Genomic DNA, 273,468 nt, shown 5'->3' on the forward strand with positions numbered 1-273,468 from the left:
TAGAATAACTGCATTTTAATTAAATTTAATTAAAACTGATTTTAATTCAGTATCATCATGAGTCACTATTTAATTTGGATTAAAGACATTTTTTCACCTTACTCACATGTTCAAACATTTCTCACTCTCTTCATTATTCTTTAAGTCATCTCATTGCCAAACACTGAAGAGTTTTAATAATGATATATTTTGAATGGATTTTGCAAGTGAGATTATCAGGAATTATTTATAAATGATATGACTGATTATATTCTCCACAATTTTATGAAGAAACATAATGCTTTCAAGAATGTTCCCTGGAGAAGGTTTACTAAATAGAAAATAGCCTCTGCTTTCGACAAAAATATATTCAAACACATCCAGTAACATCTCTAGCTTCAAATTAGAGGCCTAGTTAAATTAAGTATTATTTCTTATTTTTTAACACAGTGTTTACCTCAGAAGATGGCAATGTCTTTCAAATCTCAACCTGTGTACCCATTACAAGTCATATTCAAAACCATACTCTGGGCTTCTGAAAATTTATGAAGAGTTTCTACGGTACTTTTTTTTAGTTTGTCTAACAAATATACAAGATAAAGTCAAAATAAACTTCCTTGCTTTCCAGAAAATGATCTTTGAGCAATCTCAAACATTTTGAATAAACTCCAAATCCAACAATAAGTATAAAGGTGTGTAGAAGTGCCAAAGGCTAATAGATCACAAACAGAGTAAATGGGTATTTAGTTAGGGTGATAGAAGTATGTTACTTGTTTTTGTTAAATTGCCTTGATGAAATTTTAATTGTATTTTCACTAAAATGATTATTAAGGGAGTAGGTGTGACTCAAGTGGTTGAGTGCTTTCCTCACACATAGGAGGTTCCAGGTTCAGTTTCCGATGCCTCCTAAAAACAAAAGAACAAAACAACAAGTAAAGGAAAAACCAACTCAGGGGAGCCAATGTGGCTCAGTGGTTGAGTGCTGGCTGCCAAATGCAAGGTCCCAGGTCCAATCCCTGGCCTTGATACCAAAAAAAAAAAAAAAACTGCTGAAACCTAAAACAGCCACAAACTATATTATGAACGTTATTTAATTAGATCAAATAATATAATTGGAATCATTTTGAAAATGTGAAATACTGCACAAAGGTAATTTGATCAATACCTGTTTCCTTATAGTGCCAGGTAAATGGGATATTATTGTCTTTGTAATAGAAATATAATATTTAAATGTCAGAGAACTATTCAATATTTTATTAAATAATTTTTATTACAAATATATAAACACCTTAAATTCCCTAAATACCATAAAAATGCAACGCAGATGATTCTAGTACTTTGCCTGGAAGTAGTGGTATGTGCTATATTATGAAAAGGCCAAAGTAAAATGCAGAAACAAAATGGAATCCCCTGGCTTATTCATCATTTTCTGCACTGAATCTGATCAGAATTTGATTTGACGTAGCCAAAGACAATGTTTCTCCTGGAAATAAAAACAGAGATGATACATGGAATCCAGAAAACATGCAGAACTTTGGTATCAGCCAATATTTTGAAACATAATTGTCAATTTGCAATTTAAAAATTAATATTTGAACTTTAAAAAAGTTCTCTTTGGGGTTTAGGACCCAAAAGGATAATTTCCATAAAGTTTTTAAAACTCTGTTCTTGCTTATAACTTCTATTAAAATACTATTTTAATCATTATCTCATTTAACCTTTCTTTTGAAGAAAACACTGGTAATGGCCTACTGACCGATAATACAGGATATTTAAGTATTCAATGAATTATTTATTCAGAATCACCTAAATTTAATAAATCCTTGCTAGAATTTTGCTTAAAATCAAGAAAATTTCTCTCATGTCAAAACCGATTAAAATTTTTAAAGGATTCAGAAAAAAAGTTTCTGAAATATTTTTGTCTCTGCAAAAAGTTGCCCGGTGGCAGGTGCTGCTCATACTCACATCTAAATTCCAGCCCAAAGTCTTTCTCTGAGACCTCCTTAGGACGGGTGGAAGAGGATGGGGAGATCTTGAGGACATTTTCTCCTCTGTGCCTCAGTGTTCAGTACTTTTCCTCACCCAGCCTGCTCACCCAGCCCCCAGCTCTGCGCCACTGCGGGAGCCTTTCCTGCGGCTCACGGGGAATCCTCACACCTGAGCTGATCCACCCGGTTCCCGCCAGGTGGCGCTGGTTTCACGGGGAAAATGGAACGGGAGCTGACGCTTTCTCCCAGGGCTAACCTCTTGCTCACACAATCACAGCTTCCTTTTTCACTCCCACTTTGACTTTGCTTGTTTTAATCGACCACCTTCAACAACTGGGGCGCAGCTCAGCTCTCTCAGCTCAGCTCAGCTCAGCTCCTGCCATGTAAGTATTTAGAAGTTTGGAATGACTTATTCTCAAATGTTCCCTATTTATCTCCAAAAGATTAAGGCAAGAGATTAAAATAAAAGAGAGAACATTTTATTATTTCCCTTTCCTTTTCTTGCATTTGCCTCATTTTATTGAGGTGAGTATGATATTTTCCACGATTTTAGTAGGCAAAATGATAGAGGCAAGTGCTTTATATATAGTGTAAAATACTTTTGAAATCCTATGATCTAAAATAAGATTGTACTAAACAAGCATATCCAAAGAAGATTTTCTCATTCATTAAAAAAAAAAAAGAAGAAACAGAAAAGGTTTTATATAACCACCCAAGATTGCTAGCCCTCATCCCAAGGAAATGCAAGTCCAAATCACAATGGGATGTCACTTTACACTCTTACAATTAATAGAATCATTTTTTTTTAAAGCAGAAAACAGCAAGTATTGGCAAGGATATGGAGATGCTTTCATTGTTGGTGGAAGCAAAATGGTGCAGCTCTGTGGAAAATGGTTTTGAGTTCCTAAGAGAGTTAAATTTTGAATTACCACATGACCTGGCAATTTCATTTTGAGATGTATACCCACAACAATTGAATGCAAGGACTACAACAGAAATGTGTAACCAATGTCCATAGCAGCATTATTCACAATAGACAAAAGGTGAAAACAACCTAAGCGTCCATCAACAGATGAACAGATAAACAAAATGTGGTATAGGTATAATGGAATATTAATGCACTGTTAAAAAGGAATGGAGTTCTGATACACGTTACGTGTGGACAAACCTTAAAGGTATCATCTTGAACGAAATAAGCCAGACATAAAGGGACAAATACTGTGTGATCCACTTATATGAAATAACCAGAATATGCAGATTCATGGAGACAGAAAGTGGATTACAGGGTGTCCGGAGCAGGGATGAGTGTAGGGAATGCTTAATGGGTACAGAGCTTCTGTTGGGGGTGGTGGAAAATTTTTGGTAATGGATTTTGGTGATGGTAGCACAAACATTGTGGATGTCATTAAAACCCCTGAAGTGTGTATTTGAAACCAGTTAAAATGAGAAATTTTATGCTGTATATAAATTGCCATAATAAAAATATTTAAAAGATGTTTTATTTCATCAGCAATCTTTATTGACCCCACCACTTCAATGTTTTAATCATGAAATCATGTGATTCCTAAAAAATAAAAAAACAAAATATTTTGAATATGTATAAAAATTAAAACTGAAAGAAAATTTTTTACCTTACACCCTCATAGGAAAATAATTGAATATATATTTTCAGAAATCAGAATGTATTTATGAAGGTCAGAATGGACTCTTTGGAGAAAATATTTTTAAGTATCCCTCTTTCCTCCCATATCTTGGCAGACAGCAATCAAATCAATTTTTCCAATCAAATAAAAATTTCACAGCAAAACTCTCGGGTTCTTATTCCCCACTTTTCCTTGTTCTCTTACCCTATCATCACCTCCTGTTACTTCTACCTCCCATTTGCATTTCAAATCCATCTGTTTTCCCCTGTGTGGTCATAGCTATATAATCTTTGATCTGGACTACTGCTCTGGCTGCCTGACCAAGGTTTTTCTTCTTGCCAATCTCCATACTGTTCTCTACTCAATTACCCAAGTAATCTGTTTAAAATAGAAACCAGATCATGTCTTACTTCCCTGACTAAAACCCTTTAAAGCTTTTCACTTGCCCTGAGAATAAAATCCTGACTACAAAGTCCTTCAACATATACTTATACCTAATTTTCAAGCTCATTTCATGGCTCTTTTCTAACTGCTCGTACCACTCCACTTATTCTCGACTTCTGGTTTGTTTCATGAATATGCCAGGTAGGCTCATTCCCACCCACAGTCTCTAAGCTGGCAGTTCCCTTTGAATAGGATGCTTTCCTCTAGGTCTTTGTGTGGCTCACCAGGGCATATTTTTTTCACCCTTCTTTGAAAGAATACTTCCATTCTAAAGTAGAGTCAGCACAGTTATCTACATCTCAGAACTGTTTATTTACTGAAAAGTGTTTATCACAATCTGTTACCATCATGGTTACTTAGGTGTTTTCTTGTTTATTTTGCTCCATCACTGAAATGTAAATTCCACCTAATCAGAGACCAGAACTGTTTTGCTCTTCTCACTACTCTATCTATAATACTCACAGTCTAGAAGATGGATCATGGCTATATAAGAGGTGTCCAAATAATTGGTGATGAAGCAAGGATACCCAAAATTCATTTTTTTTTTTGATGCTGGGTAGGAAGAGATGAAATAAAAAGTACACGTGCACACTGCTGTGAAAGCTTCTCCACATGGTAAACAACAAACATAAAGTGCTCTCCCATGAGTCACAAGAGGAAACTCCATAAATGACAACTATAAGTTTGAAATCAAACTCCTTTTCATGTGGGAAACTCTCAAAGTAAGAAGCAGCAGAATTTATTTAATGATTGACAATTCTCTCAAGTAATGACAGAGCAGCCAATTAGTATGTTTAAAGTTTTCGATGCCTTTTAAATAAGTGCAGACAGAATAGTTGACTGTCCACAAGATCTGAAATTCAATAATAAGAATTTCAATAATTAATAGATCTGAGAAAGGTAGGGACCCTTCCCCTACCTTTCTCAGATCTATTAATTATTGAAATCCTAAAGACTATCAGATTGTTAAGAACAATGGAGAAGCTTTGTGATAATCCCTTTATTTTAGAAGAAAGTAAAATGAAAAACTATGAAGTAATTTATATAGCACCCTTCACTTAAATTTAATACCAGTTAAAATGTCCAAATATCCCAGGATATTAGTCTTATATTGGAGTCGGCACCATATAAACCTGGATTCTCCTGTCAGAAAAGTTAACATTGAATGCCTAAAATTATCTTGTAAGAGAAAATTCACATTCCTATAAAGATCTCTTTGGTGTGAGATAGAAGACAATATTTTACAGGTTCCCATTGTCCTTAGTATGTCTCAAACAAGTAGGGAAGGAGGGAGACATGACTTGATCAAAGGCAGTTGGAATAGGAAGCAGGAATATATTCTTTGCTCATCAAATCACAGTTAAAAGAGCATCTTAACAAAATTTTTAAAATTAAAAACGCTTAGAGAAAACATTCTCAATCATTGAATAATCAGTGTAGAACTATATATAAAAAGCAGTTTAACACGAGGTGATTAGGAAGATATGTTAATTATACCATCGAGTGAGCACTCATTTATAGAGCATCCAATTTGTGCAACATTCTGAGCTGTCATTTCTGGGTATCACTGAAGGAAATTTTCTGTAAGCATATTCAAAAGTCCATTGAAGCTCAGTCTTGTCCAACCTCTCATTACCTATCAATTTATTTCCACTCATCATTCAAATTGAGAAATTTCACTAATACTGTTAATGTAATAGTAAAGTGTATTGAAATATATTAATATTCTACATGTATTTATAAGGATTATTGTAATCATATAAGGCTAACCTAGGTGGTCAATATTCAGTTAAAATAATATACTATTAAGATATTTAGTACTTTTCATTTTAAAACAGTTAAGTCATTTTCCAGATATTTAATCCTCCTTTGGATGCTTTCACACGCCTGTTTTGAGACTAGCACACAAAGGAAATTGCAGGTAGTCCATTTTAGCTAAGAACTGTGGGCGGCCCGTGTGTTTGGGTCTGTGTGTGCTGGTGAGTATGAGCACGGGCAGGCAGCGGCGCCACTTCATGGAGCTGGTCCACGTTGTCGCAGGGGTGGATCCTGAGCTGCCGAAACCGCTGTCCTGCTCTCCTGGGCGGGCTCCTTTAATCCCATTGTTATTTTAGATCCGCTCGGGTCTAGCCGCACGTGGAGCCCGAAATCCGGGCTGGGCGCTACCGCGGCCTGGGCCGAGCGGCTTCACCGCAGTAACAGCGGCGCCCGCGGCGGCGGCAGCCTCTTCCCGGACAGGAGAGCACAGGCGGCCGAGAGCCCACACGGGCGCTTAGAGAGCACGGCAGACGGTACTGATAGTGAAGCAATGCTTGAAGCTCCTTACAAGACTTGCCTAACTGTATCTCTCCTCTACTCCCATGAATTCACCTTGATTCCACTGTGAACTGTCAATCGTAAGCATGAGAACAAGTTGGGCAGTGCTAACGGCCATGAAGAACTTAGCAAGAAAATGCTTTGCATTTAAACTTTAGATCTTCTTACATGGAAGAGGTCAAATCCAGTTAGAGCAAAACACCTTTACAGCAGAGGCCATATAACCAAAAAGTCCAAAGGCCCAGCCCAGGGGACCATTTACTTCAGTGATGTTCAGTTCAAAATTCCACTGCCAATAAAAACATTGGAAATTCCCCTTTAAGTTGTAACAGGATTTGACTACTAGGGTGGGTTTTGATAAAGCTTCTTAATAAAGTTTAAATTGTTAATCGAGTTAAAAAAAAAGTGCCTTTTAAATTACTGAAAACAAGTATGGAGAAAAGGAATTTTAAAAGGACATCTTCAAGTAATGTGATTTTAATAATTTTCTATTGGCTGATTTAAACATCCCCCTGAAAAAATTAATGTGAAGTATATCATATTTCCAACTTTTTATCAAAAATTGATGAATGATTGTCATGGAAAGACATTTCTGTATTTTTCAGAAAATCTTTGTTTGAAGACTACCTCCCTCACAAGTGACAAATACCATGTAGAAAATAGCACAAGTAAAGAGTTTACTTAATTGCTATTTCATTTTTTAAAAAGTTTTATGGAAAGAAGATTCAAAGCTAAATTTAATGCTTATTAATCTAGGAGGCTAGAAATATTTATATCCTCCTCTTTAGTTTGGTTGTCTTTGTAAAACTTTTATTTCCTTAAAATAATTGTATTTTTGTATACATAATATTTATTTTAAGTTGCATCAAATACTTTCTGGAAAGCAAACAGGTTATCAAGTTTTTAAAAAGTCTAGGTAATCATTTTGTTAATCATTTAACTATATACCTTTTGAATAAGATCTTATCTATCTATTCATGGTATATAATGTTTGTTTACTACATATCTATCAATTACACAAATGCACATGTGAAAGGCTTAATCAGTTTTAAGGAACTTTTACTTGACATATTAACACTATATTTCAGAATGCTCTGAATGAATTAATATCTGCAAAATTTTTGAATTGTGAATGAAGTCAGCAATGATATAGTAAAATATTTCATATGCTTGATAATGATAAGAAATCATTTTAACTAATTACAGTAATTACAAATTATAAACATGCTAAAAAAGTGAAAAATGTTTTTCATTTAATCCTACACTGTAAAGGAATAGCTTTCAATACAAACAAGTAATATTTACTTTATTTCTAATTTTCTCTCACAACTACAAATCACTGATTCAAATTCCTCCTTTTCTCAGAATAAATATAGTGTAAATTTGCTACTGCAATATATTTTACTTTTCTTTACCTTTTCTTCTTTTCTTTTCCTCCCCTCCTCTCCTATTCCTTCCCCTTCCCTCCCTCCCTCTTTTCCTTCCTTCCTCCAACCATCCTTCCATGTTCCTTCTCCTTCCTTCCTATTTCTGTCTTCTTTTGGATATGAAACTGACATTGTCACAGATTTTGTTTCATGTTCTGATCCGTCTGTAGAGTCTTTTATATGTGAGGGCCAAGGCCTAGACATGGTTTCCACATTGGAAACTGTCTGCCTGCTAGACTGCTTTGTAAGATACCTGGGATTTAAACTGTACAGTATACTTTTCTATTGCATTTGCCAGTAGTAAATGTTAACAGAAAAAAAGCTATTAAAGGGAGTAAAATAAAAATGCTTCCACATTTAGAATTGTATTGGTGCCATGTGAATCACTGCCAATCATTATCACTAAAACAGGTTTGAATAATTGCTGCAAGCTTTCCCTTGAGGTAAAATAAACTGATATGTTTTATGACATTGATTTTGAATAGATGCCAATAGAGGGTGGTATTAGATGGCTCACTCCTATCTCAGAAATTAACTATCTCTAGTGATTTAGTAAAGAATATAAACTCACAACAATTGTCCAATTTAACAAAGAAGTTCTTAAAATAAAAATATGATTAGTAAACATGCATTGCTATATATAAAATCAGAATGAAGAGTTTCTATTCAAGCAAACTCTAAATTGGAAACACATCCAAACTGGGTAAGATTTCCCTGCTAATTAATTTATTTTCCTAATCTTCTGGTATTTTTCATAGGTATAATAAAAACTATATCACTACTTTAAAGTTATGTGGGTATAATTAGATAGATAGATAATTTCTTTTAACAATGATCGTTCAAAAATAAGTTTCTCCACGGTAATGTTACGGATTGAGTCATGTCTCAACAAAGAGATGCTCAAGTCTTAGTCCCTAGGATTTTGGACGTGATCCTATTTGTAAAGAGGCTCTTTGAAGATGTGATTAGTTAAGGTTGGTGCCATATTGAGTAAGGGTGGATCTCATCCAGTGTCACTGCAGTCCTCATAAGCAGAGGAAATTTCAAACTCATTACAAGGAGACAGAGGTGGAGAGCAATGACCACATGACAGAGGCAGATATAGACTTATGGATTGCCTGCACGACACCACCAGGTTACTACAGACTTCAGAGAAAGCATCTTCTTACCGAAACCTTGATTTTGGACTTCCTGTCTCCAAAATTGGGCGCCAATAAATTACTGTTGTTTATACCAACTAGTCTATGATACTTTGTTACAGCATCCCTGGCAAACTGAGATAGCTAACCTAAAAAACCTTAGTATCCATATACCCATTGTTGGCCCATACAATTAAAAAACAACTTATGATGGAAAGTGGCTGTGGCTCCTTTGATTGGGCTCCCATCTACCATCTGGGAGGCCCTGAATTCACATCCCAGGGCCTCATTGTGAAGGCCAGCTGGACTGTGCCTGTGGAAAGCTGGCGGCCTGTGCCCGCAGGAAGCTGGCCCAGCAAGATGACACAACAAAGAAGACAAGCAGACACAGAAGAATGTGCAGTGAATGGACACAGAGAGCAGGCAGCAAGCAAGCCACAAGGGGGAAAGAAAGGGAAAGGGAAAGGGAAAGGGAAAGGGAAAGGGAAAGGGAAAGGGAAAGGGAAAGGAACAGGGAGTAAATAGAAATAAATCTTTAAAAAAAAAGACCTTATGATGACTTCCACTTCCACTTATGAGGTAAAATCTTCAAAATAAAGCAGCAATCCCACTTTAACAAGGAGAAATACTAGAGAATCTATAAAATCACAACTTCTTAATAATGCATCAGGGAGCTGATGCTGCAAGGTGAACACGTAACCTGAATTGAAAGAAGGACAAGCCTCTTCAAGGAGAGCTGGGACATGCAAACTGCTCACTTTCAGCTGAGCACAGGAGGAACAGACACCAGCTTCCACGGAAACAGGTAAAAATAAATCAGTTAACATTTCAGCAAATTGGTAAGGCCAGGTGTAGGTCTCAGATAGCTCAAAGACCCAGACATAAGGGGAGTATGCATTTCCTTTCCACCAGGTGATTGAGAGAAATATACAGGACACAGCAGGAGCCTGGAGACAGTCCCTCCTCAGGGTTCTGTGGAGGGAACAGTCATCAAACATATGACCATGCACCTCTCTGAACCCTGTACTCTTGGAAAGCAAAAGTCTTAAATTATCAAAAAGCCTGCAGGGAACATGGGGGAAAATGAAACAAAAAACAAATGAGTCAAATAGAAAACAATTGGAAAGATGGTAGTTTTAAATTCAGTCATTATTGATAATTACATTAAATAAAATAGCTTAATTTCTCTACAAAAGTTTTGTTGTTTCTATTTCCCTGTGAAGCTAGTGGAAGGTTTCTCTCTTGAAGATGGCACTTAACTTTATACTACAAGACTCAGAGCATTTTCATTAAAGATGTTGAAAGAATTAATACAAGATGCATAGATATCTCAGTGCCCTTTTAAAAGGTTTGATAAGAGATTTGATACAGCATAACAAAAATATTAAATTACATTATAATTGCACCTTCATGGAAAATAAAATATAATGAGGAAATTAAAACTAGCCAGACCTATGTTGAGTAACCTAGTCACATGAATGAGTTTCTTAGAATAAAGGAACTACAGTTTTATTTTAAAATACTTTAATATTAGGGAAATTTGGGTTAGTGGAGAAAGTAGAGCACATCAGAATACAAATAAAAAGAAATTTCCTGAAGGGATACCAAACCTTTTTTTAAGTGTTATACTGTCACCTCGTGTAAATGATAGAGATTCCAACGCCATGGCCCATGTGTTCAGTCTTTTTAATCTTCTTCCCACCAAATTCCATGCTGAAATGAAACTGTTATTTAGTCGAATATGTATATTTAGTTTAGTTGAGAGAGAGTGTGTGTATGTGTATGTGTATAGTCTCCTTCTCTCTCTAAATATATATATAGAACATTCTGCTTTTTTTTTCAAGGTGAATTCAAGAATATTTACTGTATTCTAGTTTGCTCTCAACAAGTTCCATACCTTCAGGTCAGATTTTGTAATTTCCAGGATACACTCACATCATTATTGTCTACATATCTGTATTCTAAATTTTCTGGATATTTGTTCATTTATTTTGTTTTGTTTTGTTTTGGTAGTTTTTCTTCAGAAAAGAGGCCAGGTCAAGAGTGACAATGTGTACATTGTCAAGTATCAAATCAAACCACTAATATAAAAGGAGGATATTTGGCAGCAGGAATATAAGCAGCATTTCAAATATCCTGATCTTTCAAGGTTTTACCTAGATTTTTAAAGTTAGCAGAAAATCTAGATCATACATATTAAAGTGGATCTCCTTGGAAGTGCTTTGTTAATCATTAATATTTTACATCCTATCACTTTGAATGAAGTTATTGTTTACTGTGTGAGATATTCTTACCAGCTTTCATTTACAATAAGGGACTATTACATTTAAGAGGACCTAACTGTCCATTTCCAAAGGAGAAAAATGATGCTCCCCAGGTGAAAGCAAAGGTGGGAGAGTCATAAAGGCACAGGGTCCTAAAGCCAGACCACCTTGCTTTCCAACACCAGCTCACAAGCACTTTGATGTTCCATTCAATGTTTAATACTAGTGACTCTTAACACCCGCAATTGTAAAACAGGGCAATCTGCGCACTTCCTTTCTAATATGGGAATTGGGATAGTTGTAACAGGATAGTTGGAATACTTACAAAAGTTAACTGGTGAAGCGTATTTGTGAATAAGTATATTTTTGTGCCTCTGTATTCTATCAGTATTAGCAGTGTGACTGTGACCAGGGCAGGTTAATAACACTCCAAGTTCTCTTCTCTCACTTTTAAATACCCAGGATACTAATGCCTCACTAGCATTGCGTGAGGGGAGAGGAAAAAACAGTTGGAACACGCTACAAGCAAGATGTGGCACAGGATACGTTTCTGTTTTAATCATTGTTGTAGGATATAAATCTTAGGGAAAATCTCAGTTTGGAAAATTGAAAATTGGAAATACTTTGAGTTATATGAAAAAATATTTTAACTAATTTAAAACTTTGGCAATCTCTTGGTAACTTATTTCAACAGTCTTTGTACCCTTTGGTGCAGATTTTATTAAGGTTAATTCTACAGATTCCTCGTATAATCTGTATTTCAAACTCTGAAACAAACCTTTAGAATAGAGAAATGACAGCCTCTAAATGCATTGGAAGTAAAGAATGACACAAACCATCAGAATGGTGTGAGCATCAGAAAACAACCACTTGAAAAAGATATGATAACACATGAAATGCTCACTTTAAATTGGTCCAAATAAATATAAATGAATTAAATAATTAAACTAAACCTTAGACTCTTGAACAAGGTTCATTTCAATGATAAATATAGTAGTCTTGTTCTTTTAATGAATTATAATGATTTAGAATTAAATAGGTTGTAGATAATTATATTTTTAGAGCTGAAGCCCATCTGTGTATATAGAAGAGTTTGCAGAAAAATCATTTTATGAGCACCTCTTTGTATAAAAACTGAATGAAATGTCAGAAGCTATTTTAATAAGAATAGAAAAGAGCATTCATCAATTTTAATATTGCTAAAATATCAGTGAATTTCTTGACTATCATAAATCAATTTTATAATTTACTACCTACAGATGTTCACAAAATGTATTAAAGTAACAGACTTTTCCAAATATATCCTACACAAATAGCATCCACAGTATCACTTTATACTGTCATTAAAATGATCCTTTTCAAATAAATTGGAAAAAAGTTGCATACAAATTCCTGGAATCAGTAGGGAAAGTTAACTAGAATGTGAAACAGCCCTGTATTTTGAGTCTGGTAGAAATCTGGCCTTTCAAAAACATGCATGCATTTACATCCTAGCAAACTGTTTATCTCAATTCATAAGATCACTTATTAAAGCTTATCCATGTATTTGCTTATTTGCAACTGCTTATTAAAGGAGATGAATGTCAACATTAAGCATTTTTAGGGCTCAAAAACATGGTCTAAAATAAACCACACCCTCACTGGAAATTCTTACTTTGCTTTTACATGCAAAATCTAACACCTAAGATTTGTGATTTTGAACTTTGTCATCCCATTTATCAGACTATTAACTCAGTCACACATCTATTTTCAAAAGGTTAGAGTCTCCTTTGCAATGCCTACTTCCAATTAAAAAGAATAATACACGAATGAGAGCACTAAAGATACTGCCCTTTGTTAGTCCTGGTTTTAAGAGCCTTTGAGACTAGAAATAAAAAGGCATATAATAACCATAATCTACTGGGATATTATGGTTTTCTATAGTTTTGGACACTTATAAGAATATCTGCTATGACTCACAGAGAAACTGGTAATATACAAACTATATTTTGCATTTTCTCATGCGAACAATCCAAAATTTGGTAGTTGTTTTATATAAGCACTCCATTCAATAACTTTTCAATTTTCTCATTAATATTTCTTTTAAAATAAATATGTCATCAAGACAGATTTTCTAATATCCAATTACATGCAAATCTTTTTTGTTTTTTTAAAGATTTATTTATTTATTTAATTTCCCCCCTTCCCCTGGTTGTTCTTGGTGTCTGTTTGCTGCGTCTTGTTTCTTTGTCCGCTTCTGTTGTCGTCAGCGGCACGGGAAGTGTGGGCGGCGCCATTCCTGGGCAGGCTGCACTTCCTTTCGCGCTGGGCTGCTCTCCTTACGGGTGCACTCCTTGCGCGTGGGGCTCCCCTAGGGGGGGGACACTCTTGCATGGCACGGCACTCCTTGCGCGCATCAGCGCTGCACATGGCCAGCTCCACACGGGTCAAGGAGGCCCAGGGTTTGAACCGCGGACCTCCCATGTGGTAGACGGACGCCCTAACCACTGGGCCAAAGTCCGTTTCCTACATGCAAATCTTAAACACGGTTTTAGAATAATATTATTTCCCTGGATAATAAGAACATCAATTTATTTTTTTTCCTTTAAGAAAATTCCTCAATATAACAAAGTTGGCAGCAGAAATAGTTGATCTTACTTTTGTATTCCAGGTGAAATCCAGTAGTGGCCACACTAATATCCCACTGGAAATGTAAGTAGAGTTAATTGGAAGTGCTAGGACCGTGGTTCCTATAAGAAATAAGGTAGATTTCACTTTAACCAATGCATTCACTTTTTCAAGTATTAAATATGTGAGGATATTTTTAGGCTTATAAATCGCCATAGTTTGTCTGATGTAATGTAAGTATTGACATTTAGCATTATACATTGAGTCTTTCTACCGTTGATGGTACAACAAAAAGTTAGACTTCTTATTCTCTACCCTGCTCAAGCATAAGACATGACTAGCTTTATATCATGTCAGGGAATATAAAATCTTATTATATTTTAAAGGTGCATTTGGTTTTCTACATTGCTTTCTTTTAACATGTAATATTCTGCCTTATTTGTTTGTTTGTTTTGACTTGACATGTACAAAGAGGGAACAAATTCTAAGCCTCCAGGTCTATTGGGAATAATGGAGCAGTCAGTCTGAGGAGATGTGGATCCAATGGATATTTTTAAGTTGTTGCTTTTAAATATGTATCTCTTTTCTATTCTTTGTGAGACTAATACTGACTTCAACTAAGAATTTGTGAACAAGGAAATATGGATTTATTTTTATATAATGCTCTTTATACTTAACCTGTCCTAGCCTGTGTCACAGCAACTCAGGAGAATTACAAATGCCAAGGACAAGGGGGAGAAAGCAGCTCTTACACTGGAAGATGCTGAGAAAAAGAAAAATGGTGATGAGTCAGTTTAAAATATTTTGGCTCAATGTATTGTCCTGTGGGAAAATGCTACGCAAGTTTTAATAATTTTTTTCCTAAAGCACATATGCTTGATATTCTAATATATTAAATCTATTCCCTAGGTAAGAACAGTGTACATAGTAGTTGTCAAGGAACTATGCATTCTATAAAATTCGCCACAGTACAGGCAAATTATTAGAGGAAGATATGATGAAGATAACTCCAATGTATGAAAAAATAATATTTATGTAGCAGAACAAAAAAATAAGTTGATTATTCAAAACGGATAAATATTAATGAAAAGATAAGATACTCTATAATTTTCCATGTCTACTTAAGCAATACCGATGTCACAATATCATCCAGTAACTTTAAATAAAGAGTTCCATGAAAGGACTCCTCCTGTCTCCAGTATCCTAATTATCCTAAACTGAAAGTGTCCAAACCTGGATCATAACCAGCTGAGCGAGACACAAACGATTTCACAATAATATAACCTGTCACAAATGCAAATGAGTTTTTTTTAAAAATTCCATTCTGAAAATACCTTAAGGACTTCTTTTTCAACTAACACAAAAAAATATTTCATTGGGTTTAAAAGTTTCACCTACATTTCGGACATATAAACTTAACTAGTCGTTTTGGCATTTTTGGCCAATCAGTACACTATGAATCTCAAACCATTATCAGCATGGATAGTAGGAACAGAGAAAAGGAGAGAAGAATATGTATCCTCCACTCCTTACAAGATAATATGTGAGCCTGTGTGGATGACACATGTGCATGGAAAGGGGCTTTTGGAAATCGGATTCCTGACTGAGATTTAGGGTTTGTGCCGCAATCCATTTACTCACGGCCAAAGCGGGTTGATTTCCAGGAGTCTTTTCATTCCTGCATCGTTGGTGCATAGTTCACCCAAAGGACGCTAAAAAATGTGTGTCCAATGATAGACACTTTGAAATGTCTTCAGGTGTTACCCCTTTGCTTTATGACCCTGGTAAATGTATCTTCTAATTGAACAGTTTGTGGGGAGAAGCTGTATGTTTTTCCCTGCTGGTGAGCAGAAATATACAGAGACTACTCCTGACAGCTACATAGTAACTAACAGAAGCACATGGGGGCAATGCAGTAAGTGGGGGAGCCCGGGGCCTTTTTTCCAAAAGAAGCAATCTTCCTGAGTCAAACCCTCTCCTCTGCCAGAAGCAAACTGCTGGCTGCCAAGCTGAATAATAGAGCCCACTCTGTGGCCACAAATCCCAAGGATTTAGAGTGAGACTTGCGCAGACCAGGGAAAGAAGCAAGGAAGTGAGGGAGAACTGGACTGTGCCTGTGGATGGACCAGCTCTAACACATTCTCATACCAAGAAAAGAGACATCTATTTAAAACAAAAGTTATTTATCTATTTATGATGTTTGCTGTTCTTTTGTCCTTTCACTAGGTATTGTTTTTATATTTTGGCTGATATTTGTAGAAAATACAATATTACTATAGATCTAACTAATTTAACCAAAAGTTTCCATTGTACCATTTATACTACTTTTTCCCATGATTTGTGTTAATTTGTGACTTTTCCCACCACATTACTCTAGTATTTTAATTAACTGTAAATTCTTGTAAGGAAAGTTGTCCTTCCTTGCTTTCCAACTATGGGTGTCCTGTTACCAAGATGAGAATCAGCTCAGTTCTCACCTCCTCATAGAAACCACAGTTGGCTACCCGTGTTTGTGGTGGGATATATTTTCTCTGTATTGAAAGATACGGCTTTTCACTTCTCATACAAAGCTTTATGCTTGGTTCTTTTTTTTTTTCCCCAAGTATAGCCTTTTTGGGAGATCAATCCCTCACTTTTCTTTATTTTTAAAAGGCCACAACCCACAGCTCAGTAATTCACACATGTAGGTATTCAATACACATGCACTGGTTGTTTGACTGTTTTGTTCGTTCATTTTCCTTGGTTGCATTACTGTGGAAGGGTTCTGGATAGGAAATCAGAAAACCTATTTCCAGTCCTGGCACAGATGAAAATTAGCTCTGTCACCTTGACTAAGTCACTACAAAAATTGAAATTTGTTCCAACATCAATAAAATGATAATAACTCTCTTATAAGAATTTGTAATAAATGAATTGTGTATATGAAAGTGCTTTTTAAAGTATCATGCTCCCTCTGTTATTAATTTCAACAAGAAAACTCTTAAGAAGTCCTGTGGTGTAATTCTGTTACAACATATAATCATTTGCTACTCTACAAAAATTCTGGATCTTGATGCCTCAGGTGGTAGTAAAAACATGCAGGTATCCTAGGAGGCCTGAGACGATTCTGCCTACCTGGGCACCCTGACCAGAGCTGGAGAGAGGGCACGCCCTGCTCCACCCCCTCAAATTGGATTTTCACTTTGGGCTCTTATCTGAGTGGACTGTAAGAAAGGGCTTATTTCTGCCATATGAAATACAGTTGATTTTTTAAAATGCCAGAGGCAGAATCTGTTTATCACCTTGTTTTACTGTGACCTAGATAGAAAGACAAATAACTAAGAAAATGGAGAAATTTTATTATAAACCCTACAAATTCTGCCTTCAGCCCACTAATATTTACTTCCCCCTAACACTGTCAGCTACAAGTTGTCATGAATTTTGCTATATTTTTTGCATTTATAATTTATTACCTGTCGACCTCCAAATTTGATTTTAAATGGCTTACAATAAAAGACCAGATACATATGACTACTCAAATGGAAATGAAAACTCAAAGCACACAGTTTATTAAAGGAATTTGTCAGCAAGTCAATCTTTTGTTCTGAATTCTTTACCTCTGGCAAGTACTTACTTGTTTTTGTATTTTACTCAACATCTAACTTTTAAAATAGTTACATAAATAACTCTAATGTATCTTTCAAGAATGTTTAAAAATTTTGTGGGAACAAAATGTTTAAATATTGATTGATTAATATTATGACTGATTTGTCATTTTTTCCATATAAAGGTTTTTTTTTTTAACTCTTTAAAACTTTCAAATGAATAGTTGCAAGTAGACAACAGACTCCCATATATCTACTAGCTATATATTCTTCTATCTGTCCATCTATCATATAAAATGATTTTATACTGAACAATTTGCAAATTGCAGTCATGATAACCCAATACTCCTAAAAATTCCCTGTGTATTTCTTAAAGTAGTTCTCAAGAAAAAAAGGGTGACATTGGGATAACACCACCATCTAATTCACAGACCCCATTGACATTTCACCAATCTGCCAACAATGTCTTCTATTCAAAATGATTCAACCTACAAAAAAATCAGTGCATTTAATACCATGTCTCTTGTTTTCTTCAATCTGGAAGATTTCCTCATTCTCTGTCTTTCATCAGCTTGACAATTTTGAAAAATGCAAACCATTATTTTGTGGTATGTTTTTCAATTTCAGTTTGCCTCATGCTCTTCATGATTAAATTTAGGAACTGTACTTTTGGCAAGATACCACAAATGTGATGCTATATTTTTCTTTTTTTTTCCTTTGAAGATTTATTTATTTATTTTAACTCTTTGCCCTCCTCCCACCTCGTTGTTTTTGCTGTCTGTGTTGTCTTCTCATTTTCTCTCCTCTAGGATTCACTGGGATTTGACCCTGAGACCTCTGATGGGAAAAGAGGTTCCCTGTCATTTGTGCCACCTCAGTTTCTGGTTTCTGCTGCACTTCACCTTGACTCTCTGCTTGACTCTCTTTTAATGTGTCATCATCTTCCTGCATGATTTACTTGCACGGGGCACTGGCTCACCAGGAGTGCACTCACACAGGCACTACTTGCCATGTGGGCACACTTTCTCTTCTTCCTTTTCACCAGGAGGCCCTAGGGATTGAACCCAGGTCATCCCATATGGTAGGTGGAAGCTCTATCACTTGAGCCAAATCCACTTCCTGATGCTGTATTTTTCTTAGGACACCGTATTATATGACACATTGTCAATCGTGTTCGGAAGCTGGCTTGTAAATGCTTGCAGGAGCTAATTCAGCACATTTATTCCCAAGTGTGTATTCAGTGATATTATATTGATTTCTTGAAATCTGGCATGGTGGGCATGCTTACACCACAAAAATGACAAATGCTACAAGTCTGGATTTCTTTTTTTGAGAACAAGTTTAACAGTGAACCACTGATTATGATGTCCCATTTTTGGTGCTACTAACATAACCTCTTGGCTAAGATGGTTTCTGCCAGATTTTCCACTACGAAGTTACTATTCTCCTCTTCTGCAATGAATTAAGTTGATGTGGGGTGATACATTGAGATTAGTAACTGTCCTGTTCCTCATCAAAATTTTACCCACTATTTTTAGCTTCCTTTGCTGCTAAAAGTCTATGCTGAATCCAATGATGATGATCTAATTCCATCTTCCTTCTACACTTATTAAGTGGCATTCTATAATAAGGAAAACTTTCTCTTCTCCAATTTATTCATTCGTTCATTTATTTATATAAGCATGGTTTCATAGATTTCTATTATACAGAATTATTCATGTTGTATTTTTGTCCTGCCGCTGTCTTGCAGTCAGCAGTTCTCCAAGGAACGCTGTTTGTTTAAGGGAGAATATTTTCTGTGATATGAAGGAACAAAGACTTGGGTACTAGGTTTGTTCATTGCAAGTAGGCTGTTACTGTTCCTATACCTCCTACAAGTCAGAGGTAGGAAATACATTATGTATGTACACACACACATACACACATTTTATTTATTTCAATATCTACAAATATTACAACCATGATTTTATGCAAATGTCTGTAACTCAAATACAGCACTAAGAGGTTCATCCTATCCTTCCTCTTTGCCATTTTTCTTCTTTTTTATTTTTGTTTTTATTTTTATTGAAGTATATCATTCATACATGAGCACACATAAACAATAAGTGTATAGTAAAAATTGTGAACTTACAAAATAAACATATATAACATCACACAGGGGTCTCATACTTCACCCCTCCACCATCTCTCCGCATTGGTGTGAAGCATTTGTAATAATGGTTTGAATGGCAGGGCCACACCACAATGGCTCTGCTTATTATATACCCACTCAATGAATATAAGTAAGCAGAAGGGTCATTCCTCTTCCCTTGGGGAGAAGTGAGTGATAGAAGAGAGTGTCCCAAAATTTTCATATAAAACTAAGAAATGCACAGAAATCCAATTGTCAATGGACCAAGACAGACAACCAATGTGAGACTACGAATGCTCCTTTTTCCGCTACCATTATATTACATGAAAAATTATGTTGTAAAGAGAATATAAATTAAGGGATTTTCATGATGACTTTTTCTAATTGAACATGCAAATAGAGCCATGACATCCACAATGGCCACAACCATAAACTACCTCAAATTCATCAACATGGCGCTTGCACATATATATTTTTTCTCACAGAATGCATACGTGACAAGGCAAAGTAACCGCTAACATGGGCTAACTCACAAGAATACTATTGTCTCAGAGCCCGGAAATGTCCATAATTGAATTTCTTTGTCTTAGAAAAATAATATAGCACTGTCTATTGAAGTGATATATATATTTATATAAATATCTAAGCCTTTGATGATAAATTAAGAAATGAGTGTACTGTGTTCAACTTCAAAAAAATGTCTATTTCTTTAAGCGAATGTGTTTTAAATTTAAAGAAATTCAATTTAAGTGAATGTGAAAGTACGTTGCCAGCCTGACTCTTCAGTTTGTTGTTTGATTTTTATAATTTGCTAACTCTTAAGTTGTTAGAAAACTTATTTATATAAAATAATCTTATTTTATATTCTTTCAATTCAACTAAATTATTTTAATTGAATTTCTATCTTTATTTTTTTAACAAATCAATTTTAATGAAACTCTTAAATAGAATGAATCCATTCAAAGTATACACTCAATGGTATTTAGTGTAATCACATAGTTGTGAATTTATCACTTCAATCACTTTTACAGCATTTTCATTATTCCAATAATGATAAAAATTAAAAAAACAAAAAACAGCCAATCAATAAAACCTCATCTCCTCTCAATCTCTCTGTGCTTCCCATACCATACACAGCTGCTAATCTGTTTCCATCTCTCTAGTTTATTTGTATTTATATTTTACAAAAACAGTATTACTTTGCGTGAGGTTTCACCATGTTATACAGTCCCATGTTACATATTTTACTTTTACTTCTAGTAATATAAATGTCCTTAGATGTTCCATTTAATTTTTATTACATTTTTAATATTATTTTTAAAAAGATGCTGAAATTACAGAAGTTCACTCAAGTCAGAGTTGAAAAAGGAGTATCAGATTAATTACTAAATATGAGGTGTCAAAAGGAATGGTAGCAACTAAGGGGAATTTGAACAAAATAATTTTATTTGGAGTACCTCACAAAGATGTTATTTGAAGTTGTTCATGCTGTAGCCCCAAGATTTAGTATAGCTACCTATTCTTGATCATTTAGTGAATACTGAAACATATATCTGGCACAGAAAAACACATATGCTATCTTCTCTTTTTCTACGTAACATAATCCATGGATAGAAATCTGGAGTGAAGCTTACAATGCATATGATCCATTTGTCAAATCTTAACTTATTTCACACTAACTGCATATATCTACTAGCCACAATATTAGGCCAAAGTTTGACCAAGCTTTTAACCCAGTTAATTGGAACAGCAGTGTCAGCCCACAATCTTTAGGAGAATGTGATGAAACATCCCTCCAAAAGACCCTAAGTGGCAGAATGTCCACCAGGTCACATGTTCAGGATTGAATCATACCCCTACCCCATAAAGATTTGTCGAAGTCCTAAACGCCCCTCCCCCCTCCTATCCTGTGGGTGTGAACCCATTTGAAGATAGGACCTTTGAAATGCTGCTACTTAAGGGGTGGCCAAACTGAATGAGTGTGGGCCTCGATCCAATATGACTGAAGCCCTTCTCAGGAAAGGAAATTGGACATGGGAGTAGAAGTCAGAGAAGGAGAGAGGGATTTCCATGTGATGGAGGAACCCCAAGGATTGCATCAAGCCAGCACCAGAAGCCTAGAAACTCTAGGAGAAAGCATGGTCTGCTGATACCGTGAGTCTGGACTTCTAGCATTCAAACCTGTGAGACAATAAAGTCCTGTTGTTTGAGCCAACCCTGGCAAACTAAGGCATCATATAAACTTTGATTTTATTGTAATATCAGATCTATATCTTGCCCCCAAAAACACGTGTGAATTTGTCATACACTTACAACAGTGCACCTTGGATGGTCCAGTTGCACTTATAAGGGCCAGTCTCTGTACTTAGCGAGTTGAATATCCTTGTCCAATTACCCAGGACTTCTGACTTCCCCCCTCTAATTAAGAAAGTTATAGTTGCTAAGGTCCCAGGATAACTTCTACCTGAGTCCTCCCATGTTATCCAGATCATAATATAAGAATTGGTAGATGATTTTTCTGGGACATTGTGTGGGCAATTGTTTCATAAAGTCTACAAGTTGAAAGGACATTAGAAGTTTTCTAGCTTGATCTTCTTGAGAGGTATATAAAATGCAGTGAAAATTTTTCTTTTATAACCTTACCTTTTATATTTCAAGTAAGTTGTGTTTAGGAACGTGAGAATTACTTCCTGTGAAATAGAAGGTAAGAAACTCTTACTTGTAAGGCTCTGTGTTAACTAATGTTCAATTGTTAATATCTTTGCAACACAGTTGCTTCCTGGGTTTAACTAAAGCATGATTAGAATTTAGTATTAACAGCAACAAAAAAAACACAGAAAACAAAGATATCTAAAAATATAGGCTGCAAATGTTCACTGGTTTTGTGTAGTAGCAGAGTGGCATAAAAAGTATTCATCATTCACTAAATTTGGAGCAGCATTAGCAAAGTCAGGGATAGATGGCTTATCAAATGACTTAAAATTAAAGGTCATAGAAGTTTAAAACTCCTGACTCAGAGCTCATCAGGAGAAGAAAGAGAAAGAAGACAATCATATCTGAGCCTTGGGTGTTGATGTAAACATCCTAGGAAAAGGAAACTTGTTCAAATGACAGGTGAATACATAGAACACTTTGCCCTAGATCAGTAACTTATAGTTAGTACAGTCTATAGACTGATCTTATAAAATATCACATTCATTTAGTTCAAAAATAAAAACTTAAAGTTGGAAATGATCTTAGGGTTTGAAAAATGTAATTATATATTACAATAGGATAGTAAATATGATAATCTTATAGAATTAATTTTAAAAAAATATATTACCCACAATACTTAAACTTTCTTCTTCTCAATTAGCAGGAAGGTGTTAGCATTTTTCAAGACTGATGTCTAACAATTCAAACTTTAAAATCCATCAGATTTTGGGGACTTTACATTTTCAACGATCTGTCAAGTCATTATAACCCTAATGATAAGACAGTGCTAACTTTGGGAATGTCCCACCATAGGATGTGCTATGAAGATGAAATATCTATCACACATGTAGGATAATATGAGGCTCTAATGAGAAATTATATTGAGTGTATCTATCTCACTTTTTAAAATTGCTTTTCTTGAATATAATGTAAATCAAGCCTTCTCATATGGAACACACATGGGCAAGACAGATAATTCTTTGTATATCATGTGTGTCCCAGCACAAGTAGAATGTTCCAAAGCAAAATATTGTATCTCCATTTACATCATTTTGCAGCCTAAATTAGAACCTGTTAGACTGAAAATCTAGGACTTGGCTAGAAATAAAATTGGTGATACTATAAAGTGACAAATGATATAATTTTAAAAATTCAACTAAAAAGAGGTATCCTGTGACCTAGGGAAACTTTTGAATATCAGGACAATGATGAAGTCTGAGTTTACTCTTACTCTCCAGTCACTTTCTTTTCCAGAAGGCAATGGTTGGGGATAGTTGGGAGATAAGATAACACCCTCTAGGCCAGTCAGATCCCCTCCACAGGCAGCTGTCCAGAAGAGGAAATGTTAGGCAGGGACTAAGGCTGTTCAGTGTGCAATGAAACATCACAGAAATCTTCTGGGAAAAAAAGGCTCATTCATTTGTATTTTCACCCTCCAGGGGGTATCAAGTCACCTTGTGATAATATTTTTAAGCCCCAAGGAAATCTGTACATTTTTGTATTATTGTTAATGAATTGTATATAATTAATCACTCTGTTTTTAAGGAAAATTTTAAATCTTCTGACAAATATACACTGCCTCTTGTAATTTTAAACTTTATCCAATTAAAATGAATAGAATTCCTTAATCCCCTGGAATTTCCAACACACACACACATATACACAAAAGCAAGTAGGGGCAAAAGTGGATCAGCATGAACATCGTTTTATGGTCATGTGAATTCTCTTATTTTTTATGATTTACAAAATCATTGCTTACTTTTTCTATGAAGCATACTTTCTAGATGGTATAAGGTGTAAGGATCATTATCTTTTCTCACCTTTGTATCTCCAAAGCCTAGCACAGTCCCTGGGGTAATATGTATTCAGAAAATATCTGAAGAATGAATGAACACCCATTATTTCATACGTTTTACACAATACTCTGATACATGTAGGGTTTGGATTATTTTCCTCTTAGAAACTAAGTGATATTTAGGCATATGTAATCAATAAAGGACATTAAGTACTACAAATACTTTTGCTCACAGTGTTTAATATATTATCATCAGAAACAGCATTTTATATGGTAATTAAAATTTAGTTTCTTTTCTCGTGCATCAATTTTGAGTAAAATATGTTCACATTTATATCAGTAAGGTAATGAGTAAGAGTTCCATGCTGTTAAAATGTAAATCAATTTTTGTTTTTGAATCTGAAAATGTTTAGGACTGTTTCACTGATAAGTTGTATCTCATAATTTATATCACATGGAAGGTTTAAAATACTGGAAATTTCTTAACTACACACACAGAATATGTGTGGATATACGATGTTTAAAAATTCTTTATATCAAGTTCTATGGTCACCAAGTTGTTTTTAAAAAGTTATATCATTCCCCCATTAAGCCAAGTATTCTCCCTTACTATAATTTTTCTTTCACATTAGTTATCCTACATGCAATTAGAAAAGTAAAGAAGTAGAGAGGAAAATGCCCTAATCAGTGAATCTTTTCCACAAAAGATGACTTTTTTGGTAAATTGAAAAAAGGTATGTGTGACTATGATAAAGATACATCATTTAAATTTTCTGGGATTGGTGTGTTTTACAATACACATTTAATTTTCCTGAAACCAGAATATTCCATAAGAAAAATTAAGTTAATATCCAGTATATTTCTTTTGCATTATTAAAATCATTTCACAATCTAATCAAAGGAACCCCAGAGTAATATCACAGGGAAAATGTATAATAAATTCTTACTGCTGTACTCTCAATAAAAGTAATATGATGGAATTTTCACAAAGTGATAAAAACCACACCCCCAACTGAATTTTAATAAACTATAGTGCGGTCACCCCTCGGGCTGAAGCGTGGTTTGCTGGCCTGGCGGGGGAGCGGCCGCGGTAGGCCAAGCCGCTGCCCCCATAATAGGGTGGCTGGTCGAACTCACCGCCACCCCTGAAGGAAGCTCGGCATGGGCGCAGAGTGCCCTCGGGTCTCCCCTTCTCGGCAGCCATGCTTCCGCGGCCGCCCCTCCTCCCAGATGGCGCCACACGATGCCTTCTTTCTCCCTGCGCAGGCGCAGGGCAGAAAAATTCCGGTCTGCCCTTTTCCCCTCCCCCGACAGCAGCAACAGCCAGGTGTGGGCGGAAAAATCCAGCCCGCCCTTTTCCCCTCCCCTGACAGCAGCAACAGCCAGGTGTGGGCGGAAAAATCCAGCCCGCCCTTTTCCCTTCCCCCGACAGCAGCAACAGCCAGGCGTGGGCGGGAAACTCAAGTCTGCCCTCCACCCCAGCAACAGCAGCCACCAATCCCTAAACCCTGCCCCTTCCCCCAGCAACAGCGACAGCCAATCCCTAACCACCACCCCTCCCCCGTCCAGTACCGCCCACTGACCTTTTGCCGGCAACCAATCAGAACAGGGCGTGGCTTCGACCAATCAGCCTTCCCCAGCCCCTATAAAACTGTTGCCTCTCCCTCAGTAAAGTGGACTTGCGTGTTTACCTTGTCTCCGCGGTAGTTTTTCTGCCGTGCGCCCTCCAGTCCTGAGAGCCCCCGACAAGGGCCTGGCCTCCCTTGTCCCCAGTTCGTCGCCTGCTTCTCCGGGCGACCCCTTCGTCGCCTGCTTCTCTGGGCGACCCCTTTGTCGCCGGCTTCGCCGGGCGACCCCGTCAGCCGAACCGCGCAACCCCTTGTGAGACCGATCCCTCGTCTGCTGCCGGACCGACCCCTCGTCCCAGGTGGGACCGACCCCTCGTCCCAAGCGGGACCGACCCCTCGTCCAGAGCTGGACCGACCCCTCGTCCGCAGCCAGACCCCACCTCTACCGACCGAGCAAACCGTCGCACTATAGGGAAACAATTGCTTCATGGACTTTCAGAGGGCTATACCTCACCCAGAATTAACAGCAGATGCTGACCGTGTTAGGCATAAGAAGCTTGTACAAATTAGGGACGTAGTGCTAATACAGAGAAAGAAGGTATTTAAAGATCTGAGAAGATTCCACTCCATGCAGGTTTTGAAAGATGAAAAATGACAATTTCAGGACACTGGCTACAGGGCGCTACCAGCAGGAAGAAATTGGAGATGACATTCAAATATTGATTTAAAAGAAACAAAGGGGAAATCTTGCCTTATTCAAAGAGATACCAAGAGGCACTTTCAAATGCTATTTATAACCTTTAAAGTGGAATAACTAGTACCATCCTGCCTTGCTTGTTACCTTTTTTGGTCTGTTATTCTTCATTATAGCTTCAATAGATTTTATTTAGATAATTTATGAAATATTTAGGATGTGATCGAATCGACTAGAAAATGCACTCAGAGACCCTAAGAACTCTTCCAAAATGAATGAACATAGAGAAAAAAATCCACGAATTCATATAAATCCACAATCCTTTATTAGAACCAATCAGGGTTTTGCCAATGCCTACTCCCACACTATTATATATATATAAACACACACACCCTTATATATACACACACACATATATATAAATGTATACATATTTATATACACACATATATCAACACCTTTCTACTTCAGGGACTGAGGCAGAATTCTTTGAGACACATCAATATTCCTGTATCAAAATATTTGAATATTAATGCTGTTAAGTCGGAAAAATAACTGTTACATAGCCAGTCTTTATATCAGGATAGGTGGTTGCCACCAAATGAGTTTCTGCAAACATATGAAAAACTTGTATCTTGCAGAGTTCTTTAGAATTTGGACTCTGGAATAAGGAATTAAGGACTATATAAGAAAAGAGAATCTGATTATAGACTTGAGGGACACTTTACTCAGAATTAGAAAGTACTTAAGTATTCTCTATTCTGGAGAATCTGTCCTATTAAGACTTGGCTAAATGAGTCAAAAGCAGGAGCTGTACCATCCTAACAGTCCTTCGGGAAATCAAGAAAGGAAAGGTCTCAGGGCATACCACAGGGAAGAGTAAACCAAAAAACAAGCTGGTGAAAATATGTGTAACATAGAAAACAGATGAGATGCTAAAGACTGTATAAGAGATAGATACAAAAGATATGTATAATTCTTATGAAAGAGAGAGAAGCAAATTAGAATTAGAGGGGAAATAAACTAATACAAAAAGAAAAGAAATAAATTTGCAGGCAAAGCAGGAAAAAACAAACTGAAATGGCCAATGAGCATTAAGAAAACATGTTCAACTTCATTACTATTTTTAAAAAATAAAGAAAGATAGAATCATCACTTTCGATGCAAAATAAAGTATGAGATTAATAAACATATGTAGTGGATTTTCTGAGTCTGGGAAAATAAAACTCTCACACATGTTTGATGGCAATGTTATTTGGTGCAATCTTTCTGGAGAAGTTTTGAAAAATGTTTTGAAAGCCCTACATGTATGTAAAGTTACACAAATGTCCCAAGAAAAAGTGTCATTTTGTACAAAGATCAAGAACCCTATGGTTGAACCTGCTTCACGCCACAGCCCTGCTCAGTAGTACAGGAATGGATTAAGCTTATTTCAGTTTCCTAATCAGTTTAGTATACATGAAAATAGCTCATGTATTAAATCTCTTCTGAAGAGGAATGTAATAACTTGCTAACTTGTTAACTTGTCTGTCTCCCTATGATTTTCTAAGCTAATTGAGGACAGAAATTATCTTCTTCACTCACTATTTTCCTCTAATTTTTTGTCTTTATTTATTGTTTTAATGTAACATTAAAAAAATATGAGGTCCCCATCTACCCCTACCCCCCTCACCCCACTCCTCCCCCCATAACAACCACCTCCTCCATCATAATGAGACATTCATTGCATTTGGTGAATACATCTCTGAGCACCGCTGCACCTCATGGTCAATGGTCCAAACCATAGCCCACACTCTCCCACAGTCCACCCAGTGGGCCATGGGAGGACATACAATGTCCGGTAACTGTCCCTGCAGCACCACCCAGGACAACTCCAACCCCCAAAAATGCCCCCACATCATATCTCTTCCTCCCACTCCCTACCCCCAGCAGCCACCATGGCCACTTTCTCCACACCAATGCCACAATGTCTTTGATTACTCCTCACAATAGTTCATGAATAGAATATCAGTAAGTCCACTCTATTCCATATTCTATTCCTCCATCCTGTGGACCTTAGGATGGTTGTGTCCACTCCACATCTATATCAAGAGGAGGCTTAGATTCCACATGGATGCTGGATGCAATTCTCCTGCTTTCAGTTGTAGGCACTCTTGGCTCCCTGGTGTGGTGGTTGACCTTCTTCACCTCCAGGTTAGCTGACTGGGGTAAGTTCAATAAACCAGAGTGTAGGAACTGCAAGTCTGTTGAGGCCCAGGGCCTGGCTATCACATGGTCAGTCCAGAGATTCAGGTCCCTGGGTATACACTAAACACGAGCACCAACTACAGATCCATTAAAAGTAACAGGAGAGGCTTGTGGATAAAGATCACATCTGAGTCCAGCTCCACCACACGGAAACACAAACTCCAAAGAAGGGCGAACTGACATGGCACTGAACTCCATCTGCCATGACCACAGAACCTATGGGTCTCTGCAGCCCTCAGAAGAACCAACACATGTGTTGCATCTACTTTTATCTGTCTCTGGAACCCTGCTCAGGTGTGCATAAGGGAACCCCTCTGATACCCTCCCAGCTCTATTTGGAGACTCACAGCCATATAAACTCATTTGTCCTTTCCATTTCCCTCTTTGATTCAGGTCAAAAAGCATTTTTTAAAATTTTATTTTATTCATTTTCTTTTAAAATATTACATTCAAAAAATACGAGGTCCCCATTCACCCCCATCGCCCCCACCCCACCACTCCCCCCACAGTAACACTCTCCCTCATCATCATGACACATCCATTGCATCTGGTGAGTACATCTCTGGGCATCGCTGCACCCCATCGCCTGTGGTCCACACCATAGCCCACACTCTCCCACGTTCCATCCAGTGGGCCATGGGAGGACATACAATGTCTGGCAATTGTCCCTGCAGCACCACCCAGGACAACTCCAAGTCCCGAAAATGCCTCCACATCTCATCTCTTCCTCCCATTCCCTGCACCCAGCAGCCACCATGGCCACTTTTTCCACACCAATGCCACATTTTCTCGATTATTACCCACAATAGTTCATGAATAGAATATCATTAAGTCCACTCTAATCCTTACTGCATTCCTCCTTCCTGTGGACCTTGGCTTGGTTGTGTCCATTCCACATCTGAGTCCAGCTCCATCACGCAGAAACACCAACTCCAAAGAAGGGCCAACTGACATGGCAGTGAACTCCATCTGCCATGACCATAAAACCTGTGGGTCTCTTTAGCCCTCAAAAGAACCAATACCTGGGGTTGTATCTACTTTATCTGTCTCTGAGACTCTGCTCAGGTGTGCATAAGGGCAATCCTTCTGACAACCTCCAGACTCTTTTTTAGAGACTCATAGCCATATAAACTCATTTGTCCTTTCCATTTCCCCCTTAATTTAGGTCAAACAGCATTTTTAACTCCTGTTATTATATGTAGACAGGGATATTCTGCTGGTCCTCGTTGAACCTTTAATTCAAGGTCATTTTCTAGTTACGTCATCAGCTGGTACTTGGTAGTGATCCCTCGGTGCCAGGGAGGCTCATCCCCAGTGTCATGTCCCACGCTGGGGGGGGGAAGGCAGTGCATTTACATGCTGAGTTTGGCTTCGAGACTGGCCACATTTGAGTAACACGGAGGCTGTCAGGAGGGAACTCTTAGACACAGTGTTGCTCTAGGTCTGTTCTTATTTCAGGTGTATAGGCTCACAAGCATAGTCATTAGAATCAGGAGCTCACTGTTGGACCCTCATTCCTTCCTGGTCCTTGCCATTGCACCCAGGGGACTGCCACTGTTCACCTAGGGACCATGACAGGGCCCCCACCCCTCCAGCCAGGAACCCAGTACCCTCCCAGCTATTGTTTTAAATTGTTTCCACTATGAGTATATCCAAACATTTCCATGCACCCTGGACACATGCCCTGTATAACTCCCTGTCAACCATATGTCAAAAAGCATTTTTAACTCCTGGTATTATATGTAGACTGAGAAATTCTGCTGGTCCAAATAGACCCTTTTATTCAAGGTCATTTTCTAGTTAAATCATCAACTGGTACTTGGTAGTAATCCCTCGGAGCCAGGGAGGCTCATCCCGGGAGTCGTGTCCCATGCTGGGAGAAAGGCAATACATTTACATGCTGAGGTTGGCTTCGAGAATGGCCACATTTGAGCAACACGGAGGCTCTCTGGAGGTAAGTCTTTGACACCCTGCAGCTCAAGGCCTTGTTCTTATTTCTGGTGCACAGGCTCAAAATCATAGTCATTAGTATCAAGGGTTCATTGTAGGACCTTCCTATATTTTGGTCTTTGCCAAAGCACTTGGATTGTTGCTGTTCTTTGAGGAACTGTGATAGAGCTCCCCTGGCTAGGAACTCAGCACACCCTCAGTTGCTTGTTTTTAATTGTAACCACTATGAAAATATCCAAACATTTTATGTACCCTGGATATATGCCCTGTAGAACTCCCTGTCAACCATGTGCCCCCTATCAATAATATCCCACACCAGTATTCCTCCCCTGCCATTGTTGAACCTCTCTGTGATCCAAAACTTCTTAAAAAATGAAGCCCAATATATTACCAGGTTCCATTAATAGTAAAATGGAATATAGTGATGAGTTTAAAGGTTAGATATATTATACATATTAATTTAGAAAAATTAAGGTAAAAATAAATTGGGGTATTAAAAAATTTAAAAAAGCAAAAGCTTGTTTTTGATGGTTTGCCTTCCATCACTGCAATAAGTGTTGCCCTGCATGCAAATTGGAAAGGCAACTTCTTGCATCTTTTCCTCAGAGTCTACGTCCTTTCTTTTCCTTTTCTTTTCCTAATTATTAAGCTTATATTCACAGAAGTTTTAGATCACAGTAATTTATGTATACAATTATAGTACTCCCACATATCCAACATAAAACCCTTTTCCCTTCCACAGCAATAATCTTTTTACATGTTCACACTATATTTACTGAAACTGATGGACAGATATTGAGACAAGAGCTTTCAAAAAAGGTAACACGTGGGTTTACATTGTGGTTCATATTTTAGACTATACAATTTTCTAAAGTTTTAGTTATCTTATGTTTTACATTATGATTTACATTTTAGCCTATCAGCGCCTATATATTTTTGGTGTAATTTAACATGTCTTATATCCATCTTTGCATAATCTTGTGAAACACGTCTATTGCCCACACAGTTACATTGATTCCATCTCTTAAAAACCTCTTTCCCCCTCCCCTCAGGGCCCAGAGTGACAGTCAATCTTCATTGCTTGAATGGCCATGTTCAGAGATACATGTGACAGTGTTTAGGGCTTGACATGCTCAACTGCCCTAATACATTGGGAGCCACCATTTCTCTCGAGAGATACAATTCCATCTATTTGAGAACATCAGGCCCCCACAGGATGTGAGTATACCTTCACTGTCATTATGTGGGTCTCTGTCCAATGATATAATCCACTATGGCAAAATGAGAACTCACACACACCCAAGAAGCCTGTCCTGTGTCAGATTATCCCCTTTAATCATCTTAAACAGGTAACCTTCCTTATTTTATTTTTGAAAAATTTTTCTCAGCATTATCCTCTCAACCAAATACCTGACAATCTCCTATGTTCACATGTTCCCCCACTCTCCCCCTAATTTCTTGGGCAATATTAAACATCCTCCTATCCCTAGACCCCCGCAAGCCTGCAAAGCCCCAGTCAAAGGTAACCCTATGCCCCCATTTTATCCGTTCCTGGTACAAATACTTACCTCCAGATTATCATAGATTTGACCCATGTAGGTATCATCTTGTATCCTTCCTCTACCCCCCAATTTCCTTTAAGCCTATCATCCAGTCTCTAGCTCTCTGAGGCAGCTTGGTTTACTTATTTCATATCATTGAGGTCATGTAGTATTTGTCCTTCAGTGCCTAGGTTGCTTCACTCGACATAAGGTTCTCAAGATTCATCCATGTTATCACAATTGTTTGTAGTGTATTCGTTCTGAAAGATGAGTAGTATTCCATTGTATGTATATACCACATTTTATTTATCCATTCATCTGTTGATGGGCATTTGTGTTGATTCCAACTTTTGGCAATAGTGAACAACACTGCATATATCGGTTTGTGCCCTTGTTTTCACTTCTACTGGGTATATACCCAGCAGTGGAACTGCTGGGTCATATGACAAATCTATAGCTAGTTTTTTGATAAACTGCCAAACTCTCCTCCAGAATGGCTGGATCCTTCTGCATTCCCACCAGCAGTGGATGAGTGTTCCCATTCCTCCACATCCTCTCCAGCATTTGTAGTCTTCTGTGTTTTTCATAGCTGCCAATCTTATGGGAGTAAGATGGTATCTCACTGTACTTTTGATTTGCATTTCCCTAATAGCTAGAGATTTGGAGCATTTTTTCATGTGCTTTTTAGCCATTTGTATTTCTTCTTTGGAGAAGTGTCTGTTTAAATCTTTTTCCCATTTTTAAAAATGGGTTGTTTGTCTTTTTATTTTTGAGATATAGGAGTTCTTTGTATATGCAGGTTATGTCTCCTATCAGATATATAGTTACCAAATATTTTCTCCCATTTGGTAGGCTGTCTTTTCACTTTGTTGACAAACTCCTTTGAGGTGCAGAAGGCTTTAATTTTGTGGAAGTCCCATTTATCTATTTGTTCTTTTGCTGCTCATGCTTTTTGTGTGAAGTTCATGAGGCCATTTCCTATTACAAGTTCCTGTAGATGCTTCCCTACACTGCTTTCCAAAGTCTTTATGGTCTTGTGTCTTATATTTAGGTCTTTGATCTATCTTGAGTTGATTTTTGTATAAGGTGTGAGTGGGTAATCCTCTTTCACTCTTTTTCATATGGATATCCAGTTCTCCAGGCATTATTTGTTGAGTAGGCCATTCTCTCCCAGTTGAGAGTGTTTGGTGGCTTTATCGAATATTATATGACTATATATATATGAGGATCTATATCAGAACTCTCAGTTCGGTTCTATTGGTCAGTGTGTCTCTCCTTATGCCAATACCATGCTGTTTTCACTACTGTAGCTTCGTAGTATGTTTTGAAATCAGGTAGTGTGAGTCCTCCAACTTCATTTTTCTTTTTCAATATGTCTTTGGCTATTCAGGGCCTCTTTCCTTTCCAAATAAATTTCATAGTTAGTTTTTCTAGTTCCTTAAAGAATACTGTGTTGATTTTCATTGGGATTGCATTGACTGTGTAGATCAGTTCTGGTAAGATAGACATCTTAATAATATTTAGTCTTCCTATCCATGAACAGGGAATATTCTTAATTTATTTAGGTCTTCTTTGATTTCCTTAAACAGCATTGTGTAATTCTCTGTGTATAAGTTTTTTACATCGTTAGTTAAAATTTTTTTATCTTTATTTTTTTAATATTACATTCAAAAAATATGAGGTCCCATATACCCACCACTCCCTTCACCACACTCCTCCCCCCATAACAACAATCTCCTTCATCATTATGAGACATTCACTGCATTTGGTGAATACATCTCAGAGCACTGCTGCAACTCATGGTCAATGGTCCACATCATAGTCCATCCTCTACCGTGTTCCACCCAGTGGGCCATGGGAGGACATAAAATGTTCGGTAACTGTCCCTACAGCATCATTCAGGACAGCTCCAAGTCCCGAAAACACCTCCACATCTCATCTCTTCCTCCCATTCCCTACCCCCAGCAGCCACTATGGTCACTTTCTTCACACCAATGCCACATTTCTTCGATTACTAACCAAATAGTTCATGAATAGATTATCAGTAAGTCTACTCTAATCCATACTCTGTTCTTCCATCTTGTGGACCTTGGAATGGTTGTGCCCACTCCACATCTGTAAGAAGAGGGGGCTTAGATTCCACATGGATGCTGGATGTAATCCTCCTGCTTTCAGTTTTAGGCACTCTTGGCTCCATGGGGTGGTGGTTGACTTCTTCAAATCTATGTTAGCTGAGTGGGTTAAGTCCAATAAACCAGAGTGTAGGACCTGAAGTCTGTTGAGGCTCAGGGCCTGGCTATCACATGGTCAGTCCAGAGATTTTATTCCTAGGTATTTGATTTTTTTAATTTACTATTGTAAATGGTATTTGTTTCTTGATTTCCTCCTGAGCTAGCTCATTATTGTTGCACAGAAATGCTACTGATTTTTCTAAGTAAAGTAAGAAGTACCCTGTGCGACTTTACTAAACTCATTTATGAGGTCTAGAAGCTTTATTGTAGACCTCTCAGGGTTTTCTATGTATAGGATCGTGTCATCTGCAAATTTCAATGTCTTTTATATCTGGTTCTAGCCTCAGTGCTCGAGCAAGTACTTCTAAAGACAATGTTAAATAGAAGAGGTGATAGTGATCATCCTTGTCTTGTTCCTGATCTTAGAGGGAAAGTTTTTAGGATTTCACCATTGTAAACGATGTTGGCTGTGGGTTTTTCATATATAGTCTTTATCATATTCCAAAAATTTCCTTGTATTCTAATCTTTTGCAGTGTTTTTATCAAGAATGTTTGCTGTATTTTTCAAATGCTTTTTCTGCATCTATCGATATAATCATGTGATTTTGATTTTTTTCCTTCAATCTGTTTATATGGTGTACGACATTGATTGATTTTCTTATGTTGAACCATCCTTGGATACCCAGAATGAATCCCTCTTGGTCATGGTGTATAATTTTTTAATGTGTTGTTGGATAGGGTTAGCAAGTATTTTGTTGAGGATTTTTGCATCTAGGTTCATTAGAGAAATTGGTCTGTAATTTTCCTTTCTTGTGGTGTCTTTGTTTGGCTTTGGTACTAGGGTAATGATGGCATCATAGAATGAGTTAGGTAATGTTCCTCCTGTTTCAATTTTTTTGAAGAGTTTCGGCAAGATTTGCATTAGTTCTTTCCAGAATGTTTTGTAGAATTCACCTGTGAAGCCATCAGGCCCAGGGTTCTTCTTAGTTGGGAGGATTTTAATGACTGATTCTTTCCCTTTACTTGTGATTGGTTTGTTGAGATCGTCAATTTCTTCTTTCATCAATAGAGGCCGCTTATGTGTTTATAGGAATTTGTCCATTTCCTCTGAGTTGTCATTTTTGTTGGAATATAGTTTTTCAAAATATCTCTTATGATAGTCTTTATTTCTGTGGGGTCAGTGGTGATATCTTCTTTCTCATTTCTTATTTTGTGCATTTGAATCTTCTCTTTTTTCTTTGTTAGTCTAGCTAAAGGTTTGTTAATTTCATTGATATTCTCAAAGAACCAGCTCTTGGTTTTACCTTTTCAAGTACTTTCTGATTTTCTATTTCATTTAGTTCTGCTCTTATCTTTGTTAATTTTTTCTTTCTTCTTCCTGTGGGGTTAGTTTATTGTTGTTTTGTTCTAATTCCTCCAAATATGCAGTTAGTTCTTCAATTTTTGCTCATTCTTCTTTTTTGATGTATGAAGTTATGGCTATAAATTTCCTTCTCAGTACTGCTTTTGCTGGATCCCATAAGTTTTGGTATGTTATGTTATCAATTTCATTAGTTTCAAGGTAGTTATTAATTTCTTTTGAGATTTCGTCTTTGACCCACTGTTTTTTTAAGAGTATGCTGTTTAATTTCCATATCTTGTGAAATCTGGGAGTCTGGCCCTGGCAGATTTCCAGCTTCAATTCACTGTCATCAGAAAAAATTATTTTGTATGATTTTGATCTTTCTGAATTCATTGAGCCTTTCTTTGTGGCCTAGTGTATGGAGAATGATCCATGCGCACTTGAGATCCATGTGCACTTGAGAAAAATGTATATCCTGCTGTATTCAGGTGTAATGTCCTGTATATGTCTATTAGGTCCAGCTCCTCTAATATACTCTTCAAAGTTTTTTTTTCTGTATTGATTCTCTTTTGAGATGTTCTGTCCAAAGTTGATTGTGGTATATTAAAGACTCCCACTATAATTGTAGAGGCATCTATTCTTTCACTTAATTTTCCAGTGTTTGACTCACGTATTTGGAGGCACCCTTGTTAGAAGCATAAATATTTATGATTGTTCGTTCTTCTTGAAAGATTATCCCCTTCACTAATATGTAGTATCCATCTTTGTCTCTCACAATTGTTTCACATTTAAAGTCTATTTTGTCTGATATTAATATAGCTACTCCTGCCTTTTTTTGGTTATTGTTTGCTTGTAAGATTGTTTTCCAGCCATTCACTTTCAACCTCATTGAATCTCTGGGTCTAAGATGTGTTTCTTGTAGATAGCATATAGATGGGTCATTTTTCCTTATCCAATCATCCAGTCTGAATCATTTGACAGGTGAGTTTAATCCACTGACATTCAGTGTTATTACTTTCAAGGAATTTTTGATGTTAGCCATATTTTGTTTAGACTTCTGTTTGTCATATTTTGTTTTTTTCCTTCTCTTTTTGTCTTTTTTGTTGCTCTTATACTCTCCTCCAACTCTGCCTCTCCTGTTTTTTTCTTTCTTCCCGCAGAACTCCCTTTCTTGAAGGGCAGGGTTCTTGTTGGAATACTCTTTTAATTTTTGTTTATCTGTGAATATTTTGAACTCTCCATCATTTCTGAATACTGCTTAGCTGGGTAGAGTATTCTTGGTTGGAATTTTTTTTTTCTTTTAGTACCTTGACAATATCATACCACTGCCTTCTTGCCTCCATGGTTTCAGATGAGAAATCAGCACTTAATCTTATGGAGCCTCCCTTGTATGTGATGGTTCTCTTTTCTCTTGCTGCTTTTAGAATTTTCTCTTTGTCTTGAGCATTTGATAATTTGACAAGTATATGTCTTGGGGTAGGCCTGTTCGATTTATGGTGTTTGGGGTGCGTTGTGCTTCCTGGACATGTACATCCCTCTCTCTCAGTAGATTTGGGAAGTTTTCAGCCATTATTTCCTCCAACACCCCTTCTGTCCCCTTTCCCTTCTCTTCTCCTTCTGGGATGCCTATAATACATATGTTTGTGCATTTTGCATTGTCATTCAGGTAACCTAAGTACCAGCTGGATTTTTTCTATCTTTTTATCTATCAGTTCTACTACCTGTTTGATTTCAGATGTACTGTCTTCCACGTTGCTAATTCTCTCCTCTGCCTCTTCTAATCTGCTGCTATTTGCTGAGAGTGTATTTTTGATTTCTTGAACTGTGGTATTCATCACCATCATATCTCTTATCTTTTTGCATATATCTACAATTTCCTCTCCAATTGTTTTCTTCATATTGTTAATCTCTTCCTTTACTTAATTAAGTTGGTCTCTAAAATATATTTTGAGATCTTTAATTACTTCTCTGATGTTCTGCTCCTCTTCCTGGTTTTTTGTTTGTTCATTGGATTCAGCCATGTTTTCCTGATTATTAGTTTGGTTTGTAGTTTTTTGTTGCTGTCTGGTCATCATTTTATCTTGATGGGTTTAATCAGTTCCTTAGCTTCTTTTGCTAATCTTGGGGATTAATTAGTTGTTGTTCATATGTAAGTGTTATGTCTTCTCTTTGTGACTTTGTTCTTGTTACTCTACTTTTTTGTTGCTGGCTAAGTTCACTTTGAAGGAGAATAGTAGGGCCAGGGAAAGCAAAATGAGTAAGAAAAGAAAATGTATAAAGTATTATTGGTAATATATGTTAACAGAGCAAAAATGTGAAATCTAGGAGAATGGATATTAGACTCATGTAAGTAGTGTAGAGTAATAGCAGTAAGTAGATTACCTATAATGAGACATTCAACTGAATATAGGAAGGATCATAGTATGAATTAAAAGGCCAGTGTTTTCATTTGAGAGGGAAAGAGAAAAGAAAGATAATAATATCAAAATGGATAAAAGACAGAAAACAGAACAAAGATATTAGAAATAAAAAGTCAGACAATTTGGGGGCCAAAGAAAGGGAGGTGGAATGTAAGAGAAACAGTAGATGATGGAGGATAGAAAGATGTAGGGGAAGGGGGTTAGTGTAGGTGGTCAAAATCAATACACACAGAAAAGAGGAAACGGAGGATGAGGTAACACAGCAAATGTGAAGCACTCCTTGCAGCACCTATTATATAAAGTGAATAAAATAAAAAAGAAGAAAAAGAGAGAAAAGGGGGGGAACAAAGAAAAAGGGAGGAAACAAGCAAAAAGGGGGGAAACAAGCAAGAACAAGAAAAAGAGGGAAAAAAACTAAATAAATGAAAAAGTACCTTGGGGGATAAAATGGGAGAAAAGACCAGGAGATAATGCAATATTAGCAACCATGACAGAAACAAACAAACACATAAACAAACAAACAAACACATAAACAAACAAACAAAAAAGAACCAAGATTTCAAACTAGGAGTCCTCTTTGCAGTTAGATAATATGCTTAGGGATCTGATCTTCCCCTTTCTCCCTTCCTCACTTCTCTCTCTCCCAGGGCAGCAGGAAAGATGCCTGAGAGTTTGGGTAGGAGATTCAAGTAGGTCCTTGTTGAACCAACTCAACACAGAAGACTATGACTCTTAATTTCCAGAATGAGTGTACCTACACTTCACCAGAAACCCCAAATATGCTAGTGGAAGCTTGGATAGCAGGTCCTACAGTCCCTACCCCTTAAGTGTGCTAGGGGAGGTCTAATTGATTTTCTGATTCCACCTTCTCCCAGACCAAGTTTCCTATCCCAGGACGTTTAGGTAAATTGAGCTTTCTCAGAAGATTCGCCTCTCCTTTCTTCCCAGACTCTCCCCAAGTCAGCTGGTACATTCCTCCAAGCTCAGGGAGAGAGATAAAAAAAAAGAAAACAAAACAACAACAAATGCGGAGGGCTAGGTTAATCAAGAACCTCAGACAGACCTCAGGACACGGTGGATTCAGGGATGGGAAGTCTGTGATACGGCAGGCTCAAGGTGTGTGAGTCTCCAGAGCATGGGCCACCAGGGTTTAGGTGACACAGACCTGGGAACCACGCATCCAGTTAACACCAAGTTTGAGAGCACTGCAGCACAACAGAGATTTCAGGCATCACCACGGCCGGGCTGCCAGCCCCCTAGGGTTTTGGTGCACCCGAACACAACAAAGATTTTGGATCGGTGCAGCCGGGCTGCCAGCCCTAGTGGGATGGGTTCCACCTACAACTTCTGACCTCCGTGTCAGAAACCCAAAATTCCACCTCTCGCAAGAATCTCCTTCATCACTGTCTCACCAAATCAACATCTAGACACCTCCTGCCTGCAAGCCCCAGAAACAGCCCACTCAGGGGTTGGGAACACCCCAGCACAAGAAAGCCTTCAGGAATTGACTCTGCAGGATCGCCAGCCCCAGGGGGAAGGGTCCCGCCCACAACCTCTGACCTCTGTGCAAGAGACCCAAAATTCTACCTCTTGCAAGAATCTCCTCTGTCACTGTCCCACCAAATCGACGTCCAGATAGCTCCTGCCCTGCAAACACCCAAAACAGTGCAGTCCAGCAGGACTCCAACCCTACTGAGCCACTTCTTTGCAGGAGAGACTATGAGGTGCACTCACTCAGACACCATCTTGCCCTCCCTCCTCCCCTATTTGGTTTTTACGAGGTGTTGAAATGTATATGCCTGTATCTACAACACAATACAACAATAAAATGAACATCAATGTCATCACCACTCACTATAACAAGCAATAGTATCAATGCATTTGAAGCCTCTTGTAGGCCCTTGTGCATCTCACCTTCTTCTTCCACTCCCCAAGTAATTACTATTCTGATGAATTCATGTTTATCATTCACTGGCTTCTTTACATAACTACCATATATAGATGAATTCCCATAGTAAACATATATGTTTACCCCCTTTTGAATTTAAATGAATGAGATCATGAATTATATAAATATTATTATTTGTTCTCCAATGGCTTGGTTTGTTTGTTTTTTTTTGCTTAATACTATGTTTCTGAGAGTGATGATGCTTTGATATCATCATTTTCATTTTTGTACGGTTTTCTGAAGGTGAATGTAACACAGTTTACCCATACATGTGTTGAATATTTGAGTCATTTGCACTTTTTTGCTCTGACAAAAAGTGCTTCTATGAAAATTCTTGTACATATTACTAGTATACATTTGGCCTTTTAAACTATCTGTATTCATGTTTTAGGATATCAGTTCCAAACGGCCTGTAGTTGGATTGTTTTTTAATTCAATAATAATTAAATAATTAGCTTATCTTAATTTTAATTGGACAGAGTATAGTCATTTAATAGACTTACTGCTATATTTGAATTTAACTCTACCGTCTTAAACTGTGGTTTCTAAGTGTTCCCCTTGTTTTCTTACCTTCTTTTTCTATTGATCAATTTTTATTTTCCCATTCTTTTATTTTAGTGGGTTCCCAAGAAATTTTAGCATGTATTTAAGTCTAATATTCTTCCTTTCCTCTCCAGAACCTCAGAACATCTTAATATTGATTGTTCCCTCCGACTTACATTATGGCTGTCAAGTATTTTACATGTTGTTTCTTAAACCCTATAAAGTAGACATAATCATTATTTTGTTTTGTATACCAAATAGATTAAACAGTATTTTAACTTTATACAGTTCATGGTTGTTTATATTTACCCACACATTTAACAATATTATTATTATTATCTAATAAGTTTCCACAGGGATAATTTTCCTATATCCTAAAAAATTTTCTTGAAAATTACCTAAAGTGAGGATGTGTGATAGTTGGGTAATTGTTTATCAAGTATTTGATTCCTTTCCCCTTTTACTATGGATGGAGACTAGGCCTTTTGGTATTGGGTTTGAACATGTGACTTCTGTTGCCAATGAGATATTATTAGGGGTGATACAAACAAAGGCTTGACCTTGTGTAAAAGGCTGTCCTCCTTACCTTTCTGCTATAAGCATGATAAGGACATGCCTGCAGATCTTAGAAGAGTAAGAAGCACATGAAGCAGAATTGCCTCCGTAAACCTGAAGACCTGAATCTTCAAACAGACCCTCAAAAGTCTAAGAGTCAATATCCACACCTGTGCTCTAAAATAGTGTTGTTTCAGTTCACTCGCATTATGTTCAAAGTTTTGGAGTGGTTTGTTATGCAGTGAGAGCGACTGATACAAGCAAAGTCTCTGGTGGAAAACTCTCTCAAGTTGTTTTTTTCATTTTGTCCAAAGTACATTTAATCATCCTTTAATCCTAACGTTTAAATTTCTGAGTTGATAGTTGTTTTTTTCTCAATACTGTAAAGGTATAATTACACTATTTCTGGCTGACAATGTTCTGCTATCCCTCAGGCTGACACTTGTTCATGTCATCTTTCTGTCTTTGAAGTTGTAAAGTTCCACAATAGCCTATGTATGAATTTCCCTTCAATAGTCCTCCGTGGGATTACTTGGGAATCTTAAATATGGAGATATTGCCATTATAATATTGAATATCACTCCTCTTCCATTCTCCCTGTTCCTGTCTTCTGGAATTTGAATCTGAGAAATGTATCTATGCACTATATCTTAACTTTCCTTTCATTTTTTTAATCTTTCTTCTGACTTCTGGGTACTTTTTTGAGTATCAACTTCCATAACCCTCTCTTCCTCGGTATCAAATTTTTTAAAACCTGTCATTCAGCATACTCATTACTGTGCTTTTATATAAGTTATAATGGATTTTTTCAAATATACTTGGTCCTTCATATGTTGTTTCATATTCATATTTTTTCTTTTATTTTAAACGCATTGAACATATTCATAAATTGAATCTGATAGTAATTACAATATCAAATGTAAATAAGTGGTTTGTGATTTTTTAAATTGAAATTCTCTTCCCCAGAATTTTGCTATGCTATTTATTTGAGGTCTGCTTTGAAGGTACTTTCTTCAAGAGATCATCTGCATTTTATTTTCCCATGTGCCTGGAACACTGGCAGCATTTGACATATTTAAAAGAAATTCTCAGTTTGAGGCAATTTAGACCACAAAGACATTGTGAATTTGTCTTTAGGCCAGATTTAACCTGCTTTTGATTATGAGTTTATTCATACATTATATCCATCAGTGTCATCCAGAGATCTTATGTTTTCTTGGTGTCTGTTCACTCTGTGAGGCAAATTCATGTGTTTGTTTCATTCTCCTTACACTAAATATAGAAATCTTTGAAATTGTAGCCATATGATGACTTCTTTTCCTTTTCCTTTTCCTTCTCCTTGTTTTGAGGTACCAGGGATGGTGATTGAACCCAGGACCTTGTATACGGCAAGGCAGCGCTCATGCACTCTACCACATCGACTTCCTATAGTGGTTTTTTTTTCATTTGTGTGCTTGTTGTTTGGTTTGTTTGTTTGTTTGTTTTCTTCTTTTTAGGACGCATCAGGAACCAAACCTGGGACCTCCCATGTGGGAAGCAGGTACTTAATGCTTGAGTGACATCTGCTCACCTTCATATTTTATTTTCAATATTGGAAAGATCTTAGAATTTGCTTGCCACTCTATGAGCCTTACAGGACTCTCTAAATGAGAGATGAATGTCACCTAGGATCAACAGATGCCCTCAAGACAAAGCCAGCTTCTGAGCTTCCATTAGCACTCTGTACTTCAACTTTCATATCATGTGGAGGGCTCTGAAGATTCTCCATTTTCTTACAGGCTCACTGACGCATTTTAAAAGGTTAAAAATAAATCTTATCAGATTCCTTTAGTATATTTATAGTGGATTATTTTCAAATATTTATTTTACTATAATACAGGAAATTGAAGCTCCTCACTCACAGTTATTTCTTAATCCCACAGCATAATGTCTAATATATCCTATTTGCCATCTTTATCATTGTTTTTTATCAATATTAGTGTTTTTAGTAGAGGAATTCCCTTCGGAAATAGTGTACCCAGTGGAGATTAAGAATAAAGGAAGTGTTTGGGTCTCAAAGTAGTTTTTTTTTTCAATAGGAAAGAGCAGTAAATAAGAAATAAGAGTCACTTGAAAAAGAATTTTTAAAGTTTTACCCTCTTCTCCCATCAACAGCAAAGATGAGAGGACAGAAAAGTTAGGAAGTCAAGCATATCATTCCAAAACATTAGTATAGCAGTGAAAAGGAGACAAGATTAGAAGATACACAGTTTATAGTTAGATTGCCATAAATGTCACACTCATAAACAATACTTATATTACAGAAGAATAACCACAGACTACGATCTCCAGAATCATAACTCATAGCAGCAATAATCCAGGCACCACAATAGCAATGGTATTAAACCAGTATTTTACAAGTTTTCTTGAATTTCTATTTGAGTAAAGTTCGTAAGAATCTAAGACCTACCTATGCTTTATCCTCACTGAGATTCCTCTGGGATTTAGATAACATCATAAGAAAACCCTACTATAAACAATCTTGTTCATTGATCCTCATATCACATCCTTAAAACAAATTTCAAATTTCCATCAGAAAAGTGGCCACATGCATGATTAAGTACACATTTTCAGGTAACAGTTTCTGTCACAGTTTATGTAGTATTAAAATGAATTAAAAAGTAAAGTTCAGAAAGTAAGCCAAGAAGATCAGCATGGACTTGAGTCTAGTAATTTTAAAGGCCAAGAATTTTTTATAAAATTATTTCCCTTTCACAAATTTTTACTCAACATACAATAAAAGCAAGATGCATAATACCCAGTAAAGAAACTGTACAAAAGGTGCACAGATTTTTCACATGGAAAAAAAAAATCAATTGATATCAGTCTTTCAAAAACTAGTGCTGTACAATCTTTCTGACAGTTACTAATAGGTATCTGTTCCAATAAGTTTGGTAAATAGTGCATATTCTGGCTCCCAAGTCATGATTTACTTTGCACATTAAAGACTAAAGGTTCAGAGAAGTCCTATAGGAAAGAAACCATTTATTTTCATTGTTTAATCCAGGGGACCCTATATTTATGTGATTAGAAGCATATTTTCACCAGAAAACCTGTTAAAACTCTGCAAAACAAAGATCCACAGAATATTAGTGAATGACACACTAACATATTGAAATGGTTATATGTCCTTTACTAGTATGCAGTTTTATGCATTTTGAAAGTACAACTGCTACTTCCATACCACATTTTAATTTGGAATATCTTTAATAATAGAGCACACTATTAAAAAGTTATGTATTCAGGACGGTAATGTTCCATAATAAACAGAAATACTGCATCTACATAACTAGCCAAAGCTTATATCAATTATATGAAAATGTGAGGTACAGCAAAATGGTTGTGTATATATGTATGTGTTTATAGAGTATGCATATATTTGCTTTTGTATATCTACAAAGATTATTTGGGGTGATCAATAAATCAATCACGAAGTTCCCTCCTTGGGTGGGCGGAGCCGCGGTAGCGGGCGCTCCTGAAGCTCCGGAGCCGCGGCGGCCAGGGTTTTTGTTTTTTTTTTTCCTTTTACTGGAGGCTTTGCGGTGCTGAGAAATTCCCGGATACTGGGCTGGCTGGTGAGGGATTGTTGGGACAAGACTCCTTTGCAGATTGATTTGGGGAGACAGACGGTGTTTTCTTGTGAAGCGGGGGACGTTTTTGGTCGCCGGACAGGGGGGGTAGTGCTTCCGCCTGGAGCCCCATCCCCACAGGTCCGGCTGCCGATCTGCAACGGAATTGGATTTTGGACAATAAGGGGACACAATTGGGAGACTGTTGTAGGGTGCAGTGAGGGAGGAGGACACGTCTGGAAGCTGATTGGGGGATATTTTGCGAGTTTGGGATTTCGGATCTTAGAGTCTGTTTTCGGCGTTTCCAGCTGAAGCCCACCCCACCCGGCGGGGCTTGGGATCTGGGTCATTGAACTGGCTGTGGTGTAGAGGCGCCCTCAAGTGGCCGTTGCGAGGGAGCACAGGGAGGGAGCTGTCCAAAGGCTGATACCCTGAGGAGTTAGGTGAATTTCAGGGATCAGACATTCAATATAAAATTCACGGATCTGGCTTCCCCCACGGGGCTGGCACCCAGCTACGGGGATCCCTGAGGGCTGTGTTGCACTGCGGGGCTCCTAAGCTTTCTGTGGACCAGATTTGAGCTTGCCAGGTCTGGGTCCCCTGAACTCTGGCGGTCCACACCCCAGACTCACACCTCTTGAGTCTTCAGTGTCTCAGACTTTCCACCCCTGAATCCATCACGCTCTGGGGTCTACCTGGGGTCCTTGAGTGCCCTGGACCTTAACGTTTGCGTTTTATCTTTATTGGTTCATATTGTTTTGTTTTTATTTTCACTTTATCTTATTTTTTACTCTTTTTGACGCCCTGATTGCTAATATTGCATTATCCCCTAGTCTTTTCTCCTAGCGTCTCCCCCAAAGTCCTTTTTTTTTTATACAGATATTTAGGGTTTTTTTTGGTTGTTGTTTTAGATAGTGTTGCAATTGTGACACGTGTATACCTGTATCTCTCTCCCCCCTATCTGTTCCCCACCGTTTGCCTATCCTCTTTTTCTTTCTTCCTTTCTTCTTGTCTTTCTTTTTTTCTTTATTATAATTAGTGTTTTTTTTTTCGGTTCTCTCTTTCCCTCTTGTCCCTCATTTTCCACTTATTTTATTTTAATTCAAGTACACAATACGTGCTACAGGGAACACCTCACATTTGCTGGGTTTTCCCATCCTCCACTGCCTCATTTCTGTGTGAACTGATTTAGGCTACCTACACTATCCCTCTTCCCCTGCATCTTGATAACCACTATCATCTACTGTCTCTCCTATATTCCACCCCCCACCTCCCATTCTTTGATCCACAAAGTGTCTAACTCTTAATTTCTAATACCTTTGTTCTGTTTTCTGTCTGTTATCCACTCTTGAAACTATTACCTTTCTTTTCTTTTTCCCTCTCTCATGAAAACAATAGCTTTGTAGTTCATACCATATTCCGCCTATATTCAGTCATCTACTTCATAAAAGATATTCTACCTACAGCTATAACTCTATACAATCTACATGAATCTAACCTCCATCCTCCCAGATCTCATATTCTTGCTTTGTTAACATACATTACCAATACCACTTTACACTTTACCCTTGCTGACACAATTGCCTTTCCCCAACACTAATACTTTCTTCTAAAGTGAACTTAAGCAACAACAAGTAACTTGAGTAAGAAGAAAAAAGTGACAAAGAGAAGATATAACACCTATGCAAAAATAACAACTAATTAACCTCCAAAAGCAGACAAAGAAGCTAAGGAACTGATTAAATTCGTCAAAATAAAGAGATGACCAGAAAGCAACAAAAATCTACAAACCAAACCAATAATGAGGAAAACATGACTGAATCCCATCAACAAACCAATAATCACGAAGGGGAGCAAAACTTGGCACAAGCAATGAAAGAACTCAGAACATTTATCACCGAAAAATTTGATGCAGTAATGAAAGAGGTTAACAACATGAAGACATCACTTGGAGGGGAAATTGCAGACATACGCAAAAACATAACAGATATGATGGGAATGAACACCACAGTTCAAGAAATCAAAAATACACTTGCAGCAAATATCAGCAGACTAGAAGAGACAGAGCAGAGAATTAGTGATGTGGAAGACAGTACCTCAGAAATCAAACAGATAGTAGAAGGGGTCAATAAGAAGATAGAAAAAATCCAATTAGGATTTAGGGACCTGAATGACAATGCAAAACGCTCAAACATACGTATTATAGGCATTCCAGAGGGTGAAGAGAAGGGAAAGGGGTCAGAAGGAGTGTTGCAGGAAATAATGGCTGAAAACTTCCCAAATCTACTGAAAGAGACAGATGTACATATCCAAGAAGCACAGCACACTCCACAAGTCATAAACCCCAACAGGCCCACCCCAAGACATATACTTATCAAATTATCCAAGGCTCAAGACAAAGAGAAAATCCTAAAAGCAGCAAGAGAAAAGAAAACCATCACATACAAGGGAAGCTCAATTAGATTAAGTGCTGATTTCTCTTCTGAAACCATGGAGGCAAGAAGACAGTGGTATGATATAGTCAAGGTACTAAAGGAAAAAAACTTCCAACCAAGAATACTCTATCCAGCTAAACTAGCATTCAAACATGATGGAGAGTTCAAAATATTCACAGACAAACAGAAACTGAAAGAGTATACCAACAAGAAACCTCCCCTTCAAGAAATTCTAAAGGGAGTTCTGCAGGAAGAAAGGAAAAAACAGGAAAGGCAAAGTTGGAGGAGAGTATAAGACCAACAACAACAAAAGAAAAGACCAAAAAAATATACAAACAAAATATGACAAACACAAATCCAATCAAAATATGGCTAACACAAATAATTCCTTGATAGTAATAACACTGAATGTCAATGGATTAAACTCACCTATCAAAAGATTCAGACTGGGACATTGGATAAGGAAATATGACCCATCCATATGCTGTCTACAAGAGACACATCTTAGACCCAGAGACGCATGGAGATTGAAAGTGAATGGCTGGAAAACAATCATACAAGCTAACAATAACCAAAAAAAGGCAGGAGTAGCTATATTAATATCAGACAAAATAGACTTTAAATGTGAAACAATTGTGAGAGACAAAGAAGGATACTACATTTTAGTGAAAGGGAAAATCTGTCAAGAAGATCGAACAATCATAAATATCTATGCCCCTAACAAGGGTGCCTCTAAATACATCAGGCAAACGCTGGAAAAACTAAGTGAAAGAATAGATACATCTACAATTATAGTGGGGGATTTTAATACACCACTATCAACTCTGGACAGAACATCTCAAAAGAGAATCACCAAAGAAACAAAACATCTGAATAGTATATTAGAGGAGCTCGATCTAATAGACATATATAGATCGCTACACCCAAACACAGCAGGATATACATTTTTCTCAAGCGCACATGGATCATTCTCCAAGATAGATCATATGCTAGGCCACAAAGAAAGGCTGAACGAATTCAGAAAGATTGAAATCATACAAAACATTATCTCTGACCACAGTGGAGTCAAGCTGGAGATTTGCAAGGGACAGAAGCCCAGATTTCACACCACGATTTGGAAATTAAACAGCACACTCTTAGAAAAACAGTGGGTCAAAGAGGAAATCTCAAAAGAAATCAATGACTACCTTGAAACAAATGATAAAGATAACACAACATACCAAAATTTATGGGATGCAGCAAAAGCAGTACTGAGAGGGAAGTTTATAGCCATAAATTCATATATCAAAAAAGAAGAAAGAGCAAAAATCGAAGAACTAACTGCACATTTGAAGGAATTAGAAAAACAACAACAAAGTAACCCAACAGGAAGAAGAAGGAAGGAAATAACAAAGATAAGAGCAGAACTAAATGAAATAGAAAATAAGAAAGCACTTGAACAGATAAACAAGACCAAGAGCTGGTTTTTTGAGAAGATTAACAAAATTGACAAACCTTTAGCAACACTAACAAAGAAAAAAAGAGAGAAGATGCAAATACACAAAATAAGAAATGAGAAAGGCGATATCACCACTGACCCAACAGAAATAAAGACTATCATAAGAGGATATTTTGAAAAACTATATTCCAACAAAAATGACAATCTAGAGGAAATGGACAAATTCCTAGAAACACATAAGCAGCCCATATTGACGAAAGAAGAAATTGATGATCTTAACAAACCAATCACAAGCAGAGAGATAGAATCAGTTATCAAAAATCTCCCAACTAAGAAGAGCCCAGGGCCAGATGGCTTCACAGGTGAATTCTAGAAAACATTCCGGAAAGAACTGACACCAATCCTGCTGAAACTATTCCAAAACATCGAAACGGAAAGAACATTACCCAACTCCTTCTATGATGCCAACATTACCCTAGTACCAAAGCCAAACAAAGACATCACAAGAAAGGAAAATTACAGACCAATTTCTCTAATGAACCTAGACGCAAAAATACTTAACAAAATACTTGCTAATCGTATTCAACAATACATTAAATGTATTATACACCACGACCAAGTGGGATTCATCCCAGGTATGCAAGGATGGTTCAACATAAGAAAATCAATCAACGTAATACACCATATAAACAGATTGAAGGAAAAAAATCACATGATTATATCTATTGATGCAGAAAAAGCATTTGACAAAATACAGCACCCTTTCTTGATAAAAACACTCCAAAAGATTGGAATACAAGGGAATTTTTTGAACATGATAAAGAGTATATATGAAAAACCTAAAGCCAATATTGTTTACAATGGAGAAATCCTAGACTCCTTCCCTCTAAACTCAGGAACAAGACAAGGATGCCCACTGTCTCCGCTCCTATTTAACATTGTCTTAGAAGTACTTGCACGAGCACTGAGGCAAGAACCAGAAATAAAAGGCATTCAGATTGGAAAGGAAGAAGTCAAAATTTCATTATTTGCAGATGACATGATCCTATACATAGAAAACCCTGAGAGATCTACAACGAAGATTCTAGAACACATAAATGAGTTTAGTAAAGTCGCAGGTTATAAGATCAATGCGCAAAAATCAGTAGCATTTCTGTACACCAATAATGAGCAAGATCAGGAGGAAATCAAGAAACAAATACCATTCACAATAGTAAATAAAAAAATCAAATACTTAGGAATAAATTTAACTAAAGAGGTAAAGAACTTATACAACGAGAATTATACAAGATTGTTCAAGGAAATCAAAGAAGACCTAAATAAATGGAAGACTATTCCTTGTTCATGGATAGGAAGACTGAACATTATTAAGATGTCTATCCTACCAAAACTGATCTACACATTCAATGCAATCCCAATAAAAATCAACGCAGCCTTCTTTAAGGAACTAGAAAAACTAACTATGAAATTTATTTGGAAAGGAAAGAGACCCCGAATAGCCAAAGACATACTGAAAAAGAAAAACGAAATTGGAGGAATCACACTACCTGACTTCAAAACATACTATAAAGCTACGGTGGTGAAAACAGCATGGTATTGGCATAAGGAAAGACACATAGACCAATGGAATCGAATTGAAAGCTCTGATATAGAACCTCACATATATAGCCACATAATATTTGATAAAGCCACCAAACCCTCTCAGTTGGGAGACAGTGGCCTATTCAACAAATGGTGTCTGGAGAACTGGATAGCCATACGTAGAAGAATGAAAGAGGATTACCATCTCACACCTTATACAAAGATCAACTCAAGATGGATCAAAGACCTAAATATAAGAGCCAAGACCATAAAAACCTTAGAAAGCAGTGTAGGGAAACATCTACAGGACCTTGTAATAGGAAATGGATTTATGAATATCTCACCAAAAGCACGAGCAGCAAAAGAACTAATAGATAAATGGGACTTCCTCAAAATTAAAGCCTTCTGTACCTCAAAGGAGTTTGTCAAGAAAGTAAAAAGGGAGCCCACACAGTGGGAGAAAATATTTGGCAATCATATATCTGATAAGAAACTTATAACTTGCATATATAAAGAACTCCTATATCTTGAAAATAAAAAGATAAACAACCCATTTAAAAAATGGGAAAAAGACTTAAACAGACACTTCTCCGAAGAAGAAATACAAATGGCAAGAAAGCACATGAAAAAATGTTCCAAATCTCTAGCTATCAGGGAAATGCAAATCAAAACTACAATGAGATACCATCTTACACCCATAAGATTGGCAGCTATGAAAAAAACAGAAGAATACAAGTGCTGGAGAGGATGTGAAGGAAGGGGAACACTCATCCACTGCTGGTGGGAATGCAGAAGGATCCAACCATTCTGGAGGACAGTATGGCGGTTTCTCAAAAAACTAGCCATAGATTTGTCATATGACCCAGCAATACCACTGCTGGGTATATACCCAGCAGAACTGAAAACAAGGACACAAACCGATATATGTACACCAATGTTCATAGCAGCATTGTTCACTATTGCCAAAAGTTGGAATCAACCCAAATGCCCATCAACAGATGAGTGGATCAATAAAATGTGGTATATACACACAATGGAATACTACTCGGCTGTAAGAACAAACACACTACAAACACATGTGATAACATGGATGAATCTTGAGAACCTTATGTTGAGTGAAGCAACCCAGACATTGAAGGACAAATACTACATGACCTCAATGATATGAAATAAACAAGCTGCCCTAGATAGCAAGAGACTGAACGATAGGCTTACAGGAAATCGGAGGGTGGAGGAAGGATATGAGCCGATGTCTGCAGGGGTGGAATTTAAGACGAGATGGTGGTAAGTATGAACACAAAGAAGAGATAAAATGGGGGCAAGGGGTTGCCTTTGGTTGGGGCTTTATGGGTTTGAGGGTGGCTGGGGAGGGACGGTTGGGTAATGTTGCCCAAAAGTGGGGGGAGGGAGGGGTAGCATACGAACACAGGAGAGGGTTAGGAGGTGGTGGAGAGTAAAATGCCGAGAAAATCATATCAAAATATAATAAAGAGGGTTACCTGTTTAGAATGCTCGGAGGGGAGGGTCTGATGCAGGACGGGCTCCTGGGGAATGTCTAAATGCTCATTCTGCCAGAGTGGGTGACACCATGGGGTAGAATCCCAAGTACTGAGAGTGGGGGTGGACCCACATCCTGGGGAGGACTAATGCCACCAAATAGAGGGAACTCTATCCCTCGAGAGAAAGGGTGGCTCCCAGGGCATTGGGGCAGTTGAGCAAGTTAGGCCCTAAACACTATTCCATCTATCTCTGGAAGTGGCTCCTTGGGAAACGGAGGTTGGCTGTCACTGTGGGCACCAAGGTGGAAGGGAAAATGGACGTTAAATGTGTGGAACCAAAGTAAATGGGGGGCAAGGGAGGAGTTTCTTGAGAGTACACAAGGATGGATATAAAACATGTAATATTACACCATAACATATAGGAGACGACAGACTGATAATGTAAACCATAATGTAAAACATAGGAGAACTAAAAATGTAAAGAACTGTGTATCCTAAAGTATGCACCATAATGTAAGCACAGATATTACCATGTTAGAAAGCTAATATCCCAGACTCTGTACATCACCTTAAGTAAATATGATGTGAATAGGGTGTAAGAGTATCGCTGTGGAAGGAAAAAGGTGTTGTGGTGGATGTATGGGAGTGCTGTATATTATATATATGCATTGTTGTGGTCTAGGACTCCTACGAAGAAATGCTGAATAATTAGGAGGGGGGGGGAAAAAGGATAGGATGTGGAATTTTTTCAAGTCAACATTCTTTATCTAAGTTCTTTATCTAACTTTATCCAAGTTCTTTATCTATCCTTTAAACCCATCGCTATATGCCATTCCCTAGTAAGGGACCATGACATTATATTGGGCTTCAAATTTCGGGGAGTTCTGGATCACAGAGTGTTTCAACAATGGCAATGGAGGGATACTGGTATGGGATACCAATGACAGGTGATATATGGCTGACAGGGAGCTGTACAGAACATATGTCCAGGGTGCATGGTAATGATTGGATATACTCATAGTGGCAACAATTAAAAACCCAGCACGGGGGGTACTGGGTTCCTGGCCAGTGGTGCTCTGTCGTGGTCCCTAGGGGAGCAGCGATAGTCTCCCAGGTACAGCGGCGGGGACCGGGAGGGAGTGAGGGTTCAACAGTGAGCCCCTGATGCTAATGACTATGCTTGTGAGCTGATAAACCTAAAATAAGAACAAGACCTAGAGCAACATTGTGCCTGGGAATTTCCTCCTGTCAGCCTTCATGTTACTCAAATGTGGCCAGTCTCGAAGCCAAACTCAGCATGTAAATGCAATGCCTTCCCTCCAGCGTGGGACATGACACCCGGGGATGAGCCTCCCTGGCAACGAGGGACCACTATCAAATACCAACTGATGATGCAACTGGAAAAGGACCTTATATGGAAGGTTCAATGCGGATCAGCAGAATATCCATGTCTACATAAAATAACATGACTTTAAAATGCTGTTTGACCTAAAGTAAGGGGGAAATGGAAAGGAGAAATGAGTTTATATGGCTACGAGTTTCTAAAAAAGAGTCTGGAGGCTGGCAGAAGGATTGCCCTCATGCACAACTGAGCAGAGTCAGAGAGACAGATAAAGCAGATACAACCCCCAGATATTGGTTCCTATGAAGGCTAAAGAGACCCATGAGAGTTATGGTCATGGCCGATGGGGTTTACTACCAGGGCAGATGGCCCCTCTTTGGAAATGGGGTTTATGTGTGATGAATCTGGACTCAGATGGGATCTCCCTTCATAAGACTTTCATACTAATCTGCTGGAGGTGCAGTTAACGTTGGGGTTTAAGATATAGTTAGGGGATTTGAATCTCTGGACTGATAATGTGATAGCCAGGTCCTGAGCCTCAACAGACTCCAGCACCTACAATCTGATTTATTGGACTTACCACACTCAGCTAAGATGGAGTTGAAGAAGGACAATCACCACACCATGGAGCCTAGAGTGATTACAACTGAAAATGGGAGGATGGCAGCCAGCATCCATGTGGAATCTGAGCCTCCTCTTGACATAGAGGTGCAATGGACACAACCAATCCAATGTCCACATAGAAGAGGTGGCATTGGATTGGGAAAAGTGGACATGGTGGACGATGGGTATGGGGAAAGGCAGGAAGAGATGAGAGGTGGAGGCGTATTTTGGACATGGAGCTGCCCTGGATGGCGCCTCAGAGGTAATCACCGGGCATCGTAAATCCTCACAGGGCCCACTGGATGGAATGGAGGAGAGTATGGGCCATGATGTGGACCATTGTCTATGAGGTGCAGAGGTGCCCAAAGATGTACTTACCAAATCAAATGGATGTGTCATGATGATGGGAACGAGTGTTGTTGGGGGGGGGGGGGGTTGAATGGGACCTCGCATATATATTTTTAATGTAATATTATTACAAAGTCAATAAAAAAATAAAAATAAAAATAAATAAATAAATCAATCACTAAGTCTCTGCGGAGTTGAAATGCACCCTAATCCCTGACTTCTTTCTTGTGGAATTATGAAATAAAATTTAAAAAGTTCCTAGATTTAAGTGAATTGGATTTAAAAAGCAAGAAGAAGGCTTGAGTGGGAAAACAATTTTTAACAATCCAGTAGGAAATACCATGATTAGGTTGCTGGAATAAATTTCATTTTATTTTCTTTAGTTTTTAATTGTGGAAGATGGTGCTTGGTCGAGGCAATAAATTTCATTCTAAGACTAATACAAACACCATCAACCAGAGACATTAAGTTGGGATCAGAAGATGCTTTTTCACCTTCAAGGTTATGACAAAGTTATTGCTGAGCATGTACTCATTTCTCTTATATGATTGTATCCTTTTCCACCCCACAACAAACATTTTTTAACTCATTTTTCTCTTAAATATGTTTCCTTAAATGGGATTTTGGTGCTCTGAATCTCTAGCTTCTTGCCTTAAAGAAGAAAACATTATTTTTAGTTGCATCAATTTTATCCTTCTATTGCCTTAGAAAAAGAAAACATTGTTCCTCAGGTGATGAATATTGTTTATTAATTTCCCACAGGGCTTCCCCGGAACATTTCAAGTAGTAAAGACACTTGCTGTACATCCATTAGTATCTAAGGGAATGTCCACACTATTTGTCCACTTGAATCCAGAACCATTTCAGTCAATTTTGAGCAACCCAAACCTAGAGCATGCACAATACATAAGAGCAATGGAGCTGTCCTTCTGTTTATAATAGGCAGCTATGATACTACAAAATTATAGTACAATAAGAAGCTGCGCTAAACACAAATTTCTTTTCAATCAGATAATGTTTATGACACTAGGGACCCCCTGATATATGTATTCTTTTATATTCTACCAAAATAAACAACAATAATTTGGGCCACGTCCTAATAAATGCACAAAGTTCTTATTTACTTACTGCACAAATATTTGAAAGCCTCTACATTTACTTTGTATGGCATAGATCAAACGTTCTTTGTACATACAGAAAAATACGAAGAGTGACACCAATATACAATATACACAAGTAGATATATTTAATTCTTAGATTACAACATGACCTCATAAATATACTTTGCATCATTCAACATGTTAGAGAACACTATTATATTTAAGATGAGGCTTCAATGTGTAAAAGAGTGTTGGTTAGGTGGAGATTATATTAGGGGACTGGTGAGATACTTCTTTTTTTTTTGGTAAACTGTGAAACTATTTCTTTTTATTAGTGGTATTCTCAGAATCATGCAGTATAACTTGATTTGCCTGGGGGGAAAGATGTAACTTAATATTTCTGCTTTAAGAGAGACAGGCTGTTCATAATAGCTTTTATATTTACTGAAGTGAATTTTGAAAAGGGCCCTTTTGTGAAAAAAGAGAATGAAATTCCAGTCCAGGTGCACAGGACCCTGAGGTAGAGAAATAGGTCTGGTTGGCCTCTGACCAGGTCAGCTCCTCAAAAGGGAAATTGTGGTGGTGGGATGAATTTGAGGCTGCTCAGCCAGGGCTGAAATATTTTGGAGGAGGTTGAATTTAACCCTGAACATTGTTGAGAATATCAGCCCTTTAGGACTCAGGAGGATTGAGCTGGTGATGTGAAGTCAAACAAACTGTAAATCCAAGCTTTGAGCATCATTAGTTCAAAATAATAACAGAAGGATGCATAAGAAATCTTTAACAGTTGCATGATGTGGCAACAAGTGGTACCTGATGGTATTCGAGAAATAAATGTACAGTCCCTACATACAAACCCCCACTCCTGCCAGGGTATTCAAAATAAGACTGATTCTTTTTTGGACTGTGTAAGCCGTGAGTTTTCTTTCTTGCACATTTCAAGAGAAAGGTGAAGAATCTTGAGAGGGAGATTCTGGATTTTATTCATATAAGAGCAGGAATAAGGATGGGAAGGTATTTCAGAAGAACAATTGAGGAGTCTGGAGGAAGGAGTGGCCATAGCACTATTTTGAATTGGTGAAGCAGAACAGGAATTTCATTGAGTTACTAATTGACTATATTTCTATCTCTGTAAATGCTACCACTGTCTGCCTAGTTGCTCCACCAAAAACCTAATACTTACTCCTAGTCTCTCCTTTCCTACAGCAAACATCCTGTGGCACGCCCTGCCACATGACCTGTAAAGCACGCCCCACTTCATCACTGGCCTCCAGCATGATCACCACGCCGTGCTCTGTAACACCCTTAAGATGCCTTTCTTGTCTTTTCCCCTGCACAATCCATTCTCTAGTTCACGTCAACAATGCTTTTTTAAAAATATAAATCAGTTCATGTCATTGCCCTAACTCTAAACCTTTAGTGGGTTCCTATCACCCTAGCATAATACCCCAAATCCACACTTAGGTTCCAGTGGTCATTCATGATATGGCCCCTGCCTATCCCCTTGTCTTCTCGTTCTTCCCTTGAAGTCAATAAATTCCTCTTTAGATTTCTTCACTAACTGCTCCTTTCCCTGAATCAATCCCTTCTCTGATCTTCGCAAGGCCAGAAACACCAGTTATTTGAGTCACCCTCAAATGTCAACATATCTGAAGGGCTTTCCATGACCATTAAAAAAGCCATTCACTCAGTAACTGTATAATACATTAAACTTTTCATTTTCCCTTAGAATCCATTACTCTATTTTTATGTCCAGCAATATTTACACAATTTCTGTTTCCCTACTAGACTGAAAGTCAGAACATTCATTATCTTGTCTAAGCTGTGTATATGGTGTTTAGCCCAGAACAGGCACTCAATGATTTGTGAAATGAATCAGAGTAGGTAAATTTTTCTTTAAATAAAAGGTTTTAAAGTGAAATTACAAAAATTTCAAGTATAGAGAATTTTTTGAATGAATTATTTTTAAAAGTGAAGTATCTCTTTTATAGATATTAGTTATCCATATATTCAGTTTTGCATTTATCTCAGCCAAGATCTATTTGCAGAAGGTACTTTAAAGCAGCACACAATTTAACAAGAAAGTGACTCGTAATATATAATGACTGGTGCTGCTGCAGTATTTGTGCGATCCAAGAGAGGCATAGACATGGAAGACAAACATCCAATAAGTGACACATGCAAAATCATTATGTTTTTATGAACCAAGTTAAAAACAAAGCAAAAGGAAATACAAAATACAGGTATCATAAAAGTTAGTATATTATGAGGTAGATTATAAATGACAGAGTACAACTTTTATATAAAAAATTGGTTGGTGAAGCAATGCACAATATTGTGTCCAAATACCCTATCTTGCAGCCATCCCAAGTGAAAGTTGCTGATTATTCCCTTCTCCCAATGCATTATTGTTTCTTTTAGACTGATCTACAACTTTGTGGATAAAAGGACATGTCCTTTGAGGTTTAACTCATCTATTGAACCTGCTTTAATCTCACCCATTCTTTTCCATGCCTACTGTTCTATCTAATCTGCCAAATTAATCAACAACATTAGCTCAGTCTTTCAACTATGAGTCTCACCACCAAAGTTGATGTCTTCAACATTAACACTTCAGGAGCTCAGTGCCATGGCGACGGTCTACCCTATCAGCACAGAGTCGCTGCAACATGTGTGTGTCTATGTCTACATTTATATCTCACATCTACATCCATATCCACAGCCTGCGCATATCCATAACTATATTACATTGAGATAGGTATATAGAAATTACAGTTCAAAGACAATATCTTCTATTTTCCTCTTTAGAAAAGGATTATACAGAGAAGGCTACAAAAAAACTTTCATAAAGATACTCTTCTTAAATTAAAATTTTTTTTGTACAAAAATTGGTTCACTATGTGAAATTATGATTGATCAGCAATCATTTCTGTATTTGCGGGAAATGTGGGTTCTTAGAAAAACACTTGGGAAGTAAAGCGTCTTGGAAGAAAACTTTTTGACTGGGACACACAGAAGCAAATACTCTTTGTCTTTTTTGCAAGAAAGTAACATTTATTTAAAGAAGGGAGAGGTCATTTTTCCTGTTGCTCTCAGAAGCATGCGAAGGAAGATTTTGGATAAGTCCTCCTGGAGATTAGAAAGAAAATTTGCAAGGACAATGAGTCAAAGAGCAAAGGAGAAAGAAACAAGTCAACGGAACCACTCAAAACCCCCAACCACCCCGCGAACCCGCACGGTAGGGGCTTCCCAGCCGCAGAGAGAAGCGAGCAGGCCGAGGGCCACCGGGGCTGGGGAGCGGGAGGACCGAGGAGACTCGGCGGGAGCGAGAGGCGCCCTCCTGCCCCAGCCGCCCCGCGTCTAGCGCCTCAGGCTCCACTTTCCCCGCAGCCACCAGCCCTCGGGACGTCCATCGCTTCCACGTCCCAACTTTCCCTTCTCCGGGGGGCGCCGGCGGCCGCCAACTGCCCGGGAGAGGCGCCGGGGCCGGAAGGGGTGCGCGGCGCCGGGGGGCGAGGGGGCGGCAGGGTGGGGGGCGGCCTCCGCCCGAGAGACCCCGCGGGGCAGGACGCACTGGCCGCCCGAGCCCCTGCAGCGGCGCCACCGAGCCCCCGCGCTGCCTGGCCCAGAGTCCCGCGGGTCAGAGCCCTCACCGCGGAGACCCCGGTCCCAACAGCCAGCGCGTGAGAAGGGAGCGGGGGGGACGCGGACAGCCCCGCCCGCCCCGGGGGCGCTCCCGCCGCCCAGGGTCCACTATCGCCGGGGACCAGTCCTTTCCTGGTGACCGCGGCTGCCCCGACCAGCTGCCACTGACTGACACTGACTAACAACTAACCAGTTCGTCGCCGCCGTCGTGGGCCCAGCGCCCCCCTGGCCTCTCGCCGCCCGCCCGCCGCCTCCAGCCCCGCGCGCCGCGCCTTGGAGCGCGCCCGTCCCCACGCTCCTCCAGCTCTGCCTGGGAGCAGCAAATCGCTTTTCTGTTGTGATATGGTACACCACATACACACAAACATCTGTGAGGAGGTATAGGTAAACAATTAGTAAAAAAAGACTTACCTTTACAATGTTCAGCACACAGATGTTTTTCTACTATATTCTAATTCTTAAAATAAATTTTAGCAGAATGGTTGTTTTAAACCTCAAAATTGATTTCACAATCCACTGAAGGATTGAAATCTAAATGTGAAGAGCACTTACTTAGACCTCAGGATTTGGATTGATTGAGCAGGATCGCCTTTTCTTAACCACATTCCCCCTTTTGGCACACACACATATAAATCTATATACATTCACAGGAGATTCAAATGTATATGGAATATATAGTTTTTAAATAAACAATTACTCGGTACCTCATAAGATGTAATAAATTTCTTATGATGTTGTCTAGTAAGTAATGCCTTTTTTTTGTGGAGAGAATTTTTGCGGAGAGAACCAACCAGATATTTTGCAGCCTCACTGGTCATAAATCGTTGCGAAGATGAATGTCTTTTCTCAAAAAAGGAGTTAGTTCACGGGGCCTTGGCAGTTACCAGAATGTAGATTGTAAGGTAAGTGCACAGCAATGGTGAAACAGAAAGATAAGAAACTCTTGCAGTTTGGTGAAGGCAGCTCTTGCCAATACCTTTACCTTTTTTTCTTTTTCTCAAACCATAGCTGTACAGATTTCCAACGTGGGTCAAAATGTGTTTTTTTAAATGTAATCTTCACCTGAAATTTCAAATTGTGAATTTCCGGGATGATCTTCTAAACACCTTTAACCCAATCACGTAACAGGTGAGAAAATAGTCCTCGAGAACTGAAGTAACTTGTCCAAGTTCTTATTGCCCATTCATGGGTGTGATCCAGAAAGAGCTTGAAACACTGCTGATTGTGCAGGGTGGAGGTTAAGCACATAGGCATGGAGCAAGAGTGCCCTTATGTAAATCCAGCTCCACCACTGCCTACCTAAATTAGCCTGTGTTTCTTAGCCTCCCATGCCTCAGGATGTATGTGCTATCATTATTCCTAATTAATCTAACAGAATTATTTTGTAATTACCTAAATTCTGGATGAAGGACACATGACATTTATGAGCATGTCTGGAATCTAAGGATTATAGCTAGAATGTTTGCTGCACAAAGCAAGGACCTTGTTTGTTTCCTTCACTCAAGCATACATGCTACAAACCTTCAATAATACTTATTGATTGAATAATTGACCACATCAATGATTAGCATAGAGATTTTTTGTATTCAGAAGAACTGGATTTGTCAATCTTAGATTTTCTTCGTCTATAGCAGGTAATTTAAAGTGAGATTACAACCCTAATACAGTGATCAGTTAATTTAAACATCATTTGCCTTTTCTCCTGGGACGTCTTCAACTCATACTTGAAAAGTTTGTGCATACGTAAGTGAGATACTAGAGTTGTAATCCCATTCTGAAATTTATTGAACTGATGAATAAGATGTAAATATTACAATATCAACTGATTGATTTTCTCTTAAGCATCTAAAACAGGGGCTGGCAAAATGTAGCCAGCCCACAAGATAAAAATGGTTTTGTACATTTTAAAGTAATTGGAAAATATTACAATTTCATATCTGGTGAATTTCTTTTTTTTTTTTTTTTTTAAAGATTTATTTATTTATTTAATTTCCCCCCCTCCCCTGGTTGTCTGTTCTTGGTGTCTATTTGCTGCGTCTTGTTTCTTTGTCCACTTCTGTTGTCCTCAGCGGCACGGAAAGTGTGGGCGGCACCATTCCTGGGCAGGCTGCTCTTTCTTTTCACGCTGGGCGGCTTTCCTCACGGGCGCACTCCTTGCGCGTGGGGCTCCCCCACGCGGGGGACACCCTTGCGTGGCACGGCACTCCTTGAGCGCATCAGCACTGCACATGGCCAGCTCCACACGGGTCAAGGAGGCCCGGGGTTTGAACCGTGGACCTCCCATATGGTAGACGGACGCCCTAACCACTGGGCCAAAGTCCGTTTCCCTGGTGAATTTCAAATTTCAGTGTTCTCTGATTTTATTGGAACAGAGCACAGTCATGCATTATGTATTGTAGATGGCTACTTCGGCACTACAGTGGCAGTGTTGACAAATTGCAACAAAGATGATAGATCCCCAAAAGCCTGACATGTTTACTATCTGGCTCATTATAGGAAAGGTTTGCTGAACCCTGTTACAAAACAAAAATTATATAATAACTCTTTGAATTTATATGACATTTTCCTTACATTATGCTCTAGGTATATGAAAGGTATTATTTCCTTATCATCAATGTTCTTGATTTAAGAGAATTCAACATGTATTTATCAGAGTCCTCACCTTGAGTTCGACTCTTTTTTCAAAGAAATTATTGATGTATATCACTCATACATAAACATACATGAAGGAGACGTATACAGTAATAGTTGTGAACTTTCAAAACCAACTTATATAACGTCATACAGGACTCACACCTCAACCTACCACTAATATCTATGATTGTTGTTAAACCGTTTAAAGTAATGATTAAAGTGCATTGTCAAAATATTCCTACTAATATTAAATTGTTGTGAACTTATAAAGCAAACATGCATAACATCAGACAGGGTCCTCCCACCAACACCTTGCACTGTTGTGTGATGTTTGTTACAAAATAGGAAAGAATATTGTCAAAATCTTACTATTAATTATAGTGCTTATATTTGGTGTTTTCCCCCCAACTTACCCTATTATTATTTTTTAATATATTTTCTATGACAGAGGTTGAAAACTTATAAAACAATCATGCACAAGTGCAGAATTCCCAATCAACAGCCCTCTATGAACACACCACCCTGTGGTGGAACATTTGTTATGAATAATATAATATCATCTGATTGTTACCATGTCCATAGTGTACATTTGGCACACATTTTTCATACTGCCCATTATCAGCACAATATATCTTTGGCATTTATGCAAGAATAATATATTATATTATTGCTGCTAACCACAGTCCATAGGTCACTTTGGTTGTATCTTTCCCTTGCTTCTTCACATTCCCCCCACCCTGGAATAATGATGTACATTTTTTCTAGCTAAAAAAGGACACTTTTGCATCTATGCCATCAATCACAATTCTTATCCACCTCTTGGTTTACTGTGCTATTGTATTCCTACAATATTCTCTAGCATTCGGTCAATTGGCATTTACATACCTAGACTACCATTTTCGGCCACATCCCCATTTATAAACTAGCTGTTACTATGCGCTACCATCCACTCAACACATTACCACACTTTTACAGTAGAGCTAATTAAAACTTTTACATACATTAAACATCAGTAGTCCATCTCAGTCCTCCTCTCATCTCCTTTAGGAATCCAGCACCTTCCACCAGGTCTTGAAGCTATTTTTCTACAGTTTCTTCCAGAAGCTTTATGGTTATCATTTTTATGTTTAGATTTTTTGATCCATTTTGAGATAATTTTTGGATAAGGTGTGAGATAGGGTCATCTTTCCTTCTTTTGACTGTGGATATCCAGGTCTTGCAGCACCAATTGTTGAATGGAGTGTTCTGCCTGAGCTGTGTGGGTTTGACTGGCTAGTCAAAATTCACTTGACCATACATGTGAGGGTCTGTTTCTGAAACAACAATTTGTTTTCATTGGTCTATGTGTCCAACTTTATGCCAGTACCATGCTGTTTTTTACCGCTATAGCTAGGTAATTTAAAATCTGGAGAGGAGAGGTTGCTTTCCATTTTATGATGTTTCTGGCTATTCAGGACCACTTACCCTTTCAAATAAATTTAATAATCATGTTTTCAATTTTAAAAAATACTGGTGGAGTTTTTATTGGTATTGCACAGAATCTTTCTGTCATTTTGAGTAGAATGAATATCATCTTAATGATATTTAGTCTTCCTATCCATGAACATGGAGTGTATTCTGGTTATTTAGGTCTTTTTGGATTGCTTTTCACATTGAGCTGTAGTTTTCTGAATACAAGGGCTTTACATCTTTGGTTAAGTTTTTCCTGACTGTTTGAGTTTATCTGTCATAATTTATCTTCACCATTTTTGACACCTTTAGTTACTTTTATTGATATAATATTCATTTTTAGACTCTCTTCTAGACCTCTATCTCCTTCTTTTATTTTCAGACTCTAGTCCACCCTTTAGAATTTCCTGAAAATCTCATCTCTTGTTTAGAAATTCTCTCAGTTTCTGTATATCTGTGAACATTCGAAACTCGTCCTCATTTATAAACGACCATCTTGCTGGATATAAGATAATTGACTGGTAGTTTTTCTCTTGTAGTTTCTTAAAAATATCACACATCTGTCTTGCATCCATAGTTTTTGGTGAGAAATCAGCATTTAGTCTTATTCGGTATCCTTTATATGCTATTCATTGCTTTTCTCTTGCTCTTCTCAGAATTCTCACTTTGCCTTTAGCATTTGATATTCTGATTAGTATGTGTCTTGGAGTTTGTCTATTCAGATTTCTCAGATGCAATTTCACTGTGCTTCTTGGACATGGATATCTATGTCCTTCAATTGGGTTGGGAAATTTTCTACCATTATTTTTTCAAATATTCCTTCTGAACCTTTTCCCTTCTCTTCTCCTTCTGGGACACCCGGGACACCTATGTTTGCATGTCTGTTGCTGTCATTTAGTTCCGCGAGACCTTGTTCAATTTTTTTCCAATCTTTTCTTCATCTGTTCTTTTGTATGTTCACTTTCAGAGGTCAATTCTTCAAGCTCACCAATCCTTTCTACTGCCTCTTCAAATTGGCTATTATAGGAATCCAATGTTTTTTTAATTTCACTTATTGCATCTTTCATTCCCATAAGTTGTGCTATTTTTCTATGTACACTTTCAAATTCTTCTTCATGCTCATACAATGTCTTCTTAATATGTTTAATCTCTTTAGCCATGTCATTGAATTTATTAAGGAGATTTGTGTGAACATCTGTGATTAGTTGTCTCAACTTCTTTTTGACATCTGGAGGCTTATCTTCTTTCTTTAACTGGGCCATATCTTCCCATTTCTTGGTGTGGCTTGTAATTTTTTGTTGGTGTCTTGGCATCTGGCTTATAAGAGTATTTATTCTGGGTGTAGTTTTGCCCTTTAGTTTAGGGCTTCCTTCCCTTTCTCCTTTGCTGGTTGTGTTTAGGACCCAAGGCTGTAGTTGGTGCTATAAGCTCTGGAGGATCAAGCCATCCTCATTATCGCATGGGCCGATGAAGCTTCTCCCAACTCTCTCCTCTGCCAGGGGTAGGGACAGAGTCACAGCTGTGTGGAATAATCAGAATTGTGCAGGCCTGGACTCTAATTGCCCAGAAAGACTGATGAAGCTTCATTTCCCTTTCACCCCTACCTGGGGTGGGGATGGAGTTGCAGATGTGGGCAGCAATCTATGCAGTGCAGGTCACAGCTGATCACAGTTGCTCCAATAGACTTTTGATTATTCAGTCTTTGCCAGCCAAATATACCTGCAGTTAATCTGGATAGACTGGTGCAGGGCCCACCGTCCATCTCCCTGCCAGAGGTGGGGATGAGGCCTAGGCTGGGACTTCAGGCCAATCTGGGTGAATGAAAATGGTTCCTACCATCACTGTGATTTTTGGACAGCCTGGCTTCCACTCAGCCTGGGGACAGAGTCAAAATGACAGCCATGAACCTCTTTCCCACTTGGACAGATTCACACCCCAGCTGTTCCCAGGGTCCTATCTTAGCCAGCCAAATCCTCCAATTAATAGCTGAAATTGGTGGGCAACTGTCCGCTCCTCACCTGTTTTTGGGAAATGGAACTTCCAATTCCAGACACAGACAGCTTCTGGGGTGGCTTACGCTGCCAAAGTAGAATGATGACCAGCCTCAATGGCTTGGCTGGTATTTTCCCAGAGAGGCTGGCACATGTTCCCCCAGCTTATTCCCTATGGGAGGTGGGGCTGGGGTTTAGGAAAGAGCTGCAATCTAATCTGGATGGGAAGAAACCTTTCCCTAAGAGCACTGGGATTTTCAGTCTGCCCCGTTTCCCCTCGTACCAGGTGCGGAGTTAAGATGGCAGCCACTGGCCTCTTTCTGACTTGGACAGGCTCAAACTTTAGCTGTTTTTAAGATTATACTTTAGCCCAGTAAATTTATCCATCATTAGCTGAAGTTTTGACCAAGTGTCTCTTCCTCCTTTTGGGAGAAAGTGGAACTTCATCCTTTTTGGGAAGTGGAACTTTCAATTCCAGCCTCAGAACCCCTCCTGAGGCATCTCACGCCTCCAGTGGAGGATGGGCACCGGCCACCCTGGTGTGGATTGGTCTACTTTGAGTCTTCTCTGCAGATGGGCAGTCCCCTCCTTCCATTCCTTCAAGGATATGTCCTCCTGGAGCCCCCAAACAGGTGCATCAGCTAGGTCCAGAGAGCTCTGGGTGTTACTAAGTGCCCTGTGGCAGAAGGTGGCTCTAGGAGCACCTTACTCTGTCTTCATTTTGGTGGTTGTCCTCCAAGTCTTTTTTTTTTTGAACATTACTTTTAGAGAATTTTAGATTCACATTTACAGAAAAATTACACTGAAAGTATAAGGTATTCCCATATAATCCCCCATCCCACATCCACACACCTAATTATCTCTATTATTGACCTCCTATATTATTATGGTACATTTGTTACAATTGATGAACCAATATTGGAAAAGTTACATTTACATTATGATTTACACTGTGTGCTTTACAGTTTCATAGGCCTTGAAAAATGTATAATGTCTTCTGTCATTGCAGTATTATGCGAAACAGTCTCACTGCCCCAAATATGCCCTGTTCTACCCATTTATTCCCAGACTCCCTTCTGAACCCCTGAAACTCCTATCTTTACATATTGCAAGTTCTTCCTCCCACAAAAAAGAAACAACCACAATAGCAACTTACCATCATTTTATAGGTTGCACCCCTTCAGTAAGCTCTATGTGGGAATATGTGAAAATCTATTTTCTAATATAACATAGTTGTACTAATTTATAATTCCTCTACTCATGATTCTTCTACTCCCTTTATTTCAACCTATAATTTTCAATGTGCCAGTTAAGTATATTTCACAGAGATTTAAATCTTTAGCTGTTCAAATGTAGATGGAAGCTTGAATCTCAGTAGAAGAGTGATCAACTCTTACTCTTACTCTTCTTCATGCTTGCCCTGAGTTTAACCCTTTATGCACAAGATCAGGTTACCTACTTGAAAAGTTGCTCTTTTTGCATACGATTTTAGCAAAGAATAGAAAATTCTCTTTTCTTAAGTTTCATTGACTTTTTAGTTCACAGGATAAACACTAACCAGCAGGGATTTTTTGTTTATTGTTTCCTTTGTTGTTGTTGTTGTTACATATGCATTGATGTTTCAGTAGTAGAAAATGTCTAAAAACATACCAAAAGAGAAAATTAACTTATGGCAACAGAGTCCATTAATCCAATCCTGGTCTTGAAATTTTAGAAAGTAGATCTGAAATCTGTAACGTTCCACATAGTTAAATCTTAATAGTGCTGTTTTCATTTCTGCAAATGTCAAAGTGCTTCAATAATTGTAGATACTAAATTCACTGAAACCTAACACCTCTTGGAAGATTAGAAGCTGGTGCATACAGAAGAAATATTTTTGACAAATCTTTCTCTCTGTATTCTCAAAAGTAATACGTATTTTCTAAGAAATGTGGCTGGAGCAATAGCCAACGAAAGAGAAAATAGACATAAATCTCACATCTTGTGCAAAAATCCACTCAAAATGGGTCATGGACCTAAGTACAAAAGATAAAATTATAAACCTTTTCTAAAAAACAGAAGAAAATATTTGGGATCTAGGACTTGGTAAATCATTTTTAGATATGATACATAAAATGAAATACTGACAAATTAGACTTCATAAAACTTTAAAACGTTTGCTCTGCAGAAACTCTTTTAGGTGGGGAAAACTACAGTTATAAACTGAGGGAAAATATTTGTAAGTCAAATGTCTAATAAATAACTAATATCTCTGAGACATAAAGAACATGATTACTACTGTGAATAGATGCTTAGAAAATGATTTTGGGGGTTAACAGTTCAAGTTTTTTTGTTTGATTTTGGTTTCAAGTATAATGAAATGAAAATTTCTTTTATTACCTGAGTCTAGTATCCTTCAGTTTCATGAGGATATACAAAACAAACTTTTGCGGTGCATGCAAAGTTTATATTAGATTAAACTTTGATTCTATTCAAGTGGTTTAAAAATAACTTTAAATAATATAATAATATTAAAATTTGAAGATCAAATACAGTTTTTTTCCACAGATATATTTATTTGACATAATGAAAGGAAAATTGCTTATTAGTACTTTTGTCTAGGAGCACTTGTATTTCCTTTATAAAAAAGGAAATTGTTAGTTCATAAAATAGTCTTAAGCTCTTAATTAAAATAAATCATTTAAGTATTTCTAAGAGTTTGATATTATTGATGAATTCCCAAAAGAAATAATGGATTATGTTTGTAAACTGGTCTTTTCCTTTGGGCATATGAGATTACATGGGATTCAGAGGTTTACTTGATTAAGTAACTTAATCAAGCAAACCTCTTGTGTCAGTAGGGCATGGAGTCCTCATCCTTTGGTGGTTTTGGATTCACAGAAAAAAGTTATGGCAAAAGACAGAGTTGGGGTTTTTTTGATGTTGGAGTTTGATGCTGGAGCCCCAGGAAGTAAGGTCTAAAAGAAAGAGAAGGGAGGAACTCTGAACCCAGAGAGAAGGAAGACCCTGGAAGGGAGGAACCCCGGAAGACTGAACCATCGTGCTCCAACAAGTGAAAATAGACTTTGGTGAGGGAAGTAACTTATGTTTTATGGCCTGGTATCTGAAAGCTTCTACCCCAAATAAATACCATGTATAAAAACCAACCAATTTCTGGTATTTTGCATTAGGACCCCTTTGGCTGACTAATACAGTATGGTTGTGAATTAAGCTCTTATATTTTATGTCTTTAATTATTTTTCTAAGTGCGTTCTTTTATACAGTCTAACTTGAACTAAACAATACATATCTCTCAAAAATAGAGTTTCATACATAAAATAAAAATACCAAAATCTTTGATTGCAAGAAATAGAAAAATAATTTGTCCTGTCGTTATTACCTAAGTTGGACATTTACTATACATTGCCTTTATTTCCTTTCCAGAAATTGATTATGAGGCTCTTTCAATTACTTTGAGATATACAAGCATCCAATGCTATAATATATAATTAAGCAAATTAGAACCCAACAATAAAACTTGAGTTAGCAGGAGAAAGATCACAAGTACAATTATTTTAAAAAGTAAGTGACACTTGAATTCAAGGATGAAAATTGGTGGGTTGAGGGAGGTGATTTCTTGCCTAGTTTGATAGCTATTCTGTCAATGGCAGTCCTTCAATTATTATATTTTGATTAAATTAGCATGAAACATTTTCCTAAAATTCAGGCTGGGTTTGGCTCATAATGAAATTCACATTCCCTTATTGTCTAAAATCAAAGTGATTGATTTATTTTTGTTGCATGTTGAAACTTTTAAAAATGAATGTGTAATTCAATTTAGACTTATAGTCCTACATTATGACATGCTTTCATAAATATTAAGTACTTATTAAATATAACCATAAAAGCAAATTTTCTGTTTTGAAATATTATTACAAAGAATTCTTGAGGGGCAGATCATAAAAGGTATTTCATGTTTTCTTATAATAATGTCAGTATTTCTGTTTACACATCTGTTTTAATACCTGCATAAACAAAATAAAATTTCTCATGTTTTCAACGGTTGGACAAGTCTGTCCAGGGAATCCTTGTGCTTCCATTGGAAAAAAAAACCTCTCTTTTGGTCACAGTAACAGCAGTAACAGAGCCTCCTGGGTAAATATTAACTGTTCTAACTGGAAAGGACTTATGTTTTTTCTTCCAAGAGTAATGATCACTATGCACAGCGATAGGTGATGCTGACAATGAATCATGTGGAACTTCCAATTTGCCAATATTTACCAAGAGTTTTACAATTGTGAAATCCATATCTCTTTTTGACATGAACATAATGTACAAGCACAGGATTTTTCTCTGTTGATTATTAAGGATTCTTTAATCCCTTTGTCATTTTCAACCAAGCATGTATAGACACATATATTCATATAGTGAAGAGAATTTTAGAGAAAATGGTATGCATTCATTACATATATTCAAGTGACTATTGCATTTCAATATATGTAATTTATTTAAATTAAATGTTTTAACTTGAGATACCATGCAGTTGTAAGAAATAATATAGAGAGATCCTCACCAGTGTTCGATATTGTTGATTTATTTTATAATTTTTGCTGTACTTATCTTTATATTGCAATATCTGTGGAGTTTTAATTTGCATTTATTCAGTGGCTACTGATTGTGAACATGTTTTTATGTGCTTATTTGCCATCTGTATATTTTCTTCAGTGAAATGTTTCTTCATGCCTAGATAAGGAAAAGAAAAGCAATGGCATGGATACCTCAAAAGAGCAAAGAATGTCCAGAAAGTGAGGAAGTAGTGATGGAAAGACAAGGAGATGCAGTGAAAGATTGACATGTTAACATTTAAATGAGGGGAAGTATGCCCCAAAGTATGTCTATGAAGCTGGTTGACAAGTAAAGTAGAAACGAACGGCTACGAAGCCAGTAAGTGAGAAACGCAGAGTCAGCTGGGTCATCCAACTGAATGTAAAAGATTTTGGAAGAGTCTCCAGTGGAACTAGACCAAAGGCCTTAATATATGGGGTAGGTAATTAGGCAGACAATAAATACCAGACACAGAGAGAGAATGAGATCTTCTTAGGGAATGGCATAAGTTTTAAGGGAGCACCAAGAAGTTAAACCCCCCAACCCATGCAAGTCTGTGAGCATTCAGCGTGTCAAACACATAGAGAGTCATCTTTGAGCCACTTCTCCTTTCAACATTCAGAGAAAGCCCTGACTGCCACGTGTTTGCTTAACTCTATTCCCAAAACACACTCTTCTGGGCTCAGATCCCTAAGAAAATTGATCCTGTGCTACATGTTCGAGATATTTGATAAATAAAGGTATTCATAATATTAGTCTGAAATCAACATTTCAATTTCTACTCAAGGTTAGCATGGGAAATATTTAATTAAACTGAACTAAGAAGGCCTTAGTGCTTTGCTGAACAAGTTTTCCTTAAGTTGCAAGCTCCTCTTTACACTTCCAGATCCAAAGTACAGATTCTTAAAGATGAGTTTCTCACCCAAAGTTCTTTAGATGTTTTTTCACAATGGAATGAGGTGAAAGATCCATAACCTGAAAATGCCTCCAAAAATGGGGTCAATTTGATCAAAAATAGGTTGAGTGTGGTTTCACTCAGATCTATTCTTGCAAGAGACCTGGAGGCACAAAATGCCATTCTTCAGGCAGATAGCTTTCAGGGTCTGGTGAAAACCTTGGTTTCCTTTATTCCTTTACTTTTTTCAAATTTCCTCAGTGCTCAATAAAGAAGCAGTCAGTATTACTATGTGGTTTTCTTTTGCCTGGTCTAAAGTCACAGGTGTGAAAAAGAAAACACAACTCATTAAATACCTGAGTTTGAAATAAGGGGAAGGGCATGAAAACTTTGGGTACATTTGTATAACAAAGCGAGTCTGGCCAGTTTTCCAAATGAGTGAAGGGCCATAAAATTCAGATATATATACACAATTAAAAACAGAAAGAAATTAATGCCAATCACAAGAATGTAATTACACTGTGGTTAACTTCACATTTCATACAATGGCATCTAAACCATGAAACAGGAACATCTTTCATTCTTCTTCACTGACCTTTTAGGTAAAATCCTAGGGACTTCGGGGTGACTGCCCACAGATACAGGTCAAGAGGCCATCAGGATTTCATCCCTCTACTGCCCAAAGTCTCTTAGAGCACAGCTGAACTGCCTCACTGACCCTGGCTCTTGGCCTAGAACTGTCACTACTATTCTATTTTACTGTCTAGGGGCTGGGTTCTTGGTCTACAGTTGTGGCAAGATGTCCTGAGACTGACCGGTCATGGCTGCAATTATTCTGAGGCCAAATGAGCAGTCTCAGTGGCTTTGACACACTCAGTTGACAATTAAATAAAAAATTATCCCATTTTCTACTAGGAGTCCACACACATTAATAATTGAAATTGCATAGCCTTACTTCTTTTCCAGAAGCAGAGTCTCTGCTCTTTCCTCCCAGTTGCTCCTTTATGAGCTGCCACACAGCACTGAGAGTGGCATCTACACTGGTTTCACCAGTTCTGCCACCTACAAGGATACGAAGGGCTGTCGGGTGAACTGTGGGTGGCCATGTATGGATCCCACCTTCTGCATGTAGCCTATGGACACTATCCCAAAGACCCTGTACCTGCACATATTTATTTGTCAGCTTCACCTCATGTGCAGTGATCTCTGATAACACAAGTATATTCTAGTAGACCATACTTCCTCCTCAGAATGCCTTTGCACTATACTTTACACTTGGAAAACCCACTCCTCTTCTTCAGTTTTAATTAGTGTCAACAAGAACTTCCCATTCATCTGTAGATACCACCTACCAATAAGAATAATTCAAATGTTCACTGATCATAAATGTATACACATATAAACAAAAAGCTTATTATCAGTTAGGAAGATAGTAAATTTTTACATTTGCAGTATCAAACAAGGAAAACAGAAGGTATTATTTCTATGAAACAGTGGGCAGAAAAGACTGGAAAAAGTGGAATATAAAATTGCATTTAAACCAAGAAAAGAGAAGGCAATTCAGGCCTTTTTTCCAGAAGTCATGGAAGTCACATTGGAGCACATTTAGGTAGAGGCTGGAGTCTGAAGGTAACCCAAACAGAGTTTCAGTGTAACCAATAGGCTATGTGGAGTCACTTAGGATTTTGTAACAGAGTGAAATATAGAGTTTTGAAAGCAACAGAGTCCAGGGTGAATAGGAAGAGGATCTTTCAAAGGAAAGATCTTAAGCTACTGCATAAGTGATCATGAGGAGAGCAGAATAAGGACTTGAGATTCATCAGCTGTAGTATGATTGTAGAAGGACGATGACAACAAATTGCTGAAAATGAGGGAACCTAAACAAAATTAAGAAACTTTCAATTTGTATATTCTGAGGAAAATGATTATAGCCAACCACTGAACAAATGGGTATGTTTTTACACTAAATGTCCTCTGGACATTATAAGACAGTTCATACCATATCTAGAATAGCAACATTTTGAAAACTGCACAAATGTCCACCAGAGACTAAATTCAAAAGGAGATCATGAAGTCACTAAAAATTGCAGTCACCCCTTGGGCTGAAGTGTGGTTTGCTGACCTGGTGGGGGGCGGCGGCTGCGGTAGGCCTATTCCAAACCGCTGCCCCTGTAATAGGGTGGTTGGTCGGGCCCACCGCCACCCCTGAAGGAAGCTCGGCATGGGCGCAGAGTGCCCTCGGGTCTCCCCTTCTCGGCAGCCATGCCTCCGTGGCCGCCCCTCCTCCCAGATAGCACCACACGATGCCTTCTTCTTTCTCCCTGTGCAGGTGCAGGGCGGAAAATTCCAGTCTGCCCCTTCTCCCCCTCCCCCCCCACAGCAGCAACAGCCAGGCGTGGGCAGGAAACTCCAGTCTGCCCTCTACCCCAGCAACAGCAGCCACCAATCACTAAACCCTGCCACTTCCCCCAGTAACAGCAACAGCCAATCCCTAATCACCACCCCTCCCCCGTCCAGTACCGCCCACTGACCTTTCTCCGGCAACCAATTAGAACAGGGCGTGGCTTCGACCAATCAGCCTTCCCCAGCCCCTATAAAACTGTTGCCTCTCCCTCAATAAAGTGGACTTGGGTGTTTACCTTGTCTCCGCGGTAGTTCTTCTGCCGTGCGCCCTCCAGTCCTGAGAGCCCCCGACAAGGGCCTGGCCTCCCTTGTCCCCAGTTTGTCACCTGCTTCTCTGGGCGACCCCCTCGTCGCCGGCTTTGCCGGGCGACCCCGTCAGCCGAACCGCGCAACCCCTGTGAGACTGACCCCTCTTCTGCTGCCGGACCGACCCCTCGTCCCAAGTGGGACCGACCCCTCATCCCAAGAGGGACCGACCCCTCGTCCAAGGCTGGACAGACCCCTCATCCGCAGCCAGACCCCACCTCGACCAACCAAGCCAGCCACCGCAAAAAATGATGAAAATATTCATAGGATATAGAGTGGGGGGGGGGAACTAGGATATAAAATAATATGAAGTATGAAATATAATATGTGTAAAATACATTTATTAAAATGCTTATCTACTCTTAATAACTCCTCCAAATGCATCCACAAAAAAGTTCCTATCACCTGTTAATATAATTTCCATTGACTTACTTGGAATTTCTTTTTCCTATCATCATGTTTGGATATTTAGAAACTTGTAATATGTGTGCATGGTACGAAATGTTTAAAGTATAAGGGGCATATTGCAAAATATCTTTCTTCCTCCCTTCCTGGAACCCCAGCCACCAAATCCTCCTCCCCATGTTTTCATGTATCCTTTCAGTTACACACATGGGGTGTATTTTCTGTTTGCGCAAATGAAAATATACTCTATACAATACTCTTTTCCCTTCCCATACTCCCTGAACAATATACCTTAGAGATCTTCATGTATTACATATAAAACTCCTTCATTTTTAAAAACTGCTGTGGCCATCTCATTAGGCTCTCACTGGCTGCCACAGTAAACAATGCCTGAAGCAAGTGGGCTCCTGAGGGCTCTACAGACATCTAGACACCACAGGCAGGGCAGGCAATCTCAGCAATTTGGCACCTGTCAGTATGATTTACCTTGGAATATTTGCTTCCCAATGTAACAGAGTTAAGCTCAATAATAATTTCCCTACACATGACTCTTGCCCTTTTTAGATGAACCTATGTTTAGCACTATACTCATTAAGTATATGTCCCAGAGACTTCAATTTTTGTTCTCTTCATATGCCGCTTGAACCCTGAATCTCAGCAGAGTTGCAAAACCTACTCTCCAGTACTTTGGATTTGCCCAGAACAACTAACAAAAGAATATGATGGAGAACATCCATTCCCAATAAACACAATGGCAAGCAAGCCTGCTTCATCCCATCTGCACCATGTATCTAAGCCCCTTCTTAATCAGAAACAGAGTGTCCATCACCATCCCAATATCCTCAAGATTGAGAATGAACAAAGATAAGGGGGAGAAGCAATTTTGGACTAATGTAGAAATCATTTTTCCAGCAATGGAAGAACTTGTAACATTGTCATAAAGGCAGTGGCAACCAGAGATTCTAAGGCAAAGGATAGGGTGGAATTGGTGCAACACGGGCATTTCTGGGACAATGGAATTGTCCTGCATCGCATAGCAATGACAGATACAGATCATTTTATTTTCTGTCAAAACCTATAAAATTCTGCAGTGAAAAGTATCAACTATAATGTAAATTATACACTATGGCTAGTACAATGCCTCAATATGTGTTCATCAATTGTGACAAATATACTATAATAATGCAAGATGTTAATTGGGAAAAGTAAGGGAGGGATGGGGATGGATTTATGGAAATTGCCCCACATTTTTTCTCTCTTTATTTTTCTTTTTAATTTTACATTAAAAAATATGAGATGTCCATATAATGCCCACCCCACACACACACCACTCTTCCCATATCAATAACCTCTTCCATCATTGTGGGACATTCATTACATTTGGTGAATACATTTTGGAACACTGATGCACCACATGGATAGTGGTTTACATTGTAGTCTACACATACAATGTCCAGCATCTGTCCTTGCAGTACCATCCAAGACAACTCGCGCCGCCGGCACGGATGTTGGTTTAGCTTTCTCTGCCGCCGCCGCCGCTGTGGCTGCTGGAAGCCGTCTTTGCACTGCCTTCATGAGCCACGAGCTGTCGACACACCTCACCAGCCTTGTGCCAGGGACTGCTGGCCGGGGCTGCTAGTCAGCGAAGGGGGACCGTGCTGCAAACTCATGCAAGCCACTGGCCAGGAGAAGTAGACAGCTTTATGGGCAATAGTGGGGGAGCCAGGGCGCGCCGGCTTATGAGCGATCTGCGAGCAAGTCCAGGGAAGGGGTAGTAGATGGGAGTTATATAGGGTGAATGCAGAAACATTATCTGATTGGTTGGGACAGCAATATGTCTATATATGGTAACTATAGATTTACTAAACCAAACGGTGGAAGGAGATGAAATGGCAGTGCAGCGCATGTGCACTGTCCTCACCCCGTGACTCAGCACTTTGAAGACCATCCCTGAGTTTACTCAAGGGCGTGTGGGGCCTAGAGTTTACTCATAGTCCTGTGTCTTGTAGCACGAGTCTCATGGCTTGGACGGCTGAATGGTTGGGCCTTCCCTCAAACTCCAAGTCCTGAAAATGCCCCCACATCATATCTCTTCTTCCCTCTCCCTACCCTCAGCAGCTACCATGGACACTTTCCACACATCAATGCTACAATTTCTTCCATTACTAACCACAATAATTCCATAGTAGAAAAACATTAAGTGCACTCTAATCCATACTCTATTCCTCTATCCCGTGGACCCTGGGATGTTTATGTCCACTCCACCTCTATCTTGAGAGGGAGCTTAGATTCCACATGGATGATGGATGTAATTCTCCTGCTTGCACTTGTAGGCATTCATGGCTCCCTGGTGTGGTGGTTGACGTTCTTTACCTCCCTGTTGGCTGGCCAGGGTAAGAAAAGAAGCTCTGAATAGCCAAAGACATACTGAAAAAGAAAAATGAAATTGGAGGAATCACACTTCCTGACTTCCCCTACATTTTTGATGTAGCATTTATGTAATTTAAAGCTTCTTTCAAAATAAAATTTAAAAATAAAGATTGTGGCCCCTAAATGTTTGTGATTGTTTATATTACAAACATGGCTCAAGATGAATATCCTTGAATATATGACCCTTTGCCATCTATGAGACTATGTGCAGAAAATATTCATAGAATTGAATGGAACTAAGACAAAGATTATGTATACTCTTAATTTCAGTAGTTTTGAATCAACATCACAAAAATGCCCTGCAAACAGTGTAGTAATAATTTACATAAGCAATATAATAGAATACATATTTCCCCATTCTCACTAAAATAAAATAAAAAAATTCAGCCCTGTGCAGCTATTGTGGAAACCAGTTCTTCAAAACGTGACCTGGAAATTACATTCCAGGTATATTCCAAAAGAACTGGAAACTGGGACTCAGATACCTGTACACCAACGTTTAGAGCAGCATTATTCACAATAGTTAAAAGACAGGGGTAAAACCCATGTGTTCTCCAATGGAAAATGGATAAGCAAAATGTGGTATATATATAACAGAATATTATTACTCAGCCCTAAAAAGGAATGAAGTTCTAACACTTGCTACAATGTGGATGAATAGTGAAGACATCATGTGGAGTGGAATAAGTGAGACAGAAAAGGACAAATACTGTATGATTCTACTAAAGTGAAGTATCTAGATTAAGCAAATTCAGAGACAGAAAGTAGATCAGAGGTTGCCAGGATCTATGGGTAAGAAGAATGGGGAGTTAATGCTTAATGGGTAGTTTCTGTTTTGGGAAAGGGAAAAGCTTTGTAATGGATGGTGGTGATGGTAGCACATTGTACATGTAACTAATGCCACTGCATTGTACACTTTAAACTGGCAACTTTTGTTACATCTACGTTACCACAATAAAAGTAAACCACTCATTTATAGTAAATTAAGGATTACCCTAATTCAGTTTGGCCTCATTTTAACCAGTCACATCTATTTTCAAATAGATCCCACATTCAGAGACTAGGAGTTGTATATGAACCTGCCTTGTTAGGGTCATAATTCAGCCCATAATTTCTGTCATAAACAATCTTCAGAGTTCAAAGTTGGAACTCTAATAAGAGCTCTTTAGAAAACTTCATCTTCATTGTTTCAAGTTTTCTAGTCCAACTGCCCATAAAAAGATAAAAATGTTTCAGAATTCTTCAGACCTGAAATAATAAAGAAAATATATTACAGCAACACACAGACTACGCTCAGAGAGTCTCAACTAGGGAGGCAGTGAAAGACGATCAAGTATGTCACTTCCACAATAGAGCAGGCTAAGACCTCAACACAGAAGCAGCCTTCTGCTCCTGATCTACTTTAACACCTTCTCTAGTATCTTCTGAACTAATGCCCCTTAACCCAACTTTTATGTGAACATGTACCAAATCAAGAAATATTCTAAGATAAACAAGATAAAGAGGTTCATTCCACTGTAAGCAAGGGTTCAGCAAGATCTTTTTGTAAAGGATCATATTAGTAAATATTTTCAGTCCCATGGGCCACACTGTCTGTTGCAACTATTCAATTCTCTGTTTCATCATGAAAGAAACCAGACAACAAGCAGGCATGGCCATATTCCAAAAATCTCATGTACAAACAAGGGCAGTGGGCCAAATGCCGATCACTCAATCTTTATTAATTGACAAAACTATAATGTATTATTTTTCCAGAGCAGAAAAGATGCTTACTTAGAAAAATGAAAGAAATTGACCATTCCATAGAAATTAAAACCTGGGGATTCTGGAAGAAGGGATGTGTCTAAAGTTTTAGTTCCAAGAATTTTGACCCAGGTTTAGAGATGTACAAAATACACTGATAATTACCAAGTATTTATTACATGCTGTGACAATTTGAGATTATTTATGAACCCCAAAAAGAGAACGGTTATATTTGTAAACTTACCTGTTCCTTGGGTGTGATACCTTTGATAAGATTACTACTTAAGATTTCTTTCAGGGCTTTCTTTGATTGGACCACTGTCAGTATGGTGTGACTTGGATTGAGTTCCCCCCTTGCTGGGTTTGATATAAAAGAAAACACACTTGGAAGACACACAAGAGAGAACTTTGTCATTTTGATCTTGCCATGTGACAGAAAGAAGTCTCAAAGTTAAAACTGGTTTTATAGACCAGCGATATTGACCAGACTTTGAATAAAGTTCCAATTGAGAGCTTTATTAGCCACATGGCAACTGCCTCATCCTACACAGAGGAGAGAGCAGCCCCAGGTTGCAGGGGAAGTTTGCTTATATAGGCCTTTAGGTTCGGGGGGGGGGCAATAGCTCAGCAAGCAAGCACATACAGAAGGAGATGTTTGCAGTTAATTAAGTGCTGGGGATTCTATCAGGTGAGACAAGCAGTTGGGGAGTTTTTGTTATTTAAAAGGGTCTGGGTCAGGTTGGTCTTTTGGCAGGGGCTGACAAGACTTTCTACAGGAGGAGGATTTGAGATAAGGTTTTACAGTTGAGCAAGCTTGCTACAGAAGCAAGATATATGTGGTTAGGGGGCTGTGGAATTTTCCTCTTGGGTGGGGGTTGTCACAGGCTCCTACTTCTCCACACTGGGGGTAGACCATTTGCCTCATGGCTTACAGTTGACCATGGGAAGAGAGCCTGCTATTGGAAGCCCAGAGGGGAAGGCTGAACCCTCACAGAGATTGCCCACCATTTTGCCTCAACACCGTGGCAGCGAAGTTTGGTGAGGAAGCACCTCTCATGATACCTTGTGTTGGAGTTTCCACAGCCTTAGGACTATAAGCTTTTACCCCAATAAATGCTCTTTATGAAAGCCAACAGATTTCTGGTACTTTGCATCCACACTCTTTTGGCAAACTAATACACAAGGTAACATGTAATATTTTTCTCTGAACCTGTTTCTTATCTGTAAAATGGGGATGTGAAAAACAGGTTCAAGGAGGTTAGATTTTTTTTAGTTACAAATCCAGAGTGTGGGGAAGCTTAGCAGTTAAACGCAGGCTGGGCTCTCTTCAAAGTTCACAGCACATAGATCTTGCACTCCCTTGGGTTTCTCTTTACTGTTCTGAAAGTGTTTGTTTATTTTTCTTCTATTGCCTGGACACAATGTAAAACACCAAATACAGATGATACAATAACTCTTTGTTTAGCTGTGATGCAGGTTTCCCAACCCCCAAAGTTATACTTCACAGAGCAAATCTAAGACGTTAGTCTTTTCATCCACTAATATATCCCATGCAACAAAATATTTTACCTTAAATATTAATACAATTTTCTGTTTGAGATCCCTTAAATTAAACCACAGGACTATTCTATAAAAGAACAGTGTGACTGAAATTACACTTAGTCTTGAATTCTATTTTTAGTTATCTCAATTGACTCATAACAGATATTCATAATTTATCTGTGCACACAAGGAGAATTGATGGTACCAACTTGTTATCAATAGTTTAGGAGACTAGCAGTTTTAATATGTTTACAAGGCAAAAAAATTCAAGGACAGAATATTCTATAGTAATATCGATAGAAAGTTTAAATGAGGAAATTTAGGCAGAAATTTAACCTCTTGTAAGAATTTGGTGGGAATTCCCTTAGGGAAAATGAAACAAGAGTCTAAATTCTTTCTAGCTCATCTACTCTCTGTGCAGGAATAGCAGCAAACAGTTACATCTTATTTACTATCTGACACTCTGTACAGGTGTTAATCATTGCAACCCTAGAGAGGACTGTTGCCAACCCCATTGTACTGATGAAGAGAGGCTGGCCCTGGGGGTTAAGTAACTGGCTAGTGAATGAGGGTGGAGGCGCCTTAGGCTGCAAACCCAGGCAAACTGTATTGGGGTTAATGACTGTGCCTTGCAGGTGGCCCCAGCAAGCTGGGAGAAAGACAGATCCTCCACCTTTGCTCACTGTCATGGCTAAGGCAAATCAATTGACAATTCATCTGAGTTTGGGTTTAAATTCATTTCTTTTAAAGTTTAATCACAGAAAAGAGCTCCTGTTCCTGCAAGATAAGCTTTTGGAAGGCGCTGTGCTGTGCCCCTTTCTAAGGAACTACACGTCCTTATTTCAGGGCCAGATTCCAATTTGTCTGCTTTTCTCAAAGTGAAGATCCCCGTGCCTTCAGGGGGCCCCTGGGCACATGGAGAGGCAGAGTATGACCCCCAAGGGCCAGGCCTGGCCCAGGAGTTTGAGGGCCTTTGCCCCCCTGGCCTTGCACCACCACTCCCGCCTCCTGGGATGCCTGGCATGGGGCCGGGGTCAGGGGTGCCCCCACCCAGCCCACCTGACTCCAGGTGAGGTCCCACCTGTGCGGGGCCTGGAAGGGAAGCCTCATGATCACCCCGGGGTCTCCTCGCCTTACCCCATCCCCACTCTGACCCTGCAGGAGTCTGGCCTTCCTGCCCCAGCCTGCCCCTTGCCTGTGGAGGAGAGGGGTGGTGGGGCAGGGGAAGGAGGGACTGGGCAGGGCTAGGGGCAGCACCCTCTTCTTCCAGGGCCCCCTCTCCACACCCCTGCAGTTTGTCCTGGGTTTTTGGAACTGGCTCTATTTCACCACACACGCCCCTGTTGGAGTCCAGTAATTGGTTTCACTTTCTTTCAGTTCCTCCTCTCTATTTTATGCTCTTGTTCCCATGTGCCCCTTTCCAGCCATTGCTCATGCTTGGGCTTTCCCCACCTGTCCCCTGTCCCCGGCCTCCCAAACCTCTTTGGGGAGAAGACCTTACTTTGGGCCCTCAAGGTCCCTAGGACCTTCTTGAATGACATGTTAATTTCTCTTATTCCCTGGCAGGTATTCAGTCAAAAACCCACTTGCAAAGCACATAGGATATGCCACATAATCTGACAAGTGTTCATTTGTAGAATTACGTTAGGAGTTCCTGTGTCCACGGCACCATCAGTCTGCAAAGTCTTTTACAGAGAGGACCTCATTCTCTGCAGAATCCTGAGGGGCTTCAGCTTAAAACTCCAGTGTTCCTCACTTACTGGGTTCCCTTTGTCACCCTAGGAGGGGCACTAGCATTGCTTTTGTACAGTCCTGTATTTTGTAAAACTGGCAAATCTAAAATAAAATTTTAAGCACACAGGTTAAGGCTGCTGTATCTTTCCAGTTTGATTTTTCTTCCTATGCTTGGAGAGGACTTGGGATTTTGCTTTGGTATTAATAAATTCTCTGTGGTGCTTAATGCATCCAAGAGCTCTGGCTAGAGATTTGTGGGGCCAGGGAGGTCCAGGAGTGGTGGTGGCTTGCAGGTCTTCTGAGGAAATGGCTCTAGAACCGAGTTTGAAAGATTTCTCAAGGAAATAAAGAGAAGTTCATTCCAGGCCTCCCAGCCCAAGGGAACAAAGTGGCCTTAACAAAGGGAGTGATGGAGGCAGAATGGGGTGAAGCCACCAGATCAATCCTGTGTGGCTGGAGCCCAGGGGTGAGGCTGACAGCACATGGCTCCTAATGCTTGTGTGGCCTGGGGAGACCCTCATGGCTTAGGTAGGCTGTCCTGGAGAAGCCCTCATTTCTGATACTGTAAGATCCCTTTGGGTTTTTTGATGCTGATGTAAAATCTAGCTGCTAGGGCAGCTGAGCCTAGAGAAAAACAAGCCCTGGGAGAGAGACAAGATGTCCCAGCCTATGGCTGAGATTGGAAGAAGCTGGGACCATGGAGCTTTGGGAGGAGGAAGACTGAGCCCTTGTGGACATCGTCCACCATCTTGAAATGACACATGGCAATAGATTCAGGCTGAGAACTTATGGCACCGTGAGTTGGACACTTCAGGGCCTGGTCACTGTAAGCTTCTACCCCAACTAAATATGCTTTATAAAAACCAACCAATTTCTGGTATTTTGCATCACAACTCATTTGGCTGGTTAATATAGAGGGTGGAAAAATCTTAACTATTACAGGACCACAGTATATAAACTGATAACAAGTATATCTGTGGTATTACAGTGGACTTACCCTGGCCAGCTGACAGGGAGGTGAAGAGGGTCAACCACCACACCAGGGAGCTAAGAGTGCCTACAGCTGCAAACAGGAGAATCGCATCCATCATCCATGTGGAATCTAAGCCCCCTCTTGATATAGAGGGGAACTGGACATAACCATTCTAGGGTCCACAGGATGGAGGAATAGAGTATAGATTACACTGGACTTACTGGTGTTCTGCTGGGAAACTATTGTGATTAGTAAGAGAAGAAATTTTAGTAGTGAACTGGAGTGAGTGGCCACAGTGGCTGCTGATGGAAGGAAGATGGAAGAAGAGATATGGTGTGGGGGCATTTTCAGGATTTGGAGTTGTCCTAGGTGGTGCTGCAGGGATCGATGCTGGATGTTGTGTTTCCTGCCATGGCCCACTGGTGGACTGGGGGAGAGTGTGGACTACAACATAGACCACTGTCCATATCATGCAGAGGTGCTCCAGAAGGTATTCGCCAGGTGCAGTGGATATTCCACAATGATGGAAGAAGTTGTTGATGTGGGAGGGTGGGGTGGATGTGGTGGGAGGTATATGGGACTGCATTTTTTAAAATGTATCATTTAAAAGAAAATAAACAAGAAAAATAAGTTTAATGAGGGAGAGGTTAATTAGGAAGAGAAATGTCTAAAAGGGCCCCTTATGGGAACAATAATGAAAAAGTTTGAAAAATGCTATACTAGAATAGTGCTGTCCAATAGAAATACAATGGGAGTCACATATATAATTTAAAATTTTCTAGGAGATGAATTAAAGTGAAAAGAACAGGTGAAAATGCAAAGAATATATTTTCTTTGATCCAAAATATCAAAAATATCCTTGCGTTTTCGGGACTTGGAGTTGTCCTGGGTGGTGCTTCACAGACAACTACGGGACATTGTAGATCCCCCCAGGGCCCACTGGATGGGACGTGGGAGAGTGTGGGCTATGATGTGGACCATTGACTATGGGGTGCAGCGATGCCCAGAGATGTACTTACCAGGTGCAATGGATGTGTCATGATGATGGGAGAGAGTGTTGCTGTGGGGGGAGTAGGGGGTGGGGGTGGTGGGGTTGAATGGGACTTCATATTTTTTGAATGTAATATTTTTTAAAAAATGAATAAAAAATTAAAAAAAAAAAAGAAATTTTACCTTCCATTTTTCCACTCTATTTGAATCAAGTGAGTATGCTACACTTACAGCACATCTCAATTAAAACTGGTCACATTTCAATTGGTCAACAGCCATAAGTAGCTAGTGGCTACTCTACTGGACAGCACAGTTCTTGACCTTCCTTGGAGTCGTCCAGTCATCCACTGAGTTTGGATTCTGAAGAGCAGCTAGAGAACAAGGACAGCCTTGGTTGGTTTATGGCCAGGCTTGGAAGTGCCAAACCTCACTTCCATCCATATTCCTTTGCCCAGAAACCAGTCATGTGGCCCTATCCTAATTGCACAGTGTTGGGTGTTGGAACTGGGAAATATAGTCTACCTCTGTGCCCAGCAAGAAATAGGACTGTTTAGAATCAAGGCAATCTCTGCTGCAGCCCACCCCATGCTCTCCAAATATCCATAATAGAGCCCAGATTCAAGGGGAAGGGATATAGACCATACCTTTCAAAGGGAAGAAAGTCAAAGAATTTCAGGACTATGTATAAATGAGCCACAAGAAATTTAGGGACCCTTGTTTAAAATAGCCTTCAGATATCTATTTTATTAGAGAAATTGGTCAGTTTTTCACAGACTGGAATGCCATTTCCCCACCTTTCTGCTGTTGAAAGACTGCCCATTCCTTAAAGATTTTAAATTGATTTTCCTTCTATATCCTCTCAGTTACAATTAATCCTGGCCTCTTCTACTCTTCTGTAGCCTAGCTTACCTAGCCTTGCTTCCTCTATTTCCACCATTGCACTGTAAACCACTGGAGGGTAAAATTTAGAGTTAATCAATTTTCAGTCTTCATAGGGCCTGACATATTGCACCGTACATAGCAAGTACCCAATAAATGAATGACAAATAAAGGATTGATAATTGGGCAGCTGGAAAGGGCAGAAAGAAGAGAAAGAGGGATCAGAGCAGGCAAGAGTCCCATTTTCTGTTTGAGACCTCAGGCTATATGGTTGGATATTGCCTCCTCTTAAATAATAACCAGGTGAATTTATGATAACCAAACATCTAGAAAGAGGAAGTATTGTTAGAAAATGCATCACTTTTCCCTCTGTTGGGTCATAAGTATTTCTGTGGCTTCAAAGGTTCTAGCTCAGGGCAATAATGAATGATTTTTTATGTAATACAGCAAACAGATAACTTGACATATATTCCTTATGTGGGAGTCTTTCCTAAGAGAGGCATTTATAATAATAATAATATCTCCAACCTCTTGTTATTTAAAAAGTCAAATAGTAGTTAGGCCCAGGCACTGTCTCACTCACATTTGATTATAAATTCTCTCCTAGCTTTATATTCCTAAACAGTTTGCAAGGCACAATTTACTAAGCACAGCCCAAAAATGTGGCAGCAGTTCCAAAACTGAGATCTGAGTTTGATTCATTAATAAATGTTGCCACTCCATCAGTCTCAGAAGACAAGCAGTGATCAAAGCTTGCAACATGTAATAAACCTAAAATGATTAATAAATGTGGCATTGGTGTGGGAAGGGTGGCCATGGTGGCTGCTGGGTGCAGGGAATGGGAGGAAGAGATGAGATGGGGAGGCATTTATAATAATAATAATAATAATAATACCTCCAACCTCTTGTTATTTAAAAAGTCAAATAGTAGGTAGGCCCAGGTACTGTCTCACTCACATTTGATTATAAATTCTCTCCTAGCTTTATATTCCTAAACAGTTTGCAAGGCACAATTTACTAAGCACAGCCCAAAAATGTGGCAGCAGTTCCAAAACTGAGATCTGAGTTTGATTCATTAATAAATGTTGCCACTCCATCAGTCTCAGAAGACAAGCATTGCAGGGCACTCCTTGCATGTATCAGTGCTGCACATGGGCCAGCTCTACGCAGGCCAAGGAGGCCCGGGGTTTGAACCATGGACCTCCTATGTGGTAGACAGATGCCCTAACCACTGGGCCCAAGTCCGCCACCAGGATGTTATTTCTAAAGCTCACCTTCCTTTCCTTAAAACTTTGTAATAATTGCTCATGATCTTCAGAATAAAGTGGCAGAACATTAGGGAGAAGGTAAGAAATTGTTACTCAGTACTGAATGTGTGCCAAGCACTTTTCCATTTGCTTAATCAGTACCACCATCCACCCAGTTGCTGAAGCCAAAATTCAACTTCTTTTTCCATCCTGACATTCCTCTGCAAGTTCTGATAACTCTCATTCCAAAACATGTTAAACATCTATCAGCGTTTTTTAAAATCTCCCCACAACCACACCCACCCTAGCTCCAGTAGCTTCCTAGAGCAGTGCATGCTGGGGTGGGCCCCCTGACTCCCCCTTCAGGATGGAACCACTCATTCCTCCAGTTGCTGGGAAAGTTTGCTGCTGTTGTATCTTAGCTGAGAAACTCCATGGCTGAAAAGACCTGCCTTACCCAAGGTTATGTCCCCTCCCTGCGGTCAGCCCTCATGCAATGATTGCTTAATGTGGAGACACAAAGGACTGGTCTCTTTGCCCAAATTTGGGATAATTCTGAAGGGCCATCCCAGCTTCAAGAACCCCAGGTTTCAATGGAGTCCCTTGAAGCAACTGCGTCATGATTGAATTTCTCTGTCTGCCCAACCTTATTTTTCTCACTGCCCCATGGGTGTGTTGCCTAGAGGACATGCCAGTGAACTTCCTGTGGGCAAATATCCCTCTCAGAATCTCCTTCCCAAGGGGCTTGACCTATTACACCTATCTAGTGTCTATTCTACCCCCTCTGTTGTGGGGCAACCATACAATTTGGATGGGATCAACCACACTCTTGGCTCTGGGATGGAATCTTACTAGCTAACAGCTGTCAGCAGAACTCTTTCTCCCTTGCAGCAGTTATTGGCTCAGGATGTTGAGGAATAAAAAGCATAACCTTGCAAAATATCTAACAAGTCAGTCCTGCCCCCACTTCTGTGGATCAACCTGTGAGGGCATCACCTTGCAGGAGAGTATCAAATACATAACTTCTGCCCCTGTTTCTGTAGATCAGCCTGTGGAAACATGGTCTAGTAGAAAGATATCAAACGCGTGACTTCACCCCTCACTTCTGTAAATCAACCTGCAAAATTGCAGCTACATTCTGCCTCTGCAACCCCACTGCTTACAAAATTTCAGCTAGTATTGCATTAGCCAATCAACAAAAGTTGTGTTGATCCCACCAGAAATCCTATAAAAACCTATGAGAACTGAAAAATTGGGCTCAGAATTTGGAGATTGACTCTCCTCTGGGCCCACACATAAGAAAATTATCCATCCACCTTTCTGGCATGCTGGTTGTGAGTTTTTATGGTTCAGATCTTCTGGCTTTGCTGTAACATTTGATTCCCTGACCTGGAAACCCAACAGCGTTGACCGTTTGAGCCTGCAGTTTGGGGCTGGTGGGCATGGCCTGTGGAGAGATCTCCACACAAACAAGGCAGCAACAACTGTCCTCTTAATGGGGCCTGCTTCAGGGAAAGGATCCCTGTGGGCCGCCTCCTCCACCCTGGTCTGACTCAGTGGAGAGGTAGATTGAACATCAGGAATCATCAGAAATGTAAAGCCCCTGGGTTCTGAGTCCCAGTCTGGCCCATCTCTAGACGGAAGTGGAGATTGATCACCTTCCAACATCTTGAGATTTGAAAGTTCAGATAGGACAGTCCCTTGGGTGGGACTGCATAACCTCTGAGTGATTGAGTGAATGAATGGGGACTGCAGAGGCTTGCCTCACTGATCCAGTTTGTGGCTCCACGGCATGCGCTACGGAGTGTGAGTGGTCCCCAACCTGCATTCCGCGGCCATGTCATATGGTGTAACAGCTAATCCGGACTCTACAGAGACACCCTAGCTAAGATGAGCCTCAGGTCTCATGAGAGACGTGGACAGGCAGGCATCTGAGTGGCCTCATGAAGGACCCCCCTCCTTTGTTTGTCCTGTGACACCAGTTCAGGGATGGGATCATCACAGTCCAAACACACAGTCTTAGAGGATATGATTAAAAAAAAAAAATTCAAGAAAGGTTTCCCCAGGGATTATGGTATCCCTATGTCCCCTGGAACTCTCTGGACCTTGTGTGAGTTGGAGTGACCCACCTTTGGTATAGACTGGCCCTCAGAAGGAGCCCTAGATGTAACCAAGGTTCATGCAGTTTGGCAGGCAGACACTGAAGCCCCTGGCCACCCTGATCAGTTTCCCTACATCAATTCCTGGTTAAAAATTGCCCAAACCCTGCCCCCTTAGTTTCAATTCTGTGTTGAAAGGAAGGGTCAGAGCAGGGTCTTAGTAGCTCAGGTGGCCCATCCTCAAAAGCCTATTATTCTACAAGGACCTCAGGAAGAAGACACTTTACCCTGCCATATGTTTCAGTCATTCCAGGGCATCTCCCTGTCCTAGAGCCTCCACAGGCAGATCTCCCAGAGACTCCTCCACCTTCAGTCTTCCTGGGCCAATAGGCCTCCCGGAAGGGGGGATCCTGAGACCCCTTTGGCAAGAGAACTTCAGTCTGCACAGCCTATACTTCAGATGCCCCTGCATGTGACACAGAGCTTAGCCCAGATCAGTGCAGATGTGACTGTCCAACCCGGGAGACCAATCCTGTTTTATCAGCCTTTCACAACTACAGCTCTTTTAAACTGGAAGCACCACACCCCTTCATATTCAGAAAAGCCTCAGGCTCTTATTGACCTCATGGAGTTCATTTTCCAAACCCACCACCCCCCTTGGGATGATTGCCACCAACTCTTCCCAACTCTGGTCAATATGGAGGAGACACAGACACAGGATCCACGGGGACTAGAAAGTGGTTGGAGAACAGGCCCCACAGGTGTCTTGGAGCCACAGGAATGGGCCCGAGAGATGGCACTGGAAGCCCAACAGGCCTGGGACTTTCACACAGATAGGGGGGCTGCCCTTCAGTGAGATCAAGAAGCCTCCACAGAGGGGTATGGGAAGGAGCGAGGCAGCCACAAACATGTCCAAGATGGCCTCTGTCACTCAAAAGCCTGAAGAACCTCCAGAAAGTTTTTATAAGCTACTTCACAAACCCTTCAAGACTTACACTCCCTTTGACCCAGAAGCCCCAGAAAGCCAGAGAATGGTCAACACAGCTTGTGTCATCCTGGCGGCAATGGACACCAAAAAAAAAAAAAAAAAAAAAAATTACAAAACTGCTGAGGGGAAAACAAAAAGCAAATGAAACAGGAGGTCTCCTTGTTAGTTGCAGCCTCTAAAAATCCAGACCCAACAAATCGAAAAAGGCCACCAAAAATGGGGGGGGAACACTTCACCCCAAAACTCCCCACTGCTGCCCGTACCACCTGGGGCCACTGGGTTTGTGTGTCCAGATTTAAAGGACTCAATCAACTTTGACTCAGGTGCCACAAAACTTAAAACACACAAACAAAACTCCCCCACCTCTTTTCCTATATCCTGACACTTTCCTGCTGATGGAAAGAGGAACTCCTGGGTGCAACTGTGCAAAAGTGACAAGAAGGGGTGTACCAGCCTCCCCAACCTCCAGGACAGGCCATTTCCTTGCCCAGATCAAACCCTATTCACAAAGGGCAGTGGTTTTGTCAGAAATGAGGAGAGGCTTACTAAGGTACAGTCGCCACAGCTAAGTAAGTAGTGAGGGCGGCTCCCCTGCCTGGGGGGTGGTCTGTACAGCAAGCAAACCCTGGGCACTGATTCAATCCCTACAACTGGCCACTGGGCAAACGGTGAACATTTGCACTAACTCTGAATATGCATTCACTGCTGTACATGTCCATGGAGCAATTTACAAGGAGAAGGGACTTCTAACTGCAGGAAAAAAAAAAAAAAAAAAAGGAAAATCCTTCAATTGATGAAGGTGGCCTGGAGGCCAGGCAATGCTGCTGTCATGCGCTGTCAGCTGTCAGGAGCTGTCAGATGCAGTTGCTGGGGAAAATGCACTGGCTGAGCAACCAGGGCGGCCCTCAAGCTGCAGCCCCATCACTGGTGCCTCACCTGTCCCTTTAAAACAATGCATTGAAGACTGAAATGTAACAGGGAAGCAGGAGTGGACAAGGAAGGGCAGGGACACTGTTAGAGCAAAGCCGGGAGTTCTGAACCATAGAAACTCACAACCGGCACTCCAGAAAGGTGGATGGACAGATGTATATTATGCGCAGGCCCAGAGAAGAGTTAAACTCCAAATTCTGAGGCCCATTTTTTAGTTTTCTTAGGTTTATATAGGATTTAGGTGGGATCAGCATAACTTCTGTTCATTGGCTAACGTGTTGCCAGGTGAAATTTGCAAGCAGGGGTTATAGAGGCAGAATGCAGCTGCAAGTTTCCGGGCTGATTTACAGAAGCAGGCGGTGAGGTCACTCTTTTGATATCTTTCTCCTGGGCCATGTTTTCACAGGCTGATTTACAGAAACAGGGGTAGGAATTATTTGATATTTTCCTGCAAGGCCATGCCCTCACAGATAGATCCACAGAATTGGGGGCAGGAGTGGCTTGTTAGATGTTTTGCAAAGTTATGCTTTTTATTCCTCAACAACACCAGACCCCCAGGAATGGCTGGCTACACCCAGATGGCCAGGTCTTCATCCCAGAGTGGGCCGCCTACATCCTTGTTCAACAATACCACCAGCTCACCCACTTAATATATAAAAACTGCTTTAAAGGCCCTGCTCAGAAAATATTTCTACATTGCCAGGATGACCTAGCTCTGCACCACTGTTGGCAGCTGGTGCCAAACCTGCACTGAGAGCAACCCCTCCCAGGTTCCCCAGCCCTGGCCAGCATCCAACACATCAAAACTGCCCCTTTTCAAAGCTTAACAACGGAATTTGCAGAAGTGAAACCAGGTCGAAGGTATAGATGCTCCTTAGTAATAATGTGTAACTCTGCGGGCTGGGTCAAGACCCTTCCCATCCACACTGAAAAGCAAAAAGTAACTAAAGCTTTGTTCTGAGAAATAGTTTTCCAGCACAGGATACTTTTATCCATAAGCAGCAACAATGGCCCAACTCTTGTGTCAGCTGTAGTCAAAGAGCTGGCAAAATGTTAGGAATTAAGTAAAAACTCCATACAGCATGTAGGTCCCAAAAGCTCAGGGAAAGTAAAACTCCTAAATTAAACCCTCAAAACCACCCTACCCAAGGTCTGTAAAAATAAGTAGATAAATAAAAAACTGGCCTCCCATGAGTAAATCTACTCCCATTAGCCCTCCTTAAAGTCAGACTACACCCCTGGACCCTCAGGCTTTTCACCTTTTAAAGTTCTGTTTAAATAACCACCCCCAATTACTCAAACATTTTAAAAAATCTCAGGTGCCTAGGAAAAACTGGCCAGGATTCTATCCACAAGTAGTTAAAAAAAAACCTTGCCCAAATATACAAAACTGTCCCATGTTGGGATCCCTTCCCATTAGGAAAACTAATTTGAGTTTAAAAAAAAAACAAAACACAGAATTAATAATAACAAAAAGTAATTTTATAACAAGGAAGTTTTTTGGCAGCCATCCTCCCCTTCCAACTTGTTTCTGAAAGACTGTTTCTAGTATTACATGACAATAGGTAGTTAAAATAAAAAAATTTATTTGCATATTACCTAACTGAATCATTATTTTGACAAGTTTATTTAACATTGATGGCAATTGTATGTTGTAAGAGGTTTGCTTGGAGACAGTTTCCTAAATCATTTTGATAACTTATGTATTTACAGTGTATAGAATGTGTTTGTATTATTAGAGAAACAGAAAATAATTTCATCCTAAGATAAAGTGATTCATTATTAAGAAAGAATAAAATGTGGAACAAAACCTGAATGAATACAGAAAGTGCAGAAAGTTTGTAAAAAAGGAATTTTTATGGTTAAAGTTAGGTAAGATTTAATGGGTCTATCTAAAAATTTTTAAAAGCTTTAGTATCAAATAGTTACTAATGCAAAGTTAAAATTTTGTTCTTTCTCTGTTAGTGTGACAAAATTTCTCAAGTCATTAGTCTGTTTTAGTAAAAGTTAATGGAGTTTTTCTCCTGAATAATCAATATACAAAAAGGGTCTGTTTTATCAAAATAGCTTCTTGTACTTTACCCTTATCATTTCCTTGGTTTTCTAAGAAGAAAAAAGTCTCATCTCTTTTTAAGGAACATAATGTTCAAACCTGCTTTCTCAAAAAGAGGTCCTGAAAAATATCTTTTTATTTCAAACTATTGCAGAAGATTTGTTTTTTTTTCCTTTAATGTATTATAAGTTGAATGGAAAGTGTTGAAAAGTGTTATAAAATTAAAAAGATTGTTTGGCCCTCTGTTAATTAAGTTTGTATAAGTAGGGGGCTCATATGAATACTTAAACAGTATATAAAATTTCCAGAAATCTACCAGTGTGTCAGCATAGTGTTAGACAGAGGTACAATATTGTTTACCATGGTTACAATTATTTAATAATATGTGTCACAAAACCTGAAAAAGAGCCCCTCCAACCTACCTGGACAAGACCACATACTGTTGTCCTTGTAACCCCCTCTGCTTTCAGAGTTTCAAGTATTGGCCCTTGGATTCATCATACTAGAGTTAAAAAGCCACACTCCAAGAAGAAACAAAACAATGGGACAACTCACCCTGTACCTGACTGTGCCTTGAAAATCAGAATTGCCTGGAGCCACTGAGAATTGCCATCACCTGACTAGATGGGTTCCTATTTCCTTTGGTTCCTACTCCTCTTAGGACTGTTCAGCTTGCTGTTTGGGACTGGACTGGCAGCTACAGCTCCCAGAGACTGAAGTGTAGCTGAAGGGACACTAATCTTAAGAGTGTACTTGACTCTTATTGAATGCTTTACTACCTGAAGTTGTTTTTCCATGTAGCATAAGTGATGCCCTATAAAAAGTGATTAGGGGCATCAGAGGGGGGATTGTTGAGGAATAAAAAGCATAACCTTGCAAAATATCTAACAAGTCACTCCTGCCCCCGCTTCTGTGGATTGGCCTGTGGGGGTATGACCTTGCAGGAGAGTATCAAATGACTGACTTCACGCCCCACTTCTGTAAATCAGCCTGCAAACTTGCAGCTGCATTCTGCCTCTATAACCCCACATGCTTACAAAATTTCAGCTAGCAACACAAGAGCCAATGAACAAAAGTTATGCTGATCCCACCTGAAATCCTATACAAACCTATGAAAACTGAAAAATGGGGCTCAGAATTTGGAGATTGACTCTCCTCTGGGCCCACGCATAATAAAACTGTTCATCCACCTTTCTGGGGTGCCGGTTGTGAGTTTCTATGGTTCAGAACTCCTGGCTTTGCTGTAACAAGGAGAGTCTTGTTGAAGCCGGCTAGTAAGGTAGGGAATCAATAGATGGATCTGGAACCTGGCAGAGAGTCCACGTGGACATCAAAAACCTCCAAAATGGCTGCAGAAGACCCTCCCTAAGATTCTGCCACTCAGAAGGTGACTTCCTCAGAAGCCAGGAGAAGCCCTGGATATTCCCCAAGGACTTTATCTTTGGGCCCTCCTGGGTGATTGATGGGAGAAATAAGCAATCAAAACAGAAAACAGCTGGAACTCCTCCCCTGCCGTTAGCAAAGGGGTGGAATAAGGAACAATTCAAAAGGCAGGCCCCAAGCCCAAGCTCTCCCTCATGTGCTCTCTTGTCTGTGGACCCCTGTCCTGCCCTCTGCACACTGTTCTCACCATTTTTCCTCTGCCATGTGGTCACACAAGTAAAACTTGGGCATTTATAACCTATAATGGGGAATTGTAGTCTGTAAATCAGCCCTCTTTAACACTTTTCAGCCCCTTCCTCTCTACTTGGACCTCTGACCTGTTATTTTCTCCCATTTTTCATACTTTCCTAACTGAGTAAATTAATGTCCTAACTCACACAATGTGTTCCTTAAATTCATTTCTGCAGTATAGTCAAGAACCTAGACAAAATCTGGTAACATTGTTACCACTACCCACAGCTAAGACAATTGTCAATGACATTCCCATGCCACAGTGATTGTTTTATGGGTAAGAATGTGACCTAATTTGGACCAAGTAGAGTGTTCAATGTCTTGGGGAAGAGAGCAGTTTCTCTCAGGGAAGCCTATAGCCCTGGTTGTTCCTAGAAGCTGCCCTGCAACATAACAGAAATCCAAGTGAGGATGAAGCTGATGCAAGGTAGAGGGCAAGGGCTAAGAACATTTTAGAGAAATGTTGAGAGGGGCTGGGGTGGTCCTTGGCTGGGTTCATTTGCTTGATGTGGAAGAAGAGAAAGACACATGAAATTAAGCTAGGAAGGAAAGGAGGGTTTATTAAGCCTCATCCATCTGCAGAAATTGTAGTATGTTATCCCATTGGGGTGCTGATGAGTAGTTGAGGCAGAGCTTGACAAAGGTCCCTTTGTTAATAAACATTAAGGGGCTGGACATGATGGGGTGGGTACCACACCAGTGAGAGTTACAAAGTTACAACCATTATCAGAGATCAAGGTTCTGGGAGAGGAAATTACAGAATAGAGGTCAGGCAGAAGGTTTTCCATGTGGCTATTAAACAGGAGGGTGGAGGGTTACTAGCACAATGGCAAGTACACACAAAGGTGAGCCTTGCTCTGAAATAACCATAAACAATGGTAAATTCATTCTTGAATTACCATCACAATAGTAAGTATGTACAAGGGAGAGGAGAAGTCTAGAGAACCATACACAGGAGTGGGATCTGTTTAGAATGACCATTGTAATAGCAGGATTAGGCTAAATCTGGCCTGTTTCAGCAATTTCAGATATTGATCTTTTGCAATTATATATAATATAAATATAAACTTTGTATCACAATTATTTCTTAATTCTTAACTCTCAGTTACAGTTTTTAAAAAATATTTTTGAGATATATTCATATATCATATTATTATCCAAACTGTATAATCAATGGCTTTCATTATAATTACAATGTTTTACATTGATCACCACAAAAAATTTAGAACAATTTCATTGCTCCAAAAAGAAAAACTCCACAACCCATAGTAGTCACCTCTTGATCCCTCTCTTTCCCCAGCCCTACATAACCACTAATGTAATTTCCTCTTTATAAATTGGTTTATATTTACATTTTATATAAGTGGAATCATACAGTACATGGTCCTTTTGATTCAGGTTAGTATGGAGAAAGGGGGAGGCAGCTGAGGCCCTGCTGACCACATGGCCATGAGACCCCACCCAGAAACCTCCTGAGGGATACCTCAGACCCTGGCCATGAGAACCCCATTTGGAGTGAGAATCACATTTGGGGTCATGGGAGAGAACTGGATATCCTCAAAAGTACTCACCATTGGCCCCCTGGGAACTGACTGTGGGGGCAACCAATCAGAACAGGAAACACCTGGGGCACCCCCAACATTAAGAAGGGGGAGGAGGAAATGCTTTAAAAAGCCTGACCTGGGGCCACAGGTGCGCATCTCACTCTGCAGCACACCCGTGGTCCATGCCTCAGACTATGCACTTTCCCTCAAGCGCTGAAACAATGCCCTAGCACTAACTTCTTCCTTCCTGCGATTCCTTTACTTAGAGTCAACATGGTTTAGTTTCACCCTGAACACTTCAAGTCACAGGTGAATTTGCTAGGCAGTGGAGTGAGAATTAGACTTGATCTCAAACAGATTTGATTGACTCTGCAATCCCACAAGGCTAACTAGGAGCAGAACACTGCCGTGCACCCGCTCAGCCTTCCCCTTGACCCTGGGGCTAGGACCACCACATTGCCCAACGCCAGGGCCCCCATTCCCATTGTAGCCTATGTTTTGTGTTGTGAAACCTACTTGCCTAGTTGCTCTCCAACACCTAGCCCACCTCTGCAAAACCTCTGCAAACAGCTATGGAGGTTGCAAAGAATAAACCCCACTGGCCACGCTGCCTGGGCAGAAGGGACCCAGTCCCTTCATGAGTGTAAGTCTCTACAGGCATTGCGGGTATGCAGCCCCTCAGCTTGTAGCTGCCATTGAGCTGATGAACATTCTGGCATCTATGGGAGTTGTTTGAGAACAGAATCCCTCAAAGTGGTTATTATTATTTATGGAAGTTTGAGATAATTTTCTGAATTCCAGAAAAAGGAAAGATTATGTTATTTTTAACAAATAAATTTTATTGATGCACTTTGAAAAGCATAAATCCACACAAAGTATACAATCAGTAATATTTGGTATGGTCACATAGTTGTGCGTTCATCTCTTCAGTCATTATTAGAGTATTTTCGTATTCCAATAAAAATAATAATAATAAAAAAATCAATCAGACAAACAAAAGCTCATCACTTCTCAATCTGTCAGTTCTTCCCCTGCCATACATAGCTGCTACTGTGTCCATCTCTCTAGCTTATTTGTGTTGATATTTTGTAAAACAGTCTGATATATGCAATATCACTCATATTTGTCAAAATAATTCCAATTATGTGCACTGCATTAATGAATGGATACTGAAATGAAAGGATTACAAGAGCCCTGTGCCCAAAGGCAATAGAAAACTCTCCTCTGGCACCAGCACACCCACTGAGACCTCAAGACAATTTGGGAGAATTGACTAAATTAGGATAGTTCCTGCTGAACATTGGTCTTTACCAAAGCTACCCCAAACGTTGCTTGGCCTCAGCCAGAGAGCGATGGTAGCAAGTGGCTCTGCCTGCTGAACATTGGCTTGTTTGTGGATGTCCTAATGCAGGGCATCCCTCCTCCAAGGAATGCCCCATCCACCCAGGGCTGGAAGGCAGCATCGAGCATCACATCATAGCCAGGGCCAGCCTCAGCTGCACCCATGGCTGAGATCCCAGCTATTCAGAGAAGGCCTTCCCAGGGCCACTGCAGCTACTGTGCTGAAAGTAGGGGTATGTGGCATGGTTTGCCCTGAGTTCTTCATTAGATCTGGGAACGAGACTCACATGGTCAGGGAGACCCCAGCCTTGAGCCCAGGGAGGTGTCACACATAATCTAGAATCTCCATATCCATCCCTTTCTCAGTCCTGTCCAAGGGATTGAGAGTCTCTCCCTCCTCTTCATCCTCCCCTACTCATCTTCCCAATAATCATACATCAGCTGCTCTTGCCCACCATCCACCTTGGCTGGGCTAGAGAAGAGAGCTGGAGCCAGAAGGACACAAGGCCTTGCATGTCCTCAGGGAAGGCTTTCTGATTGGTCCCCTGGTGCCCTAAACCATGTCCACAGGTCACCTGGAGAACCTGTGTAAAATGACAGGTGTCAGGGATCAAGCCCTCAAGAAGCTGCTTTGAGAAATATGGGGTGGAACCTGGGAATCAGTGGTTTTAATATAGGGACAAAAATCAAAATAGACAGGTTAGAAACCCATTTACCCAAAAAGCCTTGAGCAGGTTTCATGGTCACCTGATGATATTACAAGCCATTTTGTATAACTGCATTTTCCTGTGCAAGCATCTGTTGGGCAATGAATCTCGGACTCCAAAAGAAATCAGCACTCCTATGGTGTGATCCCATTTACTAATAGGACATTTGAAGGTCCTAATATTATATAAGGTGTGGAATCATTTGTGAGTAGGATCTTGAAGACCTTACAAACAAAGGAACTTGGACATAGAGCCACAAGCCAAAAACCAGGAGAAGCCAGAGAGATGGGGGGGGGGGGAAGATAAGGAGAAAGAGGGAGGGTGAAAGGGAGAGAGAGAGAAAAAGAGAGAGAGAGAGAGAGAGAGAAAGAGAGAGATTGTCATGTGATAGAGATAGAAATGCATCTACAAACCACAGCAGAATATTACAGACTCTCAGAGAAAACAAGCACAGCCAGTGCCTTGGTTTTGGACTTCTAGTCTCCAAAACTTTGAGCCAATAAATTTCTGTAATTTAAGCCAACAAGTGCTGTTGAGGCAGAATCCCAACTGGGACACCTCAGGCCTGCCCCAAGAACATGTCTGAAGGTTCTGTAAAGACCAGTGTCAGAAGAGATCAACGTTTTATAGGCACTGAAGCTTTAACATTTGAGAAGTACCACTTTAATGAATGACAGGTACAGATGTTCGCAGCCCCACGTGCCATGGGCCACTGTATCTTAATCTTCAGGTCCATCCTTAATGGTCAAGGCCTCCTTTCCTCACAGTCCAACTTCAGTCATGGTATGGTGGTTTGAAATTATTTTATGAATCCCAAAAGGAAAATGATTGTATTTTTAAACTAATGTATTCCCATGGGTGAAATTATTTTATGAATCCCAAAAGGAGAATGATTGTATTTTTAAACTAATGTATTCTCATGGGTGTGGTGACTTTTGATTGCATTAAAAGCATTTGAGAGTCCCCTGATTAGATTACTTGACAAGATTGCTTCAGGCCTTTGGTTTGGACTATGTCAGTGAGGCCTGACTCAGGTTGAACTTCTGCCCCTTGCTGGGTCTGATATAAATGGAAACACAGAGATACATAGAAAGACACAGGAAAATTATGCCGCCATATTTGATCCTGCAATGCCGGGACTGAGGAGGAGACCCACTGAGAGACAAGCCCTGTGCCAGGTTTGCCTGCAGCTGCAGAAAGGCAGAGAAGGCAGCAGAGACGTCTTGCTCCCCCTTGTGGCAGCTGATTTTGGTGAGAAAGGACCTGTTCAGGTGCCTTGAGTTGGACCATTTGTGGTGTTGTGAGCTTTTACCCCAAATAAGTCCCGTAAGAAATGCTAACCCATTTCTGGTTCTTGGCATCGGAAGGCCTTTGGCAAACTAGAACATGTGCCCTAAAGGGCCTGGCCCAGCACACCTGTGCTCCCACTGCCCAACAGTCAGGCTGCTCCTTGCCCCATGCCCACCCCACCACCTGCACAATGCCCATGGTGTCTCTGAGCTGCCAACTCCTCCAGGAAGCCTGCCTTGATGTGTCCCCTTTGGATTGGGTGACTTTCCTTGTTCCAGTCACACCTTCCTCTTGTCTCTGTGTTAGCATTTACCATATTGTTATGCCCAACTCTATCCTTCCCCAGTTGTCAGCAAAAACAGAGCACCGACAGGGCCTGACACCCTGTGCCATGGTGCTGGACACCCAGAAGGCACTTCGCAAAGGATTGTTGAGTGACTGAGGCAGTGGAACAATCCTGAGTGGAACATGACTGAGGCAGTGGAAAGAAAACAGATTTAGAAGGCATTCCCAGAACCACCTCTGAGCTGTATATCACCAGGCTGGTAGCTGCATGCTGGTGAGCTCCTGAGGAGGATTAAATAACGTAAAGGCCAGAAGCCCTCTCTGGGACTGACCTTCCTGAGCAGCTGCTTGACTCTTTGCACTGAGACTTGCAGCCAGCATGGTCAAACCAGGGAGATCACTGAAGGACCCTCAGTGTTCAAAGCAGACACTGAGGCAGGCCTCCCATCCATGGCAGGTGCTCAGTGGCCCAGGCCTGGGTGGAGGGAGTTCTTGTGCCCCCTCAGCTCCCCAGCTCTTGCTATTCTGGGTGCTGTGGTCAAGGAGCCCTCCCTGGTGTGCTCCCCCACTCTGCATTCCAGCTTCACGGGAGCCTCCTTCAGCCCTCACCTGGCCAAGGCCATGCCAACATCTGACCCCCTGCCTGCAAGGCTGTTCTTCCAACCCACCCACATCCTCGGGCTCTTCTGTAGAGCACAGATTGTGCAGTCGTGGTGACTGGGGTTGAAACCCACAGCAGGAGAAGGTCACAGCCTGTGTCAATAACCCTGAACCTCAGGTTTCTTGAACGCAAAAGGAAACCAGTGACTCCATCTCAGGAGCGTGTGTTGTATTGGGGGTTAAAGAAGGGGAGCTGAAGGCTCCTCAAGAGTTTCAGTGGGGAGCACCCCACTGAGCATGCCAGGGACAAGGCCCTGCTCAGGAATAGGAACAGGCGAGAGCAGTGCACGTGAGCCCATGTCGGAGGCTGGGCTTTCTCTCCTAGAGCTGGAGGACTTGATGCCGGGGGTGCCTGCTCACCCACCAATGGGGGACAAAGGCAGGGAGGGCTGGGAGGGCTCCTTATCTGCGTGAGTGCCCCCAACTCTCAGCGCTACTGGTCTGCCCTCCTCCACCCTTAGCTCCACCTGCCCCTCTCACATCCCGCTGGCATTTGTGAGACACTGGGTGGAGTTCAGGTGCCCTGGGTCCTCTCCGTGAGGACACTTGGGAGGAAATAGGAGAAGCACTTGCAAGGCTCACCTGCTTTCTTTCCTGCTGAGACTCACAAGGCTGTGCCCACCTCCAGGTCTGTCTCTTGAGGGCACCTCTCTCCATGTCCTGCATGAACACATGCTTATGCGCTTCCACTTGCAACCAGACAGGTGCCATGTGGAAACTGAGGCCAAGAGGCATGCAGGAATGGTCTAGGTGCTCTGAGGTACGCAGACCACCAAGGGTAATTTAGGGTGACTTGCTTCTAGGAAGGGTTACACCCTTCCTCCTGGTTTGCTTTCAGAATGAGGGCCCCTTGAAGACTGGGTCCACTGCTCAGTAATTTCCCTTATGAGGCAGTTTTCCTTTTGACATCCCTGCATGGCCCAGTGCAAACATGCCATCATGGCCGTGGACCATGGGGCTGGGGTTGGAGGAGGAGAGGACCCCAGGGGTGTGAGCAGGGGTAACTGAGGAAAACTGGAAGCAGCTCTGCTGCTGGGCAGTGCTCCCACTCTTCTCACAATGCCCATGGACTCATACATGGGGATGGGGAGAGATGCGAAGCTGATGGGCAAGAGGATCCCCAAGGATCCAGGGGCCTGCATGACTGGTGCCATCGCCAGGACAGCCTTGAACTGGCAGGCCTGGTTCAGAGGGGCTCTGAGCTTCTGGAACCGGGATGAACCCCTCCCTAGAGAGGAAGTGGCTCCAGGAGGGTGGCCTCAGTCTCCTCCTCTATTGGGGTGTTTACAGTGGGTGACCCACTAGGGATCCACAGACCAGGGAGCTGTCCATTCACCCTGGCCCTCCTTCAATTTCCCACTGCTCTTCCAAGGGCCTAGGAGAGCTGCTGCCTTGAGGATATTCAAAGAAACTCTGTGCTTACTCCTCTGGGTAGCCTCTTAGGAGCTGCAGCGCTGATGCTGGTCAGCAGGGGGCAGGCAGCCACAGCTCCAGCTGTGCCCACTGTGCCTGCTGCAGCCTCTGGAAACTGGGAAGCATCATCCAGAGGCCTTTCTGGCTATCCACCTATTTCAGACACAACATGCACCTCCCATCATTTGCAGCCATCTCCACAATCTGAGCTGGGCTGAGGCTGGTAAAGGGCCTCTGAGAACATCTCAGTTATTCATACAGTGACTGTGCCAGGAGCACTCACCCTGCAGCAAGCTTTGTGTTCAGTCCTGGATGTGGAGTGAAAAGAATCCCTGTGGCCCCTGCCCAACAGGATCTCTGCATCTGGAAGGGAAGGTGGACCAAAGCATGAGGGCAAACACAGGCTCAAGGAAAGAACAAGTGGCATAGAGGAAGCTACACAGGGTGCTGGGAGGAGGGCTTTGGCACCATCAGGTGGGGGGGCGTGGCCCAAAGGACATATTGAAGTGACACTTTCACTGTGAGTAGAAAGATGAGAGGAGCCAGCTCTGTAAATGTGTGGTAAGAGGGTGCCTGGGAGAAGGCACAGCAGGGGAAGAAGCAGTGGCAGAGGGACGGTAGCACTTTGATATGGTCATGAATTCTAAAAATATATACTGGATTATGTTTTTAATCTGGTCTGTCGCTGGGTATGATTGAGTTATGACTGGGGCTTTGATTGTGATTCATCCACATCATTAGGCCTTTGAGTCAGCACCACTTGGTGGATGGGGACTCACAGATAAAAGGCATGGCAAAGGTCAGATTTGAGGGGTTTTGATGTTTGAGTTTTGCTGTTGGAGTTTGATTTTGAAGCCTTAAGCTGGAGCCCCAGGAAGTAAGCTCACAGAGGAAAGAGGAGTAAGATGCTGGAGGGGAGGAACCCAGGAAGCCCAAACCCTCACAGACATCAGCAGCAATCTTGCTCCAATGCGAGAGAATAGACTTTGGTAAGGGAAGTAACTTATGCTTTATGGCCTCGTACCTGTAAGCTCCTACCCAAAATAAATACCCTTTATAAAAACCAACCAATTTCTGGTATTTTGCATCAACAATCCTTTGGCTGACTAATAAATATAGGGACCTTGGCCAGAGGAGGCTAAGAAGGCCACTGCTGATGGCAGAGCCTCACCTGAGGCTTACCTGGGGGAGCAGGTGCTTTCCAGCTCTGCTGTGTTGATCAGCAAGATTCACATTGGGATGGTGTCCAGAGAGGGAGACTTCACTCACAAGGGAGAGTGGTGAAGACAGAAAAGCACTTTGTGTAAGTCGTAGCGGGACATCCACATTTAGCCACTTTGTTGAGAAGCATGTCCCGAGGCCAGGACTATCTCCAAGGGGGGTTCATGGGGCTGCTTGTACCTGGAAGTAAAGATGTCAGGGAAGGAGGGCACAGGCAGAACAGCACAGAAGTTGAGAGGACGCACTTGCTTCTGACCCTCAATATAGTGGGAAGCCTCTGGAAGGATTTCTGGCCCAGCAGCAATATCTGACTTTCATCTCATTTCAACCACATCAAGATACAGACTGAGACAGCAATCCAGGAGTGGGAGTGAGTTTATGAAGATCCCACAGCCCTGCCCAGGGCTGATTTGAGTTATATTCAATGTTCCCTCCATCACCTTCCTGTTTATTCCATGTCTATATCTGTGAATTCAATCTGTTACACAAGACTATGGGGTTTGCAGTGTTTGCCCCACATTGACTTGACCATGTGCCCAGGAAGCAGATGCTAGAATGATTCCCAGTGTATTGGGCAGGAGAGTTGGGAAGCCTCAGAAACTAGTGTGGTGTCACAAAACTGAAAAGAAAAGGGAGTCAGGTCTGCACCCAGGTGCGTCTCCTCCTAGCCAGGGCCCGAGCTGAACACAGGCCTTCCAGGAAGCTGTGGGGAGGGATGTGTGGGCAGAACTTTGACCAGTTAACAAGATGATCTGGGTGAGGGGGATAGACAGAGGGAGTTTTGAGGAGTTTTGTGGAGTTTTTAGTCCTGAGGGGGCACTGGGAAGGGGACTGAAGGAGGTGACCTCACTGCCTTTGTCACAGACCCAACAGAACTTGGAACCCTGGTAACCAGGCCCCCAGATTCCAGAGGCAGCCCCTTCCCAGCTCACTTGGCAGGAGACGCTCAAGAGAGCAGGATGTTCTCCTGCTGTGTTCGCAGACCCCGAGGCTCAGGCCTCAACCAAAGTAGGAAGGAGTCCTCTTCCGGTGGCTTTCGAAATTGGCTCAGGCCTCAGCCACAAAGCCCCAGGCCACTGACCAGGAGGTCCCCAAAGGTAACATGGGGTGACCTAGGAACAGCCAACTGAGCACCTGCCACTACTGAGCTCCTGCCTTGGCAGCCCCATGTCCCATCCACCACCCAGTGTGGGGGAGGCATAAGCAGCGGCCACCCTGGGAAGCAGCAGGCTGTCAGGGATGGGAACCCAGTAGGTCCTTCCCTGTCACCTGCCACACCATGGCTGGAAGGGTGGGAAGGTGTGTCTTGGGGGTGGCTCTCATGTGGACCAGTGTTAATCCTGAGCCCTGAACTATCATCTCCTCTCCAATGGGGCTGACCTGGATCTTGGCTCCAAAGAAGTGCTGCATCCCCTGTGGTTTGGGGAAGGCCTCTCACTGAACCTCTTGTCCCACTTGCTGGGCACTGTGTTTGCAGAACTCCATGCAGATGGTGGGGGAACAGCTGGAGGAGGGGCTCGTCTACACCGTCTACATAGAGAAGGTGCAGGTCCGTCGAGGCCCTGGCCAGGGCCAGCGCTGGTACCAGGTGGGAGTAGGGATCAATGGGGTATGAAACAGCAGGGTGGGGGGATCCCCAGAGCCTATCTCCCATCTGGCATCCCCCACTTTCTCTCCCAGGGCTTTCTCCCCTCCTGTGCCCAATAGCCCACTTCCCAAGGAACCTTCCACCACACTGCCATTCCATGGACCAGGGAGAGGTCACCTCAAAAGTTTAAGAACCTCAGAAAGGAGGCCTTAGCAGGGATTTCCCTGCAGGGTGGGCTGCAGGGTGGGCCCACATCAGATCTGTGTGCATTCAGCTGCTCTATTTCTGTTTCCACTCCTTGGCCCCATGTCCCCGGGCAATAGTCTTCATGACTGTCCTCCCACACCTGTCCCAAGCCACACAGCTCCTCTCCTTAGGAGGGTTCTTGCCATCTCCCATGACCATCCTCTTGCCCTTCTCAGGTCAGGAGCTGAGGCCTGACTTGGCTGCCAATATTCCAGAAGCGAGGAGGCTTAGAGCAGCGGTTTGGCCTTCAGTGCTGCTGGACCTGGAACATTCCTTTCCTTTTCCCTTTTCAGCACTGGTGCCCTGTGTACCAACCATGGGTCCTAAGCAATATTCCCTCCCCCCACCCCAGTAGAGGCTCTTTGGAATGGGCGGGGTGGGTAGAGGACACACAGACAGCCCTTTCACCAGCGAGCGACACGGGAACTGCCTAAGCCTGGAGCAGTTCCATCACCATTGGCTGTCTCTGTGGGTGGCAGCATCCCTGCAGCCCATATGGAACTGTCTCTTTGCATTTTCCTTTAGTTTGCTGGTCTTAGTTCTGGGTGGCAAATGGCATCATATTGTAGCTTTGGCCCCATGAGCAGTGGAGGAAGTCGCTTACTGACCAGGTGGGTCTGCCGGACCCTGAGGTGTCAGTTCAGCTCCTCGGCCCTGCAGTGGGGTTCCTCCCCCCAGGGACACCCAGGCCCTTGTCCTTTGCCAGGTCTGGAGTCTCACCTTTCAATTACCTCCTCACCTCCAAATCAAAAGGAGGCCGAAGACCTTTCTCTGCTGGAGGCACGCACGTGACCCTGGCCTCAAGGCGCTGAGGGCTTGGATACAGCAGGACTGCCCAGAGCCCCAGCCCCACCCGGGGGTCCCCAGCTCTGCCCCTCAGCACATGTGACTCTTCTTCCCACCCTAGAGGATGAATGTCTGGGCCCGCTCGAGGGAGGAGCACCGCATGGTGCGCATGGTCAAGGCAGGCCCGTGGGAGAACCTGGCCGAGCACCTGGTGCCCGCCTTCCAGGAGGGGGACCTTGTCTTTGTCAAGACCTTCCTGGGGACATACCGCGTGTTCACCACCACCGAGCAGGTCCTGCACCTGTTGTTCAGAAGGTGAGTGCCCGCCCCGTCCCTGCTGCCTTGACTGCTCTGCCCCCAACTTACTTGTGTCTCAGAACTGTCATTTCACCCACCAGCCTCAGTTTCCTGCTTGGGCAGGAGGGGGGTCAGGGTACCTACCTGCAGGGTTGATTGTAAGGACTAAGAGTGAGGATGCATGGAAAGTGCTTCCCTGAGCCTGGCTCCCTGGGCAGGGAGGCTGGCGGGGCAGGGGTGTTCCTTAACAGGATTTTCCTCCTCCCAGTGAAGAGGCTCCCGGGCTCGCCCCCTTACTGACCCCGAGTTTCCTCTTTACTAAGGGAGTTTGAGGTCCCTTTTGGCCCTCTGACCTTGGTGGGTAAGAGGAGGGACCAGTGTATCCAGTCAGAGGGGTCCAGGCCCACCCTATGCCTGAGAAGGTGCCACTTAGGGCACTTCTTCATCAAGTATATACATCAAGCGTCTACTAGGTACAGGCACTTCCTTAGGCAGATTCACGCAGTGAACAAAGCGAGCCAAAGTCCCTGCCCTTCTGGGTTCTATTGGAGTTGGGGCTGCAGGCTGTAACAGGTGTCACCTTAAGCAGGGGTACTCTCAAAGAGAGTCAGCCGTGACATGCCCACGTCTCCCCTAGATATGGACGGAGCCTCCGTGGCAGAGACAGGCAAGGAGGATGCCTGGAAATGAGGAAGTGAGTGCACTTGGGGGGGAGGGGAAGGGGCTCTCCTCTCCAGAGACCAGTGTTGGAGTTTGGGGGACAGGTGGCAGGGAAGGACTGGGCAGAGCACAAAGCCCCGCCCATCTTATGAGCTCCCTTGAGAGTAGAGTCCAGAGGGCTTTCCCCTCCACTTGGAAAGGCGTCAAGGGAAGCTGTGGGTGGGGTTCTGGGGCACTGGCTGCAGAGGACACTTGCCCAGCACAGCCCAATCACACCCCAGGAGCCCAAACACCACCTTGTGCAGACCCACAACAGGAGGTGGTGAGCAGCCAGCTCCAAAGCTGCCCTGACCTCACTCCTGTCTGCCTGCATGGATGGCAGGGTGGCTGCACTGCTGACGTTTGGGAGGGCAGTGTCAGTGGGAAGAAGAGACACACACGATGCATGGCAGAGGATGAGGCAGCTGTGCAGGGCAGAAGTTGCTTGGGGGGAGGGCCACGAGGGCCCGGGGGAGGAGGACAGATCTTCTTCCCTTATCACTGACATACTGAAGAAGCTCCCACTGTGTGTCCATGCCTGGCTATGGAGAGAGCAGTCAAAACCTCTCCTGTCCTTATGGACCTGATTTTCCAATGGGAGGGTCCCTGGGGCAGTGTGGAAGGAAAGGCCCATGTCTGACTCTGCTGCCCCCTCCTGTCCTCAGCACCGTCTCCTCGCTGCTGGGCACCTGGATGGACCAGTATGCTGAGGATTTCACAGAACCTACAGGCTTGCCCTGCCTCAAGCTGCTGGTGGGCTACGCCCAGGTGTATCTTCCTGGCTCTACCCTGGAGTGCCGAGCCATAGCTCTACTGTCATGGAGGAGCCATCTGGAGCCCATTGAGGCAGAGCCAAAGGGTGAGGGTGCCTCAGGATGGGAGCATGTGAGCTTGTGGGGTGAGGACCGGGACTGGACCCATTGGCAGGGACTACCAGGGGTTGCCACCAGGTCAGGAACAAAGAGGAGCCCCAGAGAAGTCACCTGGAGACTGAAGTCTGGGAACAGTTTTGGGGGCTGGATCTTCCCCAGAAGGTAGTGGGAGCTTCAAGTGGGAGCTTAAAGACACTTAAAGAAATTCATGGTTTGGAACTTACCTCTTCTGCAGCTCATTTGTCAGCCCCAGAGCAGCAAATGCCTCCAGGACAACATCCACTGCCAGTTCCACCACCTGTGGCAGTCACAGGGGCACTTCCAGAGCCTGAAGAAGCTCCATCTCCACCTCTGCTGCCAGCTCCTGAGTTTGTCCCAGTGCTTGGACAACAAATAGAGCCTGAAGCATTAGGTGATGTAGCACCAGCTCCGGAGCTGAAGGTGGCTCTAGCACCACCACCACTTCTACCCACAGTGCTAGGGCCTGTGACACCTGTGGAGGTACCATCAATGCCGACTCTGATAGTAGAGACAGCTCCATCCTCAGATGTTGCACCTGCAGCCATGCTGGAAGAAGTCACATCACCATCTCTATCACCAGTTCCTGAACTGGAGGCACTCCCACCACCACCTCCAGTGTCACCTACACATTTCAAGTCAGTGCCCTTTATGGAACCACAGCCTCTTAACTTGGCTTCAGCAGCAACGGCTCTTGAGGGGGAGGCAAGTCTGGCACCACCACCAGAGCCAGTGCCAAGGCTCGACCCAGCACTGGGGCAGGCCACACCCCCGGAACCTTCCTGCACTTGTACTTTGCCTTTGGAAATCAGGCTGAGTGAGGAGAATGCTAACCTCCTGGCTTTCCCTCCGGAGCTGGTGGCACAGCAGCTGACCCGAATGGATGTGGTGAGCAGCTGGACATGATAGGGTGGGGCTGGGAGGCTCTTCCTTCTGGGAACTGCTACCCACCTTACCACCCCCTGAATCAGAATCTTAGGATCTGGGTTCAAACACTGGCTCCACTCCCAGAATTTCAACCTGGGCAAGTTTACTACTCCCTAAGCCCATGCTTCACTCCTCTGGAGAGTAGATATTGGACAGTAACCATCTCTGCCTCATGCACTGACTGGGAACATGACATGAGAGCAAAGAAATAGAAAGCCTGAGGAGGCTTCATCATGGAGGCTTGAAGGAGCTCACTGTGGTGCAGTCAACCCCATGGTGTCCCACACAGTGCTGGTGCTCTCCATCACATTGACACTAGATAGGCCCTTGTGTGTACTGGATCCTTAGGCAGGGACCCAGAGGCTTGGGTCCCCACAGGGACCATGCACCTGACCACATGGCATCCGAGGATGCATTATAATGAGGGTTGATGGTGCTACCTGGGCCTGTGGAATTCTGAGGCACCTTGGGGGCTGGGGGCTGTGAGATGGACTTGAAAATGGAGCTCTCTCCCCTGCAGGCCTTGGGGCTGAGGACTCTAGAGTGCTAGGTCCCCTCAGGGAACAATGAACACACCCTGTCCTCAGCCTGCCAAGCCCCACCTGAGACCCCTGGACCCTAGCCTAGGTCAGGAGGGCCTAGGGCATCTGAGCTTGGCATGGTTCCTGACATCCCCTCCTCCCCAGGATCTCTTCAAGAAGGTGGTGCCCTATCACTGCCTGGGCTCCATCTGGTCCCAGCGTAACAAAAAATGCAAAGAAGAAATGGCGCCCACCGTCCATGCCACCATCACCCATTTCAACCGGGTGATAAACTACGTCATGTCCACCTGCGTCGGGAACCAGAGCATGAAGGACCCAGCCAGGGCCAGGGTGGTGGAGCACTGGATCGAGGTGGCCAGGGTATGTTCAGGGGGCTCTCTCTGGTGTCCTGAAACCCCACTTTATACTTATTGGCTCTCAGGACCACAGGCCCTCCTGGCCTGGAGCACAGTCCTGCACTATCCTCCCTTCCCAACAAGGCTACCTCTTCAGGACGGCTGTGGGTGTCACTCTGTGTCCATGACGTGCCTCAGGGCCTCCATCAGTGTCTATCTCATCCTGGGAGTGGATATCAACTGTGGGAGCTGAAGCTGGAGCAGGGGGACACTCACACCCACTCTCATGGTGTATCTTTCTCCCTCCCAGGAGTGCCGAATCCTCCATAACCAATCGTCCTTCTATGCCGTCATCTCTGGTCTCCAGAGCTATCCACTCCTCTGTCTATTGAAGACATGGGAGGAAGTTTCCAGGTGGGCAGGCCTCTCTCTAGGGGACATAAGATTGGGCCAGGGACCTGGGGAAATCGCCACTTAGGGAGTCTGGGAGGCAGCAGCTCCTGGGTAGGGCCAGGCAGATTGTAGCTCTAGGTCTCCATATCACCTGAGGTGAGCTGTTTTGCCTCAACACCGCTTCCCTCCTCCGTCTCTTAAGGAGTGGAGCCAAATGAGAGCATGTTAAGGGTTTGCTTCTCAGCAACACACTCTGTCCAAATGAAAAAAGCATGTGCAAAAAGAGCTGCTGATGGAAAGGGATGGGAGTCCCTGCTGTGCACACATGAGAGCTCAGCTTAATAGTCCACACTGTCCTGCAGTGCTCAGATTTACCCAGTTTCAACACCACCCACCCAGGCAGTCCGAGTCCCGAGCAGCTAAAAGAAGGTGGTTCAGCCCTTACTCCCTCCCCCCCACTCCAACTTTTTCCTTCCTTCTTGCCCTCCCCCAGGGACAGCTTCTGCCTCTTTCTGACCCTGTCAGAGATTTACTGGAAGGAGCACAACCTCTCCCATGGCAGTGAGCTGATCATCAAGGTAAAGAGGAGGCTGGGGTCAGGGCTCAGGAGGTGGGGTGGTTAGTTTTTCACTGAAAGTTTCTGTGAAAACATCCAGCCTGGCCTATTCTGGAAGAAGATGAAGAAGGATGTTTGGCTCATGGGCAGGGGGAGGGGATCATTGTAGGACTCAGTGCTGTGTCCTCACACCATGGATGAAAAAACGGGCTCAAGAGAGCAGTCCGCATGCACAAGGTCATGCTGGGGACATTGTGCATGTGGTGGCAGCAGATTTCCCGCAGTCCACTATTCCCAGGTGCTCAAGACCCACGGGACAATGGGTGAGGGGGAGGGCCTCACTGACCTCATTCTCCACCCTGGCAGAGGTCCATCTCTAAATTCTCCACCCTGGAGGCAAATCCCCAAATAGTCCAGAGGCAGCACCAGCAGCAAGAGAGGGTGAGTGTGCCTGAGGCCAAAGGAGTTGGGGTGAGGTGGCCTCCAAATCAGGATGGGGGCCCTTCTCAAGCCTGTCCCTCCAGTCCACTGAGCCTGGAAAGCCTCCCTTCAATGTCCCTTCTCCTGGCCTTAGGACGATGAGCTGTGGGAATCCTGGGGGTCTCCTTGCAGCCAGTCAGAGCAAGAACCTTGAGGAGCTGACTCAGGGTGGCTGGAGTAGGGGAGGGGTACACACGGTTACTGAAGAAAAGTCAGTCCTGGGAGGTGGCTGCAGAGAAATTTGGGGTCTTTGGAGGCTTTAAGGGGAACTTAAGGGTTACAGCAAAGTGTCCTAGAGGAAGGCTGGGTGGTCCCTGGAGTCTGAGACTGAGGAGTTTCCCAAGTGGTGTCTTGGGGGCACCTGAGAGCCTGTGCTCATCCCCACCCTATCCAATGCCACAGGGTGACATCCAAGGTGTGGTCCCATGCCTGAGAACTTTCCTCACAGAATTTTTGCTTTTGGAGTATGCCATGCCAGAGTATCTGGATGTGAGTTGTTCGGGGGCCAGGGTAGGGTGGGAAAGGGGCCCTGAGGCTTGGGTGGACAGGTCCTTCTGTGAGCCCTGAGCTCTCAGCAGTGAGCACATCATGTCTCCGGGGAGCCTCACAGATGCCCTGGGAGCTGGGGTGCCATGAACTTCTTACAGAAGAGTAGATGGAGGCTGATCCAAGGGGCCTTCTCTCCATTGGTTCATCAAAACTTGGACTGGAAGGTCTCTCTGTCACCACTCCCAGTCCCCACTAAAGGAACCGAGGGGCTTGCCTGAGTCCATCTGTGGTCTGGGCTGCCCAGTGCATGTTGAACCTGCAGTAGTAAAGCATGACAGGGGCAGAGAGGCAATGGGCTTGACAATGGCTAGGAGCCCCTTTATGATGAATGCAAATTCTCTGCCTTCCAGGGAAGGAAGATTAATTTCGAAAAAAAAAGGAAGGTGAGTAGCTGTGGCCATCACTACAGGGGTGGGGCTAGGGTGGGGTCAGGGTGATAAACAGAGACCCTCCTGGGCAGGACCCCCCAGGGCTGCTCATAGCTTCCTCTGAAATTGAGGGGGATAGTGGGTGGGGTTGTGCATGGGATGAAGAACAACTTCTAGGAGGATGAGCTGTGTGAAGTCAGCCCTGAGGGCAGGCAGAGCCTGGAAGGGAGTGAAGAGGTGGGGAGTCCACAGGACTAAAACCAGACCCCATCCCACCCAGCAAGCCCACCCAGGTTTTGATGATACATCTTCCTTTCCTTGGCTCCAGGAATACCAGATGGTGGAGGAGCTGCAGCAGCTCCAGGCGGGCTGCTGCTATGAGGCCCTTGTGCCACATGAATCATTTGGAGCCTGGTTTGTGGCCATGGAGCAGCTCGGTGAGAAGGACCAGTGAGGCCAGGACAGAATCAGGCCATAGTAGGAGCGGGATGGTCCTGGTGGCTCCTGGGTCACCATAAGACCCTGCAGTTGGCTCCTTTCATGTTCTGAAAACCTGTGCTGTGGGTTGGGCCCATTCCTTGCTCTCCAGGATGCAAGAATTGTCAGGGACCTCTCATGCATTTCCTGTCCAAGACCTGGACTCACACAACCTCCCAGGTGCCCTCTTCTCTTTCCATGTAAAATAGCATTTAGAGACCAAAATCTACACATGAGAGAAGGATTTTGCTACCAGATTTTCTTTACTTATAGGTCTGTTCAATAAAGAGAGCTAGAAGCTCTTTTTTATTTATCGAGAAAGTGGATTATTTCAGACATAGATCAGGGACATATCAGGGAAGTGCCTGCCTGGCCTGGCCCACTGAGGTTGGGGTGAGCAAAACTACTTGGCCAGGCAGACCTGGAAAGGGGGACCCTGAGCTGGCAGGCATCAGGGCCATTTAGAATTTCCCCTTTTGGAACTTGGGTCCCTTCTGCATACTCCCCAGAAGGGCTGAGATAGCTCTGTCCTTCACCTTGGCAACCACAGGTGTGTTTTGCTTCAGGAGAAGAAGATGGTGATGGGCTGAGGGATCCATAGTGTAGTAAACTTTTGCACTGTGTGGGATCTGCAGCACTGGGGGGTGGGATAGAAGGGTGGTCAACTGCCCTGGAGGACCCCAGGACACCCCAACACTTCTGCCCACATGAGAGAAGGCCCCAGCCAGGGACCTCAATTCCCTATTCCAACTCCAGGACCATAAAGGAGTCCTGGGAGTGACACCTGCCTGAAGGAAAGACTCTGCAGAGGTGCAGCTAACAATGAAGGACACTTATTTAAAGAGTGACTCTGACTCTAACTGCCATCCTCAGAATGGAGCTGCCATGAGGTCATGTACTCTCACCACCATGCCCTGCCAGCTTCACTGCTCAGGATCCAGGGGCTGAAATTGACTTTCTAGAACCCAGTGCACATACACCAAATCCAGCACTACCCAGGACAAGACCACTAAGGCCCAGCAAAGACCACCTGAGCCAGGCCTTCCGAGCGGGATCCTAAAGTATTTACACTTTGACCCTATTTTCCAACTGTCTTTGTGGCCTAGAACAAGCTAGAAAGAAACACCAGACTGGAGTTCCTGCTCTGGCTTCAGTGACATGGTGACTCATCTCCTTTCTTAATTGCTCCAGTCCTCAGTCTTCCTGTTCTGTAGGACAGGTCCTTCTGCCCTATTTCACACCTCCCAGCTGCAATTTCTCATTTGAAAGATGGAAGAGGATTTCGAACCTCCTTCTAGGAAAGGTGGGAGTTATTTTACTTCGCCTGGGTTAATGGCTGGGAGAGGAGGATCAGCTCACTGGGAATAAGTTACCCTTACTGTGCACAGGCATGCTATGTGTGCATTCAGTGCTGAATTTTCTCTCCCCTATGGGAATAAGGAGCAGGCCCAGGAGTGTGATTAACTGATATAAGGGCTCAGAGTCAGGAAGTCTGGCTCTGGGTCAGTGCTATTCTGGATTCTTTCACTTCCCCACTTCCTAGAATACTGAGGTGGTCCCCCAAGCCTCCAAAGGGGATTGAGGAGACTTTGTCTAGTTTTCACTATCATAACAAGATGGTCTGTGCATATTTGGCACTTGTGTCCATCAGTCATGGTGCTTTTGGAGGTGCAGTATCACAGAACACCCTTAAGTTGAGCCCCTCTTCTTCACCATCTTGTGAAAAGCCCTTTCTTTGCGAACCTCAATGGTGTTAGCTTTGATCTAGGTTCCCAATGCCTGGGTCACATCCAGGGAAGGGTACACAAGGGAGATAGAGCAGGTAGGGAGAAGGTGCTGTGGGCCCTGTGGGCTGCCATCGGCACCTTGTTTTTGGACAGGGTGCCTTCTCACCCTGCTGTCAGGTATACTGGAACCAGTGGGCCTCGGATCTTTAGGCTGTGAACAGGGCTCATGCCTACTCCCTCCAACACCACCCTCTCCAACACTCCTCCTGACTTACTTCGATTGTCTGATATGATTTGCACCAGCTTGTAGTCTTCTGGCTTGTCTTGATGCAGGCTGTGTTCTTCCAGGGCCTTGCTGATCCCGGCTAGAGCCCTATCTTGGCTGGTCACCTGTGGTGGATCAGGGACAGACTCTCAGGGCCTGAGTCCTGGAGCCTGATCCCTCACAGTGCAGTTGCCAGAAATCCTATGGGCCAACTCTATTCAGGGTGGGGTCTATAGGGGCCACATGCTCTTCCCTTGGACCCACAAGAGATCATGGAATGAGGCCAAGAACTCAGGGGCCAAAGAGTGACCATGCAACAGACTGTGGGAACTGAGGAGTGAAATCTGGCCCTCACGCTCTCACTTCCTGCCTCCAAATCATGGGAGATGGTGTTCCCCTGCCCTGCCCCTGACCCTCCAGGACCCCTCCAGGTAGCAGTGAACACCCAGGAAATAGCACACATCCAGTGTGAGCCCAAATGTCAGAGAGGAGGAGGGGCTGGATGATACACTACAGGTCAGCAGGACTGCCCTGGGCTCCAGGATGCAATTGTGGTCAGCAAGGTCTAGAATGCAGTTACCTTGAAATGAGGGCCAATCTGGAGGCAGGATCAGGACATGGGTCAGACAAGGGAGAGCTTAGTGAAACTACCCCTGCTCCTGGCCACAAGAGAGGAGCACCCAGGGTGGTTATGGAACAAGGCTCCTAGGCCCAGTCTCTGTGCAGGGGGCCAGGCATGGCTCCATATGCACATCCCATCCAGCATCTACCCCTGCTCACACCTTCATGGCCACTGTCCTGGGGCAGACGCTGTTGTCCATGCTGGTCACAGCAGCAGCCCTAACTGGCTGGTATCTGCATGCATCAGCTCAACCTCCACTTTGATGCCAAAAGTCACCTGCTATCCCTGTTCTCCTCTGACCCTTCAGTGGCTCTGTCTCCCCCCAAGAGAAAGTCAAGCTCTGTCTAGCAGTCACAGGGCCTGATGTGACCCACACCTCTTTGGACCCACCTCTTCCCCTTGGTTCATGTTCCTTCAGGCCCTGGGCTCCTGGCTGATCCAGGGGCTGCCCAGCACATGTCTTCCTTGGGCCTGGTGGCCTATCCCCTCCCTGATCCTCTCTGGGGCCACCTCAGCAAGCTCTTCCCAGGCCGTGCTCACTCCATGTGCCCACCTCAGCCCCTATGTCCACTATCCTTAGCCCTGACTGCCACTGAACTCACACTCTTCCTGCCTCTGCAGGTGGTTGCCTGTCTTTCACCATCCACCAGGAAGTCTGCTCCATGAAGGCAGGGAGGGAACATGTCCTTCCTTATGTGTCAACTGCCTGAACCACTGAGGGGCCCCAGGGGATTTCCACATGCCCAGCTCACCAGGATACTCTTGTACTTGACGTTGTCCTCATACAGGCTGACACGGACAATGCCGCAGGGCCCCCCTTGCCATTTATAGAGCACGTGTGAGTAACCATGCATGTGGTTGGTCTGCATGGCCCTGGATTGGATGGAGGGAGATGAAGAAGGCATTCCTCCAGATGCTGATGTGACTATGGATGAGTTCTGTGATGGGGAATACAAAGATAAGCAGAAGGTCTGGGAGCTCAGGGCAGCCCTGGGCTGCTCTAGAAGCTCCTATCAGTTCTAGAAGTTCTTTAGCAGTCAACAATCATCAAGACCTTTGTGGATGGGGGTGGCAAACAGGCACAGGGAAGGGAGGGTGAGTGGAGGGCCAACACGGAGAGGAGGTGGGCATTCTCTTTAAATTCCTGGCCATCTTTGGAATCTGAGACATGGTCCGGGTGGATTTTACCTTAGAACTGGAGGCATCAGCTGTATGTATAGGACACGAGTCAGCTGCATCCCTGCTGCTGAAGCCTTGGCTCCACCTGTGCTGGACACTGGAGTGGATGGTGCTGACACCACTGGATTCAGGGACATGGCGGCTGGAAATGAGGGTCAGCTTACTTTGGGGGCTTCCCCCAGGATGCAAACAAATCCCTACACAGCTCCCACTGCACCCTGCTAAATGCTCTCACTACCTCAGAGATCATGCAGCATCATCCCATTTCACAGAATAGGAAACAGGCCCAGAGATGGGGCAACTTGCCCCAGTCACAGGATTGTTTTGGTATAGAGCTGAGATCCTATGGCTAAATCATCAGTCTTCCCAAGCCCATGCTTAGTCTGATGGTTCCCTGAGTCCAAAGACAACCCACACTTAATGTCCAGGACAGGGAAATCACTTTTTTCTCTAAAGCTTGATGCTTTCTGGTAGGTGTTTGGCTTTGAATCTCTTACTGGCCAACTGGGATGGGGGCTCTAGCTCCTGAGACAGGTGCTAGCTACAGCACAGAGTGGCAGCTGTGAGCTTCCCAGAGCCACATCTCATGTATCCCTCCCAGTGCCCACACAGCAACTGTCATTTACATGCCCCAGATGTCTTCAGGTAAAGGTCTTATGGTCAAATCTGGAACATTTGGTATCATCATAGCCAGAAAATACCAATAACTCCAATGGCCATAAATGATGAAGGCTTACAGAGAATGTAGTTTATGCATCAAATGGGATATTCTCAGCCATAAGACATAATGAAGTAGAGATACATGCTGGAACGGAAGGGGCCTGAAGAACATAATGGTAAGTGAAAGAAGCTGGACACTAGTGGCCACTTACAGGATTCCTTTGGTATGAAGGTTCCACACTGGGCAAATCCACACAGAGAAGATAGATTAGTGGTTGCTAGGGGCTGGGTTGAGGGTCATAGGGAGGGAGTTAGTACTATTGGGTCCAGGGTTTCATTTGGAATTATTGAAACTTTTCTGCAATTAGGTAGTCGTTATGGTTTTACAACCTTCTGAATACACTAAATACTTTGACAATGGCCCTTTAAAAGGCTAAAGTTATGTTAATTTTCTTTTAAAGATTTATTTTATTACTCTCCCCTTTCATCCTCCCCTCCTCTCTGTGTCCATTCGTGTGTGTTCTGAGGCTGCTTGCATTCTCCGCGGCACTGGGAATCTGTCTCTTTTTTTTTTAATTAATCACAGATAATTTTATTTTTTTAGGATTTATTTATTTCTCTCCCCTTCTCCCCCCCCACCCCAGTTGATTGTTCTCTGTGTCTATTTGCTGCGTGTTCTTTGTCCACTTCTGTTGTTGTCAATGGCATGGGAATCTGTCTTTTTGTTGTGTCATCTTGCTATGTCTGCTCTCCTTGTGTGTGGCCCCACTTGTGGGTGGGCTGCACTTTCTTCACGTGGGGCAGCTCAATATGGGGTCCACTCCTTGATCGTGGGGTTCCCTATGTGGGGGACACCCCTGTATGGCATGGCATTCCTTGTGCAGCAGCGCTGCATGTGGTCCCGCTCACCACATGGCCAGGAGGCCCTGGGTTGGAACTGTGGACCTCCCATGTAGTAGGCAGGCACTCTATCAGTTGAGCCACGTCCATTTCCCTGGTGTGTTAATTATATCTCAGTAAAACCGAGGTAAAGTCCATACTGGAAGTCCATAATATAGTTTGCCCTGAGTGGGCCTGGACAGCTTGTGAAATAGACAAACACCTGCACATTCACTGCTGGTCTTAAGAAAGCCTCAGGGGCTTTCAGAGACTAGAGGATTGGGGAGTGGCCAGGTGAGTGGCTCTGACCCTGGCTCTGATCTTCGCCCTGGACTGCATCTGTCCCCACCCCCTCGCCACCCTGGCTGGCCTCCTAGGAAGCCATTCCTCCCCTCATTTATGTTGTGTGGAGCTCAAAGAGTAACTTCTCCTTACCCTGAGCTTCTGTGCAAGCTGTTTGAGTCTGTGAGTCTGCCACAGGGAAGAAAATGTCTTTGTGGGAATTTGTGAAACAGCAGGTGGTGACAGTTGTCAGGCACTACTGTACTGGTTGGTAAACTACCATGGCCTTGAGTCCCCCAAGCACCAGCCTAGACTCCCTGCCCCTTTTTTTGGGACCCAGGACCTCCCTATGATCTGTCACCTAAAGGGTTCTTGCTTCATGGCAGGGGCCTCAGGGCCCCGACCAGGACTGGTTTTCTTTGTCTTGACCAAGCTGCCTGCCTAGCTCCTTGTGTGCCTCTGCCCACTCTCAGCCTTGTCCTGACTACCTCAAAACTTATCTTGTAGCTGTGGGACTACAGAGAAAATCCATGCACAATTCAGAAAACAAAGGAAAGAAGGTACTCTCAGGCCCTAACATTTCTAAATCTCACACTGGCCCCTGATCTTCCCCTCCCTGCTCCCCCTCACTCAGGCCTTTAGGCTGCCCTGGGGCTGAAAGGCCCCTGACCAGGCAGTTCCTTCCCTGCCTCTTCCTCTCCTCCAGCCTCCAGAACCCCAGGAGGCCACATCACCGCTGAGGAAATCCCTCCACACTGGGGGACTCATGGCAGCAGCCTCAGTCAATCCCTCACCCCAGGTGTGACCCCCATCCAGTCTTCCTGGGATTTCTGCTCACCCACCCCCAGCCTCACAGAGCAGGCTGGCCTGTGCTTCAGCGGGATTTGTTCTGTCTCTCCCCAATCAGGGTGGTAATGATGAATTCATCCTTGCCTGTTGCACAAATCTGGGGCAAGTTTTGTTTTGACAACACGCATTGTGTCTAGGGTCTTTGTCTATTCTGACAGGTCTTTGTCTATTCTGATAGGCTATTCTGATAGGCTAGGATGAAATATGCTGATTACCACCCCAATACAAGAAAGTTTACACACACTCTCACATAGGACCATGGGGAATGGACAGAGAAAGGAGCCAGCCTTGCCAAGAGTTCATTTTAAAGAAACCTCTGTCCTCTCAAGAAAACATTGCACTGTTGCTATCTTAATTTTCAAGCTACTGTAAACCTTTTCTTTCATTTGATCCATGAACCCTGTGAAAAATATTTGGATAGACCTTCACTTTGACACATTGCTTTTTTTAAAAGCTGTTTCCAGAGAGCCCACTTATTCCTAGCAAATACCAAAGTCTACACTTTCTTTCCAATCTTACATGTGAAGAAATGTGAGGCCCAGGGAATGAGAGAGACACATCAGAGTCTCAGCAGAGAGAAGAGGAGCTGCCTTGGGAACGTGGGCCTCTAAGCCCCAAGCTCCATTTTCCTTCTACCACTGTAGAAATAAAGGAGTGTGGCTCCCAGGCAAGTGTGGCTAAATGAACCAAAATTTAATGTAGATGATTTCCATTTTTACCATGCCTTCTTCTACCCCATATTTAAAAAAGCAAAGCCATTTCAGGTCACTGTGAGGCCAGGAAGAATGAAAGAACCTAGTGGCCACATCAGGAAGTCACATTTGGCAAGAAATATCAGGTGGAGGCATCAGGGAGCTAATTGGAACCAGGAGACCCACCAGGGCAACCCCTTGGCCTGCAGGGAAAAACCCTGATGGCATGGCCCTAGAGCTCCCTCTGCTGGTCAAAGCCCATCCAAGCTTTTCCTGCTCATGTCTGGGAGCCACCAAGGGCTTCTGGGCATGATGGGTAGTTGTTTGCCGAAGGGGCCCAGGAGAAGGGCCCTGTGTCCCCAAGAAGGGGAGGGAAGATAACTTACATTGAAATGTAACTACATTGAAATGTAACATTTTTAAGCACCTAAAGGAAGGGCTTGTCTAATAAACAAGGCCTGAAAGCTGAAGGGATGAGGGAGCTGACCCAGAAGTAAGCTGAGAAAGTCAGTCAACAGAGAGAAAAGGCACAGTGAGGCAGGAAGCAGAAAGTGGGGCCTGAGAGGAGCTAAGCTGGTGTCCATGGGAGTCAGAGAAAAAGAGAGCAGCCAGGCACCAGTCTCCTTGTCCCACTGTCATCTGCTCTATTCTTACCCCAGGGCTCCAAGAACTAGTTTGCCTGGGCCCCTGCTTCTTGAACCAAATTACTGAGCAACACAGAACTTGGCCAAGAGTGGGTGCCCACAGACTGTTTGAACCCATGTTCATAGGTGCATGTGATTTCCAAGTGATCTTATCTGTGCATCTCCCAAAAACCATTGCTGACAATAAGACAATGGTGGCTTCTGAGGTTCAGCAGTTGTGATTCAAGGGATGCCTGCATCCTGGAGGTTCCCAGGGTCTCTGCAACACCCCTAGTGCCATGTCTGATCCTGGACACAGGAGGAATCAGCTTGGGACACAGAAGAACAGGTACTCCTGGCTCTCCACCTCCTGAGATTTGATCAGTTCCTTGAAATGTCATCACACTTGTCCTCATCCACTACGTCTGCCCTTGGCTGGATCCCTGGATGAAAGAGAAGTTAATGGCACTGAGATGAGCTTCCTCCTTGGTATGTGTCTTGCCTAATAAGATCTCAAACTTCCAGAGTCTCTGAATGTCAGTGCTGAAGGATCACCTTGTCTTCCATCCATCAGGTATAAGGTGTGCCCTCTGGCACATCATATAGAACAAAGCTCATTTGTCACCTTTTCTAAGAAGTCTTCCCTGGCATTCCCCAGGCAGATGAATAGTTCCCTCCTCCAAGTTTCCATAGAACATTTCAGGTCCATTTATTATAATACTCATGCCCTTAAATCACAGCCAGCTGTTTTCCTCTTCTCACTCCTTCTTGTGGACTTCCAAGGGGGTAGACATGCTTTATACATTTGAACCCCTCCTAGCCCTTGTGTGCACAAGGCAAACGCTGGGCACTGGGATTCAGTGCTGAGTGGGACTGGATCCTGCCCTTGGGGAGCTCAGAAGCCATTGGGGAGAGGTGTTTAGGATGATTGCTGCAAGAACACCAAGTGAGGCCACTGATGGTGGCAGGGCCAGGTCTTCAGAAGCCATCCTGCATCCAGGCAGTGGCGCGTACATGGAGCTGGAGCTTGGTCAGTCTTGGCTGAAGGCAAATGCGGAGGCTTGGTGGCAGTGGTAGCCTTAGATCTTGTTTAGATTAAATCGATCCAAGATAGTGGTAGGGAAGGGACTAGAACCAAGTGCTTCTGACTTCAGGTCTATTGGCCCCTCCACCATGATTGTTATCAGTAAGTGAAGTTATGGCTAAGCAACTCATCCATCATTGCCTCATTTCTTTTTTCCTTCCAGGGGCCCACCATGTTACAGCCCAGAGATGGGGAGAAAAATTGGAGAAGGTTCTTTCTCCATGGAGCTGACAGCTTAGAGATGGGCAGGCAGACACTGCACGAGTCATCACAAAATATCACAATACAGATACCAATCACTGATACTTATTGAGAGTTTAGGATACATCAGGCACTAACTTTAGAGTGCTTGAACTTCCTTCATCCTCAAAACAATTTGAAAGCCAGAGTGTATTGCCCTCTTTTAATATAAATAAAGAAGCTGAAGTACAGAGAGATAAAGGAACTAGACCAAGGTCTCACTACTAAAAAATGGTATGTTGAGGGTTTGAACACTCTGAGCACCAGTTTTCTAACTTTATAAAGGCAGGATTACAATGGTTAAGAAAGGACTAGTTTACCATCAGTGCTCAATAAAGATGCTGGAATTTCAATGCTCTGCGATGGCTGAAGTGGGCACAGTCTTACCTTTGCCCTCCTCTTGGCATCCGGGGCCCTTTCATGGGCTGCTCGAGGGATTTTTAAAAGTCAGACATTGAGTGAGTGTAGCTCAGTGGGTGACCACCTGATTCCCATGAAGAGGTCCTGGTTTCAATCCCAGGAACCTGCCAAAAAAAAAAAAAAAAGCATTTGGTAAGTGTTGGGCTCTCTACATAAAAGGCAAATCCTAGGCCTCAGGGCCTGGCAGCTGGGTCCTGCTAACCAACCCCAGGCCCTGCACCCTGACACCAGATGGCTCTCACCCCTCAGTCCTCTCCTGGGCCCCCTTGTTCACATGACTGTGCTCCTGTAGCTCCCCACCTGGAATGTGCTCCCACCCATCCTGGCTTCCCTCTGGAGGCCACTATGCCACCGAGCCTGCCTCATCCCCGAGAACCTGTGCTGCTGCTTCGTGCTCACACCCAGCCCAGTCTGACCATTGGCCATGGGGAGATATGGCTTGGTTCATGCCTTTTTGTCCTCCGAAGTTGGTGGCCAGGATCACAGATTACTCCTCTCCTACCAGCCCTGAGACTTTAAAAGGAGCAGTAAGGAGGACCTTGTTGAAGGAAGCCCACACTTACTTTCAGGGGAAAATCTGTCCTAACATTTAAGAGATCAGGCATTACAATGACAACCTTCCTCAGTGACAGAAAGCTCTATCTGGTAGCCAGACCAAGTGCTTCTTAACATTTCAGTCCCCAAGGCTGCCTTCACACCATGGAGAGTACAGGGCATTTCTTGAGTTTATTTTGTTTTCCCCAGGGCTGTGAAACCATCCTGACACTCCACCAGGTAAGCTGTATCCTGAGGGACATGCGCTGCTTGCCACCTGAACCTCCCATGCTACTGCTCCTCACATGGCAGGGAAAGCTACTCTTGAGCATGGTCCTTCTCTCAGGCCAGAGCCTGGCCTGGTCAAGGAGCCCTTCTCAGGGGTCAGAGTCAGGTCTCCAGGCTCATCAGCAAAACCCAGGGAGATTTGGACCTGTGACCCTCTGTGGATGTGCTGGGCTCGATGAGTCTGGGTAGTTGATTAGTATCTGCAGCAAAAGCCTCCTCATCCTGGGCCTTGCAGAGACACGGGGTCCCAGAATATGTCAGTACAGAGAGACCAGGGTAACACAGTGAGCCTCTGCCCAATCAAAGAGGCTGTGGTCAGAGCTACCCAGAAAGACTTTGGTGTGGCAGGAGGACCTGGACAGGGTTGTCTGGGGACATGAGGGGTCCCCAGGGATGTGAGATTGACCCACAGAGCTGGGCATCTGCTGCGTTCCAGGACAGTGATGAAGACAGCCCAGATTGGTGGTGTGCCCACACTCTGACAACAGGCTACTGGGTGGGCTTCCAGGAGATGAGGGTGCCTACCCATGCAATGTGATCTGGGGCTGGACATTCAGGAGCCTGAAGGGAGCTAGAGGTGATGACATGGATGGAGAGCTTGTGCTGAGCTCCACTAGGAGGGTGCCTGGCATAGGGTCTGTTCCAGCAGCTGGGACTCAGGCAAATGGCGAGGGAGGACTCGGCCAGCAGATGGGAGCAGCCAGTTACCAGGACAAGGACACATGGTCTGGAGGCTCCCATGGCCTGCCTGTCTGGGTGCTCATTCTCCTGAGCTCATGGGGAGGAGGGTTCCCCAGCACAGGTGTGGGAGAGCAGGGACACAAAGTTAGTGTACCTCGGCCACGTCAGTGTCCCTGCTGTCCAATCCCAGTGTAGCATCAAACATGAAAAAATATCTGCTGATTAATTTAGGCACCAGTGTGTGATGTCCCACTCAGGTTCCTCTCTGTGGCCTTTCATCAGGATGTGACAAAAGCTGACTAGCACAGAGTTGGTGTGATAGTGTTCCACAGAGAGCATGACAACCTGTGCACTGAACCCCAAACTCCAGAGAGTATGTCAGACAAGGCTTTACCTTCCCAGCATTGCTCTGGGATTGCTTCATCTGACATGACTGCAGTGCCAGATGTTGCCATGTGGGACCCTTGTCTTTACTGAAATATTTGATACAGACGTATAAATAGCTCCAAAGACCAAAATATCCAAAGAACCCTTAAAACTCAATAATAGGAAAACATAGAAATTAGAAAACAGCAAAAACTAAACAGAACCTTCAACAAAGAAGGTATGTAGATGGTAAATGTGTAAGAAAAGATGTTTAACATCATAAATCACTAAGGGATTGCAGATTAAAGCAGTTTGATTCCAATCTATACTCCAGGCGATGGGGTGAAATCCAGAACTCCAACAACAAATGCTTGTGATGATGTGGTGATACATGAGTAATCATTCGTTGCTGGTAGGGATGCAAAATGGTTCAGTCACTTTGGAATACAGTTTGGAAGTTTCTTATGAAGCTGGGTAGAGGTTTACCATGGGACCCAGCATTCACACTCCAAGCTATTTCCTCAAAGAGTTGAAAATCATGTCCATGACAAAACCTGCACAGGAATGTTTACAGTGGCTTTATTTATTACTGCCAAAAAGTGGAAGTGACCAAGATGCCCAATCATAGTAAATGGAAAAGCAAACTACACAGCCCTACAATGGCATGTATTTCAGCATTAAAAAGATTGTTGCTATGGGGGAAGGAGGGGGGTGAGAGGGGTGGGGGGTATATGGGGACCTCATATTTTTTGAAAGTAATATTAAAAAAAATAAATAAAGACACATACACACACACAAAAGAAATGAGGTATCAAGCCACAAAAATCATGGAGGAACCTTCAAGGCCTGTTGCTAAATGCAAGTAGTTAGTGTGCAAAGGCTCAGTTCTGTGAGATTCCAACTATGTGACCTTGTGGAAAAAGCAGAACTGTAGAGACAGTAAAGAGATCAGTGGTTCCTGTGGTTTTGGGGGGCTGGTTGGGTGGGATGACTGGGGGAGCACAGTGCATTATTAGGGCAGTACAATTATTCTGTAGGATCATGGATTGCTGGATACAGGGCATGATGCATTTGTCAAAACCCGTGACTGTTCACACAAAGAGTGAACCCTCATGTGAACTATGGGTTTTGGTTACAAAAATTGCGTCAATATTGGTCTATTTCTTGCAAGGAGAAGCCACATGTGTAGGAATGTATTCTCTCTATTTTTTTCTAAAGCTGAAAAGTCTATTATGTTTAAAAGAAGAGTAGAAAGATTTCTAGAGAGATATTCCTTCCCATCAATGTATGGGGACTTGGAGCTCATAGTGCCTGGGAGCCACCATAGCTTGGAGCATGCCCAGGTCCTGACTGTGGATGACGGGCTGTACCAGGCTGTCCATGAGCACCAGGGCAAGGAGGCTCTGCAGCCTGAGGATGAGGAGGGAGCCTGTTGGCAGGAGGAGCCAGTGCTCACTAAGGCCCTTAGTGATCCAGCCCTGCATGCCCCTACCTGCAGACCACCCTGTAACTTCCCACCACACCACACAAAGGACTTGCAGTCTCCTGCCTGGCACATTTGCACATGCCATTTCTCCCAACTGGCATGACCTCCCCTTCCTGCCTCCTGAACTTCTCACCCTCACTGCTCCAGGTCAAATTACAACTCCTCTGTAAAGCACTTGTACCAGCCCTGGGCACGGAGAGTCACTTGCACCTCTGAGTCAGTGCTGCTCTTAGCATGCACAGTCCCATGGTTCAGGACAGAAGTAAAGATTTCCTATTTCATTGTGGGGTTCTCCCTCCAACCTGGATGTCCCTGGACAGTAGGGACTAGGGCTGCCCCTGGCTCACCTCTCCTCCTTTCCTCTCCACTGGCATGTCAACTAGTCGAAAGCCAACTTTCCCTTACCCTTAATGGTAAGTAGAATGATCCAATAATTGTTCAGTCAAGAAATATTCCTCAGACCAGCTCTGTGCCAGATGTGGTGTCAGGTGCTGAGAACACAGAGCTCAACATGAAGGTCAAGAAGGAGCAATCCATGGATGGTCCAGGACAGGTGAACATATATTTATCCTTAGACTAGCAGAGAAAGTGTTACACAGGGACTCACAACATAGAGGAAAAGGGCCAGGGCACATGCTCCGTGAGTCTCAGACTTGAATCTCCAGTTTCCTCTGGCTCAGGTTGGGGATGTAATAGAATGATTGTTGATGAATGGGAGGAAGGAGGAATGTGGAAATCACATATGCCTTGAGGATGGCATGTGTGCTGTGCAGGAACAGGCCATGAGGACACTGAAAGCTGCTCTAAGGCTCACAGGCACTCACCTTGTCTCCCAAGGGAAAAGTGGACAGTGTTGCACAGAAGCATCCAGGCTGGGTTCCTGCTTTCCCCTGTGGGACCCTTGACAGTTCTATGAAATGAATTTTCTCTAATTTGCCCACTTCTGGAAGAGTCCAACCATGAGCACCCTGCTGTGATGCTGACAGAATGCTGGCTAGACCCTCTGAAGCCACAAGTGCATTCCCAAGAGAGGAGCCACTGTGGATCTTGGACAAGGCCCTCCTTCCCACCCTGGGCCTCAGTCTCCTCTTCTGTGCATAGGTGCCTGTGGTGGTTCAGCCCATGTGAGGACTTAGCTAGCTTATGCTGTGCTGTTGTGCAGTCAAGCAAGCACTGGCCTGCTTGTTAGAGTATTTTGTGTAATTAAGCTATCACTTGATTGCATCTAGTGCTGGTTACATCCACAAATAACTGAGGAGATTGCCTTCAACCATGCGAGGAGTCCCATCCAATCAGTTGAACACAGGGGGAGGAGCAGGTGAACTCTGGGGATTTGATGGTCTGTGGTTTAAACTACAATGTTGGGAATGTGTTGGCAAATATTCAGGGGAGAATTACTGGTATAGGGTGTTGGATGTGGGGGTGCATATAAGACAGGGTGCACCTGGGGGAGGTTTCTATGGAATATGTAAGTGTTCATCTTGTCATACTGTGTTGTACCATTGGGCAGCTCCCCAGACAATAAACTGGAAAATATTGAATTCCCATCCTGGATAGTCATGCAAAGTTCCCAAATAGAGGGGCAAGAGTCCCCTGAGAACATAGGCAGTGGCTACTAAAAGAGAGACCAATATTTCAAGCCCTCAATATTATTGCAAGTAATGATGAAATTTGTTCTTCAAAAAGTGAGACTTAGTGGTTACCATAATGCCTGAGGAGAGATGGAGGGAAGCCTAGAATAGAGTCTTCATAGGGCACTATTGCAGTATTGGAATTGTTCTACATGATCTTGCAATAATGGATACAGGCCATTTAATTAATTAATTAATTTTCCTTCTTGTTTTTTTTAAATGATACATTAAAAAAATATGAGGTCTTATTATACCCCCCACTCCACTCACCCCACTCCTCCCACATCAACAACCTCTTTCATCATCATGGCACATCATTGCATTTGGTGAATACAGTTTGGAGCACTGATGCACCACATGGATAGTGGTTTACATTGTAGTTTACGAATTTCATCAAAATTCATAAAAGTGTACAGTCCAAAATGTAAATCTTAATGTAAACCATGGGCCATGGTTAAAAGCAATGCTTCAATATTTGTACATCATTGTAAAAAATAAACCATCTACATCTAAAATGTTATAATGGGGGGAAGGGAAAATGGGAAGGGCGTTGGGTGTATAAGAATCCCCTATATTCTATATATGACTTTTCTGTAGCTAAATGTTCTTTCAAGATAAAGTGAAAAAGTAAAAAGTCACTGAGGGACTACATGGAAGAAAATGTGACTGTACATATAAGACAACAAATCTTACAGGGCTGAAAGACAGAATGTCTAAAAATATATATTTTTTATTATTTAAATTTCTTTTTATTTTTTAAACAAATTTTGGATTTTGTGTCATTTCTAAAACTCTCGTTATTATTTCATTTTCTTATTCCTTTTATTTAGTTATTTTCTTGGCTTCATCTTTGGACAGGTTTTGGATCACAAAAGGATCACAGCTGTGGTAGGGGAGTGATGGTGGAATGCATGTGAGGGGGTTCACCTGAAGCATGGTATTAAGGCATTTGAATGTATTCAGGTGTTCAAGGGGCATTATCACAGTCTGTGGAGATCTAAACAATAACTGAAAGAACATCCAATTGACACACTGGGAAATACTGCTACATTCTCTAATGAGACAGTAAGACCCCCTGAGACAGGGGTGGTGCTTGGTTAAGGAGGATGGACTACTGTGTCTGACCTTTGATACTGATGATTGTACTAAAGAACCTTGTCTTGTGAAATTGAAACTCAGTGTAGTGTTATTGTCTAAAAGTTACCTCCTGAGGGCCTCTTTGTTGCTCAAATGTGGCCTCTCTTTAAGCCAAACTCAGGATACAAATACACTACTTTCCCTCAAGGTGGGACATGACTCCTGGGGGTGAGCCTCCCTGGCACCAATGGATCACTACCAAGCACCAATTAACAATGCAACTAGAAAAAAGACCTTGAGCAAAAATGGGGAAAGGTAAAGACAAATGAGTTTATATCACTAAGAAACTTCAAAGTGAGTGATGGTAAATGAGGCAGGGGTACCTGTTGAGCTGTGCAGATTAACAGATAATTCAGGTGCCTGGTGTGGATGAATCTCAGTAGGCAAGACTGGAATTAAGGAGAATAGCTAGGAACTGAGCACAGAGGTCCACAAGAGTGAGGATGAGGCCAATACTGGGAAGTGGTAGTGGACATGAACTGAGGAAGATAGACCAGGGAGGGATTCTGGTGGTGAAATCTGCAGAACAAATGACTGGCTGGATTTGGGAGTAAGAGTACAGAGGAGAAAATACGATGTTCCCAGGTTTCTTGCTTGGACAGCTGGCTACTTAGTGGTGACCCTCTTTGGCATGGAGGCGCAAGAAAAGTATTTGAGGGACATTCAGGTGGTCATCTGATGCTAAATGTATGTAGAATGTTTAATAAGGGGGATTGTAAATATGTGGACTGAGGTAGAGTTGATGGTAAAACATTAAAATGAGTATAACTAACACTGCAGGTTTATAAATGTTGTGACTGAAAGGGGTCATCTCTGGAGGTTAATGTTAACTGAAAGACTGCTGGAGGATAACCTAGGGACTGTATAATATAATGATTTCAGTTGTAGATGAGAATTGTGGTTAATAATACAAATACAAGAATGTTACTCTACTACAAAGTGTTAAGAATATAGTGATACATGGGGAAAATATAACTAATGTCACTCATAGACTATAGTTGACAATACTACTGTAATAATTTTGTAGCAAAGGCAGAGAAGGCCTATATCAAAGCTCAAGGTAAAAAATAGAATATGGGTACAGTTTTATGAGCTGTGAATATATCAAGTTATTTTTTAAATTCTTTTCATTAACAAAGAGACCTTGGTCATGTGATTTGAATAGTCTGTGCTGTTTTGTTTGCCTTTTGGAAAACTGGAGAAAGAGTTGAGTCTGTTTCAGGGATTATAAAGGATGAATGTGCCTGGGCAGCATTATTTAAGGTGCCCAAAACTGGTTTCTTGAACTGCCTGAACTTTGGGAGGAGAGCCCCCTCCCCAAGCCCTGAGCTCTCAGCAGTGGGCACACCACATCTCCTGAGAGCCTCACAGCTGCCCTGGGAGCAGGGGTGCATTGGCCTTCTTTCAGACTAGTATGTGGAGGCTGAGAATAAGCCTGTAGTTTGGGTCTTCTGCTGAGGCAGCAGAGTCACCTGGCTGTTAAAGTGTGTGGGGTGTGGGCTGAGCGGGGTGCAGCTTCTCCTCAGGCAAGACCATGAGGGAGAGGGAAGTAGGGCCCATCCTAGGTCAGGCAACCCACAAGTGACCGAGTAGTCCATTATGGCTGATTGTCTCTCCACTGTCATCAGAGAGGGTTGGGTTTGGAGGTCCCTCAGCCTCTCCCCCAGGTCCCCCTCCCCTGGGGCCCAGAATCCTGCACAGGTCCTGCCCACTGCGGGGCCCTCATGGTAGTTCAGGAAGAGGGAATGGGGATGGCTAGTAAGTAACTAGGGGACCCTTTCTAAGGGATATTGTCTACCCTAAAAGGGAGACTGATCCACTTTCAAAAGTGGAGGAAGGTGGGCAGCCATGTTACTTCTTGTGTGGGTGGGTGTGGTGGAAATGAGAGACCCACCTGGGCAGGACATTCCCTGGCTCCATCCTTCTTTTAGATTTATGGGGAGAGCCTCAGTCTCAGAGACTGGGGAGACCTGTTGGAATGGAGAGTAGGAGTATGGGGGTGACACCAAGGTCAATTTTCTGGAGGAGGTGCTATATGAACCTGATTCTGAGTAGACATTGGGACATGGATGGGAGTGGAAGTGAGGAGGGGGCCCCATGTGAGCAAAGACTCAGCATCTGCCCTGTCCTCCCAACAAGTCCACTCAGGCCTCATCTAGTTCCTGTCCTCCCTTCTGTCCCCAGGAATACCTGGTGATTGTCAAGATCCAGCTGCTCCCCAAGGCCAGCCTCAAACAAGAAAGCACAGCTCCTGCAGCCTTCCTTCTCCCCATCTCCCTACCTTCAAAGGAGAAATCCTGTAAGGGAGTAGAGGCTCCCACAGGGCCTACCATTTGGCTGTTTTAGTTTAGTAGACTCCCAGCGTGTGGCAATGATTTTGATTCAGTGAAGCTTGTGGTCTCCCTCCCTTTGTCCACCTCTGTCCACATCACTTCCTTCCTCTCATTGCCCCTGCTCAGCCTCAGCTCCTCTTCTACTAAACACTCAGGAGAGGAGGATCAAAGAAGAAAAATCCTGGGGATGCAGATCAAATCTGGCTTGAATTTCCCCAAATCAGACCTCATTGTTTTCCTCTTAGAAATGAAAAAGAAAGAAAAAGTCAAACCACAAACCCATGAACTTTAAAAGTTGGTGATTTCATCTCAACAGCCCAGTTTTCCTGATGTCCTTATGCCCCTTCCCCCACTGAACAGCCAGGAAGGGAGGGAGGGAAAACTAGCAAATGTGGAAAATGGTGTCATTCTAAATTCATTCATACCTGTTTTACTACTTTTAGATTTCAAGGAACCATGTATTTGTTCATTCATTTGTTAACCCATCCATCCATTCAAGAAATATGCAGTGATCTCCTACTATGTGCTAGGCTTGGGAGACAGCAGTGAACAAAGGAGAGATGCCCCACCCTTGTCCAGCCTACATTTTTGTTTTAGTGACAGACAATAAAGAAAAAGCAAAATAAATGAGAACATAATATCATGCGTTACGAGGGAATGAGGACTGTGAAGAAAGGAAAATGAGGAAAGAAAGAGGGATCTGAGTGCAGGGATGGGGAGTTCAAGCCACAGTATAAATAAGTTGGACAGAAAGGTATCCTGAAGAAGGTAGAATTTCAGCAGATCCTGGAGGGAGGTGAGGCTGTTTGCCAAGTGGGTCTGGGGAGAGCAGAGAGCCTGGGTGAGCCTGCCAGGGTCAGCATGGGGCCATGGCAGCCACTGAGGCAAGTGCTGTAGGGTTGGGTTCTTACTGCCATGAAATAGGGAGCCATTGCTGGGCTTTGCAGAGAAAATTGTTCTGTTCCGAGTTAGGCTTTAAAAGGTCCACACCCATAAAGCAGTGACCAGGACCGTTTATAGTCCCTGAATTTCAGATTAGTCTGGGTCGCACAGGCCCCTTCCCACCCCCTAATTTGCAGTCCAGGACACTGAGGCCCAGATTGGAAGATGTCCCCTGAATTCACAGGCCTCCCTGGTGGAGGAGTCCAGGTGAGAAGCCCACCTTCTCACCTCTGCTGTGTGCCCTGCACTGGGGCTGGGCCTCGGAGAGGTCCTGCTGTAGATAGACCCTTTGCCTGGCTCTAGACCTCCCCCTGAATGGGTCACTGTGGAAGACTGAAGGGTGTCCCCTGACATAGGCAGGTTCTGAATCTTAATCCACCTTCCTGTGGACCACTGTAAATGGAAACTCTTGAAGATGCTATTTTCAGTTAAGATGTGGCCAAGCTGAAAAGAAAGTGATGGAGAACCTTAGGGAAATGGCATGTAAGGACTATTCATTAAGAAGAAATTAAACTATACATGAAAGTGTTCTACCTCATTAATTTCAACAGTAACCCAAGAAATGCAAGGCACTAAGTTAAAAAATCAGGTCCAATTAACCCACCAAAGAAAATAATTATGCCCATTGTTGGTAAGGGATCAGTGAAACAGGAATTCTCATTCCCTGCCAATAAGGGGACAACTTTTCTGAAGAGATTTAAAAATGCTCTTATATTTGGGCCCTGTAATGGAACTCTTAGAAATTGATCAAAAACAAAAAATTGGAAATGAGGATGGAGACTTAGGTATAACATATTTTTCAAGGTGTTGTTTACAATGGAGAGAAACAGAACAGCATTTAATGTTCAAAACTAAGATCATGGGTAAAGAAATAATAGTACATCTGTACATGAGACTATTGAGCCATCATTTAAAGTTGTATTTTCAAAAACTAATGTATGTAATGGCACACCCGAGCCCACTCCATGGTTTTGAGCAATTTAATTTCTCTCCTGCTGTGAATTAGAAACCATGACATGGCTGCTGGGATAGACTAAGGGGTACAGTGAAAGACTCTTGTCCCCCAGGCTAACCTCCTGCACCATCAGACCTTTCCCTCAACCTTCTGTCATCCTCTGAATGCCACCCTTGGGTTTTGAGCTCTGTGCCCAATGCCCTTTTTGCCTGATTTCAGTTCTGACCTTCTCCCCGACATCATATCACTATCAGCCTTAAGTCTCTAACCCAGATAAGAAGCCCCTTTCCAGGACCTAAGACTCTGCCCCAGTCTCTTCCACCCTGCCAGGGTGGTGCCTTTCTGGCAGACAGATCTTTGCTGCATTCTTCAGGCAATTAACAAACAGCTCCACTGCCAAAACCAGTCTGCCTAGCCCTCTAAGCATTGGCTAAAGTTAACTCCTTGGCTTCTGACAGCTTTGATACAATTTTACTGAGGCAAAACTAAAATTTGGAAGAGAGAGAAGTAAATCCAGCAAGATATGAATCTGTAGTCCTCCCTTGGCCCATGGGTTATTTCAAAGTGTGATGTTTAGTTTCTGGGTATTTGGAGGTTTCCCAGATTTCTTGATGTTATTGGTATTGAATTTAATTCCATTATGGTCAGTGAACATACTCTGTATGTTTTCCATCTTTTCAATCCATTGAGACTTGTTTTATGGTGGATATGATCTATCTTGCTAAATACTCCAAGTACGCTTGAAAAGAATGTGTATTCTGCTGTGGTTGAGAGGAGTATCCTACAAGTCACAATTAGGTAAAGTTCTATATCCGTGTTGGGTTCTTCTACTTGTTCCTTGAATCATCAAATGGAGATAATGGAGATGCTGAAATTTCCAACTGCAATGAGAGTCTGGCGAATTTTACTTTTAGTTCTAGCAATTTTTGCTTCATGTATCTTGAAACATTGCTATTTGGTATGTAACTATTTAGGATTATGTCCTCTTGATGATATCACTTCTTTTTCACTGTGAAATGGTCTACTTTAATCCTGGTAATACTCCTTACTCTGAAACTTTTTTCTTCTGATATTTTTAAACATGTATTTCTTATTTTTTAAAAGATACTTGGATTATATAAACCTTAAATTAAAAAATAACGGGATTCCTCTATGTTCTGTTTCTCTACAACTCCCTCTTCTGATATTAATATAACTATTCTTTTTAGGGTAATATTCAAGAGTATATATATTTCTATTCTTTGACTTGTACTCTATTCACATTTTTATGTTTAAAGTGGGTTTCTTATAGATAACATATAGTAAAATGGACTTGCTTTTTTATCTAATCCGATCATCTCTGCCTTTTAGTTGGAGTCTTTAGAATTTAGACCACCTGGCTCTTTTCTATTTGTACATTTTTGTTTTCATTACTTTTCTCCTATTTGATTACATTTTTGGGGAGTTGAGTACTTTTCTAATATTGCATTTTCTCTCCTTTAATGGCTTATTACATATATCATTTGATTTTTAGTGATAGCTCTAGGGCTTATAATATATATCTTTATCACAGTCTAGTCAAGTAACACTAACTCACTTTGCTACTAGTATAAAGTATCAAGTATTAAACCCTTACAAGAATATACTTCCATTTCTCCCCTCCTGGTCTGTGTTCTACTGTTACCATACATTTTAAACCTTGCTGGTGGGTCCACAATGACCTTTCACCTAGAGCTATTTTGACTCCTCTACTGAGGTCCTCTCCTTGGTGTTGTGTGTGTATAGAGGCCTTTCCCCTCAGGCTGCTTCTGGCTCCACATGAGCTGTGTGGACTGTTCTGCCTGCTCCTTTGGGTGTTTCTTTCCCCATCCACAGTGGTTTGTTCTCTTGCATGTACTTATCAAAGGCTCAAGGACCACTTCATATCTCTGGAGCTTTCCCTCTATCCAGCTCTCTCCTCTATGGCACCCTATCTTGTGACTGCTAACCACCTTTGCTCCCCAAAATTTTGAATTCTCCACAACTCATGGAGAGCACCAGGCTCTTTTTGGGTCCCACATCTCTGTGCTGTGGCCTAGAAAATCTCTCTAGGGCTCACCTTGTTTGTCATCTTCTTTCAGGGATCATGACCTGTGCTGGCTGTTATCCAATGTAGGAAAGCTGCTATTCCATAAATTGTGTCCATTTGTACTTGTTTAAGGCTACTGGACCCTGTGGTACTCTATTATGGCTAACAGAATCCTCCACATGCCTCACTTGAAATAGGAAACACAAACCATGCCAACAGCACTAGAACTGTATTTATTTCTAAGTTTAAAATGAAAAATAATAAAACACTTAGACCCACCTCCATGGCTGAATCCATTTTGATCTTACTTAGGTAAAGATTTTAAAACAAAGAAGGAAGGGCTTATAATTCTATCATTTAAAGAAGTCAAAAATTTGAAGTAATCTAGTTTCTCTCCCTCATTTTGATATGAGGAATGAAATCTTAGAGATGTTTAGGAATTGTCAAAGGTCATATTAATTCTGGGCCTAACAGGGACTTGAACACAAGTCTCCCAACAAACAAGCCATTAAGCCATGTTACTTCAGTCCTTTCCAGAAATAATATTATAATTACCATTTTCTTTAGCAGTTTCAAATATTACTTAAACTTCCTGACAACCTTAGTGACATCAGGGTAGGTTGAACTATCACCACTACTTCTCAGTTAAATAACCTGCTTGAATGATTTGTCTAAGAGAGTAGTGCTCAAATTTTGTGCTCTGAAGTCCCTTTAGGGCATCTACTAGGTCAAAACTAGTTTTAGAATATTAAGTTATCATTTGCCTTTTTTTTTTTTTTTTACTGTATTGACATTTGCGCTAATAGTGTATAAGTAAAGATGGGTGAAACCCCTCACTTCTTAGCATGAATCAAGCCAATGACAACTAGGAATTCTCCATCATCTTGCCCAGTTTTAACTTCTTACACCTCTGTGGTTTAAGAAAGATTACAAATGGTCAATATAGTAATTGTTTTTAAAGGAATTGTTTTCCTGGGCACCTTACTTTCTAATTTTTATGTACTCCAATGGGACTGGCCACTGTAGAGCTCAGCCTATTTTCTGCATGTACTTGTAGCTTGCGGTAATAAGTCAAACCACTGAAACTAAACTGCTATTGGGAAATGAAGTATCTCTTTATTTCCTCCAAGGAAATTACATACTTTGTATTAAGGGAAAATATGTTTTTCAAAGCTGCAGTGGTGGGAGTAGAGGAAGGGATTGGGTACAGGCAGGTGTGGGATGTTACTGGGTGCTGGTTCAGAGGTATTCTAAACTAGCAGGAAGTCAGGTTCCTTAGGGGTTTGGGAGAGACGAGATGGTCAGCTCAGCCTGGACTGAGCAGACAAACTTGGAGACTCACATGGTCAAGGAGAAGGCCAATAGTAACTTTGACTCTGACGAGGTATTTATATTTATATCATTTGGGGGATGGGCGGGTAAGACCCAAGTTCCTGATCTGAGGCAAGATGGTCCAAACATACCTGACAGAAGTACTAGTTCAGAGGAAGTTGTTAGGAACTGTCTCCTGAGGCAGACAAAATGAATTCTAAATCTACACACCATAACAGATTGACCTATAATTATTTATTGACATCTTCTGAATGACTAAAATTTTATTTCGATAAGGGATTTCTCTCCTTAAAAAAAATTGGTCTTAAGATTATGGTTATAGTTGGGACCCTGAAGCCAGGTCACCTGGTCCCAAATCCTACCTCAGCCATTAGCCCCAGGACCTGTGGATACACCTGTCTGTGCCTTAGTTTCCTTATCCATGAAATGAGAACAGTAATATTACCCACATCTCAGAGCTCCTGGGGGCCAAGTGAACCAGTTGATGAAGAGAGTTCAAGTCCTAGACACAGGACCAGGTGTCACCAGGATTGTTACATGGATGACTCTTTAGACAGGACGAGCACAGGAGACATGGAGAGACTTTGTTTCTGAAGCCACAGCCCCAGAAGAAAGCCCGACTCCAGCAAGCACTGCCGTGATGCAAGAATGGCAAGCACTGGCAGGCCTCCTCTCCTGCCCCCTGGGCATGTCAGGCCCACTTGGCAGAAGTCATCCAGCTCTATATGAACCCACATAATGACTATTTCTTCCAGCCTCAGTCCTTGCTTCTTCCATGCCATAGTGCACCCCCTGGTTTTGGATGCAGGTTATCTTCAGGAGCTGAAATTGGAGTTGCATCCATTCTTGAGCCCTTTCAAACACGCCCTCAGCTACCTGCTGGTCCACCCCTCTTCTGATGGCATTGTTCATTCTTTCACAGGTGTTTTTGCATGTGATCTGAGCTGCCTCTTGCAAAAATGATAGCCACAGTCACAATACAACAAGGACTTAGATATCTTTAGCATCAGGGAAAATATATGTATGTATACATGTACATATATGTACTTATATACATATATATACATCATTTTCACAATGAGGAAATAGTTTAAAAATTCAATGGCACACGTGCCATGAAGGGATGTCCCCCACGTAGAAGAGCCCCATGCACAAGGAGTGCGCCCCATAAGGAGAGGCACTCAGCTTGAAAGAAAGTGCAGCCTGCCCAGGAATGGCGCTGCACACAGAGAGCTGACACAACAAGATGAAACAACAAAAAGAAACACAGATTCCCATGCCACTGACAACAACAGAAGTGGACAAAGAAGATGCAACAAATAGACACAGAGAACAGACAACCGGGGTGGGGGGGAGAGGGGAGACATATATAAATAAATCCTTAAAAAAATTCAATGACACAAGCAAATTACAGACAATATTGAGATACTTCCTCTCATAAAGAAAATCTATGTGAATTAAGCAGAAGTTTACAAAGCCCAATCCCTCTCCCCCCTCCCACAACAGGGCCAACCGAAAGAAAAAGGCTCTAGAAAGTGAATTTGCATGTAGTTAAAGAAAGTAAGAATGAAAACTAGACCATAGATTTTGGAGTCTAAGTAGCTGAGATTCAGCATGGAGAGGAGAAGCAAGGAATCTAGATAAAGAAAGAGAGTAAAAGGGCTCGTTAATGGCCTTTCCCAGGCCCTTGCAATTATTTTGACCTAGGACAGAGGAGGACAAAGACTTTGAGGAATGAGGGCAGTAAAGGACACTGAGAGGGTGGACAGATAGCCCCTGAGGAAGCAGCGACGCTATTCTCTGGGGGCTGCACCTTCGTAGCAGGACTTCAGGTCCTTCTGAACAGAGGTGCTGAGAGGTGAAGGATGCGCAACTCCTGGCCTCCCAGGATGGCACTTAGCTGGGAAGCCAGGGTAAAAAAGGCCCTTTGCTGCAATTCCTTCCAGAGCAGCAGGTGGGTGTTCCCATGTAGCAGGAATTCCCCTGTCCTAGGTCATGGCTGGTTGCCTCCAGGCTGTCTCCACTGCTGGGCTGCAAGCTTTTCAGACCAGAGCTTTGTTGTAAGACTCTTTTAAACAAAACCGCTTCCTGCAGCACCTGGTACTGAGGAATTACTCGGTAAATATTTGCTGAGTTGATCTCAAGCACATGCAGGGCAGCCTTGAATGGGATGGTCCTGGAACAGGCCCTTTTGGGTGGGGACACAGGCTATTTCTCTAGTGCTGCCATGTAAGCTGGGCTGGGCCTGGAAGAAAGTAAGCCACGGACAGGAATTTTAGGGACTCAAAATTCTTGATACTTTAACTTCTTCCAGCTTCACTACTTTGGATGATACTTCATATCAGTGACAACAGCGATGGAAACAATAATGAAAATGTTAAATGACTGAACATTTTTAAAACTAAGGATTCTCTGAGGATTCCAGTCTCAGGATTTATTGTCAGTTGCTTTCCAGTGGAACAAACTTGCCCTGGATGTCCCACTCCTCTGTAGCAGCCATTCCCTCTCCCCTACCCCATTATGGCTTGTATTTCCTTATTTCTTTATTTATTTATTTATCCCCACCCCATTGTTTGCACTCACTGTCTGTGCTCTGTGTCTATTCACTGCGTGTTTTCTGTGTCTGATTGTCTTCTCTTATTTTTAAAGATTTATTTTTTAAAATTTCTCTCCCCTCCCCTTCGAGTGTCTGCTTTCTGTGTCCATTTGCTGTGTGTTCCTCTGTGTCCACTTGTATTCTTTTCAGTGGCACCATTTATCTGTGTCTCTTTTTATTGTGTCATCTTGCTGTATCAGCTCTCCACGTGTGTGGCACCACTCCTGGGGAGGCTGTGCATTTTTTTTGCACTGCATGGCTCCACTTATGGGTGCACTTCTTGCACATGGGGCTCCCCTATGAGGGGGACACCCCTGCATGGCATGGCACTCCTTGTGTGCATCAGTATTGGGCATGGGCCAGCTCATCACAAGGGTCAGGAGGCCCCGGGTTTGAACCCTGGACCTCCCTTATAGTAGGTGGATGCTCTATTCATTGAAACAAATTGACTTCCCTGCTTGTCTTCTCTTTAGGTAGGACAGGCAACTGATCCAGGGACCTTCCGAAGTGGGGGAGAGGTGCTCAATCACATGTGCCACCTCAGCTCCCTGGTTTGCTTCATCTCTTATTGTCTCTCCCCTGCATCTCTTTTTGTTGCATCATCTTGCTGCACCACCTCTCCACATAGGCCAGCACTCTTGCATGGGCCAGCACACCTGCATAAGCCAGCACTGTGTGTGGGCTAGTTCACTGTGTGAGTCAGTTTGACTTCACCAGAAGGACCCAGGAATTGAACCCTGGACCTCCAATATGGTAGACAGGAACACAACCACTTGAGCAACATTTGCTTCCTGTATGGCTTGGATTTCATAACTTCTCCTAGTAGAACATCCAGACCCCACAAACTCCTGGGGAATAATAAGGGAAGATAAATAGGCAAATTCCAAAATCCTTCTGGAGAGAAAGCCACTACCCATCCTGGCTACCATCTTCATTTTATAAAGAACTTATCTCCTGGCGTAGGAAACTGTTTTTCCACAACCATATTTCCAACCACTTCTTCTCCCAATTTCCATCATTTTCCCCTATAGTGAGTGCTTAAAAACAACTATGTGAGGCATCAGACCTAAACCAGAGGGCTTCCCACCCAACAGAAGAAAACAGAGCAAAATGTTAAGAGACATTAGTGGCTATTGTGGGATTAAAACCATCAGAAACAACCTTGTGGTCTTGAATATATTTCTAAGCAAATAGAAGGTAGATGAGATCTAACAGTTATCAAATGCTAATAATGTGCCAGGCAGTATGACTGTGCTAAGCCCTTGACTAAAAAAACACATATGACATTGATGTAATGATTATCAGTTTACAGATGAGAAAACTGAGGTTCAGAGAGGATTACTGATGTGTCCAAGGACACACAGCTAATAAGTGACAGAGCCACATTTTATCTAACTTCAAAATTCATCAACTTTGCACTGCCTATTTGTTTCTACTTGAAAGGATGGAACTCGATCTATACTTTAAAAGACGTGACATTTAGGGAAGTGAAAAGAATGAAGAGTTATTCACCATGGGGATAATACAATCAACAAATTTTCAGAAGAATCCCAGGAGTAAGAAGTAGCATGTTGCAGAGGAGAGAGCATGGCCTTTAAAATCTAGTTCTCTACTTATGAGCTGTACGACATTGGAAAATTTGTGTAATTGCTCCCAATTTCAGATGTTTTCATGTAAAAAGACAGAAGCCACTTAACGGGGTTATTGGGAGTATTTGAGGATATAATTCTTGTAAAGTGCTCAGCAGAGAGCTTGGCACATCACAGTAGCTCTTTCTTTCCTGGCAGGCTGGCTACAGGGCAGGAAAGACTGGAAAAGGCAGCTGGAGAGAGGCAGAAATATCTTGAATGACACTCTAAGGAATTTGGAATTTATCCCACAGATTTCTAAAGAGAGGTTGGGTGGCTATACATAGAATGGACAAGATGCATACTTAGAAACTGTCAGAAAAGCAGGGGCAGAAAATGAGGGTGCTGAGTAAGACACAAGTAAAGGTAGGAGAATGGATGGAGCAGCAGCAGGGGACTGATCACATGAAATCCCAGAGATGGAGGAGAAAGGACATTGGGAACAGGAGCTACATGTACAGATTAAGAGATTCTGCTTCTGTCAATGGGGAATGGGACTGGAAGTCAGGGGAGGAGGGAAAAGGGGGGACACACAAAGAAGTTACACACCCCCAACCCATGCTGCCTCTGTTAGCATTCAGTTTGTCAAACACATACAGAGTCATCATTGGGCCACTTTTCCTTTTCACATTCAGAGAAGGGCCTGACTGCCATGTTCGCTTAACTCTACTCCCTCCAACCAAAATACCCTGACCTGGTCTCGGATCCCTAAAAATTTGATCCCCTGCTACATGTTTGAGATATTTCATAAATAATGGGAATCATAATATTAAGCAACATCTCATTCTCTACTCTAGGTCAGTGTGGGAAATATTTAAATAAACCAAAAAGCAGGCCTTTGTGTTTTGCCAAACACCAAGCTTTCCTGAAGTTGCAAGCTCCTCTCTACACTTCCAGATCTAAAGTACAAATTCTTAAAGATGAGATTCTGGCACAATGTTCTTCAGATGTTTGCTCACAAAGGAATGAGATGAAAGATCTTTACCTGAAAACACCTCCAAACACAGGATCAATTTGGTCATAAATAGGCTGAGTGTGGCTTCACTCAGATCTGTTCTTGCAAGAGACCTGGAGGCACAGATGCCATTCTTCAGGCAGACAGCTTTCAGGTAAAATCTTCGGGACTTTGGGCTGACCACCCACAGATACAGGTGAAGAGGTCAATCTGGATTTCATTCCTCTCCTGCCCAAAGTCTTAGAGCGCAGCTGACCTGTCCTACTGGCCCTAGCACTTTTATTTTTTTAAAACATTACATTAAAAAAATATAAGAGGTCCCCATGTACCCCCATCCCCATCACATCACCCCACTCCTCCCACATCAACAACCTCTTTCATCATTGTGGCACATTCATCGCATTTAATGAATACATTTTGGACACTGATGCACCACATGGATAATGGTTTACACTGTAGTTTACATACAATGTCCAGCAACTGTCCCTTTAGTACCACCCAGCACAACTCCAAGTCCTGAAAATGCCCCCACATCATATTTCTTCTTCCCTCTCCCTACCCTCAGCAGGTACCATGAACACTTTCTCCATATCAATGCTACAATTTCTTCCATTACTAATCACACTAGTTCCATAGTACAATATCAGTAAGTCCACTCTAGTCCATACTCTATTCCTCCATCCTGTGGAACCTGGGATGGTTATGTCCACTCCATACCTGTATCAAGAGGAGGCTTAGATTCCACATAGATGATGGATGTAATTCTCCTGCTTGCAGTTGTAGGCACTCTTGGCTCCATATTAACTTCAAAAAAGATAATAAGGAAATAAAATTAAATTAAAAAAAAAAAAGAAGCGGTAGAAAGTTCCCTAGAGATATCTTCCTTCCTAACTATTTTATGGGGAATAGGACCTCATAGTGCCTGGGAGCCACTGTAGCTTGGAGCATGTTCAGGCCCTGGCTGTGGATAACAGGCTGTACCATGCTGTCCATGAGCACCAAGGCAAGGAGGCTCTGCAGCATGAGGATGAGGAGGGAGCCTGTGGGCAGTGGGAGCCAGTGTTCCCTAAGGCCCTTAGTGATCCAGCCCTGCATGTCCCTCACTACACACCACCTTCTAACCTCCCCCCGCACCACACAAAGGACTTGCAGTCTTCTACCTGGCTCATTTGCTCAGGCCATTTCTCCCCCATAGTGTGACTTTCCTTCCTTTCTGCTGACCTCTTCCTCACCCTCCCTGGTCCAGTTTAAATGTCAACACTGTAAAGCACTCATACCTACCCTGGGCATGGAGAGTCACTTGCAAATCTGAGACAGTGCTGCTCCTTGCACGTCCAGCCCCATGTTTCAGGAAAGGAGTAATGATTCCCTATTTTGGTTGGGATTCTCCCTTCAACCTGGATGTCCCTGGACAGTAGGGTCTAGGGCTGCACCTCGCTCACCTCTCCTTCTTTCCTCCCCAGTGACATGTCAATTACTTGAAAACCAACTTTCTCTAATCCTTGATGGTGAGTAGAATGCTCCACCAACTGTTCAGTCAAGAAATATTCCTCAGACCATCTCTGTGCCAGATGTGGGGCCAAGTGCTGAGAGCACAGAGCTAAACATGAATGTGAAGAAGGATGGTCCAGGACAGTTGAGCATATATGTATCCATAGACCAGGAGAGAAAATGGTCACAGAGAGACTCACAACATAGAGAAAAAAAGCAAGTGCACCTGCTCCATGAGTCTCAGACTCGAATCTCCAGTATTCTCTGGCTCAGGTTGGGGATGTAATAGAGTGATTGTTGATGAAGTGGGAGGAAGGAGGAATGTGGAAATCTCATATGTCTGGAGGATAGCATGTGTGATGGGTGGGTACAGACCACGAGGATACTGAAGGACATTCTACAGCTCATGGACAGGAATGTCCATGGGCTCCTGAGGGAAAAATGGACAGTGTTGAGAAGAAGCATCCAGATCAGACTTCTGCCTCCCCCATTGGACTCTTGAAAGTTGATAAAAATGATTTTTTTCTAATTCTCCAACTTCTTGGAGGAGTTGAACCATGAGCAGCCTGCTGTGAAGCAGTCAGAATGCTGGTCTAATCCTCTGAAGCCAAAAGTGTAATCCCAAGAAAGGAACCACTGTGCATCTTGGAAAAGTCCCTCCTTCCCACCATGGGCCTCAGCCTCCCCTTCTGTGCATAGCTGCCTGTGGTGGTTCAGCTCATGTGAGGACTTGGCTAGCTTATGCTGTGCTGTTGTGCAGTCAAGCAAGTACTGGCCTGTTTGTTAGAGTATTTTGAAGATGGAAGCTATCAGTTAATTGCATCTAGGGGTGATTATATTTACAATTAACAGAGGAGATTGCCTTCAACCATGAGAGGAGTCTCATTGAATCAAGTGAACACAGGGGAAGGAGCAGGTGAACTGCAGATTTGCTGGTCTCTGGTTAAACTACAATTTTGGAAATGTTCTTTTGGCAAATATGCAGGGGGAATTACTGGTATAGGGTGTTGGATGTGTGTGTGGGGGGGTATAAAAGATACGGTGCACCTGCAGGGGGGTGTCTGTGGAATATGTAAATGTTCATCTTGTCATATTGTGTTATATCAGTGGGCAGTGCCTCACACAATAAACAGGAAAATATTGAACTCCCATCCTGAGAGTCATGAAATGTTCTTTTAATCATCAAATGGAGATGCTGAAGTTTCCAACTGCAACATGAGTCTGGCTAACTTTACATTTAGTTTTAGCAATGTTTGCTTCATGTATTTTGAAACATTGTTATTTGGTATGTAACTATTTAGGATTATGTCCTCTTGATGATATAACCACTTTTTCACTATAAAATGGTCTTCTTTACTCCTAGTAATTCTTCTTATTCTGAAACTTATTTCATGTGATATTTTTAAAAATATACATTTTTTATTTTTTAAAAGATACTTAGATTTTATAAACCTTACATTAAAAATTAAGGGGATTCCTATATGTGCTGCTAACCACAACTCCCTCAACTGATATTAATTACTCTTTTCAGATTAATATTCCAAAGTGTGTGTATATATATATATATATTTCTATTCTTTGGCTTTTACTCTAGCCACATCTTTTTACTTAAAGTGGGTTTCTTATAGATAACATATAATAAAAGGGACTTGCTTTTTTATCTAACCTGATCATCTCTGCCTTTTAGTCGGTGTCTTTAGAATTTAGATCATCTGGCTGTTTTCTATTTGTACTTTTAAGTTTTCATTACTTTTGTCCTCTTTTGATGACTTTTTGGGGAATTGAGTATTTTTCCAATATTGCATCTTCTCTCCTTCATTGACTTGTTAGATATATCATTTGATTTTTTAGTGATAGCTCTAGGGCTTATAATATACATCTTTAACTTATCGCAGTCTATTCAAGTAATATTAACTCACTTTAAAACTGGTATAAAGTATCAACTATTGAACCCTTACAAGAATATATTTCCATTTCTCCCCTCCTGGTCTGTGTTCTACTGTCACCAAATGTTTTAAACCTCACTAGGTGGGTCAACAATGGCCTTACATCTAGAGCTATTTTGGCTCCTCTACTGAGGCCCTCTCCTTGATGTTGTGTGTGTAAAGAGGCCTTTGTGTGGACTGCTCTGAGCTGTGTGGTTCCACATGAGCTGTGTGGACTGCTCTGCCTGCTCCTTTGGGTGGTTCGTTCCCCATCCATGGTTGTTTCCTCTCATGCATGTACTTATCAAACACTCAAGAGGGACTCCTTCATATCTCTGGAGCTTTCACTCTGTCCAGCTCTCTCCTCAATGGCACACTATCCTGTGAATTCTAATCACCATGGCTCCCCAAAATTTTGAATTCTGCTCATCTCAGGGAGAGCACCAGGCTCTATTTGGTTCCCCTCTCCCAGTGCTATGGCCTAGAAAATCTCTCTAGGGCTCATCTTGTTTGTCTATCTTCTTTCACTGTCCTTTGCTGACTATTATCCAATGTAGGAAAACTGCTGTTCCATAACTTGTGTCCATTTGTAGTTGTTTAAGGCAACTGGACCCTGTGACTGTATTATGGCTGATAGGATCCTCCACATCCCTAACTTGTATAGGAAAAGCAAAACCATGCCAACAGCAATAGAATTGTATTTGTTTCTAAGTTTAAAATGAAAAGGAATAAAATACCTAGATCCACCTCCATGGCTGAATCCATTTTTAGTTTACTTAGATAAAGATATTAAAACAAAGAGGAAAGGGTTTATAATCTTATTTGTTTAAAGGGGTCAAAACTTTTGAAATAATCCAGTTCATCTCCCTCATTTTGAATATGAGGAATCAAATCTTAGAGAAGTTAAGGAATTGTCAAAGGTCACCTTAATTCTGGGCCTAACAGGGAGTAGAACACAAGTCTCCCAACAAACAAGCCATTAAACCGTGTTACTTCTGTCGTGCCCAGAAATATTATTATAATTACCATTTTCTTTAGTACTTTAAAATATTACTTAAACATCCTGACAACCTTAGTAGCATCAGGGTATGTAGAACTATTACCACCTCTTTTCAGTTAAATAACCTGATTAATGACTTGTCTAAGACAGCAGTGCTCAAATTTTGGGCTCTGAAGCTCCTTTAGGGAATCTGCTAGGTCAAAACAATTTTTAGAAGAGTAAGTTATCATTTGACTTTTTTTTTTTATCATGTTGACATTGGCACTAATAGTGTAAAAACAAAGATGGGTGAAACCCCTTGCATCTTAGCATGAATCAAGCCAATTACAACTAGGAAGTCTCTTTGGTCTTGCCCAGTGTTAACTTCCTACTTCTCTGTGGTTTAAGATAGATTGCACATGGTCAGTATAGTAATTGTTTTTTCAAGGAATTGTTTTCTTGGGCACCTGAAGTTCCGATTTTATGTACTACAATGGAACCGACCACTGTGGCGTTAAGCCTATTTTCTGCATGTACTTGTGGATTGTGGTAATTAGGTAAATGACTGCTACTGGGAAATGAAGTAACTCTTTGCTTCCTCCAAGGGAAATTACATGCTTTGTATTAAGGAAAAGTATGTTTTTCAAAGCTGCAGCGGTGGGAGTAGGGGAAGGGATTGGGCAGAGGCAGATTTGGGATGCTACTGGATGCTGATTCAGAGGTATTCTAAACTAACGGCAAGTCAGGCTCCTTGAGTGTTTGGGAGAGATGAGATGATCAACTCAGCCTGGTCTGAGCAGACAAATTTGGAGACTCATGTCAACAGTAGCTTCAACTCTGACAAGGAATTTATATTTATATCATTTGGGGGATGGGCAGGCAAGCCCCAAGATCCTGAGTTAAGGCAAGATGGTCCAAACATACCTGACAGAAGTATTAGTTCAGAGGAAGCTGTTAGAAACTGTCTCCTGAAGCAGACAAAATGAATTCTAAATTGATACACCATCACTGATTGACCTATAATCATTTATTGACATTTACTGAATGACTAAAATTTTATGTCGATAAGGGATTTCCTGCTTTAAAAAAATTGGTCTTGAGATTTTGGTTATACTTGGGACCCAGAAGCAAGGTCACTTGGTCCCAAATCCTAGCTCAGCCATTAGCTGAAGGACCTGTGGATAAACCATTCTGTGCCCTAGTTTCCTTATCCATGAAATGCGAACAGTAATATTACCCACATCTCAGAGCTGCTGGGAGCCGAGATGAACTAGCTGATTAAGAGATTTCCAGTCCTAGACACAGGACCAGGTGTCACCAGGATTGTAATGTGGATGACTCATTAGTCAGGAAGGGCAAAGGAGACACGGAGAGACTGTGTTTCTAAAGCCACAGCCCCGGAAGAAAGCCCAACTCCAGCACACACTGCAGTGATGCAAGAATGGCAAGCGCTGGCAGGCCTCCTCTCCTGTCCCCTGGCCATGTCAGGCACACTTGGCAGAAGTCATCCAGCTCTATGTGGACCCACATAATGACTGTTTCTTCCAGCTTCTGTCCCTGCTTCTTCCACACCATAGTGCACCCCCTGGTTTTGGATGCAGGTTACCTTCAGGAGCTGAAATTGGAGTTGCATCTGCTTTTGAGCCCTTTCAAACACACCCTCAGCCACCTGCTGGTCCACCCCTCTTATGATGGCATTGTTCATTCTCTCACAGGCTTTTGTGCAAGTGATCTGAGCTGCCTCTGCAAAAATGATAGCCACAGTCACACTACAGCAAAGACCTAGATATCTTTAGCATCAGGGAAAAATATGTGTGTATACATGTACATATATGTACCTATATACATACATATATATACCATTTCCACAGTGATGGAAATAGTTTAAAAATACAATGGCACAAGCAAATAACTCTCTCAATATTGAGATAATAACTATCATTCAGAAAATCTGTGCAAACTAAGCAGAAGTTTACAAAATCCAATCCCTCTCTCCTCTTCCACAATGGGGCCACCAAAAGAAAAAAAGGCTCTGGAAAGTGAATTTACATGTACTTAAAGAACGTAAGAATGAAGCATAGACTTCAGAATTTGGAGTCTAAGTAGCTGAGATTCAGCATGGTGAGGAGAAGCAAGGAATCCAGATAAAGAAAGCAAGTAAAAGTGTTTGTAATTGGCCTTTCCCCAGGCCCTTGCAATTATTTTGACCTAAGACATGGGAGGACAAAGACTTTGAGGAACGAGGGCAGTAAAGGTTGCTGACAGGCTGAACAGATAGCCCCTGAGGAAGCAGGGATTCTGTTCTCTTGAGGCTGCACCTTCATAGCAGGATTTCAGTTCCTTCTGAACAGAGGTGCTGAGAGACTAAGGATGTTGTCTCCCAGCCTCCAGGATGGCACTTACCTGGGAAGCCAGGGTAAAAAAGGCCCTTTGCTGCAATTCCTTCCAGAGCAGCAGGTGGGTGTTCATGTGTGTGGCAGGAATTCCCCTGCCTTACATCGTGCTTGATTGCCTCCAGGCTGTCTCCACTACTGGGCTGCAAGCTTTTCAGACCAGAAATTTGACATAAGACTCTATTAAACAAAAGTTCTTCCTATAGCACCTCGCACTGAGGAAGCATTTGGTAAATATTTGCTGAGTTGAACTCAAGCATGTGCCTTGAGTGGGATGGTACTGGAACAGGCCCTTTTGGGTGGGGGCACAGGCTATTTCTCTAGTGCTGCCATGTAAGTTGGGCTGAGCCTGGAAGAAAGTAAGCCACGGACAGGAATTTTAGGGACTCAAAACTAAAACATGATACTTTAACTTCTTTCAGCTACTCTACTTTGGATGATATTGTATATCACTGGCAAAACAGTTGGAGACAATAATGAAAATGTTAAATGATTTAAATTTTTAAAAACTAAGGGTTCTCTGAGGATTCCAGCCTCAGGATTTACTGTCAGTTGCTTTCCAGTGGAACAAACTTGGCCTGGGTGTTCCACTTCTTTGTAGCAGCCTCCCCCTCTCCCCTACCCCTTTATGGCTTGTATTTCCTTATTTATTTATTTGATTGTTTGTTTATATATCCCCACCCAACCCCCCATTGTTTACACTCGCTGTTCTGTGCTCTGTGTCCATTCACTGTGTGTTCTCCTGTATCCACTTTTCTTCTCTTTAGGTAGCTCAGGAAACTGATCCAGGGACCTTCTGGACTGGGAGAGAGGTGCTCAATCACATGCACCACCTCAGCTCCCTGGTTTGCTTCATCTCTTATTGTTGCTCCTCTATATCTCCTTTTGTTGCACCATCTTGTTGCGTGACCTCTCCGCATGGGCCAGCACACGTGCATGAGCCAGCACTCTGTGTGGGCCAGCTCATGGTGTGGGCCAATTTTCCATCACCAGGAAGCTCCAATATTGTAGATAGGAGCCCAATCACTTGAGCCACATTGGCTTCCTGTATGGCTAGTATTTCATAACTTCTCCTAGGAGAACTTTCAGACCCTGGAAACTCCTGGGGAATAAGCAGGAAGATAAATGGGCAAACTCCAAAATCTTTCTGGAAAGCCACTACTCAGCCTTGCTACCTTCTTCACTCTATAAAGAACTTATCTCCTGGATTAGGAAACTGTTTTCCACTATCATATTTTCAACCATTTCTTTTCCCAATTTCCATCATTTACTCCTGCAGTGAGTGCTTAAAAACAACTATGCAAGGCATCAGACCTGAACCAGAAGGGTTCCCAGACTTACAGAAGAAAACAGAGCAATATCTTAAGAGACATTAGTGGTTACTGTGGAGTAAAACAAACAAAAACTACCTTGTGGCCTTGAATATATTTCTAAGCAAATAGAAGGTAGATGAGACCTAACTGTTATCAAATGCTAATAATGTGCCAGTCAGTGTGACTGTCCTAAGCCCTTGACTTAAAAAAAGCTATGAAGTTGATGTAATAATTATCATTTTATAGATGAGAAAACTGAGGTTCAGAGAGAATTACTGATGTATCGAAGGACACACAGCTAATAAGTGACAGAGCCATATTTTGCCTATAAAATTCATCAACTTTGCACTACCCAGTTGTTTCTACTGGAAAGGCTGGAACTTGATCTATACTTTAAAAGACAGGTGACATTTAGGGAAGTGAACAGAAGGAAGAGTTATTCACTATGGGGATAATATAGTGAACAAAGTTTCAGAGTATCCCAGGAGCAAGATGTAGCATGTTGCAGAAGAGAGAGTATAGGTTTTAAAATCTAGCTCTCTACTTATGGCCTGGGTGACATTGCAAATTTTGTGTAATTCCTCCCAATTTCAGGTTTTTCTATATAAAAAGACAGAAGCCACTTAATTGGGTTATTGGGAGGATTTGAGGATGTAATTCTTATAAAGTGCTCAACAGAGAGCCTGACACATCACAGTAACTCTTTCTTTCCTGGCAGGCTGGCCACAGGGCAGGAAGGACAGGAAAAGGCAACTGGAGAGTCTTGAATGAAACTCTAAGGATTTTGGAATTTATCCCACAGACTTCTAAACAGAGTTGGGTGGCTATAGATAGAATGGCCAAGATGCATATAAAGAAACTGTCAGAAGAGCAGGAGTGGAAAATGTGGGTGCCAAGTAAGACACAAGTAAAGGTAGGAGAATGGATGAAGCGGCAGCAGGGGATTGATCACATGAAATCCCAGAGGTGAAGGAGAAAGGACATTGGGACAGGAACTATACTTAGAGATTAAGAGATTCTGCTTCTATTAATGGAGAAAGAGACTAGAAGTCAGTGGAGGAGGGAAAGAGCGAGAACACAAGATGTTAAACCCTCCAACTCATGCCACCTATGTGAGCATTCACTGTGTCAAACACATACAGTGTCATCGTTGAGCCAATTTTCCTTTTCACATTCAGAGAAGGTCCTGACTGCCATGTGTTTGCTTAACTTCACTCCCTCCAACCAAAATACCCTGACCTGGGCTCAGATCCCTAAAAATTTGATCCCCTGCTACAAGTTTGAGATATTTGATAAATAATGGGAATCATAACATGAAGCAACATCTCAATCTCTACTCTAGGTCAGCATGGGAAATATTTAAATAAACCAAACTAAGAAGGCCTTTGTGCTTTGCCAAACACCAAGCTTTCCTCAAGTTGCAAGCTCCTCTTTATACTTCTAGATCCAAACTACAAATTCTTAAAGATGAGATTCTTGCCCAACGTTCTTCAGATGTTTGCTCACAAGGGAATGAGATGAAAGATCCTTTGCTTGAAAATGCCTCCAAATTGGGATCAATTTGGTCATAAATATGCTGAGTGTGGCTTCACTCAGATCTATTCTTGCAAGAGACCTGGAGGCACAGATGCCATTCTTCAGGCAGACAAAGCTCAGAGTCTGGTGAAAACCTTGGTTTCCTTTATTCCTTTACTTTTTTTCAAATTTCTTCAGTGCTCAGTAAAGGAGCAGTCAGTATTACTTTGTGGCTTTCTCCTGCCTGGGTTAAAGGCCACAGGCATGAAAAACAAAATACAACTCATTAAATGACTGAGTTTGAAATAAAAGGGACGAGCATGAAAACTTTGGGTAAGTATGTACAATGAAGCTAGTCTGACCAATTTCCCAAAAGAGTAAAGGGCCATAAAATAAAGATATATATAAAAAATTAATTACAGAAAGAAATTAATGCCAACCACAAAAATGTAATTACACTGTGGTTAACTTCACATTTTGTACAAGGGCATCTAAATTAGTAATCCATAAAACAGGAACATCTTTCGCTTCCTCTTCTTCACTGTCTTTTTAGGTAAAATTTTCAGGACTTTGGGCTGACCACCCACAGATACAGGTCAAGAGGTCAATCTGGATTTCATCCCTCTCCTGCCCAAAGTCTCTTAGGGCACAGCTGACCTGCCCCACTGACCTTAGCTCTTGGCCAGGAACTGTCCCCTACTCTTCTATTTTACCCAAGTCTAGGGGCTGAGTTCTTGTTCTACAGCTGTGGGAAGATGTCCTGGGAATGACTGGTCATTGCTGCAGTGATTTCAAGGCCAAATCAGTGGTTCTAACACATTCTGGGGTCAGTTGACCTGGTCCAATTTTAATTTTAAAAAATCCATCTTCTACCAAAAGTCCACACACATTAATAAATGTAGTTGCATAGCCTTACTTCTTTTCTAGAATTACAGCCCCCACTGCTTCCTCCCAGGTGCTCCTTTATAAGCTGCTGCACAGTGCTGAGAGGGGCATCTATACTGGTTTCACCAGTTCTGCCACCTATTGGAAACAAAGGGCTGTCAGGTGAACTCTGTGTAGCAGTATGTGCATCCCATCTTCTGAATGTAGCCTATGTGACACTACCCCAAAGATCCTGTACATTTACATATTTTTTTATCAGCTTCACCCCATGTGCCATGATCTCTGATAACACACGTATATTGTAGATAGAGCATACTTCTTCCTGAGAATGCATTTTGCCCTAGAATTTACATTGGAAAACCAACTCCTCTTCTTCAGTTTTAATTAGTATCACCAAGAACTTCCCATTCATCTGTAGATACCACCGACTAATAAGAATAATTCAAATGGTTACTGAATAAAACATATACACATATAAACAAAAAGCTTATTATTTAATTAGGAAGAAGGCTAACTTTTTCATTCAAGGTATTAAACAAGGAAAACAGAAGGAATTATTTCTATGAGACAGTGGGCAGAAAGGACTGGGAAAAGTGGTATATAAATTGCCATTGAAGCCAAGAAAGTGGAAGGTGACCCAGGCCTCTTTTTTCAGAAGGCATGGAAGTCATGTTGGATCACATAGAGAGAGAAACTGGGGTTTGAAGGTAACCCACAGGATAGGTGAAGTCATTTAAGGTTTTGGAACAAGGGAGGGACACAGTGAATACAGGGTTTTGAGAGCAACAGTGTTCAGGGTGAACAGGAAGAGAATCTCTCAAAGGAAAGGTCTTAGGCTACTGCCTAAGTGGCCATGAGGAGAGCAGAATAAGGACTGGAAATTCATCAGGTGAAGGAGGATTGCAGAAGGATGGTTAGAGCAATTTGCTGACAATGAGGGAAACTAAATAAAATTAAGAAAATTTCAATTTGTATATTCTGAGGAAAAATGATTAATTCCAACCACTGAAGAAATGGGAATATTTTTATACTTAATGTCCTCTGGGACATTATATGACATCTCACTCTATATCTAGAAGAGCAAAATATTGAAAACTGCCCAAATGTCCACCACAGACTAAATTCAAGAGAATATTATGGAGTCACTAAAAATGATGTAAATATGCATAGGATATAGATTGGGGAAGGAAACTAGGCTATAAAATAGTATAAAATATGAAATATAAAGTATCTCCATAAAAACATTTATTAAAATCCTTTATCTATTCTAAAAACTCTTTCACATACATACAGAAAACATTTCCTATCATCTGGTAATATAATTTCCAGTGACATACTTGCAATTACTTTTCCCTATCATCATGTATGGATATTTAGAAACCTGTAATATGTGTACAAGGTACAAAATGCTTAAGTACTAAGCAGTATATTGTATAATATCTTTCTTCCTCCCTTCATGATTCCCTAGCCACCAAATCCTCCTCCCCATGGTTTCATGTATCCTTTCAGTTACACACATGTGGTGCATTTTCTATTTGCACAAATGATAATATACTCTATATACCACTCTGCTCCCTTTCTATATTTCTTGAACAATGTACCTTAGAGATCTTCACATATTACATAGAATACTCCTTATTTTATTTTTCCTTATTTTTTTAATGTTACATTAAAAAAATGAGAGCCTCATATACCCCCGCCCCCTTCAGCCCACTCCTCCCACATCAAAAACCTCTTTCCTCATTGTGTCACATTCATTCTCCCAATGTAACAGAATTAGACTCATTTATAATTTCCCTACACATGACTCTTCTGCCCTTTTTAGTTGAACTCATGTTAAGCACTATATTCATTAAGTATATATCCCAGGTACTTCAATCTTTGGTCTCTTCGAATGTCGGTGGAGCCCTGAATCTCAGCAGAGTTGCAAAATCTACTCTCCAGTTCACTGGACTTACCCAGGACAACTAACAAAAGGATAACATCCATACGCAATAAACACAGAGTATCTACAATGGGAAGCAAGACAGCTCCATCCCATCTGCCCCATGGATCTAAGCCCCCACTCAATCAGAAACAGAGTGGCCATCACCATCCCAACATCCTCAAGATTGAGGAATGAACAAACAAAAGGGGGGAAAGCAATTATGGACTAATGTAGACATTAATTTTCGAGCAATGGAAGAACTTGTAACATTGCCATAAAGGTAGTGGCCACCACAGTTTCTGAGGGGAAGGAGAGGGAAGAATTGGTGCAACATGGATATTTCTGGGACAATGGAATTGTCCTGCATCGCATGGCAATGATGGATACAGATCATTATACCTTCTGCCAAAACCTATAAAATTGGGCAGTGAAAAGTATAAACTATAATGAAAACTACACACCATGGCTAGTCCAATGCTTCCATATGTGTTCATCAATTGTAACAAATACACTACAATAACGAAAGATGTTAGGGGGAAAAGTGAGGGAGTGGTGGGGATGGATATATGGGACTCCTCCTATATTTTTGATGTAGCATTTATGTAATTTAAAGCTTCTTCCAAGAAATTGTATCACTGATGTGGAGAAAGTGTCCATGGTAGCTGCTGAGGGTAGGGAGAGGGAAGAAGAGATGAGATGTGGGGACATTTTCAAGACTTGGAGTTGTCCTGGGTGGTACTACAGGGGCAGATGCTGGACATTGTATGTCCTCCCATGCCCACTGGGTGGGCTGGGGGGAGCGTAAACTACAATGTAACCCACTATCCATATGGTGCAGCAGTGCTCCAAAATGTATTCACCAAATGAACTTAATGTGTCACGATGATGAAAGAGGTTGTTAAAGTGGGAGAAGTGGGGTAAGGAGTATGGGGAGTATATGGGGCTCTCATATTTTTTGAATGTAACATTTTAAAAAAATAAATAACATTTCTGATCCCTTGTGTTACAAACGACTCGATGAGTATCCTTGAATATCAAAATCTTTGCCACCTATGTGCAGAAAATATTCATAGAAGTGAATGGAACTAAGTCTACGTGCAGAAAGTATTCATAGAGTATGTGCAGAATATATTTGTAGAAGTAAATGGGACAAAGACAAAGGATATGTATACCCTATATTTCCTTAGCTTTCAATCAATATCACAAAAATGCCCTGCAAACAGTGTACTAATAATTTACATTAACAACATAAAATAGTGCCTGTTTCCCCAATCTCACTAAAAAAAAAAAAAAAAAAATTCAGCCCGGTGCACCTGCTGTGGAAACCAGTTTGATGGGTCTTCAAAACATGACCTGGAAATTCCATTCTAGGTATATTCCAAAATAACTGAAAGCTGGGACTCACATATGTGTACACCAATGTTTAGGGAAGCATTATTCACAATAGTTAAAAGGAAGTGGAAAAACCCACATGTTCCCCAATGGAAAATGGATAAACAAATTGTGGTATATTTATACCAAAATGTTATTACTCAGTTCTAAAAAGGAATAAAGTTCTAACACTTGCTACAACATGGATGAATAGTGAAGACATCATGCTGAGTGGAATAAGCCAGACACAAAAGGACAAATACTGCATGATTCTACTAACGTGATGTGTCTAGAATAAGCAAATTCAGAGACAGAAAGTAGATTAGAGGTTGCCAGGATCTATGGGTGAGAAGAATGGGGACTTAATGCTTAAGGGGTCTTTTCTGTTTTGGGTAATGAAAAAGCTGTGATAATGGATGGTGGTGATGTTAGTACATTGTGCATGTAACTAATGCCACTATATTGTACACTTTAAAATGGCAAATTTTATTGCACCTATGTTACCATGATAAAGCCACATGTTTGTAGTGAATTAGGGATTTCCCTAATTCAGTTTGGCTTCACTATGGACATGGTAATAATCAGATGATATTATTTTATCTGGAAAAAATATTTCATCACAGTGTGGTGTGTTGATAGATCGATGTTGTTTGGGAATTCTGCATGTGTGCATGATTGTTTTATAAGTTTACAACTTTGTCATAAAAATTATATTTAAAAAATAATATTAGGGTGGTTTGGGGGGGAAATACACCAAATGTGAGAAAAGGACTATAATTAGTAGTAAGATTTTGACAATATTCTTTCATAATCTGTAACAAATGTCTCATGACAGTGAAAGGTGTTGGTGAAGGAATGATGTATGTGACCCCAGTATAATGTTATACATGTTTGCTTTGTAAGTCCACAACTTTTACTATACACTTATTTCTTATGTATGCTCATATAGAAATGATATAAACTAATAATAATAATACGGGGGTTGGGGAAAACACTTTGGTTAGTAAAAATATTTTAACAATGGTCTTTAATCATTAGTTTAGAATGTTTAACAACAATGCAAGGCATTGGTGGTAGGGTGAGTTATGGGAGCCCTGTATGATGGTATCTATGTTTCTTTTGTAAGTTCACAACTATTACTATACACTTATTGTTTACGCATGTTTATGCATGAGTGGTATACTTCGATAATTTTTTAAATGAAAAAAATACATTGAGACTATTTTTTTAAAGCACAAGTTCCATAAGTTTGATGTTAAAAGTAAGAGTTAACTCTGTTGTGGTGACTTGGAGCTCTGTAACCCAGAAAAACAAGTTCTTAGAGTTAATCCATTCCTGGTGGTGTGAACCCTTGTAAAAAGGAACTCCTGATGTGGTTATTTTGGTTGAGGTGTGGCCTGAATGAATTAGGATGGATCCTAATCTTATTATTGAAGGCCTTACAGGAAAACTACAGAGAAAGAGAGAGTTTGGGAAAGAAGCCAGAAGCTGGAAATCAATGGGACCTGGAAGAGAAAGGAGAAGAGGCAGCCATGTGCATTGCTCTGGGAAAGAAAAGCCAAGGACCAAGGATCTCAGGCATCCAGCCCCAGAACACCAAGATATTCTGGCAGAGAGCACTGCCATGATGACACCTCGATTTTGGACTTCTCTTAGCCACAAAACTCTGAGCCAAAAAATTCCCATTGTATGGTAGTTCTTTTAGCAGCCAGGAAACTAAATCATGTATGAACTCTTCAGACACCTAGATTTAAGCTTCAAATTTTCTCAAAGAGACCATTGTTTAAAATGACCTTTGACTGGTAAGCTAAACAGAATTGATTGTGCCCAAATTACATTTGGAATAGTGCATAGAGAAGGGAAACGTAATTCTATAGATAGATTGGGAATATGTCATTTTTAAAACTATCCAACTTTGAAAAGGATCATATTTGCCCATCATGCTTATATCAACAGCATTTGCCGAATTCAGGAACACATGAAATACAATATCATCTTCCATGTATAACTGATGTATGGAACAGGAATGTGGACTTGTTATGCTACACTGTTTCCATTTTTATTAAAATATATTATATTCAAAGTCATGATATCATACACAAAATTGTCAATTACATAAATATTATCCTTCATAGCTTTATTCTGACAATTTTTTTAAAAGAAATCCTCAGTGTAGTAGAAGTGGAAAGGTTTAAAGGGAACTATTCTAACAAAAATTCTGAATTGAATGACATCCATGGTGAACAAGGAATCATCTGATTGCCATTAGTCCTAAGTCAGAAATCAAGACTAGACTGGAAGAGATCGCTTTCTCTGAATGACAGCCGTCAAAGCCAATATGGGAAATGTATCTGGCACTCTTGATGTAGTCTGTTAAAAACAGCAAAAGGATGCTAAGGTTGGCCCTCACACCTGCTAAGCTTCACTTTGTGTAGTTGCTGGGCTTTCAGAAAGAAAAAAGGAAGAAAAGAAACCTAGCTTCCAGATCTGTGTGGATTTACTTTATTTTTATTTAATTTTTGCTAAAAAAATGTGTTTTTGTGTGTGGGTGTTTGTACTTGATTATTTCTTGTTTTTTTTTTCTTCATTTTATTTAATGGCTCATTACAATCTGACCACAAACAGGAAAAGTCTCCATAAAATAAGACTAGGCAATTTAAACTATTTTTTTGAGGAGTGGACTGTGTATAAATCAGTTTACTAGAATTTAAACTAACTTCTAGTAGTTTAGTATAGCTCTGCATAATATACTTTTATTACTCAATAGAAGAAATTACAGAAAGTTTCAAAGACAAAATTGAAAATAACTATGCAATATTCAGTGCATTGATCACAATAAATATTTCTTAGATTTATCACTTACTAAATAATGTAAGATACATTTTTCTCAGTTTTAATATATATTACAGTGACCATCAATAGATAAAGCAAACATAAAAGAACACCTACTTGTGGTTCTCAATAATTTTTCAAACTCTGGAAAGATGCTGAGGACAAAGCTCGAATCCCCTTTCTATTTAATATTGCACTGGGAGCCCTAAAGAGAACACTAAGGCAGTAAAAACAAACACATGTACACATGTAAAAGAGACAGAGACTGGAAAGAAAGAGATAACATTATCTATTTGCAGTCAACATGTTTATTTATATCAGAATTGCTCAACCTCCACATTACATTCAGTCCAGAAAAAGTTTGCTCTGTGTAGCTTCCCTATGCCATGTAATCTCTTTGGTAATATATTTACTCCCTCACCATTAAATGCCAGGAGCATTCTCCAAGTGATGAGAACCAGAAATGTCTCCAAATACCAAATATCTCCTGGGTCAGAAAATAACCCCCAGGAGCAAACCATTGGTCTTGCTATAAAATCATTAGGAGTCTAACAGAATACCACTGGGAAAATATGTACATTGAACCTGGATGCAGAATAGAAAGTCAATACACAGAAAACAATGAAATTTGTATAGATTAGCAACAAGTTTTTGAAAACTGGAATTTAAAAAATATATTCATATTTGCATAAACATAAAATATTAGGAACAATTTAACAAAAACTTTTAAGATCAGTACAATAAAAAGTATTAAGCATTGCAGATTAAATGAAAGAATATCTAAATAAATAAGGACCTAAAAATTCATGAATCAAATTATTGTTTTCAAAATGCTCATTCACCTCAAAAGGATTTATATAATTAAACACAATCTCAATGAAAATCCCAGGAGGCATTTTTTGGGGGAATTGATAAGATATTTTCAAACTGTATGTAAAAATTAAAATGACCTAATATGCTCAACATGATTTTTAAAAAATAAATAATTTGGCGTTAACACAATCTTTTTTTCACACTTAATATTTTAGTAATCAAGCTAATGCCATGACACAAGTTTAGTCATTTAAATCAGTGGCGTGGAATGGTATCTACAAATTAATGCAAACATCTGCAAAGAATTCATTTTAATAAATGCATTGTTCTGTAAATCAGTTTAGGTAGAACTGACATCCTAACACATGTAGACTTCTAATACATAAACATGGAATGTGCTTCCATTTACTTGGGCCTTTGGCTTCTGACATATTTTGTAGTTTTCTGAATATAGGTGCTTTTCCCTGGTTAAGTTTATTACTAAATATTTTATTCTTTTAGTGACTATTGTAAAGGAAATTTTTTGTCTGACTTACTACTCAAACAGTTCATTAGTAGCGTATAGAAGTGATAAGAATGAATCTTGCTCCCTCTCAAGTTGTTTATTAGGTCTAGTATCTTTGTTGTGTTTTTCTTGTTTCTTTTTGCATGGTATTTTTCATGTTTTCTACTTTAATCAATTCACTGATTAACCTGAAATTAATCTAAAATTATAGAGAAGATTTGAACAAGAAATTTTTTTCAAGCATCAATGGATTTTTAAAATAATAATACATGGAACTTAAAATGATTATTAACAACATTAAAATGTCACAAACACAGGGAGTTTAGATTCTCTTCAGAATATGGTAAAATGGAAATAATAATGAATGAGCAAACTGAAAGTCCCAACATGTATGGAAATTAAAATATAGTATGATAAATATCACAGTTCAGATATGAATTCAAAAAGGAATTCAGAAAATATGTTGGAAGTTATTTTTAAATATTATTCATCAAAATATGTTGGTTGCCAAAAATAAAAGGTGAAGGAACATTTCTAACTTACAATGCATGATTTAGATACAAAGAAGCAAAGCAAAGTGATTGCCAAATCACAAAATTTTCCAAAGTTGATAGAAAACTAAACTCAAAGGAGATAAATATAAGGAGAAAGAAAACTCAAATTAGTGAAATAGGAGAAAGAATAGACAGGATGAATGGAAGCAAAAATAGATTCATTGAAAAGATTAATAAACTTGATAAAGGTATGTTATGTCTGATCAAGGAAAACAAAGAAAGAGGCATAAATATCAACATCAGAAATAAAAAGACATAAATATTTTTCAACAGATAAAATAGTATTTCAAAAGTGGTGTGAATAGATTTGGAAATCTCAATGAAACAAACTCATTGTTAGTAAAACATTACCACATCTGGCAGAAGAAGAAGTAGGAAGCTGAATTTAGAATTCCATTCACAATTTAAAATCAGAATCATGAACATTCCCACAGAGAAAATTTTGAGCCCAGATTTCAATACACATTCAAAAAAAGTTTTTAAAAAGGTTAAAATGGTAACACCAGCTGCACCAGAAAACATGAATTATTATAAAGATATTTTTAAGACAGTATGGAGAAGAGCAAAGACCTGAATTGAAAAGGAGAGCAAAAGCTCAAGATATGTATTTATTCATTTGACTGTGACAAATGTGGCCTAAAAGCAAAGTGGGAGAAAAATATTTTCAATGCAGTCTGCTACATCATTTGCATACCTTAATTGAAATACTAATACTTGATGCCTACTCATATTCTATCCAAAATCAATTGCAGAACACAACAGAACACAAAATTCACAATCGGTAAGGGAGAATATAGTTGAATTGAACTAAATGTACATTCAAAAGTGATGTCATTGGAAAGATACATTTAAGAGTTGAAATGGCAATCCAGACAGTGAGGGTTGATATTTACCGTACGTTGCCAACTAATGACACAAGTCTAGTGATAAAGTTATGAAATAGTTTCAAAATGCTTTTGGGATTATTTTTGCCCTTTGATGGAAAAGATGTACATTTCAGTATAGACAAAACACCTGAGGGGGAATCATTTCTTAAAAGTGAAAACAAAATCTAGGAATGATAAAACAGTTGTGTGTGTGTGTGAGTGAGTGATATAAAAAGTTTAAACCAGGAAGGAAAATATTTCAGTGATCTTACATAATAATTTTAAATGCTACCTCATAAGAATCTTTAAATTAATTACAATGCAGCATTTGTCACATACAGCATTTAATGATTTTTAAAATATAACTATGAGAAAAAAAGGAGAACCCATAAAAATCAAAATATCTAAGAAGATAATTTACAAAAAATTTATATATATTTATGTTAGCATTAAAATAAAATGATAGTGAACAGTTTTTTCAAGAATCTGACAAACTAATAAAGTATCTCCACAACAATAAATTGGGATACTATTTGCAGTTGTTTTTTGACAATGTATAAAATATCTTGCCACTATGTGTGAAAATACCTAATGTATAAATTAACCATCTGGAATGTATATTCAGAAAAAAAAGATATTTTCACAAAGATAAATGTTACAAAATCCACTTACACAAATAGTTACATTATCAGAAGATTGAAAAACATCTCATGTCTACCAAAGTATCACTTTAAACTGATGGATGATACAGAGAATCAGGCCCTGTACAGCCATTAAAATCAAGTTGCATGTAAATATTTATTGATACATGACACTGATGCATAAGAATGCCAATTACTAAATAATTTTAAATTCTAGGATAACATTATATATATATGATGCAGTAAGTGGTAAGATAACTTTCCGTCATTCTGATGGTTGTATTTCTATCTATTTTGGTCTCTCTTCTATATTTGTACTTTTATATGTTTACTTAAGAGCATAGCTATCACTTAGTTTAACAAGTGAGTTTATTCTATTTTCTTTATATATATATATTTGCCAATTTGGGATATTATATATAAAATGTGTCATACACTGTAGCAGTTTTATATGGTTTATGAATTCCAAAAATAGATATTGGACTATGTTTGTAAATGGGTCTGTCCTTCCAGGCATATTAGAGTATATTGAATTCAGAAATTTAACTTTTACTTAAGCAATGATTAAGGCTTTGATTGGGCAATGTTAGCAGGATGTTGAGTCCCCATCCCTTTGAAACTATACTGCAGAGAAGGGAGTTTCAGTTTTGATGTTGGAGTTCTGATGTTGGTGTTTTGATACTGAAGTTTTGATCTGAAGCCCGGGAAGAGAACACACAGGGAAGAACACAGAGGAATAGTGATTACTCCTTAGACACAGCAGAAGCTCTGAGGAGAGAGACAGAGCCATTCACCTGGTAGTCTACAGCTGATGTTGTGAAGAGAGCCCAGCAGCTGAATGGGGAGAGTAACACAGCGCTGGGAAGAGAGGAAACCAGAAAGCCAGAACACTGCCAGCACATGGCAACAGGCTATGATGAGGGAAGTAACTTATGCTTCATGGCCTAGTAACTGCAAGCTTCTACCCCAAATAAATACCCTTTATGAAAGTCAACAGATTTCTTGTATTTGATATCAGCACCCCTTTGGCTGATTAATACAGAATTTGGTACTGAGGAGTGGGGAAGTGTTTTTGAAATTACCAAGATGCTGGAACAGTTTTATAAAAGGCTAAGGGGTATGTTTTGAATGAATTGTGAGATACTTGGGAGAAAAGACCCACAGTGCTTTGAAGAGACTGTTGTAGTAATAGAGAATCTAAAGAGACTTTTTATGAGGGCTTAGGAGCAAATGATGAAACTATTTTTGGAAAATGGAGGTATGGTGAACTTTGTTTTAAAGTTGCTGAGAACCAAGCAAGATTAACTCCTGATGTTTTATGGAAGACAGTATTTAAAGAAGACAAACCTGGGCATTTAGCTGAAGAACTTTCCAAAGTAAACTGGGAGAATGCAACTTGGCTCTTCCTTGCACCTTATGGCAAAGAAGGAGACAAACATAAGCTGAGGACTGAACTGTTGGACATAAAGAAACCAGAAAATGACTGGAAATTCCAAGCCTCTAAAAATCAAGCGCCAGGTTATACTGCCCCATTTGAGGACATAACCAAACTCAGAACTTGTAAATCAGGATTGAAGATGCAGTTATCTTGGAAAGACTTGTGGAAAGTCTATCTGATGGCTTGGACCCCTGCTTTTTTTGCAGGCTAAACCAACAAGCTTATTGAGAGAGCTGTATGAAGAAAAACACTGTCAACTTGGATAAAAGTGACATGGTGAGGAGAGACTGAAGGAGAAACAGTTTTAAGAGAAAAATCATGGCAGCTGATTTCTTGAATTAAGTTGTTGCCTTGGGCAAAGAAAGGAACCCCACTCATGCATACAGAGTGGATGACTTTCAACCAGCTGTTGAAAAGAGTGGATATTCCCACCTGATGTTCAGGGAGAATTTGCAGCCTCAGGGCAGAGATGATGCAACACATTTTTCAAGGAAGAAAGCAGTTAAGGTCAGCACCCAATAGGCCTGAGAGGGGTGCACATTTCCCCATGGATTAGGGAAGACAGGTGGTCAACTCATTGCTCTGAGAGGATTGAGCATGTATGCCAAAAGTTAGGGAGGATGTTGCCTTCATCTCAATGTATTAAGGTGGTTAAGTCTCCAACCCAAAGATTGGGTAAGGTGTGGCAATCATCCCAGTGCCCTTTGAGGATAAAGTCTGGAGCTTGGTCACCACCTAGATGCTTGGTTAAGATGGAACCAAGAAAATGGCCATTAGGCAAGCCTATGGAAAGTGTGGGTCCACATGTGACACCAAGAAGAAGAAACCATCATCTTAACAATTACCCTGAGACTTTGAAATCTAATAGAGGTTAGACTGTAGGTCCAGTGAACAGTAAAGGAACCATATCTCATGTTTTCCTCCCAATTTCTCCTTATGGTAATGAAATGTTTATCCTTTGCCCATTTGTGTATTGGAAGCAGGTAATGGTCTTTTAAAATTCAGAAGTCTACTGTAGATGAGACTTTGCCCCAAGGCATACTGAATTTATTGAAACTGATTGCAATGCGATGCTATACTTAGCATTGCTACTGATTTAAGCTTGTTTTAAAAAATATTTTAATGTCTTTTTGGAATTCAGAGGTTGGTGAGTAGAAGTTTGATATGGTTTATGAATTCCAAAAATAGATATTGGATTAAGTTTGTAAACTGTTCTGTACCTCCAGGCATATTAGAGTGTTTTGGGTTCAGAGGTTTTGCTTTTACTTGATTAGGATTAAGGATTTAATTAGGGAATGCCAAAAGGGTGGTGGTCCCTTAACATTTGTTGGGCAAGGACTCACTGAAAAACTATGCTGCAGAGAAGGAAGTGACATATTGGTGTTGGGAGTTTTGATGTTGGAGTTTTGAGTGGGAGCCCGGGAAGTGAACACACAGGAGAAGAATACAGGGGAATAGTGACAGCTTCTTAAAAATAGCAAAAGCCCTGGGGAGAGAGACAGATCATCAATTCACCCATAAGTTATTTAGGCTTTTGTCTCAATCATAAATGAATCACATCTTTTAATATTTAATTGGTTTGGTTTTTAGATTTCCTGCATAGATCCAATCCATAATGCTCATGTTAGGTAATTCCTATCTCTATTAGTGCTATTTTCCCTTCCATCCAGTTTATACCTTTCTCCCCACATCTCACTGTGACCAGGTTGGCACCTGTCAGTATCAGCAGTCAGTTTGATAACTGGCAAACACCTACTGACTCTTTTGTGCTTCCCTTTTATCAAGTCTGAGACTCTGTGGCTTCACTCTGCTTCCCCTTGCAAAGACCATCCATGTGAGTGTGGTGGAAGGTTTAGGGATAAATTAAAAAAACATTTTTTTGTGGCTATGGACGGTAAGGTTTAGGAAGTTCAGGGTATTCAACAAAAGACAGTCCCTCAATGATTGATCATTGTCCATCTCCCACATCAGGTATCTCTGGGCCAAGCAGGTCAATGTGGTAAGGCTGATGTGCATAGCAGTGCTGAGCCTCTGGAAGGCTCAATGAGACATTCTTGTTCAAGCTGTGATGACAGGGACCAGCATCTTTTTCTAAGGCCATATTTTCTCCTGTAGGGTTGAGATTCTGTGTCCTGTTCACAAGAAAGTTCTCAAAAAAAGACTCTTGACTAAAAATCAATTGATATCTCATCCAGAAAATCTTTATTATTCAAAGATGAAAAGATAATCAATTGAATTAACTCCCTAAAAATGTTTTATGGACTAATACAAAGGATACGTTATTCACAGATAGGGTTCTGAAGGTTTCCTTGAAAAGACAGAGTGTATCCCATGAGATCCTATCTTCTTTTTTGTTTTTCCAGTGTCAGAACAGAGGCAAGAAAGTGGAGAAAAAGGGTGAATTAAAAGGTAATGTTCTGCTCTTCCAACACACCTGCTCCAAGGTGAACCATACCCTCAACCCCTCAGAGCCCAAATCACCTTAAGAGTCTGAGCCTGTCAGTTGTTAAAGACCCCCTCAGAGAGCAGAGGTCCCAGAGGGTGTGAACACAAAAAGACTCACAGAACTTTGGACACTCTCATATCCTCCATGCATCCTTGTAAAGAAAGAGGGAAGGTGTTGGAGGTGTAGCAAGTGTGACATGCAGTGAAACAAATCTAGGAGGGATGGGAAGTTAGGAATTGAGTGGCCTTCTAGAGACAAAGAGTTGAATTGTGCTAAACCTGAGATTCCACCTGTGAAATAACCTTTATGCAGTTTAATTTACATGGTATTTGTAGGGATACAATTTGTGTGAAAGTCCTTGATAAAAGATGGCACATTAAACATGTGTGAGACCCTCCATTGTTTCCCCTGATCATTCAACATCATTTCCTCACTCTGGGAGCTCTTAGAATCTATTTCCCAAAGAGCCTCATTCAATGGGCTGTGGCATGCAGCCCCACAGCACATGTTTTACTCTTGCCCTCACCAATGTAACCCAGTCTCCTAATTTCCCACCTTGGAGAGCCTGCCAGGTAGGTGCCGTGGGAACACCAGGTGTGAGTCCTCCTCAGAAAAGGTGATTCATCTCTATGCCTTCTTTCTTGCTCTCCCCCTTCCCCCCCCCAGCCCAAACATGACCTGTGCTATCTGGGCATCCAGAGCACACTAGGGTGGATAAGAAATGGAACCACAGAGAGAAAATGTGCAGAAGAAAGCCATGGGGATTTGGTAAAATGTCTCCTAGAAAGCCAGGGATGCAAGGAATCAGTTGGGACTGAGTCCTCAGCAGCCCCTTCCTGGCCAGGCCTGCTAGGGCCCCTGCTCCCCTTCTTCCTTTGATTAAAACCTCTGCTTTGTTTCCTGCAGTCCCATGTACAAGGAACCTGGACCAGACAGATACCCTCATGTCAACTGCCACACACGGGCCTTTCCTCCTCTGTGGGATGACTGCCTGTCAAAGGGGGACCAGTTGGAGGACGTTGCCCTCTCAGTGACCACTTGGTGGCCCAGTGTCTGGTTACCAGGCAACCTTCACACCTGCAGAGTGAACCATCTGTGACATCTCTGGCTGGGATCACTCCTAGTCTTGTCTCTGGTGGCTCACTCTTCCCTCCCGGGCCCAACCACCTGCCTCTCTGTGGGAGGCCCCTGCATGACTGCTGGGGGTGAGACCCTCCCACCAGGTGGTGTCTGCAAAGCCCAACCTCCTTTTAGAAACTATCCTGGTCCTTTCCTTTTCTTCCTCTTTCCCACCCTTTCCCTCCCTCCCCCATCATTCCACCCTGGCCACCCCATCATCACCAACATCTTTGGCCATTTCCCTCATTCCAGAATCCTCCTTGGCACTACCCCCCACATCCCCATCCATTTTTACCATCACCCTGAGAGCCCCCTCACCCTTTCCTCCTTGGTTCCCCTCACCCTGCACTACTTTTCCCATCTTCCTGATATTCTGATCACCCCTGTCACTGGATTTTCCATCTCTGCACCAGTAGACTTCTGGCCCATTCCACATGCCCTCCCTCTGTTCCTCCCTTTCCTCACCCCCAACCCTGTCCTACCTCCTAACCCTGCCCACACCTTCCCTTGCCTCTCTCATCTGAACTCCTCTGTTCTTTCAGGACGTTTCTGGAGAGCATGGGCAAGAGGCATCCCTCTACCCCATCCACTTGCCCTCTCCCACACCTTAATTCAGGCCAGTAACACCACTAACAATAAGGCCAATCAGACCCTGTCCAGGAGTGCACTGGGCAGTTGCCCTCTACCCCTTACCCCTGCACACCAGGCTACTGCTGGTGCAAATTTGCAGCCAGAAGCAACCAAATCTCCCTCCACTGGGATTGGATTCAACATGGATGTAGAGCCTCAGCTACAGGCTTGCCAAATTAAATTGAACTTGGAATCAGGTAGGTTGGCTTCTGGGGCCTCTCACTGTCATGCCCATAGTAGGAATGGTGGACACCTAGCCAATATTCAAATGGTGTGTCCTGTACGGAGACCCGGGGGAGCAGCCTCCAGCAGGAGGACCTCCCTTATCTTCCTTAAAAAGAAGCAATAAGACTATATTCCATCCACTTCTCAAGCAGGACGGCAATCTACACCCCTCCTTAGAATTGTCCACCAGAAAAATGGCCAAGGGACCCCCCAAGGCCAAGGAAAGAGAAGGAAAGAGAAGCTCCCCACCGAGATCAGAGATTTTCCTGACAAACTCCATGATCCCCCCAGGCTTGGAAGACAACTCCCAGGGTTTCTCAAAACCCAAATGAATGAACATATTAAGGAGGGGCCTTTGTTGGATTTTGAAAAAGAGAAAGACAAAGGATCCAGGAAAGCTGCAAGGAGGTGGATCAGCCCCTGGGATGTCCTCTGACCCAGAAGAACATGCCACAAAGTTCAGGGACTCCCTAAAGTGAGATTCAGCTTCTTGGAACCTAAACCTGGAGCCTCAGGCTAGTCCAGGTGGAGACTAGGGCATCAGGAAGAAACAACCACTACATCCACAAAAAAAAATGTGCACATGAAGGACACCTCAAGTTGTGTACTTTAATTTCTACCTCTCCCCCAGTGAGCTTCTGCTAGGTGCACTGATTTTCCAGGTGGGAGTCAAACCCCAAAATCCTCAGGGAGGTTTTTTTAAGTAGGAGAACCTCTATTGCAGAGGATGTTTTCCCCACAGCTCCTGAATGCATTCTGAGAACAATAGTTATTCTTGTTTGAAGTCACTGCTTTTTGTGATAATTTGTATCAATTATCAAGCAACTCATACACCAAGCACCAAACAGTGGAAAACGCAAAACATCACAGTATCCCACAACTCCCTGACTCACGGTCTGTTTATGAAATTGGAGAATTTACCCCAATTTGTAATTCTGAAATTTGACATTTTAAGTGAGTGATGAGTGAAACCCTAAGGCAACACTTACATCTTGTCCAAAGTGAGTCATACTGAACAGCAATGCCTCAAAGGATTGACAGATTACTAATACTTTTATAAAGCATCTAAGGAACCTTTGTGTTTGACTCATTTGAATTAGATAAATCAAGATTTTTTTATATTGTTTTGATGAAAAAATGAGAAGACAGATGAATAATGTGCTGAAGGGATATCTGTTACTGATGGTTTAGTGGATCATCAGTCTTCAAGGTTCTTGGACCTACACATACCGACTCCAGCACCAAGTATAGATTCAAATAGAAGGTACAAAAGAGGCAAGTACAGAGAAGTCACAACTGAGTCCAACTCTGTCACATTCAGGAGAACAAACTCCAAAGAAGGGCCCACTGGCAAGGCACCAACTCCACAGCTGTCTGCCATGACCATAAGATCTAAGTATCTCCAGAGCCCTGAGGAGCTCCACTATTTGGCGGAAGTATTTACTTTGGCAGTTTATGAGATCCTGCTGAGAAGTGCATAAGCGTTACCTCTGGGATGAACTCCTGGCTCACTTTTTTCTCTCTTTGCCATATGAATCCATTTGTCTTGACCTTTCCCCATTTATTCAAGGTGTTTTTCAAGTTGCATGCTCAGTAGTGTTTGGTAGTAATGACTTGGTGCCAGGGAGGCTCATTTCTGATAGTAATGTGCCACACTGGGGGAAGGTACTGCATTTCTATGCTGACTTTGGCTTAGAGAGAGGGCACATTTGAGCAACATGGAAGCTGTCAGGAAGTAATTCTTAGGCACCCTATAGCACTAGGCTAAGTTGCAATTTCTACAGCAAAGGCTCATAAGCATAAGTGTCCATCAAAGGACCATCCTTCTTCACTAGTCCTTGCCCTGCACTTGGGGTATTGTTGGTGTTCCACTAGAAAATGTGGCAGAGCTCTCCAGGTTGGGAATTCAATATACTTTTGGTTATTGTATGAATATCCACCCACAGTGACAATGTCCCATGAACATTTGAACACCTTTATGTATCTTATATGTATGCCCAGGAGAACTTCCCCCCATCTAGCCCCCTTCACTGACACCCCACACCAATAATCTTACCCTGTCATAGCTGTAGCCTTCTTGTCGTCCAAAACTTCTTCAAAAATTTAGCCAAGAATACCACCAAATACAAATAATAGGGAAATGAAATAATGATTGGTTTAAAGATAAGAAATGAAATATGTAATGATTTAGAAAACCAAAATGAAAATAAAATTTTAAACTTGGGATATTAAAAAAATAATGAAAAATATTTTTAAAAATTTCTATGAACATTTTGCCTTTCACCACTGTAATATCTGTTGTCCTGTATGTACAGTGATGTTTTCTTCCATTTTTTCCCCAATGTCTTACTTTTTTTCATTTTGTCTTAAAAAAAGTTTTAGGTCAGAGTAAAGTCACATACAGAACACAGGATACTTCCATACACCAAACATCCTCCCCTTTCCCCCTTTCCCATATCAATAACACTTTAAATGTGGATGGTATATTTGTTACAAATGATGTATGAATATTGAAATATAGCCATTGACCTTGGTCTACACTCTAGACCACATGCTTACAATTTTTTGATGGAATTCAGCATGACCTGTATCCATCATTGCAAGATCATGCAGAACAGTTCCATTACCCCCTAAATACCCACTCTCTTTTGTCTACTCTGTCTTTCCCTTTACCTCACTTGGGGCCCATGGTGACCAACAGGCTTCACTCCTTGCAGGACAAGATACAAAGTTACTTGCAAACACAATGAAGGTTTAACACATGGGTCTGTCCTCCACTATTAGGAACTGCCCTTCCTCTTGAGGGACACCCTCCCCTCTGTTTGCTAACATATCAGGCCACCCAAGGATGGAAGTCCAACTCCTTCTGCTCATTATGTGGGTCTCCAGCCACTGACACAACACACTTTAACAAAAAAGATCAGAGCACATTCTCTAGAATAATGCCCCAGTTGTGCCCTGTCCCAAATGCCCACTATCCAACACCCTAAACCAGCAACCCTTCCTTGTCATATTGCCAAAAGAGTTTCCCCAACATCAAAGTTTCAACCACATACCTGCCAATGCCCAGTGTTCACCTGCAATCTCCCACAATGCTAACTCAGTTCCATGGACTAACCAACCCACCCTTCCCCAAACTAACCCCTGTCAAACCTGCACCATCCAACCCAATAGTATCACTACATCCCTATCATATCCTTTCAACATATAATTACTCACTTCCAACTTATAGATTTTGCCCATATGGGCATTTGTTCATAACCTTCTCCTTTTCTATTTCCTGTAAACCTGTATTCCAAACTGTACCTCTCTGATTCTGTTTGATTTCCTTAATTCATGTCAGTGAGGTCATGTAAAATTTTCTTTCAAAGTCTAGCTTACTTCACTCAGCATAATGTCCTCATGATTCATCCATGTTATCCCATGTGTTAGTATTGTATTCCTTCTTACAGCTGAATAATATCCCATTGTATGTTATACCACATTTTGTTTATCCATTCATCTCTTGATGGGCATTTGGGTTGATTTCAACTTCTGTCAATACTGAATAATGCTGCAATGAACATTGGTGTGCATGTATCTTTTTGTGTCTTGACTTTCAATTCTTCTGAATATATACCCAGCAGTGGAATTGCTGGATCATGTGGCAGATCCATAGTTAGATTTTGAGGAACTACTCAACTGTCCTTCATGATGGCTTGAAACTTCTACATTCCCAACAGCAGTGGATGAGGATTCCCATTCCTTCACATCCTCTCCAACACCTGTACCTCTCTTTTTTATTAATAACTGCCAGTTTAATGGGGGAAGATGATATCTCATTGTAGTTTTGATTTGCATTTCCCTACTTGCTAGCGATGATACGCATCATTTCATGCCCTTTTTAGCCAGTTTTATTTCTTGTTTGGAGAAGTGTCTGTTCAAATCACTTGCCCATTTTTTAAATGGGTTGTTTCTCTTTTTATTTTTGAGAAACAGGATATCTTTATATATGCTGAATATTATCCTCATATCAGATATATAGTTACCAAATCTATTCTCTCATTGGATAGGCTGTCTTTTCACTTTCTTGACTAATTCCTTTGATGTGCCAAAGGTTTTAATTTTGAGGAGGTCCCATTTCTCTATTTTTTCATTCATTGCTCATGCTTTGGGTGTGAAGTTCATGAATTAGTTTCCTACACATAAGTTCATGTACATGCTTTCAAGGTACTTAATTATCTTCCAAGGTATTTAATGGTCTTGACTCTGATATTTAGATCCTTAATTCATCTTGAGTTGGTTTTTGTGCAAGGTGTAAACTGGTGATCCACTCTCATTCTTTGAATATGGATATTCAGTTCTCCAAGCACCATTTTTTGAAGAAGCCATTCTCTTCCAGTGGACTTGGTGGCATTCTGAAATATCAGAGACCTATATACGTGAGGATCTTTCTCAGAACTCTCAATTCAGTTCCATTTGTTGGTCCCTTTATTCTTGTACCAATACCATGCAATTTTGACCAATGTAGCTTTGTAGTATGTTTTAAAACCAGATAGTGTGATTCTTCCAATTACATTTTTCTTTTTCAATATGTCTTTGACTATTCAGGACCTCTTGTGTTTTCAAATAAATTTCATAACAGGTTTTTCCAATATTGTAAAAAATACTGTGTTGATTTTTAATGGGATCGCATTTAATCTGTAGATCAATTTGGGTAGCATAGATATCTTAATGGTGTTTACTCTTATCATCCACGAACAGGGAATATTCCTCCATTTATTTAAGTCTTCTTTGCTTTCCTTTAACAGCATTGTGTAGTTTTCTGTGTACAAGTCATATGTATCTTTAATCAATTTTATTTCTAATATTTTTTCCTTTATTTGCTTTTGTAAATCGGATTATTTCTTGATTTCTTCCTCTGATTGCTTATTTTTGTTGTATCAAAATGTTACTGATTTCTGTGCATTGACCTTATAACCTGTGACTTTACTGAACTCATTTATAAGCTCTAGAAGCTGTGATGTAGATTTCTCAGGGTTTCTATGTAGAGGATTTTGTCATCAGCAAACAGTGAAATTTTTACTTCTTTCTTCCCAATTTGGATGCTTTTCATATCTTTTCCTGGCATACATGTTCAAACATGTAGAAAAAGATAGATAAGAACAGTGATCCTGGTTACCTTGTCTTGTTCCCAATCCAGAGGGAAAGCTTTTAGGATTTCACCCTTGTATATTAGGTAAGCTGTGGGTTATTCATACACCCTTTATCATGTTCAGGAAATTTCCTTCTAGTCCTCTACTTGGCAGTATTTTTATAAGGAAAGGGGGCTGTACTTTGTTGACTGCTTTTTCTGCATTTGTAGAGATGTCCATGTGACTTTTTCTTCTGATCTGTTCATGTACTATATTGCATTGTTTGGTTTTCTTATGTTGAAGCATCCTTGCACAGCAGGGATGAAAGCCACTTGACCATGCTGTATAATTCATTTCATGTGTTGTTGAATATGAGTAGCAAGTATTCTGTGGCAGATCTCAACATCTAGGTTCATTAGAGGGGGTGGCGTATAATTTTCCTTTCTGGTGGCACCTATATTTGGCTTTGGTATTAGGGCAAAGTTGACATTATAGAATGAGTTAGGCAATGTTCCTTCTACATCTATTTTTTTTTGTAAGAGTTTAAGAAGGATTGATGTTATTTCCTTCCAGAATGTTTGGTAGAATTCACCTGTAAAGCCATCTGGTCCTTGGCTCTTCTTAGTTTGGTGGTTTTGGATGACTATTTCAATCTAATTACTTTTCACTAGTCTGTTGAGTTCATCAATTTCTTCTTTCATCAAAGAAGGCAGCTTGTGTGTTTCTAGAAATTGTCCCTTTCTTCTAAATTATCCTTTTTGTTGGCATATAATTTTCAAAGGATTCCTCTTATGATGCTCTTTATTTCTGTGGAGTAGTGGTGATAACCTCTATCTTGTTTCTTACTTTATTTGCATCTTCCTCTTTTTTTTTTTGTCAGTCTAGCTGAAGTTTTGCCAGTTTTATTGATCCCTTTGAACCAGCTTTTGGTTTAGTTTATTTTTTCTACTGCCTTTTTATTTTGTTTCATTTAGTTCTGCTCTAATCTTTGTTATTTCCTTCATTTTACTTCCTTTGGGCTTAGTTTGTTGCTCTTTTTCTAATTCATCCAGGTGTGCAGTTAGGTCATCAATTTCGCTCTTCCTCCTTTTTTGATATATGCATTTATGGCTATGAATTGCCCTCTCAGTACAACTTTTGATGCATCCCATAAGTTTTGATATGTCATGTTATTTTCATTTGTTTCAAAGTAGTTATAATTTCTTTTGTAATTTCCTCCTTGACCCACAGTTTGTCTAAAAGGATGTTGTTTAACTTCCATATGTTTGTGCCTAATCTGGTTCTCTGGCCTTCACTATTTCCAGCTTCATTTCCTTGTGGTCAGAAAAAATTATTTGTATCATTTCAATATTTCTAAATTGATTGATGATTATTCTCCTGCCTAGCATGTGGTTCATCTTTGAGAATGATCCATGTGCACTCAAGAAGAAAGTATGCCAGCAACTTAATATCAGACTTAGATCCTCCAGAAGTTGGAGAGAATAGAGTTCTGTTGTTTTAAGACATCCAGTGTATAGTATCTAGCTGCAGGCCTATAAAACCAATACACTCAATAAATCACTATTTTCCCAAATGAACAATGCCTTATGTTACAAATTTATGCATGGAAAAAAATCCATTAAATGTGAATATTAACTCAGTGAATTTTAATATAAGAAGCAAAACAAGTTAAGAATCATATTTTTAGATTCCACATTGCAACTAAGATTTAAGCAACATCCTCTTGGCAAGTTAAAGTATATTATCAAAAGAGAAAACTACAATTATCTACAAATTATGTTACAATACTTCTCATTTTCCCAATACATACCTGTATGAGGCATGATTTTCTTCATATACTTCAACAAAAAACAAAATATTTCAACAGATTGAATGTAGCAACTGATGAGTTACCCATATCCCATTAAAAGACATTTAAATATTGCAAATTCTTACTCATTTTTTTGAATAAAATATAGTTTTTAAAATATAAAATACAATATTTATGTTCACATGTAATGGGGATTGTTTTTTCTTAGTGCATTAATAAGTTCATTTTTCTCAGTTTTCATATATATTACAGTGACCACCAATAGATAAAGGCAAAATAAAGAACACCTACTTGAGGTTCCCAATAATTTTCAAAGTCTGGAATGATGCTGAGGATATAAGGCTTGAATCCCCTTTCTAGTCAATATTTTGCTGGAACCCCTAAACAGAACAGTAAGGCAGTAAACACACACACATAAAAGAGACAGACATTGGAAAGAAGGAGTTGACATTATCTATTTCCAGCCAACATGATTATTTACATCAGAGTTTCTCAGCCTCTACAGTACATTCGGTCCAGAAAAAGTTTGCTCTATGTGGCTGCCCTGTGCAATATAATCTGTTTAGTAGTGTCTTTACTCCCTTGCCATTAAATGCCAAGAGATTTCTCCTAGTGGTGAGAACCATAAATGTCTTCAAATGTTGCCAAATATCTCCTGGGAGGCAAAATAACTGCCAGTAGAGAATGACTGGTCTTTCTTTAAAATCACAAGGATTCTAACAAAACCACTTGAGAGTATGTACAGAAATGTACATGTAGAAAGTTAATACACAGAAAACAATAAAATTCCTATAGATTAGCAACAAGGTTTTGAAAGATGGATTTTACAAATGCATTCATATTTGCAAATACATAAAATAATAGAAAGAAATTAACAAAAACTTTTAATAGCTGTATAATTAAAATGATTAAACATTGCTAAATAAAGATCTAAATAAATGAGGACATAAAATATATATGAATCAAATTATTGATTTCAAAATACTCAGTCACCTCAAAAGAAATTTATATATTTAAACACAATCTCAATGAAAATACCTGGAGGCATTTTTATGGGAATTGACGAGATGTTTTTGAACTGTATATAAAAATTACAATGACCTAATATGCTCAACACAATTTTTTAAAAACAAAAAATTTGAATAAGTTAATACAATCTCTTTTCCACATGTAATACTTTAGTAATCAAGCTAAAGCCATGACATGTTTAGTCATTTCAATCAGTGGAGTGGAATAGAATCTACAAATTGATGCAAACATATGCAATCAATTAATTTTAATAAATGCATTGTTCTGTACATCAGTTCAGGTAGAACTGACATCATAACATGTGTAGTCTCCCAATATAAAATCATGGAATGTCCTTCCATTTATTTAGGTCTTCTTTGGTCTAGGTTACAACATTTTGTAGTTTTCTGAATATAGTTCCTTCATGTTCCTGGTTAAATTTATTACTAAATATTTGATTCTTTTAGTGGCCATTGTAAATGAATTTTTTTCTCACTTCCTACTCAGACTGCACATTAGTAGTGTATGGAAGCACTATGAATCTTGCCCTCATCAGGTTCGATGAAATTGTCTATTCTAGTAGCTTTGTTGTGTGTTTTTTTGTTACTTTTTACATGGTATTTTTCATGTTTTTTACTTTAAGCAATTCACTTATTAAACTGAAATTAACATAAAATTGTATAGAAGATTTGAACAAGAAATTTTTTTAAATAACAGTATATGGAACTTAAAATAATAACAAAATTAAATGTCACAACCACAGGCAGGTTAGGTTCTGTTCAAAATATGGTTAAATGGAAATTAATAATAATGAATGAGCAAACTGAAAAGTCCCAACATGTTTGGAAATTGAAATATATGATCATAAATATCACATAGTTCAGATGTGAATACAAAAAGGAATTTAGGTAATATGTTAGAATTCATTTTTAAATACTATATATCAAAATATGTTGGTTGCCAAAAATAAAAGTCAAAGGAAAATTTCTAACTTACAGTGCATGATTTAGAAATAAAGAAGCAAAGCTGTCAATCACAAGAATTTTCCAAAATTGACAGAAAATTTAAACACAGAGGAGATAAATATAAGGAAAAAGAAAACTCAAATTAGTGAAATGGGAAAACAAGAATAGTCAGAGAGGACAAAGGGAAGCAAAGATAGGTTCATTGGAAAGAGTAATAAACTTGATAAGCATCTTTTTAAGACAAATCAAGAAAAACAGAAGCATAAATGTCGACATCAGAAAAAAAGACATTTTTAAACAAATTTTTCACCAGATAAAATGATATTTTCAATTAAATATTTTCATTTTAAAAATTTATCATATTTCAACAGATAAAATGATATTTCAAAAGTGGTGTGAATAGATTTTTAAATGACATTTTCATTTACAATTTTATTTTTAAATGACATTTCATTTAAAAATTTATTTTCGTTTTAAAATTTAGCATTTTTCAACAGACCAAATGATATTTCAAAAGTGGTGTGAATAAGTTTGGAAATATCAATGAAATGAGCTCATTGTTAGTAAAATATTATCAAATCTGACATAAGAAAAATTAGGAAACTGAATTTAGAATTACGTTCACAATTTAAAATCAGAATCATGAACATTCCAACAGAGAAAACTTTGAAGCCCAAAATATTTCAATGTACATTCAACAAAAATTTTTCAAAAGGAAAAAATGGTAGGGAAACAAACCACTAACATACCCATAGGTCAGATGTATTAATTCCAAGACTTATGATGTACTCTTACCATCTCTTTTTATTTTCAAACTTTCGCAAACAAGTTTTTACTAATTTTTCACAGATTAAACTTCAGCTTTCCATTCTCTAACCACATGCTATTGTCTCAAGACATATTCTAGCAATTAACTCCAGAAATTTGCTCATTATATTTAGCTCATAGAGAAATTTAAAAAAAATACTTGTCCTTTTGGACCTTGCTTGCTTGAATCGCCATAATGTCCTCTAGATTCATCCATGTTGTCATATGCTCCATGAATTTGTTTTTTCTGACAGCTGTATAATATTCCATCATGGGTATAGATGCAATTTGTTTTTCCATTCATTGGTTGATGGACACATGGGTTGTGTTCTTCTTTTGCAATTGTGAATAACATCACTATGAACATCAATGTGCAGATGTCTGTTCATGTCACTACTCTCACTTCTTCTGAATATATACCTAATAGTAGTTTGCCAGTTGACATAATAAATCCATATCTAAGATCCTTAGCAACTGCCAATGAATGCACCATTCCACATTCCCAACAGTAGCAAACAAGCATCCCTATCTCTCCATATCATCTCCAACACTTGCAGGTTTTTTTTACGGTTATCAATTGTATTGACACATAATAATAAAGGATAAATTCATGCAAAGAGTACAATCTCTGGTATTCAGTGTAATCACATATTTGTGCATTCATCACCCCAATCATTCCCAGAGCACTTTCATTATTCCAATAATAATGAACAAAAAGAACCAATGAATACCTATCACCTCTCCGTGTCTCTATGCCACATCTGCTGTAAATACCTGTCCTTCTTATATCTTCTCTCTAGTATACTTGCATTTAGATTTTGTAAAAACAGTTATATATATTCAATACCACCCATATTCATGTTTTACATGAGGGTTTACTATCTTATACAGATTCATGTTACAATTTTTAGCTTTCCTTCCAGTAATATTCATGAACTTGGGCTTTCCCTTTCAAACACTGTCATAAGTGTATAATAGCTCTGTTAGTTACAAACATCATGATCTATTTTAATAATGTGGGTTTTTTTTCCCTTTCAGCCTACAGCAAACCCTATACTATCTCTTGTAGTTCTGGTCTTTGGGTAACATATTCTACCAATGTTTGTTTGTCTGTGAAGACTTTGAACTCACCCTCAGTTTCGAAGGACATTTTTTGCAGGATACAGAATTTCTTGGCTGGCAGTTTTTCTCTTCCAGTACCTTAAATACACCATACCACTTTCTTCTTGACACCAAAGTTTCTGATGAGAGGTCAGCGCTTAATCTTATCAAGTTTCTCTTGTATGTGAGGCTTTGCTTTCTTCTTGCTGCTTTTAGGATCCCCTGTTTTATCTCTGATATTTGTCATTCTGAATAGGAGGTGTTTTGGGGCAGGTCTATTTGGATTTATTCTGTTTGGGGTGAGTTTTCCTTCTTGGATTTGATACTTATATCCTTCATGAGGGTTGGGAAGTTTTGGTCATTATTTCTTCAAATTTTCTTTCACCTCCTTTTCCATTCTCATCTCCTTCTGGGACACCAATAATGTGAATGTTTGTGCATTTTGCATTGTCATTTAATTCCCTGAGACTCTGTTTCATTTTTTCCATTCTTTTCTCTTTCTGCTCTCCTGACTTTTCCAGTTCAGAAGTTCTGTCTTCAAAATCACTAAGTCTTTCTTTGAGCAATTCAGTTCTGTTCTTATGTGCCTCTAATGTACTTTTAATCTCACCTATCCTGTCTTTCATTCCTATAAGGTCTGTTACTTTACTTTCCAGGCTTTCAAATTGCTCTTTATGCTCTCCCAGTGTTTCTTAATATCTTTTATTTAGCCATGTTTTCTTAAATTCTTTGAAATGATTTAGGAGAGTCGTGTGGTTATCAGTGATTAATTGTATTAAATCATGTATCTCTTCAGAATGTTTGATTACTTCTTTTGGCTGGACCTTCTCTTGGTGTTTCCTAGTATGACTTGTAATTTTTGGCTGATGTCTAGCCATCTGAATATGTTGGTGAATTTACTCTGATGAACAATTTCCCTATTGCCTACAGTCCTTTTCCCCCCACAGTTTTTCTTTGATATTTGGTTCACTTGATTCCATGTCTTTAAAATTGCTCAGCTTAAGATATGAAAATCAGGCAAGGGCCTCACTAGTGGGGCACACATTTTCTCCCATGGTAGGACACAGAGAGAACCAAATTTTTGTCCAGGCAATCTCCGTACTGGCCAGCATATGGCACACATCAGCGCACCTTTCCATGGAGTTGTTTCAGTCTGGGCTTTCCTGTATTCCTGTGTTGAATCTTCAGAGAAGAGATTCAAAGCAGACTCTGCTGGCCCAAGGCACTAAAGAGAAACACAGCATGTTCCCCTCCATTTTCCCTCAAAACAGCTGTTGGGGATGGAGATGTCTGTTTCCCTGCAATTGGCTTCAGGAAGCCAAGGATTTTATCCCCAATGAATAATATCTTGGTGGTGGGAGAGCAGAGCACTTCCTGCTTCACATGAGCTTAGTAACTAACTTTTGTCCTTCTGGCTTCTTGATCTCTCTGTCCCTCACCCACTTGGAAGTTGGAAGCTTTGGAGCAATGTCCTAGTCTGCTGACTCCCAAAGGAGGTTCCCCCAGGTAGTTTATGACCATTTTTCCATTGTTTTTGAGACCATTGAGCTATGCCTCTTAGTTTGATGCCACCTTCCCACAGTTCTCATCTCCTACAGTTTTAAATTGAAATAGACTTCACATACCAGAAATTTCACCATATACCATATACATTGTATACATACCATATACATTAGTTTATAATAAATGTATAAACTTGTGCAGTCATTTCCATTGTTGGTTTTCAAAAAGATAATTATCCCATAAAGAAATTCCATATCTCTTGAATTACTGTACAGTTCCTTGCCCCAGTCTCCTGGCAAAAATATATTCTATTTTCTTTATATATATATTTGCCAATGTGTGACATTATATAAAATGCGTCATACACTGTAGTAGTTTAATATTGTATGATTTCTGAAAATAGATATTGGATTATGTTTGTCAACTAGTCTGTCCCTCCAGGCATACAAGAGTATATTGGAGGGAAGCGGACTTGGCCCAGTGGATAGGGCATCTGTCTACCACATGGGAGGTTCACGGTTCAAACCCCAGACCTCCTTGACCCACGTGGAGCTGGCCCATGCACAGTGCTGATGCACGCATGGAGTGCTGAGCCACGCAGGGGTGTCCCCGCTTGGGGGAGCTCCATGAGCAAGGAGTGCACCCCATAAGGGAACCGCAGAGTGCGAAAGAAAGTGCAGCCTGCCCAGGAACGACAACGCACACATGGAGAGCTGACACAACAAGATGACACAACAAAAAGAAACACAGATTCCCATGCCACTGACAACAACAGAGGCAGACAAAAGAATAACATGCAATGAATAGACACAGAACAGACAAGTGGGGCAGGGAGGAGGGGAGAGAAATAAATAAATAAATAAATCTTAAAAAAGAGTATATTGGATTCAGAGAGTTTACTTTTACTTGAATAAATAATGATTAAGACTTTGATTGGGCATGTCCATAGGACATTGAGTTCCCATTCCCTTGCTGAGAAGGGAGTTGGACTTTTGATGCTGGAGTTTTGATGTTGGTGTTTTGATGCTGGAGTTTCGATTATGGAGCCTAGGAAATTGAACACACAGGAGAAGAACACAGAGGAATAGAGAAAATTCCTTAGACACAACAGAAGCCCTGAGGAGAGAATCAGATCTATTTTCCTGATTTGTCTGCAGCTGAGCTTGACATAGCACAACAGCTGAGTGGGAAGAGAAACCCAAGAAGCCAGATCTCTTGGAAGAAGTCAACAGTCAACTTGCCCAAACATGTGGCAATAGGCTTTGATGAGGGAAGTAACTTATGTTTCATGGCCTAGTGACTGTAAACTTCTACTGGAAATAAATGCCCTTTGTGAAAGCCAATAGTTGATATTTCATAAAAAAATTTGGCTGGCTGGAAAAAGAAGTAAGGGCCAATGCTGAAGTGAAGGCAGAAATTCTCCTACTGACTCTGAAACCCCCAGTTCTGACTTTAAGTCTTCCCGCTGACTGTGTGAGGAGACTCCCCATATTGCAGAAGGTAATCTCCTTCTTTGATTATAGATATAACCCATTAATTATTGATGCAAATTCCATCCACAAAATGCCCTCAAAGTAACCAGCAGAGTAGTACTTGACTAAAGAACAGGACACTATAACCTTGCAAGCTGAGGTTTAACCATCACAATCACAATTTAACCAACCATCAGAATTTAACTATCACAATCTCTTTTTCTGGATTTCCTCCTTTATTTTGTGATATGTTGGGCAGTCCATGTCAAGAACCATCTATCTTGATTACATTAGCTTTATAGTAAATCTTGAGTTAAGTAGAGCATATCTCTACCTATATTCATTTTCTACTCCGGGTATTTTTGCTTATTTGTGTTTCCTTTGTATATGTATATTTTAAAATCAGTATGTAAATTATGTGTTAAAACGGTGGGAATGTGATTAGGATTCTCCAGTATCACTAATGGAAAGTGACATCTTAAGAATACTAAATGTATCAGCCGTAGAACATGATATAGCACTCCATTAAATTAAGTCTACTTTTATTTCTCTTAGCTACATTTTATAGCTATCATTGCAGAAGTTTTCTTCATTTCCTGGTAAATTAATTCCTGATGTTTATTGTTTTATAATACTTTAAGTGAAATTATATCTGCTTGTATTTTCTAATTGTTCATTTCTAGTATATAGTAATCAATGGATTTTTTCACACAATAATGTATTCTACACCTTTTCTAAAATCATTTATTAGTTCCAATTTTTTGAGAATCATTAGCATTTTCTATGTACATGATCATTTAATATTTAAAGACAGTTTAATTCTCTTTTCCTGCTTTTATTTTATCTTGCCTTATTGATCTTGTTAGTTAGTTGATTAGAAGTGGCAAAGCCATCATATTTATATTCAATTATTTACCATTAGTTATGACAATAAGTGTATGGATTTTTTTGGTAAATGTCCCTTTTTCCAAAAGAGGAAGTTCCTTCTTTTTCATGTGTGCTAAGTGTTTTTAACTTGTAACATGTTCAATTTTTCAAATTTTTTTTCTGCACCTATAGAAAACATCATATGTTTATGTTATTATTCTGTTATATGATGGATTAAATTAAGGGAATTTTTAATGGTAAATTTACTGCATTCTTGAGATAAACCTGCTTAGGAATGACATAGTATTCTTTATATTTATTGCTGAATTTGATTTGCTAGTATTTTGTAAAGGATTTTTGCATCTATGATCATAAGGCATATTGGTCCATAATTATCTTTCCTTTTAACTGTTTTTGTCAAGGTTTAATGTAAGTCTTTGCTGGTCTCCTAAAATGAATTCAGGTTTCCTTCCTTTTTTTTCTCTTTCTGAAAAAGTTTTATGTTTGATATTACATTCTCCTTAAATGTTGGATAAAATTTACCATTAAAACCATTTGGACATGGACTTTCCTTTGTGAGAAGATTTCTGATATAAGTTTCTTTGATATAGTGTTGGCCCTCTTTTAATATCATATTTTCCCACCCTATAAGGTATGTTTTTCAAGGCCTTTATCCATTTTATCTAAGTTGTTTGATTTTTGGCATGAAATTGGCATGGCATTTGTTTAATATTCTTTTTATGTCTGCATGATCTGTAGTAATAGTAAATTTTATTCATGATATTGGCAATGTGAACTTCAATCTAGCTAAGAGCTTATCAATTTAAGATTTTCAAATAGCTAACTTTTGGCTTTGCCACCTTATTTGCCTTAATTCAAAATATTTATGTATTATTTCCTTCCTTTTATTCACTTTGTGTATATTTTTTTTGATATTTTCTAATTTCTCAATTTCAAAACTTCCATGATTTCGTTTAAGCTTTTATCCTTATTAAGAGAATTTTCTCTTGTCCCTACTTTACCGGCATTCTAAAAATTTTCCTATAATTTATTTTCATTGTCATTTAATTCTAGATGGTTTATTTCCTTTATGATTTCTTTTTTAATCCATTTAATCCATGAGTTATTTTAAAATTTGTTACAAATAATGTCCTATTACTGAAGTCTCTTACAAGATAAGGAAATTCAGATAAAGAAAGCCACAGAAAGTAAAAACTTAAATCAACAAAACGCAGGAGAGAAAGAATAGATCAGGAGAAATCACCATGTGTCTTGCCATGGGACAAGTTAAGGACCAAAGCTCGCCAGCAACCATCCCCAGAACACCATAGACTTGGTTAGAAAGAGTTGCCTTGATCATGGCTTTATGTGGACATTTTCCCAGTCTCAAAACCATAAGCTAATAAATTCCCATTTTTTAACTTGTCCTATTTCATGGTATTTATTTGGAGAGGCCTAGCAAACTAAAACAGATTTTGGTACCAAGAGAGTGGGTACACAAAAACACAGAACAATGTGCAAACAGCTTTGAAATTTGATCATGGATTGATAGGAAAGGCCTAGACCAGTTTGAAGAAACTGTTCTCAGGATTATGGATGCTAAAGGTAATTCTCATGAGGACTTAGAAGAAAATGATGATTGTGCTATTGGAAATTGATGGAAAGGTGATCCTTCTCTTAAAGTTGCAGAGATTTTGGTAGAATTGAGTTCTGATGTCAGGTGGAAGACAGAACTTGACAGGGTTAAACTTGAATATTTAGCTGAGAAGATTTCCAAGGTAAGTGTGAAAAGTTCAGTCTGCTTTCTCCTTGCAACATATGTAAAATACAAGGGGAAATGGATAAGCTTAGAACTGAACTCCTGGGCACAAAGAAACCAGAAATTGATGGTTTGGAAAATTCTGAGTTTTTGGAAAGTAACTTCCTGGAGATTAATGTTCCATCCATGGGATTAAATGCACATGACACCAGTTAGCAATTTCCGGGGAAGTCAGGATTGGAGATACAGTTATCCAGGAAGAATATGTGGAAAGTCCTTTTGACTGATGGTCTGGACCCATGTATTACGTGCAAAATCAAGTTTTTAGTGAGAGCTGTATGAAAAGAACCACTGCCAGCCTGGAATAAAAGAGACCAAAGAGGAACAGATTGAAGGAAAAAAATAATTTCAAGGGCAGAAAGAGAGAAGCTGAGTTTGGTTCTGAAGACATCTTCTTTGGCCAAGATAGTGGGTCCACCCATGTGTGTGGAAAGGGTGAGTCTGCCTGGCACTTGGAGAGGGTGGGCCTTCCAACCAATTGTTCAGGAAGATTGCTACCACCCCAGTGTTCAGACAGGGTGGAGTCTATACCATGGAGATTGCAGAGAGTCTGGCCACCAGCCCAGGGTTGTGAGAGGGTGGGGCCTGTGCCCGAGCACTTGCAGAGAGCCAGCTGCCATCCCATTGCTTGGAGAGCATAAAGCCTTCACCCCAGTGTTTGCAAAGAGCATGGCTGCTCTACAAGCTCTTGGAAGGTGTGGGGTTGCCACTCCATCAGACCCAGTGGAAGAAACATCATTCTATAGATAAATTACAGACCTTGAAATCTACTACTGTATATCCTGCAAGGTTTTAGAATTGTTTACAAACTGTGACCCCAGTTTGCCTTCCAGTTTCCCTCTAGGGAATGGAAATGTTTATCCTATGCCTGTCCTTCCATTGATTTTGATGAGATTCTAGACTAAGTATTGTTTCTGAAATGACTTAACACATTTGAGACATTGTAATAGAATTAGTGTATTTTGCATATAGGAAACATGTTTTGGGGGGTCTACTGGGGGGAGTGTAGTATTCTGAAGCTGTTATGGATCACAGGAAAATCTGTTAAATTTATTCCATTCCTGTGGGTGTGTACACACTGTAAGTAGAACCTTTTGATGATGCTACTTTAGGTAGGATGTGACCCACCTCAATCAGAATGGATCTTAATCCTCTTCCTAGCATCCTTTACAAGAGGAGGAAATTCAGATACAGAGAGATGGCCCAGGAAGTAAAAAGCTAAAACAAAAGAAACCTGGAAGAGAAGAACAAAACCAGGAGACACCACAAGGTGGCTTCCATGTAACAAGCTGAGGACCTTGGGTCACCAACAGCCATCCCCAAAACTCCACAGTCTTGGGGAGAAAATATTGTCTTGATGACTTGATGTGGACATTTTCCAAGCCTCAAAACAATAAGCTAATAAATCCCCATTGCTTAAGCCAACCCATTTCATGGTATTTGCTTAAGTAGTCTAGACACTGAAACATTAAGCTTCTATCACTTTGTAAATCATGGAGATTTCTGCTGCAGCTGAGCATATATTCCATTCTGGTGAATGCTTCCATTGCAAGCACACATTCACATAAAAATGTGCATTCTCCAATTGTTGGGTATAGTGTAATTTGATGACCAGGTAGTGTCACTTGAATCTTTATATATACTTACTGAATTTATATTAAATATTTAAATGCATTTATTTTACCTTTATTTTTGAACAATAGTTATACATCATATAGAATTCTCTTGAAATTTAAAAGGTTTTTTTTTTTTTTTTTACAGCAAGTTGAAGTATGTTCCTGCATTCCCTTTTCTTGCTGCAGTTATTGGTAAAGGTGAGAACTCAGGACCATTTGTATTGTTGTTACATGATGTATAATATGCTATTAAACTTTGTTCAGTCAATTTTTAATTTCTTATTATAATTTCTATTCTAGAATTATGAGTGTGTTATCGATTAGCAATGTTAACCGGACTCAGACTTTGAATATAGTTCCAATTGAGAGCTTTATTAGCCACGCGGTGACTGTCTTATCCTACGCAGAGGAGAGAGCAGCCCCAAGTCTCAGGGAAGAGGTGTTTTTATAGCTTTTTAGAAGGCGGAGGGGGTTTACAAGCAAGCAAGCAGGCACAGAAGCGGAACACTGCGGTTAGCTGAAGCCAGCGTATCTATTTTTTTTTCTTCCAAAAGCCCCATGAAATTTATTGGCACTTTTCTTGTGGGCAGTTCTGAGTTATTTATTAGCACTCTCCTTGAGGCCACCTTAAGTTATTTACTGGCACTCTCCTTGGAGGCTGCCTTAAGTCATTTATCTATCTGAAGGCATTTGAAATTCCCACCTCCCAATGTAGTTCTATTCCTATTTTCCCAATGTGGCCTCACCCCTACAAGTGTTTTTATGTTCTATAATTTTGCTTAAAATTCCATCTATTTATGAATTATGTATATAATTTTAAATCCATGAATATATTTATATTAACTGCACTAAAGCTCTCGCTTCTTGATTACAATATCTGAGTTCCCTCAGCTTTAATTTCTATTGAAGATTTTTTTGTTCTGGAGAATTGGTCACATTTTTTTTTTTTTTTTTTGCATGTCTATTGATTTTTTATTTGAGTACTAAGCATTATGCCTGATATTTGAGAAGACTGCATTCTATGATGTTCCCATGAAGAGTGAGATTTGTTTTAAGGCTGGACCCTTAAAAAAATTTCTATTCATTTTTTAAACTTCTACCTGCTACAGTTTGCCAAACTTCCTATGTTCTCCTCATGCATTCACAGGTTAAGCAGATAGCCATATATTTAGGTAAAATTTGAATGCAGATTGTAGATTTTTGGGGTCCATTTTTTCTGTTGGCTTCCTCCCTCTCAGAATTTCCCTCTGACTTTCCTGTCTTATCTTTTAACCACAACTTTATCCTCTGACCTTAACCCAGTGAGCCTAAAACTTTCTGCCCTCAGAGCTGCACTCAGTTGGAGAGTGTCTTTGTCCAAAAGCCACAAACACAACATTTACATGTAACATTTCATTCTACTTTCTGCCTACATTCTGTTGTTGGCTAGTACTTTCAAATTTCAAATAGATTTGCTTTCCTAGTTGTTTTTTTTTTTTCTCTGTGTTAGTGTTGGTACTAACAAGTTATTCTGTCATTATCCCAAAGGCTTTTTGTTAGAAGCTAGACACATTCTTTTTTGTTAATTGTCTCTTGAATGATTTCAGTTTATTAATGATAAATCTGTTTTATTTGTATTAACTGTTAAAATTTATCTAGTCTTATTTCTTATTTTGGTCTAGCTGTGCATTTCTGTCTTTTATTGGTATGTTTTGCTTGGAGCTTCAGAATGATGGCTATTTGATGTAAATGTAATTACCAATTTTGTTATTTAGCTTCTTTAATATAGTGATGAGAGGACCAGAGTTATGAACAATCTCAGCAGTGAAATCTATATTTGTGTATCCAGTACCTCTGCATAGATTCATCTACAATGAAGAAGCATGTTGTAGGTGTCTCTGGCCTCTTTCCTAGAGCTGGAATGCATCACATCAGGAAAAAGTTTCCCCCACTTACTGCTTGAGTTCGCCACAGCATAAATCCCTTCAACTTCCTTTGCAATTATTTTGTTCAAAGTTTAAATGAGGTGTTATTTCCCATAAAATCATAAAATCCCCCATTATGTGTGTATAATTCAGTGAGATTTAGTAAATGTATACAGTTGTACAGCCTTCACCATAATCCAGTTTTAGAACACTTCCATTGCCCCACAAATCCCTCAAGTCCAGCTTTGCAGTCAATCCTCTCTCCCACCACCAACTCAAAGGAAATAATAATCTGATTTTCATCTCCATTGTTTCCTAGAAATTTCACATAAATAAAATCACACAATATGTGGTCTGTTCTGTCTACATTTTTTCACTTAAAATATTTTTGATATTCACACATATTTTTGCATCAGTAGTCTGTTCCTTTTTATTATGGTATAGTATTCCATTACAACAATATACCATAGCACCAGCTATGGACACTTGGGTTGTTTCTAAGTTTGAGGTTTTCTTTTTTTAAATATTATTGCTCATAGTTTAATGTCGTAAATATAATAAAGGAACACCAGAGCTATCCTTGTGGTCTGATATAGTAACTCCCATTACCTCCCCAAATTATAAGGTTTAGTGTGGGATTTTGATTTTGTGTCTAACAGTTATTTTCCAAGAATAATGAGATGTTCTCAAAAGAATTAATAGTAAGTAGGTACATTCACTCAGTTTTGTGGCTGAAATTTCTTGGGTTTAAACAGTGCCCTTCCTTCCCAGGAAGAATGTTTGTAACATTGTTGGTCTGAACATTTGTTTTAATATTTTATTATTTAAAACATTGGAATCTGTGAGGAGAGGAAAGTTACTAAATTGCTGTTTCTTGGAAAGTCCTTACTGCAGTTTTTCCTCAAATTTGATCAGCAAAATCTTTATGCCTTATTTCTCTAAAATGCTAAGATTATATAAATCACAGTCTGTTTTAAGTCTCTAATAAAACTTAAAGAATATTACATTCCAGTAAATAATTCAAATCACTAAGAAATTATGCATTGACAGGTCTAGCTCACACTATGGACAACTCACTTCCAGTATTACTACATACCTTCTTTCATATGGCAAAGAGTTGTTTTCTGATAGATGTACATCAAAGTGGTGGTTCAGCAACTCCAGAAAACATCCTCATCTGATTTTTCACTTTGGCAGAGAAATCTGGAAAACAACCTTTTTCTGACTCTAAGATCCAAAACCATTAACAATTGAATAACACTGCCTCAGATGGAAACTACCATTAAAAACACATGTCAAACTAGTACATGATGTTGACACTCAAAACTCAGAACAAATCACACCATGCATGATTTATATGGAGCAGAAATTGAAGGAAAATTAGAGTCTAGATTTTTCATGTAGAATTTCCAAGATTCTCTTTTTCAGTGTTTTGCAGACTCCATCTATGCTGTGACATAGAAGTCATCATTGGAATAACATATATTTCAGAACACTAAGACATAATTTATATTCATCTTTTATCTCTTAAATTGTAATTTCTTGGGATAAGTGAAGTTTAGCTAACCATATTGTGGGGCAATGGAAGTGTTCTAAAACTGGATTATTCTGTCCTTCACCTGTGTGCCACAGAATAAAAATCACTACAGAAATATTATATGTGTTATAGTGGCAATTGCAGGTGTGATTTTTACAAAGGAAACATATCTTGTACTTATGTAAAAATATTTTCTAAAAACAGGATGCCATTAATGTGAGAGATATTAGTTCTTAATTTAGGTGTTTTATTTTCCCTGTCTAACCATAAAGCCGACTATAATGTCTTCTTCTTTTTCTGGTTCTCAAGGAAGAATGTCAGTATAGATTTATGTATATATGTATATTTATAACTATACATAAATTATATTCCTTTGTAAGTCATCTTAATAAAAAATGGAAGTATTATCAAATACAATATTTTTGTGTCGCAAAACTCCAAATAAAGCAAAATATAATTTATTCTGAATTACTGACAGAATCATAGTTCCTTCTCAAATACCTCCTGCTTAAAGTGTAAAACTGTACTGTTCAGACCACATACACCATCCAGAGAATGCCTTGTTTGTTTCATTCTGCCTCTCATCAGCAGTCTCTGCTGCAGCAAACCCTTCTTAATGAATTTTCAGTCTCAAGTATTTATTTGATCCTTAAAGAAAATTTAAGTAAGCCTAAAGGGAAAATATCAGTAACGCCATTTAGACAAAAACAAAAATGGATAAGGGCTTTTAAGTGTGATTTGCCCATTTTTCTTAAACTGGGAGATAACTGATGAGTTTGAGAAAATGAGGAATAAATTATCCTAGCAATAGTTAGAATCTAATTTGTGAAAAACTCCTTTCCACCATTTTACTTCACCCCATATATCCAGATTATTCTACCTATACCTATACCTATATTGCTTTTTTTTTTTTTTGCAGTTTACTGTGGAAGATAATTGAGCATGGCTTACATTTCTCATTTTCAAATGCCTTGCAATTTTCTTATCTGCAGGTTAGAAGCTAGAAAATTAAAGCTACCTTTTCTATGATCTCTTAAAGATCAAGGTCCCCATGTGGGGAAGTTGTGGGGTGAGGGGGTAGAGGGTATATGGAGACCTAATATTTTTTAATGTAACATTAAAAAAATTAAGACAAAAAAAAAAGAAGAAGAAGAAAAAAAAAAGGTCCCCATGTGGCCTAGCATCTACCAAACATGAACCTTGAACCTTGCAACATGAGCTGGTTCTTAAAGCACTTGCCCAGGGTGCACACATCCTTTTGACTCCCACTTATTGACTCACATTTCTTTTACAAGAGCAAGTCACCTGGCCTAGCCTTCATCACTTGTGTAGCATATAAATTGCCCTCAGGACAGGCAGCACATATCTGAGAGCAATAACATCGTACTTTAAGCAGGAGAAGAGCACAATCTTATTTATTTATATCAAGAAATAAATTATAGGGAAACAAAAATGGAAGAGTGAAGCTAGTTAAGAAATGTTTCCAATGTCCAAGAAAGATATGATTTGTGGCTTCTACAGAGCATTTGGAAATGGAGAGAATGTGATGTGTTTTGGTGGTAGAGTCAACATGACTGGCTGATGGATTAGATGCTGGGTATCAAGGAAAGGAATCATTCAAAGATGATGATGCCATGCTTTATTTAGCCAATTATGAAATAAAGCATGAACCCAAGAAAAGTTAGAATCCAGGAGTGGGGATTCACCAGGAAGGTGAATCAAATAATTCTTTCCCCAACTATGACATCCAAGGTACCAGGAGAAGATACATCTACATGATATGCCACCCCAAGCATTAAGGAATATATAATACCTATGTTGTATAAATTGATCCAGGGCCAAAAAATATATTTAATTAGCATATTGTGATACTGATAATAAAACTTAAAGGAGAAAGCACCAATAAGGGGAAAATGCAGCCTATCTATAATTTTAATATAGATTTCTTTGAAAAATCTAAATTCAAACTTAGCAAATTAAAATCCAAAGATTCTGAAAATAATGCACAATGACCAAATATTCTGTAATCTATGAACAAAAGTGTGATGCAAAATTTAGTAAATCACTAAATATAATAATCACATAAAGAGTTTAGAAACATCAATCATATCACCCCTCTCTCTCCTAGGACATATACCAAAGCCTTTGTTCTTGGAATTTTTTCCCAGAAGTTTGGTCTAACAGGGCCATTAGGCTCAAAACAAGGCGATTCAATTACGTTCCACTCAATTTTTCCCAGTCTCTCTCTAGCAAGTAATTTATAACTCAGTGATCTCCAATCTAAGAGGTTAATGTTCCCCTGACTTTTCCACACAGGATTAATTGCCTTAGGGGAATTCCACAGAAAAGACAATGAGTGCTTTTGGATTGTTTCATTTAACATTTCTTGCTTCTTTTACTAACAATCACAGTGGATGAGAAAGTTGGAGATAAACACATCTTGTAAAAATCAAAGTCCACAAACTACATACAACTAATTGGAGTTGTTTACTTCTTCATTTATTCACCTTCTCAACAAATATTTACAGTTTCTCTAATACATTCCAAACACTGTGCAAGGAAGTGGGAGTGAAAGTTCTTGAAGAAGTTCTTGAAGAATTTTTTATAGGTATATTACTTTAAAAGTCTATCCATATAAACATAGGGTAGATACATAAAGCAAAAAGAAAAATCAGTAACAAGGCACAAGTTAACTGAAAACAAAAATTGACATGATATTTTTGATTGATAGAAGTTTGGGATGTGATAACATAGCCAAGTGCTTGCCTGATCATCTTGTATGTGGTCCACATAAGTAAAACGTGGACAGAGGGTACTAAGGGTAGAAAACCAAGAGCAGAGACATTTCTCAATTTGTCTTTAGATCAGTTGTGGATCTAGGAGGAAACAGAAAGTACATACTTTAATTATGATTATTCATGGAGGATTTAATAAGGTGGCTAATTCCAAAGATGTAAAGAGGGGGTAGGGAAAGCACCTCCTGGGGGCAGGTTCTGGAGAAAGGACTGCAAAGGTGGCAGCAGCCTGAGACAAGCCAACAAACAGGCAATCTGGAAAAAAAATATCCAGCCCTCACCTTCCTTTTCCCTACCAATCCCCTGCTTGGCTCCCCATTGTCCAAATCCACCTATAAGTTAGAGCAAATATTAAATTACTTCAGATTAGCCCATTCAAACCAGAGAAGTAGAGCAAGTAGACCTGGAGGGAAAAAAGAGAAACGCAAGATATTCACCAAAGTGCGGCAGCTTGCTCAGTCGGTAGAGGTGGGGTCTGGCTGCGGACGAGGGGTCGGTCCAGCTCTGGACGAGGGGTCGGTCCCGCTTGGGACGAGGGGTCGGTCCGGCAGCAGACGAGGGATCGGTCTCACAAGGGGTTGCGCGGTTCGGCTGACGGGGTCGCCCGGCGAAGCCGGCGACGAAGGGGTCGCCCGGAGAAGCAGGCGACGAAGGGGTCGCCCAGAGAAGCAGGCGACGAACTGGGGACAAGGGAGGCCAGGCCCTTGTCGGGGGCTCTCAGGACTGGAGGGCGCACGGCAGAAGAACTACCGCGGAGACAAGGTAAACACGCAAGTCCACTTTACTGAGGGAGAGGCAACAGTTTTATAGGGGCTGGGGAAGGCTGATTGGTCGAAGCCACGCCCTGTTCTGATTGGTTGCCGGCGAAAGGTCAGTGGGCGGTACTGGACGGGGGAGGGGTGGTGGTTAGGGATTGGCTGTCACTGTTGCTGGGGGAAGGGGCAGGGTTTAGGGATTGGTGGCTGCTGTTGCTGGGGTGGAGGGCAGACTTGAGTTTCCCGCCCACGCCTGGCTGTTGCTGCTGTCGGGGGAAGGGAAAAGGGCGGGCTGGATTTTTCCGCCCACACCTGGCTGTTGCTGCTGTCGGGGGAGGGGAAAAGGGCAGACTGGAATTTTCTGCCCTGCGCCTGCGCAGGGAGAAGGAAGAAGGGTGCCGCCCCACAAGGCATCGGGTGGCGCCATCTGGGAGGAGGGGCGGCCGCGGAAGCATGGCTGCCGAGAAGGGGAGACCCGAGAGCACTCTGCGCCCATGCCGAGCTTCCTTCAGGGGTGGCGGTGAGTCCGACCAGCCACCCTATTATGGGGGCAGCGGAATTAGGCCTACCGCGGCCGCTCCCCTGCCAGGCCAGCAAACCACACTTCAGCCCGAGGGGTGACCGCACCAAAGTCCTCTCAAAAAAGATGTAATAAAAAAAAAATTAATGTATAGCTAAGTACTATGATCATGAAATCCCATAGAGCAGCTGCATTATAATTCATTAGTGATGCTCTAAGCAGAGCCCATGTGGCATATAGTGTAGCTCCATGAATCCCCACAGATATGAAACAGCACAGGATACCGTTTTAACTCCAGGGATTCCACAGAGTGAATTCAGACTCTCAGTCCTCTGCTTCCCCCTCACCCTGGAGCTAGAATTTGGAGATGCCCTCTTGGGACAGGAACCCTCCCTTCAACTGCCACCAAAAAGCAGTTACTTCAGAAAAATCAGGCATGAGATCAAGCTGGAGAGCTTCTTCATGGAAGAGCTGACAGACCAGTGTGTCAGGGAAGAGGCCCTCTGCCTGTGCTCCTGATGCTGGACAAAGCAGCAGCCTCCCTGACACCTGGAGGTTCTGTGTTCAGACGGAGCCTCCTCCCTCCCCAGGGCCTTCACCTCAAACTGCGCAGTCCGTGCAGGCTGAAAATGACGCTTCTGAGTAGGATGGGGACCAACACCGCAGCCAGAGGTCTCAGGTCAAGGATGTCCCCTACAAAAATGGTGTAAGTTCACCCCACAGTCTGCCTTGGGCACAAGCCTACATCAGGTCCCCTGCTTTACGGGTGGAGAGTCATCATTTTTTTTTCAGTCCATCAACATTTAATACATGTATTGATGTAGTTGGAGTCAACTATAGCATTTTATAAATAGTTTTGTGCCTGTTCTTTCTGTTTTTTAAATTCCACCCTTCTTTTGGATGATTTAAATATTTTCAGACTTTCATTTTAATGTCTGTTCTTTTTCTATCCATACTTCTTTGCATTATTTTCTAGTGGCTGATCGCGGGATGGAATTACACAACTTCAACTTTTTGCCACCTAATAAGAGTTGATCTTAGACCATTTCTACTAAAATATAGAAACCTTTTAATTATATAGGTATAGTTAATCCCCTGCCATTTATTCTATGAGCTACATCTGCGTATGTAATAAACCACACAAGACAATATTATGACGATGCTTTAAGTAGCCGTATGCTTGAGAATGAATTTAAGAAGGAATATTCAATTATATTTACCATTTCTCATGCAATTCCTGCATTCTTGGAGATTGCAATTTCTCCGGTATCATTAACCTTGCTTAACAGAGTATTGCCGTCAATATATATTTTTTATAGAAAACGTGTTTGCAATCTAAGAAAAAAAAACATTACTTCACTTTTTTTTATTGAATTACTAGAGGAATTTGGGCATATTTATGCAATTTATTATTTTTATCAATTAGAATACTTTGGTTTTTTTTTAATTTGAAGTTAATGAAAATAGCTGGTGTGGAAGCGGGGTAGGTTAGGAGACGAGCATGTTTGACCTCTGATGGACTGATTATTCCAGTTATTTAGTAAGAGATGGGATTTGGTTACTTATTAAGCATTCATATATTGAAAATAATTTTAAGTGGTAAGGACCAAGAGAGAGAAAAATGTTAAAAATATCCATTGAAATTGTACTTATAATGTAAAAAGCTAAATATCTAAAGAGATATAGCCATTTAAAATAATATTATATTTTTTAAAGTAATGTGAAGACACATGGGCAATTTTTATATCGTGAAAAAAATCTAATGGGAAACGGATTTGGCCCAGTGGTTAGGGCGTCCGTCTACCACATGGGAGGTCCACAGTTCAAACCCTGGGCCTCCTTGACCCGTGTGGAGCTGGCCCATGCACAGTGCTGATGCGTGCAAGGAGTGCCCTGCCACGCAGGCGTGTCCCCCGCGTAGGGGAGCCCCACGCGCAAGGAGTGCCCCGTAAGGAGAGCCGCCCAGCGCAAAAGAAAGTGCAGCCTGCCCAGGAATGGCACGGCTCACACTTCCCATGCCCCTGAAGACAACAGAAGGGGACAAACAAGAGGCAGCAAATAGACACAGAGAACAGACAACCGGGGGAGGAGGGCGATTTAAATAAATAAATAAATCTTTAAAAAAAAAAATCTTATTCCGGGCTTGGCTTTTGGATGAGAAGCTCCCCAACTGCTCATAAATAAATTCTTTTTTCCTTCCCAAAATTATTACTGAGTCCTGGCCTTTCCATATGCAAATAATTGAACCTCTCTCGACATCTATACTACTCTAGACTCATATTTAAACCTTTGATATATGATGTGAATTATAACTCTAGAGCATACTTTTCTTTAAAAGCAATAATATGTTCCTTATTTGAAGGGTTTAATATTGTTCTGGAGACCTGCCAAATGCAACTTGAAGAACCAAAAATAGTATCACTTATTTATCAAAATGTTTCAAAAACCTAAAATGAAGGCAGGAACCATGGAGATTCTAGGAGAAATTGTAGGAAAATATCTTAAAGACCTGGTGGTAGGTGGCGGATTCTTAAAGGAGATAAGAGGAGGATAGAGATGGACTACTGATTTTTAATATATGTAGTTTTACTTAGCTGTACTGTAAAAGTTTGGAAATGTTTAGACTGGATGGTAACAAAGAGTGAGTAACAACTCATTTATAAATGGGGATGTGGCTTAAAATGGCAGCCTAGGGATGTAAATGTTAACTGACAGAATGCTAGAGAATAATCTAGGAACTGAATAGCACAGTAAACCAAGAGGTGGATGAGAATTGTGGTTGATGGTCCAAATGCAAGACTGTCCTTTGTGAGCTAGAGCAAAAGTACATCACTAATGCAGGGTCGTGGGAATGTGCAGAAGCATGGGGAAAATCACCACTGGAGTGACCTATAGACTGTGGTTAGCAGTAACAATCTAATATTCTTGCATCTATGCCAAAGATGTATTGTGTTGATAATGGGGCAGTATGGAAAATATGTGCCAAATGTACACTCTGGATGTGGTAACAGTCAGGTGATATTATCTTATCTGTAACTAATGTTCCACCACAATGTGGTGTGTTGATAGAGGGATGTTGTTTGGGAATTCCGCACATGTTCCTGATTGTCTTATAAATTTACAACTTCATCATAAAATTTTTAAAAAATAATAATAGGGTGTATTGGGGGGAAAGTACACCAAATGAAAGATAAGGACTATGATTAGTAGTAAGATTTTGACAATATTCTTTCATAATTTGTAACAAATGCCTCACAACAATGTAAGATGTTTGTGGAGGGTTGATGTATGATACCCCTGAATGACGTTATGCATTTTGCTTTGTAAGTTCACAATTTTTACTATACACTTCTAGCTTATGTATGTTCATATATAAATGATATAAATGATAGAGTGGGTTGGAGGAACATACTTTGATTAGTACTATTTTGAAAATGTTCTTTATTCAATAAAGTGTTTAACAACAGTGCAAGCTATGGGTGGTAGGCTGTGTTATGAGAGTCCTGTATGATTTTAGAGATGTTCGTTTTCTAATTTCACAACTATTAATATACACTTTATTGTTTATGTGTATTGACGTATGAGTGATGTATTTCAAAAAATTAAAATATATGTATTAATATTTAAATAATAAAATGTTACACACAAAAATAATGATCCCCATATGCCCCACTGCACACACATCCCACCCTTCCCCGCATTAACAACTTCTCTCATTAGTGTGGTACATTCATTGCAATTGATGAACACATTTGGAGCATTGTCACTTATCATGAATTATAGTTTATATCATAGTTTACCCTCTCTCCCACTCAATTCTGTAGGTTATGGGAAGACACATAAAGGCCTGTATCTGTCATTGCAGTGTCATTCAGAATAATTCCAACTCCTGAAAATCCCCCATATTACATGTTTTATTCCCTCTCCCTGCCTTCACCTCCTCCAGGGGCCCCAGTATCCACATCAATGATACAATTTCTTCCATTGCTAGAATCCCGATAAGTCTATAGTAGAATACCAGTAAGTCCACTCTAGGCCATATTTTATTCCCCAATCCTGAGAATTCTGGGATGGTGATGCCCACTCCACCTCTAATTGAGAGGAGGTCTCATTCTCATATGGCTGATGGATAGGACTCTCTTCCTTGCATTTGTAGCCTTTCTCTGTTCCTTGCTATGATGGTTGTCCATTCTCACCTCCTTGTTAGTTGTCCTGGGTGAGTGCAATAAACTGGAGAGTAGGTGTGGCAACTCCATTGAGGCCCAGGGTCCAGCTGGTAAAAGGACAGACCAAAGATTCAAGTCTCTTGGATGTACACATATCAAATCCAGTGCAAACTATAGGTTCAAAAAAAGGGACAGAAGAGGCATGTGTAGAGAAGCCACACATGAGTCCAACACTCAGGAGCAAAAATTTGAAAGAAGGGCCCACTCATTGGTGTGGAGAAAGTGGCCAGGGTGGCTGCTGGGGGTAGGGAGTGGGAGGAAGAGATGTGATGGGGGGCATTTTTGGGGATTGGAGTTGTCCTGGGTGGTGCTGCAGGGACAGTTACCAGACATTGTATGTCCTCCCAGGACCCACTGTGTGGACTGTGGCAGAGTGTGGGCTATGGTGTAGACCATTGACCATGAGGTGCAGTGGTGCTCAGAGATGTATTCACCAATTGCAATGAATGTCTCATGATGATGGAGGAGGTTGTTGTTATAGGGTGAGGAGTGGATGAGGGGGGTGGGGAGCATATGGTGACCTCATATCTTTTGATTGTAACATTAAAAAAATAAAGACAAAAAGAAAAAAAAAGAAGGGCCCACTGGCAAAGCATAAAGCTCTGGAGCTATGTAGGATGACTAGGATATGTGTGTTTCCAGAGCACTCAGGAGCCCCACTATTTGGGGTAGTATCTACTCTGGCAGTCTATGAGATCCTGATGAGATGTGCATAACTGTTATCTATGGGATAAACTCACGACTCGATTTGATGCCTCTTAGCTATACGAAATCATTTTTGTTTACCTATTTCCCCTTTTATTCAAGGTCCTTTTCCAGATGCAATGCTACTTGCTGCTCGTAGTAATCCCTCAGTGCCAGGGAAGCTCATCCCTGGGAGCCATGCCCTACACTGGGGGGAAGGTAATGCATTTATACACTGAGTTTGGCTTAGCAAGAGGCCACATTTGAGCAACATGAAGACTCTTAGGAGGTAAATCTTAGGCACCCTAGAGTACTAGGCTAAGCTGGAATTTCAGGAGCAAGGGGTCATAAGAATAGTCACAAATATCATGGGCCCAACAAGGGACCATCTGTCTTTACTAGTCATTGTCCCCCACTTGGAGGATTGTTGCTTTTCCATTAGAAAATGTGACAGAACTCCCTAGGAAGGGAATTCAATATTCTTTTGGTTAGTATGTGAAACTCCACCCACTGGGACAATGTCCCATGAACATTTCAACACAATTACATTATTTATATGTATGCCCAGGTGAACTTTCTCCCATGTATCCCCCATTACTGACACCCCACCGCAATGATTCTTCACTGCCACAGTTGTAACCCTTCCGTGATCCCAAACTTCTTCAAAAGTGAAGCGACGAATATCACCAAATACAATTAAAAGGGAAAAGAAATAACAACGATAGGTTTAACCATAAGATATAAAACACACAACAATTTACAAAAACTGAAACTTAAATAAAATGAAAAATATTTTTAAAATTTTTTGATGTTTTGCCTTATATTGCTGTAATGTCAGTTGTCCTGTATGTACAGTCACATTTTCTTCCATTTCTTCCCCAGTGTCTTAGTTTTTGTTTTTGTGTTCAAAGAAGTATTAGGTCACAGTAAAGTCACCTACAGAACACTGGGGACTCCCATATATCCAACATCCTCCTCCTTTTTCCCCTTCCCATATTAATAACCTTTTTAAATATGGATAGTACATTTGTTACAACTGATGTACAAATATTGAAATATAGCCACTAACCATGGGCAATGCTTTATATTATTTCTACACTCTAGACCATATATTAAGTTTATGATGAAATCCAACATGGCCTGCATCCATCATTGCAAGATCGTTCAGAACACTTCCATTGCCCCCTAAATACTCCCTCCTCCATCTACTCTATTCCTTGTTGCCCCTCCCCTCAGCGACCACCAGACTTCGCTCCTTGAATGACAAGATTCACAGTTAACTTGCAACAATTCTCAGGTCTTGTCACACTGTTCTGTCCTCCTCAATTAGGAAACTCCCATGCTCTTGAGAGACACCCACCCTTTTGGGAACATATTGGCCCTCCCCTGGATGGGATTTCAACTCCACCTCACTCATTATGTGGGTTTCCACCTAATGAAACAATGCACTATGACAAAACAATCACCTCACACCTTCTCTAGATGACTGCCCCAATTGTGCCCTGTCCCGAATGCACCCCCATTCAACTCCCTAAACCAGTAACCCTTCCTTGTCATATTGCTGAGAGGTTTCCCAATATTGTAGTTTCAACCACATGCCCACAAATCCACAGTATTCACCTGCTCCTTCTTCCAGCCCTCTCCCCAGTTCCACGGACTGTTCACAACCCACCCTCTGCTCCTGTTAAACTTGTACCACCCAAACCAATAGTATCAATGCACCCGTCAGATCCCTTGACTGCACAACTACTCTCTTCCACCTTATCATAGATTTCACCTACATGGGCATTGGGTCACAATCTTTTTCTCCATTTCTATTTCCTGTAAACCTATCTTACAGACTCTAGCTCTCTCAGTCTGTTCAATTTGTTTAATTCCTATCAGTGAGGTCATGTAATATTCATCCTTCAATGCCTGACTTCCTTTACTCAACATAAGGCCCTCAAGATTCATCCATTTTATCCCATGTGTTAGTACTGTATTCCTTTGTACAGCTGAGTAATATTCCATTGTATGTATATACCGCATTTTGCTTATCCATTCATCTGTTGACGGGCGTATGGGTTTATTCCAACTTTTGGCAATAGTGAATAATACTGCAATGAACATTGGTGTGCATATATCATTTTGTGTCCTTGCTTTCAATTCTCTTCTTATAGATGGAGCAGTGGAACTGCTGGATCATATGACAGATCTATAGTTAGGTTTTTGAGGAACCACCAAACTGTTCTCCGCCATGGCTGGACCATTCCACATTCCCAACTGCAGTGCATAAGGGTTCCCATTCCTCCATATACTCTCCAATACTTTTAGTCCTCTGTTTTTTTAATGGCAGACAGTCTAATGGGAGTAAAATTTCATCTCATTGTAGTTTTGATATGAATTTCCCTAACAGCTAGTGATGTTGAGCATCTTTTTGTATGCTTCATAGCCATTTGTATTTCTTCTTTGGATAAGTGTCTGTTCAAATCACTTGCCCATTTTTTAAATGGGATTTTTGTCTTCTTTTTTTCCCCCTTCAAGGTATAGGATTTCTTTATATATGCTAGATATTAGGTTCCTATCAGATACATGGTTACAAATATTTTCTTCCATTAGGTAGATTGTCTTTTCACTTTCTTTATCATCAATCTTTTATTTTGTTTTTTTTATTTTTTTTCTTTATTTTTTAATGTTACATTAAAAAAATATGAAGTTACCATATACCTCCCACCCCCCTCACCCCACTCCTCCACCCATAACAACAACCTCCTCCGTCATCATGAGACATTCATTGCATTTGGTGAATACATCTCTGAGCACCGCTGCACCTCATGGTCAATGGTCTACACCATAGCCCACACTCTGCCACAATCCACCCAGTGGGTCATGGGAGGACATACAATGTCTGGTAACTGTCCCTGCAGCACCACCCAGGACAACTCCAACCCCTGAAAATGCCCCCACATCACATCTCTTCCTCCCACTCCTTACCCCCAGCAGCCACCATGGCCACTTTCTCCACACCAATGCCATATTTTCTTCAATTACTAATCACAATAGTTCATGAATAGAATATCAGTAAGTCCACTCTAATCCATACTCTATTCCTCCTTCCTGTGGACCCTAGAATGGCCGTGTTCACTCCACATCTATGTCACTTTCTTGACAAACTTCTTTGAGGTGCAAACGTTTTAAAATTTGATGAAGTTTCATGTATTAATTTTTTTCTTTTACTGTTTGTGTTTTAGGTATGAAGCTCAGGAAAACATTTCCTATTACAAGTTCCTGTGGATGCTTCCCTACATTATCTTTCAAGGCCTTCATTGTCTTGGCTCTTATAGATCAATCTTTGACTGGTCTTGAGTTGATTTTTGTATAAGGTGTGCAATGGTGTTCCTCTCTCATTCTTTTGGATATAGATATCCAGTTCTCCAAGCATCATTTGTGGAAGAGGCTATACCTTCTGCCAGTTGAGTGGGCTTGGTGGCCTTCTCAAATATCAGATGACTCTATATGTAAGGAACTATATCAGAACTCTCAACTCCATTTCATTAGTCAGTATATCTATCCTTTTGCCAAACATGCCATTTTGGCCACTGTAGTTTTGTAGTATCTTTTAAAGTCAGGAGTTTGAGTCCTCCAATTTCATTTTTCTTTTCCAATGTGTCTTTGGCTATTTGGGACCACTTTTTCTTCCAAACAAAATCATGGTTAATTTTTCCAATTTGGTAAAAATGGTGGGTTAATTTTTATTGGGATTGCATTACATCTGTGGATGAGTTTGGGTAGGATGGACAAATTTTTGATATTTAGTCTTCCTGTCCATGAACAGGGAATATTCTTCCATTTAAGTCTTCTTTGATTTCTTTAAACAGTGTTATGTAGTTTTCTGTGTATAAGACTTTTACATCTTTAAATTTACTTCTAGGTATTTGATTGTTTCATTTACTGTTGTAAAGGGTATTTTTTTTCCTGATTTCCTTCTCAGATTACTCATTATTGGTGTACAGGAATGCTATTGAATGTGCACATTGATCTTATAACCTGCAACTTTAATGATCTCATTTATAAGTTCTAGAAGCTTTGTTGTAGATTTCTCTGGGCTTCCTATATATAGGATCATGTCATCTGCAAATAGTGAAGTTTTGACTTCTTCCTTCCCAATGTGGATGCCTTTTATATCTGTTTCTTGCCTCAGTGCTCAAGCAAGTACCTCTAACACAATGTGTTACACAGGAGCATTGATAGTGGGCATCCGTAGAGGGAAATATTTTGGGATTTCACCATTGTATATGATGTTTGCTGTGGATTTTTCATATATACTTTATCATGTTGAGGAAGTTTCCTTCTAATACTATCTTTGGCAGTGTTTTTTATCAGGAAGGGCTGGGGTATTTGGTTGAATGCTTTTCCTGCATCTATAGAGATGATTTTTGAATTTTAAAATGTGATCTGTTTATGTGGTGTATTACATTGATTGGTTTTCTTGTGTTGAACCATCCCTGCATAACAGGGCTGAAACCCACTTGGTCATGTATTATTCCTTTGATGTGTAGTTGAATATAATTAGCAAGTATTCTGTTGAGGATTTTAGCAACTAGGATCATTAGAGATATTGGTCTATAATTGGTATTAGGTTAATATGGGCATCATTGGAGCAGTTAGGAAATGCTCCTTCTACTTATAGTTTTTGGAAGAGTTTAAGCAGAATTTTTGTTAGTTCTTTTTGGAATGCTTGCTAGAATTGACCTGCGTAATTATCTGGTCCTGGGCTCTTTATTTGGGAGGTTTCTGATAACTAATTCAATCTTGTTACTTGTGATTGTTCTGTTGAGTTCATCCATTTCTTCTTTTATCAATAAAGACTACTTTTGTGTGTCTAGGAATTTGTCTGTTTCTTCTAAATTATTATTCTTGTTGGCATACAATTTTTCAAAATATCCTCTTATAATACACTTTATTTCTATGGGGTCAGTGGTGATTTCCCCATCCTCATTTCTTATTTTGTGTATTTGTGTCTTCACTCTTTTCTTCTTTATTAGTCTACGTAAGGATTTGTCCATTTTATTGATCTTTTTGAATAACCAGTTTTTAAAAAAATATTTTTTCTAGTTCTTTTTTCCACCTATTTCATTTAGTTCTGCTCTAATCTTTGTTATTTCCTACTTCCTTTTGGCTTAGTTTGTTGTTTCTTTTTCTAATTCCTCTGGGTGTGTTGTTATGTCTTCAATTTTACCTCTTCCTTTATGATATATATGTTTATGGCTGTGCATTTTCAACTCGATACAGCTTCTGCTGCATCCCATAGGTTTTGATATTTGTGGATGTCATTTTCATTTGTTTCAAGGTAGTTATTGATTTCTTTTGTAATTTCCTCCTTGATTCACAGCTTGTCTAAAATTATGTTGTATAACTTCCATATCTTTGTGTCTAATCTGTTCCTCTCCCATAACTGATTTCCAGCTTCATTCCATTGTGGTCAGAGTAATCACTTTGTATAATTTCAGTCTTTCTGAGTTCATTGAGATTTGTTCTGCACCCAAGCATGTGGTCTATCTTGGAGGATGATCCATGTGCCCTGAAAAATCGATGTATACTGCTATATTTGTGTATAATACTCTGTGTATGTTTATTAGTTCCAGATCCTCAAGGGTGTTATTCAAAAATTTTTGCTTTTTTTGGATTCTCTGTCAAGACGTTCTCTCTAATGTTGATAATGGTGTATTCAAGTCCACCATTATAATTGCATAGGCATCTACTTCTGCACTTAGTTTTTCCAGGGTTTGCCTCATGTATTTGAGGTTTCCCTTGTTCAATGAATTAACCTTTACGATTGTTCTTTCTTCCTGAAAAATTACACCTTTTACTAATAGGTAGTGTCCACCATTCTCTCTTAAATAGTTTTGCATTTAAAGTCTATTTTGTCCAATATTATTATTGCCACCTCTCCCACCCTATTTTTAGTTGCTGTTTGCTTGTAAATTTGTTTTCCAGCCATTTTTTCAGCCTTCTTGAATCCCTGGATCTAAAGTTGATTTCGTGTAGACAACATATAGATGGGTCACATTTCCTTATTCATTCTCTCAATTGTGTCTCTTGTCTGAAATGTTGAATCCATTCACAATTACAGTTATTACTGTCAAGGAGTTATTTACATCAACTATTATTTTGCAGGGGTCATATGTTGTTTTTAGGTATTTTTAAAACATTTTTTACACTCTCCCCCCACTCTCTATATCCTGTTTTTTCCTTTCAACCTGCTGCATTCCCCTCAGTATTTCTTGAAGGGCAGGTTTCTTACTGGCTTACCCTCTTAATTTCTGTTTATCTGTGACTATTTTGAATTCTCAACCATTTTTGAATGCCAGTTTACTGGATATAGAATTTTTGGATGAAAGTTATTTTCTTTTATCAGCATAACTTTGTATCACCAGTGCCTTTTTGCATCCATGGTTTCAGATGAGAGATCAGCACTTAACCTTATTAAGCTTCCCTTGTATATGATGGTTCTCTTTTCTCCTACCACTTTCAGTATTTTCTCTTTATCTTGAGCTCTGGACAATTTGACAAATATATGCCTTGGAGTAGGCTTGTTGGGATTTATACTGTTTGCGGTATGATGCTCTTCCTGGACATGTACATCCATCTCACTAAATAGGGTTGGGAAGTTTTCACCCATTATTTCCTTCTGTCCCCTATCCTTTGTCTTCTCCCTCTAGGATATCTATAATACATATGTTTGAGTATTGCATATTCTTGTTCATATTCCTAAATCCCTGATGGATTTTTCCTATCATTTTATATGTTTTTCTACTATCTTTTTGATTTCAGATGTTCTGTCTTCCACATCACTAATTCTTTCCTCTGTCTATTCACATCTGCTGTTCTGCCTTTCCAATATATTTTTTATTTCTTGGATTGTGCCATTCATCACCATCATATCCACTATCATTTTATGTATATTTACAATTTCTTCTATGTTCTCCCACTGTCTTCTTAATATCCTTGAACTCTTCCTTCACTTCATTTAGTTGGTTCTATAAACTGGGTTTTAATAATATGGCTTTACTAAAAGAAAAAAATGATGAGTCTGGGATCACACATATATTTACGGAAATTAAATTCACTAATATCCTTTTTCATCTTAGAGTTCCACATTTTGTTTATTGTTATATAATTAACATTCTGGTTTAACATAAATTAAACTTTTTTTTTGTAGTTAAACCAAGGATATATTGGTTGGTTGCTGTCATTGAATGATGTCATTATGAAAAAAATTTTAATAGAGTAAATGGTTGTGGAAGTTTGTCCACATTTTGTTGCCAGAAGGTAAGATGTCTTCCCATAATACCTAGGACTGTGAATATTATAGGATAATATACCCCTCTGTAATTATGCTGTTAATTGGAAAAATGCAATTTTACAGATGTGATTAAGGTTACTAATCAGATGACACTGTGTCACTCAGAAGGGAGATTATGTTAAGGGGAAAGTAGTCAGTGAACTATTTAAAAGTAGAAAATGTAGTCCAACTTGTGGCAGAAGAGAAATCAAACTAAGTGTGTGAAGTCAACATGTCATTGCTGGTTTGAAGTTACAGGGAGTCAGGGAGCTGTGTAAGGAAGAATTCAGGCAATTTCTAGGAGTTAGGAAATGGGGACTTCATATGCAGGCAAAGAACTCTTTTCTGCAATGTAAATGAGCTTCAAAGTAGATTGAAAATTCAGAAAATGTCAACATAATCAGCACACACTTATGCATTACCTAATAGCCCTGTCATTAGAAATACTCTGATTATAAGCAGAGATCTTCTCCATTCACATATTTATTTGTTCAAACTGTCATATGCTGCCTTCTGCCAGTGACCTGCTTGGGGGTATAAATTGAGGACCTCCCAGGACTTTGGGTTTAGGGATGGGAGGGGATATCCTTAGCTCTTAATGAGTGTCTACTTTTACTTCTCAAGGTAAAAGAGGATGGGAGGAGGCTGACAGTGGTGGCGTTTACCCACCCATTTCTGGGTTCCGGCACCACACCAGCTCAGAGATCTAATTAAGCAGTTTCTTCATCATCTATTTTTAGAAGAAATATAACAAAAATGCATTAATACCTTTTGGAGCTATTCAAATCAAGGCTCAATATAAATGAGACTTTATCCTGCTCCTTCTTATCCTTTAACATTATACATGTGTGTGGATGGAGAACAGGTGGAAGTGGGGAGACTGGGATTAGAAAAGGAAATATCCCATTGAACTTGCAAAATCAGTAAATTTGAAGTAGCTTTTATAGTACATGAAATTTTGAGGAAGAATTTGGAGGTGATGGGACCCTGTATTGACACTTAATAATAATACAATTTCCAATGATGAGGAATAGTTGTCAGCTGCCCCAAGCATCCTTTCCCAGGCAACCAGATTTGGGGAGAAATGCACTGCTACCCACCTCTCCATGTAGCCTTGGTGGAATTCTACAGAAGACCAGCTACTTTCCCTCCTCCACCTTCACATACTTGAGAACAGGAGGGTACTGGAAACTTCCTGGTCTGTGGAGCCTAGGCACAGAGCAGGTTGGGAGGTGATGGTACTCCTGTTCACTGACCTGCCTCAGTGGAAATTTGACCTTTGCTCAATGTCCTGTGTAAGAATGCTAAACTACTTTTCTCTTCCACGCTCAGAGAGGGAAGACAGCTTAGTGTGAAAGATACAGGTGTACGGCTAAGTGTGGAGTTATCTGGGCTAGGAGGCTGTTGTACACCATAAGCCTGGGTTTGAAGTCTGTGTGGAATTGGGGAATGTTCAGTAAAGCAGTATTCCTTATCTTCTTCTGATTCCTAACAAGGGGAGTCCAAAGAGAAGGCATATCAGAAAAAAGTACCAGCCAAACCGAGAGGCAAAGAAGCACATGATATTTTCACTTTATACAAGGTATCACCAACAATCCACAAGTATTCACTTTCCAAAATCTCATTGGGAAGTTACTTTAAATGTAGGTACACAAGATTAGACTCAGGGTGGGGTCATGTGTCAATGACTATCCCCATTCAGAAGGGGGTCTGGAACAGGAGCTAGTTTCTGGTGTTATCTGGATACAGTGCTTCAGTGTTTACTTTTTTTCCTCTTTTATTCTTAAAGACTTATTTATTTATTTATTTTTCCCCTTCCCCTACTCCATCCCTGCTGTTTTTGCTTTGTTGTCTTCTCTTCTCATTTTCTGTCCTCTAGGATTCACCAGGATTCGATCTTGGGGACCTCTAATATGGAGATAGGTTCACTGTCAATTGCATTACCTCATGTTCTGGTTTCTGCTGAGCTTTACCTTTGACTCTCCCTTTTTCTCTTCTGATGTGTCATCATCTTGCTGTGAGACTCACTTGCACAGGGCACTGGCTCATCACACAGGCACTCATGCAGGCAATCATGTGAACACTGGATTACCACACGGGCACTCAGGAAAGCAATGGCTTGCTATACCAGCACACTTTCCCTTCTTTTTCACCAAGAGGCCCCGGGGATGGAACCCAGGTACTCCCATATGGTAAGTGGAAGCTCTACACTTGAGTCACATCTGCTTCCCAGCTTAGGTGTTTCTTAAGGAGATATTCCTTGATGTATCAGGGACTGGGTGGTGTGGAGCCTAGCAGTAGGATAGGTGCTACATATGTATTTGGCATGGTTGTCATTTAACTTTGAACTCAACACTGAGGTCTCCCCAAGTAGTAGGTACCTTGAGGTATGCAGTCACCTCTCCACATTATCTTCACAGTGGCTGGCTTGAAAGTTCAGTCAGGTGGCACTGGAGATAATGTTTCTGGTGCGACCACATACACACCTTACGAAGAGTGAGGCATAAATTTAAGACAAGGTTTTGTGTTAACTAAGTAGAACAAAGAAAACAAAGAGGGAGAAAATGACCAGCTGATGAGAAGGAATGTAGGTACCCTAACAAACATTGATTCTCTCACTCTCTCACATACACACACACACACAGCTCAAAGACTCAATTCATTGTGCCTGGCCAATGCTCTGAAGGGCACTTTGTTGCCATGTCTGTAGATTTCACATGGGCTTTGGATTTTGGTTCAAGAAAAATGGGTGCTAGTATTAAAATCTCACTTTCTGAGCAAGGAGAATTCTTCCCTTTTTTCCCTCCCTACTCTGTAAGAATGGCTTAGATCTTCTTGATATTATACTGTTGCCCCCACTGTGATTGGCTTGCTGCAAATTGATCTTTCTAAATTAGGTAGAACCATTTAAATCTCCCCTGATTCAGCCTCAGTACATCAACCACAGGTGTGTCCCATACTTTGCATAAAGATTACAGTGGTTTGGGATCACTGAATTCCTACTCAGCCCCATGAACTCTAAAGTACAAAATTCACCAGATGGATCATCTTTGTCCTTATCTACGTTTTCTAGCTGAAGCTTGTACAGGGCCAGAAAAAGCAACTTCTTGTTTCATTTCCCTGTCTACAACCTCCAGTACAAGGTTAAATAGCAATAGTTAGAATCTCCATCCTCTTGTTGTTTTGATCTTAAGTTTTCTCCTACATTGGTATTTGTGGAATTTTGTAGGTGGGATTTATCTGATTTAGGTAGTTCATTTGGTCTGCTTATCTTGAATGGGTGTTGGATTTTGTTAAATGCTCTCTCTGTTGATACAATCAGGTTTTTTTTTTTACCCTTAATTCACTCCAATACTTTTGAAGATGAGGGGTATACAAGACCATTTGTAGTTCTGAGAGTAATAAAAGCATGGCCTGGGAGTCCAAACATAATTGCTTCATTTGTTTATGCCTCAACTATCAGTACTTTTTTAACTTAGATAGACACATTTGACTCCTTCATTCATTCAGCAGACATTTTAAAGTTCCTATATGAAGCTAGGTTTTTTGTGAAATTCAGGAATGTCATAGAAAAGAGGTAAGCAGGCCAAATATAATGTATTGCTTGTTTCTGTATGACTTGAGAGTTAAAAATTGTTATCCAAAATTTAAAGGGTTAAAAAATAAAAGGAAGCATAATATTTCATGCAGGAAAAAACTGTAGGAAACTCAGATTTCAGTGTCTGTATATAAAGTTTTATTGGAACATAGCCACACTCATTTATTTATGCATTGTCTATGGTTATTTTTGTGCTAACATGTCAGAGTTTGTAGCTGCAACAAAGACTATGTGGCCACAAAGCCTAAAATAATTACTGCCTGTCCCTTTACCAAAAATGTTTACCAACTCCTGCTGGTGATGCTTCAGATGCAGGCTTTATTTTGAAGTAACTTCAAGAAGGGGATGACTAAAAACTATTCAAGACAAAGTAATACAGATGGTACAATAAAAGGTCAATGGCATTATCACCGTGTCCAGGAATGCAGTGGAGTTTCAAATGTAGACTACCTAGTACCACATCAAATGAGAGGAGTATTCCCCTGAAGAAGACACTTCTTAAATACTGAGAAAAAACTTCACCATGCAAAATAATTCTGTGGCAGACATTTCAATCAGAACAAGTTGAGGAAGCAGGGAATATTATGGAATAAGTGGGTATTCTATCAGAATTAGGAAGAGTTATAAACAAACAACCAAAAAGGACATGGCAAAAAGTATGGCAGAAATATGATGATAAATTTGAGAAGCCACATCATGAAAAGCATTTTGCATCCTTGAGCGGGCTTCAATTTCATCTATTTTTGCCATAGGATCTGAAGTACTCAAATTACATGACCAGGTTTATAGGTTAGAAAATACGCCTGAGGGATGGATTTATTTTTTCAGCAGAGAAGATTTGAGTGACGAGTTTGAAAGCAAATAGAAGTGCTTGAATACTTAACAGGAGGTGAGAAAATGATTATGGTAAGTGTTCTGAAAAATATTCTGTGAGATAATTAGATGAGATATGGGGGGAATATTGCAAGGTTGCTATAGAGAGATGCAAGTTAGGGAGAAGAATTTTATGGTCGCTGTGATTTGAGCATGCATAAAGTTATGCATGAGAAAGTAGAGTGGGAGCTGTTCACTCTGAAGAGTGGTGGGGTAGTGAGAGAAGGAGATGTACTCTAAATAAGGTAGGACAAAATTGAACCAAAGGTGTGTGATGCATAACATCAAATATCATGAACCACACCAGGCACTCACACTTTGATGAAGGAGGTGATGACAAATTTATAGCAGGTATTCTCACAGATGAGGATGATCTATCATGATGGATGAAATGCATTTTTTTAGTAATAAAATGGGTTGCCTTGTAAGAACAAGGAGGTGAATTCATAGTGGGTTTGATGAGAGTGAGAATAGAGAGTGTTGGATACTTTAAAGAGAATGTGGCACTGGATGCTTCTCTTAAGGAAAAACTGATATTAGCATCTTGAGTGAAAATCAAGTGAAGACACATTACAACAATATCATGTGTAAAAGCAAAGGAGTAATACAGCTTTAAAAGGCTAAAAATTTTGGCATATGCCTTAGTAGGCAAAATAGCAAAATTCACATGGTTTGTGATTTCAAGACAGTCTTTGAATCTACATTCTCAACTAGGAGCCAAGTTGCTGGATGGGGGGCAATGCATTTTTTTTTTCTTTGGTATTTTTAATTTTGATTGGAGAATGACGTGGGGAGAGAAGAGGTTGGAAATATGGATACAAATCATGTTACAAAATGCCTATATTAGAGTGAAGGTTTGAATTTTATTTTGAGGATAATGAGGACTCACTGAAGGAATTTAAGAAGGGACTTAACTTGGTGAAACTTGAGATTCAGGAAATTCACTCAATACAGAATTGTGGATGACACAAATGCCTGAAGACAGAGACTAATGCCATCGAGCCCGTTAGTGTCCAGTGGGAGTAGATGACTACATTGAATGTGAGTTAAAAAAGAAATCACTAGAAGTAGAATAGGGAGAATGGCGAAATGAAGAGATGTGTTGTTTCTGCTAACAAGTGTTCAATAAGAAAGAATACAGAAGTTCAGTATTATAAAATAAAACCATTTTATCATGCTGAAATATACCAAGGATCAGAAATGCAGAACAGGGAAACAGACTTGGTCCAGTGGATAGGGCGTCTGTCTACCACATGGGAGGTCAGTGGTTCAAACTCCGGGCCTCCTTGACCCGTGTGGAGCTGGCTCATGAGTAGTTATGATGCGCACAAGGAGTGCCGTGCCATGCAGGGGTGTCCCCGCATAGGGGAGCCCCATGCACAAGGAGTGCACCCCATAAGGAGAGCTGCCCAGCACTAAAGTAAGTGTAGCCTGTTCAGAAATGGTGCTGCCCACACGGAGAGCTGACACAACAAGATGACACAACAAAAAAAACACAGATTCCCATGACGCTGACAACAACAGAAGCAGACAAAGACGACGACGAAGCAAATAGACACAGAGAACAGACAAATGGGCAGGGAGAGAAATAAATAAATAAATAGATAGATAAATAAATAAATAAATAAATAAGTAAATCTTTTTAAAAAAGCAGAGCAGACATAGGAGGGATGGTTTTTTCATATCCAGAAAGTATGGTATATCTCAAATGACTAAGGGCTGGAATAACTTAAGTTAGATCACCACTTCCATGTTCTAAATCTACCACACATGTGAAAGTAAGTGCCTACATACTTTTCCTAAATGAAGTGCTTGGGATTGATTTCAGGATCTCGTACATGGGATGCTGGAGCTCAAACCCCTGAGCTACACCCACTCTCAGTATAATCTTGACATGATAGCTCAACTGTAATGCAATATTTAAATGGCCTCAATAATTTTGGTCCTTAATTTCAATTAATTACTCAATGATTTCTAATGGGTACATTATAATCATTCATTAACTGCTTCAACTTTTATTTGGCAGTTGCTATTTCAGAAATTTCTTCCTCCACTTATTATTTCAGCATTCTAAAAATCATGCTGTATGTAGCTACATATACCCACAAGCACATTGATTGCATCTGTCTTTGGAACATATGATGCAAAATATTTGAATTATTTTAAAAGCATATATTTTTACCAAGTCCTGAATGTGTACAGAAGCAAAGCACAGAAACTTAGCATTTTATATGTATCTGGTTGTGTGTAATGTCAGAGAGTATCAACTTAGTTTTTACCTGCTTGAGAATATCATTGACTTCCTGATTTTGATAGTACTTAACAATTAAAATTAATCTATTCTTTCCATGATATAAATGTCTACTGCACAAATTATTGAATAGAGTGATTCAAGCGATGGTAAATAAATTTAACATTTTAATACATTTTGGAACACACATCTTCTTAAATATGTAGGTTTTGTAGTTTGATGTTATTTATGAATTCCAAAAAGAAATATTCTAGTTGTAAACTACTCTGTTTGTTAGGCATGATGCCCCTTTGGATGTATTAAATTCAGAGGTTTCATTTTTACTTCATTAAATCATGCTTAGGGCTTTGATTCTACCATGTCATGTAATGGCCTGGTGTAAAGGGAGGGATGGAATTTGGATTGTACTACACGATTTTTCAAGAATGGATACAGATCACATCAAACTTATCCAAATTTATGAAAGTGTATGGTCCCAAATGTAACACACAATGCAAATCATTGATAATGGTTAGTAGCAACATTTCAATATTTGTATATCAATTGCCACAAATATACCATCCACTCTAAGATATTAATAGGAGAAAGTAGAAAATGCACAATGAGTAAACGGGAATCACGTATATTCTGTACGTGACTTTTCTGGAACCTAAAGCTTCTTTGAAAAAAATGAAAAAAATCTGCCTCTGGGTGAATGAATGTAAACAAATGTCACTGTACATACAAGACAACAGATCTTAAGAGTGATGATAGCCATATTTTTAAGAAAGTAAATAGTGGGACTCCTGAGGGCTCTGGAGACATCCAGACACTATAGGTAGGGCAGGCAGCCCAGGAGGTTGGCACCCTGTCAGGGGGACTTACTTTGGAATTCACGCTCCCCAGTGTGATAGGGTTGGACTCAGTTGTGTTTTCCCTGCACATGGCTCTGCTGCCCCTCTATTTGAACCTACACTTAGTAGTAGAATTGTTAGTTGTATGTCCAAGAGACTTAAATCTTTCGACTGTTCATGTGCCAGTTTCGCCCTGAATTTCAACAAAGCTGTAATAACTACTTTAAGGAGAGTTTTAAGAGCATTATTGATGAATACAGGTAAGAAACTAAGAGTTCCATTTTTTTATAGTCATTTTCATTCTGAATCATTGGAAAGACCTTTTCCTATATTTACTAATCAGTTTGGTAAATGCTCATTTAAAAATATGTGCATAATAGTATTATTTTGGCTGGTTGGATTTCTCCTGTAATGGAATCAAATTGGTTTCCATTTACAAAATGGGTCAATCTAAAGGAAGCTGCTAACATATTATTTCAACTTACTAGTTACTTTAATAGTTAACTCTGTCCACAGAGTTCCCCCTATAGCTATTATGTATCTTAAAGTAAAGTATACTGTGACAATATTAAATAAAAATGTCCTAAACAGTATCTCACACAGATATTCCAATGACTTATTAGGTCAATGAACTAAAATTTTAAAATTATATTTGAATTCTGGATGCATATTTAAATACCAAATTGCAATTAAAAATTAATAAACCCCACTGTTTTCTTAACCATATTTTTTTTTATTGACTTTGTAATAATATTACATTAAAAATATATATGTGAGGTCCCATTCAACCCCACCCCCCCACCCCACCTCTCCCCCCCCCCCCCCCCCCCAGCAACACTCGTTCCCATCATCATGACACATCCATTGGATTTGGTAAGTACATCTTTGGGCACCTCTGCACCTCATAGTCAATGGTCCACATCATGGCCCATACTCTCCTCCATTCCATCCAGTGGGCCCTGTGAGGATTTACAATGTCCGGTGATTGCCTCTGAAGCACCATCCAGGGCAGCTCCATGTCCCAAAGCCTCCACCTCTCATCTCTTCCTGCCTTTCCCCATACCCATCAGCCACCATGTCCACTTTTCCCAATCCAATGCCACCTCTTCTATGTGGACATTGGATTGGTTGTGTCCATTGCACCTCTATGTCAAGAGGAGGCTCAGATTCCACATGGATGCTGGATGCAATCCTCCCACTTTCAGTTGTAATCACTCTAGGCTCTTAACCATATTTTAACAATTATAACTACTTTTTAAAAATGAGACTTCTGTAAAATTATGTTACTGACAAAAATAATAATGTTTTGAATGTCTTAAGTCACTTTCAGACATATTTTTTTTAATTTATTTGAATGGATATCATAGTTTTAGATCATATTTTTTAGATAAGTTTAGAATATACTAACTTTGTATAATAGATTCTTATATGACAGAATAGGAAATATTTTCACTGTATAAATACAAAAAAGCTTCATATTTCACTTTGTAAAATATATTTCTAGATTGATTACTTAAGGCTCAGAATTCTTGAATATTAATTGTCTGACTTGGTAAATTTTTTAAAAAGATGCCTAGGAGTTGTTCAAGATATCTATGTTTTTCTCTGAGATTCTTATGAATTCTACAGAGTTGGAGCCTTTGAAGACTGTTTTACGGTAAACTTGCCCTTATATACTAATCAAAATCTGAGAAGACTAACCAATCAGGAATAATATAATTCATTTTAAGAAAGGACTTTAGCTTGTCAACAGTGTTGACAAACATAATTTATTCAGAGCCAACCCAGTTTAACTGAACACTACTAGAAAACAGCCACGTTATTCTAATGAAACAAGGACTTAAATTTTTAAGGAAAGAGAACTTTCATGAACAAGAAAACTATTGTTTTAAAATAATTCCTTCCGCTTATTTTTTTGTGAAAATTAAATCCAGTATGGAGAAGATAATAAACACATTAGATGGCTGTTAGTACATTACTTTAATTGGTTTTAGTATTTACTCTATGATCTAATTTGAACATGAATTTTATGTTTTGGTCTTTATGTTCTATTTATATTATTAGAATGAAGAGAGACAGAACAGTAAAAGTATTCTAATGACATAATTAGAAAAGGTAGCATCACCTTGAAACAATATTTTTAAAGATATATATATTTTTTTACCCCGACTAAAGCACTTATTTCCATATTTGGAAATGGGCTTGAAAACACAATGAAATCAAATTAAATTTTATATTCCATTTTTTATTTCAAGGCATGGATATACCATCTAACTATGAATTCAAAGATTCAGGTTAAAATTGCCAAGTAATTTATACACGTAAAAACATGAGTTTAAATGGAGTGTTGAAGGTTGATGATGGGAAGCGGCTGTGGCTCAATCAGGTGGGCTCCTGTCTACCATATGGGAGGCCCTGAGTTCATGTCTTGGGGCCACATTGTGAAGGCAGGCTGGCCTGCACATCATGGAGTGCCGCCCGGCCTGCAAGTGCCGCAGAGAGCCAACTCAGCAAGGTGACACAAAAAAAGGTTATGTAAAAAACACAGAAGAACATGCAGTGAATGGACACTGAGAACAAAGCACAAAGCAAGCCACAAGGGGGGAGCATAAATAAATAAAATAATTAAAGACACATAGAAGAACACACAGGGAATGGACATAGAAAGCAGACAACAAGCAAGACATGAGGGGGGGATTAAAAAAAGGTTTATTATGAGACATGATACAGCTATACAAAGTGTTATTAAATTAATTTTTTAAAATTATAATTGTACATAATTATGTATTAGACTAATATCAGGATTAAAGATTACAACTAAATAATTTTTTAGTTATTTTCAATAATGTGGAATGGTAAAATACAGAGGTGAAATTAATATTTTAAAAAGTAAACTGATGCTTTTTTTACTCCTTCACTAGAAATTTTATCCTCATGGGATGTAAGTATTTAGCATTTCAAAGGTCCACGGAGTTGGCAATTTCATTATTTTGCTTTCAAAGGTATTGTGTTTTTAATGTTAGAATATTAGTTTTAAAGTAACTTTTCTGTTTCATTTGCATTCTTCATAAACAAAGTACTTGAGCTATTTATTTTACCTTGATATTGCAATAATTTATAATAACTCATGGAAATGAGGTAGCACACAGAATTTTTAAGGTAGCAATCCCTCCTTAGAATTAGAACATTCAAAAGTCCAGGTCTCCCTCTCTCACCAGTCTCCATTAACTTCATTTCCTACTTCTCCTAAGAAACCCCCACCATTGTGCACTATTAAACTAGACTACTTTTTGAATTTTTTCCTAAAATATTCCTGCATGTCTTTGCTTATATGTGCAATGGTTTGAAGCTATATGGATCCCAGAAAAGTATGTTCTTAAAGTTAATCCTTTCTTGTGGGTATGGACTCATTATAAGTAGGAACTCTTTCTGGGTTGGATCTTAATTTAAATGTGACGCTCCTCATTCAGGTTGCATCTTACTCCTCTTACTGGAGTCCTTTATGAGAAAATGGAATTTAGACCAAGAGAAGTAAGCCATGGAAGCAAGCAGCTGAAAGCCATGAAACCCTGAAGAGAAGGGAGACACCCACAGATACAGCGATGGACCTTACCTTGTGGTAGAGGAGTCCAGGATCGGTGGTAGCTGGTTGTATTGCCTGAAGATGCCTTGATTTGGACATTTTTCTCAGCCTTGAAACTGTAAGCTTGCAAACTACTAATTTCCCATTGATAAAAGCCAACCTATTTTATGGTATCTACATGAGCAGCTTTAGCGCTGTTCTTCTAGTTAGAATGTTCCCTAGCTCAAAATATGAAACTACTACATATCCTTCTAGAACACACTGCTTCTTCTCGTTAGAATGATCCCTATCTCCAAGTATGAAAAATCCTTCAAGGCCCATTACTAAACTGAAATTTTTTAAAAATATTAATTAATATATGAGAATTATAAAAGTTAAAACAATAGAAAATATCTAGGGAAAATTAATAAACTCTCTTCCCCCTTTTAATCTCTCAATTTAAAGTAGGCTTTCTACAGTTAAATGCTACTGCCAGCATAAAGATTTATTTCCTTGATCACATTCCAAGTATATGTTGTACTTTGTACGTGCAAGTCATTATCATATTCTCTACGAATCTGGTTTTGCATAAAAATGTGTGTTTTATATATTCAGCCATAACCCACTGAATGTACTGGGGGAAAGTGTGAAATACAGGGTAAACTATTATCACGAGATGCAGCAGTGCTCCAAAATGTGTTCATCAAGTGAAATGAGTGTGTCACAATGATGGGGGAGGTGGTTGGTGTGGGAGGAGTGGGATGGGGAGGTGGCGGGTATATGGAAACCGCTTATGTTTTTTAATGTAATATTTTTTGAGAAGTATAGATCTTCAAAAAAATACCATTTACAAAAATGATGGGGATAGGCGATGGGGAGTGGGTTATATGGGAACCTCTTATGTTTTTAATGTAACATTCTTTGTGATCTATTAACTTCAATGAAAAAAATTGTTAAAAATTGCACACACTGTTTTAAAGAGAAAGAAAAGTTGTAAAACTGTCTGTACAGTATAACACCATTTCAAAATATTAATTATTCATATATATACACATGCATCATAAATGTATAAAATTAGCAATAAGGAAAATACTGGAATATATCCAAAAAATTGTGTTTATTATTTTGTTATCCTTTGTATTAGTCAGCCAAAGGTGTGCTAATGCAAAATACCAGAAACTGGTTGGCTTTTATAAAGGGTAATTATTTGGGGTAGGAGCTTACAGTTTCCAGGCCATAAAGCATAAGTTACTTCCCTCACCAGGCTATTTTCACCTGTTGGGGCAAGATAGCTGCTGATATCTGCGAAGGCTGAGGCTTCCTGGGTTCCTCCCTTCCTGGGGCTTGCTTCTCTTTCCTCTCTAGGCTTACTTCCTGCGGCTCCAGCTTAAGGCTTCAGCATCAAACTCCAACTTCAGAATTCCAATATCAAAAAACCCTCAACTCTTTCCTTTGCCATGCCTTTCATCTGTGAGTCCCCACCCATTAAGAGGTGGGGACCAATGCCCTAATGACATGGCCCAATCAAAGCCCAAATCATAACTTTATCATGGCCAGGTATAGACCAGATTACAAACATAACCCAATATCTAGTTTTGGAATTCATAAATATATCAAACTGATACACCCTTATAATTCCCTGGAGTACCAGGGCCTTTTTTTTAAGCTCACTGGCGTTTGGTGTGTTCCTGAAATACCAAATAGGCTCAGTTTAGCAAAAGAGTCTCAATAAATATTTAAGTAAATTAATGAATTCTTGAATATGTTCATTTTAATATTTAATGTGTTAACATAATAAGAACATGAATTGCTCCCAAGAAAAATTACTAACTTACCATCACATCTTGGAAAAGGATAGTTCCAAATTCTGTTGATCATGTGCTGACAAGCAAGGACCGGATGGCCTATTAAAATGTACCCAGGATAATACTCAAAAGATATTGATTGTCTGACACCATAATCTGAACTGATCATATATCCATTTTGAAACGGAGGAGGATGTGGGCAGTTCTGTAACTCATAGTCTGAAATAAGCAAATAAATAAAATCAAATTATGACATTAAATTAATCTAAAATTTATAGAAAAAATGATTACAAATAGCTTTTTATTTCTAAAGATAGGTTTTTAAAAACGAATTTTCAAATTAACATCTTGAAAAAACAAACAACACAGCAGGATTAAAACAACATGCATTTATGAAGACTTACTATGTCCTTTAGAAGTAATATAACACATACTAAAAATGAATTTGACAATGTTTAACTTAGAAAGTATATCGAATGAATTTGATAAAAAGTCAGTAATACAGAGGCTAATAAAAACGAGTCTATATGGAATGCCTGATACAAATATCCCTACTATTCCCTTTTAATTTAAAAGCGAAAGATAGGACCATGCTAAACAAAGTGCTTCTAAGGAGGAAATATATAGTTGTTTCCTTTTGTTTTTAGTTTGTCTGGTACATCCATAATAGTGAGATTTATTTGATTTTATTTCTTGAAAAAATACCTGTAGAATCACTAAGTTAGCAATTACCATCAGTACAACATTTTTATAACATATACTTTGTTATACTTTATCATTAAGTCCTTTGTGTGCTCTAAAATAAATTCTAGGTAAGATGATAGATAATAAATGTTACTTGCAATCTGTGTGATTCAAAAATGTATCCATAAATTAATAAAAGCTAGATAATCCATAAATTAGGTGTAATTTCCTAATGATCATATCATCTTTCAACTAACAGAGACAACCTGCAGACAATTTCCCCCTATCTACGCTTGACAGGGGAATGAAAATTTTAAGCACTAGAAGCCCACTGTATCATCTTTTAGAGTATGCTGTTACACACAAAGGTGACAGAGAATTCACTTCTAATACAACAATGAAGCCAAATTGTGCAGAACCGACTCCAGAAGAAATTGTGCTCAGCTTCTCCTTTCCTGTATTCCTGCTGAAAACAAATCAATGATTCTGAATCACAGGCAACATACAATTTAAAAAGAACAAGAGGTAATCCATTATTTTCCTCACTATCAACTGAATGTAGAGTAGTAATATAAAGGTTGCAAGTGACTGCTAGAGAGGCCTTTCATAGGGAGAATAAAATAAAAAGGAAATTTTAATTTTATATTTAAGTTCTTTTATCAGGTGATAAACATTGGTGAATGTGTAGCGTTGAAATTTTAAAATAAATGCTGAAAAACTTTATGCTCTTTGATTTGTGCCAGGCATTTCCCAGGGTTTGGAGTATAATTTTCTGCATGAATTACCTGACAAAATAGAGGCAGAAGAGTTGAGGATATGGCAAAAGGAACAAAATAGCTGAATGTGCAAAATTGATGGACATATGAAAATGTCTAAGGCAGAGGAATATTAAGTAGTTCTTTAAGACTGAAATACAGAGTACAGGATTTGGAAATGCCCAGAAATTAGACTTCTGTTTTCCTGGAAGAGGAATTGGACTGCATATCATACTAAGTGGACTGGATTTTACTATAAAACCAATGTGGGAAGTGGATGTGGCTGAGGCAATTGGGCCCCCATCTACCATATAGGAGGTCCAGGGTTCGATGCCCAGGGCCTCCTGGTGAAGGCAAGCTGGCCCATGGGGTGAGCTGGTCCATACAGAGTGCTGGCCTGTGCAGATTACTGCCCCAATCAGGAATGCTGCCCTGCGTAGGAGTGCTGGCCCATGTGGAGAGCTGGCACGGCCAGATGATGTAACAAAAAGAGACAGAGAGGAAAGATAATAAGAGATGAAGCCGATCAGAGAACTGAGGTGGTGCAAGAGAATGATTGCCTCTCTCCCACTCCATAAGGTCTCAGAACTGGTTCCCAGAGCTGCCTAATGAGAATACAAGCAGACACAGAATAACACAGTGAATGGACACAGAAAGCAGACAGTAATGGGGAGGGGAGGGAGGAGAAATAAATAAATTAATAAATCTTAAAAAAAAAACAACCAACCAACAAAAAGAACAACGTGGGAACCCCCTGGAAAGATATTAAATAGAGCTACTAAGTGGACTTGAAATTTGAAAGATCAGTGTAGTTGCTGTTAGGAGTTTAGTAAAAACGTGGACATTAATCATCCTGTGGAGTTATGAGGTTTTATAATTAATAGATTTTTCTTATTTAATAGCTCAGTGAAATGGCATTTTCCTCTTTATATTTAACAATACTTAATGCTAGTGAGTCAACTGGATCATTTGATTATGGAAATATAATTTGCAATAATCTTTTGTGAAAGCAATTTGAATAGAGCTATAAAAAATCACTTACACCATTTGACCTAGTAATGTCATTTACAGACATCTCTACTATGAGAAAAATTTCAAAGAAGAAAGAACTCAGTATTCACAGTTGTTAGTTACTATATATGTATTTGTTTTTTCATGTTTTCAAAATAATAAAGAGACCATGCTCCAGAACAAAAGACTAAGACGGTTAGACCCTGTGATGGTTAAGGCTATTGTGTCAACTTGCCCAGATGTTTGGTCAAGGAAGCACTGGGGTAATTGTAATTACAAGGGCATTTATGGACTTTAGTCACCATTGAGTTTACTGCAGTGGTAGATCATAGATAGCTGGTTATAATTACATCAATCAGGGAGATTACCATCAGCAATGAGTGACACTTAACCCAATCCTTAAATCCATTAAAAGAGGAAGTGATTCCAGCATTGAGAGAGAATTTCCTAGCTGGTCTTTGGACAGCCAGCATCTCCCAGACCTCCTCAAGAATCTTCGTTGGGCTTCCATCGGAGCTCCTGGTTGCACTTTGCCTGCAGAACCTGGACTTGTGCATCCCCACGGCTGCATGAGAGACTCTGATAAATCTCTTACTATTGACAGATATCCCTTGCTGATTCTGTTTCCCTAGAGAACCCTAACTAATGTCGACCCTTTCTTCAGGTAGCAGATTAGAAGAAATCCTGAATTTCACATTTCTGTTTTCCTTGATTTGTTTATTATCATATCTCCATATGATAATATGAAGATATGTTCATATCTTCCACTGTATAATGTCTCAGAACAAAAGTCAAGTAAGCAGTTGAAGAGAAACTGAGAGCAAGAAAGACAATAAATGGCAAAGGCTTTTTTCAACATTGTTGGATAATTCCTAGCATTGACTCCCCAAAGAACCAGAACTGAACAAAACCTAGTGTTAGACAAAGCCATACCATAATGGGAGTGAAGTCAACATACCTACAGGAAAGAACCGAAAAGTATCTGAAAATCACGACTCCACAACTCATTTTGTCACATAAACATGAGGATCTTGTGTAAATATTTCCTAATTGTTTCCAAAGTCACATCTTGATTGTACCATATCAAGATGGAATGAAGCACTTCCTACTCATCAAGATTGTAATGAAAATTAAATAAGTTAATTTATAGAACTTTATAAACTGTAATATGCTATCAATGGAGTAGTTTTGTTTTAATTTCTAACATACCTGAATTTTATAAAGAGTTACATATAGGATGTATTCGTAATATGAAAGAGGGAACAAGTGTCTGAAGTTGAGAATTTACAGTAATAGGATGCCATTCTTCCACAATATCCTTTAGAATTAAATGAGTCGGTGTAAATTTTATTTACAGAAAATCAGACATAATTTACCAACATTAGAATGAATTTTATGGTGTTGCCTTTTTGGTGAAGTTATATTATACTATGGAACTTCCCACAATTAGAAGGAGAAACACTATATAAGAAATTATGCCAGGTCAATAAACATCATAAGCACAACTGTTAAAGAAATTTAAAGTACTAAAAATCATTTGCAAAAGGGCAAGAGCTTTTAAGTCACAGTTATTTGAAAATGGAATTTGAGTTTACCATAAAGATGATACTTGCATAGTCTGTAAGAGTGAGTTTTCTGTTTTCACATCTTATAAGTAGAGTATCCGAGTGCTCGAATCCTCCGCATAATACAGGCCTCCAAGGGAAAAATCTAGAGGTGTCCAAAGGAAAAGAGTATTCAAAACCATAAGAAATGAGTCTGTCATACTAGAACACACCCTCCTCGTGACGGATGCGGTGGTGCTGTGCTGTCCCTGGCCGGGCCTGAGCCGCACGGGACTCGGGACCGACATGGATGGGGAACGGGACCGCTCCCCGCGCTCTGCCCGCCGGCCCTCGCCTCTTCCCCACCTGCTTGGCGGGTGCGGGGATGGGCAGGGGCTCGGATCCGGCCCTCCGCCCAGTGGCCATCCCTCGTTCGCCTGTCCTGGCTCTGTGTTCCCGCTCGGCCCCTCTCCGCGGCGGGGTGGTCTCGCTGTTGCTGCGGGAACGCGCTTCGCCGGCCCCTCCTGAGCCCCTGGAGCGCTGCGGGTTGTGCCTCAGGCGCCCGCGGCGAGCGGCGGCGCTGTTCCCGTTCCCGGCGTCCCCTGCGCGCCGCAGCAGGCGCCTTTCCTGTGTGTGCCCCGGATGACGCCTGGGGGTCGAGGGCAGTTACGGGCACTCCTCTGCCTGGGAGGGTACCCGTCTGCGTCCCAGGGGCAGCGCCTGGCCAGCTTTTGGCCAACTCGAGGGTTGTCCTGTTCTGCCCGAGTTGCCCCGAGGGGCCGTGTCGCGGGGTCCCCACAGACCTGGTGTTTGCAGGAGCTTTAGAGTTGGGCCTTCCCTAAGGAAATGCGCGAGGGAGGCCGGGAGCTGTGTGTGGTGCCTTTGGGTGCCAGGAGCGCCCTCGGGGTGCCTGTCGCTATCCAGCCTGCTGCATCCAGTGGAATGGAGAGGGGACCTCAGCGATAAAAAGAACACACCTCAAAGGCTAGAGTGGCATGCCTCTCGTTATTTGATTTTCTAAAGTTATGCCCTGTGTGATAAACAGGGTGCTTGGAAAATTATGCTAATAAATGCAGAAACAGGAAACATTAAAGTAGAAAGTCAACACAAACCTTTCTTTCCCTTTCTTTTTCTCTATTTCCCACATATACACGCCTTTTTCCCGTTACTCCATTGTGCTTCTCCCTAGGACAATCTCACAAAACACAAAGCCAGGCCACTATTCTCTCTTCAAAGTGCCAACCCAAGTGAAGGTCATAAAAACACCTCTTGAAAGCCAGGGCTAGTCGTCCGGGAAAGTGTCCACAGGACATGGTATCCCTCCTTACAAAATTGTTTTTTGACTAAAATTTTTTCATAGACCCGTGTCACAAAAAGAACAAATAATTCCGAATTGTGTTTGAACGATCAACAAATTCCCTTCTGAGTTATACTCTGTAGATAAAATGAGCAGGCTTGTTCTCATTCTTGTATTTGCTTGAAAAATAATTATAATATCAAGAAAGTCCATTGGAGAAATGAGTCCTCTAATATACAAAAACAAGGCTAAGAAAGAGAAAAAGCTATCAAAAATGGCTTGCCATTTCCATGGGAGGAGAATCAAATGAATTTACATTCAACACAACCTAACCCTCATTGGATGGTTTCACTCCTGATTTACGTGCCTTTGTGGTATTAACACAAGCACACGCACACACACTCACACATCACTCATGCATTTTAACAAAACGTAACATAAAGCATTTTATTAAATTTTGTTATACAGTTTGCTGTATCGTTTTATGACTGCAATCATGTTCTCTTTAAAGCTAGATAAAACTAGAGCTGAAGGGTGCTGACCTATTTCTGCTAATATAATTAACCTCTGTCAAAGGGATCAATATGGAAGACTGCAAAGTTGCCCTCCAGGTTAAAATCCCATGATTCAAATAGCCATGGAATACTCTAATAGTTGAGAAAATTGATGTTTTCCCTCTCTTTTAATGGCTCTGACACAATTTTCCTGTGTGGGAAAATATATGAGGAAGTGTGTCTATGTATGTGCAAGAATGGTTTTTATCACCTCTTCATTTATCGAGTGAAATAAATATTATTTATTGTCTAAGTTATAAATGCTGTTATAAATGGTAACTCAACAGAACTGGGTCTTGCTCTCATGAAGCTTACATTTTAAGAAAAACAAAAAATTAATTGATAATTATACGAAATAGTTTTAAGTTGTTTTAAAATAAAATAAACAACTGAAATAAAAGCAAAACCAGGTCAAAGGTATGCAGGGGTGGTCAAGATACCCTCTTTTGAATAAGTGATGTTTTAGCTGAGTTCTAAATGGTGAGCTGGTATAGAGCAGACAAAGACCAAGGAAGGATGGCTTTTCAGGCAGAGGAAGTACTATGCTGCTCAAAAAAGTCACTTACCTGGGATAAAGTGGAGAGGTCAAGGAGACAGACTTTTTAAGCCATTTCCCCCAACATTTGTGTTCACAACCTTGCTTGCTCCTATGACAAGAGGTACCAGAAAAAAATAGGAGAGCCAATCAAACATGTTTTAGAAATAAAATAGATACTTCTTCAAAGTCCAGGACTCATTTCTTCATCTCATAAGGAGTATCTGCCAGGCAATATCACCAGAAATGCATGACTTATTTCAGAAGTTTCTGAAAATGTAAAAGGCCAAGTATTTTTTAAATTATGAATTATACAGGTAGCTTATAGATCAGTTAAAATTTTTAAGATCTTTGTGCCAAATTTGTTATTTAATGCAATAGTTCAGTATTTAAATAATGACATGAATGTTTTCCCAAACTTTTGATACATAACTTCACAAATCACTTTTTTTTGTGAATATCTTTGCTGAATTTGTATTTATATAAAGGACCATTTTGGGAGGCTCAGGTAAAGTAACTAATAGTAATAAAAATAATTATTTAGTATGCTAAAATAGATAATTTTTGGAAGACCCTTATTATTTTTTAGAGTAAGTGCAATAGGTTTTCCATTACCTGTTTTGATATTTATCATCACCTCTAAAGATTGTGGCACATAAAAGGGTATGGTTTGGGAGCAGCTGTGGCTCAATCAGTTGGGCTCCCGTCTACCATATGGGAGGCCCTGGGTTCGAGTCCTGAGGGTTCCTTGTGAAGGCAGGCTCGCCCACATGCTGTGGCCTGCAAGAGTGGTGGAGTGCTGCCAGGCCCAAAAGCGACACAGAGAGCCGACTCAGCCGGATGACGCAAAAAAAGGGAGACAAGCAAAAAAAAAAAAAAGCGAAGAGTATGCAATGAATGGACACAGAGCAGACAGCAAGCAAGCCCCAATGGGGGGGAAGGGAAATAAATACAAAAAACAAATACAGACACAGAAGAACGCACAGTAAAAGGACAGAGAGCAGACCACAAAGAAGCTGCTGCAAGGGTGGGGGGGGGAAGGCAGTTATTTTTTTAAAAAGTGTGTGGTTTTTTGAGGTATAAATTTGAATTATATGTACTCTAGGCTTGAGGATGGGGAAGCACTCAAGCCTAGAATCCTCATCAAACTGTCAGAATCCTCGTCCAAGCAAGGTTCTGTTCTCTACTCATGAAAGCATTAATCTGTATAAACTGATTTTTTAAATATGAAAAGTTTAAATTTAAGGAAAACAGCCATCAAGTAAGAGAATAAAAGTTAAAAAGAAAAAAACTTCAGGTGAATTTGATAAAGTAGTTACCTTCTAGTGTACAGAGGTAAAAAGCAACATTTTCAACTGAAGTCTAACAACTTGTTCATAAATTTCTACATTCATACTTGGCAATTGCTACAGGTTTTCAAAAATATTATTTAGTAAGTTGCATAAGATTTGTTGTACTATCATAGAAAATTGAAAGAGAATCATCATCAACAGAGAAATCTTCTTCAGAAGTCCAAAACCTTGAAGCAGGTTTGCAGACCAGCTCTGCGATGTGAAATAGACATACATTCCCCCATATAATGACTGTGGCATCTTGGATATATCACTTAAATTCCATGTCATCATTCCTTCATCTATGAAGGCACAATAAATATACCCTTCTTTTAGCAGAACTACAAGAATTAAATGTGATATTAAATGCAATGAACCATGATTTCCATACATTAGTTCAATAAAACCTAGACTAGCCTGCAAGGATTCTCTAGTTTCTGATAGAATATGTTACACAAATTAAGTTAAAACACTTGACCCACTTCTTATATAATCTCTTTGATGAAGGTAAACCAGAGAGAAATAAACTACTGCTTCTAATGTTAGAAATTAACGGGAAGGATTTTGAGAAAACTGAACCTTGGAACAGGGAGATGGCAGTTTATACAGTATACTAATTTGAAGCCCAACTTGAGATCTTGAAGCCGGGGTATCTGTAGAAGCTGAACCATGTATTGTGGTCCACAGACTTTCTCAAATCACACATGCATAAGCTTACCAGTGTCCTCATAGGCTGTTCTAACTTCCTTATAGAGTGCATCATGTGTCTTTTGTAACCAGAGGTATGATCCTGGCTTTCAGGTTTAAGATACATATTTTTTGCATAAATGTTAATGCCTTGATTTGGTACCTATTTGGGAAGCCAACCAATATCGTTAAAAGAGCAGGCAATCCTAGAATTTTGGGACTAAGTAAATCCTCTTCTGGGAGATCTTTAACCAAATTCCTTGCTCACAATTGCAAGTACCAGTGTATCTCACATTTGACTAACCAAGCAGTGAGTGTCCAGTGTTATTTATACGTTACAGCCTTTGCATTTTGGAGAAAGTATAAAGTTGACCCAGATGAACTGTTGAAGTCACTGAAGTCAAGGACGGTGGACTCACAAAACATTTGATTGTGAATATGCTGCCTGGACTCAGAATCTGTGATTTTAGCTGCCTCACAATTTTGGGTTAGACTTCGAAGAAGGACTGAGAATATGGATACCTGAAACTAGTTTGCAGGTGGTTAAAAAAAGAGAATAAGCTCCTTGCCCTTGCTCCTTCAGTTAAATCAAGGTTGCTCAGGATATTCTATTGAAAAGAAAGAGTTATTCAGTTTTAGAAACATTTCAATTTCTTCTAGAAGTTACGGTTGTATCCATAAGGAGCAGTTGATACAGCCATACAATCAGTTAGAATGAATTCTTCAGATACTCATTATACATAAAATCAGTTTAACTGCCTCTCCTTCCAAAAGGGAAAATGATATCTATAAACTACAGCCCATTTTCACATAAATCCAATTCATGCAAAATTCAGCAGTTTTATGATTGTTTTGAGGAATAAGTGGATTGAACATTGCCTATTATGTTTTTAAAAGTGTTTAACACGTACAGGATAAAGAAAAAGACAGAAGATATTCAACTTCTCCAAATGCCAAATTACAGAAACTAAAAGGAATTCACAAAAGTTTTTAATGTGACAAAATTTTTAAATATTACGAAAAGTCTAAGGGTATGAAGCCCTATAAGAGTAAGGAAAGGCAGAGAATTTTATATAACTCAAGGCCATTTGTAAATAGATATCCACTGTTTGGATCTGGGGAATGACTACTACTTACATCTATCTATCCTGAGCATAAATTGTGTCATGTTTAAATCATAAGCACTTAATGTGACTGCTGATGGGCTCATGTATCATCTTTCTAATCTCTATTATATTTGGTAACTATTATCTAATTAGTTGAAAGCTATCTTTACCTAATCATCTGTTTTACAATAATTGATTTAAAAATAGGGTACATAAACTTGACTAAGTTAACAAAGTTCTGTCTCTGCTATTTCATTTCTCAATTCTTTATAAGTAATTTAACTCAAGACAGCTATATCTACAACCATTTTTAACCATTTTATAGCCATAAATATAAGACACGACTTAAAAGCAAGGTGTAGAACACAAACAGCGTTCGGAATGACTAGAAACATTTGCATGATTTACGCATCGTCTTATAAGTTATGAATTATATCCTTAGCTTATTATAAATCACAAACAGAATTTAGAAATTTTAAGGTGACTTAATAATGAGTTGAATGTCATTTTGCCAATTTATCAATTTTATAAAATGATAAACACTGATAAACTATTTAATTAAGCTTGAAATGTAAATATCAGATATGATATCCTAAACTCAAAAATATTTTTTTATTTCTTAAATTCAATCTGTCTTTATAACTGCCAGTTATAGAAAATCTATTATGTATAATAAAAATGTGTATTTTATAGGGACATCTTTTTAAAAATGTGAATACTTAGAATCAGGTGTCAAATCAAGAAAACATTCAGTCAACCAACCAGAGGCTTGGCCTAGTTGAGGATTCACCAATTCAATGCTTATGGGGTCAAGCAGGCCACTTCAAAAAGCAAAGCATTCCAGAAGCCACAGAAAACTTTTTAACTTTTAAAGTAAATGCTGTCCCACTCCGAAAGAAGCTATTACTCTGACACCTCTTCTGATTGTCCCCATGTGTGAATGCTGAATCAATGTTTTTAGATTCCAATACCAGGAGAGAAAAAGGAAAGGTGAATCTATGTGTATTTCCCAACTGATGTGAAATCTAATTCTAAATACTGACAGTACTTAGCATATTGTACGAGCCAAATACAAAAACTTTTCTGGTCTAGATGATTGTTAAATAACTGTTTTTATTTTTGGAGAGTGACCTAATTGGTAGCTTTTTAAACTCTATAGACATGGCTTTAATGAGCCAATTTAGAAAATATCAAAAGAAGTAAAACAAAATAAATGTATTTGAACCACAGAGGTTACAAGTTATGTAAGATAAAATATAATCTCAATAATATGTGATAAACAATACTAGGATGGAATCTAATTTGAGTTCTTTGTGGTTTAAATAAGGAAAGAAAATTAAAATTTGAATGGGGTACAGCAAGTATTCAAAATGGAGGAGGTTTCTTGAAAGGATTCAGTTTTAGTGGAGATAGACATCTTAAATAGTGGTTCATGGTTTAAGACATATAATTATATATTTTTTCCATGGCTCAACTATTAAAATCATGCTAATGAACCAAGTGAAGATTACTATCTAGTGACCAAATACATAATGATGATCAGGAATGAAATGTTGAGCTTTTAACAGAATGTATTTAAATAGGAATAAATGCAGGTCTGAAACTTATTGGAGAAAATAAAAAATTAAACAAAGTAGGGAAGAAGTGAGGCCATATAGAGAAACATGAAAAAGAAGCATAGAAATAATAGTAAACATTATTCCATTTTAAAATTTTAATTCAAGAGCCAGGTTAAGGTAACATTACGGAAGAAAATTTTGTTGAAGTTGAAGCCATCGTCTCTCTTTTAAGCCTGTGACAGCATGCTAAAGGATTTTGTTGTGTTCCAAAATCCATTCTCGCATTGAAGCAAATTTCTTTTCATTTAAAAATCCTTTAATGACTTCACATTGCACCTGAAGAAAACCAACAATCTGAGACCTGTGAATCTCTCAGACCTTATTCTCCGTTATTTTCTAGCCATATTTCTCTCTGTTCTTTGACTGTATCAAACCTCTCTCCACCTGGAAAACATCTCCCTTGCATTTTGCAGGCTTGGCTCTTATCTGTCAATCTTAGCCTCAATTCCACTACTAATGAAAGGCAGCTCCCCAGGTCTCCCCATCATTTTCTTTCTATCACCCTAAGTGCTTCCTTCATAGCGGGTACCAATAATATTGCTTTTATTTTGATACACTTCCTCACCCACGCCTGAGATTCTAATAGTAAGCATCTAGAGGGTCTCTTTGCCTGCAGTCTCCCTCTGTTTCACATACCTGCTTCCTGCCCCATACAAGTTCCTCATCTACTCTATATTTGATTAAGCTTTAAATAAATGTGTTTATTACTATTTTAATTCCCTGTTTAAAAACCTTCAGTAATTTTTATTGCTTGTCAGAGTCCAAAACCTTTTATATATGGACTCTTTTGGAAATTAAGTGAGTCTATTAAACTTCCCAAAATAATGCTTTTGAATGCTCCAAATAAAATTCATTAGATTGCAAAGGAAATCAATCATATTAAAATATAATGATTAAGGTGTGTTAAAAACCAAATATGTGGCATAGTATTATATGGGCTCTTATTTCATTAAACGACAGGGGGCAAATTTAACAAATACCTGGTATAACTACAAAATAGTGTATAAATAGTATTTTGAGATATTTGCAATAAGTTTAATAAGATATGAAATTACCTGTGATTTGCTGACTAAGTGACATATGGTAATATTTTATTAGTTTGGCTGCCTATGATCAAAACTCAAGAATATGCAAAATATCAGTTAAAAGTTAGGAAAAATAAAGCTTTGACTGCAATATTGAATTCTATACATAGGTCCCTTGAATTCTATACGTAGAGCCCTCTAACCAATTTTTAGAGAATAAAATCAAGTTTTTAACACTGGGAGCAAATGACTTCAGTCAAAAATCATGCATCCTACCCAGTTTATTTCCATACACTTCCTTCAGTCACTCATGAATTTCTGATACTGATAAGTCCTTGACCAATCAAAGCTAATGATTCCCACAAAGGCTCTTTCTCAGTAAAAACCTTGTATGTTTGCCTAATCTGGTATATCATACAGTGTGTTCCCCTCTACTGGATTCTTCCAAATGGCTGCAGATACTTCAGTTAAAGAAAGTCTCTCATTGGATTTAATTTGTATTCAAATACCTAGTGCTCCCACTAAATTATGTATTCAAATATCTAGTGCTCCCACTAAATGAGTTTAGTGTTGAGAAATAAAAAGAATAACCTTGCAAAAATATCTCATAAGTCACTCATGCCCCTGCTTCTGTAAATCAGCCTGTGAAAACAGGGCCTTGCAGGAAAATATCAAATGAATGACTCCTACCCATTTGTCTATAAATTAGCCTGTGAAAGCATAGCCTTGCACCTGCATTCTGCTTCTCTAAACCTGCTTGGAAATTTCACCTAGCAACGCATTAGCCAATGAGCAAAAGTTATGCTAACCCCACCTGAAATCCTATACCAACCTAAGGAAACTGAAAAACAGGGCTCAGAATTTGAAGACTGACTCTCTTCTGGACCTGCACATAATATATCTGTTCCTCCACTTCTCCTGAGTGCTGGATTTGGGTTTCTTCTGTGGTTCAGTACTCTTGGCTTTGCTGCAACATTAGCACAGCAACCAAGACTTATTTTAATCCCTATTTTTAATAGGATTGTTAAATCCTATTAAATAAATTGATACCTTCAAAAAATTGACTTAAATTGCAGTTGAACAAGTTTAGATTATAGAGACTTTAAAAAAATATGTTTTAAGACCCTTAATATGGGAATTTTACAAACTGGAATGATTAAACATGGATCTATACTCTGAAGCTAAGCTGATTGGACTGAAATTGTCAGTTTTCCTTAGTTCTACTGAAACAGATCTACTTATTTGACAGACCTAGTATTTTATCAATAATGGAAGCATCAATCATAAGTGTTTACTATTTATGCAGTAAATGTTACAGCAAAACAAACAAAACGAGTGGCTGAAATTCCCTAGTCTAATTAGAAGAAAATAAAATGTCATGTTTATGTTCATGTTTTTTCATTTATAAAACATATTTGATATTAGAACATTATTATGATTTTGTCTTTCTATTTCTAGCACTCTGTGGTTATATGTACACATCTTTTAAATGAATTGGAATACTTTCACTTGGAAATATTCAAACTAACCTAATTTTATTTTACTTTATTTTTTTAGTTTATCTCCCCCACCCCCCCCAGTTGTCTACTCCCTGTGTCCACTAGCTGTGTGTGCTTCTGTGACCACTTCTATCCTGATAGTGGCACTGGGAATCTGTGTTTCTTTTTGCTGCATCATTTTGTGTCGGCTCTCTGTGTTTGCAGTCCTAATTTGATTTTAAATTGAATCCACAAGTCTGAAATATAACTGAGTTCTTCATATTAGTTGACAATTTCTACTGAGAAGTAAGTCAAAAGCAAAATTAGCCTTCAAAATGTAGTTAAATATATGCACGTGATCACAGTCTGACTGTATTGCTGCAGCAGGCTGCCTAGCCACCCTCACCCTTCCCTTTGTCCTTAAGAGAGGAGTCTTACTTTTCTTTGAAAAAGAATATGCCTGAGGTGAAAAAATATATATTTTCCAGCTTTTCTTTAGCAAAGGATCTTTACAAATCAAGTTTTTGCCAACTAAATGCAAGAAAAATTCACCACTTGAAATTCCCAAAGAGGCTCTTCAAAGCTGGTTGACTTTATTTTTTCTCTCCAGCCTTTCTTTGCATGTCTGAATGTGGCTCTGATATCGGAGGTGGAATAGCCATCCTCCAACAAGGATGAAAAGACAAAGCAACTCACAGAACCTTGTCTGATGTATTTCAATCAGTAGATTGGATAGCAGAAGTCCAGTCCACATCTGGACCTTTCATTAGGATGCACATTGAGAAGTCTTCAAGCATTTCCACTTTAAAAAGAACTGATATACATATATGTATACAAAATAATTTTATTTGTTTTTAAATACTGAATTTGAAATAAACACCTTCAGAGAGTTGCTTGTATTCATATACCGTCCTTTGGGAAACAACTCATCTTGTAGAAAGCCAGATACTGGTGTAGGTGTAAGCGTAAGGTCACATTGGGAAAATAGGAATAGAACTACATTTGGGAGGTGGGAATTGCAAGTGCCTTCAAATAGATAAATGACTTAAGACAGTCTGTAAAGAGAGTGCCAATAAATAAATTAGGACGGAATGATAAGGAGAGTGCCAATAAATAACAGGACTGCCTGTAAGGAGAGTGCCAATAAATAATATGGGACTGCTTACAAGAAAAGCCTTTCAAAAAGAAAAAAAAACATAGATACGTTATCTTCAGCTAACCACAGTGTTCCGCTTCTGTGCCTGCTTGCTTGCTCGCTTATTAGTAGACACCCCCCTTCCTAAAAAGCTATAAAACCACCCCTTCCCTGAGACTTGGGGCTGCTGTCTCTCCTCTGCAGAGGAATGAGTTGCTGAGCAGCTAATAAAGCTCTCAATTGGAACTATATTCAAAGTCTGTGTCTGGTCAGTATCGCTAGTCTATAACATAGGAAAGTCTAGGGGATTCTTTTTTTTTTTTTTTTTTTTTAATTTTTTTATTTTTTATTGACTTTGTAATAATATTACATTAAAAATATATATGTGAGGTCCCATTCAACCCCACCCCCCCACCCCCCCTCTCCCCCCCCCAACAACACTCGTTCCCATCATCATGACACATCCATTGGATTTGGTAAGTACATCTTTGGGCACCTCTGCACCTCATATACATTGGTTCACATCATGGCCCATACTCTCCTCTATTCCATCATGTAGGCCCTGTGAGGATTTACAATGTCCGGTGATTACCTCTGAAGCACCATCCAGGGCAGCTCCATGTCCCGAAGACGCCTCCACCTCTCATCTCTTCCTGCCTTTCCCCATACCCTTTGTCCATTATGTCCACTTTTCCCAATCCAATGCCACCTCTTCTATGTGGACACTGGATTGGTTGTGTCCATTGCACCTTTATGTCAAGAGGAGGCTCAGATTCCACCTGGATGCTGGATGCAATCCTCCCATTTTCAGTTGTAATCACTCTAGGCTCCATGGTGTGGTGGTTGTCCTTCTTCACCTCCATCTTAGCTGAGTGTGGTAAGTCCAATAAATCAGATTGTAGGTGCTGGAGTCTGTTGAGGCTCAGGATCTGGCTATCACATTGTCAGTCCAGAGATTCAAATCTAGGGGATTCTTAATGACACAAAACCTGTAACATCCTCATGTCTCTGGAAATTGGGCCCAAACAATTCTTTCTACTTTAAGTTGTAACTATTCAGGCAATTACTCACTAGGACATGACAGTCTAGTCTAGAGGCAAAGCCAATAATAATAAGTTAAGATAAAACTTCCCATGTGGAGACACTTCAGACTGGATAGCAGAAAACCAATCCACACCAAATCAACTTTCTTATGAAGTATTAAACCTGGACACAGGCAGTTTTCCCTTAATTAATCCTGTTCTGCAGGTTTACTGTCTACCAGGCTGAGACAATAATGTCTTCCTGGAAACTAATATCAGATACACAAAGATGGGATTATAGCAAACATTATGAATGTGATCAACAGCACGGCATTATATATTTAAACATGGTTAAAAGGGGATATTTTAAGTTGTATATATGTCATAAAAATTTTAAAAAAATCAATGGGACTGTACAACACCAACAGAGTACCATAATTTAAACCATGGACGATAGACAGTAGTAAAATGTGCTTTCTTCAATTGTAACAAATGTACTACATGAATGATAGGTGTTAATAATAGGATGCTATATGGGGACTCTATATGGGTATGATTTTTCTGTTAACCCACAATTTTGCTAATAAAAAATGATTTCATTAAAATGATTTTATGTAAAAATTAAAATAATGCCTATAGTGCAATATATATTATACATCTTTTTTAGCATGTCAGGATCTTCATTTCAAATGGAAAGTTTTAAAATTAAAAAAAAATTAGAACAGGCTTTTTTCCAAAAGTAAACTGCTGCCTGAAAGAATAATCATTTAAGTTATTAACTTTATTTGCATATCAATACTGCATGGAAGAACTTCAGATATCTGTGTTAAAGATGTTTGAGTGTTTGTTTAATATGTAATCTTTTTCCCCCCAATTTGCTTAGGTTTTATAGAAAGGGGAATAGCGATCAAAGTTTCAATTGTTTCAGAATCTACAAGGACAAAATCCAGTGACCAGCATCCAGTAAGAGCAATGACATAGGAACACAGGTATCCTGAAAAAGTAAAACATGGATATAAAGGCAGAAAATTAGCATGGATTGAATCACATAGAAATGTGTAAAGTTGTCTAATTATCTACTTATTTATGTCCTCTTTTATTAAGGTGAAAGGAGAGTGTGAAGTGAAGAAAGAAGCCAATTCAGGAAGCTGGTAATAAGTCATGAAAGAGCCATATGTCTTGACCCTCCTATTTCCTATATTGTTTTAATGTGGCTAGAATGTGAACTTGAAGATAAAATTAGGCAAATATAATTGTTAATGCTTGTTGTTTCAGGAAAATGACAGAGATGTTTATACAACTTAATTTTAGAACTTTAGATTTATTTGAACTTTGTTTCTGTTGTGTGTGTGTGTGCCCCCTAATCACTTTAGTGTTGAATCTTTATACTTATAAACTGAATTTTAAATAACCACAGATAATTTTGATGGATGGAAAATAAGGTAAGAGGCAGAAGCCCAAAGAAGAATGCTGCTATCACTCATCATCATAGAGTTTTCTTTTCTACTCAAGAGGAAGATGAGACAATATTTGGTCAAACATTTATAGAAGAGATAAAATATTCAATTCATCATGTGAAGTTTTTCAAATCCTTAATATGCATGACTTTGCACTTTCTCTACTGTACCTCAGAGTCCATTTTTCCTCCTTGATGCTCACTTCGTGTTTGTTTATTTTTGCACATATCATTATCTACCAATTTTCTTTTGGATTCTAGGAAGAGGACTAAGTGGCGTACATACATACAGTGTTGTTATCAGTACACCTGTGTTAATTGGGAGCTCCAGTCACTCTGTGTTGAGAGTGATGATGGGATTCCTGTACTAGTAGGGGTTCAGAGTCTGAGCGCCCAACCCTAAATTCATTCTCTACCCACATTTGGGCATGGTTGTTGCCTTGGCCTCAGGGGAAAAGAGAAGCCATTCTGAACAATAAAGGAGTAACAATATACAGCTGAGAGCATGGTGAGAAGGGCAATCAGGAAGGGACTGAGAAAAGCAGGTTAATAATATACAATGAGAGAAAAGATTTGTGAGAATGCACCCAAGCCTAGGCTTGGAGCATGCAGTGTGGTAGAAGTAGAAGACAAAGCTGGGAAGTTGAGAGGAGGAAGGATGGAATATACTGTAAGCATTAGCATGGAGAAGATCAGGTGACAGGTTTGCAGAATTTGAGGCAGCAGCAACTGCTGGTTGAGAGCACAGGCTCTAGCGCCAAAGGTCCTGGACTCAAATCCCCATCATTCTATTGACTAACACTTGGCCAAGATATTTGATGTCAAACTTGACCTCAGTTTCCTCACTACTGGTGATTTGGCCAGCAGAGGCCTGTTGTAAGAATTAAGAAAATGATTCCTTGTAAAGTTCTCAGAAAGTTCTATATAAGTGCTTGATAAATACATCATGGAGTAAGTTTCTGATTTTCAGAGGCCATGAAATTATATGATGCCTACAAAATTGCACCTGGATCTGTAAGAGGAGAGCCACAGCTGACATGTGGATTATGTAGGATACTAAGAAAAAAGCATAGCAAATCTTAAGGCATGTGTTAGAAATATTTATGGAGAACATTTGACTCATAGATTTCTAGCAAAGCTATTTTAGCAGCCTCAAAACTTGAGTTTAAAGAAGTAAATCTGTCAGGTGTCATGTCTGCACACCAAAAAAAGTTATTTATGTTTTCCCATAGTCAGTGTTCTTCAGATAAATGGTTTACTGGTTTTGCAAACTCTGAGAGAAAATTGGACTTCTTAATCTCACCCTGTTATGATTTAAACACAATTTTTATATTAATGTGGTGACAAAAGCATTGAACTTAGAATCTAAAGATCTTATCATTTCCCTTTCTTCAATAGAATGACTACTACTTTGGAATCAAGAAGATTACTATGGGGTTGAATTTCAAATCATAATCTGCACATAGTTATTCATATCTCCACAGTTTGTTCTATCTCCTTGAGTTTCATTTTCCTTATCTATAAAAAGTGCATACTGTTAATTTAGAATTTAAAAGACAAAGCATGGGATGTGGCACACAATGAGTGCTCAATAATAGCTACCACTGTCATTATTTTTAATGTGCTAAAATATGGACATTTAACTCTTTAAAAACAACTTACACTATTTCAAGATCAAATGAAGAAGTATTATGGGTTGAATTGTGTCCCCCCAAAAGATATGTTGAGGTACTCGCCGTAGTACCTAAGAATGTGATCTTATTTGAAAATAATGTCATTTCAGATGAATTTAATTATGATAAAATGAGATCTAATTGGAGGAGGGTAGACCTTTAAACCAACATGGTGGGTACCCATATAAGAAGAGAAGAGATGGAGACACACAAGGGAGAAGGCCGTGTGAAGACCCAGGCAGGGGAGTTACAGTGCATGAGTCCATGGAGTGGCAAGAAATGCTGGCCACCTCCAGAAGTTAGGAAGAGGCATGGAAGAATTCTTACCTAGAGCCCTTGGAGAGTGCATGGCCCCCCTGAAACTTTGCTGACTTGTAGACTCCAGAACTGTGAGAAATACATTTCTGTTGTGTTCATGGTAACTTGTTATAACAGCCCTAGAAAGGAATAAAGGAAGCATATGTGAAAACACTAATAAAATACCCTTTTATTTTACAGATATAATTAGCATAGAAATATTTAGTTTATGCAGACTTTTGTTCAATATGTAAAAAGAAATTTGTTGTGCATTTATTTTTTTGGTGTTTCAGAGCCCCTCTTGCTTAAGGAAACTTCTCCTCTCTCTCAAACTATTCCAATTTCAAGAAGTCTGTTAATCACATTTTCTTACCATGTGACCCGAGCTGAACTTATATAGAGTACCAATCTACCTGGTCTCATAGATTGGACTTGGGAGTCGTGTCACATAACTCATGCTGGTCTATTAAGAATGTGCTCCAAAAAGCTGCACTAGGGAAGAAGAGTCCTGTTCTTACTGGCTAAGAAAGGCTAGAATGTTGCCATCCTCAGATCTCGAGTCCTAGATTCCAATCCTGCACCAAATGCCCTGGAACACTGAATTACTGCTTAGACTAGCTTGATTTGGGTTCCTGTCAGTTACAGTGGAAATAAAAAGTTTTCTTCCCTACAATATTAATCAGATCTAGCCACTAATTAATGGTACTTATTTATGGACTCCAGGTTAATCCAAGAATTTGATCAAGATTATGTATCTTCACTCTTTTATTTCCTACCAATGTATAAGCATATCTATAGAATTCAAAGTGAGCAGGGAATTAATTATGGTCCTTGAGGTTCTTCCCTTTAAGTTTTGGGGTGGGAATGGAGGAAATAGAATGAAAATAAGAAATGCATGGTACTGGTTTTTATTTCAATATTGGTAGCTCTACTCAAGGTACTTCCAAGGCTATTTGCACACATGGATAGAACAACCAGGGCCCGAGGTAGTCACTGATAAGCACTGCAAATCCCACCATCTTTGCTAAAACAGAAGGTACAATTCAAAAATGAGCCCACTAAAAACCAAACCATTATGATGGTTGGACATGTGATATTTGTGCCAGGATCTGCATTGGATAAGCAAATTGGCTAGCAATATCTGGCAATGAGTAGGGAATAAAAGAGATTCAATTTAATGACGCTGTCAGAGCATAGAACTTAACCTAAAGGGCTGTCTAAAATGCATCTGCAGCACAGCATAAAGCCCTTGGCAATTGCGGTAGTACAGCATCAAGTATGGAGGGCACAATTATACACTGGGGACCTACTGTGAGTTAGGGACAGGGCTTCATGCTGAGCATAGAGCAAGGTAAAAATAGAAATGATTCCTCTCCCCGTGAAAGGTAAATTCTTTCTGATTAGACATTCTTTAAAATATAAATATACCATTAATTCTTTATCTTAATAAATCCTATGGAATATTATCCATAAAGGCTAATTAACACCACAGCAGCAAAAATCATTCCAATTTCATTGCTTGTGATGGCAGGAGGACTCTACTTATGGAGTTACTAAGAGACCCAGCCTGACTGAGCAGCCATCATCCTGGTGGCTGCTAAACTCCACTTAAGAAAGGGATGGAAGAGTAAACCAGGTTCTTATGACTCCCATTTTATAGGGCATTCACTTCAAGGTCATCAACCAAAGCAAGCAACACCACCAACAACTCTTAAAAGGGTAAGGCAGTGCATCATGACTCTGTATCCAGAACTCAGAAGGATGGGATCCATTTGGAGAGCAGCACCAATGACTACCACACACAGAGAAGCCCGAGGTGATGTGAAGCTTCACAACAGGAGATTTAGCCTAGTCTGGGTGATCAGAAGATGCCTCTTTTAAGAGGCACAAACTGAGTGTAAAATGATTAACTAAAGGAGAGTGGGGTTAAAGAAGAGAGGACTGCATTTCTAAAAGCCCATCAGTAGAAAGAATCTTAGCCATATATGTTATTGGAAAGTCCATTTGGATGAAGTGCAGTGAGTGAGATTAAGGGTTCAGGAATAAAAAGCTGAAGGATTATGTCTGTTACAGAACTTTTTACTGGGGATTGATCCCAGAACCTTGGACATGCACTGAACAACTGAGCTACATCTACTCCCCAAAGAGAGTTGGTGTTTTTTCATTTGTTCATTTGTTTGTTTGTTTGTTTATAGGAGGTAACAGGACTTTGCACATAGGAAACAGGTGTTCAATCACTTGAACTACATCCATTCCCCTGTTACAGAATTTTCATTGTAGTATAAGAATATAGGAAAATATAGTGAGGACTTTAATCAAGAAAAGAACAAATCACATTTTTTTTGGAAAGATGAGAGAAGTAGTAAGAATAAATGTGATAAAACCTTTAAGAGGCAAAGAATTTAGTAGGAAAAGGGTGAGGATGGTTAAGACTATTAGTGGTAATGGAGATAGAGAAAATGAGGTGGATTCCAGGAATATATTTGAGGTGGATGAAGTCTTGGTGATTGGTTTAATAATGGGGTGATGAAGAAAAATGTACCCATGAAAGGCACGAATTTACAACTGGATAAAATGTGTACCATTCATTTACTATGGACAACACCAGAGAATGAGCATATTTGCCAAGCAAAATAGTAGAGATCGTTTCAGTCACAGAGTCCAAAGGCATGGTAATACCTAGTAGACATGTGGCATTGTGAGTTGGAGATCTAGTTCTGGAACACAAAGAAAGACTTGAATCAGGGATGTAAATATAAGAGTTAATTATTATTACTATCATGGTCTTTGAATCCATCAGTGTTTGTGATCCTCAGGGAAAGAATGCGATGGAAAAATATCGACCTCCAACTAATTCCTCTACTAAAGTTGTCAGAAGACGAGAAAGCACAGAAAATAAGGGAATAACCAATGTGATAGCAGAAAAAACAAGAAATTATGTTCTCATTGAAAGAAATGGGAAAAGGGTATTAATTCATAAGAAATGGTTAATGGTACTGAAAACTTCCAAGAAATATGAGAAAAGAAGACTACCAAGTGGATTTATTCATCCAATTGAAAAAAAAATGAAAGAACTTGTCAGTAGAAGAGTGCTAAAGCCAGATCAAAATGATTAAAACAGAAAGAAGTGTGGAAATTGAGTAAACTAATGCAGATAATTCTTCTGAATTTTTTCCTTAGAGCACAGACACTGGAGGAAGATAAGGGGTCAAAGATGCTTTAATATATATGAGATATATATATATATATATATATATGCAAATATGCGTGTGAGAGAGAGTGTGTGTATACATGTGTCTGAGAAATTTTTGAGTATATTTTGAACGCTATTGGGAAAGATCTAGTAGAGAACTGACAGTTGAAAATGCATTGGAAGGAAGTTAACCCCCAGCTTAATTTTTCTGAATCAGTATATAGGAATGGAGTCTAGAGCCTAGAGCATGGAATGGATTAGACTTTGGTAGGGGAAACATGCCCATTTAAATGAGAGAGAAAGACCAGAAAATAGGTGCACATGCAGGAAGATTCATGGATTTGTTGTGGGAAACCACTTCTATGATGCCCTTTATCTGTTTGTGTGTGAGTGTGTCCTTGTATGCCTTTCAAATAAGAAGTGATAGTGTTTGCTGAGAAAGAAGGAGTATGCATGTATTTATGTAACAATTTCAGTAACAGTATCTAAGAACTTAACATAAATTAGTACTCTCTTTCAGTATTAAAATATTAAAGCTCTGTTTCCAAGGTCAGTCTAGAAAATAAAGGAAAGCAAGTGCTTTTACCAAGTTTTAAAAAAGGTCACTAGATTTGTCATTTTCTACTTCATTTGATTCAATATTCAAGAAAAGGGCAGCTAAATTATTTCATATGAAATGAAATTTTTCAACATTTTCATACATCAAAAATTCTTTGGTAATGTTGATTCAAACTTCCTTAATGATTTCATATTTAGATTGACTGAAAGGGATACAGTTCATTTACCGAGATTTTTTTTCCTCATACAATTCGAACATGACTTTATAGTACTTGTAGCCATTAATTTGAGCTGAGCAACCCTGCCACTGCCAGACCAATTTCACCATGAATTGACCCTTTCTACGGTAGTCAGGAAGCAACAGGAAAAAAGTACAATTGGTTAAGAGGAGACACAGTGGAAACTACTGTCTGAAAGTTTAGTGACAACGACCTTAGGAGAGAGTATAAAAAGGAGGAGTGTGGATGGAGCTGTGAGAATAACTGCAGCCAGCTATGCCTGCAGAGTCTACAGCAACAGCTCCTCTACTGATCAGACAACTTTTCATTAAAAATTATTTCCGTTCTACACTTTATTAACCAATGAGTGACCTGCAATATAAACATCAAAGGCACATTTGCACTTTGGATTCCTTACCTTGATAAGCCACTCTAAAATCTTACTGGCTTAGTGAATGATCACTGTAAAAGTGGAAGAGGGTTTCATGCATTGTACTCAGCAACACTGAGGGTAGATCTGTACCACTGAACTGCCCAGTCATAGAGCTGCAGTGATAAGGGCCATTTTGAATTTCAAGGTTATCATGATTAGCTTCAGTAGAAAAATTCAGAAATTGACCACAGGTATCTATGAAAAAATATGCAAAATTAATGAAAATTAATATTGAAACTTACAAAATAAATGTTAGAAAAAAGAATTAAAATATTATTAGTTCCCCAAAATAACAGTTCTCTATGAAACAGAAGAGTGTAAAGACTTAGAGCACTTAGTTTGGATTACAACAGATCTTGCTTCAATTTTAACTCTGCCACTAGTGGTTGCATGATCTTTATTACAATTAACATCCAAGTCAGCTTTTTGTGAAATATGAATAATCATAGAACCTGTATCATAGAAATATATGGGTATAATTCTTAGAATAGTGACTGATATATAGGCCAATTATTTTGCTTTATAATTATTATAAACATACACACATGTCTATAATAATTGTATGTCTTTGCATTCATAAGTTAATCAACAGCTTTATCAAGGTAGAAGCTCTTATAGGTCTAAAAACTGTAAGAAACTTTAAGTGGCTTTTAAACCAATTGAATGATCAAAGCATTGTCCAAGAGATTTATTAGTTTAGCAAGTGATTATTTTCAACTGTATTTTATGCCAAAAAATTATTGATGTTTATAAGAAATCCAATCTGAAAAAAAGGTACCATAATTCACATGATTCAGTCTAACAGCCTGGCATAATTCACCATACCGAAAGCCAGTCTAAATGACTGGTATCACTGGTATCTTATTAATCTGTGTAGTAGATATACTGTAGTTGATAATTTAGAAGAAAATTAAAATAAAAATACTTTAGAGTTATTTACTCTGGGATTGTGTCATATTTGAAAATTGATATGATTACTGTGACTGAAATGTGTGAATACATTTCAATAGTTTGATTTGAGAAGTCATTAGGCTTTACACAAATCCGTGCAATCAAGTTGGTTAGGAAACTGTGAACTAAAACTTCCAGAGCTAATATAATATTCTCCCAACATATGAGAAAGCTCTACTTTGCACTGATCTTCTGCTGCTTTTTTCTTTTTGTTTCTTTTTTTTTTTTTTTAATAGGAGACAGTGGCTTTATTTTTACTTTTCACCTAATACGTTTGATACTTATTTCCCAGGTTGGGAATGCTATGGATAATACTTATTTTGGTTACCCTACATAAAGGTAAATTCAGAGAATCTTTCAGGGATAAAAATTTACATGGGTATTGAAAGAAAACACAGTTAACAAAAAATAGATTTTGGTGAAAAAAGAAGTTAAAAAAAAGCTCAAGTACACATAAAAAACTAAAATTATTCAATAAAATTTAAAATCATCCAAGAAGAACAATTTCATAATTTATGAAGAAATCTTTGTGAGGACTAATATAGTAAATAATGGCCCTTTCTGTTTTTTTAAAAAAAATTTATTGAATCATATCCTTCCTACATGAACATACATAAACAATAAGTGTATTGTAAATGTTGTGAACTTACAAAACAAACATGCATCTGGTACAGGGCTCCCATACATCACCCCACCTGTAACACCTTGTATTGTTGTAAAACATTTGTTACAAATTATGAAATAGCATCATCAAAATACTACTATTGACTATAGTGTGCTTCTTATATTTTTGTATTTTTCTCCCAATCCACCTGACTATTAACCCCTTTATTAGTAGTATACATGTAATGGACTTTTCTAATTGGACATATAGTAAGGCTAAAGTTATGGGTGGAATTGCATCCTCCAAAAATATATGTTGAAGTCCTAATCCCCAGTACCTCAGAATGTGAATTTATTTGGAAAAAAAGGTTGTTACAGATGGAATTAGGCAAGTTAGAATGAGGTCATTCTGGATTATGGTGAACCCTTAATCCAATATGGCTGTAGGCTTCCTAATAAGAAAGCTGACATATACTCAGATGCTGCAGGCAGAGGCTGAGTTAAACCACAAACCAAGGAATGCCAGAGATTACCTGCCACAAACGGAAGCCAGAAGAGTGGCATGCAACTTATTCTTCTCTACAGACTTCTCTACAGGGAGCACGGACATTCCAACACCTTAATTTAGCCGTTCAGCCTCCAGAACTGTAAGACAATGTATCTCTTTTGTTTCCAGCCATCCAATTTGTAGTATTTTGTTATGTAACCCTGGAAACTTAGGCTGTCAAGTATCATCACTGAGGATAGATTTATTAACTAATTTTTTCCTCACAATTGTCCAGCAAGGCAATCGATATTATTATTAGAATGTAACAGGTAAGTAAGCTGGTGTTCAAAAATATTAGGTATTGTGCCCAAAAGCAATACTGGAAGAGAAAGAGTTAGAATTTAAACCCAACTCTGACTTACAAAGCAGTCATAATTTCTTGTCTAGCATCCAAACATGATAGACAAGAGCTAGGAATCTTAGGATGTTAAAAATATTCTAATCCTTCTCAGATAAAATAAGTTTGTATTAAATTTGTTCAATCTAGTTTGGAGGAGAATAAATAAAAGGAAGTAGAAATGTGGAATGTTTCAAGGAGAGGCAAAGGAAGCAAAAAGCAGAAGAAAGTATTCTTTATCAGATCAATAAAAAATTATTTTAGAATGGGTAATGGGGTGCATATCACATTGTCCAGCTCTATTTATTAGTAATACATCATCATCAGATGAGGAATATCCCCGTCTATACGTGTCCTGGTACTCTAATATCATATGCAATACACAATTTTCCTTTTATTATTGGAATTACTCTAAAATTAATTTTAAAACATTTCTGTAAATATTTGAAAATGTCAATTATTGATATTTGCTTAACAGCCTTCAATGAGCAAATAGTTTTTCTGTACAGATTAGCAAATATATTTGCAAAAAAAAGAGAAACACTGGAAGCAGGAAAAAGAAAGAAAAAGTCAAGTGAGTAATAGCAGTGAAATAGCAGCCTCCACACTGCCCTTAGGGGTTGGTGGCCCAGGGTAGCTTACACACCAGTTTCTGACTTGTTGCCTCACCCATTGCCCAAAACCCATTGACAAATTAAGAAGAGTTTCCTTTATAGCATGTCCCAGAAATAAGGCAAAAAATGTTTGACCCTAGTAAAAAGGTTGTACTAGACACTGTTTTTCTTGTGACTATTCTAGGGATGCCGGCCCATGACGTCTAGAGAGTTCCATAAATACCCAGTCTCCTCTATCCCAGTCAGGTGGAGTGTGAAAGCTGACACAAAAATAATCTGAAACAAACTTTTGAAGTACTGGTATTGCTATGTAGACCCAAAAGTATCAAATAGGATGTAAAACTAGGACAAGATTGGGCCATTTAGAAATATTTTATTCTCCATTTGGGTGGAAAATCAAATAGGAGAGAAATGGCTTGAATAGCCTAATTTTAAAGGTAGATTTGCAGGTTCAAGAAGTATTTATCATGAAGGATTTTGGAATTCATGGATAACATAAAAAAGAAAGAAATGGAAGACAGCAAGCAGATCAAAGGGTAAAAAATATTGAAGATGGCCAGTATCTTAGAAGTATAAGAAATAGTAGAAATAGTTATTTACTGATTGAGAATTAACCTTGAAGTGGAAATGGAATTACAATTATGACAATTATAGTACTATGAACAGAATTAGCATTTTAAGCAGGGTAAAATATTCATCCATATATCAAACCACCTAATACATATTAGGAAATAGAACAACGCTCAGCTCTGATCTGCTTTAAGATAGATTTATTTAGCTATTTAATTTTCAGCGTTTTATTTCGATTTGACAGCATAATGTCAAAATGAAGGGATTAAAATAAGAATAACCTCAGTATCCTTTTATTATCTCACTGAATATTTTTTAATGTTATTCCAGCAGAGAAACCAATCTGAATGCGTGCCTTTGGGTGGAATTTACACAACACATTTTCATCCAATTCTACTTAAATATTGAAAATTAAGTGCCCCTAAAGAGTTACCTGCACAAGGGTTTTTTCCATCTGTGCTTGGACCAAAATTGAATAGCTATGTGACAATGATTCAAAGTTAAACCTTCATAATAACTGATAGAACATATGACTAATAATCACTCTATTACACATCTTCTTCAGGTAAAAGTACAAGCCAGAATATTTAATAGTTACAGAATTCACTGAAAACTGTTTCTACAGAATCTTCTGTAAAAGCCCTGCCTTTCTTGATTGTCAAAAACCATGGTGATTTTGGACAGCATGATATGCAATTTTAGTGCACTGATTATTAAATTATAAATGTAAAGCACAGAATACTTAGCTTTCTATTTATTGTACTCTTTCAAGAAAACAGACAGAAATTCTGAGTTAAATGAGCGCATGCAAAGCAACACAGAACAGCAGCCCCAGTTTGTGTAAAAGAAAGAAAACTACCTCATGTTATCAGAGAATTTGATTTAACTACTAAAAGCAATTAACAATTAAAACTTGCCTATCCTGTATCAAGCATTTGTATTTACTTAATCCTCCAAAGAGTTCTATGAGATTGATATTTTATTATAGCTATTTATAAGATTAAAATAACAGGGTTTAAAAAATATTTTTGTAATCTGAGTAGCCAGTAATTGATAGAGCTAAGATTTCTAATCATCTAACGCAGAGCCCCAAAACATGAGAGACCATCACATACACTGCCCATGCATCAAATATTTTCTGCCAGAACTGCCTTTCATCATTGCAAGACACAGGCTGCCATTCTTTCACTGACACAGTGTGTAGGATAGTTGTCACTGGAGTGAAGAGAGAAGAGAGGAAACTGGTTTTCCCTTGATACCAATGCAACCAATCATTTTTGCCCATTCATATTAAACAACTGGCTGATTCTTAGAAATGGAAAAGAGGTATGATTAATCAAATCTGACTAAACTGATAACTGTTAACTAATGAATTGGATAATCTATTGGACAGTCTGATGTATATCCAGGCAAATGGAAAGATTTGAAGCACTGTGGTATATATGTTATTAGAATAAAAGTTTAAGAACAAAACAAAACAGAACTACACAACACAGAGAAGCATATCATAAATGTTGGACTATAGTTAATAGTACATTTACACAAATGCTCTTTTTTGCTTAAATGAATTGTAGCAAATGTACCGCACTAATGCAAGGTGCTAATAATAGAGTGGTATATGGGAACTCTGTAGTGAATGCATAATTTTTCTGTAAACCCACAACATCTCTAATTGAAAAAAATGCTCTGTTAAAATCCTCTATGAATGAAAGGCTCGAGAATAGGCAATAATGTCTCATATTCTAGATTAATGGCGTTATTCAGAGTAGTTGGAGGAGCAAGAGTCATTCATGCTTATCAATTCAAAAATCATTAATGTGATGGGCAATAAAAAATTAATACTGCCAGTGAAGGAAACAGGGCTGTACATTCAGATACTACAGAAAGTATTTTAAGAAATGAGGTAGCTAATTTTTTTAATATAAAACTTATTTTTTTAAATGCTCTATACAAGAAAAATAGGAACATTTTGGTCATTCTCTCTTACTAAATAATATACTAGCTCCACTTACAAGCTGCTAAAATCTTATGATTTTCACATTTCTTTTCACCAAGCCAATTTCTCCACCATACATAATATTTATGTGTCTCTTATGAAAATCTTTGTGCATTTCTTATCTTTCTAACATTAAAAGCACACTTCTATAAGTGCAGAGAATACTGATTCTAGCCTCCAAAATACCAAAAAGTGTTAGGTGAAAATGCAGAATACTTTATTTTATTCAGCCATAGGAACTGAATGAGAAAATCTAGGGCACGGAAAGAGGAGTCTACATTTCAACAACTCTACCTCCTCCAAACATTCCTGTACACAGTAGTATTTATCACTGAACTAAGCTTGTTCTATTTCCCTTGTTACAAAATGTGCCAATAAATCTCAATAAGTCTAACATTCTCTTTAGATCCTAAGTAAGTAATATTCCCAGAATTTCTGTACTGATATTTATGGTGATACTGCAAGGACACATTTTATTTTTAAATTTTATTAATTTATTCACTAGAGTAGTTGTGAGCTTACAAAACAATCATTTATAATATGCAGAAGTCCTGTATGTCACCAACACCTTACATTGCTGTGGAACATTTGTTACAGATTATAAAAGAACATCATCAGACTATTATCACTAACTATGGTCCATAATGGTTAACCACACAAATATAAGAATGTTCTCCTGTGAACTAGAACAAACATATGTCACTAACACAAGGCAATAAGAATATAGTGATACATGGGAAAACTACAACTAATATAATTAATATAACTTATGGACTGTAATTAACAGCAATATTGTACTAGTCTTGAATCAATGTGGAAGAAGATACTATATCAAGTATCAAGGGCCAGCAATAGGGGCATGGGTCTATTGTTTTGGACTGAGGAAAACATTTAAAGATTTCCTGGGTGGATGACTCTACAACTGCGTGATGACAGTGAGAGCCACTGAGCGCACACTTTGGATGGAATGTATAAGGCATGGGACTATATAACACTGTGAACCACGTGCTGGAAGATGGACTGTGGTTAACAGTACAAATCTGAGAGTGTTCTCTTATTAACTATAACAAATGTACAATACTGACACGTGTTAATAATAGCGGGCATGTAGAAAAATATACCCAGCATTTTACTTTTTAATTATATCCTGAGAGAGAGCAAAGAGAGAGGAATGGTAGATCACTCTTCCCCTACAATTCCCAAAGCAGGAAATCTAGGGTGGACAAAAGGAGATGAATTGTAGTAAGTGTGCAAGTTTATAAACCTATCAAGAAAAGTTAGTTTGCTCTACATTATTAATGTAAACTACTTATTCCATATGTCTTTTCACAACATTAACAAGAAAATATCTTTTTACTTTCATCTTTGCCAAGATCATCCTGGCAGCAGAAATTTTGCAGGTAGACATTTATTGTGATCTCAGCAGGAATAATTGCCTACCCGCTCTACCCTCCTCCTTGTCTCACTATGAAACCGGGACCTTTTCTCAGCTGTATTTAGAAAAAATCTTTCAGTGCTATCCTCAGGTTGGGGAACTGAAAGGGAGCAATATGGGAGATTAAAGAAGAGGGGCAATAATAATGAAGAGAGACAGTGGACACCTTTGCTATGTTTCCCAGTTGTGTTTTAAAAAGAAGATTTTGGAGCTCTTGATTGAAAAATACAGATCCCTGAACTTCAACTCAAATGTACTTTCTTAAAATTTCTAGGAAAGAGATTTGAGGTTTGTTTATTATTTGGGAGATTCTGGGAAGCACCTCCTACTAAAACTAAGGAAACGAGAGCACCTATGTTAATGGTAGTGTTACGGGTATAATGACATAATGAAATAAGAGAATCTAGTTTGGAATAAGCTGATGAAAGGGGAAGAAGAAAGTGATTGTTTTACTTTTATACCTATTGAATCTGAGGTGACCCAGGTAAAAATATTTCATGTGCACATGAAAACATGATTTGGCATTTGAGAACAAGACAAGGGATCTATTTTTTTTTTATCTTTCTTTTTAAAGACACATAAATCACACAAAATGTTACAATAAAAAATATAAGAGGTTCCCATATACTCCACTCTCCACCCCACCCCCTACTCCTCCCACAACCTCTTTCATTAGAGTGGTACGTTCTTTGCTTTTGATGAGTACATTTTGGAGCATTGCTACACAGCATGGAGGGATGCTGTTTTAAGAATCATATATGAAGAGAATTAAAGCTATGAGGTGATGATGTAGAGTAAAAGACTAGAAATGAATCTGAAACAGAAAGTGCGTTCAATTATAAAAAGTGATGGAGGTTTGAAAACTAAGCAGTAAAATCTTTTCTGCATCTTCAAAATATAAAAAAATTAGTTAAACCCTTACAAAGTACATCTAACGGGACTAGTGATATTCCAAATATCCACTCTGTCAAGAGACCAACCACCATTGTACCTTACCCTTCACTAATTTTGTAACTTCATGTTTTGAAGTGTATTTATATATTATCAATTCATAGCAGAGAAATCTACTCTATTACTTAAATTTTATCTGTAGGAAATTGTTCTAAAGCATAAATTTGTCTATTATAAAAAGCTAAGGATGGTCATGCAGTTTTGTATGCATTTAAGTTTATTTTGTCTTTTCTGCTGGATGCTTTTTAAACCACAATACTATATAATATTGAATATTTTAAGACATTTTGTTTCATGATATTTCATAATTTTTTGGTGCTGTTGTTTTTTGGCCTTACTTCAAATAAATATTTTGCTTAGTTTCAAAGATCTTGATCATGAATTCAGACAATTTGGTTCAAATGATTTTATTTCCCTTAATTATTCTCTTGCATATTAGTTTATGAATGAAGAGAATAAGGATTTATACCAATCAAATCATCGTTCTCAGAAATTTTACGATGGTAAATTTGGGGTGAGAGAAAATAAAGGAAATATTTATACCTTTCAAGAATAAAACATTTCAAATGAGTTTTGAAGGGAAAGTGAGAAATATTTGAAATAATAAAAAAAGCTAACATTTTTACTGTTTAACATATGGCAAGCCCTGTGCTTAACTTCTTGCCTGAGTTATTTCAGTCAATCCTCACCAAAATCCTATGACATTATTTGAGCTCTTTAAAATTCTTGTATTACTTTTTTTTCTTTATTAAATTTTTAATGTTCCCCTTTGCCCTCAGGGCTCCATCATCTGTCTGTTCATTGTCTGCTCGTCTCCTTTAGGAGGCACTGGAAATTGAAACCAGGACATGTCATGTGGGACACGGGTGCCCAATTGCTTGAGCCACATGCCCTACAGCAGTTTGAAAGTTGAAGAAATGAAGGATCATAGAGATTCATCCATTTTTGTGCGGTCACAGCTCCAAAATGATGGAGCTGCAATTTGTGGTAGATTTTTCATTCTTTGCTATTTTCTACTAAGAGAATATGTAAAACAATGTAGAAAGCCTCTGTGGATCTGCTGTTGAAAAGCTCTTGGGTTCCATGTGTCTCTGATACAAACCTTAACACCTGACTCTAAAGAAAAGGACTAACCAAGTCCTTATCTTCAGACTTCAATCCTAAGAAAATTCCACACAACTTTTGAGAATAACTGAGACTATGTTGGTTTAGTAGATTCAGGGCCCTCTGTTTTATTAAGTTCAGAGAAGAATCATCGTTTCCATGTTCAGAATGTTTATTATTTGAAAAATCAAATAAAACTAAACTAAAAAGCCTGGGAGAAATAGGGAGCTCCTGTAATCTTTTCTGCATGTGAAGAGGGTCTTCTTTCCTTATCGCAATGCCTTCTGGGTGAATCTTCAAGGACTCAATAGACATGAATTCCCACAGCTGTTTACTCCCCCTGAGGATGGTCCTCCATGTTCCTCCTCTCTCTCTGGTGTTGCACAGCATTTCAACATGTGCACACCTTTCCATACCCTCGCCAGCAGCTTCATGCCTGATTATTCCTCTTTTTTTTTTTTAATTCATTTTTTAAAAAAAAATATTACATTCAAAAAATATGAGGTCCCATTTAACCCCACCGCCCCCACCCCCCACTCCCCCCACAGCAACACTCTCTCCCATCATCATGACACATCCATTGCACCTGGTAAGTACATCTCTGGGCATCGCTGCACCCCATAGTCAATGGTCCACATCATAGCACACACTCTCCCACGTTCCATCCAGTGGGCCCTGGGGGGATCTACAATGTCCCGTAATTGTCCATGAAGCACCACCCAGGAGAACTCCAATTCCCGAAAACGCCTCCACATCTCATCTCTTCCTCCCAATCCCCGCACCCAGCAGCTACCATGGCCACCCTTCCCACACCAATGCCACATTTTCTCTGTGGACATTGGATTGGTTGGGTCCATTGCACATCTATGTCAAGTGGGGGCTTAGATTCCACATGGATACTGGATGCAATCCTCCTGCTTTCAGTTGTAGGCACTCTAGGCTCCATGGTGTGGTGGTTGACCTTCTTCAACTCCATGTTAGCTGAGCGGGGTAAGTCCAATAAATCAGAGTGTAGGAGCTGAAGTCTGTTGAGGCTCAGGGCCTGGCTATCATATTGTCAGTCCACAGATTCAAATACCCTAGATATAGCTTAAACCCCACCACCAACTACAATTCCAGTAAAGTAGCATGAAAGGCTTGTGAAAAGAGATCCCATCTGAGTCCAGTTCCATCACGCAGAAACACCAGCTCCAAAAAAGCGCCATCTGACATGGCAGTGAACCCCATCTGCCATGACCATAGAACCTGTGGGTCTCTTTTTCCCTCAAAAGAACCAATACCTGGGGTTGTATCTACTTTATCTGTCTCTTAGACTCTGCTCAGTTGCGCATAAGGGCAATCCTTCTGACAACCTCCAGACTCTTTCTTAGAGACTCGTAGCCATATAAACTCATTTCTCCTTTCCATTTCCCCCTTACATTAGGTCAAACAGCATTTTAAAGTCACGTTATTATATGTAGACAGGGATATTCTGCTGATCCGCATTGAACCTTTAATTCAAGGTCATTTTCTAGTTCCATCTTCAGCTGGTATTTGGTAGTGATCCCTCGGTGCCAGGGAGGCTCATCCCCGGGTGTCATGTCCCACGCTGGGGGGAATGCACTGCATCTACATGCTGAGTTTGGCTTCGAGACTGGCCACATTTGAGTAACATGAAGGCTGTCAGGAGGAAACTCCCAGGCACAATGCTGCTCTAGGCCTTGTTCTTATTGCAGGCATATAGGCTCACAAGCATAGTCATTAGTATCAGGAGCCCACTGTTGGACCCTCATTCCTTCCTGGTTCTTACCGTTGCACCTGGGGGACTGCCGCTGCTCCCCTAGGGACCACGACAGAGCCCCCCCGGCCAGGAACCCAGTACCCCCCCCAGCTGTTGTTTTTAATTGTTTCCACTACATAGAAAACCCTGAGAGATCTACAACAAAGCTTCTAGAACTCATAAATGAGTTTAGTAAAGTTGCAGGTTATAAGATCAATGCGCAAAAATCAGTAGCATTTCTGTACACCAATAATGAGCAAGATCAGGAGGAAATCAAGAAACAAATACCATTCACAATATTAAATAAAAAAATCAAATACTTAGGAATAAATTTAACTAAAGAGGTAAAAAATTTATACACCGAGAACTATACAAGACTGTTCAAGGAAATCAAAGAAGATCTAAATAAATGGAAGAATATTCCTTGTTCATGGATAGGAAGACTGAATATCATTAAGATGTCTATCCTACCAAAACTGATCTAACATTCAATGCAATCCCAATAAAAATCAACACAGCCTTCTTTAAGGAACTAGAAAAACTATGAAATTTATTTGGAAAGGAAAGAGGCCCCGAATAGCCAAAGACATATTGAAAAAGAAAAACGAAATTGGAGAGGAATCACACTTCCTGACTTCAAAACATACTACAAAGCTACAGTAGTGAAAACAGCATGGTATTGGCATAAGGACAGGCACACAGACCAATGGAATCGAATTGAAAGTTCTGATATAGAACCTCATATATATAGCCATGTAATATTCGATAAAGCCACCAAACCCTCTCAACTGGGAGAGAATGGCCTATTCAACAAATGGTGCCTGGAGAACTGGATAGCCATATGATTATTCCTCTTGACTCCACTCTGCTGAGCAATCTGTCCTGGCAGTCCCATGCAATAGTCATATTACTACTGCCATTCTAGGCAGACATCCTTAAAGCCAAACCTGTGAAATCTTAATAGAAAAATAAAATCATCTTCTGGAGCAGTGATGCAGTCACACTTATATTCAGTCCTCATTCAACTAACATCTATTTAATGCATCGGTTCACTATTACTATACATCAGTATATTCGTGAGCACTCATATTGGTACATCTATTAGAGTGTGTTCTCGTGAGAAAATCTCATGTGGGAAAAACCTTGATTAATAGATTTTATCAGTCATTATAGTGAATTAATGCATTATGATTCAATAGAAACCATTTTCTCATAAGGAAGGGAATGAGAGGGAATCCTAATTTCACAAAGACCATGCATCTCTGAACACTGGTCAAAATGGAGTTTAGTGTGCATGGCAATTAAAAGTATTAACTAAGGTGGATAACCTGAAAGTTCATAAAATATTTCTGAAGGAATAATGTTTTCAAATTGTGTGTCATATTCAACACAAAATATGTTAGAATTTTAAAAGTCTGAAAAATTTCCAAAAGAAACAATACCCATTATTGAACTCTGGTGATAGATTTGAAAAGGAGGTATTATAAATACAGAGATAGATAAATGAATTAGAGGTGTTGCATTTTACACCTCACCTGCCCAGTTTATCATAATTCAGCTCATTTAATTTGCCTTGAAAAGAGCTGCACAGCTAACATGATTTTTCAAATAACTTTTAGTTTTAAAAGTGATTCCCCAGAGCTTCAATTTGTAAGCCACTTTCAATTAAAGGCACAGTTGTGTTAACAGAAGTAGGCATAATTATTACTCAGCTTAATTCTGTTCAAGATAGAAGAAATGAGAAGGTGAACTTTAAGAATGGGAACTGTGTTCACTTACCCTAGCCAATAGGCAGTGAGATCTTCCTAGGGCAGTCTAGGGTGTTGGGGAAGCTGCCTGGAAATCCTGGACTCAGGATCACGGCCCCAGCTGGGCAACGTTCCTCCACATGTGGCTGTTAAATGAACAACAGCGTCAGTCCCGCGAGGGCATCCTTGTCTCCCAAAAACATGTAATTCAAACAACTCTACCACGCTAAGTGAAAGCAAGTCTTCAGGACTGAATTTTGTTTCTAATTACAGCACGTAATACAAATGTTTTACTTTAGTTGCTTAAGGGGCTTTTGCTCCCTCTTGACTATGAATCTGCTTAAGTTTAAAGACAATTTCTCAAAATGTACCTGTTCCTCGTACATGGAGGCTCTCAGTAAAAATTAAATTAATGTTTATATTTTGGTCACATATCTTTACTAGAAAGTATTTGTTAATGATATGCTACATAATATGCAGAAATAAATAGATCAATTCTCACAACAGCTCTAAAAGTTGATATTACTATTAATTAATTTTTTTAGGAGCTACCATGATGGAACCTGGGACCTCGTGCATACAAAGCAGGTGCTTAACCACTGAGCCCACTTCATTTTTATAAGGTTTAGACCTTACCACTGCTATCAAAAAGCAATAAAACAGAAAAAAATTTTATGAACCATGGTGTTTTATTTAATAGTATCAACAGATATATTTATTTGATCATTTCAAATATTAAAATTTGGACATTTAAAATATGCTGACATATAATTAGGATTAAGTATAATATCTCACAATAGATGTTTAAAATCCTGGCACTCTAATGTGGAAAAGCAAAGAAAACAAAACAAAGCCATAAAAAGACAAGTTCCCTAATTTGAACAGAAATACAGTTTAATGACTTCACCCACTATGGACCATAAAATGTAAAAGCTATGAAATAGACACATATAATAAGCCTCATCATGTCTCTGGAATTTATTGTAGGCATTAATCCAAAACCATTACACAAATTTCAAAATATAGTTTGTTTAAAACTTATAAATGAAAATTACTCTGAAACTTATGATAAACTTGCAATTTTTATCAAATGTTTAGAAAGGAAAAATAGGATTTTGTAGGTAAAATGAGTTGAAGTACATTTAGACAACTTTCTTCTACTTGGCATTGTCTTCATATTGATTGAGATGGTGAATTTTACCATTAGAAACTTAAAAAATATGCTATTCTAACTAAAATCTCCAAGTTGCAATGAATGAAGTAACCAAAGAGAGAGGAAAGCAATCCAAGTGGAGAGATCAACTGAGTTGGATTATTTGTTAGGGAAAGAAGTCAAAGAATATGTATGTGAGTACTTGAACATGCAACATATAGGTAGATAATCATACACACTATAGAAAATTGGGAAGACTATCCTCTATCTTTATTAAGAAGAAATCTTGCTCACACAGTTTAGTGAAAACAATTAAACAACAAATCTTTTGGAAAAACTTATATTTTGTAAAAATTCATCTTTCTTTATGTGCATTTAAGTATAATACAACCTAAGACAGAATTATTTTCAACTGTCTCTGTAAATCCAGACACAGGTGGAGTAAGAAATCACATCTTCACTTAGGGAGACCCATGTAAGTTTGATTATACAGAAAATAAATGACAAAATGCCATGGTCTCATAGACATAATATAAATGTGTTACTCTGGATACAGAGTTTTGTACCTCATTGTTTATTAATGAGTTTATAAACTTCCATAACCACAAATGTTATTGATTGAGAAAAGTCCATTAATAAAAATAACATCCAAGAAAATCAAAGCAAACAGTTTTTTCCCCTCATTTAATACCTAAGAAGTCTAGAGTGTATATGGAGCTAAAAATGTTTTCTTTTATCTATAAACTGTTGAACAGTTTCAGCCCACATAATAAACACTATTATGAATAAATGTTATTTCTATTCCTTAATTTCATTAAAGACTTAGTTTTATTATTTTTATTATTATTATAGATTATTGTTATTACATTGCTTGGGCTCTTGAAATCATAGGAGATTGTGTGTCCAGTGTTAACACAGATGATAAGATAACTTGGGGGGAGTTGAATATTTTATCCCCCTTTTGGTGTTTCATAAAGTATGTTAGTATACTAAAAACACAGAGAAATCCAGCAGGGATTCACCTTCTTCAACTTTATTTAACTCTGAAATTCAAATATTTAATTGATCACAGAGCAAATTCAGTCTTTGTACCACCCATTAGTAATACAGGGAGCTGGTGTTCTACAGAACATTTGAGAAGCACTGATCTTTTCCAATATTCTCATTTATAGATAACAATGTCAAGTCTCAGAGAGGTTTAAGTAATTTATCCAAGTTCCTATAACCAGAAAATGACATAATGTGGTTATAAGACCCAGATCTTATAAATGTCAGTTTCTTACTCATCCCACTAGCACACAATATAATCCTATGTGTCGTAGCAAGAGTAAAATTGTCCTGGACCATTAACTTACTTATCTGGCTTGACAGGACTATAAATCCATTGAGACAAAAACTGTTCATCTTTGTTCATTAATACACATACTGCAGCTAGCTTGCTGTCCAGAAGAAGCCAAGATGTACTTGATTTGTTAATAAAAATTAGATGAAAGGATGATGAACTTTGACAAAAAATGATGTCAGTCATTACTTTAAGGATATTTTGGCTGCTAAATAATGTTTTTTTTTTCATATTTTCTTTTAATAAAGAACTAATGCTATGAAAGGAGTTGCCTTTGATGAAATGTATCTATTTATGAAATAACAATTAACAGGTTAAGAGTGCACAAGACTCCTTATTTAAATTATTCCTCTCTTGCACTGAAAAATGAAACATCTGGCTTTACATAGGGTCCTGAGTTGTGTGTATATGGTTGATTTGAATTTTACGATTATTTTTGTGAATGGGAATTATTTTTTTTCTTCATTTTTTTAATGTTACATTCAAAAAATATGAGGTCCCCATATACCCCCCACCGCCCCCACCCCACTCCTCCCCCCATAACAACAACCTCCTCAATCATCATGAGACATTCATTGCATTTGGAGATACATCTCTGAGCACCGCTGCACCTCATGGTCAATGGTCCACATTATAGCCCACACTCTCCCACAGTCCTTATTAAGGATACAGTTGTGCCTTTTTTTTCCCATGGAGCTATTTATTATCAATGCAAACAACTTTTATGCACATGCAAAGTTATTAGACATACATGTGGCTCAAGAAATTTAGAAAATTACAATTAATTAGAATTTAAATATCAAACATTGCAATTGAACTTAGTCTCAATTACACAGAAATGAATTCATTGTATTTTATAGCATTTCTTAGTAAAGACCCATTTTATTTTTAATGAGATAACAATGACAATAATATTTTAAGGGCTTCTTAGGTTGCTTAATTTGTATATCAGCTATATTAAGATGAATAATGACATTAAATGTAGACATTTAATATAAGTGAATATTTGTACATATATGATGCATTACAAATAGTTCATATTCACATGGTTTCTGGATTTTTAATTTATACAGCAAGTACCAGATATTCAGATTTAATTAAAATCCTTAAAACCCACAGGCCAAATCAACAGGGAAACGGACTATTTCAAGCAGTTTTATTGAAATATTTAGTAAAAAATAACCATAATTTTCATAAATGTGTCTTGTTTCAAGGTTTTATAGTTGGAGTCAACATACTACATACTGAGAAAAATCGTTCCATCCCTAACTGTTTACATATAGTTTATAGATGTTACAATACTTATTATCCAGTTCCTTATATAAACATTTCTTGACTTGTTCTATAATGATTTATTTTATGCTCAAGATATAATCCTAAATTTTTAGATATAGCTATTTGATCATTACAATCAGATCTTTTTGATATTTATTGTTCCAGAAATGCGAGGAAACATGCTGGACTAATATATATATTCACAACATTTAAAATATAATGTCAGAAATCTATGCAAAGTAATCATATTCACATTGAAACAAAATGTGAAATAAAGTGACATAGAGGATTTTGATATTACTTAACATTTGCAAGTTATTAACTCTTAACCACATTTCATAACAAAGGTAATATATAATGCAATGATATACAATTATTCTTTGCAAATAAAATTAAGAAATTGATGGTGCAATAATGAAATAAAGGAATATTTTTAAAAATTTCTGTTGCATGAAAAATGTGGATTAATTTACTTAAGTCATTCTATTGCCTGATTCATACTTTACCCCCACCCCAAGATGGCTCTGTCATCTGTTTGCTTGCTGTTTTTGCTTGTTGTTTATTTGTTGTTGTTGTTGCCCATTGCTTTAGCTCATCTGCTACTTTTTTTGTTTAACTTTTGTTTTTTGTTTTTTTGCTCATTGTCTGCCTGTGGTCTGTTTGTTTTTTCTTTAGGAGGTACTGGAAACTGAACTCAGGATCTTCATGTGGGAGGTGGGCAATCAACAACTTGAAGCACATCTGCTGCCAGTTCTTTGCTTTTGTTCATTGTCTCCTTCTTGTTTTTGCTCATTGTCTGCTGGTTATCTTTTCTTGTTGTCTTTTCTCATTGCCTACTCTTGCTTTTGCTCATTGTCTGCTCATGTTTTTGCTAAATGTCTGCACCCCATATGTGTGCTTCACGTGAACCTACCAAGATCTCTGTTCTCATGCCCTATGGAATGTCTTAGTTCTGAAATCCCTGGTATCACCCTTCATTTTTCTGTCTCTTTGTGGAGTGCTCTCTTCATTCTCTGAACTGCCATCAGAGATTCTCTCCTGTCCGTAAGTCCCAGTGAAGCGTATGACTGACTAAATGCCAGGTGTGTTCTCAGGTCTAGTGGCTGCACAACTTGTGCCCTTTTGGAGTTGGGTTCTAACAATAGCCTTAGTAAATGCTTTTTTTTAATGACTACATGCATCATGTGCACCTATAGAAAATACAAGGCAGTTAATAAATACGTAAAATTCAAAAATTATTCACACATTAAAGAGTTTAATTATAAATGTGTTTAAAATTCAATGTGGAAAGCAAGATATGACCACAGCTGCATCCCTGATCTCTTTAAGCATTTTCCCCAGATTTCATATATCAGTTAATAATTAAATATCAAGAAAACAAAGGAGCCAACAAAATTTGTTGAATTCAATGAGGAGATTAAAGAAAGAAGAAAGAGGCAAACTTGGGGGATCCTAACATTGCCTATGATCCCAAAGGGCTAACAATTTAATGGGGTTCAAAGGACCAAAAAGCAGAAGAACAAAAAGCAGAAGAGGAACAAAAAGCAGAAGAGAAAGAAATGAACATGAATTGATATATTCAGGACTTAGAGAAGGGAACATCTTGAGCAGTTCTAGAAGTATAATAAGGATAATTAGGAAAGTACAGGAGGCAAGGAGAATGCAGTAAGCGTTTATTTGAAAGTGAAAACTTATAAGGCATTTGAGGGACTACATCAGTCTGAATTAAAAGAAAAGAGACAGAGATATATCTTTTGGGATTATGAAGAGTCCTGAGTACCAAGAAAACGACATTGCATAATGGCACAGCACTGAAGGATTTTTAAGATGATTTTAATCACATGATCAAAGTGACATTATGGAACAATGAAGAGTGCAACACTGTGATTAAAAAAAAGGCAGAGACAGAAACGTCAGTTAGAGAGTTATCACTTTAGTTCAAGAGAATGGAAACATTGTGGAGAACAGACTATTTTGAAATGAAAAATAAACAAGTGCCATAAAAAAAGAAGTGCCATAAAAAGCTTTCTTGCAAATTTCACTTACTTTAGGAAGTATTTTAAGATTTCATGATAAACTGTGATGAGTTCTCTAGGAAAGGAAGTTGTTTTTTTTTTAATTGATTTTGTAAAAATATTACATTAAAAAAACAATATGAGGTCCCATTCAACCCTACCACCCCCACCCCACCACTCCCCCCCAGTAACACTCACTCCCATCATCATGATACATCCATTGCATTTGGTAAGTACATCTCTGGGCATCGCTGCACCCCATAGTCAATGGTCCACATCATGGCCCATACTCTCCCACATTCCATCCAGTGGGCCCTGGGAGGATTTACAATGTCCGGTGATTGCCCCTGCAGCACCATCCAGGGCAACTCTAAGTCCCAAAGGCGCCTCCACATCTCATCTCTTCCTGCCATTCCCCATATCAGCCACCATGTCCACTTTTCCCACTCCACTCCAATGCCACCTTTTCTCTGTGGACCTTGGATTGGTTATGTCCATGGCATCACTATGTCAAGAGGAGGCTCAGATTCCACATGGATAGTGGATGCAATCCTCCTGCTTTCAGTTGTAGGCACTCTAGGCTCCATGGTGTGGTGGTTGTCCTTCTTCAACTCCATCTTAGCTGAGTGAGGTAAGTCCAATAAATCAGATTGTAGGAGCTGAAGTCTGTTGAGGCTCAGGGCCTGGCTATCATATTGTCAGTCCAGAGATTCAAATCCCCTAAATGTATCTTAAACCCCAACACCAAGTACAATTCCAGTAAAGTAGCATGAAAGTCTAATGAAAAGAGATTCCATCTGAATCCAGTTTCATCACGCAGAAACACCAGCTCCAAAGAAGGGCCATCTGACATGGCAGTGAACACCATCTGCCATGACCATAGAGCCCGTGGGTCTCTTTAGCCCTCAAAGGAACCAATACCTGGGGTTGTATCTACTTCATCTGTCTCTTAGATTCTGCTCAGTTGTGCATAAGGGCAATCCTTCTGACAGCATCCAGACTCTTTCTTAGAGACTCGTAGCCATATAAACTCATTTCTCCTTTAGGAAAGGAAGTTTTGACCTTATTTTCACTTATTGTGCAGAACATAAAAAGACCAGGCAACATTAGTGAAGGGACGCTGGGACAATCCAAAAGTTTGGGGAGTGGCCCTGTTCTCATATCCACTTCTAATATCTCTTGACTCTCATAACTATCCCTCCAACCTGCCTCAATTCCATTTATATGACCAACATCCACTCCCCTGTGTCTAGTTCCTTGATCAAAAAATCTAATAGGGTTCAGTTGATCATAAATGATTAATTGGTGGTTGGCTAAATCACATATCCATTAGTCATTATTTATTCCATTTCTAGCATCTTTATTCCCTAATTACTTGCCATCAAAATTTTGCAAGAGCTGTGATAGAATAGAGAATTCTTTCAAGTTTTAACATCCAAGAGATGATAGTGTAGCATCACAAAATTTATGGTCTGTCATTTTAAAAAATATCCTAAAACCAAAGAACTGACTTTAAAAATAGAGTAATAATGATTTTCAAGTGACTGCAACTTGTTAGTAAAATAATATATTTCTAATTATGAGCCCCTATTGAATTATATTCTCTGGAGGACAACCCCTTCCACGATTCAATTATCTGGTCATAGAGTATTTATATGAATACAGAAAGGGTAAAAGCAGAGAATTGAGAATTGAATTTGTCTTAATATTTTAAATAAGTACAGATAATGTAAGTTTAATGTCTATTAAATAATTTCCCTGTAGTTTTCCCAAATGTGGACTCATAAACCCACTGTCTGAACAATTTTAGTTTTCTGCAAAATCAAATACTTACATTACACGTTCAATTATAGACTAGATTCAAGTAAACAATGTAGCACTTAATGAAAGCAAACTAAAAAATAGATAGCTTTCAAAACCATAAAGAGAGCTGCATTACAAAGAAAATAAATATCTTGCATTTTTCAGAACTATGTAGATTCATATAATAAGCTAGAAACCCCAAATATTTCAGTTTCCTTCACAATTTATGTGCTAACTCATGCTGTAACAGTCAATGGGAAAAGAAGCACGCTGTTACGAGTTGGAAGTTTCAACATTTGCAGCAGACATTCAGAGAAGAAAACTGACAATAAACCCTCCACAGTTGGGAACAAATAAGAAAACAAGGCATTAAAAAGATGTAGCTAAGAGGCATGACATGAAAAGATGGTGGTGAGAGATGTTCCAGGGTTTCCTCCCAAACACAAAATCTTGAAATAACCAGCAAAAACTGACAGAGCCATCTTTATTTGAGTTTCCAAAAACAAAGCACTGCAGTAACTGGGTAAGTTCCAAATCTAGAAAAAGGTAATTTAAAAACTGCAGGAAAACTGTTGCTGGTTCTTTCCTCACCTGCCTCCCAGCACAGTGTGAAGCCAGCCCACAATCTCAGTGTGGGTCTCTGTTCTGGGTGCTGGAGAGAGCCCCTTTCTGTATACTGGTGTCAGCCAGAAGGACTGAACCAGGACACTGTCTCAAGCTCACCGTCCCAGAACCTGACCTGTACGCAGGAACAACCCACCCGCAGCTAAATCAGTGTAAGAAACAATCAAATTCTAAAAGTCTGAGACAAAGGATTATCAGCTTTCAGAGATACAGTAAACTGTGTATTCTTTCTGTAATATTTCTGCAATTTTCCTATAAGTTTGAAATTATTCAAAATAAAACATTTTATGTTAAAAATTAAAGATATGTAGTAGAGTGATCAGGAGTAGGAAAAAAGACTATTTCATAGGGAAAAGAGGGGTCATCAGATCCCTGTAAAGAGGGAAAACATTAAGACCAAGAACAAATGCCCAGGACAAGACATACTTAGAAAAGACCAGACACGGCCCTGTTCAGACTGTTCTTCAGGTTCACTGAGAAAAGGAGTAAGCTCCAAAGGAGCTCAGTACCCAACACAGAGTCAACCTGCAGGAACTGTGAAAAGTATTTTTAGTTTGTATGTTCTTTGTTTTTGTTAGCTCCTGGTACTCAAGGAAACCCCTATCCGGTCATATAACTAGGTGGATAAAAGCTTAAGGATAGACATTTCTAGGGCTATATCACTGATTTAATATATTAAAATATTAAAAATAATAGACAATAAAAAATATTGGGAGGAGAAAAAAAGAATAGTGGGGATGGAGAGAATAGGAGACAGTAGAGATCCAACCTACTCTTCTTCCATAAAGGTTACATTTTTCAATATGAGAATATATAATAGCATATTTTGAATCAAATTCCATTCTCAGTCTAGTTCTCCAATTTTCATGGCCAGTGGGCTTGAGAGTTCATTTTATCCTCACTTAAATAAAATCTTATTTTTATTGTCATACTTTTATGAAAAACATCTTAAAAAATAAAATAAAATGTACATTGTGTAACAAAAGATTAAAAGGCATATGAAGAAACCAGAAATGACGGCCCAACCAAAAGATTAAGGTAAAACAACAAAGCGGCTCAATAAAGACCAGACTTTTTGGCCACACCATTCAAAGACATTAAACTAAATGGTCAAAAATATGCTCAAAGACCTAAAGAGAAACACTGAGAATGAAGTGAATCATATCAGGAAAATGATATATGAACAAAATGAGAATTTTGATAAAGAAAAAGAAATTCTAAAAAGGAGCCAAACAGAAATACTGGACCTGAAAATTACCACAACTGAAATTTTTAAAAAATTACCTACAGGGGGTCAACAGAACATTGGAACTGGCAGAAGAGAGAATAAGTAAACTTGAAGATAGGATAAGTGAAAGGGTTCAGTCTAAGATTAAGAAGAAAACAGATTAAATAAAAGTGAATAGAGCCTATGGGACTTGTGGGGCACACAGAGCATATCGAAATATGTGTTATTGGAGTCCCAGAGAAAGAAGGATAGAAAGGGACAGAAGGAATATTTGAAGAAATAATGGCAGAAAACTTCCCAAATTTAAGAAAAGACATGAATATAAATATTAGAAAGTTCAGCAAAATCCAAACAGAATAAATGCAAAGAGATCCATAAACAGAAATATAATCAAACTGTCAAAAGCCAAAGACAATGCGAATATCATGAAAGCTGCAAGAGAGAAACAATATGTCAGGTACAAGGGGCCTTCAATAAGATTCAGTGCCAGTATCTCATCAGGAACTATAGGGGCAATAAAGCAGGAGGGCAACATAGATAAAGGACTGAAAGAAAATAATTGACAAGTGTGTTATATGTGGTAAAACACTCTTTTAAAATGAGGGAGAGATTACGACAACCCCAGATAAACAAAGCTGAGGGAATCTGTCACCATTAGAACTCTTCTACAAGCCAATGCTAAGGCAGGATTTTTAAATGGAAAGACACTAGATATTAGATTTTATAAAGAGAAAACAAAAGATTACTGGTAAAGGCAACTACATGGGTAATTATAATTACCATTATTTTTGCATTTTTGGTTTGTAAGTTACTTTTTACTCCTTACAAGATCTACAATGCAAAAAAATAAAAAAAGCAATGATATATCTGTGGTTTTGAACACACAATGTCTAATGATGTACAAGAAACAACATAAAGGTAGGAGGACAGAGGAGTATAGTAACAGTTTCTGTGTTATTGACATTTGGTATCAAATCAAATGAATATATTATAAATATAGGTTGTTAAATTTAATCCCTATGGTAAACACAAATAAAATGTCTTAAAATACTCACAGAAAAAAATAAGGAAATGGAAGAATTGAGGGACAGAAAAGGAATAAGACTTACGAAAACAGATAGAAAATACAGAAGAAAATCCTTCTTTATCAGTAATTATTTAAAATTAAATGATTAAACATTCTAGAAAAAAGGCAAACATTGGCAGAATGGACAAAAAACATGACCTAACTATATGCTTTCTGCAAGGGACTCACCTTGAATTCAGAGATACCAGTAGGTTGAAAGTGAAATGATGACAAAAAATATTCCATGCAAATAGTAAGCAAAAAAGAAGTGGGATGGCTATGTTAATATTAGATAAAACAGATTGAAAAAAAAAAACTGTTGTATGAGACAAAGTAGGATCCTCTATATTGATAAAAGTGTTAATTCATCAGGAAGATGTAACAATGATAAATATATACGCACATATCAGTGGAAAGCCAGAATATATGAAGCAAATATAGACAGATTTGAAGGGTTAAATAGATGGTTCTCCATTAATACTAGGAGACTTCAGTATACCACTTTCAGAAATGGATAGACCATCTAGGCAGAAGATCAGTATAGAAATAGAAGACTTGAACAATACTCTAAGCCAACTAGATATAATTAACTGGCAAAGAAAGAGAGAGGATGCAAAGAAACAAAATCAGAAATGAAAGAGGTACCACTGATTCCAACCCCACAAAAATAAGAAGGATTATAATGTGATATGAACAGTTGTATGCCAACAAATTAGATAACTTAGATGACATGGGAAAATACCTAGAAACACAAAAACTACCTAAACTGACTCAAGAATTGGAGACCTTAACAAATCTGTAACAAGTAAAATAACTGAACAAGTAACAACAACAACAACAACAACAACAAAGCCTCCCAAGAAAGAAAAACGAGGACAGGAAGACTTCACTAATGAAATTTACCATATATTACAAAAATAATTAATACCAATGTGTTCAACTACTTCCAAAACACTGAAGAGGACAGAACACTTTCTAACTCATTCTCTGAGGTAAGCATCATCCTACTAACAAACAAAAAAAGATAGAGATATAAGAAAAGAAAATTGCAGACCAACTACCATTATGAATATAGGTGCCAAAATTCTAGAAAACAAAAAACAAGAAGTAGCAAACTGAATCCAATGGGATTATACACCTAAGAGGGATTTATCCAAGTAATACAAGTATTGTTCAATATATGAAAATCAATCTATATAATGAGCCACATTAATAGAATGAAAGCCAAAAAAAGAAAAAAGAAAAAGAAAAAAAACAAAACAAAACACATGGTAATCTCAATTGACACATCAATACCAATTTGCAAAATCCAATATCCATTTGTTAAGAAAACTGTATTAGTCGGCCAAAGGGGTGCTGATGCAATATACAAGAAATATGTTGACTTTTATGAAGTATATTTATTTGGGGTAGAATCTTACAGCTATCAGGCCATAAAACACAAATTACTCACCTCACCAAATTCTGTTGCCACCTGTTCGAGCAAGATGGCTACCGACATCTGCAAGGGTTCAGCCTTCCTCTTCCTCCTAAGACTCTGTGTTCCCAGCTTCTTCCAATCTTAGCTGTAGGCTGTGATAAGTCTCGTCTCTCCCAAGCCCATTTCTCTGTGGGCTCAGGTGCTTTGCTCTAACTACTAGGTCAGCTATATTCTATCAGGCTCTCTCTCTTCCTGGGGCCTCTGCTGTGTCTATGGAGCCATCTCTCTTCCTCTGTGTTCTTCTTCTTTGTGTATTTACTTCCTGGGGCTCCAGCATCAAAACTCCATCTCTCTCTTCTGCCAAGTCATTTTCTAAACCTCCTACTGATGTGGCCCAATCAAAGCCTTAATCATAATTTAATCAGGTAACATGAAACCTCTGAACATAATACAATCTAATATGCCTAGAGGAAGAGACCAGTTTATAAGCATAATCCACTATTTTTGGAAGTCATAAAAAATGCCAAACTGCTACACTCAGAAAACTTGAATAGATGGATCTTCCTCAACATTCCTCAACATGAAAAGGAACATATTTGAAAAACCCACAGATGTCATCATGCTGACTGGTGAATTACCAAAATCTTTCCCCCTAAGATTAGGAACAAAATAAGGATATCCATTTTTATCAGACTCTTCAGCACTGTTCTGGGTTTTCTAGCCAGAGTTAAGTAGGTGAGAGAAAAAAAATACATTTAGTTTTCCAAATTGGAATGAAAGTAAAAAAAACTTTCCCTGTTGGCAGATGACATGATTCTACATGCAGAAAACCCTGAAAAATCTTCAAGGAAGATACTAAAGATAATAAATTCAGCAATGTGTCAAGGCCCAAGACAATCTTAACAAACTCATTCGTGAGTTTACACATCAGCAATGAACAATTCAAAAGGAAATCAAGAAAACTATTCCATTTACAATTCTAGGAATGAAATTAACCAAGGATGTAAAGGACTTGCAAACAGAACACTGCAAAACATTGCTTAAAGAAATTAAAAAGAAGAATTTTAAAAGTCCTAAATGAATGGAGAAAGCTTCTGTGTTCATGGAGTGGAAGACTAAATATTGTTAAGATGTCAATATTACCCAAAACAATTTACAGATTCAGTGCAATCCCAATCCAGATTCCTACCTCATTCTTCACAGGAATGGAGAGACCAATTTCCAGATTCCTGTGAAAGGGCAAGGGAGTCTGAATAGATAAAATTACCTTGAAAATGAACAACAAAGTTTGAAGACTTACATTTCCTGATTTTAAACACATTAGAAAGTGACAGTTATCAAAATAGTGTAGTACTGGAACAATGACAGACAAATAGAACAAGATCGATTTGAAATGAGAGTTGATCAACAAACCCCACTTCTATGGTTAGTTGACTTTTGACAAGGATGCCAAGTCTGCTCAATGGGGAAAAACTCTCTTCAACAAATGGTGCAGGGATAGTTGTAGATCCATATACAAATGAAGGAAACTAGACCCCTCCCTCACACCAGATGCAATAATTAACTAAAAATAGATCAAAGGCCTAAATATAAAACTACAACTACAAAACTCATAGAAGAAATTATAGAAGAATATATTCCAGACCTTGTGTTCCTCAACTTTACAGCAAAAGCATGAGCAACGAAAGAAAAAGATAAGTTGGACATTATCAAAATTTACAAAAATATTATGCATCAGAGTCATCATCAAGAAAGTGAAAAGACAACTTATAGAATGGGGGAAATAACGTATTTCATAAGGGTTTAATATTAATACATACAATATGTAAGTTCACCTACAATCCAACAACAAAGACAACTCCATTTAAAAGTGAGCGAAAGACTTGAATATGTATTTCTCCTAAGAAGGCACATATGACCAATATGCACATAAAAAGATCCTCAAGATTGCTAGCCCCCATCCCAAGGAAATGCAAATCAAAATCACAATGGGATGTCACTTTACACTATTATAATTAATAGAATCACTATTTTTTTTAAAGCAGAAAACAGCAAGTATTGGCAAGGATATGAAGATGCTTTCATTGTTGGTGGGAAGTAAAATGGTGCAGCACTGTGGAAAATGGTTTTGAGTTTCTAAGAGAGTTAAATTTTGAATTACCACATGACATGACAATTTCATTTTGAGATGTATACCCACAACAATTGAAAGCTAGGACTACAACAGAAATCTGTAACCAATGTCCATAGCAGGATTATTCACAATAGACAAAAGGTGAAAACAACCTAAGCGTCCATCAACAGATGTATGGATAAACAAAATGTGGTGATATGTATAATGGAATATTAATGCACTGTTAAAAAGGAATGAAGTTCTGATACACGTTACATGTGGACAAACCTTAAAGGTATCATCCTGAACGAAATAAGCCAGACATAAAGGGACAAAAACTGTGTGATCCACTTATATGAAATAACCAGAATATGCAGATTCATGGAGACAGAGAGTGGATTACAGGGTGTGCGGAGCAGGGATGAGGGTAGGGAATGCTGAATGGGTACAGAGCTTCTGTTGGGGGTGGTGGAAAATCTTTGGTAATGGATTTGGGTGATGGTAGCACAAACTTTGTGGATGTCATGAAAACCCATGAACTGTGTATTTGAAACCAGTTAAAATGAGAAATTTTATGCTGTATATAAGTTGCCACAATAAAAATTTTTAAAAGATGTTTATTTATTTCATCAGCAATCTTTATTGACCCACCACTTTAACGTTTTAATCATAAAATCACGTGATTCCTTAAAAATAAAAAAACAAAATATTTTGAATATTTATAAAAATTAAAACTGGAAGAAAATTTTTATCTTTTGCACCTTCATAGGAAAATAATTGAATATATATTTTCAGAAATCAGAATGTATTTGATAAGGTGGACTCTTTGGAGAAAGTATTTTTAAGTATCCCTCTTTCCTCCCGTATCTTGGCAGACAGTAATCAAATCAATTTTTCCAATCAAATAAAAATTTCACAGCAAAACTCTCGGGCATTCTTATTTCCCACTTTTCCTTATTCTCTTCGCCTATCATCACCGGCTGTTACTTCTACCCCCCATTTGCATTTCAAATCCATCTATTTTCCCCTGTCTGGTCATAGCTACACAATCTTTGATCTGGACTACTGCTCCGGCTGCCTGACCAAGATTTTTCTCTTGCCAGTCTCCATAGTGTTCTCTACTCAGTTACCCAAGTGATCTGTTTAAAATAGAAATCAGATTATGTCTTACTTCCCTGACTAAAACACTTTAAAGCCTTTCACTTGGCCTGAGAATAAAATCCTGACTACAAAGTCCTTCAACATATAGTTACACCTAATTTTCAAGCTCATTTCATGGCTCTTTTCTAAATGCTCATACCACTCCACTTATTCTTGACTTCTGGTTTGTTTCATGAATATGCCAGGTAGGCTCATTCCCACCCACAGTCTCTAAGCTGGCAGTTTCCTTTGAATAGAATGCTTTCCTCTAGATCTTTGTGTGGCTCACCAGGGCATATTTTTTTCACCCTTCTTTCAAAGAATACTTCCATTCTAAAGGAGAGTCAGCACAGTTATTCTACATCTCAGAACTGTTTATTTACTGAAAAGTGTTTATCACAATCTGTAACCATCATGGTTACTTAGGTGTTTTCTTGTTTATTTTGCTCCATCACTCAAATGTAAATTCCACCTAATCAGAGACCAGAACTGTTCTATTCTCACTACACTATCTAGAATACTCACAGTCTAGAGGATGGATCATGGCTATATAAGAGGTGTCCAAATAATTGGTGATGAAGCAAGGATACCCAAAATTCATTTTTTTTTTGATGATGGGTAGGAGGAGATGAAATAAAAAGTACATGCGCACACTGCTGTGAAAGTCACTCCACATGGTAAACAACATAAAGTGCTCTCCCATGAGTCACAAGGGCAAACTCAATTAACGACAACTATAAATTTGAAATCAAACTCCTTTTCATGTGTGAAACTCTCAAAGTAAGAATCAGCAGAATTTATTTAATGATTGACAATTCTCTCAAGTAATGACAGAGCAGCCAGCTAGTATGTGTAAAGTTTTCGATGCCTTTTAAATAAGTGCGGACAGAGTAGGTGACTGTTCACAAGATTTGACTTTATAAGACCATAGTTCTATAAAATCTACCCTTCCCCTGCCTTTCTCAGATCTATCAATTATTGAAATTCTAAAGACAATCAGATTTGTTAAGATCAATGGAGAAAATTTGTGAGAATTGCTTTATTTTAGAAGAAAGTAAAATGAAAAACTATGAAGTAATTTATATAGCACCCTTCACTTAAATTTAAAACCAGTTAAAATGTCCAAATATCCCAGGATGTTACTCTTATATTAAAATCGACACCACATAAATCTGGATTCTCCTGTCAGAAAATAGTTAACATTGAATGCCTAAAATTATCTTGTAAGAGAAAATTTACATTCCTATAAAGATCTGTTTGGTGTGAGATAGAAGACAGGACTTACAATATTTTGCATATTCCCATTGTCCTTAGTATGTTTCAAACAAGTCGGGAATGAGGGAGTCATGAACTGATCGAAGGCAGTTTGAATAGGAAGCAGGAATACACTCTTTGCTCATCAAATCAGAGTTTAAAAAGCACCTTAACAAAATTTTAGAGAAAATCTCAATCATTGAATAATCAACGTAGAACTATGTATAAAAAGTAGTTTAACATGAGGTCATTAGGAAGATAAGTTAATTATACCATCGAGAGAACACTCATTTAGAGAGCATCCATTTCGTGCAACATTCTGAGCTGTCATTTCTGGGTATCACTGAAGGAAATTTTCTGTAAGCATATTCAGAAGTACATTGAAGCTCACTCTTGTCCAATTTCTCATTACCTATCAATTTATTCCCACTTATCATTCAAGTTGAGAAATTTCATTAATATTGTTAATGTAATAGTAAAGTGCATTGAAATATATTAATATTCTACATGTATTTATAAGGATTATTGTAATCATAGAAGGCTAACCTAAGAGCTCAATATTCAGTTAAAATAATATGCTATCAAGATATTTAGTATTTCTCATTTTAAAAGACTTAAGTCATTTTCCAGATATTTAATCCTCCTTTGGATGCTTTCACACGCCTGTTTTGAGAGTAGCACACAAAGGAAATTGCAAGTAGTCCATTTTAGCTAAGAACTGTGGGCGGCCCGTGTGTTTGGGTCTGTGTGTGTGCTGGTGAGTATGAGCACGGGCTGGCAGCGGTGCCATGTCAGGGAGCTGGTCCACGTTGTCGCAGGGGTGGATCCTGAGCTGCCGAAACCGCTGTCCTGCTCTCTGCGCGGGCTCCTTCAATCCCATTGTTATTTTAGGTCCGCTCGGGTCTAGCCGCACGTGGAGCCCGAAATCCGGGCTGGGCGCTACCGCGGCCTGGGCCGAGCGGCTTCACCGCAGTAACAGCGGCGCCCGCGGCGGCAGCAGCCTCTTCCCGGACAGGAGAGCACAGGCGGCCGAGAGCCCACACGGGCGTTTAGAGGATGGCAGAGGATACTGATAGTGAAGCAATGCTTGAAGCTCCTTACAAGACTTGCCTAACTGTATCTCTCCTCTACTGCCATGAATTCACCTTGATTCCACTGTGAACTGTCAATCATAAGCATGAGAACAAGTTGGGCAGTGCTAACAGCCATGAAGAACTTAGCAAAAAAATGCTTTGCATTTAAACTTTAGATCTTCTTACATGGAAGAGGTCAAATCCAGTTAGAGCAAAACACCTTTACAGCAGAGGCCATATAACCAAAAAGTCCAAAGGCCCAGCCCAGGGGACCATTTACTTCAATGATGTTCAGTTCAAAATTCCACTGCCAATAAAAACATTGGAAATTCCCCTTTAAGTTGTAACAGGATGTGACTATTAGGGTGGGTTTTGATAAAGCTTCTTAATAAAGTTTAAATTGTTAATCGATTTTTTAAAAAGTGCATTTTAAATTACTAAACACAAGTATGGAGAAAAGGAATTTTAAAAGGACATCTTAAAGTAACGTGATTTTAGTAATTTTCTATTGGCTGATTTAAACATCCCCCTGAAAAAATTAATGTGAAGTATATCATATTCCCAACTTTTTATCAAAAATTGATGAATGATTGTCATGTAAAGATCATTTCTGTATTTTTTAGAAAATATTTGTTTAAAGACTATCTCCCTCACAAGTGACAAATATCATGTATAAAATAGCGCAAGTAAAGAGTTTACTTAACTGCTACTTCCTTTTTTAAAAAGATTTATGGAAAGAAGATTCAAATTTAATGCTTATTAATCTAGGAAGCTAGAAATATTTATATCCTCCTCTTTAGTTTGGTTGTCTTTGTAAAACTTTTATTTCCTTAAAATAATTGTATTTTTGTATACATAATATTTATTTTAAGTTGCATCAAATACATTTTGGAAAGCAAACAGGTTATCAAGTTTTTAAAAAGTCTAGGTAATCATTTTGTTAATCATTTAACTATATACCTTTTGAATAAGATCTTATCTATCTATTCATGATATATAATGTTTGTTTACTACATATCTATCAATTACACAAATGCATATGTGAAAGGCTTAATCAGTTTTAAGGAACTTTTACTTGACATATTAATACTATATTTCAGAATGCTCTGAATAAATTAATATCTGCAAAATTTTTGAATTGTGAATGAAATCAGCAATGATATAGTAAAATATTTCATATGTTTAATAATGGTAAGAGATCATTTTTACTAATTACAGTAATTACAAATTATAAACATGCTAAAAATGTGGAAAATGTTTTTCATTTAATCCTACCTTGTAAAGGAATATCATTCAATAAAAACAAGTAATATTTACTTTATTTCTAATTTTTTCTCACAACTACAAATCACTGATTCAAATTCCTCCTTTTCCCAGAATAAATATAATGTAAATTTGCTACTGCAATATTTTTTATTTTCTTTACCTTTTCTTCTTTTCCTTTCCTTTCCCTTTTTCCCTCCCTCCCCTCCTCCTATTCCTCCCCCTTCCCTCCTTTCCTTCCTTCCTCCAACCATCCTTCCATGTTCCTTCTTCTCCTCCTTTCCTATTTCTGTCTTCTTTCGGATATGAAACTGACATTGCCACAGATTTTATGTTTCCTGTTCTACTCCATCTGTGGAGTCTTTTATATGTGAGGGCCAAGGCCTAGACATAGGAGCATGGTTTCCACATTGGACTGTGTCTGCCTGCTAGACTGCTTTGTAAGATACCTGGGATTTATACTGTACAGTATAATTTTCTATTGCATTTGCCAGTAGTAAATGTTAACAGAAAACGCTATTAAAGGGAGTAAAATAAAAATGCTTCCACATTTAGAATTACATTGGTGCCACGTAAATCACTGCAAATCATTGTCACTAAAACAGGCTTGAATAATTGCTGCAAGCTTTCCCTTGAGGTAAAATAAACTGATCAGCTTTATGACATTGATTTTGAATAGATGCCAGTAGGTGATGGTATTAGATGGCTCACCCTATCTCAGAAATTAACTATCTCTAGTGATTTAGCAGAGTATAAACTCACAACAATTGTCCAATTTAACAAAGAAGTTCTTAAAAATAAAAATATGATTAGTAACAAGTATTGCTATATATAAAATCAGAATGAATAGTTTCTATTTCAAGCAAACTCTAAATTGGAAACATATCCAAACTAGGTAAGATTTCCCTGCTAATTAATTTATTTTACTAATCTTCTGGTATTTTTCATAGTTATGATAAAAACTATATCACTACTTTAAAGTTATGTGGGTATAATTAGATAGATAGATAATTTCTTTTCACAATGGTCGTTCAAGAATAACTTTCTCCAAGGTAATGTTACGGATTGAATCATGTCTCAACAAAGAGATGCTCAAGTCTTAGTCCCTAGGCCTCTGGATGTGATCCTATTTGTAAAGAGGATCTTTGAAGATGTGATTAGTTAAGGTTGGTGCCATATTGAATAAGGGTGGATCTTATCCAATGTGACTGCAGTCCTCATAAGCAGAGGAAATTTCAAACTCATTACCAGGAGACAGATATGGAGAGCAATGACCACATGACAGAGGCAGACATAGAGTTATGGTCTGCCTGCACACCACCACCAGGTTACTACAGACTTCAGAGAAAGCATCTTCTTACTGAAACCTTCATTTTGGACTTCCTGTCTCCAAAATAGTGAGCCAATAAATTACTGTTGTTTATACCAAATAGTCTGTGATACTTTGTTACAGCATCCCTGACAAACTGAGATAGCTAATCTAAAAAACCTTAGTATCCATATACCCATTGTTGGCCCATACAATTAAAAAATAACTTATGATGGAAAGTGGCTGTGGCTCCTTTGATTGGGCTCCCATCTACCATATGGAAGGCCCTGAATTCACATCCCAGGGCCTCATTGTGAAGGCCAGCTGGACTGTGCCTGTGGAAAGCTGGCGGCCTGTGCCCGCAGGAAGCTGGCCCAGCAAGATGACACAACAAAGAAGACAAGCAGACACAGAAGAATGTGCAGTGAATGGACACAGAGAGCAGGCAGCAAGCAAGCCACAAGGGGGGAAATGAATAAATGAATGAATGAATGAATGGAAATAAATCTTTTTAAAAAAAAGACTTTATGATGACTTCCACTTCCACTTATGAGGTAAAATCTGCAAAATAAAACAGCAATCCCACTTTAACAAGGAGAAATACTAGAGAATCTATAAAATCACAACTTCTTAATAATGCATCAGGGAGCTGATGCTGCAAGGTGAACACGTAATCTGAATTGAAAGAAGGACAAGCCTCTTCAAGGAGAGCTGGGACATGCAAACTGCTCACTTTCAGCTGAGCACAGGAGAAACAGATACCAGCTTCCACGGAAACAGGTAAAAATAAATCAGTTAACATTTTAGCAAATTGTTAAGGCCAGGTGTAGGTCTCAGATAGCTCAAAGACCCAGACATAAGGGGAGTATGCATTTCCTTTCCACCAGGAGATTGAGAGAAATATTCAAGACACAGCCGGACCCTAGAGAGAGTCCCTCCTCAGGGTTCTGTGGAGGGAACAGTCAACAAACATATGACCATGCACCTCTCTGAACCCTGTACTCTTGGAAATCAAAAGTCTTAAATTATCAAAAAGCCTGCAGGAAACATGGGTGAAAATGAAACAAAAAACAAATGAGTCAAATAGAAAACAATTGGAAAGATGGTAGTTTTAAATTCAGTCATTATTGATAATTACATTAAATGTAAATAGCTTAATTTCCCTACAAATTTTTTTTTAAAGATTTATTTATTTATTTAATTCCCCCCCCCCCCCTCCCCTGGTTGTCTGTTCTTGGTGTCCATCCGATGCGACTTGTTTCTTTGTCCGCTTCTGTTGTCGTCAGCGGCACGGGAAGTGTGGGCGGTGCCATTCCTGGGCAGGCTGCTCTTTCTTTCGCGCTGGGCTGCTCTCCTCACGGGCGCACTCCTTGCGCGTGGGGCTCCCCCATGCGGGGGTCACCTTTGCGTGGCACGGCACTCCTTGCGTGCATCAGCACTGCGCATGGCCAGCTCCACACGGGTCAAGGAGGCCCGGGGTTTGAACCGCGGACCTCCCATATGGTAGACGGACGCCCTAACCGCTGGGCCAAAGTCCGTTTCCCCAAATTTTTGTTGTTTCTATTTCCCTGTGAAGCTAGTGGAAGGGTTCTCTCAGTGAAGAAGGCACCTAACTTTATACTACAAGACACACAGCATTTTCATTAAAGATGTTGAAAGAATTAATACAAGATGCATAGATATCTTAGTGCCCTTTTAAAAGGTTTGATAAGACATTTGGCAATCTGTTGGTAACTTATTTCAACAGTCTTTGTACCCTTTGGTACAGATTTTATTAAGGTTAATTCTACAGATTCCTCGTATAATCCATATTTCAAACTCTGAAACAAACCTTTAGAATAGACAAATGACAGCCTATAAATCCATTGGAAGTAAAGAATGACACGAACCATTAGAATGGTGTGAGCATCAGAAAACAACCA

At 39.6% G+C, this 273,468-nt stretch overlaps 2 protein-coding genes across 3 annotated transcripts; one reads left to right on the top strand and one right to left on the bottom strand.

Annotated features, from left to right (window-relative positions):
- Window positions 1-74,563: 74,563 nt before the first annotated feature.
- LOC131275586 (ral guanine nucleotide dissociation stimulator-like) lies at window positions 74,564-219,830 on the bottom strand. 2 transcript variants are annotated; one of them, XM_071211299.1, is made up of 12 exons: window positions 219,603-219,830; window positions 219,306-219,402; window positions 215,273-215,461; window positions 185,576-185,682; window positions 171,709-171,797; window positions 119,682-119,818; window positions 113,995-114,127; window positions 113,559-113,744; window positions 112,195-112,309; window positions 101,021-101,239; window positions 100,122-100,201; window positions 74,564-76,994 (listed from the first exon to the last, which is right to left on the bottom strand). In XM_071211299.1, the coding sequence occupies exons 6-10, from the start codon at window positions 119,714-119,716 to the stop codon at window positions 101,205-101,207; spliced, it is 504 nt and encodes a 167-aa protein (XP_071067400.1). In that variant the 5' UTR covers window positions 119,717-119,818; window positions 171,709-171,797; window positions 185,576-185,682; window positions 215,273-215,461; window positions 219,306-219,402; window positions 219,603-219,830; the 3' UTR covers window positions 74,564-76,994; window positions 100,122-100,201; window positions 101,021-101,204. The 2 variants fall into 2 exon arrangements, with proteins under 2 accessions (XP_071067400.1, XP_071067399.1); XM_071211298.1 differs by lacking the exons at window positions 171,709-171,797; window positions 185,576-185,682; window positions 215,273-215,461; window positions 219,306-219,402; window positions 219,603-219,830 and adding an exon at window positions 139,343-139,429.
- LOC131275585 (ral guanine nucleotide dissociation stimulator-like) lies at window positions 102,084-110,505 on the top strand. The gene is made up of 13 exons (XM_071211492.1): window positions 102,084-102,156; window positions 102,537-102,647; window positions 103,801-103,994; window positions 104,614-104,670; window positions 105,341-105,534; window positions 105,783-106,453; window positions 107,179-107,394; window positions 107,680-107,818; window positions 108,162-108,340; window positions 108,685-108,759; window positions 109,201-109,287; window positions 109,698-109,730; window positions 110,044-110,505. Exons 2-13 carry the CDS (start codon window positions 102,543-102,545, stop codon window positions 110,167-110,169), a joined length of 2,076 nt encoding a protein of 691 aa, XP_071067593.1. The 5' UTR covers window positions 102,084-102,156; window positions 102,537-102,542; the 3' UTR covers window positions 110,170-110,505.
- Window positions 219,831-273,468: the final 53,638 nt, after the last annotated feature.

Source organism: Dasypus novemcinctus, chromosome 23 (assembly GCF_030445035.2).
Source record: "Dasypus novemcinctus isolate mDasNov1 chromosome 23, mDasNov1.1.hap2, whole genome shotgun sequence".
NCBI lineage: Eukaryota > Metazoa > Chordata > Mammalia > Cingulata > Dasypodidae > Dasypus > Dasypus novemcinctus.

What these genes read in the sequence shown, in the direction of transcription:
- LOC131275585 (XM_071211492.1), top strand. Translation starts at nt 102,543, where the DNA reads ATGCAGATGGTGGGGGAACAGCTGGAGGAGGGGCTCGTCTACACCGTC. An exon ending in GCAGTGAGCTGATCATCAAG is followed by an intron (nt 108,341 to 108,684) that starts GTAAAGAGGAGG and finishes CCACCCTGGCAG; the next exon opens with AGGTCCATCTCTAAATTCTC. An exon ending in CCATGCCAGAGTATCTGGAT is followed by an intron (nt 109,288 to 109,697) that starts GTGAGTTGTTCG and finishes TCTGCCTTCCAG; the next exon opens with GGAAGGAAGATTAATTTCGA.
- LOC131275586 (XM_071211299.1), bottom strand. Translation starts at nt 119,716, where the DNA reads ATGAAAGGGCCCCGGATGCCAAGAGGAGGGCAAAG. An exon ending in CTGATGCCTCCAGTTCTAAG is followed by an intron (nt 113,745 to 113,994) that starts GTAAAATCCACC and finishes TCCCCATCACAG; the next exon opens with AACTCATCCATAGTCACATC. An exon ending in AATCATATCAGACAATCGAA is followed by an intron (nt 101,240 to 112,194) that starts GTAAGTCAGGAG and finishes CTTTACTTCCAG; the next exon opens with GTACAAGCAGCCCCATGAAC.